Genomic DNA, 249,152 nt, shown 5'->3' on the forward strand with positions numbered 1-249,152 from the left:
CCTCAAAGCGTCTGGCTAATCAACATTCCTGCTCTTGTCTTTCTCATGCCTCTCTCAAATCCCTCTCTTCCTGCCACCCTCATAAGGACTAATTATACAGCCACCGCATTTCAGGTGTTCCAATATTTTTATATATTTGTTTTGCCTCATTGTTTTTGCTTACTCTGATTCTTTGTGCGACATCTTGTCTTCTGCAATCATATACCCAGTAACGCCATCAGAGATTTCCTAGAACTGAACCCTGTTCCTAGGCTTTCATGTTATCTCTTAGTGGCTTTCTCTTTGCTACTAGAAATAATTCCGTTTCAGACTGTTCCTGATACAATCCCTAACTGCTCTCAGAGACCATATCCAGCAAGACAGAGCAAGTTCCTATCCTTGCTGGTTTTTTTAAGGTTGAGGGGGAGAATTGATACAGTGGGAGCAAAAGTGAGGAGCACCAGCAAACTAGTTAACCTAAGGCTAATCTAATCAAATTGTTTTCATCTCAGCTACCTGTAAAGAGATTCAATCAAGAATAGATGATGGAATGACCAGGATGGGAAATAGTAGCAAATAAAAGGAACTGCCAGACGGGCTCCCAGACTGACTTGCTCTCTTTGTATACTCACCTAGGCCCAGACAGCAGAATCAGGTCCAACCCACACAGGGACAGAAGGCAGAATGAAGTAGGGCTCAGAGGCTGGGCAGAAGGCAGAATATTATTCCTAGACTGTGTCAAGGTATTGAACACAGGAGTCTGACTCACCCACACATATCCATGGTCAAAGACAAAGGAAAGCCAAGACCACAGAGAATCTCTAGGGTACAGTCCAAAAGAGGCCCAATGAACAAGAATTCAGATGAGGAAAGTATACACTGGATAGAGAATGGTGTAGGAGCAAGATCAGATCTGGCTGAAGGCAGCCAGGATCCAAATGAGAAAGACACACACATGCATGAACGTGCACAAACACACACACACACACACATAAAACTAGTGGTGTCATACACATACACTAGTAGATGTCTGAACCTTTCTACTTGAACTGTAGAATAAACTTTTACTTTTTAAGCATCTGAGTTTTGTCTGCAAACCTTTCATACAATTCTCAAGAACTGACATTTGTGACATGCAACTTTTAAAGATATTTTTGTGATTACCAACAATAATGAAATGTTGATGCTAGATATGTAAATAGTCCTAATTATATTTAGAAAGTGATAAATTATGAGAAATAATTCCGTCAGGTCAGAATATGATATTAAGCAGAAGCAGTGAGACCTGTAGTTTTCAGTTAAGATGCTGAAGAGAAAGTCAAGAAAACCATATTCAATGGTCTTTTTTTTATTTTTTAAAGAATTTGCTCAAAGCTACTGCTAAAATCACCTACTGTAGTGTATGCTAGTTGTGTAATGAAAGACAATCCCAAAATAATAAAGAAGGAGAAAAAAATCCAGGAAGGAAATTAAACATAATAGGAAGAAATAAAAAATAATAAAGGAATGCTACATGCAATTGCAGATAAAGTGTCCTGTAAAAAAATTGGAGAAAGGGACCTGAGAGATGGTACAGCATTGGGTGGGGGGATGGAGGAAGGGGGGTGGGGGAGGTGGAAGGTGGGGGGAAGAGGAGCATAGGGACACCCTGATCATTGCCAGGTCCCTTGAGCACTAACAGAAGTGATCCCTCAGCACCACTAGGGGGTGACTCAACCCTCCCTCCTCCCCTCAACAAAGGTGGAGAAAAGTAGCTTTTAATATTTGTTTTCTGGAATTGATCCTTCCATTCAAAACAAAAACAAAGACAAAAATATCCCTGTTTGCTCCTGACCTTGTTTTTCTGTTTCAGGCCCTACATTGTCTGTCAGCCACTTGAAATGATCTCTGATCATCAGCTCTGACCACCACTGGTAAGGGGAACATTGGAAAATTTCAGGCGTAGAATGCTAAATGAACACATCAGAGTTAAGCAGGGACTAAAACTAATTTGAGAAAATAAATAAAGCAGGTTAAAACATTTACCTGATGCTGCAGCTCCTCCTCTGCCTCTTCCTCATCCTTCCTCTTCTTCCTTTTTATTTTATGTTTTGAGAGAGGCAGGGTACACCCTGCAATGCTCAGGGCAATCTAACTCAGACCCCTGGTACAAAGCATGCATTCCTGCCCCTGCCTGCTGAAGCATCTCCCAGCCTTCCTTCTCTTTTTATTAATTTTATTTTTCTTTTGCCCTTTCCAATTGAAGGTGTCCTGTGACCTGTGATGGGTTGTTGAGAGGAAGTGTGATTCCTAAATAATTCTAACTGTGAAGATAAAGCCATTTCTGCACTTGAAGAAAGTATTTTTAAAAATATAATTATTAAATAATCTGAGTTCTAATCTTTGATCAGAAATTTGATATGATGTTAATTCATCTATTTACTTTTGGCTTTTTTTTTAACCACACCCAGAGATGCTCGGGGCTTACTCCGGTCTCTGTGCTCAGGGATCATTACTGGCAGTACTCAGGCTAACATGTGGTGCTGGGGATTGAGCCCGAGTGTGCAGCATGTGAGGCAGGAGCCTTAATTACTGGACTATCTTTCCTGCTTGGAGTCTATTGAATTATTCAACAAAGTTGTTTAGAACCATAGAATGGTTAGGTAAGATCTCACTTGAGAAGCTGACTTGATTTCTTCATCGTTCTCCCAAAATCTAATCCTTTGTTAAGTTTGCAGATACATATGCTTTAAGAGAGCATCTTATGGGGGATTTTATTGTCTATTCCTTTGTCCACGAATCTGAAACTCACCCTTTCTTCCCTATTCTTTGGTTATAAAACCTTTGGGAAGTACGGGGTGAAGAGATAGTTTAACAGGTGAGTACAGGAGTACAAATTTTTTGAGTACAGGAGGCCAAGGTTCTTGTACCTTCACCATCTGGTCCCTTAATATTGTGAGGACCAGATATAGGAGTAGCCCCTAAGATCTTCCAGGTTTGGTCCAAAACTCCCTACACACATAACTAAATATCTTTAGGGCTTATATTATAGGCCAAGATCCCGTTTCACCTAGGTCAGGTTGTCTTTGTCTTACAAATTAAACTATAGGACTTCAGAAACAGTAAGGAAAAGTCTTCAAGCAGAGGGAAAGAATGGTTTAAATTAAATCCAAGAAAGTTCTTTGTATTTCTATAAACACTGGCTACTCAAATATTTTTCTTTTATTTTTGTTTATTTTGGGGGCCACACTCAGCAGTACTCAGGGCCCATGCCTGGCTCTGTGCTCAGGGATCACTCCTCGTGGAGCTTGGGAAATTTAAGTAATGAAAAGGTGACAGCTTCAGCATTATCATGCCCACAAGACAAAAAAATAAATAAAATAAAATCAGAGAAACAGCTGTCTCTTTAAAGGCTATTTTCACAATTTGCAACAATTTTAAACATTTAGCAGTTTTCTTAGATCCTTGTGTTAAAAAACCAGAAAAGAGTGTACAAAACATGTTGATAATAGGAATATTCACAAAAGTCTCTGTGTTGTACAGAAAAACAGGTTTGATGTTCTAATGAATGTTATTAAATTAGTACTCCATTGCATCAGATATTTTAAAGAAGTTTTAAAGGTTTTTTTCCCCTGGGAATTTCCTAGAGAGAGAACAGCTCCTTCACTCCTGAGACAGTTAATTTTGAAAACTTGGTTTTCAAAACAACCCCATTTTTTGAAGGCCACCCTCTGGAATTTCATGATTTAGCATTAAACTTAAATAACTGGGTCTGGAGAGATAGTATAGAAGTTAGGGTGCTTGCCTTGCTTGCAGGCACCCCCAGTTTGATTTGGGGACCACATATAATCCCCAAAGCACCTCTTGGAGTGATTCCTGAGCTCAGGGTCAGAAGAGCCGATTACAGCTTACCTTCCCCTAACCCCTCTCTTAAAAAACAAAAAAGCTCTATCTTTGTTTTGGTTTTACATTTTTGGCTGCTGGGGTCATACCCAAAGGTGCTCAGGGATGCTCCCAGGAATGTTCAAAAGACTATCCAGTCCCACAAATCAAACCCAGGCCTCATGTATACAAAGCATGTGCTCAGCCCCTTGAGCTATTAGGCCAGAGAATTATATTTTCAGTCATAGGAAATGGATAGGAATAAATGAAAATTTACCTAGTTAGTCAAGGAGCATGAAGCATTTACCTTCTAGACATGATATTGTGGGGGAAAGCTTGACAGTAATAACAGAAGAAAACAGCTATAAAAGACAGAGAAAGAGGTTAGGGAGATAACTTAAAGGGCCAGTGCACATGTTTTGCATGCAGGAAAAGTTTGGATCCCTGCCACCTGGTCGCTGTGGAAGCCGTAGCACCATTGGTATAACCAATGTAACCAAAAAGTCATCAAACAGACAAAAAGGGGGAGAACAAATATCTAAAAAATGTCTGGGGAGGACCTATACCCAACTGATCAGTTATGTGAATCAATGCAACTGTGTTCTATGCTTAAGTCAACTTGCTGTGGGTTGTGCTCATGAAACAACCCTAATATGAACACAGACTCCAGGGAGAGTAAAAAGAGAGGTTTACTCCCTAAGTGAAGAGACTTAAAGTTTACCTTAGAAATGTCATATCAGAGCCTTGAAGATCAGAGAACCCACTGAGAGAAACAAAGACCTGGGGCACATGAACCAGCCTGGCTGATAATGAATTTAGGGCCTGTTGAAATTGATGAGAGATATAACCTAGGAAGGAAACCTGGCTAGTCATCCCCACAGATGCTTGGTTTCATATAAAATGTGTTATTTTTCTAATTAGGAATTCATTAGGAATTCATTGATTGAGATTCTTTGATTTGCAATACTATTAACAATAGTTTGCATACATATAACTCCAACAACACACCCATCATTATGTCACTGTCACTGTCCCCCTGTTGTTCATCGATTTGCTCGAGCGGGCCCAGTAACATTGTGAGACTTGTTACTGTGTTTGGCATATCAAATACATCATGCATCATGGGTAGCTTTCCAGGCTTTGCCGCGTGGGTGAGATACTCTCGGTAGCTCGCCGGGCTCTCCAAGAGGGGTGGAGGAATAGAACTCGGCTCGGCCATGTTGGCTGCATGCAAGGAAAATGCCCTACCCACTGTGCTATCACTTCAGCCCATCATTATGTACTCACCCATTTTTGAGAAGTTTGGGGAGAGCTCAGTGGCAAAGGCACCAGCCTCACAGGTCTGAACTTGGGGGGCTGTGAGCTCCATACCTGTCAGAGCAGCAGCACTCGTGCTTCCAAGAACGTGATCCCAGCAGCTCTTTGTATGAAACCCAAGTCTACAACACAGGTGTGATGCCCAGTCTATCACAGCTGAGTGGGTAAGCACTCAACCAACATGAGAATAGACTCTAGTGAGCACCCTAAGTGTAGAGCTCTGTCTCCCAGTGTATGCAACTACTAATCATCACAACAACAATAAAGGACAGTGGAATACATTCTTTTTTGGCTTTTGGGATCACACCCAGTGAGGCACAGGGGTTACTCCTGGCTCTGCACTCAGAATTACTCCTGGTGGTGCTGGGGGACCATACGGGATGCTAGAGATCAAACCTGGGTCAGTTGCGAGCAATGCAAATGCCCTACCTGCTGTGCCATCACTCCAACCCCAAAATACATTTTTAAATTAAAAGAAAATTATTTTTAACCAAAGGCAATTAAGAAGCAGTTAAACTAGAACCCCTTGCTTTTCTTTCCAAAAGGATATTGTTGTTGGAGATAAGTATAATACCTCCTCACCAGTCCAAAAGATGTACCAAAGCAGTATTTCTCGATATTTTTCTGACATGGCTCCCTTTCAGATTTCTTTCTTCCCCATGACCCTCACTTCCCCAGTCCTACCATTTGGTTCTCCCTAGTCTCATGCCATTAGCTACTCATTTACCTGTTTGTCACCTGTAGCCCCTGGGATTATCCTGAGAATTTATACAGAGCTATATGGCCCCCAGTTGAGAAACCCTGTACTAGAGAAATCTCCAAACAAACCTTACGTCAGGGAAAGCTTGGTGGTAGAACATCTGCCTTGCAAGTATGATGCTAGTGATACTGCAAATTTTATTCCCAGCACCATCTCACATATTCCAGTGAAATCTCAATGACTCTTCAGTTTGGGATCCCTAGTACCACTGCAAAGTGTGAGATCTCTGATGCACAACAACCAATTATATGCAAGTAGCACAATTAAGTGTATGAGCCCTGGTGAGCACAATAACTGAGAGTTGCTAACTCTGTAATCAAGAGTTTGTGCCATAGAAACAACAAGGGGAGAGGAAGAGGAATGTATAAACGACTAAGATTTGAAAAGATTTCCTCCTGGCCTTAGCTAAACTCTAGCTAAACTCCTCTTAGTCCTTTTCTCAAGAGGCCTCAACCTTGTTATAGAAAGGCTTGATTCAGGCTGGAGAGATCATATGAAAGGTAAGGCACTTGTCTCAAATGCAGCTGTACTCAGTTGGATCCTTGGCACCATATATGGCACACTACCAGTGGTCATGCCTGAACACAGAACCAAGAGTATCCCTGAGTACCATGGGGCCCAAACCACCACTTCCCCAAATAAAGACTTGATCATACTCTAATTTTTTTCTAACAGTTCTAGGATATATCTGTAACATGACTTTATCCCTCCTTTAAGTAGTTTCTTGAAGCTGTCACAGAAATTTATACCACTTTTTCTAGTTGTCACCTGAGGATTTGTCTCTGTCTCCCCTGCTCTATGGAAAAATGGAATCTTAACTTACAGAGTTGTGTTCAAGGTACACAGCTAACTTGATGGCATTTATATCGAGTATCCATTTATAATTTTGCACTATTGTCCTTTCTCCCTTTTCACTCATTCACCCCTCAGCCACACAGTCACCTCCATAAACACGGGTTGAGTTTGGTTCTTTCAGGACGTCTTTTTGCATAGAAAAACTTTTGAAAAACTGCAAAAGTCCTTGCTGATGAAAGCTATCCTTATCACATTAACTACTGTCTGGTTTTGTTCAACACTGACACAGTACCAGAAATCTGGTATTATTCTGTAGGCTACAGAGGCCCATTTAAGCAGGATTTTAGCAGGAAAGAAGATGTAAGCTGAGTTCTGTTGCTGTAATTGTTGTGGTTTTGTATTGGAGTCTACGTCCAGCAGTGCTCAGGGGACCATACAGTGCCTGGGACCAAACCAAGGCCTCTCTCATGCAAAACATGCATGGGCTCAGCCAGTTATCTCTCCAGTCCTGTGAGTTAGGTTTTAAGATGTACTACTTAAGATATGCTACTGAATGGAGAACAGAACATAGCTGGCAAGGAGAATTAAAAGCTAGGAGGTTAGTAGTTGTCTGCTGAATTGGTTAGGTGGAGGACTGTCGTGGGTGTCCAGGCTGTGCACATCATCTAGTACATTATGTACATGCACATCAGTATTTGAAAATTACGCTTTACTCTCTTTTCAGCCATGGGGGGAGGGCAGTAACTGAGAATCATTCTTCTGTCTAGTACCTTTTATACTTCTCATTTATTACTCAGCATTGCTGGAAAAGCTAGATAGCTGTTTGGATAATTTTTCAATTATAGAAAAGTGAATCCTAAGGCTGAAAGAAGAAAAATGTTGGGAAGGAAAAAATATAGCTGCTTCAGGTCAAGAGAAATTGCAGCTGCCCTAGTATAACTCACCATTTGAACAGATTTCCCTATTTTCCAGGAAGAAGACAACCTCAATTCCTCTCTCAAGCTCAGAAAAAGCATGGAGAATTCTGTTTCAGCTTTTTTTCTTATATTCTGTTTCTGATTTTCCTCTTAGCTTTCTGGAAAAGGAGTATATGTGCTACTACGTTGTTTGTGGCTTAATCATAAAGATGTGTGTGTGTGTGTCTGTGTCTGTGTGTGTGTGTGTGTGCGTGTGTGTGTGGAGAGGGGGATTTGCACTTTCTACTTATTACCATTTCATTTCTATTTTTTGTGTGTGCTGGTATTTTTGTTTTGGCAAACGAGAGCAGCAAGTGCCTCCAGGGAATTTCATGTTCTGTCCCTAATTCAAGGCTGGGGCTGGCCAGGAGGAAAAGCAGGAACAAATGCAGGAGAAAAGCAATCTCTCTTACCTTACCCTTCTCTAAGCACAGTCTCCCTGATGGTATTGCTGGAGCCAAGACTGGCCCTCACGGTTCCCACTAATGACTATGTAGCACTGCAGCACTGTCCTCCCGTTGTTCATCTATTTGCTCAAGCGGGCGCAGTAACGTCTTCATTTTGAGACTTCTTGTTACTGTGTTTGGCATATTGAATATGTGAGAGTAGCTTGCCAGGCTTTGCTGTGCAGGCGAGATACTCTTGGTAGCTTACTGGGCTCTCCGAGAGGTCTGGAGGAATAGAACCCGGCTCGGCCGGGCTGGCTGCACACAAGGCAAATGCCCTACCGCTGTAATGACTATGTAGGAATAAATAATTTGGGCTGTTAATGAGGATTTGAGTGATTGCCCCCACGTCAGCTTTCTGGCAGCCTGAGGCTCCAGAGCTCTGAGAAGTGCGTGTGTATCTGAAGCAGCTGCCATTTTCACATTCTTTCCTCGAAGGCAGAAAATTTTTTAAAAAGAGGATAAAACTGCTTCTGATAATGGGCCTCTTTGGTGGTACCCCTGGGAAATAAAGTAGGCCCCAGCCTGTCCACTCTGAGATGGAGAAAGGGGAAAAAATTTACAAAGATGAAGAGGAGCTCTGCCTTGAACCTCAGTTGCACGAAATAAATAAATAAATAAATAAATAAATAACCCCCTAGTTAATGCATATGACGAATCCATTTTGATCTCTTTGGCCAAACATTGACTCTGAATGTTGGGGAGGCTTTGAAACACCAAGAGGTGGCAATTCAGTGCAGCAACCTCCAACCTCCATAGGCTTCCTGGGTCCTTCAGTGCTGTTAGTCTGTTGATCAGTACTCAGTCACTGCCAGGCCAGCCTCTTTTGTCCTGAACTCCCTCTGCCAGACATCCACTGTTTTCGGTGGTACAAAATCATTTCTCTACTCCTGCACCATCAAAGGGACACAAATGACATTTCTGTGACCCCCTGGGCTTCAGGGACCTCAGTGCTAATCATTCGGACATTACTGACCTGTGAAACGGAACAGCTTAGCTGCATCTGCCAACATCAAAGGCTACAGACAGGACACTCACCTCACTACTCTTTGGTTTGTATTAACCACATGACTAATAAAGACTAGAGCCAGCAAATAAAAAAAAATTTTAAATTTCACTTGTTTCAGGTCCTCCCCCCATCCTTTTCTGTCCTCCTGCATTCTCTGAGCCTGCAAATAGGTTTCTTATACATAATAGCTGAAACAATCTGCCTCAATATACCATAGAAGAATCTGATTGATGAAAGAAAGTCACAGGTGTCTATATTGTTGCCAAATGCAATTTGACAGTTCCTAGTGCTCTGAATTAGAACCTTGAGGTACTTTAAGAAGCACAAGGTAAAGCACAAGTTACAATCTGCTTGTTGTTTGACTGTTCACGTGTATCCAAGAACCAGTAATACAAAATTTGGTAATTCCTGTGATTCCTGGTTCTCTTTCTTACTAAAATTAATAAATAAAACCCAAAGGGGGGGCAGAGATTAAGACAATTTTATTGCATGTGACTGATCCTGTGTCAGTCTCTGATAACAACACTTGACCCCTGAACAACACTGGCTGTGAGCCCTTTAGGCTCCACTTCAATAAACAAATTGGAATAAAGAGGCCAGACGATCAGGAAATGCAAAACAGCATTTCTCATTCTAAGACTGCTGGAGGGAGTTTCTCCAGATTTAGAGAGATGATGAGTAACACTGTATCCCTAGAGCATATAAACTCTAAACTCTACATTCTTGTAAACCGGGTTATTTGAGTTAAAAAATTTTTTTAAGAAAATGGAAAGAATTCCTTTAAGGGCTAGAACAATGGTAGAAGCTGTTTGGGAGGAATCTTGGAAAATCTTACAAAAACATTAAGGAGCACCCTGAAATTAAGGGAAGTCAGGCCATTTCTTTTTTTTTTAATTTAAAAAAATTTTATTAGTGAAATACCATGAGGTACAGTTGTAGACTTACAAATTTTTGTGCTTGGGTTTCAGTTATACAATGATCGAATACCCATCACTCCACCAGTGCCCATTCTCCACCACCACTGATCCCAGTATCCCTCCCAACCCCCACTCCCCATCCCACCCTGCCTCTGTGGCAGGGCATTCTCTTTTGTTATCTCTCTCCTTTTGAGTGCTGTAGTTTGCAAAAGAGACATTGAGTGGAAATCATGTTTGGTCTATAGTCTACTTTCATCACATATCTCCCATCCTGGGAGGAACCTCCCAACACCCTTTATTTTGTGCTCCCTTCTCTATCTGAGCTGCCTTTTCCCCTAGCTTGTGCAGCTGGCCTCAAAGCCATGCAGTAATCCTCCTGGTGCCCCAGGTGTCCTCTCGGACCCTGGGAGAAAAGCAGACCTGAGCCTCTTCCTCTTCACCCCCAACGCTGCTCCACTGGTCTTCTTCCCCACTCAGGTCAGTCGGCCCGCCAGCATTCGAATCTGGGACTTGGATTTCGCCCAGACAATTTCTTTTAGATTATATCTTAAGTCAAGGGACAAGATACCTGTAAAATTTGTTGCATTTATTAAATGTTTGTGATCTGCTATGTTTGCTTTTGGTAGGGAGGGTTATTTAAATTATTAAATCACTGTTAGATACAAAGTTTTTCATTATTAGGTTTCAGTCATGCAATGTTCCAATACCAATCCCTTCACCAGTGTACATTTCCTACCACCAGAGTTACTCTTTTTGTGTTTCTCTTAGTTTGGGGCCATGAGCAATGATACTTAGGGCCTACAATGAACTCAGGGCTCTGGAGGTCATTCTATGCAATGCCTAGGGACCATGAAGTACAAGGAATCAAATCTAGGTCTCCTGCATGAAAAGCATATACTTGGTCCTTTGAGCTCTATCTCTGGTCTCACATTACATATTCAATACCTAATTATCACATGAACCCCTTCAGTGCACATAACCATCTATGTGTGCTAGTGTAAGTATATCTTGATGTGGAAACGAGGTTGAACTAGTCTGTGGGGAGCAGTCTGTGAGGGGGGCCTGAAGCTGGTAGAGAGACAGGCTAGGGATGGTCCAAAGTCCCACTGTTGGAGGCATCTAGCTGATGTCCCTCTTTGCTATCCCCTAGATTTCAAATATTTGTCTCAGTCTATTTCAGGAGCTTTTCACAGCATTTTTTCCTCTTCATTCAGCAGCCTTCTCATTTACACCTCTGGTTTCAATGCCACATTTACTGATTCTTAGATCTAAACATTTAGATCTGACAAGGAGCCCCTATGTATGTAATCGTTGAACCTCATTGCTCAGTGGATGTTCCCAAAATTCAAGCCTGGATATCTAGGAATAGCTCAGTAGTAAACTGCCTGCCTTGTAAAGGTGAGATCTTGAGTTTTGTCCCAGCACTAAACCACATGAGCTGACCATGCTCCAGGTAGCTCTGCCTTTTGGAACCCCCAGTTTACAATTGAGTGTGCAGTCTCTGGTGCTCTGCAACCAAAATGAGTGTGACCAAAAAGACCATGGCCTCCAGTCATCACAGCAACATAAAAAAAAAGAAAGAAAGGAAAGTGGTGTTAAAGAGCCTGTTCTTCCCTACTTTCCAGTTCTCAGGACTGAGTTCTATGAATCTGATTCTTGGATGTAACGAGTTACAGTACATCTACTTACTCTGCCCATAATACCGCTCTGTCATAGTCCTCCTTCCTGTTGCCTAGCTCATAGCTATTCATCTATAACATGGCTTTTCCCTGATTCTTAGTTGCCACTAACTTCCCCAAACAGACTGGCCCCTGATTCTACACTTAATTTATTGATTTTAATTTTTGATCATCTGATGATGCTCAGAGGTTACTCCTGGCTCAGTGTTCTAGGATTGCTTCTGTTGGTACTCAGGAACTGTGTGAGGCTGGGGATCAAACCTGGGTCTCTTACAGGCAAAGCATATGCTCAGCTCAGTCCACAGAGTCATCTCTCTAGTCCTTATTTTATACTCTATTTGATGTTCGGGCTGGAGTGATAGTACAGCAGGTAGGGCGTTTGCCTTGCACATGGCCGACCCAGGTTCAATTCCTCCACCTCTCTCAGAGAGCCTGGCAAACTACTGAGAGTATCTCGCCTGCACAGCAGAGCCTGGCAAGCTATGAGTGACATATATGATATGCCAAAAATAGTAACAAGTCTCACAATTTGTTGTGAGACGTTACTGGTGCCCGCTTGAGCAAATCAATGAGCAATGAGAGGACAGTGCTACAGTGCTACTTGATGCTCATTGCTCTTCCCTTTTCCTTACACCCTTACACCATAGTGAAATATCATTTTTCATCATGGCTTATTATGCTCTATCTCTCTTGAGTGACATCTCCCTGCAAGAAGATATCCATTCATTGCGAGCAGGGGTCTTGTCTACTGCTCTAGTCCCTGGGCCTAGTGGGTGTTCCCAGTGTAGTGCAGGCACTCAATATGTAATGATGAACTAAATCAATAAATAAAATATTGGCTGATAAATGAATAATGCCATTCCTTTCCTTAAAACCTTATATTTTGGCCACCTTCAAGATAAAAGTCTCATTTCTCAGCATGGTATCTGAGGCTTTCTGTATCTGGGAACTATTTACATTCTTTTCAGTTCTTGTCTCAATAGTTATGTGTGGTGGTTAAGAACTCAAGTTCTGTAAACAGGGTTTGGGTTGAAATCCCAGTTCTACCACTTACTAGCTTTGCGTCTTTGGGGGGGAAATTAAAGATTTATCTGCCTCTGTTTATCTGTCAAATGAGAGTAGTGGTAATTGCCTCACAGACTATGAAGACTGAAATTTAATTAAGAAGCTAGAGAGACGACACAAGACTTAAGCCTATGCTTGGCATGTGGCAGGCCACAGTTTAATCTCCAGCACCGCATGGTTCCCTAAGCATCACTTGGGTGTGACCCGGTGAGGCCTCTGAACACCACTGTGTGATGGTCCACATGATCCCCAGCACTGCAGAGCCAGCACAGCACTGCATACTCAAACCCTGGCATTGAACTGCAGGGTTCGTTAACGGCTCAGGTCTCTGGAACAGACCCCTTAACCTCCTAAGCATCACTTAGGAGGTGCTTGGAAATAAAGAAATTAAATAAAACTTTATTTGTATGCACTAGCAAATATTGCATACATAGATGCAACTTTTAATATACAGAGATAATATACATAACCATGTGCATAGAGTATAAATAGTTCCTATTGTATATATGTATGTATAAATATTTATCCATTTGTGTGGGTGTATGAACCAAGCACCCATCTTATTTGTCTCTTTCCATGTGTTCTCTAAGCCTGAAAGAACCCCATATCCTCCATTGAAGCAGCTAAGTCCTCCTGACTTTAGGGTTCATATCAGGTCAGCCCTTTGGGGTGAACACTGCTCTCTAAGTTGGTGGTGCTTTGTGTGGCTCCCAGGCTCACAACTTCTTGCACATAGCACTGCAATGCTAATCCGTGTCATTATTTCTTATCTGTTTCTGACGCTTATTGGGGGAATATTTACTGGGGCACTAATTGGGAAATGTACTGGGGAGAAATTAAGGACAATATATTGAGAGTATAGTTGATACTATTGCTTTGTATGTCCACTATTGATGGCAGAGAACTGCTCAAGAAATATTTGATGAATAAATGCAATTAATATAATATTAGCAGGATAGCACAGCGGTAGGGCGTTCGCCTTACAAGCGGCCAACATGGCCGACCCGAGTTCAATTCCTCTGCCCCTCTCGGAGAGCCAGGCAAGCTACCGAGAGTATTCGATATGCCAGACACAGTAACAACAAAGTCTCCAATGGAGACGTTACTGGGCCCGCTCGAGCAAATCGACGATCAACGGGAGGGCCTTTGTCTTTATAAGGTATAGCACACGACAGGGTTGAATGGAGATGCTACTGGTGCTCCCGCAAGCAAATGGATGAACAACAGGATGACAAGTGACAAGTGACAAGGTAAGTGTGTGTCAGATCCCTCTGTAGGAGGCTGGGTGAGGAAGAACAGGCTTAGGTCAGCGGCGTGGTGGGAGAAGCCTCTGTTTCAGCGGGTCAAGCTCACACAGAGGATGTCCAGTCTATAATGTGAGTGGCCTGGGCACATTTTGCTATATACATGTCTTTGCAATGTTCTATAGGTTCTAATTATAGTTTCTTTTCTAATTTGGCTGTGATCTTGGAAAGTAACTGAAATTCAGCTTCCTTATCTATAAAACAGGGACCCAATTAACCACTCTAACTGGGATGATATTCAGCTATAATCACTTCTACAGAAGATCTGATTGCTCTTGGCTGTATCTGTTCTTCTTAGGCAGTTCCATGTGCTTTTCTGCTTGTTAATCTTAAACATCCAACCTGATTCCTAATTACAGAGTGAGGATATATGTAAGGTCATTCCAGTTTATCTTCATTTGGCTCAATATTTATAATTTGCTATCACTTTCTGATTTTTTTTCTTACACCAATTTGTTTTGGCTATATAGACAGTACTTTTTGCTTAACATTTAGTTTAACATCCAGAGGGCTATCTTAATGGGATGAAGTGCAGGCTTTGCACACTGGGGGCCTGGACTTGACTCCTGCCACTGCAGTCCCCAAACACTGCCACCAGAAACAACCCTGAACCAGGAGTAGCCCCCAAGCACTGTGAGGTAAACCTCACTGGCTCCCAAACATGATTACAAAAATGGTCTCACTCATTACTTTTACCAACTTTGTTCTAAACAAGAGTATTCTTTTAAAATGAATTGTTCGGGCACATATGCTACCTGTGCCCTTGTGTAACTATAGAGTGCAGGTGGTTCCTGAGCACGTGTGTTACCTGCATCTCCCCTCTTGAGATGAGTTCCTTCACACTTTCATATCTAATGCTGGGATGTGTATTGGGGCTCCCTCTCCACTCTGGAGAAGCCCATATTCTCTCTTGGGTGCATTCTCTCTCTCTCTCTCTCTCTCTCTCTCTCTCTCTCTCTCTCTCTCTCTCTCTCTCTTTCTCTCTCTCGCCATTCCCTTCCTCAAAACTTCCAAATAAAACGGGCTTTAACTTCAAATAAATAAATGTATTGTTTGTGGAGACTAAAGAGATAATATAGTGGGTGGGGTATTTGTCCTGTATGGGGCTGACCAAGGTTTAATCCTTGGCACCTCATATAGTTTTCTGAGCACCCGCAGAAGTGATCCCTGAGCACAGAAGCAAATATAATCCCAAAGCACTGATAGGTGTGACCTCAAGACAAAATAAGATGATAGAATGTAATATTTGTTTTAGATTCACACCCAACAGTACTCAGGGGCTACTCTCTGAGGATGCACTGGGGGCCATGTAGTACTGGGAATGTTATCTCCTTTGAGCTGTCTCTGCAGCCAAGATTATTTGTTTTATGGGGAAGGGGGCTTTAGGCCACAACCTGTAGTGCTCAGGGATCACTCCTGACAGGGCTTGAGGGATCATATGCAGTGCCTGGGATCAAACAGGGGTTGGCTGTGTGTATGTAAGACAAATGTCTCTGTACTATCTCTTCACCCCAAAACGATGATTAACATCATGGATTTCCTTGGCAAATAGTGGTTTGAAATACACAGAATTCTCCCTGTAACTGATATGAGCATAATACTCATCAGTGTCTTGTCCACAATCATGCTGGCTCATGGATATATAATGCCCACTGGAGCTCCCAGACCAGAGGTTCCTATAACATCATCCCAGACCAGCTCCATCTGCCTTACTTATGGGGTGGCAGAAATGCACTTTCTCCAGCCCACCTTAGACTTTCTGAATGTGAGATTCTGAGTCTCTGTGTCTTAGCAAGACCCCTGAGTGAGATGTTCAAGATGCAGGACAAATGTGGTTACCCCCAAGCTAACTTCTTTGTCCACAAGATATACTGACGCGAACCCTCTGTGATTCTCCCTCAGCACAGCTCCCCCTGCATTATATATTGGGTCATGTTCAGCCATAGCTCAGTGTAGGATAACACTGTTTTGTCCTTCCTGCATAGCTTCAGGTAGTTTAGGGTTATTGGGTTGCTCCCATCACAGTGCTCCCACTCCTCTGTGTTTATTTGTAACTTCTTTCTTTGTGTTCTGTTGACTTGTAAATATTGTCTTTTTCTTCTCCCTAAGTCCTTTGCATAGTTCATTCAGAGCAATGTCCTCTTTGTATGGACAAAAGAAGACAGTATATGTAACATGACTCTCAGTGATATTTTCTTAATAAGCATCTGTTCTCTCAACCTAAGCCTCAGCTGCCCTTACTTCCTAGTGTCCCCAGAAGCTGGGTCCTGATGAGGGACTGGATGGAATCAGGGCAAGCGGTAAGCTATGTGCTACCCTGGCATCAAGATGGGCCTGGCCAAAGTGCCATAATGCTTAACTATAAGTTAAGAGCTTAGTCATGGACAAATGTTGTCATGATCCAAAAAGTAATAACTAGATTCGGACCCTGCTTGGATTAGGAAAGATTAATCTGGCCTGAGCTCTGTAGTCTGAGTCTGGCAAGATGTTCCCAGGAGAGCTGCCCTACAAGCCTCAACATATCTCTTACTGTGTCCATACAAAAATAACTAATATTAAGATGTTGATTGAGTTTTTGGACTGAGGAAAAGAGAAAAACACCTTAGGAGTTATTTTGCCCTAGGGGAGTCAGGAAGGGCTTTGGAATACCCCAGGTCAGGAAGGGGTTTCTTATGTTGATTTTGCCACCAGACTGGGTGCAGTGCAGGCTCAGAGTGCTAGGGAGTTAGAGAGACTAGAGAGCTGGAGAGAGGAGAGAGAGAAGGGCAGCAAGATGGACTGCGGAGAGGCTAGCAAGGGGGACAGAGAGAGAAGAATGTAGAAGAAGGATACAGGAGCAAGCACATGGAGAGAGAGATCCCCAGCTTCGTTCTAGATGGAGCGTGGAGAGATAAGTGGGAGAGACAGAAGGAGCCGGGAATGAGGAGCAGTGTGAGTCTAGAATGGGAGGCTCAGAGAAACTGGGGCAGGTGCGTGGGGAAATTGGAATAAATGGCGGCTGATCAACCAACCGTCTTGGCCCTCGTTTTCTCTGCCATCTGCCCCATGACCTGGGCCATCCCAGCTGGGGGAGCGGCCCAAGGCCCCCCCAACGCGGGCGGCTAGGGGAAGAGCCACTGGGGCCTCCCCCTGGCCGCCCCTTAAAGATTTTATACAGCTCAGCACTTACCTGCTTCCAGGTTACTTCTATGACCTGTCCCTGTATAGGTAGGCAACCTTCGTCTGCAACAATTTCCTTTCCACTTCTATAGTTTCCCACCCCTTTAGCCATCAAGTGGATTGAATGAGGGAGATAAATAGGTCAAATCCTGTGTTTCATTAAAAAAAATAATTACCATCTCTGTCCTCCTCACACTTTCCTGGGAAAGAACAGGTTCTTTTTTTTCCTTCCCCAACACTGTTCAAGAGATCCCTCAGGTGCCCAATCTTGAAGAGGCTTCCCTGGTCTCTTCATGAGGACCTTTGGCCCCTGATAGGGAGGTATAGGCACGTGTAAGAGATATAACTTTGCTCAGCCTGAGTACCATTGCCTGAGTACCATTCTTTCATTCTTCACTATTGCTCTCAACTCAACTGATTTGCAGCTAGTTTGTGGCTTTATCTTCCTGTTTGCCAGGGTAGCCTAGCCCCGTCTCTAATCATGAAGAATTTCTGCATTTCCCAGCACTGGCCTCCATACCACAGAGGCAATATGAATTTTGAATTCAACCCTGAATGCATTGCTTTTACAAGGGAGGGAAAATCCCCTTCCTCCTGGAATATTCTGCAAAGACACATTTTGACTTCCTTCACACTCTTCTGACTGCAGAATCAAATGATTAAAAATCATCCAGATTTAAAAAATCTCAGTTCCAGTCACATCTAACAAACCCGGAAGACCCAAGTAGGTTTAACATTTTGTCTCATGCCACCAGGACACCACCTATGTCTTATTCCATACCCAACCAACATCACAGTTGGCAGCACTCACTCATAACCTCAAAACCAACTGTCAGCCCCAAGCACCCCACAGCTTTACATTTGACACAAACATGCCCATAGCATTTTGGTGCCTTCCTTAACCCAACTTTACTGCTTCACATTCTTTCCTTGAAAATCTAAAGTTGCAAGTTCTGTTTGCATTGTATACATTTCTGGAAAGTTTTTATCCAGTTGTTATCTGATAGCTTACATTCCTTGAGTTTCCTTGTGTCCATCCAGAATAAACTCTCACTCCATCATGCACACACAGTCCTAATCAATTCCTTCTTCTTCACATATAAAGTCTGCCTTAAACCAGATCTCAAAGACTCAACACAGCAGATCTTGACCTTCCCCACCAAGGAACTATCATGCATCCTCTATGACTTGCAGCTTGCCTTATTTATTAACAGTTATATGGGCAGCCAGCACCCAATAAGGTTTTGTTTTTTTCTTTCTGTATCCTAATTTGGACCAAGTGGGATGCTGGAAGAGCGATAGCACAGTGGGTAGGGTGTTTGCCTTGCAAGTGGTCGACCCGGGTTCAATTCCTCCATCCCTCTCTCAGAGCCTGGCAAGCTACCGAGAGTATCCCGCCCGCACAGCAGAGCCTGGCAAGCTCCCCGTGGTGTATTTGATATGCCAAAAACAATAACAAGTCTCACAATGGAGACATTACTGGTGTATGCTCCAGCAAATTGATGAACAACAGAAGGGCAGTGCTACAGTGCTATCCTAATTGGTGTTGGAGACAGGAAAAAGGAGGGAGATTTGTTACTTTGTATTCAAGGAAACGTTTTTTTTTTTTTTTTTTTTTGCTTTTTGGGTCACACCCGGCGATGCTCAGGGATTACTCCTGGCTCATGCACTCAGGAATTGCTCCTGGCAGTGCTCAGGGGACCATATGGGGTGCTGGGAATCGAACCTGTGTCGGCCATGTTGGCTGCGTGCAAGGCAAGCGCCCTACCTGCTGTGCTATCACTCCAGCCCCCAAGGAAACGTTTTTTGGTGTGCTTTTTTTGGTGGGGTGGGGTGGGTTGGGGGAGTGGATTGGGCCATACCTAGTGGTTCTTAGAGACTATGCTTAGAGGTCACTTGAAGTAGTGATCCCGTATGAAGCCAGGAATCGAACTAGGATCTGCCACATGCAACAAAAACTCCTTATTCTCGGTGCTTTCTGGCCCAATAAGAGTTTTGTTCTCTCATCAAGTTCAAGAATAAAGGATTCCTATATCTTCAGATGTTAATATTGGGTATACTATGAAAACAAACTGGCCAGATATGGAGATAATATTCCAAATGCCTTGGTCTTTACAGAAAAATCTCCCTTTTACTTCTTCCAGGCAGCAAAGCTTATCTGTAATGTAAACAGGACCACAACGATGACAACGACAACACGATGACAAGGATAGATGGATGATGATGATGATGATGATGATGATGATGATGATGATGATGATGATGCCTTCTGAGAACTGACCAGCAGAGGGTGCTCATGAGAAAGAATTATTCAGAAGTTTCTGCCAGGGACTGGAAAATTCCCATACAGGAGGCACCCTTAATTTCAATTATTGTAATTAATGGTATATGCTAGCGGAGTTTCCATGGGACAAAAGCCAGAACAGTCACGGAGTGATAGAGGTACCAATAGTGGGAAACCCAGAGGAGAAACTTCCCCAAAAATGCTCAAAGAATTTCAAGTCTCTAATGGGGTTTTGCTTTCTTATCAAAACCCCCACGATAACAGAATTTGCCCCAACTATTTCTGAAACCAGGCTTCTTTAGGTCATATCATATTGAAATATCTCATAATTACTTACTCTGAAGCTCCTGAGAAATTTTCTCTGCATTTATATAGGAAGTCACAATGAAACAGGAGTTCACAACCTTTTCTTTTTCCTGGAAATAATAGACTTTCATTTTTACAAGGTCATATAGGTTCTGTCACAATATCTCTAGTCTTCTGCTTTAGTTCAAAAGCAGACATCGAAAATGCAAAACTAATGGACATGACTGTTCTAATACAGCTGGCTTTATGAACCCTGAGAATTGAATTTTATAAAATATTTACAGGTCACTGTAGCACTGTAGCACTGTCCTCCCATTGTTCATCGATTTGCTCGAGCGGGCCCAGTAACATCTCCATTATGAGACTTGTTATTACTGTGTTTGGCATATCGAACATGTCACAGGTAACTTGCCAGGCCTTGCCGTGCGGACAAGATGCTCTCGGTAGCTTGCTAGGCTCTCCAAGAGGGACAAAGGAATCGAACCCAGTTGGCCGGGCCTGCCAGCCGTGTGCAAGGCAAATGCCCTACCGCTGTGCTATCGCTCCTTTTGATTTTTTTCTCCAAGGATTAAAACAAAAAAATTTAAAAAATTTAAGCTTGTATGTGATAAAAAAAAATTAACTGGTTTAAACCTTGGCTGGTGTATCAATTTCTATCAAGAAAGCTGAGGGCGTTAAAAACATCTCTTTGTGATCCTATGTCTGTCTGTTAGTTATAAGAAGGATGTTTCAAATGCTGCACTGAGATACACATGATTTCCAAGGATAAGCAAAAATAACAAATTTTTCTGGTGGTATAGCAAAATATGTGTCTCAGCAGAGAGACTCCTATGGGTGGGGACTGAGCAGGGGGGAGAGTGAAGGTTCCGTGGGTCTCACTGAGGTGGGAACCCAGACAGAGCATCACTGACAGCCGTCTGGGACATGTTGTACTTAAGTGCTCAGTCTCGCTGTCCTCACATGTAAAAGAAGGTGATAATAGCATCTATCTGATAGGCCTTTCTTTGGGACTGTGAAACTAAGTTATGGTCGCTTTTGTCACCTAGAAGGTGCGACAAAGTAAAAGAAATACCTCATGAATCTCGGAGGATCAGGGTACACTCTGACCTAAATAGTGGGTTTTAGGGTGTAGTTGTTCACCCAAACTATTGTAACAGTCTAGAGAGAGAGGGAGGGAGAGAGAGACAGAGAGATAGGGAGAGAGAGAGAGAGAGAGAGAGAGAGAGAGAGAGAGAGAGAGAGAGAGAGAGAGAAATGAATTCTGACATTTTGGGAGGTCAAATCCAAGAACAAGTTGCTGCCAGCCTTAGTATTGGGGAAGGCGTGCCTCCCAGTTCACAGACTCTGCCTTCTCTGTGTCCTTGCATGCAGTAAGAGGTAAGAAATCTCTTGAGGGGATCTTTTCATAGGGTCCCCCTTCAAATACCATCACATCCAGACTTTGGACTGTTGCAGGTGACTTACATGAAGTGAATGGTAGTAACCGCAAGAGGGCAGTCTGCCACCTTTCTCTCCACCCTCCTTAGTCACCAGAGAAATGCCTGGGTGGGTCAGGACTGCTGTGGTTTGCCGGGAGCACCTGTGTGGCATGGATGCTTGTGTCCCACCAGCTCTACTCAGCAGCTCTCTCACTGTGCCGGAGTCCCACTTGATCTACACAACACGGAATGGAATCCCCACCACCCGATTTCTCAGGGAGCAGTGGAACTCAGGCAGGACTGAAGGAGGAACTGATCTTTGCAGGAAAAGAAAAATCTAACTCACACCCAGGTTCTTTTCAGACACATTAACTATCCTAAGCAGAAAAAAAAATTCAGGAGACAAGCTCTGAAGCAAAACAGTTTTATTTAGTGATTAAGGGGAAGGAGAAAGGGACAGTGATGTATTCAAGAAAAAAACAGAGACTTTCTGAAGGGATATACGTTATTAATTTTCAGTATCCCTATTGCAAATCAGGATGCCCAAGAGGGGTGTGTGTGTGTGTGTGTGTGTGTGTGTGTGTGTGAGAGAGAGAGAGAGAGAGAGAGAGAGAGACAGACAGACAGACAGACAGACAGAGAAACAGAGAGACAAAGAGACAGAGAGACAGAGACAGAAAGAGAGAAGTGCCTGCCATAGAAGCAGGTGGGGGTGGAGGTGGAGAGGGAAACTGGGGACACTGGTGGTGGGAAATGTACACTGCTGGAACATTATATGACTGAAATCCAATCACGAACAACTTTGTAATTGTGTATCTCACTGTGACTCAATGAAAAATTAATTAAAAATGAAAAGAAAGAATAGAGATTTCTCCAAAGCGGGGAGAGCAGAGGGTACACTATAAAGTAAAAGGAAGGCATTATACATCCCAAACTGAGATGTGGGTAACCTCCAGAATGGGAAAGCACCCCCATGTTGCAAAATTGACTTTCTAGGTTTCCTCCTAAACTGCCCATTCTAGGAGCTTCCTATGTAGATAAATGGGTTGCTAGGCTGTTTTCAAGGGGAAAAATTTTGAACTTCTGGTGATTCATCTTCATGTTCTTATCACAGCTTTTTGTTCCTGGTTTAGCTTCTCCTTTTGGGAGGGGGCTCCAACTTTCCCTGTGCCAGTGCTGGAACCAGTAAGTGCTTATTGATCTCAGTCCTATGTTCACAAAGTGCTTTGGAGGTTTCTTTAGTGCTAGTGACACAGTGACTTCTTTGAATCACATCTTGATTTTATTACTGGTTTTATTATTTCCCTGTGAACTCATTGCCAATATCCTCCCCATCTTCACCTGTCTACCTGTTTTAGGATTTTATTTTATTTATTTGAAGGAGGTTTGAGTTACGCCCAGTGGTGCTCTCAGACTACTCCTGCCTCTGTGCTCACAGAGTTTGGGGGACCATGCCATTCTGAGGATTGAACTGGATTTGGTTGAATGCAGAGAAAGTGCCTTAATTCCTGTACTCTCTGCAGTCCCCCCAAATTAGGATTTTAATCTATAAACTTGGGGGTGGGGTACAAACAAGCCCAGTACAGTATCTGGTACTAAGATCTGTAAGATCCTATTATAGGAGATACTCCAGGTTCCTCTTTTCATGCTCCCTTAGCTTAGTGCCTGCCCCTGATGGTATCTCAATCGTAAGGGAAAAGCTGTGCTTTAGCAGAAAGCTGTACAGTGCTCAGAGCACACTCTTCAGTTATTTGATTTCAGTTCTGGGGACTCTGTGCCTTTCCTTGTATTTGTGCTATTTTATTTTTTAATGTTGTGAATTGTAGAAAATAGGAATGCAAATTAGTTCTTACTTTACACATGCAACTGAATTTTATCTAATGGAGCTTCAACTGACCTCTTTCTCCCATTATAAAAGAAGCTAGCTTTGTATGCATCTGCAAACTTATCTCAATATTCCTAATCAAAAATGTCTATGGTTTTAGAAAATCGCCTTGAGTCTGTTATAACATCAGCCTGGTTCCTTTATCACGAATGAGTTAAAGAAAATCTTTGACTCGCCCATTTTGTACCTGTATAAAAGTCATGATTTTAGCTTTTTGGTAGAAAAAAAGTAGGCTGTTTAAATGTGCAATTGAATTCTTGATATTTTCCTAGAAAATGTCTGAACCGCATCCTATGAGACTAAAACACTGTGTTTTGCCTGCTTGATCTTTTTTTCTCCATGACACTTATTCTACTCATCAAACTCCCTCTAAATAGCAATGTCATCGCCTGGTCGTGCGTGGTCTGTTGCCAACTCTGTATTCACTCAGAGGTTGCTCCAGACTTGCTTGGGGTGGGGTGAGGGGCACCATGCAGCGCTGGAGATGGAACACAACTACCCGTGCAAGAAATTCTCTCAACACATTGAATTGTTTCCTCCACCCACTGTAAGATTTTGAATGACACATTTTCCCAACTGCAAATAGGGGACTGTATAAGAAAGTTATCTTCAAAGTCATGCTCTCTGTTTAAAAATATCTTTTCCGCGCTTTTGTTTTCTTTGGACTACATCTGGCAGTAGTGGGTATGCAGTGGGGGCTACTCCCCAGTTCTGTCCTCAGGGATTTTTCTCAGTTGTGCTTGTGGAAAGCGTGTGGTACTGGGGTCTGAACCCATATTGGTCGCATGCAAAGCAAGCATCTGAAGTCAGAAATATCTCTCTGGCTTGTTCCTTTTATTTTTAAAAAATTATTGAGGGTGAGGCAGGAGATACAGCTTAGTGGACTGGAGCCCAGGGTTTGCATACAGGAAGCCTGGGTTCATTTCATGGCACTGCATGCTCCTCTGAGCATCATCAGGGGTGGACCCTGAGCACTAAACCAAGAGTAGTTCGTAAATACTGTTTGGAGAGTTCCAAACTGAACAAAACTCTTGAGATTTCCCCATCAGATTATTAGGACTTAGTGTAAGAAGCTTATATCTGTTGCTACCATATTAGAAACTGAAACTAAATTTTAAGAAATGCACTTATTATTTGCTCGAGCGGGCCCAGTAGCGTCTCCATTGGAGACTTTGTTGTTACTGTGTCTGGCATATCGAGTATGACACAGGGAGCTTGCCAGGCTCTGCCCTGCGGGCGAGATACTCTCGGTAGCTTGCCGGGCTCTCCGAGAGGGGCAGAGGAATCGAACTCGGGTGGGCCATATTATTATTTTTTTTCTTTTTGGGTCACACCTGGCAATGCACAGGGGTTACTTCTGGCTCTGCACTCAGGAGTTACTCCTGGCGCTGCTCAGGGGACCAAATGGGATGCTGGGAATCGAACCCTGGTCGGCCGCATGCAAGGCAAACGCCCTACCTGCTGTGCTATCTCTCCAGCACTTATTAATTCATTAAAATAAACACATTTATTACTTGTTAAATACAAATAATGTACCCTAATGAAGAATACATTTATTTTTAAAATAAAATATAGTAAGAGAAATATTATTTTAAGGTTTTTCAAATCCTTTTAATATTAGTTGGATTCTCCTGTATGCATTTATATTCAATTTTATGTGACATTAATTTCTAATCATACAATTTCTAAAAACTCTGCTGTCCACTGATGAGACAAGAGTATTGAAAAGTTAAATAACACCTTAGTATTATTATATAGGTATGTGAGGGGGTGACTCCAACAGTGCTCAGGAAGTACTCCAGGCTGGTGCTCCAGGATTGCACCACCAGGCTAGGTATCAAATGTGGCCTTCTGATATGCAGAGCATGCACTCTAACCTGTGAGCTCTCACTCTAGGCTTTTAGGATTATCATAAAGTAGTTTGACTCTGTAGACTTCTTTATATCCCAGGTAACCCAAGAGTGACTGAAACAACCTTTGAGAGTTAGTTATCAAGTAAACCGAGATCACCTATTGAGTGAAGTAGTGTTGTTTTTTTTTTTGAGAAGATGTGCCAGTATCCTAATCCTGTAACAGTTTTCCTTTGCAAGCATTCTGGCTGTGTGTGTGTGTGTGTGTGTGTGTGTGTGTGTGTGTGTGTGCGCGTCTGACATCTCCTGATCTGTGCTGTATGTTGTATTGCAGGCCTGAGTGGACAGAGAATATTCCTGGAATCGTACAGGAAGTGGTGTAGGCGGGAGAGACGGAAAAGAGCAACAGTCTTGCCAGGAGCACCTCAGGTTGAGACCTTGAAACTGTGTTTGCATATCCTGGATATTAATCCCTTATCAGATGGGTACTGGGTAAATATTCTTTGCCATTCTGTGGGCTCTTTCTGTATTTTGGTCATTGTTTCTTTTGAAGTGCAAAAACTTCTTAGTTTGATGTAGTCCCATTTGTTTATGTTTGCTTCCACTTGCATGGTCAGTGCTGTTTCATCCTTAAAGATGTTTTTAGCTTCAGTGTCGTGGAGTGTTCTGTCTACATTTTCCTCTGTGTACCTTATGGATTCATGTCTGATATTGAGGTCTTTGATCCACTTGCCTGCCTCATGAGCAAAGGAGAGAAGGCGGCTGGAATAGAGAAGGGATCACTAAGAAAATGATGGCTGGAGGAATCGGTTGGGATGGGGGATGTGTGCAGAAAGTTGATATAGGACCAAACATGATAACCTCTCAGTGTCTGCATTGCAAACCATAATGCCCAAAACTAGAGAGAGATTATGGGGAATAATATCTGCCATGGAGACAGAGGGATGGTAGAAAGGGGGGGATTATACTGGGGATATTGGTGGTGGGGAATGTGTACTGGTGGAGGGATGAGTGTTTGATCATTGTGTGATTGTAACCCAAACATGAACGCTTGCAAGTATCTCATGGTGACTCAATAAAATTAAAAAAACATGATTTACTTCACAAAGAAAGAAAGAAAGAAAGAAAGAAAGAAAGAAAGAAAGAAAGAAAGAAAAACCTGTGTTTGCAGTAGCCTTTGTTATGAGATCTTCTCCTCATCCCTTCCTCAAACAAGATTTTGAGTGAAGGCTGGGGGCTTCCTCTGTCAGATCACAGAAGGACCCAGAACTCTGACCTTACAGGGAGCAGTTGTTATAATAGTAGTTAAAAGGGGAAAGATTTTCCTCCCCTGCAGTTTTGAAGGAAAAAAATAAAATACTCCATTCCTGTTAAAACACCCTTTGAAATCCCTAAAAATTCCTTAAAGAAAATTGAGGATGTAGCTCAGTTGTAGAGTATTTGCCAGTATGCATGATGCCTTGGGTTTGATCACTGCTACTGCAATAAAAAAAAAAAAGGAGCAGGATGTGGATCAAGAGCTCAATATATTTTGTATGCTGGAGCCTCAGGTTTGCTTCCCAGCACTACATGGTCCCCCAGATTGTGCTGGGAGCAGCGCCCAGTACCAAGCAAAGAGTAGCTCCAAGCAATGCTAAATATCCCCCCCAAAACGTCTGCCCTCTCATCCCCCCCAATATCCTGGAAGAGGCTCTTTGACACCAACAAAAGTTTTCCCTGCACAATTAATACTTTTTGGTACCAAATGAGCACAGAGATTTGGAAAAGGAAGTGTTGACAAGAAAGAGTTAATTGGTTTATTCATTCCAGATAAGTGAGTCAGAGGTTGGACGTTTACAAGCAATCTGTTTGTAAGCAAAAGAGCAATCTGCTTATTTTATAAATAAGAACAGATTTTGGACTTTTCTTATGATCTCCCTCTTGTGTACTTGTATATCAGTTTGCATTCTGAGAGATAGTTTAAGAGTTTTTTCTTTGCAATCAAGACAGATCTAGGTTCACATGCTTGAGTTCCCACTTGGGGTGTGTCCACCTGTCTACATGTCAAAATCCTTATTGGAGAATGGATATACATTATTTTGCATCTAACTCATCCAATGAGAGGCTGACAAGGTCTTGATGCAGGTAGTTTATTGGGGCTGGAGGAGAGGGTGATATCTGAGGGTCAAAATGCAGGAAGAGAGGAAGCAAAATATAGACGAGAACCCAACAGGGTGTGGTATTGGGTTGGTTGTTATCTTGGAAAATTGAGGTTCAATCTTTCCTGAGATAACCCCCTGTCCCTGAGGATCACACAAAAGACCAGATAAAATGCAACTCAGAATTTTTCTCTGAAGCATGGGATCCTGGGACTGACATTCAGACTCTTACCCCTAGGTAAGGATTGATACACCTCAGCTCCCTGGCTTCCAGGAAAGAAGGAGATTGAACAGATGTTTACACCACAGCCGAAGTCAGAAGTGGATCACAGAGGGACACAAGGCACAAATACCTGCTGCAGGTGATAAATGCTATTCATGTCATAGTTGCTGTGAGAGCAAAGTAAATATCTGTAAGGGGCTCAGCATGGTGCTGCACTTAGTCAAGTGCTTAATAAGTGTTTTGCATCACTATTGCAACTATAGCTGCTGTAGCTATCAACATCATCATATATTAGTATTTTTTATGTTTTCTTGAGTGAGAGATAGGGATATATTGATGGTTTAGAAGAACTTCAGGAGTGGTACCAAAGCCACAGCCTGCTTGATTTCCTATGACTTATGACCAATGTTTGTAGTTATTATAGCATTTACTTATTTTCTTCGTGTGTGTATATGTATTTTGTTAAAATTTGGACACAACAGTGGGACAGATTCTCAGTGGATTGGAATGCTTGGTCTGCATGCAGGAGTCTGGGATTTGATCCACATGGTACTCTAAGCACAGCTGGGAGTAATGAGCTAGGGTAGTCTCCAGCACTGTCAGGTGTGGCTCAAAAACAAATAAAAAAATTTAGTACAATTTAAAAACATATTCTGCCAGTTTCATGAAATGGAGAAATGGTTGCTAGCCCTTGCTTTGGATCTATGCTGGTTAACAGAGCTTCCTGCCATGGAGAAAATGTTCTGTATCTTTTGAAATCTCCCGATTGCTGTTAAATACATGACCAGTAACTGCATGTGATATTTAGGCATGTGTACTGGAGAGCATACTTGCACACAGGACCTCCAAGTTCAATTCCTGGCACACCATGAACCCCGAAGCACTGCTGGGAACAACAGCCAAGCACTCAATCCAGAGTCGCCCTTGAGTACTATTATTGCACATCAGTCCGTTGAGCCATCTCCCCCGACACCTATTTTTTGACTTAATCTTAAATCTTTCCTCCTCTAGCAGCATTTTAATTTCTTAGAACAACTATACTGTTCTGCCCATGTGACCCAGGGTGCCTCCCTAGCCAGGTTCAGAACCTAGGGCCTATTTCAGGGATACAACCAGAGCAATACTTGCTGTTATCCTTATTCTGTGGTTGTTCAGCTGGTGAGATATAAGCGTGGAGCTGCGGACACTATTCCAGCCTGAGAATTAAATTGTCATTGTCTGAGAATGGAACCAGCACAGAGGAGAGCAGAGCCAAGGGATGAGCAAGGCAAGATCACATCACCCAGAGCAGCTGGGTTCTAGCTGAGCCTGAAGCAGATCCTACGTCTGAGCGCCTCAGTTATCAGCCAGTTTCAGTTATGTGCCTTGACACCAAGAGAGTCCTAATTAATGGACATTTATGAATGGGAGGGATAATGTAGAGGAGGAGGAGATGGGAATCAGAGTGTGGCCGACACTCAGAGACCCTGAGCTAGGGTTAGAGAAAGAGGAAGGCTGGATAAGAAGTGAGAAAAAGGAAGTACAGCCAAGAGGTGAGAAGGAATTATTCACTTTCCCCCCACCCCCCATTTGGATTTGGTGCCACATTTGGTTCTCCTGGTTACACCAAGGACCACTCCTGGCTCTGTTCTCAGTGATCACTCCCAGTGGGGCTTGGGGGACTATCTGTGGCACAGGGTTGGCTACATGCAAGGCAAACCCTTTAGCTTCTGTACTATCTTTCCAAGCCCTCTCCAGTCTTGTCTTTGCTTTGAAAGTTGCTAGCAAGCAGTATTGTCTAACAACTTCTTTATCACTCCTTTATAATATCCCTTGACTTGCCCTCTTGTGTTTGTCTCTAACAAGCTTGCAAGGCAAATGGGTCAGGTACGCTTGTTTCCATTCTCATGCGGAAAGGTCAAAGGGCTTGTTCAAGGTCACCCAGGAACTGTTGCCATTTTCCAGCTCATGTTGGTTTGTGCCCAGCTGGAATAGAAATGAGCACCATCTTCCCTGCACCTTAGGGTGGAGGTGCACTCTAACCCCAGGCGTCTCTGATTTTGGACAAGGAAGAACATGAGGAGTTCTGACTGAGGAAAGGCCTGGGAGTCCGTGACCCCCTTCATTAAAAATAAATTCTCCCTGAGTCTCCTGGTTCTAAATAGAAGAAAATGTAGATTTGGGGCAGAACCAAAGGGAAAGGGATTTCCCTTGGCAAATGATTTGCAATTTGTGGATTGGAGCTGACCCAGCTGCAATTCCCACGTCATTGTGAGTGCTGTCTGAAATGTGACCAGCTTATTAAAGAGTAAGAGCTGGAGGCAATCCCCCCACAGGGACACTACAGAACAGGAGCAGAGTCGAAACCCACCGGCTCCCTCCTCACAGCAGCTCCTGTTAGCAGCGAGCTGGCTTTGCACCCACACATCCTGTGCCAGCTCCCGGCACCCACTGGCTGCCTGCTACAGTGGGAATCAGAGCAAACAGACTTATGTGAGGCGGTGCTCTCCCTCTTTGCTATGAAAAATGAGCACTCATTAATTCTTTATTCAGTGGTCTTCAGGCTACTGCATTGCAACGGGGATATTTTCAAATGCCACTACCAGAAATTCTGCATTGGGTGGAAGCCTGATGTCTGCCTTAAAATTTTTTTTGTCTCTTTTCTTTTTGGAGGGCTATGTATGCTGTGAAGCTCAGGGGCTACATATGACTTGGCTTGGAGCTCAGGAGTTGCTCCGGTGATGCATGGGTAAAACACCTGCACAGGGTACCAGAGTACAAACCTGAGTGTCCAGCATGCAAAGCATGGGGTACAGTGCTTCCCTTTTTTCTTTCTTGAAATTTCATGATTTGCAGTAGTATTAATGATTTAGGTATACTGTGTTATTGTATCGCCTCCATCCCCAGAGTGCCAATATCCCTCCACCACCGCTCTCAGCTCCCTTTTTCACCTACCCGCTCCACTTGGCTATGTCAGTTCTGTGAGCAGAGCCTTGGGGACTGTTTTAATTTTTATTGGCATCTCAGGTGATTGTGAAGCTGGTGGTCCTTGGGCCCCACAGAGAGCAACGCAAATGGATGAAAGCATCTACCCCTGTAAGGTCCCTAGGGACCCTAAGAAAAATTCCAGAGCTAAACTCTGCTAATTAGTAACTCTCCCTTTCCTGCCCCCTCCCTAGCAGAGCCTTAGCTGTAAGGCCCTTCCTTATTGGGATGTAAATTCTGAGACCATTTGTTGACTCTTCCTTGCTGGGTTGTAAATTCGAAAACCATTTGTTGGCCCTTCCTTATCTGTTACCTCTGTTAGGAACTTTTCCCCTTATCCCCTCCACCAGAATGCAGTAGCCATGAGCAGAGAATCAAAGGGAGCAGGTGATAGCCAAATGTCTGAGTTACCAGATACACACTAGCCACAATGCCTATGTACGTAAATGCTGATCTTTGAATCTATACGCTAAGGAGTAATGTACTTTTAAATGGATTGGTTAAGAAAGTATATGTTGTTACAAATTTATTGGCTATGAAATGTGCGGGCTTTGCTGTAATGGCCCATGGAGGTCTATACAAGATCCCCTTTGAAGAAGTTCGGGGTCTTGCCTCACCTATATGACCTGCGTGTCTGTGTAGGCAGCTCGACCCTGGCTAGCCAGTCTTACAATAAACCTTGCTTGCTCTTTGCAGTCTCTGGAGTCTCTTCGTCATTAAAGGGAGATCACGATCCGCGTCCTAACACCCCAAGAAGCGCCTTCTTCTGGGCTGAGACCTCTGAATCTGCCCTGCTTCTAGGAGACCGAGCTGTACCTTTCTCAGGGGATTCTCCACTCACTGGCAGAACTAGAATAATATACAGAGAGCTTTCATGACCAGATAGTTCAGGAGTTCTCTCTGTGCAGCTGCTGAATCTAGAGCTCCAAGCATTTATTTAGTACTTGTTTTATGTGTGTTTTGGGTTTGGGGGATATACTCTCAAGTGCTTAGAGGCTAGCTAGTACTTGTTTTACCTCATGAAGAGCATTAGGACAGCATTTCCTGCATTCATTATTTTCTGTTTGTTTTTTTATTAAGAAAATCTCCCCGTGGCACCCTCTAGCATTTAGAATGTGCTGTCTGTGGTGTTCTGCCCTCCAGGCCACCCATACGACATTTCCTTGCTTTGTCTTCCAAGGAGACAGAGAACCAGGGAGGATTGTGAAGAGTTTTATGTTGAGATTACTTTTTAAGGGAACCATAAAGAAAGTCAAAAGGATTCATATATACCACCTTACTTGTTAGGTAAACTCTTCCTTCTTAAACCGACCACACTTCAAAGACAAGGTGTGCCATAGGACTGCAAAATAAAATCACTGCATGAGCTGAATCTGAAAATTCCATTTATTAAAACAAATACATTGCTTATGTGGGATGAAAATGCACACATCACATTCAGGTTTTCCTGCTTTAACATCTCTGCATTTCCCTCTCTGAAAGACACTCTACAGATCTTATATAGGGAATAAATGAGCAATTCTTGAGCTGGGAAAATATTAATGTTTCTAACAATTGACCATAGCCAGGAGCAGTCAGAAGCAAATATTTTTAAAAAAGTACAAAATTCCTGAAGACGGCATGCTTGATGTCTCAAAATTCCTTATGTGAATATGAGAGTATAGAGAAAGAGTTTTTAATTTTCCTTGGTAAACAATCTATTTCAAACATTATTAAAATTAGTAAAATTATCCTCAGTCCCAAGTACTTACTGGCAATCTGTTTTAAACTAAATGTACTTGGTTTAAAACTAGAAAATAATGAAAAGCAAAATTAATATTAAGAATGATGCAGAAAAAAGTTGTTTTTAAAAAATAGAGTTTGCATTTTAAATAATAAGGATTGTATTAATGCTTAACCTAATGCCATGGCATATTTTCATTACTACCCAAAACATTAGTGAAGTTTCCTATCAGTCACTCCTTCAGATAAAATTATGCTGGTGAAAATGATTGTTGAATTAAATTCTTTAAGAGAATTAAAGCTCTTCAGAGGCATAAGTAATCAAAATATTTCCCCTGCCCCTTCAACAAGTGAAAATATCAATAAGCCAAAACCCATTTAAAGACTTTGGTATCATAATTACAACTGCAGGACATAAAATTATGAAAAATCCAAAACATAATTTAAACTTAATTTCAGTTGGGGTGTATTTTATGCCTTCTCTCTCCTGTTAAAAATGTTATAGACAATTTGGGACATCCTTAACTTTTCATTACCAGAGCTTTCTTGTGATGCCTCCTAAATGTTTTAATTCTACCCTGTAATTCCTAAGATCTAGATTTATGTGAAAATATAAAAAATCCTTCTAAAAAGAATAAATCGTGCCAATTATAAAGATCATCAGGGTCTCATAATGATGCCTTAAGAACTACTAAAGAGTGCTTCATTCATTGTTTATATGGGGTCACATATTTTCAAAGCATATTTTGGCTAATACTGAAAATGTATAGCGTTTTAGCTGATTCAGCAGTATCAGTCAACTGTTGGCCCAACATTGTAGTTTAAGAATGCCCTGCCAGATTTGTTTCCCCTTTATGTATTCATCAGCTTCCCATGGACTATTACCAAAGCTCCCAGATTTGAACAGAAGTATATGGTTATAGAAGCACATTTACTATTTTGTAAGTGTAAGTGCCTTAGTATTCTCTTCCTCCCATTCAAGCATGGCCTCAATTGCATGTTTTTATTTTTATTATCACGCCCATAAAAATAAATTATTTACCAAGTTTCTGGAAAAATCTTCCTTAACACTTCATATATGTTTATCTCCTTTTTCCTCCCTCTCTACCCTCCTCTTACTATGTTTTTAAATGGAAGGAAGAAAATAGAAAAAGTAAAACAAATACTTTGGGCTATCAAAGCAAACAAGAAGATATAAGAGTCCGTCTTTGGCCTGAGCATGACCCGGAGAAAAATCTAGAAAGGCTGCCGGGCTGCATTACTAGTGGAGGCTAGAGCTGCAGTGAAAAGTCACTTTCAATCCTCTCCTGGGATGAGAGAGCTCTAGCTGCAAAGCAGTTGTAGATAAAGGCCAAAAGACTCACAAATGAGTACAACAGAATCAGGAACAAAAGAGTTTACTGGAAAATTTAGGGAATGCAAAATAAAGACTATCTCAGTGGATTAGGGAGCCAGAGCCTTTTGTGGGCTAGCTAGCTCTGGGGGGAATCTCTTTGCCCCCCCCCGCCCCCCTTTTACCCTGGCTGGTAAATGGCAGGGATTCTGAGAATTAGTCTTCTGTAGAATCAGGGGTTTGTCACTCCTGGTACTGGAATAGAGGAGGGTCACCATTTTGAAAAGAAGAGTTCAGAAAGTTTTCCTTTCTCAGCAAGTATCATGCAACTGAGAGTTCGTGCAATTTAGGAAAAGGAAATTTACTCTACCGGATAACGACAGCACTCACCACCAAGGTGAAGCCTTCCCTCTCTGGCTCGAGGGCACCTATGCTGCCCTGCATCCTGGATGATTAAAACGAAAGACTCTGAAATCTGGAAAATCTGTTGAAGAGGCGTTTAGGCCAATTTTAACTTGGAGGTATTTTAGGCATGGCTAAGGCTCTGAAGTAATTTCATTTTTCAAAATCACTGAGGTTTTTCCTCCCCAGCTTCTTTTCTCTCTCCTTCCATTTTCCAGCTTGATAGTAAAACAGCAAAACTTCTGAATGGATGTAACATAGGGACATTTTCATGCAGTATTACCCCAAAATTGCCACAAATATATGAAAGCACCAGTCACAACACATGGTTTACTTTAACTTGCAGAATCAAAGCTATCATGTACGAATGTTAGGAAGAGTGATAAGAAAACACAATCAGCATTGTTGTTACCATGAGGATAAACCATGGGGAACATCTCCCTAAACACTTCGGGTGCTCATCCTTGGAGTAACATCTTACTACAAGTCCAGCCTTATCTTCAAAACTATGCTAATGAGAAGAGAATAAAGGGGAGGGGTACAGAAGAAGGAAAGAAAGAAAAATAAAGGCACAAAGACTCAACATCAATGCCATTAAACCGAATCACAGCTACACTGCACGACTCAGCTTATCGAAAGGTATTCTAAAGGAAATTTTCATTCACAGATTATACATATCTCAGCTCAGAAAAACTGTCTGCTTGAATTTTATTATCATTATTAATTTTTTAAAATACAGAGAAGAAACAGAATGTTTGGGGAGGGATAGCAGAAAAGAAATGACACCGATTACATAGTCCCCTGCTCCAGGCGGCAGTGCAGGTATCCGACCTCTTCACTCAGGCTGTACAACAGCTTTCATTCTCGTAAAGGGGTCTCGTTCTTTAAACATGCATAGCCTGGAGTTGCCAGGCTGGTTCTCTCTCTCTCTTCAAATGCTGTGGACAAGAAAGGTGCCCACTTTCCTAAAAACTCTACATCACTGTCTCAGGAGCCCCCGAGGCTCTGCAGGCTTCTCGTGAAGACTTAAAGGATAGCACAGAAAAACTTCTTCTCCCTAAAGGGGTTCTCTGAAGCAGGAACAGGGGTCATCAGCGGATCCTCCTTGGCATGCGCTTCGCAATAGGCCATCAGGTCTGCGGCAGCCTTGGATACCTGGGCAGGAAGACAAAAACAACTGCAGTTTTAGATCAGGCCTTGAGGAGGGGACAGTCAGCCCAGGTCCAGGATTTGAGTTCAGATCCCCTCTTCATCACACACTGTTACTGTCACTGTCACTGTGCTCCCGTTGTTCATCGATATGCTCGAGTTGGCCCAGTAACGTCTCCGTTTTGAGACTTGTTGTTACTGTGTTTGGCATATTGAATAAGTCACAGGTAGCCTGCCAGGCTTCGCCATGTGGGGAAGATACTCTCAGTTGCTTGCTGGGCTCTCCAAGAGGGGCGGAGGAATTGAACTCAGCTTGGCCATGCTGGCTGCATGCAAGGCAAATGCCCTAACGCTGTGCTATCTAGCTTATGTAAATGTGAGCCTCAGGGTCCTCCTCTACCAGTAGGAAGCTGCTGACACTGAGTGAGTACACAGGAGTCAGAAAACAAGTTAGGAATAAGGAGGAGCTGAGAATGGCACTTAGGCTGCAGAAAATGAAGGAGTTGCTCACTGTTGGGAGCACCAAAGTGTCCACCTTAAGACATTTTGTGCAGCCCAGAGAGCCAGTGTCTCATTCAACTGTGTGTGTCCCTGCCTTTTCCTTATCCAGGGCTGGAGGATGCAAGGGCTAGGGGCCATTCTGTAAGTCCAGTGTGAACACAATGTAGGCTTTAGGTTTTATTAGCTGAAGGCATGGCTCTGCTATTGACATCAAAAACCATGTTGGTTCCTTGATTAAGAAACAACGGTTAGGGATGCTTTATGTCACTTTCCCCATTTTATCTTGTCCTTGAAAAAAAATGGGGGGGGGGGGGCTGAAGCAGTAGCACAGTGGGTAGGGCGTTTGCCTTGCAAGTGGCCAACATGGCCAACCCGAGTTCGATTCCTCCACCTCTCATGGAGAGCCCGACAAGCTACCGAGAGTGTCTCACCCACACAGCAACGCCTGGCAAGCTCCCTGTGATGTATTCTATATGCCAAACACAGTAACAAGTGTCACAATGGAGACGTCACTGGGCCCGCTTGAGCAAATCGATGAACAACGGGAGGACAGTGACAGTGATCTTGTCCTTGAAACCTGTCATGAACGGGGCCTCCTCCTGGATATAAGTGCATCTGTTCCAGAATCTATCCACACTGAAGATTTGCTCTGGTCAGTAATTTTCTGTTACACCAGCTCACTTAAGAGTTTTTCCTGCAAATGTTTCTGCTGTTGTTCATCAACATGTGCAGACTCAATCTTCACTTGCATATTACGTGCTGAATGAGTCTGAAAGGGTTAAGTCACTCAGAGTTAGATTGCACTTAAAACTACAGGTAGATTGTGCCTTTTCACAGCATACATGAACTTTCTGCTATTGTTGTTACAATCCTGGCACAAATGAGAGACAGACACATCTGTGTTTGGTCATGAAACCAGGTCACTGGAAACTTATTCATACATGGTTCTCAAATTATTGCTGGTTTTGCTCTCAATGAAGCAGTTATTAAGGGTAACAACTTCCACCACTTTTTTCTTATTCTTTATTTTGCGGGGGTTGGGGTAGGGGGTAGGTGACACTTGTCAAGGCTGGAGGCTACTCTGGCTCTGTGCTCAGGAAAGGTCACTCCCACTGCTCAGGGGACCATGTGATGCTGGGGACTAAACTGGGGTTGGTTGCATCCAAGGCAAGTGTCTTACCCCCTGTACTATCTCTTGACCTCTTTATTATTTTATTGTTTTGGGGCCACAGCCGATGATGCTCAGGAGTTACTCGTGCCTCTGTGCTCAGGAATCATTCCTGATAGTGCTCAGGAGACTGTATGGGTTGCTGAGGATTGACAGTGGGTGGGACATGTGCAAGGCAAGCACCTTTCTGCTGGACTCTTTCTGGAACCCTCTTTGTTATCTTTCTTTTTGATGGTGATGATGGTAAATTAGGGTATGCCTGAATGAATTAGAAATACTATCAGTTTTTTCTCCTCTTTTTGTAGGCTTTAGATCTGTGAATTTTGTTTGTAGGTCAAATACTCAATGGTGCCTTTAATTAGTTAATTAACTAATTAATTAAGGGCCTCTCCAGAGGGATTGGTGACACTAGAGCTTTACCTTACAGTGCTCTAGAGGCCAAAAGATGCCAGGGATTAAAGCTGGGCTCCTGTGCATGCTAGATTGCAACCCAAGCCTCCGAGCTATCTGGATTTTGTTGGTACCAGTAGCAGTGGATTATAAGTAAGCTCAGGAGACACAATGAATAAAACAACATTAAATCAAACACAAGGTAAAATAATGCTGTCAAGAGACCTGGTAAACATAAGATAGATGAGACTGCTGCTACCATAAAACATGATCAAGCTCTAATGGCTATGAGGTCAGAAGGCAACATACATCTTGGAATGTCTGTTCTATATTCAGTTTGCTTTAGATATCTATTGTTATAGATTACACCAGAGTTTATAGTACATTGATTGCTTGATTTGTTGTTTAATGTAGTTGATATATTTCTTTAATCAGGCATTGTGCCCGAGAGGGAGTCCTCTTGGATGTCTGTTCAGTGATACCAGCAAGGCTGTAATTTCTCACACTTTTGTATCTGCCTGGTGAGTAAAACTCAGGTTCAAAACTGTAATGAGATTAAGGGGGCTGCCTGGAGAAACTGCTTTCGATATCTTTTGGTTTCATTGTTAATCCATTGGTTAGTTTTTCAGTAGTGGTTTAATAATTTATGAGTACTTGCAAATTTCTCTCTCTCTCTCTCTCTCTCTCTCTCTCTCTCTCTCTCCCTCTCTCTGATTTTTGACCACACCTGGTGGTGCTTGGGAACAAATCTTGGTTTGTTGGTAAGGGATATTTCTAGTGTTACTTAGGGAACAATGCCTGCTGGGGATCCAATCTGGAACTCTTGCACGCAAGGCATGCCCTACAACCTTTGAGCTATCTCCCCAGCCCTGAAAAGATGCTTGATATAATTTTATTCTTAAATTTTCTAAGACTTGTTTCATCACCTATTCTGGAGATGGTTTCATGTGTTTTGAAGAAAACACATGAATGTGTGATAGAATGATCCTCATATTTCTTTTGAAACAGTTTAGCTCAAGGATAGTTAAGCCCAACATTTCCTCACTGATTTTCAATCCTGATATTTATCCATTACTGAAAACTGGTTACAGAAGTTCCTTACTATAATTGAATGATAATTTTTCCCTTTACATATATTGGTATTTGCTTTTACATTTAAGATCTCTGATGTTGGGTGTATATATAAATATGTATATATTTCTACTAATATTTGTGATTGTTATGTCTTTTGCTGAATTTAGTTTTATTATATAATCATAGGTAGTGATTATATAATAAGTGCTGTCCTAGGCAAAATTAAAGAGGCTAGATTTGCTCATATTTTTTATTTGAATACTTGACTATGAACAGTTTCCTTTTTGACAAATATTATTTGATCTTATTTCCTCCAACTAGATTGTCGCCTCCTACAGGCTGTGGTTCAGCACAATGTTAGATTGTCACAAAGTCAGAATTCTAACAATAATTAAAATAGTTTCTCATACTTAGCAATGCTTACTATCTGACAGGACGTGCTAATCATGTTATACACAGGATCCTGCTTAATACTGCATTAATATCTTCATTTTATATGTGGGAACTTGGTTAAGTGCTTGGTTAGATGTTTGTCCTAGAACTTGGAATCAGTAGCAGAGTTGTGAGTCTTTGTGTTTTTCACTTAATCTTTTAAGACACTCTTTCTAGGCTGAAACTGTCAATATTTTCCCTTAACTTACAATCAGGGACAGCAATAGTCTGTCTAACAAATAATGCTTGCAGACAATTTTAGCTAATGTTTTGCACACAACTACTTTCACATTTCATATCTATCGACCTATTTCTTCCATAAATACTTTTCCAGTAACTCTAGAAAACCTCTCCCTTTTATGTTGCTGAATTCTTCTCCAAAAAAACCCAACAAAATCTCAATTATTATCTTCTTAATTGCCATCTCTATCGAAACCACCCTATTTCCGGTCTCCATCTTTTTCCATGATTACTTTTAAATAAAAAGTGACCAATTTGGGTCTGTATGTAGACAAAATGTTCCCCCAAATTCAGATATTGAAATTTCATGTACTAACATCATGATATTTGTCAGTGAGGCCTTTGGAGGGTGTTTAGGTCATAAGGCAGAGATTTTAAAGATACCCCAGAGAGCTTTCCTGTTTCTTCTGCTGTATGAGATTACAGTGCGAAGATAGTCATTTATGAACCAGGAGACAAGCTCTAATCAGACACCAAAGGATGATCTTAGAATTTCCAATTTCCGGACCTTGAAAAACAAATTTCTTCTGCTTATTTCATTCTAGTTTTTGGTGTTCTGCTCTGAAGTCTTAAATAAGTTAAGAGAGTATTCATGGGAAGAATCAGGTGTTAGGCTGTGAAGTTCAATTGTAAAAAAAAGTTGCATATTTTTCACTAACCTAATAGCAATTCAATATTTCCTTCAGTTACAGACAATATGCTACAGTAATAATGCAGTCCCTGTGACCTAGTCATTAAGAGAAGTCAGATATTGTCTATCATATTGTAGTTACTGTAGCTTTATCAATGCTCCCATTTATGTTTATCTGCTTTATAGTTATAGGCCACCATTTGATCTCTTACATAATCAGCCAACAGAAGAGTACATTGTCATACATTATAAAAATATTCTGATAAACTCTAATTTAATATAATCAGTTTCTTTTGTAATTTAAAAACATTATTCTGAGAAGAGGGCCAAACAAGACCTTAGCATGAAGGCAAATATATCTAAGGTCTCCCAAAGCTTAAGAATCTCAGTTGGAGGATCTGGAGAGCTAGTTCAATGGGCTGAAACATATACTTTGCATGCAGGAAGTCCTGATTCAATTCTTTGTGTTAGATGGTCCCAGAGAATTACGGGTATGACCTCCTTCCCTCCAAAACAATTTTTTATTGGGAATGACTCTACTTTTACAGCTTTTCTAGAAGTAGTAGTATTCATACCATACTTAACCTGGTGTTTTTAAAACAAAAATTAGCTGATATTACTTCCCTTCTTGTATCTTTCTAATAGCTTCCAGTGATACTTTGTAGAAAACCAAGAATTCATAGAATAGCATGTGGATCCTGCATGCTCTGGTCCTGCCCATCTTATCTATAATTTATGTTATACCATTCTTCCATCCTTATACATTAGGCCACTTCAAGTTTTGTGAGAACTCTGACATCTTTTCTGCTTCAGAGCTTCAAATATTCAATTTCAGGAATTACTCTTCTCCCCATTAACTCAACAGACTGGCTCATTCTTTCTTTCATGAGTGGCTTGTTAAAGTCTTTATTTCTTGATTGATTTATTTCCATTTTTCAACCACACCTCGTGGTGCTCAGGTCTTAAGTCTGCCTCTGTGCTCAGGGATCACTCCTGGTGAGGCTAGAAGACCATAAGTGGTACTGAAACCATGATCCTTCCTTACCCTCTGTACTCTCTTCAGCCCAATTTTTGAGTCTTTACTGAACACTTCCTCCAGTATTGACTTTGCACTTTTCCATCTGAAAAACAGTTTTCTCTACTTGCAATTGTGATCATTGTTTATTTGCATCTGATAATGCTCTTTCCTTTTAGTTAGTATGGTCTATGAAAGCAGGAATCAAGTACTCCATTCACCACAGAATCAGTGTGAACAGTCTGTAGACAATCAACTGCTGGAGGAATTCTCAAATATAATCTTCAAAAATGTCCTATTCAGCTAATATTTAGTGGGTGCCTAGTATGCTGGCACCATTCAGGATGCTTGAAACTATGAGGAAATCAAATACAAAAAAATTCGTAACCTATGGAACTTAAGTGCTTTCCTAGATTTCTACATCTGAGCACCTTCAGACTATGAGACTGACATGTTGCCTACTGCACTAAGGAGGCTGGAGTAATAGCACAGTGGTAGGGCGTTTGCTTGCGCACAGCCAGCATGGCTGAGCTGGGTTTGATTCCGCTATGAATCATTATTCAAAGTTTATGAAAATAAGTCTTGTTTGTTCTTGGTTTTATAAAAATAAGTCTTGTTTGTTTGTTTTTGGCTGGTGGTGGTCAGGGCTCACTCCTTGCTCTCTGGTGTGCTCCTAAGCATGTGGAGTGGCAGGGATCAAACCTGGGTAAGCCAAGGGCAAGGCAAGCCCCCCTACCCACTGTACTATAGCTCCAGCCTATAGCTCCCATCTCTAAAAATAAGTCTTGATTAGTTAAAAATGTTTCAAACTTAACTATACCCAAATATTTAAGATAATAAATCCCATCATGCCACAAGATAAATTTTTTTTAATTATTAATTTATTTATTGCTTTTTGGGTCACACCCGGCGATGCACAGAGGTCACTCCTGGTTCTTTACTCAGGAATTACTCCTGGCGGTGCTCAGGGGACCATGTGGGATGCTGGGAATCAAACCCGGGTCAGCCACGTGCAAGGCAAATGCCCTACCCACTGTGCTATCGCTCCAGCCTCGATAAATTCTTGATGTCTACAATAGCATTTAAAAAAATCAAACATGCAATACATAAATTCTCTTCCATAATGAGAAAAATTAATTAAACTGATGCAGATGTTAAAATTAGTAGATAAGGATATTGTTGAATAGCTATAATAAAGAAGACAGAGAAAGGCAAACATAATAAAGAGAGATACAGAATATATTCGGCAAAGCCTGGCAAACTATTAGTTTAGAAATCTGATGTCATTAGTGATAAGAGAGGAAGTGGAATGGTGGACATGAAAACCTCACTGGAATGTGCTTAGGAGCAAATTGGGCCTCTACTTATATTCTTTCTACATGATTCAGTCTTATGGCCATAGACATCCATAATAGGAAGGAATGGTCCTGAGTGGGGACTTGGTTCACCACAGAAAAGCTGGCAAAAAAAAAGTCAGTTTCCTCATTGGTAGTGAAGGGAGTCATTAAATAATACAGAAAACACAAACTGAGGGTGTAGGACAGAAACTGGTAAAAGTCAGTGTGCACTGATGATTCCACATTCCATGTACAAATAAGTATTGATCGGGGCTGGAGCGATAGCACAGCAGGTAGGGCATTTGCCTTGCAGGCAGCTGACCCAGGTTAAATTCCCAGCATCCCATATAGTCCCCTGAGCACTGCCAGAAATAATTCCTGAGTACAGAGCCAGAAGTAACCCCTGTGCATTGCTGGGTGTGACCAAAAAAACCAAAAAAAAAAAAAACCCAAGTATTGATCAAGCAGATACAGGTGTGTGTATGTGTGTGTGTGTGTGCGTGCGCGCGAGCGTGTGTGCGCATGCGTTTCTGCTTGTGTCTACTAGTCCTGTCTACTGAAAGCACTTAGGAGTACCAACACTTCAGCGATTAGCATGCCTAACATACTGAACTTGATTTTTAAAACACCAGGAACTTGTGTTCTTTGAAGAAAAGGATAATTCCAGGGGAGAGGAGGGCAAGAACAAGAGGATTCTACAACCCTGTTTTGTGCTTCAACTAAAGAAGCACTATAAAAATGATGGAGGCTGCTCAAAAAGACACTGTGACCAGAATTCTAATATTAATCAACTTAAACATCAAAATAAGTGATGATGACAGCAGATTATAAGTCACTGACTAAAATAAAAATAATAAATTCATATCAGTATAATTACATAAAATTAGAATATTTGATAAGGAATGAAATAGTTTCATAATTTAAACAAACTTCAATATTTCTTTTTAAAACATATAACATGTTTTAGTTGGAATTTTTGAGGAAGGGGAGGGGGAAGAGAAAGACAGAGAGAGAGAAGAAAAAGAGAGAAAATGAAAGAGAGAATATGAAAGCAACATGATCAATAGAAAATGAGGCCTTCTCCAGAGTGGAGAAAGAGCTCCAGTACACATCACAGAATTAAAGTATTAAAGTATGAGAGTATACATCTCAATAGAGGAGATTCATGTGACATGTGCTCAGCACCACACGTACTCAATGGCAATACGTGGGCACAGGCAGAACAAGTGCGCCATCTTCAATATTTCTTTACTACAAAGGGAAGAGGAATAACTTCATGGAGAAGCCTAGAAGATATGACTTTAATCAAGTAATCAAATATAACATCACATGTGACAATCTGGAATTATACCACTTATAGAAACAGATAAATGCCAACATTTTGTTACCGGAATAAAATCACAAAAAGAATCAGACAAATCCAAACTGAGTGACAATCTACAAAATAAATTATATCTTTATTATGGATTACGTTAGATTAGTGATTACGGTCAGAGGATTATAATCTTTAAACTCTTAAGACCATGAAAATCAAGGAATTCTAGAGAACTAGGCTTGACATGGCAATTAAATGTCATGTAATTCTGAAGTGGGTGTTATTGGGGCGACTTGCAATATTTAAATGCAGTCTAAGGATTAGAGGCTGTAATGCAAAAGTCATAGCACTGCTGTCTATGACTCCAGAACCAAAAGAGAAAAAAGGAGAAATAAAACTAAGCTTGTTGATGATGGACATGATTAAACAGAGAAACAAATGTGAAGATTCAAGGAGAGAAGGAGGTGATAAGACTGCTCCTGAGAGAGCCAGTGCACAAGGGAAGAGTTGGTTGGAAATGAGCAGATCGACAACTGCTGAAACGCAATTTCCTGGCATTCCCACCAAACTAGTCTGGAGTGAAGGGCACTCTACAGACATAGTGAAGGTTTCTAGACTGTGATTTTAGGCTCTGAAAAATAGCAGCCTACTCTAGATAGATTCCCTGACAGCTCCAAGGAATAGCAGCTGTCAGTAAGGATAAAAGCCAGATCCAACAATTTAAACAGTATGTGAGGGTAAAGCTCAGTCTTCACTGCATCCTGAAATTGAGACATATCTTAAAATTGATGGCACAAGATGCTTGCAAGACATCAGGCAAAGAAGTAAGCCTAACAGGTCATCACTGCCTGTGGGAGTATGGGAAGGAAGTTGGGAAATTATTTTAGGGACTCAATCAATCACCCTATCAGTTGAGCTGCCTGCATTAATGGAGTCACCCAGGGTTGACAGCTTTAATTTGTTGCTTAAGAGAACTTCAAAGATTATAATGGGATGGAAGTTTGAAATGGGAAATGATTGTTAACTTGAATATTTCCTGTCATCAGTTTGACATTTTAGTTGAAAGGGAAAATAAAAGAAGAAAAATGGAAAAATCTCTGGGAAGATACCCTAGAATTTCAGGCTGAGAGATTGATCTGACATATGTCTAAAACTGTCTTTATATTTTTCTTATGTCAAATGCTACTAGCTACTTTGGGAGCCTTATTTTCCTTTGAATCACAAATTTGTAATTCTAGCAAGAGAAAATTAAAACAACTAACTCACGATCACGATCACGATCATTCTGTTGTTCGTCGATTGCGTCAAGCACGCACCAGTAACATCTCCTTAGCCCTAACCCGGAGATTTTAAAAAGTGCCATATTCAAGGCTCTTTCAGGATTGGGAGAATGAGACCCATCATTGTTAGTGGTATTTGGCATATTGGGTACACTATGGGGAGTTCGCCAGACTTTGCTGTGTGGGCATGTTACATTTGGTAGCCTGCCAGGTTGTTCAAAGTAAGAATGAGATAGTAAGATGTCGCGCAGCCGCAAATGCTGCCGCACGCTTCCGAGAGCTGGGTTTTATAGAACTGGGTTTTATAGTCTCTGGGTCTTGGCCGTTGATGGGATTACATGGCTCTGGGGGGCAGTTGGTGGGTGTGACCCCTGCCTACTGGAAGATGGAGGATCTGGGTGGAGGATGACCAGCCCCGATCCAAACAGGATTGGAGATCTCAGCCCCAGGACCCGCATGCCTTTATTCCTCTGCCGGTGCCTTCATGAGCGTGGAGAGTGGTTTCAGCATGGTTTGACTGGTTCTGGAGGTCTTTGGCTGCCGGGGCTCTGCTCAGGGCGGGGAGAGAAACTCAACCCGCCCCCCTCCAAGGGGCCCCGGCAAGGACAGCCAGGCCTAACAACTAACTCAAGGGTAGCAAGCACAGAAGGAAGCTCAGTATTATCTTACATGCCTTGAAATGATACAGAAAATGCAAGCAGTATTATGTAGAGACAGTACTCTAGCTTTGGGAATAGAAAATAGGAAAGGAATAGGAAGCCACATTTCACCATGGTAACACTGTGTCATTGCAGATGGATAAAGGGTACTGTGATGGGATCTTTCCCCTGGGATTGTGAAAAGTGCCCAGGATCAAACTGCCATGTGATATTAGAGAATGTAAACTATAGAATAAAAAATATATTTTTATTTGTGAAATAACATGTGAATATTTTGTCTTCCCCTTATTCTTCTTCAAGTTGATGTTAAATGAAGCATATATGTTGTCAGGGTATATATATATATATATATATATATATATATATATATTACAAAGAGTAGAACTCACATTCCTCTGCCCCTCTTGGAGAGCCTGGCAAGCTACCGAGAGTATCTCGCCCACACGGCAAAGCCTGGCAAGCTACCTGTGACATATTCAATATGCCAAACACAGTAACAACAAATTTCACAGTGGAAACATTACTGGGCTGGTTCGAGCAAATTGATGAACAATGGGAGGACAGTGCTACAGTGCTACAAAGAGTAGAATAACTTTTGAAATAAGTCATCAAGTAAAGTAAGTAAGTAAAGGCCCTCCTGTTGATCATCGATTTGCTCGAGCGGGCCCAGTAACGTCTCCATTGGAGACTTTGTTGTTACTGTGTCTGGCATATCGAATACTCTCGGTAGCTTGCCAGGCTCTCCTAGAGGGGCGGAGGAATCGAACTCGGGTCGGCCATGTTGGCTGCGTGCAAGGCAAACGCCCTACCCGCTGTGCTATCGCTCCAGGTCATCAAAGAAAGTATATTCAATTTACCTTGTTAGTGAAAGAAAAGTATTTAGGATTGTAATCCCAAACAGTTACATCTTAAGAATAAAAATATCTTATGGTTTGAAAACTAGATTATTCAGAAATATTCATTTCCCATGGACTGCAAATGATCAGGATCGAACCGTTCTGTATTTCTAGAGCTCCTTGGTACAATACTAAGACTCAGAATGTCCTTGATGCTTAACAAATATCTACTGAATTTGTAAAAATTACATCAAGCCTCATAAAAAATAAAATGCTAATTATTGAATTAACTTTTAAACATTTTGCTTCATTCTTAGCAAACCTGATGCTTAGGACTGGTCCCAGTGAACATAGTCCTTTTCTCTATGTATCTTTTATGTACTGTGCCAGTTTTATTAATTCTTAAAATGCTTTCAACTGACCTATAGGAAAGACTGTACCTTACCCTTTCTAACAAATTGAATGCAAACACTTTAGGAACTTGATGTTAAAAGTTTCAACTCAAATGCTGAAAATGCTTTACAAGTCTCTGAACTAGAATGATGTTCCTTCTCTGGTACCAAGCGTCTTGTCACCTGGCTCATTTCTTAGTACTACTTTCTGTGAAGTTCATTTTCAATCTATTCTGAGTCAATTGTTAAGAAGATGATTTAATCTTTAGAAATGTTCAGATTTTATTCAGTAACTTTTACCTACTTATCAATTATGAGAATCAGTCAGACCTCTGTATGCTACACTTTTTTTTAAATGTATCTATAAATGCTGGTTGCTTACAATTATATACATGATATAATAAAACTTAGCTATCATTCAGATAATCAATTTCACACTTCTTTTGTTGAATTGTCTTAATTTCATTGCATTTAATTGAATTGTTTTTTATTATGATAGTTTCAGTTGGTCAAGTACATTCATGCTTGGAATTTCCCAAACCACAAATGTAATGGGAAATACCATGTGGAATACAGTCCCTGATATCTTATTATCTGACATTCTCAGAATAATAAGTTAAAGTGATCTAGGGGGAAAAAGATGCTTCCTCAATGCCCATACATGCAATACTATGAGTGAAGCAGAAATATGGACAATTTGTGGTTATTGACACTGGGACTGTAGTGTACGTGGGAGAATTTATTTAATGAAAGTTAAATTATTTGGTAAATTTCTTAGTAAATAAGATCAGAGTAAAAAAAAAACTAGTCAAAGGACAAGTGGAGATCTGATTTCAGTGATTCCAGTGGAGGCTGGGATTTGGATAGTATCTGTGTTCATTTGGATGACTATGTTTGGATAACAAAATTCCAGTTGCTGGTGAATTTATGCTGGTGAGTTTATGAACAGACATGTCCTGGGAATTGGGAAATTTAAGATACCAGGTTCCAGTAGATTGTGTCTTGTGAGGACTCTCTTCCCAATACACGTATGGTGATCTTCTTGCTATAACCTCACTTGGTAGAAGGGGTAAGGGAACTCTGTGAGGTCTCTTTTCTAAGGGGGCTAATTCATGAGGGTGACAGCTTAATTATCTTCTAATTCCACCACACTGGGAGTTAGAGTTAATCTCTCTCTTTTACAGTACCGTCTATCACTTCTACTTTTCCCTATCCTCTTCTCCTCAGGTAACATTATTATTCTTAATTTTATTATAAACACCAAGTTGTTTCTCTTTTTATTTTGCTTTTTCTGGTTATTAATTTTATGTTCTTATAGAATGCATAGGGTATATTATGTAATATTTGTAATTTTTCCTTCTCATTTATTTCATTAAACATAATTCCCTTAAGTTCTTTCCCTTTGGATTTAAATAGCCAAATTTGGAAATAAATAGCCAAATTTCATCTAACAAAACCAAACAAGCAATGTTCTGGGGTTATTTGCAGCTTTGTGTTTTATTCCTCAGTAGTGTTTGGGGGACACACAGTGCCTAGGATTAAACCAGGACCTCTGGCATAAAAAGCATCCATAAAAAAGTTCTCTGAACTATCTATCCAGCTCAAATCCAATCAATTCTGTTTGGCACTTTAATTGCTTATCTATTTTAACTATTGTAAACAATACTCATATATATCTGTGTTAATGTTTCTATGGTTTTTAGATATTCAAAGGTGGAATTGCTAAATAGTAAGGTAGCTCTATCTTTATTTTTTTTAGGAAGCTTTGTTTATAGTTTTTCAGAAATGTCTGCCCTAGTGTACATTTTGAAGGAATTTTTATTTTCACATAAATTTGGTGGCAGACCCAAACTTTTATTTTATAGTAGTTAGGAAAATAAAGGAAAAGATATTCTCAGAAATGGACTTGGAATAATTAGGGGAATGATTTGGGAGAGTGAGAGGTATCTGGAATAACTTCTTGTGAACATTGGGATTAAATAAAAATATGTTTGACATATTCTATGTGGCCAATTTATGAGGTATCCAAAGAGTTAATAAGTAGTCATTTCACCCAGACTCCAAATCTTGACTTTATTTTGCTTTCACTTTTACATGCATTTTCATGTCACTAACAAAGTTCTCTACTGAAGAGTCTGCTTCCAGCATACAATAATTTTCTTCCTTAACTGTCTGCCCCTTCCAACTGCTAAAAGGATTAAATCTTAGGAACCACAGCTGTGCAGTGGGTGAAGATTTAATATCAGTTGACTGAAGCTGCCAATAACTTATCCTTGCTAGAACAGAGGTCACTCTAGGAATGTGACTTGAGATCAAAGTGATTAAGTCAATCTCTCTCTTTGTGGAGCTGGAACTGTGAATGTGATTCTGAAAGCCATGGGGAGCCATCCTGCATCTGCCATATGGAACCGGCAGCTGAGACATCTTATACCTTCCAGGAAAAGAAAGAGGCAGACACAGGAAGAAGTCAAGCCATGCCCCAGAGCACTCACAGTTCCTAACAGCCTTCCTTTTTTAAGTTCTACTGCTTCCCCAGTCACATTCCTACTTTTGGATTCTGAGACACTCTCTTTCTTTTATAATCAGTTTTCTTTTCTGGCGTATGCTAGCTTAGGATGCATTTCTTTTATCAAAAAACCAAAAAACTTCTAAGAGAGTGATAACAAAAGACATTTACTGAAGTCTCATGATCCTTGACTTTGGGACATGCTTTCTCAACACGTTGTTGTTCCATTTCTACCTTTACTCAATATTAGTGTTTTTTTTTCTTTTTCTTTTTGGGTCACACCTGGCGATGCACAGGGTTTACTTCTGGCTCATGCACTTAGGAATTACTCCTGACAGTGCTCGGGGGGACCATATGGAATGCTGTGAATCGAACCTGGGTCGACCACATGCTAGGCAAATGCCCTACCCGCTGTACTATCACTCCAGCCCCTCAATATTAGTGTTAAGTTTATTGTTGCTTCACATCTCTTAGCATCATTGCCTCTACATCCCATTTCTGTCTCTTTTCTCAAATCTCTTCCTAGCTTCCTTTGCTCTGTCCATGAAAGCAATGCTAACAATAAAATAAATGTAGAGGGTTTGGATGTGTAAATTACACAAGCCTGGGATTTAGGAAGACATGACAGGTTTATTAAATTACGAATCTCAGAAATTAGCAGATTCAATGCTAGACTTGACTTCTTTTGGCATGGCTCCTCTTCAGTCAGGTGAATGTAAAGGCACAGGAGGGAGAAAGCTTGTTTAAGCAACCTGGGCAGCTCCAGTGCCAGCTGTGAGGCTTTTTACTCTCCCTGTTTCCCGAGGCTTCAGCTGCAATAGGCTCAACCAGATGTACACAGTCACTGATGCCCATTATAGCTTAAAGAGGTCACTAAATCTGGAAAATGAAAAATAGGAGTCTTCAGAGAGAAGTTCCTTCGTGAGAAAAGATCACACACAGGGGAGAAAAAGGTGGAGAAACCTTGAAGGGACTCCTAAAAGCAGATAACCAAACCCTGGACCAGCTAGCTGACAACTGTGTCAACACAGTCACAGTTTCATCTAACAGCTAAACTAAAAATAATCTGACACTTCACCAAGGCATGCTTGCCTGACTTTGCTGTGCAGAGCAAATGCTGAAGTACAAGCTGCTGTAGGATTTCTAACAACTTCAGGTCTAATGATGTCAGGAGAAATTCAGAGACTTGAAAGTGAAGATCACTTAGGAAAGCAACCACTTTATGTTGTTTGCTAAGTGGATGTTTGTTGTTGTTTTTCACAGCAGAAGTATCTAAAGAGGATTCAGAGTTTGGAGTTGGAATCTTTCTGATGACATTTGGTAATTATATTTTTAGGGGTATCTTTTATGCATGGATGATAGTTCATATCTTTTTGTAAAAGATAGACGAGTCTATCTTGAGGGCAAGAATCATATATTTCTTTCTTTCTCCCTCCCTATCTGTAGGACTTAACAAGACTTTGCAATTCAGAAATTCTTAATAAGCTATTTATTGTATTAGATACATGACTAATAAGATAATGGAAAAACAGCCTCGATACCAACCTTATCAGAAGATTGGGAAAGCTTTCTACAAGAAATAATTATTAGCTGAAGCCTTTCAGGACTCATTGAGGTTGAAAGTAGGGAGTTACAGAGAAGCACATTTGGCATGTCTATCAAGGAAATTTAAAACTATTTCTATATGGCACATGGCTGAAAGGGAAATAATTTTTAAAATGGACAGGGGTCCGAAGTATTTTGCAGACTTTACTAGAGAAGTTGCATTTTACTTTTTATAATAGAGATCATGAAAATATTTCTGGTTAGGGATGAAGTAATAGTACAGCAGGTGTTTGTCTTGCACACAGCCAGGCTGGTTTTGATCCCTAGCATCCCATAATAGTCAAACAAGTACCCAGGAGTAATTCCTGAGTGCAGAGCCAGGAGTAATCCCTGAGCATTGGTGGTTGTGACCCCAAAACCAAGCAAAAAAGAAAGAAGAAAGAAGAAAGAGAAAGAAAGAGAGAGAGAAAGGAAGGAGGGAAGGAAGGAAGGAAGGAAGGAAGGAAGGAAGGAAGGAAGGAAGGAAGGGAGAAAAAGAGAAAGAGAGAAAGAGAAAGAAAGAGAGAAAGAGATAAAAGATTTTCAGTCAGTAAGAAATAAGAAATTTTCTTACAGAAATTTTGATTTGACAGCAATGTGGATGGTAATTGATGCGAGGGATACAGATGATTTGGGATTTTAGAGATCAGTCAAAAGCCTCTAATAATGCAGTGATTTGGGTGAGAAATGACGAAGGTTTGACTTTGGCATGAAAAGATCTACTTCTACCTGCCTCCTCCCATGGCCATATTTGAATTGCTACTAACACCATCACATCCTCCTCCAGAATCCAGGTCTGGGGGTGTTGAGCTGTAACAGAAAATACCAACCACCATAGCTTTCACTAACACTTTTACTTGATTGTGAGCATGACAAAGATTGGTGGTATTTTCCAGAAGTTCCCTGGGCAAAACCTTCCTCCCTGTTTCTACCAAAAAGAAAGCACAGAACAATTTTTATAATTCCACAGTCACTTCTCTCAGCAACTATCATATGTACCTGCTACAGGAAAGTATTTTATGCAAAAGAATAAGCAGGAAGAGGCAAGGGGAAAGGAGGAGAAGAAAAAAATGGTAAAGGAGAAAGGGAAATGATGAGACCTCATTCACCATTAAAGAAGAATGAAACCCATAGAAAGAACTGAAGAGGTTTACATCATAGGGTCTGCAACTTGTACTCAAGTTTTGCAAAAAGAGATTTACAATAGATGGGAAAATGTTCTTAGATATTTGCTAAGCTTCTTTGAAGAAGATGAGCTCTCCTTTCACTCTTTAGCACTTACCTACCTAATGAAAGAAAGAAACCCTTTCTCTTAGGACTGTGATTATCAAACTTGGTTATACAAGAATATGAACTGATAATTAAATACACAAACATGCCTGAATTGTACCCAACAAATTTGGAAGGCATTTGGAAGAATGTTCCATTTATTTTAGTAGTAAGAGATATGTTTTGACATGTTAATAAAATTATTTTGCTCTTCTGTGGGAAATAAAATTTTAATATTCACATGACCTCCAATACAGTAGCTGTGTGCTGGTAATGATGCTGCGTAGTCCTCCTATGCCATTAAAACCTGCCAGTTAAGGTCTGGATCTTTTGTTAGTCTGAATCTTTGTGTAGTCTGGGGTAGGCTCAAGTTAAGGAACAGCTTTTTTGTCAGGTGTGGGGAGCGAGAGAAAGAAAGAAGCAGATGATTAACTTTCATGTGATCTTTATGCTGTGTGACTTCTTTGGGAGTGATCTTTGTTATTTGAAGGAAAATATGCAATAAAGGATAAAGAGAGGAAAAAGTCTCTAATGGGATATAAGAGAATTGGCTGTGAAAGAGAGAAAATTGGAATTTAAATTAGGACAAAAGATTTAAAATCCAAAGGAGAGGGTATTTATAAGGTCAGAGAAGTCACTTGTGGTCTGATTTGTTTGATGTACCCTCTAATTTTCTTGGCCACAATTTAGTCTGAGTATATGTCTTATTTTGCTTTTCTGTGGTTATTATTCTTTTATAAACTCTGCATGGAGGTCAAATTTTAGTTTATAGTATTACTTTATGTTGAAGGAACCTAAAGAGGGCAGAGACATTAGGAAAAAAAGACTTTGACCTAATCATTAAGCTTCTCTTTCATCTCCACTGACATCATCACTGTCCATGCAAGGGTAGTAAAATGACAGGTGGCTGTAAATGCTCTTCTGTAGAAGAAACAAGGGACAATCAAGGTTAGGAGAACTGTATGATTGATGTTGTCCTCACCTTTATCCTATCAATGTTAGCTTCCATCTTCAGTTGTTCTACCAGTTTTCTTGCTTGAGCTATGCTGGCGGTGTTGTTGCTGGCCATTGGAGAGCTGCGAGAGTCTTTTAAGCACACTAAGAGAGAAAACAAAGAGGAAGAGGGCATAAGAGAGTTCAGGAGCCACCAAATGTGCATGCTTACAATAAATGAGAGATCTTAAAAGAGTGGCTATATTTAGACCTTGCTCCCCCACCATCTACACAACCACAATCCAGCACTGCCTTTAATTGCATCTAAACCATAAGATATGGTTTTCTTTCCCTCCTATACTTTGTCTCCTATACTTCACATCGGGACCAATGGCCTAGAATGGAACGAACAGGGTGAGAGACTGTCTGAGTTCATCATGTCGACCAAGACCATCCATGGTAACTCACAGTTCCAGAAGGCAGAATCTAAACGTTGGACATGGGAGTCTCCCGGTGGACGATTCCACAATGAAATAGACCACATCATATTCAATCGACGGTTTTGCCTGACTGATGTCGCTTGTTGTCCCAAAATTTCAAACGGGATCGGACCACTGTCTCCTTCGTGCAAAATTCTACTTCACAGAGCGGGGAGAAAGGGCTGCAAAGTTCAAAAAGAGAACTCCTAGAACGACCACCAACTGGGAACTCTTTGGCACTATTGCAGCAACATGGGAAGATGCCATTGTTGACAACATTGACGAGGAATACGATCGACTGGTTCAGCACCTCCATGAATGTGCGAGGAACGCCAAGAGAGAGATAGCCACAAAAAAATGCCTGTCTTAGAAAACTCTTGAGCTAATTCGCCAGCGTGGTTTGGTGCATGCCTCAGGCAACCGCAAGCTAACGTCCGAGCTCGCAAAGCAGTGCAGAGATGCGATCAAGGAAGACCTCAAAGAGAGAAGAGCAGATGTACTGGTAGATGTGGCAGAAGCTGGGAAAAGTATTCGTTACGCCCGCCTGTCCTTCGCCAACTACAAGACTAAGATGACTGCCCTCCAACGTCCTGATGGATCCATCACATCCTCCAGAATGGCAATGGAGAAGATTATCCATGACTTCTACTCAAATCTCTTCGATAGCCATGTCCACTTGCCGACATACCAAATTCCACAGGATGGATATGTCGTTCCCAATGTTCTCCCTTCTGAAATCCAACACGCCATTTCATCGGTAAAGAAACAAACAGCACCCGGCCCAGACAAGGTCAGACCTGAACACCTGAAGAACCTGCCGTCAGTACTCATCAATACACTGGCTCGGCTCTTCACTCGCTACCTGTCTGAATGCAAGGTTCCGTCCCAGTGGAAAACCAGCAGGACCGTACTACTGTTCCAGAAGGGAAACATCCATGACATTGGCAACTATCGCCCGGTCTGCCTATTGTCTGTCATCTACAAGTTGTTCACTCGAGTCATCCTAAATAGGATTGGCAGAACACTAGATGAAGGACAACCATGCGAGCAAGCTGGGTTCCGCAAAGGATTCAGCACCATCGACCATATCCACACGATAACCAAACTCACTGAGGTTTCTTGGGAGTTCAAGATGCCGCTCTGTTTAACGTTCATTGATTTAAAGAAGGCCTTTGATTCTGTTGAGACAGAAGTGGTCATTGAAGCCCTAGCCAATCAGGGCAATCAAGCCCAATACACCAAGATCCTCCATGAGCTGTATTGCGGATTCACTACCAGGATCTCACCATTCTACAAAGAAGTAATCATCCATATCAAGAGAGGGGTTCGGCAGGGTGATACCATTTCACCAAAACTCTTCAGTGCCACCCTCGAGAACATCATGCGACGACTGGAATGGGAAAACATGGGAGTGAAGATAGATGGTCGGCAACTACACCACCTCCGCTTTGCTGATGACATTATTTTAATAACACCAAACATCAGCCAAGCGGCACAAATGCTGGCCGACTTTGACTGTGAGTGTGGAAAGGTAGGACTACAGCTGAATCTTACGAAGACAATGTTTATGAGAAACAGCCTCGTTCCTGATGCCCCATTCGCTCTCAACGGAACGACCATCTCCGAATGCAACAGCTATGTGTACCTAGGTCGAGAGGTCAACATGACAAATGACCTGGCACCCGAGCTGCGCAGGAGGAAGAGAGCAGCTTGGAACGCCTTCAAGAACCTCGAAGAAATAGCTAAGAGGAGGAAGAACCTCCGGCTCCAGGCACATCTCTTTGATTCCACTGTTCTTCCTGCATTAACATATGCCTCAGAGACCTGGGCCCTATGCAAACAGGATGAGAACGCTATTCAGGTCTCCCAAAGAAGAATAGAAAGAGCTATGCTTGGAATATCACGTTTCACTCAAATGAGAGAAAAAATTCGGAGTTCCGACATCCGTTGACGATCAAGAATCAGGGACACTGTCTCATTTGCCAAGGTGTCAAAAATCAGATGGGCTGGTCACGTAATGAGATTTAAAGATGACCGCTGAACTAGAGCTGTTACTGACTGGATTCCACGGGATGTCCAAAGACCGCGTGGCCACCCACCTACCAGATGGTCAGACTTCTTCATCAAGATCATGAAAGATCGGTTTGAGGCTCTTCATGTTCCCAGAGCGAACAGATGCCATTGGGCTACACTAGCACGCGACAGGGACAAATGGAGACGTTACTGGCGCCCGCTCGAGCAAATCGATGACTAACGGGAAGTTAAGTGATTATGTGATGGTTTTCTTTTCCTCTTATACTTTGTCTTTGGGGATGGGGTCAAAAAGAGAGGTAATGAAGTCTATTCTTCAAACCTGTTAGAATAAGATATGCTCCTACACTAGGAAAGCAAGTTATTAAAGTTATCTTGATTTATGGATTCCAAATGGTGAGGGTAGTATGTACATTATAACTATGTTTTATTGAGTATTTTACTATTGCTGACACTATATAAAGTGCACTTAGGGAATAAGGAGTCAGAGGTGAGTAAAGAGATGATAACTGATATAATGCTCAGGAGTGAAGACACTAAGTTTACTGATTACTCTTGATGGGTTGAAACAATAACACTTTAGTGAAAATCTAATACCTTGGCTTATTGTACTGCAAAGACATCAAGATGGATGGAGATATTCAGCGTTATGAATCTATTATTGTTTTAAATGGTCACTTCATTCTGTTTGACATATAGCTGGAATCACAATTATCCACTCTGCTCACAATTCATCAGGAACACATTTATATTGTCAAAGTGAAGTACTTCCATGTCTAAACTGCTATTTGCATCAATGAGTTCACTAGCACTGTTTTGGTATCAAACCTTATTACTCGTAAATAGGAAAGTGGGACATAAGTAAGTATTTAGAGTGGAGTCCTATCTTTCCTGGATGCTGAGGTTTCTTCACCTCTGGCTTTCCCAGGTTTCTTCTTGTTTGTCCCTTTACCCCCTTCAATTGCTATCCCAATTGCATTTCTATGTTTTCTTTTTGAGACACCATCTCACCTTATTCTTGTTTTTTTTTTATTTCAGAAAATATCCTACTTATTATTGGTGCCCCTATTCTCCATATATTTTTCCTTTTTTAAAAATTAAATCTCACTCCCTGTTACACTGCCATATGCACATGATGGTATTCCTGATGATATTTCAGGAATCTCAGTAAACATCTAGTATTGAAGTCATCTAATATTGAAGCACTGTTTGAGAGCTTTAACTTGGGAGGGTGCATAACCCAAGAAATGAGGAACACCAAAATATCGCTTTAGTCACACTGGTTGAATCTTTTTATCTAAAGATGAAGGAGGTTTAGATTAACATCTCAAAAAGGAAAGAGGCACATAGAGCCACTGGGAAGGAAGAATAACCCATTATAACTTCTAAACATAGATTCTTACTTATCTACTAAAGATAAAAAATTGTTTTTATTACCAAAAAAGAAAAGCAAAAGAGATCATTTATAATCTTTTCTTTTTTCTTGACATTGAGCTATTCAAGACAAAACAAGAAATTATGTATAATTCTCTGCAAACAAAGAAGCCTCTTTATAGACAGTATTACTTTATAAAGAAAACTGCAAAATAAGATACTCTAAAAGAAGTTACAATATAAAGTGGAAGATAATTAACTGCTCCTGCAACTTATTTCCAAAGGGTTTAGAGACAATAAAATGGGATGGAAGACTGAAGAAATTTTGAAGTCACAAATATCTCCAAACTATACTTTAATATGCCTTTAATATGATTAAGGCAGAAAGAATTGCATCTAAAAGCAAAAAATAATCTTCTGGAGTAGTTGAACTATTCAATTCATCTAAAGTTAGAAGTAGTCACAATCTATAAGCTGGTGGACAAGGTTCTCTGAAGTTACTTTTTCTGTCAATCTATACTTTATCACACTAGAATTCAGATTATTGTAGAATTGCCAAATCCTCATAGGTTTCTTAAGGAGCTTTGGGGTTCAGGCCAGCTATTTTTCTGCCCTTGAATTTAAACCAGACCACACAGTAACCTGTGGAGAGACATAGCTTGCCTTCAAATATTTCTTCTTTTCTTCATTACTAATAATCAATCACTATTTTCATTAATCAAAAAATTATTATTTTTACTTTTTTATTTCTAACAGAGACTTCAAGAACCCAGAATTTTAGTTGATATATAATACATATATATATATGTATATATATATATATATATAGAGAGAGAGAGAGAGAGAGAGAAAGAGAGAGAGAGAGGGTGTATGTGTGGTGCTAGGGATAGAATCCAGGACCTCGCATATACAAGGCATGCACTCCACTACTGAGTAATACTCCTTTTGGAGGCTAATTTTGCTGAAGATATATGCCCCAGCCTCCACTGAATCTAGGTCTAATTATATGACTAAGTTTTGGGATATAGAGATAAAAGTAAAAATATTCTTGTACACTTTGCCATTCCTTCCGTTTGCTACTACATTAAAGGTAAAGGTAAAGGTAAAGGCCCTCCTGTTGATCGTCGATTTGCTCGAGCGGGCCCAGTAATGTCTCCATTGGAGACTTTGTTGTTACTGTGTCTGGCATATCGAATACTCTCGGTAGCTTGCCGGGCTCTCCGAGAGGGGCGGAGGAATCGAACTCGGGTCGGCCATGTTGGCTGCGTGCAAGGCAGACGCCCTACCCACTGTGCTATCGCTCCAGCCCCACTACATTAAAAACCAACTATATTAATAGTTCCCCATCTGAATCTCTAGGATATAATCCAGGTTGAGCTGAAAGAATCTAGACTCTTATTGACAGTATGTAGCACTGTAGCACTGTCCTCCTGTTGTTCATCAATTTGCTTGAGCGGGCCCAGTAACGTCCATCTTGAGCCTTGTTATTACTGTGTTTGGCATATTGAATACTTCACGGGTAGCTTGTCAGGCTTTGCCGTGTGGGCAAGATACTCTCTGTAGCTTGCCCGGCTCTCCGAGAGGGGTGGAGGAATCGAACCGGGCTCAGCCAGCTGGCTTCACACAAGGCAAACGCCCTAGCACTATAAAGCCACCATATCAGCTGTAGGCCAGGTGGGTATTTTCTGTATGAAAAGAAATATGCACCTATTTTGTTTATACCACCACTATTAAAGGTGTATCTGCCATCAGGTAACATTTCTGGTATCAACTGGTTAAATAATCCGCTATTTTTATTAAAATATCTAGGAAATGTCCTCTGGGACAAGATATTAATACCCTGAGGAAACTAAAAAAGAAAGTGCAAGAGTTTTTAATTGCTGCTATAATAACATATCACTGCAAATGTAAAAATTTAAATAGTAGATATTCAGTATCTTACAGTTCTGGAGGTCAGAAATCTGAAACAGATCTCACTGGGCAAAAAACAACGTGTGAGAGGGTTCTAATCTTTTTATTTTCTAGCATTTTTGTTGGTGCTTTTGTTTTTTTTTGGGGGGGGGCATACCTACTGGTGCTTCGGGCTTAGTGCTCAGGAATCAATCTGGAGAGGTAATATATTTTCCACCCTCACTCATTAAGTTGTTTTATTCACAAAAGCCCAGCGGCCCCTCAAAGTGAGATTCAGAAAACTGGCAAAAAAAAAAACCCCCAAAACAACAAAACAACAACAAAAAAAATCAACTAAACAAAACAACTCCAAACCAAAAGCAAAATAGCATTAAGCAATGCATGAAAAAAATATGCTCAAAGAAAGCACTCCATGAGTAAAGGTTCCCCCAACTGGGCTTTTAAACTCACTTATTATGATCCCTATTATCTTCCCCGTGATGAGTAGTGTTAAATGCTTATAATTATCATAGCATTTTACACTTTATATGCATATATAATTCATTTAGAAGACAGCATAGTCTCTTTCCTGCAAAGTGCTAGTGGAATATTATGTGGGTTATATATTTACCAGTGAATACGCAATGACACTCCCCCCCCCCCCCCCATCCCCACCCCTACCTGGAACAATTACAGGACTTGCGCATGAGAGAGTGGTAGAACTCTGTAAGGACGTTCAAATTAACCCACCTGAATTCCAAATCCAAGAATAACACAGAAGACATTTTATTTTTTCCAACTGGTAGCCCCCCACCCCCTTAGCCAACTCCCCAAAGGAACATGAGAGATAAGTTTGTTATGGAATAATAACCATTAAATGTGTTTTCTTTTTCTAAAAATACATTTGCATTTTAATTTCTTTTAGGAGGAACTTTTCTGTTAAGAAACCATACATTTTCTTGTCATTTGGGCTTGGGAGTAAACACACAACCCCTTATTTCTGTGGCACAAAGATAAATAAATGCGTTGATAATGGGATCTCTGCCTTAGAGGATAGGTTAATTGCGGAGGAGTCCATTCTCTCAGACTTTAATGGTGTTTTTTTAAGCATGGCATCCAGCCGACTTCCCTCTGGCCTTTCATTTTAATTATAACTGTGGGCTCCTCAGAACTCTGTTTTGATTTTGTAGTAGGTGCTGAGGGAGCTTGAATGATTTGTTTTGTATATTTACAGGTTAGGATTGCATTAGCAATAAAACAAACAACTTTTAGGTCTAGGAAACAAATTAGGTTTCTAGTCTCTCAGTCACTAATGATAGTTGTATTATTCTGTTAGTAATATTATTGGCAATTCGTTGCTAGCTGCTTTTGAATTAGAAAAAATTAGTTTCATAAATATTTCAAGTGAGAGACTTTCAGATCTTGGGCAACAAGCCATCTGGATAAACATCTCTGTTAACTATTCATAACGCATCCCGTTTAGGTTGTGACTGGTCATTGTGCCACTTCTTTAGGGGAGAAATCCCTACTGATTCATCCCACAACATTGAGTAAACATATATTACCACATGGATTCTATTACAAATACTGAATTTCTAGCTGACATCCTGTGACACCCTGTGAAGGACTGTCATAGTTAGAACATTAACGAATGCATGAATACTGAATACAATATGAATAAAAAACTAATGTAAAATAGATAGCCAGATTTCAGGGTCTCTTCCCCCCACCCTCACTCTCCAAGGCATCTCTTTTTAAGACCAGTATGCCACTTTGACCTGAATATACCAAAATAGCACATCCCAATATCTACTCCTCAGTAAACACTTGTTTCTTTTGGTTCTCCTACCATTAGAAATGGTTAAAACCAATAAGGGGATGTATCTGTGATACTTACTGCTTCTCCCCCAACACTTGTAAGACCCAGACTGTCAGAACTGAAATCTGCTTGACAATCTCGCTCTTTGCCAATAGCGGGTTTCAATAATTGAAAATATCACAAAGGTGGTCTGGCAGTGTCATACTGTCCTGGTTTCCTGACTTGCCTTTTCTACAGAGTAAAGTTAGAGGTGCACCATAAGGTAAGGAAAGAAGCGGAGAGTGAGTAGAGACAAAGGAGGGTGTGGAAATAGTATGTCCACTTGGACATGGGCAGGGAAGAGGCAGGAGATAGGACCATGGGTTCCAAGGGCTTTGGTGGGTGTCTGAAGAGAGGGGAAGTGGATAGGGAGTCAGGGAGGGGGTGTGGAAGCACAGGATGGGCTTCCCCACAGGCCCCTCAGGGAGTTCACAGGCAGCCAGAAGGCAAGAGCTGGGCAACACAATGCTGGCTCAGGTGAAGAATGGATTCATAAACAAAAGAAAGCAGGAGGCTTCCAAGCACCTTCCGCCCCTTCAGGTCTGCCCTCTCCATCTTTTTAGTGCTTCTCATTTCCGGGAATTTGATTTGAAGGCCCTTAAAGCATTTGTTTTTGTTTTTGTTTTTTCACTAGAGGACCAGGAACTCATACTAAAATTGAATATTAACTTATAAACCAAGGCCTTGTCAAGCATCAGGAATCGGGCCAAGTACTTTAAAGCATCACTATTTAATCTTCACGAAAGCTCTTGGGAAGTGAGCACAAGTTGCAGGAAACTGAGGCTTAGGTTAAGGCAGAACATGGAAAAGGAGAGAGTGTTTCCAAAGCAGTCTCCCCCGAGGAAAGATTTTCTTTCAGCCCTTCTCAGTTCACATTTTAGAGGCAGCAAACTGAGCCTAATCTGGGGAGATGGTACATGTTTGGCCATTTTCACTAACCTAATAGCAATTTTATGGTGTTTGTAGCTACAGGGAAAGCTAATGTGAATGAGGAAGCCTTCGCAGCCTCAAGTGCTGGAGGGCCGGTAGGGAAGAAAATGAAGCAAGGCAGCAACTTAAAATCCAATTTATCTCCCCCCACTCCCCCCCCATGGTGCCACTTAACCAAATGGGAAAGACAAGATTGCGTGTGATGCCCTGAACATCAGCACAGAGGCCTGCTCTGCCTTATAGGTGGAGGGAAGACACAGCAGGGCTTCCTTTCCTCACTCAGGTGCCAGAAACCATTGGAAAGAACAGTGCTCTGCTTTCCAGTAAATGCCTATTTTCAAAATAACAGCTCTATGAGAGAATGCCTTCCTCTCAGACGGAATCACTGGTTGGCTGCTCTTAACAGCTCTGACACAAACAGCCCTGGAAAAAATGGACACCGAGACATGGATTTCATGGATTTTGTAAAAGGAAATAGGAATGAATAGACCGTGGCAGTGCTGAAAAAAAAAAAGACACATTAGCTTTTCGTTCTTATCTGAGCTTTGAATGAGGAAAAAGCTTGTATCATAAAAGAAGCCTGGCGTTCTCAGATGTTAGAGGAGCTTTGTTCACTCCAAGGGGAAAAAAAGATTGTATTTAGTATAGCATATGTTAGATTTTCTTTTTCTTCTTTCGTGCTTTTTTTAAAATATGAAAGCCTAGACCATGAACCAGTAGGGTTCCAACAAAAGAGAAATAATGAGCTTGTTTCCATAGAAATGGCTCTGCTAACCCACTGATGTCTAATACTCCACAGTGGCAGGCCCTGGGGGATAGGCCAGGCAGCGGCCTTCTGTCTTAACAAAGGAGATTATTCATTGGTTAATTAATTTCTTAAAAACCAAGCCACTATTTCAACCCTAAATTCTCTGTGGATTGCAAAGGCTGCTGGAGTTCAGGGAAATTAAGCCCTAGTCTCCTTCCCACTGCTTAAATAACCCTTGGGTCTATATGACAATGTAAGACATGTGAGCTCCCAACTCAGCCCCTCAGTAAGAATTACAATTCCTCTTTTCACTTTTTTGGTTTTGTTTTGTTTTTACCATTCTGTTTCTGGGATATTTCTGGTGATGTAACTGACAGGTGGTACAAAATAGAAAAGTGGGGCTTGAGAGACAGTACAGTGAGTACAGTACTTGCCTTGCATGCAGCAGAGCCAAATTAAAAATCTAGCATCCCATATGGTCCCCTGAGCACTGCCAGGAGTGATTCCTGAGTGCAGAGCCAGGAGTAACCCCTGAGCATTGTCAGGTGTGGCCCCAAAACAAAGCAAAGCAAAAGGGTAGAAAAACTTTTACTAGGAGACATACAACTTGGATCTGGGTCCATGCTGACATGGTTGTTTCATAGTGGGGGAGGGAGGAGGAAACTGCATTTTTCATGGTCTCAGTGGCTCAACTAGAAGAGGTGTTAACAAGTCTGAGATTTAACTGAAGGGTCTAATATTTGTGAAAACATTTTGTAAGACGTGGGGTGCTATGCAAGGGGCAGACATGAATAAAGAAGACACTACCATTTATTGGGCTGGAGCGATAGCACAGCGGGTAGGGCGTTCGCCTTACAAGCGGCCAACATGGCCGACCCGAGTTCGATTCCTCCGCCCCTCTCGGAGAGCCCGGCAAGCTACCGAGAGTATTCGATATGCCAGACACAGTAACAACAAAGTCTCCAATGGAGACGTTACTGGGCCCGCTCGAGCAAATCGACGATCAACGGGAGGGCCTTTACCTTTACCTTTACCTACCATTTATTGAGCAAATACTGAGTACCATGACCTAAGAACATGATGCACACATCATCCTGAATTATCTCCCCAAGAAATCTGGAAGAGAAATTGAACTAAAAAGACCAAACGGAAAGAAAATCAGTAGCCATCACTCTATTAACTGAGATCTTAATAATAAGCAAGAATTCAATGAACAATCCAAAGGAGATACTAACTTGGGTGGGGGTGGGGTGGGGTGGTGAGTGTAAACTTTGAAACTCCTAATTTGTATTAGCAATCTATTACAGAGATGGCAATTACTTGGAAATTCATTATTATTTAAAATTAGTGGGGCTGCAGCAATAGCACAGCGGGTAGGGCATTTGCCTAGCATGTGGTCGACCCAGGTTTGACTCCCAGCATCCCATATGGTCCCCTGAGCACTGCCAGGAGTAATTCCTGAGTGCAGAGCCAGGAGTAACCCCTGTGCATCGCTGGGTATGACCCAAAAGGCAAAATAAATAAATAAATAAATAAATAAATAAATTAGTTACCAGGATTGTTTGAGTACTTTGTGAAAATGACCCAGGATCTCCACCTATTACAGTTTCTTAGGAGACCAACCACTGAGCTGGTATGACAGTGCCATGGATACCTCACAATTCCCTTTCTGTCATTGCTATCTTCTGGAGGAAAAGGCTCATGTCCACATCCAACAGATAAAAGCTTTTATGTAACCAGAGAGTCAACATTCTCTTTCTAGCACCTGACGCTGATGGCTGCTTCCTCCTCAGGCTACTGTAGAAAGACTGGAAGAGCATCCGTGCACACAAGCAGTGTTTTCCGCAAAAACTCCAAGCCTACTTTGGCCCTCTTCACCAAGGCTAGTCTTCAGCCAAACCAGCCTACTCTGTTGTCTGAATAGCTTATGCCCACAATGGTCATGGTTTTGCCATTTTTTATCCCCTCCCATACACTTGCATTTTACAGCTCAGTTCAAGAGTCTTGTTATGAGAAACCTTTGCTGATGGTGACACCTTCTTCAGCCCCACAGCCCAGGAACTGTTGCTAGCATAATTTAAGACATTTCTCTGTCTTAAAAAAATTTAGACCGTGACTGGTATTATGAAATATCATTTTGTCTAGTTATTTCTCCTTCGATATTTACAAAACCTGCCATTCTTTCTTCAAAACTGCTTAGGCTTGCCTATTTACACTGGTCAAACAGGCCAAGCTAAGTTTTTCCCAGAGACCTTTGTTCTTGCTGATTCTCCTGTCTTCAGGCTCCTCAGGCCCCTGGTCTCAGGGCAATGCACAGGCTGCTGCTTTCTCCTAGGGCTGAAGCAAAGCTCAAAAGACAAGTCTCCCTTTATTGCATTAGAAAGTACCCCCTTTTGCCCATTGCAGTTCTCTAGTACATCACTTTTATTTTCTTCACTATATTGCAATAATCTGAAGTTACTGAATAACTTATGAGTCTTTCTCTTCTTATTCCACATAAACTAAGAACAAAGACTCTGTCATATTCACAGTAGGTGCTCAATAAATACTTACGATATGCTAAAAGTATTCCATAACAACCCTAGCACCCGGAATCACAAACATAGATTCTCAGTAATGTTTGCTACTTGGCACATAGTACCACCTATGACCTCACCCATGGCGCCACCTCACAGACACTACTGGATACAGATTGCTTACGGTGATTTTCTTCAGTTGCAAATGGGCTTATGGAACATGTTTCCCCAAGTACATCTCCCAGACTCTAATTATATCTCATCTGATCTTCAACTATCTCCTGCTTTCTTGGGACAAAAGACAAGCTGGAGACTGCTGCACCTTCTCCCCTTAATACTTCTTCACTACTTTCAAAAATGGAAGAGATCCTTAAGAAACCCACCAGATTTAATCTGGGTTGCATTGTGCAACCTAAAAATCTAAAAACCATTTTATACAATTGCAAAGCTATGCAAGAACTGTGTGAAAATCTTAATGTTGGCTGCTGGGAGCTTCTCTGAGCCATGGCCCCCTCTGCCCACTTTGACCATTCCTGAGATCTCACCTCAGACAGTATCTCCCTGGGAGACCTCAGCCCAGAAAATGCAGCTTACAAGACCTCTCCTTCTCTGCCTCTCTGTCTCTGTCTCTGTTTGTTTGTCTCTTTTTTGTTCTCTCTCTCTGTTCTCTATTTCTTTCCTTTTCTCTCTCTCTCTCTCTCTCTCTCTCTCTCTATATATATATATATATATATATATATATCTCACAAACATTCCCTCTTCCCTCTAATTCAGGCCGTGAAACATTTTTTTCTCTTACAGAAGGCATAGCTATGATTAGAAAACTGGAAAATCAAGATTTAGAAACAAAAGTCTTCTATAATCCTTCCAATGATAAACAATCAAATTAAGCCTCACAGAAACCTTTCAAGTACCTAGCCTCAACTTAGAATGCTTTTTGCTGTCCTCTCATGTGGGAAGATAAAATTTGCTAATAGACATAATCATTTCCGGGGGCCTGAGTAAAGACCTTCTGAAATCGTTCTCATCTCTGCTACAAGGTTTCCTCTCCACCATCCCTCACCCCACCCTGCCTTCCCACGTTCTTAAAGAACAGAGTTATGCCAATATCCTCCTTCCCTCTCCTCTATTGATGCTGCAATAATGGGGTTCACTAACACGCTTGGTTGTGGGGCTCACACACTTTACCATAATGCTTGCTGAACATAGCACTCGCAGGCATGGAGCTCACACATCTTTCTAGTTACAGTGTTGATGGGGTGTGACACCCATTTGCTGTGGTGCCTGAAGGTGACAGCTGCAAAGCAGCCAGAAATCACTTGCAGCCCAGTGACCCAAAGAGAGCAGAGCTTCCAGGGCTGTGCTCTGTGCATGGCCAGGTGCTTGGCACCAAGGAGCATACTTATGGGCTCCTGTTTACAAGACCAATGCTTTAGTTATGGAGCCAGTTCATGATCTCTTCTGTAATTTTGACCCATTTTCTTTTTGCCCTCCAAGTAGTGCTTAGAGGGCCCAGAGCTCACCATGCTGGTAACATTCAGCCAATTGCACTGTAGATTCAATATTAGGCCTGAGAATGTGGTGTTGCTTGAGACCTCTGGTTCCAGGGACTACCAAGATCACCCAGTGGTGCTTGTGGGCCCCTAGGAAAGACTGTTAATGATCAGGGGGCTTCTAGGGTTATACCTAACAAAGCTCTAGAGGTCTTGTGGTGGCAGGGATTAAACTAAGACATATGTCAAAACCCCTGGACTACCTCCCTGATTCTTCAAGTATCACATTTGATATCACATTTCCAAATGCAATTAAAGCTCTCTGATATGGAAAATAGCCATTTAGGATTTTTTTTTATAAAATGAATATATAGCAATTTCCCTTCAATTTTAATGCATATTAGAAGCTTGCAAATAATTAAAAATGAAGGGGAAATAATTCTTTTAGTTTGTCACTGAGTGGAATGAAAACTATTGCTAACACAGACTAAGAAATACCCTGGAATGGAGGGGAAGAGAGCCAGGAATGGGACTGCTGCCACATGGGGCTGCCAGGCAGCTCCTAAGGGTGAAAAGAAAGATCTGGAGTGTTGGCTTAGACAGTGGGAGCACATCAGGGACATATATTTTTTTTTATTTTTGGGAGAAAACACTGATGATGCACAGGGATTACTCCTGGCTCATGCACTCAGGAATTACTCCTGACAGTGCTCAGGAGACTATATGGGATTCTGGGAATTGAGCCTGGGTCGGCTGTGTGCAAGGCATATGCCCTACCTGCTGTGCTATTGCTCCAGCCCTATTTTCATTTTTTAGTAAAGCTACTCAATGTATACTTATACCTTCTATTAAAATCATCTTATTTTAGTGTGCTTCCTTCATTGCATGAGCAATTTTGAGACCAGTTTCCAAGTACTTAGGAAAGTTCCCCCAAAGCAAAAACTGTGAATTTAATCAACCTCACTTTATATACCATGGAGCTCATGAGATGAAATCAATCTCACACTGTGGAAGGATCTCGAAAGCAGTTACCACAAAGAACCATCCACTCTAAGGGATGGGTGTTGGAACACTCTATGACTGAAATCCAATCATGAATGGCTTTGTAAGGGTCTATCTCACAGTGATTTAAAAAAAAAAGTTAAAAAATAAAAAGAACTATCCACTCTAAATAGATTTTCCTTACAGTGCAAATTTAATATACTTTAATCACTCCTGACACAGATTGAGAAACTACCTCCATGTACCTAAAATTCTATCCTCCAGCACCCATGGCGTACAGGGTAGCCACCGTGTGTACTGAATACACATGGTCCAGTTTGAGTAACCCCTGAGGACTCGACATGTGAGCATCTTCAGGTATGGGCAAAGAATGTTTTGAGAAATAAGCAAGCCAGAAAATGGCTCCTCTGTCAATTTATGCCACAAACTCCTTATGAGGCAAAGCAGGAGACATTTGAAACTCACTGACCCTAAGCCGCAGTTTCACAAGAGAAAGAAACAAGGGTGAGTGATGAAACCAATCACCTTAGAAAATGAACCACGGACTTAAAGCTGATTGGAGGTATTTTGCACCATTTCCTGAGCATTTCTGATGCTCTGCTACATCCTAAATTGTATAAATTAGATTCAGGTTTCTTAATAAGCATTTTTTTCTTCTTCCCCTCCATCCCCCACTGCTATGTTGGCACATTAGGGTGAGGTAGAGAATAAGTCCTGGACATAAAACTATATTTTACTCTCTCTGATGACTCTTTGTCACCTTCAGTGATCACTACTCAACTGGAAGACATGTGAATTAGACTAAAGGAACTGGCCTTTCTGAGTGCCTGAGAACAGATGACTGGTTAAAGAAACTTTGGTACATTTACACAATGGAGTACTATGTAGTGGTTAGAAAAGATGAAGTCATGAAATTCACATACAAGTGGTACTACATGGAAAGTATCATTTTAAGCGAAATGAGTCAGAAAGAGAGGGATAGACATAGAAAGACTGCATTCATCTCGGGAACATAAAGTAACAAAATATGAGACTAACACCCAAGAATGGCCGAGATTAGTACCAGGAATTTTGCTCCATGGCTTGGAGGCCAGCCACACACGCTAGGGGAAAAGGCAGCTCAGATAGAGAAAGGAGCACCAAATAAAGGGTGTTGGGAGGATCCTCCCAGGATGGGAGAAGCATGCTGAAAGTAGACTATAGACCAAACATGATTGCCACTCAATGTCTCTTTTGCAAAGCACAACACCCAAAAGGAGAGAGAGAACAGAGGGAAATGCCCTGTGACAGAGGCAGGGTGGGATGGGGGTGGGAGGGATACTGGGATCCGTGGTGGTGGGAAATGGGCACTGGTGGAGGAACAGGTATTTGATCATTGTATAATTGAAACCCAAGCAGAAAATTTGTAAGTCTACAACTGTACCTCATGGTGTCTCACTAATAAAAATTTTTTTAAAAAAGGGACTGGCCTTGCTACTCCTACCTTAGCTATTTTACTGTACAATTTTTCAAAGGTAATAAGCAGCAAAGTTACTACAAAGGCTTTGTGATTCGTGAGTAAATATTTGCTGAGCATATTCCTGCACTTAATAAAATAGGTTTCATTGCTGGAGGGAAAAACAGGTAACTGTATCTCCCGAGGATATTGTGGAGGGTGTCTCTGTTTTAGAAATGGAGTGTGTTGTAATGGAAATATGAAGGGAAGGATGGAGTAGGAGAGTCAAGTGAATGCTTAGTGAGCTGAGACAGCATCTTTGGCATGAAAGGAATTTTAGAAGGGAATTTGGATGAATCTTATTGCTTCCTTCTTACTACTTTTGCCAGTTGTTTGTGAGAAAAGGCCAAAGGAAGCCCAGTGGGTTGAAAGGATGGAAAGCTTCCTATTCTCTTATTTTCATTTCCTAGACTCTCACTGTAACCTGACTGTAATTCAAGAATGTAATCTATTCATTTCATATTTCACTATCCCACTGTAAGTGGGTCTCCAGTGTTCTACAGATTTCCTTCCACTTTTCCTTCAATGACTTTACTCACACATTTTCCCTCCCTCAAGTCTCTAATCTCTCTTCATTTCCCTATGCTCATTCTCAGTTTGTTCTTATTTTCTAATAGCAGCACCCAGAAGAAAAAGACCCTATTTTCCCTTGGTCACCTCCATCAACTGACATACATACTTACCTACTGCACTTCTACAATCATAGGCTATACCGTATCTTCTTTCACGATAATTGTTTGTGCTGTTGGTAAATGACGAGCTCCTTCCCTTAAGCACAGATTCCCATCTATTATTAACCAAAGACCTTGCTTCATCTCTTTTTATTTTTTTTCTCATGGTTTCCTACACGGTCAATTATCTCCTCTTTATAGGCATAGTTTTAACAACAAAAAATAGGCTAAAACATCTCCCATCTGCAGAAAGAGCAACAACAAAACCTGTCCCTTGTTCTCATGTTCTCTCCAGTAATAGCCTCATTTTCCAGATCTCTACCAATTCAGATATGTCTAGCCTTATTGTGTCCATGTCTCTTTTTTCCATTTCTCTTTTGTAGCAACTCTGAATAGCCCTTTTCCTACTGGGCTCTATAACTACATTAACCTCTATTACCAGTTGGTCTTGCCATCCAGCCAACCTATTCAGTGGCCATATTGTTTGCCCTCTGTCTTGGTTTACCATGGTTGCTTTATTACCATAAACTTGATGCCGTAAGGCAACAGAAGTTTGTCCTCTTCTGCTTTTGGAAACTAGAAGTTCAATATAAAATTCTACTTGAATTAATAAGGCATCTTTAGGGCCATTATCCCTCTGGACACTTTAAAGAAGAATCTATTTCTTGCCTTGTCTTTCCCTTGTGCCTTCCCACATTCTTTGACTTATGTCCACATCTCTCTAATTTCTATCTGTGTAGTCATTCTGCCTACTCTTCAGTCTGTGTTATTCCTCTACTGCCTCTCTTCTAAGGGTACTTATGCATAGACTAAGGGCCCAACAGGATAATGATGCTACATTATGAACCTTTACTTAATCACAGCTACAAAGACTTTTTGACCTTTTAAGACATCATTAATAAAATCCCAGAGTTAGGACCTGATAATTCTGAGAATATTATTCAGTTAAGACAACCTTCAATCAGCATTGAATATGATAGATTATTTCCTTCTCATAGAACACTTCATAACTACAAAGACCTTTTGCCCTGTTAAGACATCATTAACAGAATCCCAGGATTAGGAACTGATAACTCTGACAATATTATTGAGTTAAGCAACCTTCTAGCAGTATTTAATATGGTGGATTATTTCCTTCTCTTAGAACATTATCTTCACTTTGTTTCAGGGATACTGTCCTTTCTTTCATTCTTTATTCTTTCCTTTTTTTATTCATTCATAATTTTGGTAAAAGACAAATGACTTGCCAACTTAGCATCTTTTAGTGTATATTTCAATAGTGTTCACCATAGTCACATTACAGAGCAACAAATCTCCAGGACTTTTTCACCTTCCAAAACAAAATCTTTGTTGCCCACTGTGTCTGTACCCACAATTTTACTTTCTGTTCCTATAAATTTAACTATTTCCGAAATCTCCTCTAACTTGAATCATAGGTGCTTTTTGAAACTGATTTATATCATTTAGTATAACGTATTCAAGGTTCATTATAGCATGAACTATAATTTTCTTATTTTTATTAAAAAACTTTTTTTTGTTTTTGGGTCACACCCTGTGGAACTCAGAACTTAAGTCTGACTCTTCACTTAACAATCACTCCTGATGGGATTCAGGGAACGTATGTGATCTAACAGATCAAAGTTTCAAAGTTAGGTTGGCCATGTTTGAGGCAAGTGCCTTACCCCACTGCAGTATCGCTCCAGCCTGTTCTTTTAAAACTGAACAATATTCCATTATATATATATATATCACTGTCCTCCCATTGTTCATCGATTTGCTCAAGCGGGCCCAGTAACGTCTCCATTGGAGACTTTGTTGTTACTGTGTTTGGCATATCGAATATGTCACGGGGAGCTTGCCAGGCTCTGCCGTGTGGGCGAGATACTCTCCGTAGCTTGCCGGGCTCTCTGAGAGGGGCGGAGGAATCGAACTCGGGTCGGCCATGTTGGCTGCGTGCAAGGCAAACGCCCTACCGCTGTGCTATCACTCCAGCCCCATATATATATATATATATATATATATATATATATATATATATTATATAGTTTATCCATTTGTTAACTCATGAACACTTGGGGTGTTTCTATCTCAATGATCTCCTCAAGCTTATACTTTTAAGTTCTTTTAGATATAAGCCCAGAAATGGCATTTTGGGGTAGTTTCAGCTTTTGAAAAATATTCACACTTTTTATTTTTATTTTATTTTTTACTTTTTGGGTCACACCCAGCGATGTATGGGGCTTACTCCTGGCTCATGCACTCCTGGCAGTGCTCAGGGGACCATATGGGATGCTGGGAATTGAACTCGGGTCAACCGTGTGCAAGGCAACACCCTATCCACTGTGCTATTGCTCCAGCCCCACATACTGTTTTTTTTTTTTTAACAGAAGCTGCAACATTTTTACCAACAGTGCACAAGGGGTTCAATTGTTCCTCTTTCCTGTAAACATTGGTTATTTTCTTACTTGCTCAATTTTACTTTTACTAGCTCCTTGTCAATCCCCCTTCTTGGTTTTATTCATTTCCTTGATTCCTCAGATCTCAGAGTATATCTGTTCTATTCTCTTTTACATATTTCACCCAACCCACACACATCAGGTGATCTCATTCAGATCACGAAGGTAATAAACACAATTTCTTTGCTCTGTCTCTCAAATTTATATCTCAGTTATCAGTCTTGCACCACACTCTAATCCATATAGCCTACTACTACCCAACCTCTCCATATGGATTAACCTATCTGATTTGACTTATCCCAAACCAAAATCTTAATTATCTCCCCTATACCTGCTCCTTCCACAGTCTTCCTTAAGATAGCCAATGGTAACTCTATTCTTCTGGTTTCTTAGACTATGAACATTGAGGGTATTCTTATTTATTTTTGCTTCAGCTCTCCTCTCTAACAGCAAATCCTTAGTCTCTCTCTGAAAAAATTTCACCTCTTCTCTCCTGCCATCCTCCTGGCCTTTACTTCTTGCTTGACATTTCAATATTGTCCTGTCTCCTCTGATTTTGTCTTGTCTCTTCAATCTATCTTTTATAAAAAAAAAACAGTGTGTGTGTTCATAGAAGGTGTATGTCAGAATGCTGTCAGTTCTTATCTCCTAACTCTTTAATGGCTTCTCACCATGGCATACAAGAGATAGATGATAAGATCCACGAGTATCACTCTGATTTCATTTTGCATCATTTTATTCTTGTTAATTCTAAAACAGCTTTTAATGTCTCCTTGATGTTTCTTAAACCTGGCAAGCATACTACTGTCTGCTTGTACACTCTAACCCCTTGGTTCAGAAAGCTCTTCCTATAGCTCCCCCCGACCCCCACTGCATCCAGGTGTCTGCTCAAATCTCAGTATCAGAGACCTTTACTGGCCGTCTATCAAAAAAAAAAAACATTATTCCTTTTTGTATTTCTTATCCTCCTCACCCTGTTTGTGTTCCTTCCTGACACTGGTTGTCCCCTGACATGTTACTTGTATTGCCTGTATTGTTTACTAAAATAAAAACTTCCTGTACATAGAAAATGAATCTATTTTGATCACTGCTGAATTCTGAATGCCTAGAACAGTGTCAGACTCACCTTTCAAAAACAATTCGCACAATGAATGAACAAGGCACAAATAAGCCTTCATCAAAAGAATTAATTCCCTAAGTGGAAGTTTGTTTCTATTGATCATATGTAGATGAAACTTGAGAGCTTCAGCTCTCAAGTAGGAACATAGTAAGAGGACAGAAAAATAGAATGCTTGCCTCGTCCATGGCTGACCAGATTCTATCCCCAGCACTCATATGATCCTCTAAGCTTTATCAGAAGTTATCCTGAGCACACAGCCCTGAGCAGAGCTGGGTGTGGCCCCCCAAGCAAAAATAAAAAAGGCACACATAGGAGGTTAATTTCAAAACAGGTTTCTTGGCGCTGGAAAGATAGTTAATGTGGTTGTCTTGTACACAGCTCATCCCAGTTCCATCCTGGGCACTGCATATGCAGTGACCTTACAGTACTGCCAGGAATGACTCCTGAGCATAGAGCCAAGAGCAGCAACTGAGCATCATTGGGAGTGGTCCAATTAACACCAGCACCTGTGAAAAAATGTTTTCTATTCTACCTATTAAACATTGACCTTACCTGCAGTTATGGGAATTCAATGCTAATTTTTAAGTGAGACTTCTGAGGCTACTTTATTCAATTTAATTTTAAAACATCATTCTAGAACGGTAAGTATAGTAGGTTATCTTCAAGAACTAATATTGTATTTCCCATTGTTTGGGAGAAACACCACTAGGCAAAGCATAAACAGATTTGCAGATGAGAAACAATAGAGAGATCAGATGACCTGACCAGTCTCAGGGAGGGCCATGACAAGTCAATTATTATGCCTCTGAAAACTAGTGCTTTCATGAGAGCGAGCCCAGAAAAGAAATTCCTAGTTTTACTAGGCTTTCCGATGAACAACTAATTTCCTCTATAAAGTTGGGCCAAGGAAGGAATTCTCATTTAGAATCATTTTATATTGGTGATGGATTAGTAAGGCTGTTGAGTACAGCTATTTTCATCACCAAGAAACAAAGCAGGATGGGGCTCAACAAACATTTTGTGGGCCTGGAATAAGGTAAAACTGACCCTGCTCAAGAAGAATGAATGTCTGTAAAAAACTATGCACGCAGAAGGTTGTGTGTTCGCGGGCTCTCTGGACGGCTCTATCTCACCGCCCGCGTTCGGTGCCCTAGAGCTGCTGTGTGTAGCCTGCATCGGGACGGCTGTTGGCCAAGGGCAGATGAAGGAAGAGACGAGGGCCAGGCCGGTTGATCTTAGTGGCAGTTTATTACAAGGAAGTTTATCCCATAGAAGAACTTATGTTGTGGAGGGCCTAGGTTCTCTCAAGCACATGTTCCCCTTGCTAGTCTCTCGGTAGTCCATCTTTCAGCCCTGCTCTCTCCTTCCTCAGCTCCCTTCTAGTCTGGGCTGACACTCCACCCAGTCAGGTAGCCAAATCAACATAAGAAAGCCCTTCCTGACTGCTCAAGGGCAAGATACCTCTTAAGGTGTTTTTCTCTTTTCCTCAGTCCAATAAACTATCAACTATTTCTGAGGTTATGCAGGAAGGACAGAACGGTGTTATCCTACAAATGTCCAGACCACATTTATACATTGTGTCGACTAAATGTACCAAAGAAGAAAATTGAAGAGTCAGAGGAGCATATCATGCCTGGTTAGATCATTATTCACACGGCTGAGGGTTATTCAGAATGTCACACAGGTTGAGGCTGAGATGAATGGACCACTTCACACAGAAGGGTGAAGATGAGTAATCTATATACAAGCGTATTGTGGAATTTCTAGAGATAGATGCTTTCATTACTGCTGAGTTTAAAACTAGGATGATTCATTTTCTTCTAGCTGACACACACAAATAACTATCATCCCAGCAAACAGTTTCCAGGGGCTCTGAAATAAAAAAAATTCACCTCTCTGTCAAACAGGAATCAGAACAACCTGTGTCAATTACCACTGCAGGCCTCTTCTCTCAACACGTGTGTTTCCTGTCCCACCGAGCAGAGAAAGATCAAGGGCATACTGCGGCACATGAATTCAATCTTGTCTCGCACTAAGGACTATTACCACCCAAAGCAAACCAAAACTGAGAAGGAAAGAGAGGACGACAGTCCAGTTTCAACACTTGGATGCTCATTAACCTCATCCACACTCAACTACTTTTGGCTCAGTGCACATATTTATGACCTCATACATCATGCTAGCCATTTTCCTTTTTGCGTTTACCTTTACTGTCTTGCTTGGAGGAACAGCATTACCAACACTGTTAGAGAATTCCAAGGTTTATGGATATTTTTTCAGAAACGACCATTTTCCTTATCTGTCTTGAAATACTGCTTGGTGAGATTTTCTAGTCTTGGCATCCTTGCATCTTTTTGCTCTCAGCACATGTTAGCTGGATTATGCAGCTATGAATTGCATCTACCACTAGGGTTAGAGGAGAAAGAGATGTACCAAGGAGTGAGTAGCCCCATTGTGGCCACAATTTAAAATAGCTGGAAAAGAAACATCAAGTACTCCTTTATATAAGACAGTTTAAGTCTCCCATTTAGGTAACTCCTGATTAATAAGTCCAGTTATCCTTTTTTTTTTTTTAATGCTTTTTGGGTCACACCTGGCGATGCACAAGGGGTTATTCCTGGCTCTGCACTCAGGAATTACTCCTGGTGGTGCTTGGAGGACCATGTGGGATGCTGGGAATCGAACCCGGGTCGGCTGTGTGCAAGGCAAACGCCCTACCTGCTGTATTATTGCTCCAGCTCCCCAATTAATATTCTTTTATGGCAGAGTCATTTGAAATGCTCATGATCAGTAGTTATTAAACAGCTTTTTATTTCGAAGACAATGAGATTCACATATAAGTGTTACACAGGGGCTGGAGCGATAACATAGGCTACTCATAGGGTGTTTGCCTTGCATGTGGCTGACCTGGGTTCAATTTCCAGCATCCCATATGGTTTCCTCAGCACTCCCAGGAGTAAGTCCTGAGTGTATGAGCCAGGGTTAATCTCTGTGTATCTCTGGGTATGACTAAAAATGCAAAAAGAAAAAAAAGTTATACAAAAAAAAGAGTTATACATAATAGAACAGAATCTTTAATAAAATCTTTCAAAAATAATTAAAGCTGTAATTTGGTGAGAACAGAGTGTACATGGTTTTAGACTATGGTTCAACTCAGGGTATTGTGATGAAACAAAGATTGGAAAAAGACACTCAGCTGGGACTGCAGAGGAGATCTGTCATTTCCATGCAAAGAATACTTAAAAACTTAGTTTCAGAAAACATTCAGTTTTCATTTGCATAACAGATCCTTCTTCCTAAACATCTGGGTTGTCTTATTCATTCCAACTGGGCAATTAAACAGAAATCTTTCCAGCCCTCTGAAATGACTTTCTTTCAAATCTCAGTATAATCAAGAGATTTGGGGTTGCCTATTAAATACACCGGGCAGTGTTGGGAGCTGAGACAGAACTACTCATAAACCCCAGGAGCTTAAACCTCTAATGGTAAAGACAGATTGGCTCATAAATGGGCAAGTTAAATATGGGTTCTTGTGTGCCAAGCTAGGAGAAAGACCAATGCACAATGGAAGTACTTCAGACAGTGAGTAGTTGGAGAGACAGTTCAGAGAATAAGACACTTGTCCTGAAATGGTTGCCCTAGGTTTGACCTCCAGTACCTGCCCGTATACTTCCCCAAGTACAACCAGGAGCGATTCCTGAGCACAGACCTAGGAGTAATCCCTAAGTGAGTACTCCTGTCACCACCAAAACAAACAAACAAACAAACAAAAACCTTCAGGCACAATACCAAATTTTTTAACCTAGAGATTTAGAAAAAATATTAGTGTATAATAATACACTGAATATATTGAAATATAGGAATTTATTAGGTTATATAAATGTTGGGCTGGAGCGATAGCACAGTGCGTAGGGCATTTGCCTTGCACGCAGCCAAATAGGCTGACCCGAGTTCAATTCCTCTGCTCCTCGCGGAGAGCACGGCAAGCTACCAAGAGTATCTCGCCCACACAGAAAAGCCTGGCAAGCTACCTGTGTCGTATTCAATATGCCAAACACAGTAATAACAAGTCTCACAATGTTACTGGGCCTGCTCAAGCAAATCGATGAACAATGGGAGGACAGTGACAGTGACAGATATAAACATTACTCAGTAAGACAGTGTTTCCTAGATGCTGGGGTGAGGGAAACAGAGAAATGTAGATCAAAGGATACAAATTTCTAATTACAAGATAAATAAGTTCTGGGCATCTAATATTAATTCTCATGAAGACAGTCAACAATACTATATTATATATTTGAAAGTTACTAATATATGTGAATATGTGAATACAATTATGTGAACTGATAACTAACCTCAATGTGATTATTTTACAAAATTTATGTATGTCAATTTATGGTCTACACCTTAAGCTCTAGCAATGTTAGATGTCAAATATATCTCAATAAAGCTAGAAAAAAAACACCACATGAATCTAATGCATAAAGGTAAAGCAAACACTACTATAGACTCATTTTGCAATACTGATGTAAAGGACATTGTGATTCAGTACTGAACACAAAAGAATGGCAATACCTCAAAATAGTTTCTCTAGTTAATAAATGCAACATGCCAAGGAAGTGTTCCATGTACAAGAATAATATGTTTAAGTGTGGGCCAGTGGTGCAATGGATAACACATCTGACTACACATCAGAAGAATGATAATGTTTAAGTCAGGTACTTAAGGTATTAGCAAATGTTTCAAGTGACAATGAGAAAGGAAAATAACATATATATGCAACAAGAACTAATGATAGAAGAAGAAAACCAAGAGATAAACAGCTTTCTCCAGCTTTGGATATGAATTGAACATGAATTTTCTCTGTAGCATGTGACTGAGACAAACTGCATGACAATAACATAAACTGTCCAACTCAATTGATTTAGGATGACTAATATTGCTTACTGGGCTGGAGCTATAGCATAGCAGGTAGGGCATTTGCTTTGCATTCGGCCCACCCGGCCAACCCAGATTCGATTCCTCCGCCCCTCTCGGAGAGGCCAGCAAGCTACTGAGAGTATCTCACCCTTACGGCAAAGTCTGGCAAGGTACCCGTGATGAATTTGATATGCCAAACACAGTAACAAGTGTCACGATGGAGACGTTACTGGGCCCACTCGAGCAAATCGATGAACAATGGGAGGACAGTGACAATGAATATTGCTTACTATCATTTAATCCAGTGGTGGCAAAATCCACATTGAACTACAGACTCTGCACAAAAGAATAGACAAAAGAATATCTGAATCTGAATTCAATGCTATTTACTTTTAAAAGGGATTGGAGAAAAGCAGCATACGAACTGTAATTCAATATGACGTCAGCTCCAGATTAGCAATTAAACATTTGGTCCCAGACATAATAAATTACCAGGATAATTTAACAAATTGTTGAATTTTCTATGCAGTAAAACAGAATTATCTAACTAAATGGAATTACAAATGGTCAGGGGAGACCACAAAAGGGAGGGCCAGGTTAGCCCAGGAAGAAAAGAAGACTCTTGTACTAATTAACAGCCTAAGAAAAGGCACCAGTGGGTGTGCTGATGGCAAGTTGCTTCAACTCAAACTAAAAAATTAATCCAGTTCATTCTAGAGTTCATATTTTTCAAACCTCTGTTTTGTCGTAGGTATTATCTTTTGTCTACTTTTTGCTATGACTTGTTTAGAAGGTGAATATTTTTTAAGTTAAGATTGATATTTTTAAAAAATGAAAAATTAAATTAAACATTTTTAATATTTTAAAAAATTAACAAAGCATTCTTTTGCTTTGTTCTTTTCAGTGATTTTACTCAATGTTCTTTGAGTCATCATGGTGTCAAACCAATGATTTCCGGGGATCTGGAATACACAAATCAATGGAAATTATCCTTCTACTTCTCTCTCTTCTGATCTCCCTCATTCTCCTCTTGGGTCATGGTCCTTCATCTTTCTCCTTCCTGCTTCTGCCTCCCTCTCTACTTAATTCTCCTTTTGCATCCCCCAGCCCACTCTTACAATCTTAGTTAAATCCCAAAGCATCAGGGGTTGGGGCTTACACATACGTGTGGTCATACAATCAACAGAGGTAAAGTCCTTCCCTCAGGGGAAGCTTCTTCTAGGACAGATTCTCATTCGGCAGGACAACCCACCCAAGAGTGGAATCCCACGAGTATGTTTCTTCTCTCCTTGTCCAACAAACATATAAACATTCATAATATTAATCATTTTGTATGGCTACAGTAAGAGATACAATAAGCTTATAGGATTGCTCTCCTGGGGTCCTCTTGCTATAGATCTCAGACTATAGTGCTCAGGCCAGATTAGTCCTTCCTAACCCTAGCAGAGTTCTAATCTTGTTGTTACTTTTGGATCATGACAGAATTTGTCCATGACCATGCTCTTAACTTACCAATTAAGTATTGTGGCCCTCTGGCCTGGCCCATTTCGATGCCAGGGTAGCTCACAGCTTGCCCTGGGTTCATTAAGTCCCTTGTCAGGAGCCTGCTTCTGGGGTGCTAGGAACTAAGGGCAATAGAGGTTTAAGTTGAGAATGCAGATGGCTGGGAGTGAATATTATTCAGATTCAATTAACTCCCAAGTTACAAAACCATAAAATTCACTGTCTCCCTGTGTCGACACAAAAAGGACATTGCTTTAAAGTAAACTATGCAAAAGATATGAGGAGAGGAGAAAAGCAATATATAATTTACAACACAAGTTCAGTGTCCTTATAAGGATCTGACCTTACAAGTTAACAGAGCCTATAAGGGGGAAAAGGTGATAGACCAGTTGGGGAAGAAAGCACAGAGAAGAGTTTACAAATAAACACAGAGGAATGGGAGTGACTCAGGAGCACTGTGATGGGTGTAACCCAATAAACCTAAGTTCCCTGTGGCAAGGGAGAAAGGACAAACCAATATTATCCTACATGTTATGGCATAAATACTGAAAGAATTGTGGTATCTATACTTCCTGGCTTCAGTTAGATTTTATACACATTAACTGGACAAATTGTTTAAACACTCAGTTTCAGTTTTGTCAACTGTAAAATCAGTGCATGAAGTACCTGGTTCTAAGGATTCCTGTGAGTATAATATGAGATGATTCATGTATAATACTAGAATAGTACCCCATATACACATGTAGGGTTTAATAACCTTGGCTATTGTTAGATTGGTAGATAGCAGAGACAAGCTGACAGGTGGCAGTATCAGAAGTAGACAAGAAAGTGTTACCTATTTGAAAGCTAAGTGAGATGAGTGCTCAAACTGAATTTGTCATATTTTTGGTGTGCCCCTGCTTCAAGAAATTTGCTCCGAACTCCACTCTGTGTCTTAGAGGCTCACAATCCAAGTTTCATTTATGGACTTCTCCCTTTATGATAAGCAATCAGGGCTGGTTTTATTTGTAGGTTCCTCTGATGAATTCAGAAAATGCTCTGATGTAGACTCACCTCCTTCTCTAGGAGTCCCTCACCAAGGAAAACTTGTAGGTCTGGCCTTACCAAAGGTCGTGTATTCCATAAAACCCTCTTCCTTTACCATTCTTCATCAACCACTAGTGTCAAGTAATGAGTATTAACATGCACAATAATGCACCACTAACATCAACTCTCATTCTCAGAAGTGGTGATCAAGCCCTATAGAGGGCTTTCATGGACATTATGCCATTTTAATTGCACAGCTATTTTATGGTGCAAGGCACCAGTTTATGGTGCAAGCTACAGTTTTAAGATTAAGAAAAGGGGACTTGATTTCCTAATCTGTAAAATGGTTAGTTCTACTTTTCCCTATAAATACTTAAATATATATGTATAGATATTATTTAAGTTTACACATGTGTTTAAATTACATGCATTTACATATACATAATATGACTTGCTCTACCTTGTCCACAAACCTACTAAGTAGTGCTACATTAGGAACCCACAGCTTCTGATTTAAATTATGATGCCAATTAGAACAGAAAGTTCAATGTTTATGTTCATACTGAGAAGTGAATGACCAGTAATTGAAACCTCTGAAGAGACATATGCTTTTAAAGAAACACCTGAAAGGCTAATGAATTTATAACTCAGGAATGAAGGTGGAAGAGGAGGACATGGGTAACTTTGGGATGAGAATATCTGTTTTGTTGCTCATTTTTGTTGACCTGTGTAATGGACCCTAAACTCAGATGTCTTAGGGAATCTCTTGAAGCTGAATAGAGGAAATCTCTTCCCATAGAGAATCTATAAACTTTTCTTCTCAAAAACAAGGGATATATGCTATTTTTATATTTATCTATATTTTGCTTCCTGTTTATGTTTAATATAAATTCAAATCTGAAGCAGTGACTCTTTTACCATATTAAGGAATCTATTTTATTTATTTTGGTTTGGGGACCACAACCAGCTGACCTCAGGGCTTACTCCTGGCTCTGTGCTTAACGATCACCCCTGGAAGACATCAGGGGGCTATAGGCTGAGGATAAACCTGTTTGGCAGAGGGCTGCATGCAAGGCAAGCACCTTCCCTGCTGTACTATCTCTCTGACCCACACTTACCATTTTAATCTTGGTAAATGGTTATAGTCTTCCTTTTTTTAGAAAGATACTGTGAAATCCATTTAAAGTCTCTGAAACAAGCATCCTTTAAACTTAAATCATATATATTTACATGTATGTGTAATTGCATACACATATTAAAATATAATCCAAATCATGTGTGTATGTATCACCTATATTATGAAATGCAAAATGAAAAACATAAATATATATATACATACATTTAAATATTTGTAGGGAAAAGTAGAACTAACCATTTTACAGTTTCAAGAAAAGTTGTGAGTCATTAAATTAATTCTTCTTTATTTCCCTAGTTCAGATCCAAACCTTCTGGAAGCTTGTCAACCTCTGTGTAATTCTAACTTAAGACCCCAAACCAAGATGAAACACCCTCGGAATAGATTCAACTCAGTCTGGATGCCATCTTGAGAATTTCAACAGGAAATAGGACATGTTTACCATGGCAGCACTCTGCTGGCCTGCGACAAAAAAGAAACCTTTGACAGGTTCCAAGTATTTCCTACTTAATGCCTATTACTTTCTCTGCTCAGTTATTATTCTTAAATGAGAGTGTTTTGTGAAAAATAAAACCACCCTAGACATGGGAAGCCATGAAGAAGGTTATTTGGCGGAAACAATTGCTCTGCTAACAAAATGTATGCTGGCCTGTTTGAAGATAGAGCTCCTGGAGCTGCCTGGAGTAAGTGTTGTGGAAAGTATTTACATGGCCACATGCACAGCACTCCCCCCACGCCCACCCCCACCCACAGCCTTGAAAATTAGCAGTTATAATCTTTGACTGGACTCTATTGAGTCCTCCCACCCGCGGCTGCTCAGGAAGCGCATACCAGCAAACAGAATGAAAGGGGCCTTTATAAGCAGGAGTCGGTTATTTCTTACAGACTCCCACATAAAGACTTTTTTTGTTTTTTACTCTCCACACAGTCTTTGGAGGAGGAGAAAGTGAAGATGGGAGATGGGCATGCCACAAGCCTGGAGACAAAGGAAAGGCAGCAAGTGGGAAGTGTCAGAGACTTTTTGATGTAAAAGCTGCAGTGTTTCTTGGCTGACTGGGGGCCAGGGTCTGGCTGGCAGGGCGAGGAGGAACTGGCTGGTTCCTACCACTTCGGGTCCTCTCCACAAAGGGATTATCCATGCAAGGAACATTAAGGAGACATGCTAGTGCTCTGGCCTCCAGAAAAAAATGCCTGAGAACTGGGTTTTCTCAGTAGAAAATCAATAGACCTCATTTCTACTCTCTTTCCTATTTTTTTTTTTTTTTTTTGCTTTTTGGGTCACTCCCGGGGATGCTCAGGGGTTACTCCTGGCTCATGCACTCAGGAATCACTCCTGGCGGTGCTCGGGGGGGACCATATGGGATGCTGGGAATCGAACCTGTATTGGCCATCTTGGCTGCATGCAAGGCAAACGCCCTACCCGCTGTGCTATCCCTCCAGCCCTTCTCTTTTCTATTTTATCTAAAAAGTTATTTTATAAGATTCACAAGAAAAGTTTCCCCGCTAGTGGAGTTCATGCCCAATTCAATCAGCTTAATCAATGGCTGAACAAATAGCAATACTCCTACATTGTTTAAAAAAAAAAAAGGAGAAAAGAAAATTTTCTGCCCTAGGTAGATTTTTTTCCTAAAGAGACATCATTTCCTATTCCAGAAACACCCAAATTTTAAATAATATGTCAAAAAGTCTAAAGTTTTACAATTTAACTTATTTAGTTGTAACAAGATTCAATTCAATATATATAGCTGGATATGTATATAAGAACATATATAATAAAACTCATTTATTTATTTTAATTAATTTAATGGGCTGGAGCAATAGCACAGCCAGTAGGGCGTTTGCCTTGCACTCAGTCAACATGGCCGACCCAAGTTCAATTCCTCTGGCCCTCTGGTACAGCCCGGCCAGCTACCAAGAGTATCTCGCCTGCTCGGCAAAGCCTGGGAAGCTACCCGCGATGTATTCAATATGCCAAACACAGTAATAACAAAATCTCACAATGGAAGCGTTACTGGGCCCGCTCGAGAAAATTGATGAACAATGGGAGGACAGTGACAGTGACAATTTAATATTTAATAAAATTTATCATACTCTATCTAAATCTAGGTGGTACCACTTAGGAATAAAATAAAATAAAAACTATAAAAATGTGGCAAGGCTTTAGAGATTTAACTTCATCAAAAAAGTGAAGAGAAAATGATGCTGCATCTGTGTTCATTTCACTCAAACAAAATCTCTAAGATAGAAGTCAGGTAAAATTAATGCTTACAATATTTTTAATGAAAGTTTTCACAATTTTAGAAAGGCTTCCCAAATTTATTTCCAAAGTATCATTACACAGCTAAAAAAGAACAAAAACACGTTCCCATAAGAGAAGACACCTCTTAGCACCCCTGTTAATGGCATTCATCTCTGTGGCTTTGTTGTTCTGGTGCAGGTGTAACAGTATTATGAAGTAAGCACTAATTTAATATCCTGTGCACACCCACCCAGGGGCTTAATTAACCGTCTCTGTCCTATGGAAGACAGTCGCTAAGGGTTTCAAAGCGTATTCTATAATTACGACTCCTCTTCCAGTAATAAAAAGTTGTGCCTTCCAAATCTGCCTGAAACAAAGGGAGGCTGGATGGGAATTATAGAAACATAAGCCTCGGTTTCCATACACTACCCTGCTAGTATATTTACTCTGTTGTGATGAGTATTCTGCTTCTACCTCCTTAGTAATAATGCTAACATGTATGGGCTTACCATGAGGCTGGCAATGTTCAAAGTGCTTTACTTCAATTAATTCATCAAATTTTCACAACACTGTGTGGTAAATGTGAACACTATGCCTCATTTTACCTGTGTGTAAATGGATGCAGAGAGGTAAAGAAACATAAGATTTCACAAAGAGTAGGTTATAGAAGTGGGATTTGAATCCTTGGACTCTGGTTTCAAGGTCCAGACTTTTTTTTAATCACTCTTTCTAGAATTTTGGGTCTATAAGGACCACAGAAATGACATATTTTTCTTTAATTTTATAGGGGAGAATGAGATTCAGTGAAATTAAGAGACATATAGGTAGTTATTGGTTAAGCCTACCATGGGGTCGTGGCTGCTCTAAGGAAGTATGTAAGTACTACCACCCTGGCTCTCACTTACATCTCATGCCAACCCCACCAAAGAACAAGGGTCTTTCTATGAAGCCCAATCTTCTTTTCTTTATTCCACAGTGTCTCACATGTGCTCATGGCTCTAGCAATGGTGATTTGTCAGGCCTATGTAAATGCATAATGTCCTGGTTCAGAAAAATTTGTAGTAAGAGGGTAAATTGATGTTTGGGTCATACTTGTTACCTCCTATTATCTACAAAAGATGAAAGGACATAAGAGGCTGAGAACAACTTGAAGGACACTATTCTAAAAGCTCACAACCCTGATAGACATCTAGATCTCTCTACTTAAAAGTTCTGTCCAATGTAAGCTTGTCAGTTGTATTCTATGGCATGTTATTTTGTTCTAATTCTTCCAAGGACTTTTGTACCACAGTTTTTAATTATTTGTGTGTGTATAAAGTTGTATATGTGTGTGTTTTCTTCCCAAATAGACTGCAACTCCACAAGGACAGAGGCGATAACTATTTTATTTGCCTATAAAAAGCTAGAGCCTGATTATAGTAGATGCTCACTTAATATTCTTTATGTGAACTTATATCAAAGGCTCAGTAATAACATAAAAAGGGTGATATTATGTTTCTACATTTATTATTTTGCCTGATAATGTATTTTTCAAGGCTAATTACCTTTGCCTGAATTTCATTACTAGGACAGAACACACTCAAATAAGGTTCTGGAACCCACTGGCTACATTACTTACACACACACACACACACACACACACACACACACACACACACACACCATAGACCCCTATCTGAAATGCAAGTAATTACAATTCAATGGCATATAAACAAGATTATGAGGGCATTGAAAATGTTAAAAAAAGCTACTTACAATCTTGTTTATATGTCACTGCATTATAATTGCTTGTGCTATTTCCTCCCAAGATTCACTGAGTAAAATTAAACAGAAGCTTCACTATTGAAAACAAAGCAAATTATAGATTTTTAAATTCTCTTTCCTTGAATACAATTTATAGAAGTTTCCCACAACAACTAGTACTCTCAACTCTTTTACCAGGAAAAAAAACCAATTCTAGTCAATAATACTAATTTGTGGTGGTCACAAATGTGCTTTACTTTACATTTTGGATCCAAGTCAAAACTGTCACATATTTTGTACCAAATTTTTTTGTTACAATATATGGATGTGTTTATTATTTATTTGCATCCTTATTTTGAGAAGCATAGGTAAGTGCTCTCTGGGGAGGACCACATCAGAGATGAGCATCATTTCTTTTTAGAAAATGCTTTTGTGAACATTAGGACAGCTAGACTTAAATTTTGGATTCAATGTTTGTATTCTTCTTGAGGAAGAGGAAACTAAAAAAATCTGCTCTCTTTTATAATGAAGGCAATAAAAACCAAATTTGAATTTTGAAAAATGCTCTCTTGGGTCTACATAAGAGCCATTTAGATAGAGCCATAAGTGGCTCTGTGCAGGCAGAGATAGTATAGTTTATTAACAGCATGCTAACTACATTTTGACAATGTGGTTGAATCATACCAGGTCACAGCTTGGGCAGGTGTTTGTGACACTGTCAGATAAAATTGCTTCCTTTGGTACCAGTGTGACAATAATAGATGGAAATGATCACTTTGGACAGGAATTGAGTGTTCAAAGTAGGTAAAGGGATATATCCGATAATCTTTCAGTATCTGTATTGCAAACCTTAATGTCCATGAGCGGAGGGAGAGAAGGAGAGGGAGAGGAGGAAGAGAGCAGAGAGGCAGGGTGAGTAAGAATGGGAGGAAAACTGAGAACACTGGTGGTGGGAAATGTACACTGGTGAAGGGACAGATGTTGGAACATTATATTATTGAAACCCAATCATGAACAACTTTACAACTTTGTAACTGTGTATCTCACTGTGATTCAATTTTAAAAAATAAAAACACTGTTTAAAAAATAAATAAATTTTTAAATATTGCTTCCTTTGGGAATCACATCTATTTCTGAGAGAGAGAGAGAGAGAGAGAGAGAGAGAGAGAGAGAGAATTTGAGAGACACAGAGACCTACCATGCAGTATTCAGTGAGCGGAAGCTACCATGTTGATGGTTCAGTCTGAGGCTCTGGGACTCCTTGGGCCACTCCAGCACAGCTCAGTGGTCTCCAGGGCCAAACCTGGAGTGCTCGGGGGACAATATGGTGCCAGGGATCTAACCTGGGTTGGATGTTTGCAAAGCATGCACCTTTACCCAATACCATTAATCTATCTTCTCCCTTGTTTGTTAGTTTTAGAAATAATATGTTCCTATAGTTATTAGGAGGTAAAGGTAAAGGTAAAGGCCCTCCCGTTGATCGTCGATTTGCTTGAGCGGGCCCAGTAACGTCTCCATTGGAGACTTTGTTGTTACTGTGTTTGGCATATGAATACTCTCGGTAGCTTGCCGGGCTCTCCGAGAGGGGTGGAGGAATCGAGCTCGGGTCGGCCATGTTGGCTGCGTGCAAGGCAAACGCCCTACCCACTGTGCTATCGCTCCAGCTCAGCACAGTGGTAGGGTGTTCGCCTTACAAGCAGCCAACATGGCCGACCCGAGTTCGATTCCTCCGCCCCTCTCGGAGAGCCCGGCAAGCTACCGAGAGTATTCGATATGCCAGACACAGTAACAACGAAGTCTCCAATGGAGACGTTACTGGGCCCGCTCGAGCAAATTAGCAAGATATATGTTTTGATATATCTTTGTGACTTCCCTACTCTCCACAGACTCTGCCTGTCAGAAGTGGTGGTCCCCATACCAGCACCCAATAAACCTGGCAGTGTATATAAAATCTGATCTCCAGAAATGGCGAGTCTGAAACAGAGTTTGTTTCTTAATCCAGATAGCCTGGGTGTCATCAGTCCACCATACTTCATCCAGGAATGCCTACACCTAGGAGAAAAGTCCAAGGTGTGCTTATTGGGGCTCTGACAGTGCCACAGGCAATAAGAACTCCTCATGCTTCCGTTTCCAGCTTCCTCCCCTCTCTTTAGCCCATACAGAAGACGAAAATTCTGCTCTCTCCAGAGAATGTATTTAATTTGATTCACTTCCATTTCCTTTTCTCAGCATTATTTTGGTGGTAAAAGTTTAGCACTTTAAGATGTTACACACAGGCATCCTGGAGAGGGAAATACGGAATCACACAGAATGGGTCCTTGTGGGAAGCCAATGTGCAAATTTTCCCCCCATGATCTGCCAATGGTGCAGTATTCTCAGCTACTCCATTTATCTCCAGGGGGGCAAATAATAAATATGTTTCAGCACCCACTCCATTTCTGAGTCTCCTTGGGCTAGAATAATAACAACTAAAATATGGCTTTTCATCCAAAATTAATTCCTTGGTTAAGCATTATCAGTTCCACTTAACACAAGGAAATTTCACACAGAAATACATAGTAATGTAGGATTTTATGCGATGAATCAATTCTTATTCACTCAGAGCCTACTCCATGGAGTATGTTGTATAATAGAGAACAAAGAAATAAGCAGGAAACAGCTCCTGCATTCAAGGAATTTACCTTGGAGGCTGGCTCTCTATTATCTTTCATTGTCCTTCGTATTTCTAATGCATCCTTTGTGTTTCTAATGCTTCTGTCTCTGAAAGTGACAGTAATTATAGGTTGATCTTACAATAACTATTGCTGTCACCTGTCACCTACTGCTGCACTCCCAGGAGAATGAAAAACCTTGGCTCCAGTATTCTATCGTGTTTCTCCTGAGGTTAGGATACAACAGCTGTCTCAGAAGTTCTAAGCACATGGCCCTTAATTCACACAAGCAGGCAAAATGATTGCTTCGTGCTAATATGTGCTCCATTTCAAAAGCACTAATTTTATTTTTTTATTTATTTTTTTATTTTTTTCCCCTTTATTGTATTTTATTTTTTTTTAAAGTTGTGGATTTACAATTTTTTGTGCTTTGGTTTCAATTATACAATGATCAGATACCCATCCCTCCACCAGTGCCCATCTTCCACCACCATGGATAATATCCCTCCCACCCCCATCCCCCCATCCCCCCTGTCTCTGTGGCAGGGCAATCCCCTGTGTTCTCTCTCTCCTTTTGGGTGTTGTGGTCTGCAAAAGAGGCATTGAGTGGCAAACATGTTCAGTCCATAGTCTACTTTCGACATGCATCTCCCCTCCTGGGAGGATCCTCCAAACATCCTTTATTTGGTGCTCCCTTCTCTATCTGAACTGCCCTTTCCTCTAGGATACCCGGCTGGCCTCTAAGTTATGGAGTAATCCTCCTGGTGCTGATCTCAGCTATTCTTGGGTATTAATCTCATACTTTGTTACTTTATATCCCCCAGATGAATGCAATCTTTCTATGTCTATCCCTCTCTTTCTGACTCATTTCACTTAGCATGATACTTTCCATATTGCACCACTTGTATGTAAATTTCATGACTTCATCTTTTCTAAGAGCTACATAGTACTCCATTGTGTAGATGTACCAAAGTTTCTTTAACCAGTCATCTCTTCTTGGGCACTCAGGTTTCTTCCAGTTTCTGGCTGTTGTAAAGAGTGAAAAGCACTAATTTTAGAGCAGACTTTTTCTTCTCCAAATATCACTTTGTCAAAAAAGTTTAGTTTTATGTTGCAAATAAATCATCTCAAGGACTTAAACTCATAGAGAAAAGTTCCTATCCAATAAAAGAGTAACTTTAACTCCAAATGTGGGGTGGGACATAGAGGTGAAGGCCGGAATTTGCTTGAGAGGAGGGATAAAAGACAAGCTCACACAGACAAATCTACTACAGAACAGGTGGCGTCTGCTGCAGGCTGTTGCCCCCAACCTTCACAATTTTCCATGTATTCAAAATTTAATTTGCTTTTTTTAGCTGCCTTTGTAAACCCCTTTTGTATCTGAGGAGCAGCTTAAGAGTCTTTTGTGAATTCATTTATGTTCTTTGTTCTATTCATTTCAGTTGGGGCAATAAACACTTCATAGAAATCATCCTAAAACATTCCTAATTATACACAAATGTACCCTTTCCTCTCACAACAGAGAAATGGCACAACAGGATAAAATTTTCAACCCTAAGTTACCACTCTTATTCATGAACTAGTCAACTGCCTTTATAAGTTTCTTTTCCTTTCAGGATCGTGTTCTCATTTGAAGAAAAAAGAAAAAAATATGGAAGGAAGTATAGGGAACAGACACACTTGAAATCTAAACTTGACCAAAGTTTCTGAACACCTGGGGCAAAACGGTGAATTCTTTCCTTTTGGACAAAGCATTATTTTGGACAAAGTAAGTTCTTCTTCGTCTTTGTTTTTTCTATTTTTTCTAAATTAAATCACCATGAAATACAGTTACAAAGCTTTTAAGATCGGGTTTTTGTCAATGTTCCAACACCCATCCCTCCACCAGTACACATTTCCCACCACCAATATCCCCTGTATTCCTCCTGTCCCCCACCACCCTATCTCTGTGGCAGGCACTTTTCTTCTCTGTCTCTCTGTCTCTGTCTCTCTCTATCTCTCTTTCTCAGCATTATAGTTTGCAATACGGATAATGAGAGTCCATCATGTTGGGATGAAAGAAAGTTCTTCTTAAGTAGAAACAAATGCCCTGAAATTATCAATGGAAAAAGAAATCCTGAAGCATCAACATTTTTGGCCCCTCTCTGATGGCCGCCAGATAAGCCAAACAGATCATGCACGTACTCAGTCCATTTCCCTAGATTTATTGAGTTCCAAAACATTGTATCTTCATATTTCTCACAAAGCTATGAAAATGTGAATGATCAAGCTATGGTCAGATTTTATTTGAAGAACATTTTTTTAATGAATGACTACCAGATTGAATTTCAATACTTCGCATAGTCCCTCCTTTTAACAGCTAGTCCTTAGGAATCTGTCCAAGAAGTTTTATCAGCCAAGAATTCACTCAATTCGAGGACCACCAGATCCAGGCTGCAAAGGATCTCCCTTAGACTGCTTTAATTAGGTCTTTCACTTACAAATTAATGAATTCCTGGGCAACACTTGAAGCACAGTACTCAGGTTGTCTACTTAAAGCTTTACTTATTTTTGGGTTTGGAGCCTCACCCAGTGGTGCTCAGGATTACTTCTGACTCTACACCAAGGTTTCACTCCTGGTGGTAATGGGGATTGAATCATGATTGGTCTATATTATTATTGCTCAGCCCCAGTCTATTTAAAGTTTTAAATGGATCTTTTAAAAAAACACTACCAACATAATCACTCTTATTCAATAATGCCACATGTACTCAACATCCCAAATGATTTACTAAACCTCTTCTTCCCGTTTTACTTTTGTTCTCATCTCTCTTTTCCCCTGGGCACCCTGAGCTGGGCAAATTCTTCAAAATAGTTCAGGGAGAATGGATGAAAGCAACAGTTATGGTTAGTGTCTCATCAGTAGTTCTTTAGGCCCCACAAAGTTGCTTGAGATGTGGTCCTTCTCCACTTAGCTTGAACTGATGTCCACTTAGTATTACTTAATTAGCCCCAGAGTAGCGGCATCCCTATGTCTGGAAGCCTCTAGCCAAATTAAAAGCAGTAATAGATATATACAAGAGCCAAAATGGAGCCTGCCTTCTCACAAAGTAAAAGGCAACAGCATAAAATGTTCTATATAAATGTACATAAATATATATACACATATATACACATATACATATATGTAAAAAGGCAATCAAGCAAGCAAACAAAAGCTTGAACTTTACATAGTGATTCCTGGTGTAAGTACACATATGTATATTCCTACCCAAACTTGGTTCAATCAGGCAATATGTCAAATTGAGTAAAGTTGTGAAATTAGGCCAAAAGAAACTTGTGTTTCCTTTGAAAAACTCATTATGAAAATTAAAATAATATTTTGGCTATTTATGGACATAATTTGGGATAAGGATGAAATGCATTTGTCAAGAAACTAAATGAATTATTGGCAATGATCTTTACTGAGAAACTCACTAAGGATAGTCTCATCTGAAAATAATCTTGGAAAAGAAAATGTCTGAGCAATTAAATCCAACAGTGTGAAATGAACAGAACATTCTTGACCAGACTGATTAACTGCATCAAGATAAGTTACTACATCTGTATAGTTCTACTTAGAGTTTATTTTTTTCAACTTATAATTTAAGAGAGTGAGGTTATAGAATTATTTCTGTTGAACATCAATGACTACAAAAATTCCTCAAAATTAGGCACGATATTAAGATGGCCACAATGCATAAAATAAAATCTGGGAATAAGATCATCTAAGGTGGCAGAGAGATAGTACTGCAGTTAAGGCACTTGCCTTGCAAAAGTCAATGCAGTTCTGTTTCCAGCATCATATACTGGTCTCCCAAGAACCACCATGACTGGTCCCTGAGCACAGAGTCAGGAGTACGCCCTATGCACAGTTGAGTGTGACTCAAAAATTATTTTAAAAAAGTCATTGAAGGTTATACTCCCACTAACTCCTATAATATATAGGATATATGGATCAGAAATTTCTAATTTTAATTTCTGGATAAAAGTTACTCTCTTTGACATAGTGGTTACTAGTAGTAAATAAAGCAAGTCTGTACAGATACTAAACATATAACATTTAGTTTATATAAACTACCTTATCTTCTTTTTTCACTCAAATTGTATTTTTATAAAGTTGTTCACAATAATTTATTACATTTAATATTCCAACACCAACCCCACCACCATTACACCTTCCTACTACCATATTTTGAATGTTTCCACCCAAAGCCTTAAGGGAGGCCATTACTTAAGGCTGACGAGAAACATAAACATGGAGTTTGTTTTCATTAGCAAATATGTGGGCCCCAATTGTGTCTGCCTGTCCTTTAGAACAGCACTTCTCCAAAGTGGGCCATGCAGTCCCCTGAGGGTCCCCAGGATAATTCATGGGGGCCACAGGTGACAACCATGTAAATGAGGAAGAACAGTCACAGCAGGGGACTAGGGGGTTAGCAGGCAGAAGGAGGGCAGTGGAAGGACATAAATGATTTATTTTATATTGCTTGTTATGAATATTCCACTAAAGTGATCCAGAAACTACTTTATTTTCTAATTATGAAAATATATATATATCACTTTAAAAAGTATGGGAGATTCAAGACCTCATATGAAAATATGAAAACCATTTTGGAATCCCATTATCAGATATAGTTTTAGTGACATTCTGTCCACTTTCTTCATACATAATCATACACAAACAAAATGAAACTCATATGTGAAAAAGCATTTCATGTATATTTAAGCTACTTGTGGTTATTGTTGGCTCACTTTCCAGAGAATAGGAGAAGTAACTTAATCCTGTTAGACTTATAAGTGCAATGTGAGGGTGGTAAGATCCACTCACTCAGGAGCTCAGAGTTTGGCAGGAGTAAGAGTCCTGGTATTATTTCTTTATGGGGAGCCCATTCTTCCATCTATCACTCTCTCTTCCACCTCATCAGGTTTCTGCAGCTCTATCTGGTCCCATGAGGAGGATAAGGGACAACCTTTATCCTGATATTATGTTCCCTTTGGTTTGATCCTTTGCTTATCACTAGCAACTCTCTATTCTTTTGTTTTCCCCCATTTAAAACATTTCTACAGAAGAATTGTAGTTTTCAAAATTATTGATGTTGCTGTTTTATGTCTGCAGTGCCACTGTATCACACCTACCACTAGAAAAGCATTATTCCAGCACCTCAGTCCCCAAGTCCCTTTTCTCCCACTCCCTTCCCTTGATTGCCTCAATTCTCAGGATTATTTACTCATTTACTTATGTTGATTTTGGGACCAAACCTGGTAGTAATCAGGGCTTATTCCTGGATCTGAGCTCAGGGACCACTCCTGGTGCTACCTGGGAGTATATGGTGCTGGGGATTGAATCTGGGTTGGCTGTTACGCAAGGTAAGCAATCTTCCTTCTGTTACTATTTCCCTGGGCTCCTAACATTTTAGTTTTGAGTATTATTCTAGTTTAGGAACATGGTTATAATACTATTAACATTTATGGTCTTGATATACAAAGTTACTTTACCTTTTTGACCACCCAAAAGTCCCAAATCCACCATCACTGTCCTTTGTCATTTCTAGTCTACCTCTTCCTTCCTCCTTCCCACCAGCGCTTGGAAATCTCATTTTTGTAATCCAAAACCAAAAGTTTGTCAACATCTGATATGCTTATTCCTTGTTTGGGGAGCAACAATATATCTAAACTTTTTCATGATTTTTCTTGTTTTGTTTTGTTTTGTTCCGGTTTGTGGGCCACACCCAGCAGCAGTGCTAAGGGGACCATGTGGTGGCAAGGATCAAATCCAGGTCTCCCATATGCAAAGTATCTGCTCCAATCCTTTGAGTTATCTCTATGGCTCAACACTTCCTTTCTTAAATAGCTGAATTAAAACAGCTTATTTTTAATAACCTGTGCCTTTCACAACCTACTATTTAAAAAAAATGGAAAACTCAGAGAAAATATTAAGCGAGTAGAGTGGTAAACCCCGTATGCCATACATCTATATTTAACAATCATAAAATCTGCCTTCTGTGTCCCTCAGTCTCTCCCAACAGAGTAACAATATATTCTGAATTTTTTGACTGACTGAACACAGGTGTCTACACATCAGGTGTCAGGCTTTTAGTGAGTCATCAGCTACAGCCTGTCCCCTGTGTTCTGACTTTGGTCTCCCATTAGAGTCATTTACATAATAGAAGAAAGAATCTAAACTGGTAGCCCTTCTGGGGATAACACTTTTTTAAAATGTCAGATTTGGCTGATCACACAATTCTGCCCTAAGAATTTCACCCCTGGGTGGCTTTTCTGGTGTGTCTAAAGAACTGTAGCAGTAATAAAAGCAGACAGGATTTAGCCCTCAAAATGGGTCCTGCCTGGTCATGGTGGAATATACCCCAAAGACCTCTGGCCAGTCTTCACTGAGCAGAGTGACTGTAGCAACAGTAAGAAGTGATAGTCACCCTCTCGCCTATGTATCAGTCAGTAGATTTTAGTGAGAGTAGAACCTCTCAGAATTTACTCTATGCCATTGCAATTAGGAAACTAAAGGAGAGGGTTTAAAAGAACAGGGGTACAGAGGGTAGACTCGCTATGCTCCTCAAGGTACATATATTGAAACTGAGAATTTTCTTCTTCTTTTTCAGGTCATTACTTCCACGTAGAGAAACGTGAAATTATAAAGTTAATATTAATATGTGACTGAGATGCAGGGTACAAACCAATTAAGAACTTCAACTCTGGTTGTTTCAGTGACAAAAAGCACCTGTCTTGCAAGAGTCAGGTAGGGTTTGATCGTTGGTGCCACCTACCTGTGTCAAACACCATCTCCATGGCTCTGTTGTCAGGACCCCAGCTCTGCAGTGATGTGCCCCATTTCCTAAACATAACTCAAATGCGCAGTTGCCCAGTGAACACAATTAAAGATGTACAAGCACTGTGGTAAGGTGTGTGACCCTGGTGACCCTGTGAGCACCACTGTGAGCTCCAGGAAGCACGAGAATCAGGAGGTATACAACCATGTGTGTGTGATTTCTGGGCAGCATATCCACAACAATAAAGGCACAGAAAGGGACAAAGGAATGTGAGGACTTGGACTGCGACCCTCAACTGCTTAAGTTTGAGTCTCAGATATCTGGCATGTATTCCAGTTACTTGGCTTGGTTTTGTTTCATTTCCTTGAGGTAAGAGATTGCTTAGGGAAAGCTAAAATAAATATTTAGGTGAACTCCTGATGTTCAGGTCTGTCATCGACTAGCTAGGTGATCTTGGGAAAGTTACTTGACTTCTATGACTCCAGGACTCCATTTCCTGATCTGCAACATGGGCACGGTGCAAAGAATGACACACATCTTCTGGGATCTTGTAATGATTAATTAAAAAAAATTAATGTAGCCTAGGCACTTAAAAAAACACCTGGCACTATTAGTTGTCAAATAAATAGGTCAAATAAAGGCCTTTTTTGTTCCTTAACTATTTTAATCCCAACGACAACTCCACAAGTGCAGGCTATCATTATCTTCACTCTACAGAGGAGAAAATGAAGTCCTCATTAAACGTAGTGCTGGAACTTGAATTAAGGGCAAAGCTCAGGGACTATCCCATGCTTAGATGGCTAGGTGAGTATTTCCTTCCCTGCCCCATACAGAATTTATTATTTCAATTCCCCCTACACACACACACACACACACACACACACACACACACACACACAAAACACTTTTTATTACACACAATTCTATGCAGTGGTATCCTGTTGGCAGATCTAAAACCTGGAGCTGACCAGCATGTGGAGCAGCACTCACAGGCCCCTGCCCCCATTCTCAAGGGCCTGACCACATTTCCGTCCTACTTCCTGCAAGGCATCCCTGGCAGATTCTGAGGCTAAAGGCATAGCTCTTAGTTGTACACCTCTTTGTTAAGTAATGGCTCAGAAGTGATTTGAGTTGCATCATAACTGATTTAAGTAATGCATCTCAGAAGTTGGAGTGCTTAAAGAAAAAGAGAAAGAAAGTAGGTTGTTCTGGAAGCTCTGCCAATGAATTCCATGTAGACACATGACCCATATTATGTCAATTAAGTGGTACTTTAAAATCATGCTGAAGTGGGCTTTTTAATACCGAACATTGTAAGGTAATGTGGAGTGGAATAAGGTTGACTGAATGCAATGGGGCCTTTCGTCAGTAACTCAATTAAGAGAGTCTGGCATGGACTTCTGTAAATCATCCCAGACAGCCGAGAGGCAGAGTGGGGCATGGACTTTAGGTCAGTGAGGGTTGAGAGGCAGGCCCGGATCCTGGCTCAGCCCAATAGCATTCTTCACACATTGCCCAGGTACCCAAGTTGGGGAAGAAAGAGCGTGGCTCATGGAAACTTCTCACCCAGCTGAAGTTTCTTTGCTCCAGTCCAAGATCCAATCCTGTCCCCTTCAGATCTGTCATTCTGAACATTACCATCTCAGGAAATCCTTTGTACAAAGGATTTCTTCCAGCAAAATAGCTTGAGACCCCATATGACCTGTTGGGTACCTTTCTTCCACCTTCCTCCCTGCTCCTGATCAGTCTAACAGCCAACTTAACTCTGTCCGCTGCACAGCCTTGGAAACCATTCATTCTTTGTTACTTTTTCCTTCATTGGAGTGACTCTCCCAGCTTTACCCAGCATTTCTCCTGCTGACCTCTAACTCATCACTTAGATCTCCACTTTCTTATTTCCCTAAAATACTGTTGATTCTGAGACATGATTACAGTTTGCAAACATATTACTTGTGATTATTTGATTACTGTTCACCTCCTCCAGTTGACTAGCAATTCTCTTCTGGGTGTCTTTTGAGGCTCACAATTATAGCCAGTGCCAGGTAGAGCTTCTGGCCTACAATGGACATTCAGAAGTTACTATCTGTTGTTCAAAGAACAAATAAATGGATAAAATCTTCTGCTAATGGAAAATAGTAACCTTGCTTGTACAGTTTTAAGTGATACTGATGCATGCTTTTTTCAGGTAGTTTGCACTTCTTAAAAGGAACTTTCACACAAAGTGCTATTTCTGAAAACACATTGGTAGGCACTATGGAAGAAGGTGGGGGGACACTGGCTTTCCACAGTACAGCTTGGAGCTGTCTTAGTCTATCACTGCTGTTTCATGAACTGAACAAATACCCCTAGACGGTTTGCTTCAGGAACACTGCACAGAAAGCTGGCAGATTCTGCTGCTAGAACCAGTCACCTATAGCCTTTCTACTCTCCCCATCTTGCTGGAGACCTTTCCCCCTTATTTCTGTCATGCACATCTGCCTCTTCAAAAATCACAGCCAGGCGCATCACAGTGAAGCAACAGTAACAGCAGAAGACGTGTGTAGAATCGTGACCCACTTAATTAATTAATGCATGGCCCCTATTAATTAATTAATGGCTTCCCAGGTGGTTCTGGAGCAATGTTGCTCAGGCCCTGCTGTGCTGGAGATTACCCCAGGCCACCCCAGCAGTGCACAGGGGCTTCCAAATCTCTAGCCAGTAATGTGGGGTTGGACTGAATGGGACCATGTGGTGCCAGAGATCAAAAATTGCTGGCGTTTCCAGCAATTTAGTCACCACTGGAAAGAGTGTACATACAATGCTTTTACCAGACAGTTCAGGTAAATGTTTAACGCAAATACCTTTTCACTCAAAAATTCAGTTTAAAATTTTTCCCTGAAGAACACTTACATATATGCAAGATATATAAGTCAGATAGAATTTTATTTTGTAAAAAAAAAGGAGGGATATCTCAACTGTCCAAAAATAGGGCCTGGTTAGAAAATTCTAGTACAGTTTTCTATCTGCTGCAGTCAGACATGGTACATTATGTTATTGATCAACTAAAAAGTCTTTTGTGCCTGTTTTTCATTTTATGTAGCCTTTTATTTATTGATTGATTGATTTAGGGGTTTGGCTACACCCAGATATGGTCAAGGATCACTCCTGGTGGGATTTGGGAGACTATTTATAATGCCAGGGATCAAACCCAGGTTGGCTACATGTATGGCAAACAACTCATCTGCTGTGTTATCTGTCCCTATTAATTAATCAATTAATTAATGGCTTTGCAGCTGGTACTTGAGCAATGCTGCTCAGTTCCTGCTGTGCTGGAGATTACCCCAGGCTACAACATCAGTGTTCAGGGTCCTCCAAGGATGCACCAAGTAACGTGGGGTGGGGTGGGGCGGGGATGGGGGAATGGAAGAGAACATGTGGTGCCAGTGATCAAAAAGACTGGCTGTATCAAAAAGACTTGCCTTACCCCCTGTCCTCTCTCTCTCTCTCTCTCTCTCTCCCCCCCCCTCTCTCTCCTCTCTCTCCAAACTCTATCTCATATGAATTATTATTTTGTACCAATCTCAAATGGATCAAGATCAGGCACAAAGGGCAGTTTGTTCTGTTCTCAGGATGCACCACTAATAACGGAGTTCAACAGGCATGTGCGACATAGGAGCTTAGAATTGATTTGGACCCAATCAGACTTCTACTTTATTGACTCAGACAATGGTTCAAAATAAGTGTCCCAGGAGAACACCCAGAGTAAAGAGAAAGGAACAGTACAACTAAAAAAGCTGCCCATTATTTTCTTGCAAAATGGGATTTCTGATGACAGGGAAGGGCTCCTTCCACAGACCAGTTGCATTCTGCTTCGTGCCAAGTGCAGGGAACAAAATGAGCTTCCATTGTTGCAAAACACTTTTCTGCCACATTAGTTAATGCATTTCCACTCAAGACCCTTATTTTGATGTTTTTTTTCAATCTCACCATAAATAGTGGTTCGAATAATTTTTAGGGAAGCTATTATTTTCTATTTTAAAATGGCTGGCACAGGCATCATACACTTTTGTATAACTGAAGAAAATACGAGCATGACTCACCACCTCAAAAATCAATGAGAGGTCAGGAAGTATGGCCTGTGTGTCTGGAGAGAACCAGTGTCTCCAAGGAAGGCCCCACCGATTGTGCCAGCTTGGTGCAAAACTTGGCGGTAGCCACAAGTCCGAATACAATGCAGAGCCTCTGCTTTGATTTAGTAATAACATCCTTGAGCCACAATACAAGGTTTTTAAACAGCCTGCATGTTAAATACTTTTTATCCATATGTGTTCTAATTTTACAAACAGAACTGGATAACCAACTGATGCATTAAATGCAAATTATTTCAAAGTATTTCAGTGAACAGGGTTTTCAATCACTGGTAGGTATTTAAAGTATAGCTTCTATTATGTAATATCCTAAGATTTGTAAAGTTATATACATGAAATATATTTCCAGGGGTACAGTGCATGCTTGGCATGAGGGATCCTGGGTTTTAACTTCAATAACTTAAGGTTTCCAGAGCATCACCGGGTCAAACCCTGGTAGCTTCCAGAACCACTCTGTAGGCTCAAAAAGACAAAAAACAACAATAAAAAAAACATTTCAAATTGATCTATTGACAATCATGTTTTAGGGGCCAGAGAAATAGTTTAAGGTTAAGGTGCTTATCTTGCTTCCCAGCATCGTCTATGGCTCTCCAAGCACTACTAAGAGTAACCAACCCCTGAACTCAGAGCCAGTACTAAGCCCTGCACATTACCTGGTGAGCCCCACCTACAAAACAGTAACAAAAAACAACAAACAACAGCAGAAAGAAAGGCACAATCATTGTTCTAGAGATACTTTAGAAAGACAGAAATTTCTCCTTCTCTATCAAATGTAACTACATGTAGATTTAATTGTATTTGCTTTCTAAAAATGACAGTTCTGTTCTATGAATCAAGCAAATAGGCTAAATGCATGAGTATATAGTTAGAGAATACACATTTTAATTTTAAAAGAACAGTTTTGTTCTACATTAAATATGATATTATAAGATCTATAATGATATGCACCTAATATGTCAGAAAATTAATGTAAATAGTAAAATGAATAAAGAAGGAGTCGAGAAAGGACAGAACAGTGCCCTTTGAGGTGGTAGAAAAAATAGAATCTCTTGCCTTATATGGAACATTCTAGAAACTTACATTGAATAGGTCCCTCTGAGCGTACTGACTTAGAAGAATGAAGAAAAGTATGTTTTAGGTCTCTGTCATCATATTTTATGGTACATAGAAGAGGTGTGTAGCCAACACTAGTTCTATCCCCAACACGATATAGTATACTCCAAGCAATGCCAGGCATGATCTCTGAGCACAGAACCAGGAGTGAGCCCTGAGAACTGTCAGAGGTGTCCCAAAGACAAAAAAAAAAAAAAAAGGTAAACAGTGATTTTGGACTAAATTACTTCCCAGACTTTGGACTATGAATTGATTCAAGAAAACAGGAAGTACATTTAGACCAGAAAGCAACGAGATATAGAGAAAATGTACCTACACCAGACCCACAGTTCACATGTGCATCCCAGTGCACTTACAGAAAAATATGTGAAATAGAATGCAAACATCAATTTTCAAAACTCCATAAAACACAGGGATATGATGTCACCAGCAGGTCAATCTGTACTTGTGAGGTGAGTGCATCTGCAGCCTCATGGTGCCTTCAGACATCCAGGTACCCCAAAATTGCTGCTGTGCCTTTGGCCAGACCCCAAAAACTTGAGACAAAGTTTACCAAGAAAGTAAATGGCCAAAAGTTAGGTATGTGGGAGACACACCCACAAACCACCTCTGGCTCAGCTATATAATTGGAGGCATGGCCTCTCTGGTTCCTGATTGAACTGCTTAACAGCCATGATCCCAGAGACTCAGAAACAAATCTCAAAACCTTTTGGCAGAAATGCGTCCTGTCCCTGCAGTAGGTTACCAGCGCTGGGCCAACCCAAGTGGGAATAGATTTCATGCCTTGGCCTATTCCCCTTGGTGGCCCAGTGGCCGCCATCCTCCAGAGGCCACTGGACAATCAGGTTTGGGTCTGCAGTGACAAGACATGCAGGGCCTCACAGGATGGGGGTGGAGATGGCCCTTTCCTTCCCAATCCAATAAGACCCCAATTCACTGCCCATGAACAGCCTCTCTGGCTCCTAATCAAGCTGCTTAATGGCCATGATCCGAGAGACTCAGAGACAAATCTTAGAACCCAGTGGCTTTTGGCAGAAATGCGTCCGGACTCGCAGTAGGTTACTGTCACTGGGTCACTCCAGGGGGAAAAGGGTGCTGTCCCTCCACCTGCACTCCCTAGGCGGCTCAGTGGCCGCCATCCTCCAGAGGCCATTGGATAATTGGGTTTGGGCCCCTGTTGACAGGACACGCAGGGCCTCATGAAATGAGGGTGGAGCCAGCCCTTTCCTCCCCATCCCAACAAGACCCCAAGTCACTGCCCACAAATGGCCTTTCTGGCTCCTGATCAAGCTGCTTAACGCCCATGATCCCAGAGATTCAGGAAAAAATCTCAGAACCCAGCAGGTTTTGGCAGAAATCCCTCCAGATTTAAGTGTTAAAATTTTGGAATTTCAAAATTGCGTGGCCACTGCTGCAGCCACATGACATCATATGTTATTCATAACCAGCAATAGAAAACAAATTGTCTACTGCTGCCTTTTCAGCAGATCTGAGTGTTGGGGTAAAATCCCAAATAATAATTGTGGGTCTGGTGTCAAAATATTAAATGTAATCAAAGTAGAGAGAGTAATTTGGAAATCATCTGCCCCACGGGTAGGGAGAGGGTGTGGGATGGGGGTATACTGGGGTTTTTGGTGGTAGAGAACAGGCACTTGTGAAGGTATGAGTATTTCATTGCATGACTGAGACTTAAACCCGAAAGCTTTGTAACTGCTCTCATGGTGATTCAATAAATAAAATTATAAAAAATAAAAAAACTTCATGAAACAGAAAAGAGACGTTTTTATTTTTTAACATCGATAATAATTAAACAAAAGTGAATAAACACATAATTGAAGACAATATGAGGCAGAAAAAGAAACAAAAAGATTCTAAGGGAGAACAGTTTGGAGTGTTTCTAAAAGTCAGCACGGTTAGTGAGTGATGTGCAAACGGTTGAACTCAGCCAGATGTCATCTGGGAGGGAGAGAGGAATACAGCCTGAGAGGCTACAGAAATGATAACAAGGGTGTATGGACTGGGGAGGACACTCACTGGTATTAGTGTGAGGCCTCTATTCAATCCCTGTTCCCCCAATCCTCCTTAGAAAAAAACTCAGAAAAAATAAAACCTGGGAATTTTCACTTAGAGTGTAACATCCATAATGAGTAAAGTTCGTATTGCATCAGGACTCTTGCAGAACAACTATAAACTGCACAAAAAAGAAAATCTCCCAAACTCCAGCTGTCTGAATCCACTGAAGTATACCGAGGTGCAGACTGATCTGGGAAGTGTGTCCAGACTTGGAAGAAAAAGTAGTAGTGAGGGGAATTTCCATCTTTAGTTTCTGACCTAAGACTCAGATGCATTCAGCACACAGAGTGACCAACTCCAACTCCAACCTGACATCTTCTTTGGCCTCTGAAAGTTGGAGCAGAGTTTGAGACAAAGAGAGCAAGTAAGCTGAGTTCTTCTCAAACCAACTGGGGACCTCAGAAGCAGTATTAGACACTTATACTAAGGCTCCTGACACCTACTTAGTATAGCTGGTGCAGGTCTACATAGCTTCAATGACAATACAATAATCTTGTTGATCTCAGAGACCAAAAAAAAAAAATGATGGACTTGAAAAGCCCTATAGAAAATGAAAAGACCTGGAGGTCTAGAACTGTATCTGTAAACTGCCAGGGGGTCTGGAAATCAAAACACAATAAACTAAAAGCAATATCCCTTTTGTCATGCCTAAGAATTTGAATATCACAGCTGATATCTGGTCACATATGAACACATCGGTCTAGGCCCCCCACTCAAACCTCATACAGTTAATTCTCATGACCTACCACACATATGTTCTAGGAAGTTGTCCAAACAGTGAATTAACAAATACTAAAGCATTTGATCTTGGGGAAATACTGGTTTAGGTTTTGGAAACCTTAGGTCATAATATAAGGTCAATAGATCAATACATTGTCTTGCCTTATACATAGCACTGCACTGCACTGTCGTCCCATTGTTAATCAATTTGCTCAAGCGGGCACCAGTAACAAATCCATTTGCCCCTGTCACATGCTAGTGTAGCCCAATGGCATCTGCTCGCTCCAGGAACATGAGGTGAGACTTATTGTTACTGTTTTTGGCATATCGAATACTCCATGGGGAGATCGCCAGGCTCTGCCGTGGGGGTGGGATACTCTCGGTAGCTTGCTGGGCTCTCAGAGAGGGACAGAGGAATTGAACCTGGGTCGGCAACATGCAAGGCAAATGCCCTGCCCACTGTGCTATTGCTCCAGCCCACCTTATACATATTTTTTGTTTATTTAGTTTTTGATTTCTGGGCCTTGTGATGCTCAGAGATTATTACTGGTCTTGCACTCAGGAATACTCCTGGAAGTGCTCAGGGAACCATACAGGATCCTGAGGAGTGAACCCAGGTCAACTATGTGCAAGACAAGTCCCTTCCCACTGTACTCTCTCTCCAGCACTGAATATTTCTGTTTAAAGACGCCTTATCTAACACATATTTTTGACTCATTAGTATTGAACTCAAGGCCAACGGTACTGTAACACATGAGCGATGCCCAGGAAGCTTATCTCATATATGCATTATCAGCAGAAGGCCTGTTACAGCCTTCTTTGTACTTAGGAAAGCAAGATAGCACTTCAGCTACAGGGCTAAGGAGAACTTTCAATGGGGATCCGCCTCCCCTATTTTTTTTTTTTGTTTCTGGGTGACATTTGGTGGTTTATAGGGGCTACTCTCAGTTCACTGCTTGGGGTGGAGAAGTCAATCCTGGCAGGACTTGAAGGGTCATGGTACCAGGCCTCCTGCATCCAAAGCTTGTATCCCAACTATTCGAGCTATCTCTTTGGGGGGATCAGTAAAATGACCATAAAAAAAAACTCACGGTAGCACTGTAGCTCTGTCCTTTCATTGTTAATCAATTTACTCGAGCAGGCACCAGTAATGTCTCCGTTGTGAGACTTGTTGTTACTGTTTTTGGCATATTGAATATGCCACGGGGAGCTTTCCAGGCTCTGCTGTGCAGGCAGGATACTATCAGTAGCTTGCCAGGCTCTCCGAGAGGGACAGAGGAATTGAAACTGGGTCGGCGTGTGCAAGGCAAATCCCCTACCTGCTCATTAAAAAAAATAGTTACTATAATGTGAAAAGTGAAATGAACTAAATAGACCATGAAAGAACACTTGTTTGCATAATGAGAGTTTTCACAAAAGCTTCCATTTGACCCATTATTCCAGCTTGGAATAATGTGTTGAGCAAATCAAAAATTTTATTTGACCGCTTGTATCTGTGAATAGTTGTGAAAGGACCGCAGGTGTTGAATTGGGGATTACAAATGAATTTTAGTAAGCAAATTAACAAATATGGCATCTGTGAATAATGAGGAGTCACTGTTTTGTTCACAGAAATCTTTCTGAATATCAGAATTTGCTTTTGCACATTGCTATTACCACCACCACCTTGACTTAGTTATTACAAATGTATGAAGAACAAGTTGATGAAGAAAATAATCTTCAAGTGTGAGGAAAATAATAAATGCATATTAAAAAGGCTAGATTATAATGTGAACATATGGTCTATAATGACTATAAATTAACTGTATATAAGGAATGTAAGTTTTGCTTTAAGATTTCTAGTTGAGTCGTTAGACAGCAGATCAATTAAAATTATATCCCAGTGATTTCTTTTTTCAATCTAGATATTCTCCTTTTCTTCTTCTGTTTTCATTGAATATATGGATGTGTTATTTTAAAACAAGGTTGGAAACACAGTATGCAGGTCAATGAACATTTTTCCTAAATGCCATAACCTAATACTCATATGTACCATTTCACATGACTGTATACTATTCCACTGAGCAGCTATTTTGCTATTTTGTTATTTAAAAAAGCTCTACTGTAAATAACATTTCAGAGAAATTTTCATTTTCTTAGACTTTGTTTTCTCAGAATAAACCCCAAAATAGGTTTAAAAAAAAGGGAAAGTCCTTGATTGCTAAATATGAAGTAATTAGAACATTTCAAATGATGACACACTTTCCTGTTTCTCCAGTAACTCCCCAGCATTGCTTTTATTTCTTTAACTTGCTAAATTAGTATGTGTGGAATTATATTTCATTTTTTAGTTTGAATTTACATAAAATTTCTAACAAAAATGAGAGCTGTTCCCTATTTGCATTTAGTCATTAGAAAAGCTAGTGTTTATCAATTTTCTAATTGGAAGCCAGACTTATGTCAGACATGGATCTTAAGCAGGACCTTCCCACTGCCTGCTTTTCTTTTTACACCTATTAAATTTTAACTATCTAGTAAAGATTGATACCATCTTTCTAGCTTTGAACAAGCACTTTATTTAAATATGGACAATAAATCATTACCTTCAATTCAACCAAAATATTGCCCACACTTTCCAATTCATCAACACTTCCCCCCAATGATTTGGTTGAATCATTTTAGAATAGCTGGAAATGAGTCATATTCAAAACATGTACCAATTGGCAAGACAAAATAGAAATGTGTTGGTGAACAAGTCAATAATATTTGGGTAATGAACCAAGAATATTTAACCAAAATATATTTAGCATTTATTTTATTTGTTGAGCCAACCACATCATAAAATAGATTTAACTAATATATTATGAGGAAACAATTTCACTAAAATAGTTTATAAATTTCCAAATCATTTGTTGGTGCTGTGATCCTCTTTGATGGAGCTGTCTGTCACCTGACAAAGTACATCCAGCACTGAAGTGATGTCTTTGGGAATTTTCTGGCATCTGGACATAGGACAATCTTTACCATAGGCCTGTATCTCAATGCAGTTATCTCTAAGAGGCTTCTGCCTGCTCTGTCAGTCTTGCTATCTCTTAGCAGCCTTAGAAAAGCAGGAGCATGCCACACATACCTCCATTGTCACCCCTAGACCACTCAGTGACTGATGGGGTCGCCAACATGAGTGCTGACATTCTAACAAGTCTAGTTATGCCTCCATGGTCATTGATTTGTCATATTACTAGAGGTTTTATAATCTCAAGGACAAGTTACTTTCTTCTTGCCAACTAATATAAAACAGTTCTGGGTTTTAACACCAAAAACAGCACTCCCAGAACATATCAGCTGAATACTAGTTCTGGCCACCAATAATAAATGCCTTATGTGGAATCATCACTCAGAAATGTCGTTCCTGCAGACTTTATGGCTGCTGAGATGACAGATTTCAAGTATCACCAACTCAACAGGCATGTGGAATACAAGGGAATCAGCCTTAAAATTTCTACAGCTTAACTCTTCACACACTAAAATATATTCTAAATAAACAAAATCCTAAGTATACTGGATGGAACATCTTAATAATCTGAATTATGAAGATGGCCCTACTCTTTTTGGCATTTATAGAACCACTAGATTCAGATTGCTTTAAGGTCAAGTGCCTGTGGCCAGAAGAATTTAGTCCGAAGAAGAGAAAGGTCTGAAAAAATACTCTGTTCTCTCCCAAAACCTATTTCTCCTCTCTTTAAAAAAAAATGGAAGGAGGAGAATAGGACTTATAGCTTTTTAAGCACAAACCTATTAATTCTGCTAGGGAAAAAATTCCCCAATTCAGAAATAAGAGATAATATCACTGCATGCTCTTTTAAACACCAGAGCATTCTCCAATAAACTAATTCAGTTTCATTTGACATTGTAGGAACAAATTTAGATAAGATGATTATTGACTTGGACCAGAGTCTGTAAAGTAAGACATCCACTTAGAAAGATTAATAAATTATTTTCTTATAGAAAACAATGCAAATTATCTGATAGAAAAATAATCCCAGACATTTGTCTTCATTGCCCTATAGAACATGATTTGTTTTTCAGTTTTATATTTGATGGTTCCTTTAATGAATAGACAGAATCTCTGATATATATTCACATGGGGTGGGGTCTGGTATAATCCATTGTCTTCAGTATGAAAATACTCCAATCTCACAAATATACCAACTATTTACCTTTACCTCCCTTTACCATTCCAAACTTCTCCCCCCACCCCACACACACCATTTCCATGCTACCAAGTACAGCAAATGAATAAATGATCCATTTGTCAGCTTCATTTTTCTCTGTGCAGTAATAAATTGTCATTAGCTTATTGTTTGATATTCCAGTTCTCTGAGAAACCTGACAGTTATATGAAAAGTTGTTAGGAATGAAAATCTGGATTTTCATTATAAACCAGCTGAATCAGGAAGTTGGAGCACAAGGGTAGCAATCTGTATTTTCATAAGACTGCAGGTGATTATTTTATGAAATTTGATCAACTAGGATGGGTATAAATCATAACACAAAATAAAGTGACAAAGGTACTACACAGGAGGTGAAATGAAAATTTCATGAGACAAAGATCACAATAAATAGTATATTCCCTATGAAACTGTAGTCTGGATTCCCCAGAGATGTGTTCAAACACACACACACACACACACACACACACACACACACACACACACACACACGTGCGCGCATGCGCACGGAGCTCAAACAATAATTTTTACTTCATTTAGTGCAGGTTCCCTGTTTAATTTAAGTGTAGATTTATAATCTTAAATGAGAATACTATGAGTAACTTTTCCCTAATGTTTAAGCACAGTCATTATATACTAATTGTCATTGACTTGGGGCTGGGGCGATAGCACAGCAGGCAGGGCGTTTGCCTTGGACATGACCGACCCAGGTTTGATTCCTCTGTCCCTCTCAGAGAGCCTGGCAAGCTACTGAGAGTATCCCACCCTCACAGCAGAGCCTGGCAAGTTCCCCGTGGTGTATTCAATATGCCAAACACAGTAATAACAAGTCTCACAATGAAGATGTTACTGGGCCCACTTGAGCAAATCAATGAACAAAGGAGGACAGTGCTACAGTGCTACAGTCATTAGCTTATGGTTTAATATTCCTAAGTGTATGAATGAAGATTCATTTTTTGTATTCTATGACAATAATAATTTCCATTTTAAATTTTATGTAATACTATTTATATTGTGGAACTTTTCATCATCTTTGATTATTTCTTTTTCTTTGAACATCTGAAAATTAATCCTTATCAATTAACTTTAGAATAACTTTGTTATATTTTATAAAGCATCCTGTTAACATACATACATAGGGGTGTGTGTGTGTGTGTGTGTGTGTGTGTGTGGTAGTGGTGGTGGTGGTGCTAGAGGAGGAAACCAAGGCCTCACATGCAAGGCACGCACTCTACTATGAACATCAGCCACAGTCTTCCTATTGACTCTTTCTTTTTCTTTTTGGGTCACAGCCAGCAATGCTCAGGGGTTACTTCTGCCTCTGACTCAGGACTCCTGGCAGTGCTTGAGGGACCACATGGGATGCTGGGGTTGAACCTGGGTCAGCCACGTGCAAGGCAAATGCCCTATCCCCCCTACCCACTGTACTATTGCTTCGGCCCCTCTATTGATTCTTTAATTGAAATTGTTAACTTAATTCATGATTAGTTCACTTAATGCTGGGTTAAAAAACAACAGATTTGGGGTTTCCATCCTATCTCTGCAGATCAGTAATTGGCTTTGTGCAAGACACTGAGCCTTAGACTGTGAAACAGCAGACACAATACCTCCCTAATAGGCCTTATATAAGAATTTTTTAAGAACAACATATTCTAATATCCTGTCAATTTTCAGGTGATCACAACATCAACACTATTCCTTCTATCCAGCTTCAAATATTGCAAACCCTTCTCTCTTTTCTATCCAATTCAGTTTTCTTTATTCCAGAGAAGAATATATCATTTATATCATAAAGTGATATATTTTTTCCTCTGCTTGATCACTTGATCACTTGACTTCCCGTTAATCATCGATTTGCTCGAGCGGCGTCAGTAAAGTCTTCATTTGTCCCTGTCACATGCTAGTGTAGTCCAGTGGTGTCTGTTTGTTCTAGGAACACGAAGAGCCTCAAACCAATTGTTCAGGATTTTGATGAAGAAGTCTGACCATCTGGTGGGTGGGCGGCCACGCAGTCTTTTGACGTCCTGTGGAATCCAGTCGGTAACAGCTCTAGTCCAGCGGTCATCTCCAAATTTCATTACTTGACCAGCCCATCTTATTTTTGATGCCTTGGCAAACGAGACAATGTTCCTGATTCTTGACCGTTGACAGAAGTTGGAACTCCGGATTCTTTCTCTCATTTGAGTAATGTGATACTCTAAGTATAGCTCTTTCAATTCCTCTTTGGGAAACCCTAATAGCGTTCTCATCCTGTTTTCGTAGGGCCCAGGTCTCTGAGGCATATGTTAATGCAGGAAGAACAGTGGAATCAAAGAGATGTGTCTGGAGCAGGAGGTTCTTCATCCTCTTAGCTATTTCTTCGACGCTCTTGAAGGTGTTCCAAGCTGCTCTCTTCCTCCTGTGCAAATCAGGTGCCAGGTCATTCGTCATGATGACTTCTCAACATAGGAACACATAACTGTTGCATTCGGAGATGGTAATTCCGTTGAGAGTGAATGGAGCATCAGTAACAAGGCTGTTCCTCATAAACATTGTCTTCGTAAGATTCAGCTATAGTCTGACCTTTCCACACTCATGGTCAAAGTTGGCCAGCATTTGTGCTGCTTGGCTAATGTTTGGTGTTATTAGAACAATGTCATCAACAAAGCGGAGGTGGTGCAGTTGCGGACCATCTATCTTCACTCCCATTCCTTCCCATTCCAGTTGTCGCATGATATTCTCAAGGGTGGCACTGAAGAGTTTTGGTGAAATGGTGCCACCCTGCCGAACCCCTCTCTTGACATTGATGATTACTTCTTTGTAGAATGGTGAGATCTGGTAGTGAATCTGTAATACAGCTCACGGAGGATCCTGATGTATTGAGTTTGAATGCCCTGATTAGCTAGGGCTTCAATGACTGCTTCTGTCTCAACAGAATCAAAGGACTTCTTTAAATCAATGAATGTTAGACAGAGTGGCATCTTGAACTCCCGAGAAACCTCAATGAGCTTGGTTATTGTATGGATATGGTCGATGGTGCTGAATCCTTTGCCGAACCCGGCTTGCTCACATGGTTGTCCTTCATCTAGTGTTCTGCCAATCCTATTCAGGATGACTCGAGTGAACAACTTGTAGATGACAGACAATAGGCAGATTGGGTGATAGTTGTCAATGTTGTGGATGTCTTCGTTCTTGTACAGTAGTACAGTCCTGCTGGCTTTCCACTGGGATGGAAACTTGCATTCAGACAGATAGCGTGTAAAGAGCCAAGCGAGCGTATTGATGAGTACTGATGGCAGGTTTTTCAGGTGTTCAGGTCTGACCTTGTCTGGGCTGGGTGCTGTTTGTTTCTTTACCGATGAAATGGCGTGTCGGATTTCGGAAGGGAGAACATTGGGAACGACATATCCATCCTGTAGAATTTGGTATGTGGGCAGGTGGACATAGCTATCGAAGAGATCTGAGTAGAAGTCATGAATAATCTTCTCCATTGCCCTTCTGGAAGATGTGATATATCCATCAGGATATCGGAGGGCAGTCATTTTGGTCTTGTAGTTGGCAAAGGACAGGCGGGTGTTATGAATGCTTTTCCCAGCTTCTGCCGCATCTACCAGTCCTGCTCTTCTCTCTTTGAGGTCTTCCTTGATCGTATCTCTGCACTGCTTTGTGAGCTCAGACGTTCACTTGTGATTGTCTGAGGCATGCGCCAAAACACGTTGGCGAATAAGCTCAAGAGTTTTCGAAGACAGTTGTCTTTTTGTGGTTATCTCTCTCTTGGCGTTCCTCACACAATCATGGAGGTGCTGAACCAGTTGATCATATTTCTCGTCAATGTTGTCAACAATGGCATCTTCCCATGTTGCAGCATTAATGCCAAAGAGCTCCCAGTTGGTGGTCATTCTGGGAGTTCTTTTCTTAAACTTTGCAGCCCTTTCTCCCCGCTCTGTGAAGTAGAATTTTGCACAAAGAAGACGGTGGTCCAATCCTGTTTGGAATTTTGGGAAAACAGCAACATCGGTCAGGCAAAACTGTCAATTAAATATGATGTGGTCTATTTCGTTGTGGAATCGTCCACCGGGAAACTCCCATGTCCAACGTTAGATTCAGCCTTTTGGAACTGTGAGTTACCATGGATGGTCTTGGTTGACATGATGAACTCAGACAGTCTCTCATCCTGTTTGTTCCATTGTAGGCCATGGGTCCTGATGTGGAGTTCTTTGGCTGATCTTCTCGGTCCTATCTTGGCATTAAAATCACCCACAATGATCTTGTAGAAGGTGTGGTCTTCTTTATAGAACTTCTCCAGCTCCATGTAGAACTTCTCAATTTCTCCTTCATCATAATTGGATGTTGGTGCATAGACAATGAAGATAGAAACTGCCGGCAGTGAGCCACATCTATTCAAGTGTAAACATCCAATTCGGGTGGTTAGGCATTCGAATGAATCAAAAGAAATAAAATGTAACTGAGTGGGCTGGAGAATAGTTCTAGAGGTAAGGCCTGGTTCAATATCCTGCAGCATGCATGGTCCCTGGAGTATTGCTGGGGGTCACTCCTAAGCATAAAGCCAGTAATGGCCCCTGAGCACTGCTGTGTGTGCACCCCACAAAACAAAACAAAAAGGATACTTAAAAAAAGGTCATTTTGACACATACACATGCTGCAACATAACATTCCTTGAAGACATTTTACTAATTGAAATAAGCCAGAAAAGAAACACTACAAATAAATAATTGTAGGAGTACCTTAGAGTAGTTAAACTCAAAAAGAGATTGCTGCAGAAGCTGGAGACAAGGAGGATGGGAGCATGGTTATTTACCTAGCACAAGGTTTTCGTATTGCAAGAGCTATCCCTCAGTGAGAATGTGCTAAATATTCTCAACCCCTAAAATTGGTTAAGAGAGTAAATTTGTTACATGTAGCACTGTAGCACTGTCCTGTAGCACTGTACTCCCGCTGGTCTCCATTGTTACATGTATTTTACAAAATTGCAAGAAAATTTTAAAAATCCAAGGTGTTTATTTTCTTCTCTCTACACTTAAATTTGATAGAAGTTCTAATTATTGTTGGTACCACTCTTGCTTCGATCCTAATTATGGCATGGATTATGGACGCAGAGAGCCTCAGAGAAGCAGCCAGCTCAGATCTGGCGGGTTCAGCCACAGAATGGCTAGACTGTATCTGTGGCAAGCTGGGAAAGTGAAAAGCACTGAGCTCCCTGAGGAACCCAGAGGACCAAAGATAAGGAAATGTTCCACAAACCAGCTGAAACAGTTGTCCTTGAAGGGCAACACTAGAAAAGAGACAGGTTTCCAAAAAGCTGCCAGAGCTATCACTCCCTGTTAGAGACATAGTTTTCATCACAATTGCCTTTCCTTCCCACTTCTCCATCCTTCTCGCCACTGCAGAGTGAAAATATTCTACAAATTCAAGGCCTTTCTTAGTCGTTAGGTTTACTCTACCTATTTATTTCCACAAACTCCTCGTGGTTTTGTAATAGGGGTCTTGGAGGCAGAGTTGATGATGCCCGAGTGCTATAGAGCACTGCCCTTCAATCACTGGTCCAAGGATGGGTGTGGGTACACAAGCATAGAAAGGTGGAAAAAAACCACTGATCATCCACAGGTGTAGAAAGTTTGAGAAAACACTCTTGAAGAACATTTCTGCAGAGGCATGTCAGAGGAAGCAGGCCTAAGCGCTGCACTAGCTGCAGCTGTCAGGAAAACTCTTTACCGTAGTGACCACGACATTCCTCAATCAGAGGCTGCCAAGTTACAGGACAGGAGAGCTCTGCAATGAAATGCATGTGTTCTTATTCCATGCACATCCAGTCGTTTTTAGTTATTTTTAATTCAGACAAAGAACGTTCCCTTGTTCTTTGTGCTATTTTGTTTTGCTCTATTGGGATTTTGCTAGAGCTATTATTTAGACCATTTTCTTTTCTTTTTTTAAAATGAGTAATCTAGTCTTGTTTCATGGTTGTTGCTGCTTTTTTCCCCCCTTACATATTTTACTTTGATTAAATGAAGAGGAAGATGCCAGGAAAGAACTACAAGAAAAATATTTTATCCTAGCCAGGTCTGTGATGTTCCCTTCTGCACCTAATCCCAACACACATCTGTCTAAGACCCAGCAAAACCTAAATATAGGGATTATTTCTTTGTTTGAAATAATCCATCCAAATCATTGAAAAGAACCACTTAGAAAGTTTCTGTATTTAAATATTTCATAATAATTTATAAGCTTTATTAGCCCCAAAGGAAGTTTTTGAGAAATGTTTGAGAAAATTCCACTCCAAAACTTTCAAAATATGAGATCTGTAAACTATAATCTGTGGTCTGCAGTATATGTAACTACAGGACAGAGATATGTCATTTGAGAAACTGCTGCCATAGACGGAAAATAAAGCACATAGAAAATACTACCCAGAGATTAAGAACCTTTACAGAAAATAGCCACAAAGTGTAACTCCATAGTAAATAGGGCCTCTCTATTGATACAACACCTTCCTCATTGTTCTGTCACCCAACATCCTCATTTCAAGGGCAAATCTTGAAAAGAATATTAGTATTATGCAAGCATTTCCTGTGGCTTTCCCTTTAGCGATAACTCCTACAACATACTGTGGGACATGTGACTGTTAGAATGTGATGGACCTTGAACTCACATATGGCAAGACTGGTGACATTTTCTTTCTTCTTGTCAACATTAGTTCCATTGTTCTAGTTAAAACGTTTCTTTCTTTACCAGAATCAGGGAATCAGAAGCCCCCAACAATTTGGTAATTTACTCAGACGTACAGTCTATAACACAGAGTATTTTATATGCCTAGAAAGCACATTGAAACACTGAAAACACATTGAAAACTTCTTGATCCTCTTCTTCTTGAAATTACCAATAAAGCATATTTTCTACTGGAAATTTGACTCTCTTCAGTATATAACCTTCTCAACAGATATCTGTTTATTTTAACATTATTTTTACATCACAGGTTTATTCTCCCTGAAATAGTAAAACATGGTAACTTTCTACATCCACTTCCATTATTATTTAGATCAAGGATTCATCACTTTCACAACTGCTGGATCTTCAGAAGCTACTTTTCCTCTTCCAAATGAGGAAGCCAGGAAACCCACATGACCTAACTGTAAGTGAATGAATGGATAAATAGATTTCACTACAACTTTATCTTCTAGAATCTGAATATCTAACTTTATTTCGTATTAAGGCTGGAGCAATAGCACAGCAGGAAACGCGGCCGACATAGCCAACCCGGGTTCGATTCCTCTGCCCCTCTCGGAGAGCCCTGCAAGCTATTGAGAATATCTTGCCGGCACTGCAAAGCCAGGCAAGCTACCAGTGATGTATTTGATATGCCAAACACAGTAACAAGTCTCACAATGGAGATGTTACTGGGCCTGCTCAAGCAAATCGATTATCAACGGGAGGACAGTGCTACAGTGCTATTTCGTATTAATAAATCAGGAGATATAGAAAACATTTTCCTAAATTTAATAAGGCCTGGGCTAGAGCGATAGCACAGCAGTAGGGCGTTTGCCTTGCACGCAGCCAAAATGGTCGACCCGAGTTCAATTCCTCTGCCCCTCTCGGAGAGCCTGGCAAGCTACCGAGAGTATCTCGCCCACATGGCAGAGCCTGGCAAGTTCCCCGTGATGTATTCGATATGCTAAACACAGTAACAACAAAGTCTCCAATGGAGACGTTACTGGGCCTGCTCGAGCAAATCGATGAACAACGGGAGGACAGTGACAGTGAATAAGGCCTACCTCTGTTCTGACTTTGAGAACTCTTGGACTATGGTAAACCAACTGTTTCACCCTTGGAAGAAGACTACCCAAAGGATATATTCCACTCTAGTTGCTACTTATGCTTTATATTATTTTCTTGTTCCTTTTACTTTGAACAGTATCTACTCTCTATTCATTTCTTTATTATATTCTCAGATATTTTAGTTAGTTTCTTTATGACATTTAATGTTCATGGTACTGCAATATATTTTAATGTAGGACTTTGTTTGAAGAAGTGTATCTATTTTAAGTGGCATAATTAAATTTATATCTGTTATAAATTTTATTTTTGGACAACTATCATTCTTTACTGTCTTTTATTTTTGTTCTCTCTTGCTTCTACTTAAACATGCCACTGACTTTAATGAAACACAATATATACATTTTCCTTCTTATTTTTGAAATGTTTGGAAGAAAGCATTAAATAAAACTTTCTACTTAAACCAAATTTTTTCACCCTCCCCCCAAAAATGCACTCACACTACCACAATAATTACCAAATTAATTGTCTATAATGTTTTGGCTTTTTTTTAGGGGAGCCACACCCGGAAGTACTCAGGGGTTAGTCCTGGCTCTGCACTCAGGAATTACTCCTGAAGAGTTTGGGGGATCATATGGGTTGTCAGGAATCACACCTGGGTCAGCCGCATGCAAAGCAAATGACCTATCCTCTGTACTATTGCTCTTGTCTCTCTGTAAATTTTAATCACAGTCACATAAGTCCTCCAAATTCTTCTGTTTTTCTATGAATGAAAAAGAACTTTTCAGCTATTTGCTTTGACTTCCCTATATCCCATCTTTTCTCATTCTCTGGCTCTCCCAAATGAATGAAGTCTTGCCTGGATATTTTTTTCCCCATAATGAAAACTGCAAATGTTGTTTCATTTCCTTGGGGAGTTCATGATCTCAATTGCAGCTACATATGAAATCAGTATTTTGAATGCTATCTGGTATTTATTTCCAGATGTTTTAAGATTTCTTCCTCACTGAAGTTTGAAAATGTTATAACTAACTCTTGATAGCTCTCTCTGGATATTAATTTCCGCTTAAGGATCAAGTCTTTAATCAGTTCTGGAAACATTTTGTACCTTGTATAGTTGCCTTTTAAAATTTATTTCTTCTGTTGATTCAAGCCTTTTGTTTTTGTTTTTGATTTTTTAAGGCAAAACATTCCCCTTTGAATCTGAGAAAAATCTGTGTGTGTGTGTGTGTGTGTGTGTGTGTGTGTGTGAATTTTGGGGGGTTGGGGAGGGTTAGAGATCAAACACATGCAAAGCACTAGGCTACCTCCCTGGTTTAAAGTTTAGAGAATAAGTTGTCAAGAAGAAAGTAATGCATATACATTTTTATTTAATAATTGATAAGTATATGTCCTAATTATCTATCTAAAAGTTCTCAATATAATTCTTCACTACTAAAAATGCCTTAATTGTGATATTGCTATTACTAACACATGACTTTTATATTGTGGCTTTATGTCTTTTTTCTTTTCACTTAGAAAGTATTTAATTTTTGAATTCTGAAATGTTTGGATTGCTCCCTATCAACTGAGCTCAAAGATTATTATTCTTTTATAATTTTTTTCTTCAGAATTACATTGAAAATTAGTAGGGGGATGCCAAGGAGATGGCTCAATTGGAAGGAACCCCAGATAGTGAATCTAGCCTCACCAGATTCAACCCCAAGTACCCAGCTGAAAGTAGACTTCTCAGTCCAACCAGTATGCCACAAAACCTAAAAAATAAACAACCCAAATATTTTGGGGCTATTTTGCTACAAAATATAAGAAATAACTAAAACCTTCTTCCAAGTTATTTTGAAATTTTTCTATGACATGATTTTATTTATTAAGGATATATTACCGAAGACTTTTGTTCAAAACATTTTCAATGGCATTTTAATGGATTTAATATGAAGAAGATTGTCTATACAGAGACTTAAGTCATTAAGTCTTAAGAAACTAAAATATAAACCATATAAAATTTGCTGAATTTAATCAAATCTAGTGATACTCAGGCTTATTCCTGGCTCTGCACTCAGGGATCATTCCTGATAGGTTCAGGGGACCATATGAGGTACCAGGGAGCCAACATAGGTCAGATGCTTGCAAGGCAAACTCCCTAACCACTATACCATCATTCCTGCTCCTCAGGAACTGGGAATTTGGTTGAAGGGCTGAATATAAGATAAAAATGAAAATAAGTAGTTTTTCTTCCCTTGGTGCTAAAATTTTTCTTGGACAGAATTGCAAAGAAGTTCCTACTTCCTATTTCCAGGGACAAACTATGAGAAGCTGGACCTGAATGTTAGAAGAGTTCTGTGGTACTTGACCTCATTCCAACTTTGCTACTGAGGGTCAATATTGTTATAAGTGAAGGCAGCACTGTGTGTAGTTAGGCCTGTTGTTTCCTCAGTTAGTTCTGTATTTAGCCAAGTTTTTGTTATAAATGAAATCGTAGCAGAGAAAACAAATTAGTGTAATTTTACCTTATGTTTTTGAAGAAGAATCTGTTGAAGATAACATTTCAAGATAGAAAGTAGATGAGGAACACCACTTATGAAAGAATTGTCATAAGTGAAAAAGCTGTACATATACTTACTTATAAACTTATATAGTTACTCTTAAAAAATTAAAATTTACAAGTAAAAGTACCATAACCTCTTTGAAACTTACATTCTAAGGAATAAATTTTAAAAGAAAATTCAGTGTCTATTTGAAAACCATTGTAAATGTTTTAAAAGTATGACTTGAGGGGCACAGGGGTTTAAGGTGCTCACTTTGCCAAAGAGTAATCCAGATTTAATCCCCAGTATTGCATCTAGTCCCATACAGGAGTAATCCCTAAGTACTAAGGGTCATGGTCTCCCCTACACTCCCTCTTATACCCCCCCAAAATATATATAGCTTCAATGAATCGAGAGCTATGTTTCCTATATTCAGATATACTAAATATAAAAATAGTTGATCCTTTCTAGCTTTATCTAGAAGTTTTAAATAGGAGCCACCTATCAAGGGTGCTGGGGAGTCATGCCATTCTTGTATGTTCAACCTGGAGGTGTGAGAATAATGATTTGGTGCTAAGTCTTCAAAGGTTTTTTTCCCCCCATTAGAAATTTTAGAAAAATCAATTTAAAGTTTATATGGGAAAATGTCAAAAATTACCATGAAATACTGGAAAAGAAGCATGCAATGAGATTGAGTTGCTTTCCTTTTCTTTTTTTAACTAACTTTTATGTTGTTCTTTTATAATTTTTAAAATTTCATAAAGAATTACAAATAAAATATTATAAACAACCGAGGTGGGGTGAAATTATGCATATTTGCTAAAGTTATTGAGCATATTTCACTCTGAGCTCCCCCAGTACTAACTTGCTTTTCTATATATTAAAACCAAAATTACTATGATCACAATGCCATCATATTGATACAAGAATAGAAAGTACATAGGGAGAAGAACATTTAGAAAATATAAGGTACACCGATTTATAGAGGTGTGTGTGCATGTAAAAGTAAAAGTATAACTAACATAGAATTTTAATTCAGTACATAAAAGAGGGCTTTCAAAATAAATGGTGTCATCAAACTGACAACACATTAGGTTGATATATTGTCAATCTGATATTTATTCACACCTCACACCAAATACAAAATGTAGCCCAGATAGATATAGATATATTTATCTCTTCGAAAAAATGCATTAGTGAAAATATTAGAACAAAAGATAGGGTAGTTTTCTGACCTTAGTTAAAGGAAACCTGCCTAAATAAGATCAGAAATCATCAAGGAAGGCCGAAGATAGCTCATAGGCCTAAAGTGCAGGATTGGCAAGCAATAACCTAGATTCAGTCTCAGGCACTGAGTGGTGTAGATCTTACAGCTTCTAGCACCACGGGGGAGCTCCCTCAACCAAAAAAGAAAGAACAAGGGGAAAGAAATACGTGGCTAATGTAAAAGGAAAAAACTGATACGGCAAAAGATCAATTGCATCATGCGTTACAGGTGAAATATTACTATTGGCAATAGACAAAGGTCTCAAAAAATTGATAAGTCAATCGAGTTTATAGAAATGTAGGCAAAAGAAATGATAATTTACAGAAGAAGCTAAAATATAAACCATATAAAATTTTCTGAATTTAGTCAAAATATGTAGACATTAAAATAGAACACCATTCTCATCCATCGAATAACATGGCCCAGTGATAACTAAAATACGTGGATAACAAGCCATTTCATCTAGCTAATGGAGAACTTTCTTTGAGAATACTCTTGGCAAGATATTTTAAAACTTAAGATATACTTGCCCTTCACTAATATCCAAGAATTATAAAGCACCCACAAAACTCAACAATGAAGTAATCTAACAACTCCATCGAAATGTAGGAAGAAGAGATGAATGGACATTTCCCCAAAAAGAACATACAATGATCAATAGGCAGTGAAAAGTGTTCACCTTTACTTAAGATTAGTGAAGTGCAAATCACAACAATAAGATCATCTTAGACCAGTAAGAATGCAATATATTGAAAAGTCTGGAAACATCCAGTATTGGAGGTATGGGGTGAAAAGAACCCCAAGTCACTCTTGTGGGGAATGAGATCTGGTTCAACTTCTTTGTAAAACAATATGGATATTTCTCAAAAAACTGGGAACAGAACTCACATGTGACATAGTGATATCATTTCTTGGCATCTATCCAAATGACAAACTACAAATGAATGTATATACACAATGGAATACTATGCAGCTATAAGTAAAGATAAAGTTATGCAACTACTGCTACATGGATGCACTAGACGGTATCAGGCTGATCAAAGTAAGTTTGAAGAAAAGGCTCAATACAAAATGATCTCTCATATTTGGAATTTAAATGCACATAATAAGGTGGCAATAAATGGCCAAAAGCAATAGAACTGGAGAGTTGGTTCATAGAACTGAACTTGGGAGGTGGAATGGAAGGAGTATTTGGGATCTTGGTGGAGGTAAGTGGGTGCTCTGATGGTGGGTGTGATGTTGAAATGCTGTAAGCACAAAGTTATCATTAATAGTACTTTAAATCACAATACCTCATTAAAGATGAAAAATACATGTGTCTTTCATTGCAATAATCTCTCCTTTTGGGAGTTAAAGCAGACTGGACCACTGTTACACAGAGCAAATTTCTTAGGGGAGAAATATAATGACAATCTAGGGTCCAACTGTTCTTTTCTTGCCAGTGGACAGAAATCATCATGCACTCAGCAATACAAATAAATTAGAGCACACTGGTTAGGTTGGCAAGTGCCTGAAATATTTAGACCTGATTTTGTTATTGAGTTATGCATAAACAAGTATATTCAACTTTTTCCAACCTAACAAAGTGGTATTCTTATAAGTTCCAGTCTAACATAGATTAATTATATATTTAAAAAACATAAAGAAAAATAAAGAATGATATTCTTCATATTATTAAACTTTGGTGAGAGATGGAGGGAAAAAAGGAAATTAAACATTTTTATGCAGTAAGCATTGTTTTACTTATTAAAAATTCTGTCATTAAATGATCTAATAATGATTAAATAATAATAGAAAAGAAATAATGCTCTCCAGCTGGATATTATTTAAAAATATATCTAGAGGCAGAATCTACAGTAATGGTCCATTTAATTTTATCAATGTACTAAACAAAGCACTGTAGCACTGTCCTCCCGTTGTTCATCGATTTGCTCAAGCAGGCACCAGTAACGTCTCACAACAAATTGTGAGACTTGTTGTTATTGTTTTTGGCATATTGAATACGGCATGGGTAGCCTGCCAGGCTTTGCCAGGCAGGTGGGATACTCTCGATATCTTGCCGGGCTCTCCAAGAGGGGTGAAAGAATCGAACCCGGATCGGCCGCATGCAAGGCAAACTTCCTACCTGCTGTGCTAGCAAATACAACTTATCTCTTTGTCTTTTGCATCAAGCTCATTTAAAATGAAAACTCAAGCACTTCTTTGTTATTAGAAAAATATATATTCTAATATATCTGCATCAAAACTAATGAAACTGAAAATTCAGAGAACATTAAGTTTTGACAAGTGAGCCACGGGAACACTTTCATACTGCTGGTGAAAAATAAATCGGTGTAACCACTTTAACATAATGTGGTATTACCTAATAATGTTGAATATTGCATTTTCCATGACCTAACAACTGAATGCTAAAGTACATGTCCTAGAAAAACTCCTGGATGTGAACAAGGACACATGCACAGACTGTACAGGGCAACATTTTCATGAGAACAAAAAGCTGGAAGCAAACCAAATGCCCCAAATGGGTAGACTAGATAAAGTGAGGGATATTTCACACAGTGAAAGAACAATACTGACATAATAATTTATGTGTGATAGCAATAAAAATGAAAGAACTCTAGCCATACATCTACCTGAATGAATCTTAGATCATAATGTTGGGCAAAAATCCAAGTGAGAGTAAAAGCATGATTTCATTCCCCAAACAGGTAGCACTACACAATAAATATTAGAAAAAGCAGGAAAATGGTGAAACTATAGTTTTCTAAGATGGGGAAGAAAGGAGGATAAGATCAAAGAGCAGCACATAGATGTCTTCAAAAGTAATATTTATCAGTAGAGGGGAGTGAAAAGTCAAAGAACATGAGTGTTTGTTTTATTAATATTCTTTCATTTGTATATACACGTATGTTCTTTTATAGCATGGCCTATTTCATGCATGTGGCATGCACATTCACAACATAGAATCTATGTCAATGTCTGCTCATGCATAAAAAGCCTTTTCTAGTCCTAGAAAAGTCATTTAATCATCTTGCAGGTACATTTTGCATTATAGGCATGTAATATACAATTGAACAGATATCGTCCCAGAATGATATTCAAATGAATGTCCTAGGAGTCATGCTAGTCTGGTTAAAAAGGAAAGTTCTATGCAACCTTCCTTAGTGCTCCAGAAGCTGAAGTTCAGAGTAGAGCAGAAAACTCCAGGTGAACACATAATATTTTTTCTTTTGGCGGGGAGGGAAGGAGTGGGGCAGTTGCTTGTTTTTTGTTGTTGGGCCATATCTCAAAAAGTGGTGCTCAGGGCTTACTCCTGCCTCTGCACTTAGGGATCACTCCTGGTGGTTTTGGGGTATGGGGTGTTGAGGATCAAACCCAGGTCAGCCATGTGCAAGGCAAATGCTCTTTCAACTGTACTATCCAGCCCCAACAGAAACTATTTTCAAGTTCCTTGAGAAAGCAAAGGTAACATTTCTGAGTAATTCTTTGGGTTTTATCAAATGACTCCAAAATTCAAACCGTGGCTAGTAAGATTTTTGTGAGAAGTGGGGTGAGAAGCCCTTTTCTCTCAATGGTAAATACTATGAGTACCAGAGAAACTCTGCTTAGGGGGGAGTGAATGAGCCTGGTGGAGCTCTATTAGAAGATAGGACGGTATTGGTCCAGATTCGCAGTGCTGTGCAGTTCAAAGCATTTTAAATAAGGTGGTGTTCCACCAGGTGAAGGAAGACAAGTAGAAAGGGAGGAAGTCTGTCCTTCTCATTCTCCACAGCTGTTGGAAACCAAGGCAGCAGATGAAATCAGAACCTCTGGCCTCTTCCTTTCCAAGGATTATTTTGAGTGGACTTGGGCTTTATTCATTCTATTTTTCTTTCTTATGTTGAGTTTGGTAAATAATATGACTTAGTTAAAATGCTTTACTGACAGTATATCCTGATTCTGGTTAACTAACCAAAGCTAGAGGAAAAAGTGATTAGAACAGAAACATTATTTTTAAAATAAAGACAGAAAGTAAAATAACTACCAGCATTTTATCATCTCAAGTAAATAAAAACAACAGAATGTGGAACTATCTGTATTCACAGAGGTGACATTTTCACTTCCTAATGCTAGAAAGTTTTGCTTTGCCTTTAAGACCTGGAAAGGCAGATGGAGTGAGCAAGGTCAAGGGATTTACATTTTCCCATCAACAATGAAAGGAAGAAAATTAAATTTACTCTCCTTTCAGAATGTTTTCCCTGAGTAATATTTTAAAGCGATAGCTTTGACTTGAATAGAGAGCTCAATGGACAGCAGTATATGTTTTGAGAAAAGAAGGTCCAGATTTAAACCCCAGCATCTGGGACTGAAGAGGCAGTACAACAGGTAGGGTGCTTGCCTTGCACATGGCTGATCTGGGTTCCATTCCAAGCATCCCATAGAGTCCCCTGAGCAGTGCCAGGAGTAACTGCTAAGCACAGAGCCAAGAATAAGCCCTGAGCACAGACAGATGTAACCCTTCCCCCTAAAAAAACTCCAGCACCTCACGGTTCCCCAATACCACCAGGAGGGACCTCACAATACATATTCAGAATAAGCTTCCGGACACGAATAAGCTCGGTCCCCCAAAGAATTAAATATAATGCATGCACTATAAAACTCACTCCTCTAAAATACACAAATCAGCATTTTAGAATATTCAAACTTGTATATTCATTACCATGATCAAGTTCCAGAACACTTTCATCACCCCCAAAAAGAAAACCCATCCCCATTAGTGGTCACTCCTCATTTCCCACTTCCTGAAGTCCTGTAATCACTAATTTACTTTCTGTCTTTATGAATTTGCTTACTCTGGACATTTCAATGAAAATAAACATAAAACAGGTGGTCTGCTGTATCTGGTTTATTTCACTTAGTGTAATGTTTTAGCACAAATCATTACTTCATTTATTTTAATTGCAAATAACATTGCATTGTACCAATGTACTACAATTCTATTCAATCCACTCTTGAGGAACATTTAGGTTCTTTCCTCCAGGTTGCTTGTTTATTATTAAGGACAAAAGAAAGCCAAAGAGGCAGAAGACCTGGCCTTCAGCTCAGAACTCAACCTGGGGATTCATAAACACAATTACTGTTATATCTGTGTGCAGGCTGAATTCTTATAATCTGCACAACTCCTGAGGATGTTAATGATGATTTCTGCTGTGATAAAACAGAATATATGAAAACGTTATGTCTCATACTATTAATGAGGTAAACAGAAGGGAAATGGAATGAAAACAAACTAATGTCCTCCAAAAGATAAGAAAATAGTGGCCTGCGAATGCAATAGAATACCACTCACTAGCAAAAAGAATAAACATGATACAAACACTATAAATATATCTTCGTGAAGTCATATTCTACTGCAATCACAAATTAGTATAAAATACGTTAATTGCATTTATATGAAATTCAGAAAATGCAAACTTTAGTGTGACAAAACCAAATCAGTAGATGACAGAAGATGGGGATGGGAAGAAGCTCTTATTATTGGATTGGAGGAAACGTTTGGACAGATATTTTCATTATTTTTATTGTAGTAATAGTTTTGTGTGTATATATGTGTATGTATATATATGCACACACACACACATATATATATATACAAGTTAAAATTTATGTGATTTATCAGGGGTATGGTGCCACCAGCAGGTCAATCTGTACCTGTGAGGCGAGTGTATCAGCAGCCTCATGGTGCCTTCAGACTTCCAGATACCCCAAATAGCTGCTGTGCCTTTGGCCAGACCCCAAAAACTTGGGGCAAAGTTTACCAAGAAAGTAAATGGCCAAAATTTAGGTATGTGGGAGACACACCCACAAACCACCTCTGGCTCAGCTATATAATTGGAGGCATGGCCTCTCTGGTTCCTGATGGAACTGCTTAATGGCCATGATACCATACTCAGAAACAAATCTCGAAACCAAGTGGCTTTTGGCAGAAAAGCATCCAGTCCCTGCAGTAGGTTATAGTCGCTGGGTCACCCCAGGTGGGAATAGATTTCATGCCTTGGTCTGTTCCCCCTGGTGGCCCAGTGGCCGCCATCCTCCAGAGGCCACTGGACAGTCAGGTTTGGGCCCGCAGCAACAAACACGTGGGGCCTCACAGGATGGGGGTGGAGCCGTCCCTTTCCTCACCGCCCATGAACGGTCTCTCTGGTTCCTGACTGAACTGCTTAACAGCCATGATCCTAGAGACTCAGAAGCAAATCTCGAAATCCAGCAGCTTTTGGCAGAAATGCGTCCGATCCCTGCAGTGGGTTACCGGTGCTGGGCCAACCCAGGTGGGAATAAGTTTTGTGCCTTGGCCTGTTCCCCCTGGCTTTCCGGTGGTCACAATCCTCCAGAGGCCACTGGACAGTCTAGGCCCACAGTGACAAGACACACGGGGCCTCACAGGATGGGGGTGGGGTCAGCCCTTTCCTCCCCACCCGAATGAGACACCATGTTTCCACCCATGAATGGCCTTTATGGCTCCTGATCAAGTTTGGGTCCACAGTGACGAGACATGTTGGGCCTCACAGGATGAGGGTGGAGCCGGTCCTTTCCTCCTCACCCCATTGAGACCCCAAGTCATTGCCCACGAAAGGCCTCTCTGGCTCCTGATCAAGCTGCTTAAAGGCCATGATCCCAGAGACTCAGAAAAAAGTCTCAGAACCCAGTGGCTTTTGGCAGAAATGCATCTGGACCCTGCAGTAGGTTACTGTCACCTGGCCACCCCAGGGGGGAAAGGGTGTTGTCCCTCCGCCTGCTCCCCCTAGGCGGCTCGGTGGCAACCATCCTACAGAGGCCACTGGACAGTCATGTTTGGGCCCTCAGTGACGAGACACGCGGGGCCTCACAGGATGGGGGTGGAGCTGGCCTTTTCCTCCCTGTTCCAACGAGACCCTGATTTGCTGCCCATGAATGGCCTTTCTGGCTCCTGTTCAAGCTGCTAAATGGCCATGGTCCCAGAGAGTCTGGAACAAATCTCAGAACCCAGAAGATTTTGGCAGAAATCCCTTCAGATTTAAGTGTTAAAATTTTGGAATTTCAAAATTGAGTGACCACTACTGCAACCACGTGACATCATATGTTATTCATAATCAGAAATAGAAAACAAGTTGTCTACTGTTGCCTTTTTGGCAGATCTGAGTATTGGGGTAAAATCTCAAATAATAATGGTGGGTATGGTGTCAAAATATTGAATGTGATCAAAGTAGAGAGAGAGAGTAATGTGGAAATCATCTGCCCCACAGGTAGGGGGAGAGTGTGGGATATGGGTATACTGGGGTTGTTGGGGGTGGAGAACGGGCACTGGTGAAGGTACAAGTGTTTCATTGTATGACTGAGACCTAGACCCGAAAGCTTTGTAACTGCTCTCATGGTGATCCAATAAATAAAATTATAAAAAATGAAAAAAAATAAATAAAATGTATGTGATTTAGCCTGCTATTTGTAACATCTACAAACCTATAAGGTATTATGCTAAGTGAAACATATACAACAAAGTAACATATGATATCACTATTATGAGGAATACTGGAAAAAACTAACAAATGATCTAAATAAAACAGTACTAAACCTTTGGCCTGTAAGACCAATTAATGCTTACCAAGAGGGCAGGAAGAAGGCTGGGAACTGGAGGCAGAGACTAGAGGAACATAAACATTTATTTGCAATGATGCACACCTGAAACTATACAATGTTCTAATATAATGATACTTCAGTGTAAAGAAAAAAGGAACAACAATTTAAATATGCATCATTTATTATATGTCAACTATACCTCAATCAGCCGACTAATTATGAACTATGCTTTTAAATAATATACTCTCAATAGAAGTTTTTAAGTAAATAGAATATGAAAAACACAGTCTTCATTTTGCACATATAGTTTCACTAATTTAGAATAAAATCAAATTATTCTTATTTTACAAGTGAAGAGACTTGAGATTGTGAGCATTCTGCAATTTGCAAAAGTAGTTAAATAAGCTGAGACTAATTTTGTTTTCTAAAACCCAGTGTCATGCCCTTTTTTACTGTTTCTACCAATAGTGAAGTACTGGGTTCCAACATTTCCCAGGTCTGGGAACCTTCAAGTGCATAGAAGAGGGAACCTTCAAGTGCATAGAAGAGTTTATTTATATTTTAGAGTCATATTCCAAATTTGTTTTATTTTACTTATCACTGCATGCCTCCATAAGTATCTCTCCAATCATACTCAGTTGATTTATTTATTCTCAGTGTATCAGAATGATTAATATGGATTAGATCAAGGTAAGTAATCTTTGTCGCTAGATCAAAGGAGTAAGAACAATTCACCTGAGATCAAAAGGAAGCTAGGCAAAACAAGAAACTGGCCACTCACCTCACTAGCCAAGCACTTTTGTCACTAGTCAAGTGACAATAGTTACTCCTTCAATTATGGGAACATGAACAAGTGAACTCACCAAATGCCATTTGACCAACTATGACTTTGACTCTGAAAAAGTTAAATGTTTATAACTATTATTTTGGTAAAACTGCTAGATTCAGAGAGAGTTGCTTTTGTCATGCAAAATTTCCATAGTAAAGACTATCTCTGCTGTAGGTCCTTGACTTCCCTTCTAATCAATTTTAATTCTGCTTCACCCAGCTCTTTGTCTAAGTAAATTAAATTGTATTTACTCAGTAGTAAAGTTCCTTTTTTCTTGTCTTCCAGTTGGGCTTGATTCAGTGGTACATAACCACATCACAGGGAGAGAGGAGAATCATTTTAAGGTATTTTCTCCCTGGCATTTCTGTCTGTAGGGTTATTATAATAGGGTTCTCTTAGCTTCTCTTTAAGAGTCCGTCTACTCCCAGCCTTCTACCCATTGGACCAACAGTTGTTAAAGGAGTTCTGGAAAAGGGTATCCTTCCTTATACTTTTTATCCACTCATATCTTGTAAATGTTTTTTATTATTATGTTCTCCTAAGTTCATCTGTTTCAGGGAAAGTTATTTCTAACATGGCCAACATTTTTTTTTGTAGGAGTACTGCTATTTATTCAGCCACTGATTAGCTGATTGAATTGTGCATGAACTCCACCTTACTTTTTTTTTTCCATTTTTTATAATTTTATTTATTGAATCACCATGAGAGCAGTTACAAAGCTTTTGGGTCTAAGTCTCAGTCATACAATGAAACACCCGTACCTTCACCAGAGCCCATTCTCCACCAGCAAAAATTCCAGTATACCCCCATCCCACACCCTCCCCCTGCCTGTGGGGCAGATGATTTCCACATTACTCTCTCTCTACTTTGATGACATTCACTATTTTAACACCAGACCCACCATTATTTGAGATTTTACCCCAACACTCAGATCTGCTGAAAAGGCAACAATAGACAATTTGTGTTCTATTGCTGGTTATGAATAACATATGATGTCGTGTGGCTGCAGTAGGGCCATGTGGTTTTGAAATTCCGAAATTTTAACACTTAAATCTGGAGGGATTTCTGCCAAAAGCCACTGGGTTTAGAGATCTGCTCCTGAGTCTCTGGGATCATGGCCATTGAGCAGCTTGATGAGGAGCCAGAGAGGCTGTTCATGGGCGATGACTTGGGGTCTCGTTAGGGTGGGGAGGACAGGCCCGGCTCCCCCCCGCTCCCCATCCCGTGAGGCCCAACAAGTTTCATCACTGCGGGCCCAAGCCTGACTGTCCAATGGCTTCTGGAGGATGACAGCCACCAAGTCACCAAGAGGGAGCAGGCGGAGGGACAACACCCTTTCCTCCCTGGGGTGGCCCGGCGACAGTAACGTTCTGTGGAGTCCGGATGCATTTCTGCCAAAAGCCACTGGCTTTTGAGATTTGTTTCTGAGTCTCTGAACTGAGAACTGAGCCGGAGGTGGTTTGTGGGTGTGTTTCCCACATACCTAACTTTTGGCCGTTTACTTTCTTGGTAAATTTTGCCCCAAGTTTTTGGGGTCTGGTCAAAGGCACAGCAGCAATTTTGGGGTATCTGGAAGTCTGAAGGCTCCATGAGGCTGCTGATGCACTCGCCTCACAGGGGCCAACATTTTTCTAAGGGCTAACAATATGCCTTGTTCAAAAAGGATTTCAAGTTTTCACTTTATATGAAAGCACTGTAATTTTCAGGCATGATATCCAGTCCAGGCAAAGATAAACAAGATCAAGAGAGATGCAAAGTAGAGTGAAGTGGCTCCAACAGACCAAATTCACCACGCACACTAACCATGGTATAAAACAGGACAGATTCACAAGGGTTTCAAGCAGTGACTATCTTGTATTACAATACTCTCCTTATTTTCTAAATGAGAGGTGGTAATTTCATTCTTGCAACTTTCCAGTTCAAAACAATACATCAATGAACAATACCATCTTGCATTTATACGACATTTGAAATTTACAAAGCGTGTTCCAATTAATTGTCTCTACTGATTTTTATAGTATTCCAGATATAGTCAGGGCAAAAATGTCATCCCCATTTTATAGATGGAGAGTAAAACATGGAGGTATCAGTTGGGAATCTTTTAGTAATGTCTTGAATGAACATAAAGAAAATAAAACAAAAATGAATTGGCTCACATGAATTGGGTTTATGGACTACAACTCCTTCTGGGTTCTTCTCTTTCTCTTTGTCTATGATGCTGTCTCTCTAGCTTCTCCTCTGTTTATTAAACTCCACTCTCTTAGTTGACTAAAATGTGGCCTTATTGACATATTACCTAAACTCCATCAAGATGAGTTGGAAAATTACAAGGTAACGACCTATTGGCTTCTGAAAGTTTGCATGTCCACCCATTGAACCAACTCTATGGTCAAAGGTTGAAAAACTGTGACTTCCCATGTCTGTGTCAGCTCTTCTCCCTGTGGTAAGTATCACCCAAAACAAGCAAATAAACAGGTGTTAATATTTCCACTGGAAAGCTGGTAAGGAACAAGCCAGCCACCCTAAATTGTACAGTGGCATCAAACAACTTGTCCAGGGAGCAGGATCATGGCTTTCACCTCAATAAACAAATTTTCTTTTTGATAACTGGACTACATGTGTGACACCTTTTTCTCTCATGCCTGACTACAGAGCCACATATGGGTTGCTGTCTTCTCTCTTCCTCATAGTCACCAGGGTAGCCTAGTTCAAGACAGAGCCCTGGAAAGGCCCAAATTCTACTTGTGATCCTGTTCTTTATCAGCTATGTATGTGGGCTACCTCTGTGGACCACAACTTCCTCCTTTACCAAAACCGGTTCCTGCATCAAAGGGTCATCTAAAGGCCAAAAGGAAACAATAGACTCCAGATGACTTTAAAAATTATTTTTAAAAGCGGCAGAAAGTTTCAATGTTTATTGCTTAATTTCCATTCATAAATTTTATGGAAGCGAAAACTACACATTCACCTTCTCGGCTGTAGCCCTTCCTTCCACAAGCCCTATCTCTGAGCATCACTTTGGTGCTGACATTTTCACTCTTTCATTTTTAAAACGGCATTTCTCAAAATGAAGCATCAAGTAAAGCTTCAGAATTAAAAGATCTGGTCCAGAAGATAAGCTTATGAGCAGATGACTTAATGAAATGTATCAAGCTCATCGTTTCAAAAGAGATTAGCTCAGAGATGGAAAATATCTGGAAGACACACAAAAAACTATTAATAGTGCTGTCTCCAGGGAGTGGGTCTACAAGTGATGTTTGAAAATAAAATTCTATTTTCCACATATTTTTGTCTCAAATACTTGAATATTTTAATCTCATGTGTTTTTTCATAATAAAAAGAAAAAATAATTAAATCAGAGTTTTATCAGAGAGAAGGAATATAGTATTACCAACTATAATGCCTAAAATAAGCTTTCAATAAAATCTTGTCCATTCATCTAACTAGGTGTTTATAGTCACTGCCTAACCAACAAAGTAAAAGCAACATCACAAGAATAAAAGCCAGTTTTCATCTCTGTCATTATACATGTTCTTCATTAATCATGTTAAAAGAAATATTCATTACCACCTGCCAAGAATAGGGTTTTAAACTCTTACAGCTTATCATAATTACCAGTGATAAGAAACTTTCCTTCTTGGTTCTCAGTGAGAAAGCATAGAGCATTCAGCTACTACTTTCTTTCTTTTCTTTTCTTTTTTTTTTTTTGTTTTTTTGTTTTTTTGTTTTTAGGGCCCTACCTGGCAGTACTCAGGTTTACTCCTGGCTCTGTCTGTGCTCATGGATAAATCAGAGTTTTATCAGAGAGAAGGAGTATAGTATTACCAAATATAATGCCTAAAATAAGCTTTCAATAAATTATTGTTCATTTATCTAACTAACTACTAGGGGTATTTGGGGGACCATATGTCATGTTGGGGATAGAACCAGGATTGGCTATATGTAAGGCTGTTTCTCTGGCCCATAGCTACTTAACTTTATTTCTTCTCTTTCTGTAGACACATTTCTTTATTAGTATCAGAGAATTCTAGACTTCTAGGAATTATTCTGTTTTACAGAGTGAAGGGTAGTTGCATGATATTTTCTAAGAAATTAAAGGTTACATGGTAGCATGTGCCAAAACTAAGAAATGAATTTAAATAGTATTATTCAAGAAGATGCAATAGCTTTCATGTGGCTTATGTGCAGTGGCTAAGTGCTGTTCTGGTTGCCTAGTTACAGCTTTGCGGAAAGGTCAAAACGATTGTCTCTAAACCTAGATGGAATAAAAATACCTTAATGTATCATAATTAAACCAAGAATTATGCATTAGCTCCTATGTGGTCATCCCTTAAAGCAAATGTCTGTTAGACTTTGATCAGTGACTCCTCTTGGGGATATCTAAAGAGATACTTTAATAAAAGACATTTCTATATATGAAATATGTTACCTTGCTCACATGTCATTAAATTTTTTTCATATCTGAACTCATTCCATTTAAATATATCCAACTGCTATCTGCTGCAATAGAATATTAAAAAATCTTTTCATCTTGGTAAAACTTTTATCCTTTGAGAGGTAAAAGAAAGTTCAGTGTTTATTTTAAACTTAAAACATTTTTTATGATCAACTTTGCAGCATATAGACTATAATTTAGTGAAAACAATTATACATATTATAATTAACAACTAGTGTCATAGTTCTCAGCCGTTCTTCTTTCACCCCTTGCAGAGGTGCAACACTAGATATCTTTGAAATTGTAAGAAGAATAAAAGTTATGACCAATAAATATAGCATGAGTACACTAAAATGACTAAAACTTTTCCCAGAATTTGAAGGTAGGAAGAAATAATCCCTCACTCCCTGGAAATTAAGTAACTGGCTTTTATTGTGATAGTGGTGGTGCTAAGGACCAAATCCAGAGGCCCCACTTATCCTAAGCAGATGCTCTGTCAATTGGATCACATATCTACCCATAGTTTGTTTGTTTGTTTTTTTAATTGAATCACCATGAGACATACTGATACATAGCTGTTCATGGTCAGGTTTCTGTCATACAATATTCCAAAACTCATCCATCTCCACCACTCCACATTTCCCACCATCAATGTCCCCAGTTTCCCTCCCACCACCCACTCTCTACTCTAACCTGTCTCTATGGAAGGCACTCTCTCTTTCTCTCACTCTGTCTCTGTCTGTCTATCTGTATCTCTCTCCTCTTCCCTTCCTCCCTCTCTCCCTCTCCCTTTCCTCCCTTCCTCTCCCCTTTCTGGGTTTGGAATACAGATACTGAAAGGTTATCATGTTTTTCTTTTCTTTATCTATTTTCAGCACACAGTTCTTATACAGAGTGATCACTTCCAAATATCTAAGTGATCCCTTCTCTATCCCAACTGCCTTCTTCCCCAGCAACTGAAGCAAACTGCCAATCATTGGCCCTGTAGTTTTTAATCAAGGTAAAATTCACATAAAATAAAATCAAACATTCATCATTTAAAAATATACTATTCAGGGGATATGATGCCGCCAGCAGGTCAATCTGTACCTGTGAGGCGAGTGCATCAGCAGCCTGATGGTGCCTTCAGACTTCCAGATACCCCAAATAGCTGCTGTGCCTTTGGCCAGACCCCAAAAATGGCGCAAAGTTTAGCAAGAAAGTAAACAGCCAAAAGTTAGGTATGTGGGAGACACACCCACAAATCACCTTGGGCTCGGCTATATAATTGGAGGCATGGCCTCTCTGGTTCCCGATTGAACTGCTTAACGGCCATGATCCCAGAGACTCAGAAGCAAATCTCAAAAACCAACAGATTTTGGCAGAAATGCATCTGGTCCCTACAGTAGGTTACCTGCACCGGGCCACCCAAGGTGGGAATAGGTTTTGTGCCTTGGCCTGTTCCCCCGGTGGCTGTCATCCTCCAGAGCTATTGGACAGTCAGGTTTGGGCCCACAGTGACGAGACATGTGGGGCCTCACAGGATGGGGTGGAGCCGGCCCTTTCCTCCCCATCCCAAGAAGATCCGGAGTTGCCGCCCACAAATGGCTTCTCTGGCTCCTGATCAAGCTACTTAACGGCCATGATCCCAGAGACTCAGAAACAAATCTTGAAACCCAGCGGCATTTGGAAGAAATGTGTCCGGTCCCTGGAGTAGGTTACCAGCACTGGGCCACTCCAGGTGGAATAGGTTTCAGGCCTTAGCCTGTTCCCCCTGGCGGCCCAGAGGCCACCATCCAGTGACGATACACGCAGGGCCTCACCAGATGGGGGTGGAGCTGGCCCTTTCCTCCCCATCCCAACAAGACCCTGATTCACTGCCCACATACAGCCTCTCTTGCTCCTGATCAAGCTGCTTAATGGCCATCATCCCAGAGACTCAGAAACAAATCTTGAAACCAAGTGGCTTTTGGCAGAAATGCATCCGGTCCCTGTAGTAGGTTACTAGGGATGGGTCACCCCAGGTGGGAATAGGTTTCGTGCCTTGGCATGTTCCCCCTGGCGGCCCAGTGGCCGCCATCTTCCAGAGGCCATTGGAAAGTCAGGTTTGGGCACACAGGGATGGGGGTGGAGTTGACCTTTTCCTCCCCGTTCCAACGAGACCCTGAGTTACCGCCCACAAACAGCCTCTCTGGCTCCTGATCAAGCTGCTTAACGGCCATGATCCCAGAGACTCAGGAGCAAATCTCGGAACCCAGCAGGTTTTGGCAAGAAATCCCTTCAGATTTAATTGTTAAAATTTCAGAATTTCAAAATTGCAAAGCCACTACTGCAGCTACACGACATCATATGTTATTCATTACCAGAAATAGAAGACAAATTGTCTACTGTTGCCTTTTCGGCAGATCTGAGTGTTGGGGTGAAGTCCCTAATAATAATGGTGGGTCTGGTGTCAAAATATTGAATGTATTTAAAGTAGAGAGAGAGTAATTTGGAAATAACCTGCCCCACAGATAGGGGGAGGGGGTGGGATGGGGGTATACTGGGGGTTTTGGTGGTGGAGAATGGGCACTGGTGATGGGTGTTTCATTGTATGACCAAGACTTAAACCCAAAAGCTTTGTAACTGCTCTCATGGTGATTCAATAAATAAAATTATTAAAAATGTAGATAAAAAGGTGGAGTTCATGCACAGTTCAATCAGCTTAATCAGTGGCTGAATAAATAGCAGTACTCCTACATAAAAAAAAATTTAAAAATATATCGTTCAGTACCATTTACTCCATTCCAAACAATGTTTGGCTCTCATCCATATCTAATTCCAAGAAGTTTCTATTAGTCACAATGAAAACTTATACCCAAGGTAATCACTTAAATATATTATTTTAAAATAATTTTTAAAAATTTATAAATATATTATTTTCCCCGATAAACAATTATTTGTTTAAACAATCTGAATTTAAATTAAAGCATAAGAATTTGGTTTGTTTCAATTCCTCTGGAATTAAATTTATGGAAGAAGACAAAAAACAGAAGTCCAATAAAAAAAATTAGACTAGTCTTAGGCAAAATAAATCTAGGGTTGGGAAAACTGGATGGAATTCAAAATTTGAGTCCCTTCTAGATGAAGATCAGAAGAATTTACAATCTTATCCATGACCTTCCCTTATATTCTCTCCCCAAGACTGATAGCACTCAATATTTTTTAAACAAAAGTATTAAAAGAGAATTACCTAACAAGTCGGACAGTTTAGAAGGTAAGAAACAAATATACTTATCTTAAAACACACACACAAACCCTACCATCTCTGAAAGCCAAATACTCATGGAGAAGAAAGCTAATTTATAACACTTCAAGCACATTTATACTCTTTGCTTAGTAGTCCCACAGCTTGGAGAAAAACAATCTCCAAATAATTGACATATAAATGTAGAGGACATGGAGGATATGGCCCAGGGATGTCCCTGTATTCCCATTTTGACTTTGCTATGAATGATAAGGGGCGAGACAGCCAGCAAACCTGGAGAAAGGAAAAGGCAGAGCTGCCACTTAGGCCAGCCTGGGTGTGAGTGGCATGTACTAGCCTGTGGGGACCAGAAAGCAGGACATTCTTGGAGCTGACATCAGCCACTCCAATCCCTGGCCTCGGCATTCAGGGCAGCCTTCCTAAAGCTTATGTCTTTCATCATCTCTACTGTCTTCTGGGTGTGAAGGGGTGAGATCAGTTTTGTATACAAAAGGCAGGTTTAAGTACAGCAACCCTGGTGTTGCATTAGCAAAGCTGGATGTGATGCTTTCCCAAGATGCTGCTGTTCTGAGTAAAAGATGCAGCAAGTTCCTTTGATCACCACTATATCAAAATTATTAAAGTTGCTACAATCGAGTCCTCATAGGAGGCCTATACAGGAGCTCTGTATAACACCCAGGGAAGGAAAATGTAAAATGCAACATTTTATTAACTATTGCTGCTGTTTCTTTGTTCTGACTGTTTAGCTGTTGAAATTGGTTGGTGCCAGGATGTATATGTGAATAAAGATTTTTCTAACAGTTAAATTAACTGCTATCCTCAATGTAAAACCTAAGGGTTGTTATCATTATTTTGTTCAGTGAATCTTTGCCTTAATAGTTCATGGACATGACCACTACTAGAGCCATTTTTTTCTCTTTTTCCTTTTTGAAGGGAAGCTTCCCCAGAGGTGTTTGGGGTGTTTTCACTTTCAGTTAAATCTGAGAACCATCAGGGCCAAATATGGTGGTGCTGTGGGGACCACGCAGTACCAGGGATCAAACTCGGGGATTCACACCTGCCAGGTATGTACTCCAGTCCCTTGAACCTTGACCTCTACGAAAGCCATTTATTAGAAATTTGGAAATGACCTATGTCTAATTTGTGAAGGATTCTCCCAGTGTTAGAAAGTTGCCTGATCAGGAAATTCCCCAGAACTGGACAAGTCTGGATAGTTTGTTATTCTCCTGATTGCCTTGAACTTGACCCATAGATCTGAACTGTATATAGAAAGGGGACCTATGGAAGGAAAAAAGTGGCTGAAAAATGTAAACACTCCATACAAAATTTCAAGCTGAATCCAGCTCCAGGAAAGGGGTTTCAAAAACAACACTGTGGTCCATTTCATTCCCTCTAGAACAGTGTCTTAATACATAAAGGAAAGTAAACTATCCCTATAAATTAGCCAAAATAAGTACCACTATGAAAGACTGAAATTATTATTTTCCCCAATTTTCACATTTTAGAGCCTAATAAGAATATTATGACCAGAAAACATAACAGAATAAAATTAGAAGCTCCCATTTTTTTTTTAGTGATAGTCAAAGGTCTTAGAACCTTCTAATTCTATAAGCAAACTTTCCAGAGTCAGAGAAAGGATGTTAGGGTGTACTTTCTCCAGGGACCACTCCCTTAGAACCAAAACATCTGGCCAGAAATGAAACTGCTATATTTCAACTTGTGCACCTATCAGTGCTTTATACTCTAAGAAAATCAAAAGGTTTTAGTGCTTGTATCTACAAAACAGGATTTGCAGAGACAAGATGAAAATCGGCTTCATCAATTTGAGAATCTTAAACCGTCTCAATCCTAGACAATGAAAGCCAGACAATCCTACTTCTTCTGACTAATATATTTCTACATCTCTGAACAATCATTCTTTTTTTCTTTGAAGTACATAGACAAATAAATCCCTAATTATTAAATTTTCCTAATCTTTGGTGCTTGGGAGTATGTAAAATTCTACATGGACTTTGTAGATGTGAAGGACATTGAGGAGATCTTAAGAAGGACACTGAGATTACTATAAAGTTATCCAGGCATGACAAAATCTTATTATAAGAATTCTTAAAATCAAGGAGCATTGCCTGGTTAAGTTCAGTGTAAGATGTGACTATGGAAATGGCATCAAAGAAGTAATGCTTTTGAATGAGAAGATGGAGAAAGGGACCATCTCAAAGCCTTAAAAGTCAGGGAAAAGATATTTTCCTAGATTCTCCAGAAATGAAGACAACAGTGCTATTATGCTGACTTTAGCACAATGAAATCTCTACAGAACCTAACCTGAAGATCTGTGCGATTGTAAATTTGTACTGTTTTAACCACTACATCTGTTATCCGTATCACAGTCACAAAAGAAATGTATCTTTCATTACTGCTGCTGTTAGATTTGCATGATTTCTTAGTAGTATTTTGTTTTAAACCCCAATATTTTACCATTTCTTCCCTAGTGTTTAATTTGCATTTCCATATAGACTTTAAAAAATAGATTTAGTGATAGTGCAAATATACTGAAAATCCCTCCAGCTGTGTAAAACAGTACTTCTTTTAAGATGTATACTTTGTTAAGCTTCTTTCTTTAGTTTATTAATGAAGAGGTTACTTGCATAAGGTACCACAGAGCATTACTAAAACCACTAATTGTCCACAAAGCAAAAATGATATTAGGTGAGAATAGAAAATTCTAAGCAACCTGTTTCAATTTGTATGCTAAGACTCAGTGGTTTGCAACATTACCCTAAAACATTCTGCACATCACAAGATATGCCACTGACCTTTTGTGAACCAGGATAGCAAGAGCACAATGAAGAATTGTCCCAAGAACAAGACAGCATGTCCCACTAAGAAACTTGGTTTGAAGTGATTTGCTGATGACGGTGGGTTGATTGCCCAGACACTACACCTCACCAGTTGCTTGAAGGGTGTTCCCCAAGCAGTACTGAAGGATCATGTCATGCTGGGGACTCAAGCCTCCTGCATACAAAGCATCCTCTGATTTGAGAATTTTTAGTCCATTTTTAAGCATAAAAATCAATCTAATCACCAAAGAATATCAAATGCAAATAAAACAATCTTTAAAATCAGTAATTTGGTAGAATGTAGGGATGGCTGCCCCTCATATATAAGACAGGAAGTATTTAATTATTTTCTTTAAACCTTTTTATGGGGCCAGAGAGTTAGCACAGGCATTAAGCCTTGAAACAGCTGACTTCAGTTTGATCTGGCAATACATAGTCCCCTGAGCATTTCTGGTAGAGAGATGGAAGTAGCTCCAAAACACCATTGGTCCGACCATTCCACCCTCTCCTTAAAAACAAGAATTTTATTATGATATAACACAGGCTGTACATACATGGTTCCTAAAGTCAATGTGCGTGCACACACACACACACACACACACACACACACATACACACACACCCCTCACTGTAGCACTGCACTGTCCTCCCATTGCTCATTGATTTGCTCAAGTGGGCACCAGTAACGTCTCACAAGAAATTGTGAGACTTGTTGTTACTGTTTTGGCATATTGAATATGTCACGGGAGCTTGCTTGGCTTTGCCAGGCTTTGCCATGCAGGCGAGATAGTCTCGGTAGCTTGCTGGGCTCTTCAAGAGGGGCAGAGAAATCGAACCTGGGTCGGCCGCGTGCAAGGCAAACGCCCCACCCACTGTGCTATTGCTGCAGCCCAAAGCCTGTTACATTAAACACACACACACACACACACATACACACACAAACACACACACACACCTCACATAGAAAAATTTTGCTTCTAATAAGCCTATCAGAAGTTTCCAACCCTGAATAGATACGGAATCTCCCAGAGAGCTTATAAAAATTACAGATTTTCACATCTCTAGGGATACAACTGGGCTGTTGTGTTTGCCAATCGTTTATACTTTTTTCTTTGGGGTCACATGGGAGGTGCCTGAGGATCATGCAGTGCCAAAGAAAGAACTAAACTCAGCTCTCCTGCATGGAAAGCACATACATAGTCAGATGAGTGAGCTCTATGGCTAGTGTTTTTAGTGCTTTCCTGGTAACTATTGCTTGGTATCCATCTATAAGTAGTTTACAAGAAAACTGGATGTGGTCACCCACATATTCAAATTTGTTCCTTTGATCTTGAATTTGTAACCCAGTTCTCACCAACCAGGAAACTTCCCAAGAGAAATCTAGGAATTATCCTGATATCTTTTTGCTCCTTTATGTCTTGTCTTTAATCAGAAATTCTATTATTCTATATCCAACCTATCATTTCAAATCCAAGACCTTTGCTGCTCTCACTTACTTTGGTCTCTCTCCACTTCCAGCTCCTACAACCTAAAGAATTTCCCTTTAAAAACTCATTTTGTGCCTATCTCTGTCTTCCCCCCAAAACAGGAATTTAAACTTTTCAGGGGAGAAAGAGAGTAAGGTGGGCTACAACCAATGGTGCCAGGGCTAAAATTTCAGAGTTTTTCAGCCAGGACCTATTTTCAGCATGTGCTTCTAAACCCCAGTTCTGTGCTTGTGGTTGCTCCCAGCAAGGCTCAGTGAAGATCCACATCTTCAGTGCTGCTGAGGATCTATCCAGGGTCAGCTGCATGCAGAGTCAACCTTTGTACTCTATCACCAGTCCCTAAAATTCAAACTTTTGGACACAACACTCCAAATCTTCCCAAACCTTCATGACCTGCTTTCCAAGACATTCCATGGTCTCCATCTTTCCAGCCATATTGAGGTCACTCTAAATTTCTAACATTTCCAGGAGCTCATGATCCTTTGGGTGCCTTTGTGAATCATGTGAAAATGATTTCTTACTCTCAGAATGCCTCTTCCCTGGACTCTGAACAGATGGTATTTCAAGTCCAGCTCAACTATTCCTCTGTCCACCATCGTTTCCCACCAGACTCGCCATCAATTTAGTCCACTCTCTCCAGCACCAGTGCACTCACTCGCTCATACCTTCCCATTGACCATCAGAAACTGCCTCCTTGAACAATATCTTCTTCTCTGTGATTTTGAGGCACCCCCCTGGGCAAGACCTGTGTGGTTGTCCTCTTTATATCCCTAGCACAGAGCATTCCCTCATGTGTCCATTCAACAGTTTTATTAAATATGTCAGACAACTAAACATGCACAACAGCTTGTTGGATGCTGTTAACTAAATGGTTAGCAAGTTAGGCACCATTCTGACTCACGTCAGCCAGGGTGCAGGTCACTCATGGGGCATTTTTGGGGTTTTTTTTTTCATTTTGGATCACACCAGGCGATTCACAGGGGTTACTCCTGGCTCTGCACTCAAGAATTACCCCTGGCGGTGTTCAGGGGAACATATGGGATTCTGGGAATCAAACCTGGGTCAGCCGTGTGTAAAGCAAATGCCCTACCCACTGTGCTATTATTGCTCCAGCCCTCACAGGGCATTTTTGATAGTAGAAGTTACATAAGAGGGTTGGAAAAAGTTTTGTTTTGGTTTTGTGTATTAAATTATCAATGTATTAAAAAGTGAAGAAGAAGCAAAATAAGTTTTGAAATTGTGCCATTTTTCAATATCTCAACTTTAAAAATTGAAATTGCGTGATGCCCACCATCTTTTCATTCTATTCACATATTTCTTAAAGATAATCTGATTTGGAGATACCAAAAGTCTAAATTTGAGGCTATTCATAGGAAGAAGTGAGAAAATTTCCCTCCTAAGAAGGCTCTCACACCAGCAAATGATGAATAAATGGATTCAAGACCAGCTTTAGTATATTAAAGCAGGTTATGCTTTTATTAGCATATTTCTAATATATAAATAAAACATTAAAAATTCAACAACCAAGTTCAAGTCACTGACAAATAATTCAGTGAAAGGAGAGAAAATATGGGGTTACAGATAAATGTGGCCATACTATTCATGACTTAATAATTATTAATATTTATTTATAGGAAGATTTTATTCATTACATTATTTTCTCTACTTTGGAACATACTTGAAAATTGTCTTACTGAGAGGTTAAATTTTAAAATGAAAGGAGAAATCCACGTTATAATGTGTTGGCTTGGAAGGGCAAATACTTTATTACCTGTCTCAGCAGTATGTTGACCAGGTAACCCATCTACAGCCAGATCTGAATGGGCTATCTAATTTCAAAAGCCAAGGCAGATTCTTTTAGAAGAAACTCCAACAGCATCATATTGATCGTTTGCTGTTGTTATTGTTGCCATTGGAAAAGCCCTCACAATGAACTACAACCAATCTATTAAGAACAAGACTTATGCTTTTCTGAATCAATATACATCTTGCACAGTAAGTCCTCAATGGTGTACCTATCAATTACATTGGTGTCACAGGGATACATTTTTTTAAAGTCAGTGACTTCAAAAGCTTTTTCAGCTCAGTTCATTTCTTAAAAACAAACAAAAAAAAAGTGGGGGCAGGGAAGCTCAAAACCAGAGGCTCCTCCCAGAGATTCCTGGCCAAGGGGACCTGAAGTTCAGTGCAGAGACCTGAGGCTGAGGTTTTGCCTAGGTTCTATGATGTTGGGGATTACCAAGACCACACTGATAGTACTCAGGGCATCCTGAGCCATCTCAGTGGTACTTGGGCAACTCAGCAATATTTGGGGGGTTCTATGGTATTAGGGATCAAACGGGGGTTGGCCTCATGCAAGACAGGCATCCTAAGCCCTATAATACTTTCATCTCCCTGTACTCAGGGTTTTAGGAGAAAAATGTAAAATTCTGGGTGAAAAATATTACTTTAACTATCTAGAAGCAGTATCCTTTTTTCTCTTAAGTCCTGAAGTCATACCAATATTGCTAAAGAAGATATGAATGTCTCTTTTTATAAAACATCACAAGGCTAATACTTGCATCCATAAATCACTTAAGGTATTTTTTCCTCTTGAAGTTATGGTTAGATTTAAGATTCTAGATTAAACTATTTCAGAATCTTACCTTTTCAGTTCCCAAAGCCTGAGGCTCTTGGCAGATCTGGCTGTTGAGAAAGCAGAGAGGATAATGGGTTTTTTCCCCCCCCCCTTTATTTTATTTTATTTTTTTTAAAGTTGTAAATTTACAATATTTGTGCTTTGGTTTCAATTATACAATGATCAGATACCCATCCCTCCACCAGTGCCCATTTTCCACCACCATGGATAATATCCCTCCCACCCCCATCCCCCCATCCCCCCTGTCTCTGTGGCAGGGCAATCCCCTGTGTTCTCTCTCTCCTTTTGGGTGTTGTGGTCTGCAAAAGAGGCATTGAGTGGCAAACATGTTCAGTCCATAGTCTACTTTCGACATGCATCTCCCCTCCTGGGAGGATCCTCCAAACATCCTTTATTTGGTGCTCCCTTCTCTATCTGAACAGCCCTTTCCTCTAGGATACCCGGCTGGCCTCTAAGTTATGGAGTAATCCTCCTGGTGCTGATCTCAGCTATTCTTGGGTATTAATCTCATACTTTGTTATATGGACGATTCTCAAAAAATTAGAAATTGAGCTCCCATTTGACCCAGCAATACCACTCCTGGGAATATATCCCAGAGAGGCAAAAATGTATAGTCGAAGTGACATCTGCACTTGTTTGTTCATTGCAGCACTCTTTACAATAGCCAGAAACTGGAAGAAACCTGAATGCCCAAGAACAGATGACTGGTTAAAGAAACTTTGGTACATCTACACAATGTTTTTTTTTTAAAGAAGAAATAACGTGATACTTAAATAAAATGTTTCAAAAATTGGATTTTAACCATAAGTCCTTGTTGAAAGCTCTGAGGCAGAGGGTCTCACAAGTCTACATTTATAAGCTAAGAAACAATTTTGTTTTTCTTCTAAAAAACAGATTTATGAAAATATAAGTCATTTTGCATTGGTGGGGGGGCATCCTTACCCTTCAAGAAAACAGTTCTCTGGGAGATTATCAGAAGCAGAGTTATTCGTCACAGAAGCTGATAAATAAAAGCAAGTTATCCTGCTCAACTAAACTTGGTTTTGTCCCAAAGGAACCAAAGTGCGGAAGTGAGAAAGTCTTGCTACAAATGTTAGAAGCAGAGTGGAGTTTCTTGTGTGTTGATAGAGTCCTTGCGCGGGGTAAGTCAGTGGTTGAGAAAAATTGAGAACCAAAATATTTTTGGCATGCAAAGCATCTGCAGGCCATTTGGAAGTAGAGATAATTCTACCCCTAAACATAAGCACCTCTGAGGATACTGCCTGGTGTTGTCCTAATTTTGCCCCTTTTCAAATGTTTAATGGAGAAGAAAATTCCTATACAGAGACACTTCTTAGCTCTTGAGAAACTATGTAGCTTGAGCTGGGGCTTAAGGGGGTTGCTTTCCTAAGCCTTGGGAGTGCTTTCTCACTCCAGTTTTTCATGATTCCAAACACAGATAAAACTGGCATCCAAAGTATTATAACTAAGGATGGAAATGAAATTCACATTGGGTCCTAGGACCAAATGAATATCAGTGTCTCTAGAGGTATCTCATTGTCATAAACTTAACCCAACCAATTATATTTCTAGATAATTATAAGGGATCATATGTTTTTTAAATGAGTCTAAATTATTAGAAAACAATTATCTCATAATTAAAGACAGCAAAGGAAATAAAAAATAAGTCAAGGGCAAAAAACAACCTATTTTCAGAAACTGAACCCCAGGGACAACAATGATCAGTGGGACTTGTAAAATAAGCTATTTGGAGTGCTCCTAGCCCAGCGCTTAGTTTTTACTGATAGTATAAATTCACACAATCCCTCTGGATAGCAGTTTGACGCGGCTTGTCAAGAGTCTTAAAATGTTCTCAATTGTTGTCTTAATGATCCTACTCTTATATAGAAATAAATAGATGAATAATCATCACCAAGGTTTATGAAAGAGCGAAACATCAATTATACAACCTATTAAACAGAAAAACTCTAACATGATGGAACTTTAAAATAATAAATGCAAATTTTAAGTCATCAGAAAAGTAGACATATCAAGTTATGTGAAAATAAAACATAAAATTATATATATAGTATGACCACTGATGGCTTCCTTAAATATTTTCAGATGGTATCTTAAAAGCTTCAACTATTTTACATTTACTATTCTTCTAATATGTGATATATGCTATTTTCTAATAAATAGCATGCATATAAATCTCTAATATATTTTATATAAAAAAAGATTAGAAGAAAAAAACATCAAAGTATAAAGAATGCATTATGTCTTATAAAGGATAAAGAAAGCAGCAGAGACTGCTAAATACTGTCCCAATATCTGTCCTCTTCTTCCTTCTTACACAAACATATCTTCCCTGATGTCTAAACATGAAATTTTCTTATTTATTGTCAAATGATTGATTATCTTGGGGTGAGAAAAGAGTCTAGGCCTGCTGTTACCATTAATTTTTATGGAAAAAAAAGCATTCCCATGCCCACAAAAGAAATAACTGAATCAAAACAATTGAATTATTCCAATAAGAACCTTCCATTTTCAAATAATATGGGAAACTTAGAGTAGTGTACTAAGGTATGTGTATAGGTGCCAAGCATAACAACTTTTCTTAATCACCCTGATTACTATGTGTGTGGCCATGAGACAAAATTTAACAGGATGACTGCAAAAGTATTTCATACAACTTTGGGGTCATGCCCTCCCCTTTCCACTTTTCTCCTCTTCTGATGGTTTTAATGGAGTTTTTAGGCAAGTCAACTTGATCATCAAGCAAAAGAAACAAGCTTGGATGATGCAATAATATGACAGGAGGCTCATGACTCTCTTATAGAACAGAACTATCTCACCAGCTCTGGGCATTTGGTGCTAATTTCATATTGTTCTACAGTCACGGTAATATCAACTTTCTATTACAATCAGTTCAACAAACATCTTCATTAATGGACGGGTTATTCTTAGGCTTTTGTTTTTCTTAATTTCATTTCCTATAATTATCATAAATTATTTTGATAATCAGAAAATAACTGAGGATTGTTTTCAAATGTTAAGAAAATGAAGACAGCACAGAATAAAGTTTGACCAATCTGGACCTTCTTCCCATATGAGAATAAATAAAATGTATAACTGCAATAAATAGTGATTATTGCACATGCCAGGGAACAAATTACCCACAAACTCTGAGTTTATGTAACCTATTACCCCATGACATTTTCAACCTTTCAAAAAATAGTATAAATGAGGAAAAATTGTTTAATACTAAGTAAAACCTATTTAAAATCTCCTTGAGGAATATACTAAAATATAAAAGAACTTGAGTAAATGTGTTACAATTATCTGTTTAAGAAGATACCTAAACTCCATAAAGTGAAACTTGAAGCATTATTTTAAACAGTTTTGTGTGAAAATTCATACCTTAATTTAAGGACATTGTTTGTTCTCTATATATAATTAAAATTAATTATATAGATCATATATCAGATTATTCCCAGAGTAATTTCACAGGGTCCATGACTGTGATGATTGTTCATCAATCAGGTATACAGTTCAATTTCACTTCTTCGTCCTCGACAAGAGTCAGACCTCAAATCCATGATCTCCGCTGTGACCATGTGTAAGTATTATAACATGACTTTCCAAAAAAAGAGTCAGACCTAGTTCAGTCCATTAAATAGAGAAAAGTTACCTGGTCTTCTTGGGGATCAGATCTGAAACGACAGCCTGACTAAAACCAATTTCTTTAATGATAGTACAATTAATTCTTGGGGGATCCTTTAAAATTTGAAGAACAGTTTACTAACAGTAGTTGATTCTTTTTAGAGGCTCATTAAAAACCTGTGTGTATGTGGCGGGGGGGACAGAGAGATAGTGCAGCATGTAGGGGGCTTGCCTTGCAAAAGGCCATTCTGGAGGATGATTTTCCTACTGGAGAAAAATTCCACGGGCAAGATTCACATCCATCCCCGGCATCCCATATGATCCCCCAAGCACTGCCAGGATTGATTGCTGTGTGCAGAGCCAGGAGTAATCCCTGAGCATTGCTAGTTGTGGCTCAAAAATAAAAAAAAAAAGAAGAAAAAAAATACTTTTGCATGTGTGCACACATTATATCTCACCAGGTATACCTTAGAGACTGAGAGGTAATTATAATCAGATAAAGAACCCACTTCCCCCTTCCTCCCAGAGGAATGTTAAGTGGTCCTTTTCTCTTCTGTCAATCATATCTTCTAACAAGAATCCATTCAAGTCATGTTCAATAACAAAGGCAGGATGCCAGAGTGTCTTAACTTCCCTTTCTGAATGACAGTGCCAGTGTGTTGTCAAGAACCCCCAAAAGTCCCTCCTTGCTATAGCAAACTGAAATTGACAGTCAAGCTCCGAATTCTCCATTTTTCTTTTCCTCTTCCCAGGAATATAGCAAGCCAACTTGACAGGTCTAATTACCATGGTTACAGCATGCACTGTGATTATGAGTGTGTTTGTTTTTTAAAATGACTCACAGATCGTTCCCCCAGAAGCCCTAGACATACAGGTTTCTAACTGATTTATAAAATCCATCCAAAATTTTTCTTGCAGATCTCTTTCTCTTATTTGCACGGCTAGTGCAATGAAGAGAGTTATCAGATCAAATATGCCCTACTCCTTAAGGGTGAAAACCCCCTCTTGGTTCCTTAAATATTCCAAGATTAATCAACTTAAAACTCAGGTTAATAATGAAATTAATTTGAGTTTGTACACTGGAGATAATTAATCAGGTCCTAATTTAAATAATCAAGATATTTCATAATGTAGTTTTAGAGACCCAGATGAAACAATTAGGGGAAATAAAACCAGTAATGAAAAATATCAAATAAAATAACCTACATCTGTAGGGCTATAAGTTCTCATATAAAGCATTATAAAGGAATAGATGCAAATCTTAAAATGGAAATGTTTTAAAATCAATGGCCAAAAAAGGACATTTACATTCCAAATGTACACATGAAAGAGTCCAGACTTCGGAAGAACAGTGAAAGACTTCCCGTCTTCTTCTCCATATGTAGGCCTTGAGCCATGCAATAAGCTAAACACCATTGTTTATTACAAGAATAGTGCAACACACAGAAGGATGATTTTCTCACTGAAGACAAAGACCATGGGCAAGGTTCAGGGTGTCATTTTCTCAGAAACAACCTTTGCTCTCTGATGCATCATTCTGAATCAGCTCCTGGTGAGAGGGATCTTTTCCTAATTATGGACTCATGTCTGGAGTTCAAAGTCCACAGTGAACTGCTCCAAAACTTAATGCTAGAAATTCTGATATTCTCATTTTCCTCCAGTGAAATAGAAGACTTTGAAGAAATGAAAATAACATGAATCTATCTAACAGAGTCTAAATTGCCTAGTGCTTATATATAACATATAATATAAACACAAATAGATATTAAAACGTCCACCCTTGGAAACATGATGCCATAACTATGTAGAATGTTTAAAAATCCAACTCTAGATAACTGGACCTTTTACATAATTGTTATAAGTTACATACTTTTCTCTAGAAGGGATAACCAGAGAGTGTATCAGTCAGGATAAGCCACACAGTGGCAACAATTCCAAAGTCTTAGTGTCCTATGATAAAAGAATTATTTGTCACCCTCAAGCTATGTCCTTGCAGATGAGAGGAGAGACTGAACATACTGTCTTCACTCTGGGGTCTGGGCTTAAGAGCAAGCTATCTTTTTGTTGTTGCGCCACTGCCAATTGGTGTCAAGAAATATACACACATCCCTGGAAATGATGTATGCTTCTTCCTGGAAGTGATACATATCACTTCTGCTTCTTTCTGGATGAGAAACACATCACTTCTGCTTCTTCCTGGAAGTGAAACACATCACTTCTGCTCACATTTCACTGGCCAATTAAAGTATGACTACATCTGACTCATGTGGCCCAAAAAATGGAAGCCAATCATGGGTTTCGGATGAAAACTAGAAGAAAAATTTAGTTCTAAGCACCTGGGTGACTAAGACTGATAGAACTAAGTGACAACACCAACATCTGACTATCCCAGGGAAATAGGCCTTCTCAGGCTGTTCCTAGTCCCAGTTTCTGTCACCTCTGAGTAATGCTGGATCTCACCATCATAGCCACTGGAATTTAGTACCAATACAATGGATAGAATCAAAGATACCCTATGAAAACTATGTGGTAATTGCATTATAATAAACACTTGTAAATTATATGATTTTCTACTAAAAATGAGATGAATGCTGTCATTTATTTCCCCCTTTTTAAGTGACGAAACTGAGGAATAAAAAATGAAATAACTTGACTAATAGTCATATAATATTATTTTTCTACACTATGCTATTTTAGGATCATTTAAAGACACAATAAGATAAGCATGGCTATTTTTTTACCTCATATATTTCAACTCTCCTTATATCAATATATTATTTTAACTAAAAGAAAATCTTTGGAATGTTAAATACCAAGTTCCTTTTCCCAGTAAAAACAAAATAAGTCTGTTAACTAAATTATTTTAATTTTTTGAACACAGCAATGTTCTCTAAACACCACCACCACACACAAGGTTTAAAAAGAGAAAAAGTTCTCTAAGTATAAGTTTGAAAATTAACATTTTCCCCCTTTTACCTTTTTCCACAATTTTTCTCTTATGTTTCTGCACAGATCAATTAGATGCCCTTCTTTAATAGAGTTCTTGTGTTGCAGAGATAATACAGAGCAAAGGTTCTTGTCCTGCATGTGGCCAACAGGATTATCATTAACATTGCATATGGTCTCCTAGCACCATCAGGAGGGGCACAGAGCTTGGAGTAAGCCCTGAGCACAGCCAGTGTGGTCCAATAACAAATTGAGCTCTATTGGCAAAGCCTAGAAATCAACTTGCCTTTTTTTCCTGCTTAAAAATGCAAATTCTAAGAGTAGGAAGCATTCAATCACTTATCACAGAAAAGGTACTCCTACCATGAAAGCTTCATCTGCTATGATGAAAATATACAAAACGATACCTAGAGACTATCAGTCAAAACATAGAAACGATGGTAATTTCACTGAAATTTCCCCTTTTCATTATTAATGTCTCACATACGTATTGCCTCTGAAAAAAAGTACCAAAGGGAAAAGTAGACTACATAAGAGAAACCAATAGTAATGAGGCGCATGTTGCCTCTGGAGTTAGAAAGTGAAACCCAATTTTCAAAATCACTCATAACCAGAAATTTGAGAAACTATGCATTCTGTTCTTACGGGGACTGTAATTAACAACATACATACCCCTGTAGAGAAAACACATTCACATTTAACTTTGACAGATACCGTACATAGAAACCACCAGCCTCGCTCATTGATTTCTTGATCCAGGATAAATTTTATTCAAATCAAATTGATTTAAATTTATCAGTTAGGAAGACACAATCAATTTTAAGAGCGGATCATAGAAATTAAATGCAATTCTTATCGCTTTAGAAGACCTGATTTATTTTTATCTGAAATAATTTTTAAGAGGTTTATTCTTCATGTTGTCTCCCATTAGCTACTTTATCTTTTTCTCTGGAATTCTTTCTCCTAACCAAGATGATAACGATAGGAACAACTAAGTTTTCTTGATTTTATTTTGTTTTTTAAAATTGGGTCTATGATCTTTTTTCTCCATGCAAAATGTGTTCAACCCAAAGCTACGTAACTAGAGTTAGTGAATGAACCTTTTTGAGCCTTAATATCTGTACTTACAAAACGAGAATAATAACAGGGGTCAACTTCTACCTGCTTGATCACCATACATTAGCTCCTTCTTCCCCTACTTGAACAACCAGACCCTATTTCTGGGGTCAGGTGAACAGAGGATTCTAAGGTGAAAAGCTCCATGCTCGCTAGAGAATTCTTAACCTAACTCAGCAGTTCCATCCACTCTAGCCACTAAGAGAGCATGTGTGTAATATAGGGGGGAATTCTGCAAGAGATACCATCTTGTAATCCTACAGAGAACTGCATCAGAAGAAACAAACTACCTCATTGTAGCTATAGATACTGAACCCTGCCTACAGTTCTGAAATTGTAGAAGCTATCCTTACACAGTGAGAGGAACTGACTGAAAACGGTAATTTCAGAGGATGGAGGGGAAGTGGCTCACTGATAAGAGTATTTGTCTTGCATGTGGGAGGTACTAGGTTCAATTTCCAGCAAACACACACACAGGCGCACAAAAGGACACACACTTTTTAAAATGGTAAACTAACTTGTTGTGGATGTCAGAATGGGAGGAAGGAAAGAATTCAGGTTACTGAGGATATTGTCCATTTATGAATAACTGACTCTGGCTTTTCCCTCCTTTCAGGAGATCAGGAGATAAATTTCCTATTGTTTAAGCCATTTTTAAAAAGGTGCTTTTATTTTTAAACAAAATCCAGTGTATCCTGAGAGAAAAAGTATTTCTCATCTCATAGAGTTAGTTTTAAAACTAGTTGAAGGCTGATATATACAAATAGTCATCATACAGAAACACAATCTCCATCAAGTACTAGTTCTCAGCTTGATTTGTGAAGCAAGGGTTGATCTTTATTCATTCATCCACACACAGGCTAGAGCTTGAGTTCAGGGGAGGTATGAAAGAGCCCTAGGTGAGGTTTTTCCCTGGCTCCCCACCTCCACATCTAAACAGAAGAACAGAAATCATTGCTCTCTTTTCTTTATTCCTCTAAGAGATAAAACTAAGGAACTACGGTTATTTTAAACAAAAAATTGGCATTTAGTTCAGGCAACAAACCCTGCAGTGCTATGTTGAAAAGCATAATTAAGCCGAGCTGTTGTCTTCTTGGGTAGATCAATCAGATCTAAATAAAATACAACCTAAACTGAGTCGTCAGTAAAGAGGTCAAGTACTGTGCAACCAGAATTCTCCTCTTCTAATTGAAAGTATGCTCTCTGTAGAGGACAGCTCGACTTTATAAAGTATCATACACATATGCAAAAAGGCCACATTTCCTTGAGAATTTCACCTTATTTGTATTTAAGAAAGGCAACTGCATCTTCTGATTGGAAGCCCTCTCCCCTAAAATCTTCACCCTAGTCATAATACAGAGTCTCACTTTAAATATCACCTCCTTAGAGAGTCCCCCAGGGATTATTCTGTAGCACTATAGCACTGTCCTCCCCTTGTTCATCGATTTGCTCGAGCGGGCACCAGTAATGTCTCCATTGTGAGACTAGTGTTACAGTTTTCGGCACATCGAATACCCCACGAGGAGCTTGCCAGGCTCTGCCGTGTGGGCGGGATACTCTTGGTAGCTTGCCGGGCTCTCCGAGAGGGACAGAGGAATCAAGCCCGGGTCAGCCGCGTGCAAAGCAAATGCCCTACCCGCTGTGCTATCACTTCAGCCAGGGATTATTCAACTAACAAAAACTTACAAACTCATTCCTACCACCATTACACAGGCAATCTTTATCATTCGACCTTTTCCATGTTATGTATCTCAGCATTTATAATGTCCTGATTCTTCTCCTTCTTCTTCTCACCCCCTCCCACCTCACCCCTACCCATTGACACCCACATTAGGATCTAATCTTGGTTTATTTTTATTTTATTCACCTGAACTGAGGCTGGGAAGATGGGTATTTTTTAAGTATTTCTGCTATGTAAGCTGGAGCGATAGCACAGCGGTAGGGCGTTCGCCTTACAAGCGGCCAACCTGGCCGACCCGAGTTCGATTCCTCCACCCCTCTCGGAGAGCCCGGCAAGCTACCGAGAGTATTCGATATGCCAGACACAGTAACAACAAAGTCTCCAATGGAGACGTTACTGGGCCCGCTCGAGCAAATCGACGATCAACGGGAGGGCCTTTACCTTTGGGCTGGAGCGATAGCACAGCGGGTAGGGCGTTCGCCTTACAAGCGGCCAACATGGCCGACCCGAGTTCGATTCCTCCGCCCCTCTCGGAGAGCCCGGCAAGCTACTGAGAGTATTCGATATGCCAGACACAGTAACAACAAAGTCTCCAATGGAGACGTTACTGGGCCCGCTCGAGCAAATCGCCCCTCTCGGAGAGCCCGGCAAGCTACTGAGAGTATTCGATATGCCAGACACAGTAACAACAAAGTCTCCAATGGAGACGTTACTGGGCCCGCTCGAGCAAATCGACGATCAACGGGAGGGCCTTTACCTTTACCTTTTACCTATGTAATCTGGTCTAACACCACTGATTCATGTGTTTACTGGGTTTTTCCCCAATGCTAGGATATAAGCACAAGAAACCCACTTACTGTTTATCCAGTCTCCCTGCCCCTCTGATATCATGGGGCTCACTACAGACACTCATGTTGGCAAACAAAAACAAACACTGTCCTCCCGTTGTTCATCGATTTGCTCCAGCGGGCCCAGTAACATTTCCATTTTGAGACTTGTTGTTACTGTGTTTGGCATATTGAATATGTCATGGATAGCTTGCCAGGCTTTGCCGTGCAGGTGAGATACTCTCGTTAGCTTGCCGGGTTCTCCAAGAGGGGCAGAGGAATCATACCCAGCTCAGCCGGACTGGCTGCACGCAAGGCAAACGCCCTTCCACTGTGCTATCACTCCAGCCCATGTTGGCAATCTATTGTAATAACATCACTATCTGTCTGTTATCCCAGTATTTTATGAACTCCTAGAAGACAACTTGAGTGTCTAGGCCTCTTTGCATGAAAAAAAAAGTGACAAAAAGTTCATTAAATAAGTGAAACAGAAATACACTGCATTTGTGAACTTAAATGTTCTCACCAAGAAAAGAAGAAGAGGATAAATAGGTGAGGTGATGAATGCGTTAATTAACTCAGTGGAGAGGCATCCTTCCACAAGTATATATGCATAGCCAATCACCATGATGTATACTTTGTCTCACAATTTTTTCAGTGCTACCTCAATAAACCTGAAAATTAAAACAAAATTATCAAATTATACCTGTGTGCTTACGGAAGTCAGAAATGAAACCAGGTGTGAACACTGACCTCCAAGAGCTTGCAAAAGAAAAAAGGAAAAGAAAATAAAATTGTCATTATATACACCAAAGAATGCTAACTCCTGTTATAAATTATCAAATTTCAGGGATGATAGATTATATAAAGGAAAGAAAACATCAAGCCAGGCTTCATGGAAGTAGCATTTGAACTGAGCCGGACACCAGAGAAAACAAGATTGTGGGGTGAGGTATGGAAGGAGAAACAAGAAAGTTACTCTTGGGAAAGGCAAGAACACAAACAACAGCTGGTGGTTAGAAAGTCCTGAACCAAGATACTGAATATCAACAAGGAAAAGAACAAATAGTGTCAAAATGTATTTCTAATTACCACACATTGGACAGTGCAATGAGGGACTATGGGCTGTGTTTTTTTTTTATAGTGAGGAAAATAATAAAATTGAGTCTTGACTCAGGAGCTAAAAGAATGGAGAGTCATTAGTTATAGACTCAGGGGAGCTGGTTTTAGAGCATGGGGTGATGAGCACTGTGGTGGACATGTGAGTTTCTGTTTCAGTGATCTGGGTGTTCTGGAAAATTTGCAAGGAACCTAATGAGCAAATTTAGAGAGTTGGTGAGAGATCAACATGGAGACTCAGGTCAACGATTGACCCACACAGACACAATCACTGAAATCAGACAACGATTTGGTTAATGAAGAAGAAACTGAGAGGCCAGAGAATCAAATTTTCAGATTACTCCCATTTACGGAACAGTAACTGGAATTAATGATGACATTGGGAACCTTCAGAAGAACTTTCTATGCCCAAATATGCCTCTTTGGCATAAGTATTAATTCGAGTTTATAATTTGGAGAAAGAGCAGACATGGGAGGAAGTCTGTAGAAGTTACCTCTTTTTTGTTGTTGTTTTTGTTTTGGGACCATACCTAGCAGTGCTCAAGTGTTACTCCTGACTTAGTAGTCAGGCCCTACTCCTGCCAGGCTCAGGAGACCATAAGGGATGCTGAGGATGGAACTTGGGTCTGCACATGCAAGGCAAGTCCCCTACCCATTGTATTATTGCTTCAGCCTTTTGTTACATTCTTTTCTAAGAGAACTTTGTTTATAAAAGAATTGTACCAGAGAGAAAAGGATGAATAATTTACTAAAGATTTTTGTCAAAGGAGAAGGCATTGACTTAAATCCATAGAACAAATCTTTCTCTAGTTTTCTTTGTTTCCCCTGGTAACTTCTAGAGTAACTAACCTTCCCTCTTCTTGCTCTTTCTATTCTTTAGGTGTAAATGGTAATTAAACTGAATTCTAAGACACTTTTGAAAGTCACTCACTAACATCGGGTAAGGATGGAATTATACAAGTTGATATACTTTTGGCATTTTTTCATTAATCATCTACCTTTTGTTACAATGTTCTCAACTGAGCACATAATAGGGTTGAGGGAAAATGTTTTTCCTCCGCTCCATATACAGCGTGGTAGAGGTTAAAAATGTTATTTGTTACACACATATATAGCACTTTAAATATATATTTAAATAAATAAATTATATATATTTAAAGTTATGTGCCTGAACTAAGCATATTTACAGGCAGATAAGTCAAAGAGGTAGGCAGAAGTTTCAGTTATTATCAAGCCCAGCACCTTTAAAAAAAAAAAGTAGAAAGGAAGTGGAATGAAGAATTCCAAATAGAGTTTATTCTTGGCTAAAAGGAAAGACTGTTTGTTTGACCTAAGAAAGAAGGTAACAAGAATGAACGAAGACAGAGCAATTTGAGATGGTGAAGAACCAAGTTGAAGAGGTCTGTGATATATGCTTTCTCAGAAAAAAAAAAAACAGAAATTGAAGTGACCTGTGATGAAGAAAGGAAGTGGGGACTTGGGTTTAATTGAAGTCCAAGTTTTATCGAAAATGCATAAGGTATATTTTTTAAAAAGGAAATTTAAAGAGCAGTAATCAAATGGGCCTGCTGATATGGCGATAAATCTAAAACAGAGGCCATTAATTTCATTTCCAGACCCTCTAGGGGTGCAGGATGTGTGTGTGTGGTGGGGTGGTGAAGGGTGAATCATGGAAATCCTAGACCCTGAGTAACACTGGCAGGGGATAAGGGAAGCTCAGGGAATAGGCTCAAGTGACCGGGAATTTACAGTACTTCCACTGCTAACAAATGTTCCTCTGAGTTTGAGAATTAAGTTGCCTGTTTTTTGTTGTCATTGTTGCTTTTTTGTGTCACACTCAGCGATGCACAGGGATTACTCCTGGCTCTTCACTCAGGAGTTACTCCTGGCAGTACTCAGGGGACCATATGGGATGCTGGGAATCGAACCTGGGTCGGCCGTGTGCAAGGCAAATGTCCTACCCGCTATGCTATCTCTCCAGCCCCAAGTTGCCTCATTTTTAATGTTTAATAAAGTCCTCTGAAAATTGACTTTCATTAATAGAATGAGTTTATTTTGGAATCTCAATTTCATAATGGTATCTTTACGTTTGAACAAACACAGAAACTAAATTTATATGGAATGTTAAATGTAAACATTAACCTCTTTTTTTAAACAAAATATTTTTTTAAAACAAACAATTTCAGAAGGGGCTGAATGTAAGGATTCTCTCTAGCTATTTGCCCCCTGTGAAGGGATGTAAAATCAAGATTAAATCCGGAGATGAAGTCAGGGATCAATTGACTTAGCCACTCTGGGCTGCTTCTTTCAGGGAGGGTTTGATGCATGCTAGATTGATTCCCAAATTCTTGATTCTTCAAGATCTACTGTTTTGTGATGTCCTGTGCAGGGAATAAGCCCTTTCTCTGTTTTTTTGGGGGGGAGGGCGGGGGGAGGGGATTGCATACCCAGTGGTGCCCAGGGACCACTTCTGACAATGTTCAGGGAACTATGTGGTCCTAGGGATCGAAACCAGGACATGTTCATGGAGTGAATGTGCTACTGTCCATGGAGTTATCACTCCAGCCAAGAGACAAAGTCTTGAGGTTATTAAATTTACACCAGGCATGGAACTTCTAAGCCACTGTAGAATAAACAGATTTGCAAGTTAATAAAGCTGTAGGAATCCTATTTATCCCCAACCCAATACATATACTCAGCTTACACTAAGTCAACACATAACCACTTAGGAGCTCTTCAAATACTCCAGGTCATTGTCTGCCCCCCCCCCATTCCAACCCCGACTTCACCCATCATGAAGCTCAGATGGTGTCACTGTTCCTGAGGCAGCTCCCACATCTATTAACCCAGCTCTGCTCCTTCCCATACATACACCCAGCCTTGCCAATGTCAGAATTGGGAGTGAAATCTGTAGTGATCGATGAAGCACAAAATAGCACTGCCCTCCCTTTGTTCATCAATTTGCTTGAGCAGGCACCAGTAACGTCTCCATTGTGAGACTTGTTACTGTTTTTGGCATATTGAATAGGTCACAGGAAGCTTGCCAGGCTCTGCCATGTGGGTGGGATTCTCTCGGTAGCTTGCCGGACTCTCCGAGAGGGACTGAGGAATCGAATCCGGGTTGGCTGCATGCAAGGTGAACACCCTACCCGCTGTGCTACCACTCCAGCCCGAAGCACACAAAATAATTTTTTTATTTTCAACAGTGAGGCATGGATTCAAATCACATTCCATTCATGAAAACTTGGGATCTCAGCATCTGTTGTTGACTACAGCCCCCTCTGCAAGTTATCACTCCCAGTAATACAGGGGTTGAGAAAGTGTCAATCCTACTTCTCCCTTCCCTTTCACCTGATCCTGCTACTGACTGCATTTTTCTCATTCAGTGAAGGGACAGTTAATAAGTGGGGATGAGAAGACACTGAGGTGACCTCCCCCAGTGTCTTGTCTGTGGTTGGACCAGGGGAAGGCATACTTGCTCCACAGGTTCCTTAGTGTGGCCGCGACAGTAAGGGCGGGATAGCACCAGCAGCAACTTTTGATAGCAAAATTACAGGAGCCTTCAGATTCTCTCACTTTCTGTTGCCTAGTTTGAAATTTACTTTTTGTTCTGTGATGGTTTTGTTTCTGGTTTTGTATATAGGGACTACTCCAGACTCTTTGCTTGACAGTCATTCCCTGTGGAGCTCGGAGAACCATATGGTACTGCAGATGGAACCTGGGCCTCCCGCATGCAAAGCATGTTCTTGGCCCACTGAGCTCTCTATCTGGCCCTGAAAGTTACTTTTCAGACAGGCATTTTATCTGGTCAAGGGTCATACTGGTATATACTATGCATTAGATACAAAGATTATAATAATGATCTTAATGGCAAACTATATTAGGAGATTTCTCCATTTGGAAATGGATAAGAACTTAAACTTCTCCAGAGAAGATATGCAGATGGTCAATAAGCACAAAAACAGGTGTTCAACATCATTATCTATTAAGGAAATGAAAGTTGAAATCACCAGTTTTTGGCAGGATAGAGTTTTTGCTGGAGTGCTGTCTTCTCAAACTGGAGACCTGAGTTTGATTCCCAGCACAGCACAGTCCCCAAGAGGTGTGACCTCTGAGCACTGAGCTGGGAGTGGTCCCCAAGTACCATTTGGTGAGACCTAAAAACACAGGAAAAAGAAAGGAAGGGGCCAAGCAAGCGAGAGGGGTGCTTGTCTAGCATGTGGCTGACTTGGATTTGATCCCGGGTACCACATATGGGCCTCCATGCCCCACCCTGAGAAGTGAATCCTGAGTATAGATCTAGTAAGCCCTGAGAACTGGGTTTACTTGAAATGTGTCCCCTACTGTGACAAAAGAAAAAAAAAGAAAGAAAAAGAGAGGAAGGAAGGGAGGGAGGGGAGGGAGGGAGGGAGGGAGAGAGGGAGGGAGGGAGGGGAAAAATCTTTTAAAAATTTTTATACCAATTCATGCCCATTAGAAAGACTATTGTGAAAATAAAGGGCCTTAGAGAATGGTGAGTTTGAGTGAGAAAATGTAATCCTGCCCATTGCTGGTGGGAGTGCACAGTGTAGATGCTGCTCGGGAAAGCGAGGTGGTCATTCCTCTGAAAACTGAACACAGAATTATAGGATCCAGCAATTCCTCCTCATGGCACTCAAAAAGAAGTGAAAACAGAGACACAAATAGATATTTGTAGTCATTGCTGCATTATTCACAACAGCTAAAATGTGGAAGCAAACCAAGTATCTACCAACAGATGGGTGAATAAACAAAACGTGGCATATATGTACAACGAACCATTATTAAGCTTTAAGGAGGAAAAAATCTTGTCATTTTTAAGAGTATGAATGAACTTTGAAGTTATTATGCTAAGTAAAACTAGCTAGCCACAAAAAGACAAAATGCTGCAGGATTCTACTTACATAAGGTACTTAGAGCAGTCAAATTCACAGAGTCAGAAAGCAAAATAGTGGTTTCCAGGGGCTGCAGGCAGGAGAAAGTGGGGAGTGACTGCTTAATGCAGAGGTTTCCAAACTTATCTGGCCTGTATTTCCCCCTTTTCAAAACAAAAAAATCACTTAGAAACCCCCTAGAAATCTACCTTCTCTCTTTAAGTGAACAAACAGAAAATACACACACATCCTCATTGCAAACAAGGCTCTACTTTCACCCCTATCCCCCCTACCCCTGCCCTGCTGATTATTCCAGTACTCTGGGAAGGGGTTATTACCAAGTTTGGAAAACACTGGTTTAATGGGTACAGAGTTTCCATCTGAAAAGTCTGAGATGATAATGGAGATCTGAAGATAAATAGAGGCACTGGTGTTAAAAACCATGTCTATATATCGTCAGTTACAGTATAGTTAAAATGAGTCAAAATGGAAAAAATATTTTAAATAGTCAAAATGGGAAAATTAGTGTTGTATGTATTTGACAACTAAAAAAGAAGTTTCCTGGAACCTTTGATGTAGAACTTTACACCGTTCAAAAAAAAAAAAAGTATATTCAAGTGCCTGCTATGCACCAGGCATTTAACATATTCACAGACAAAAGATTTTTAAAAAATAAGCTATAACACATCTCTTCACACACACACACACATACACAAACCTTCTTTAATTATTAACCCTTTTTTTAAAAAATGAAGAAGCTAAGGTTCCTAAGTTAACATACCAGGTCAAGGATGAAGAACCAGACACAGAGGCAAAGGCAGATCTGCCTGTTTCAAAGCCTGCATTCTTTTCACTCCACCATGTTCTGTTCTTCCACCTACAGTTGTCTCTTTAAACAGGCTCTTTGTGTTGACTACAGAGCTTCTGTACTGAAAAGTTGGCCCTGCCTTCAGAAGTAAGCTAAAAAACTCAGTTAAGCAAACACATTACTTAGTGCCCAACCCATGGAGCCCAGAGTGTCCATAAAATGATGGAGTCATGTTACTACTATCAGTCATTAACCATATGGCAGGAGAAAGCAAAAAAGGAAAAAAAAAAACCTCACACAATTAAAATTTCAGTGTTGGGTGACTCCTTCCAAAGCCACCAAATAGCCTCAGCAAAAGCATTACGTCTTTCAAAGTTCCATCTGGCTAGAATCTGCCTCATTTTAGAGTGAAGAAGCATATCCCTCTTTTCCTAAACATTCAACCATCAGAGCATGCTCTCCTATTACCAGTGCCAAACCTGGAGCCGAGATGTGAAGATGAAGCAAATGTGTGCAGTGCAGAAAATAAGTCCCTCCCAGCTTTTTCAGAGAGGGCCAGAAAGCCAGGAGTCCCTGAACTCTAAGTACTTAGGGACCATGGTTTCCTTTCCTCCCTCTGCAGGGGAACCACACAGAGAAGAGCCAGGCAGATGGTCTACGCATCCCTAAACAAAGCAGGAGGCTGGCATTATCCGGAGAACCCAGACTATAGATGGGTTAAAACATAAAAACTGGTGCAGTACTCATCCATGCAGCCCATGTGCTCAACTTTCTACTTCATGTACTAATTTACAATGGGATCAGGGACCCTGAGTTTCCTGGCGATCTCTCTGGAAAGGGCCTCTACATCTTTCTCCTGAAAAGGCAAATAGGAAATGAAACTGAGGAATACATGACAGGACTTGCTTGACCCACAGGTTTGATTAAATTCAATGACTCTGGCCGGGGATCTCCATGGTTTCAACACAAGCGATCTTTGCCTCTTGAGCACACAGTACAGGTTTATTTTAAGGAGAAGTAACCTCAGAAAGCTACACGTTTCTTTTTTCTTAGCATCTACACAGAGCTTCTTAGGTCTGTAAAAAAAAATGTTGCATATGTGTGCTTGCACCTTCACAAATTTTAAAACATTAAATCAATTTCTAAGATGGTTTTTTAAAAAAAAATCTAACTCTTCACTGAGAATGATTATAAATGAAGAGATGAAAACACTCCTAACTGGTATACTTAGTGTTGAAAAATCTATGTTTTAACAATTTATGTGTGTCCAACTAGAACATTTTTTATTATTTCTATTTCACCATAGGCAGTCCTTTCTTTGAAAATGAAAATGATCTCTTTTCATTCTAAACACTAAAAAAAAAAACAAAAAAAAACCCTTTATCAATGACCACTTATTGTTTAAACCACACTTCCTGCTGGGAGATTAACCTCAATTTTAAGAATCATGCTACACTAGGATTTTAAACTCTTTCTCCTCCAGATCCTGCCATAAGAATCTCACTACCACATTTCTAACTCATCAGGCTTATTTACTGCACTTTCATACATCACTCATAAATATGAACAAGCTCATTAAGCACATTCATTGCTTGAGAAAGAAAAGATTAAAAATCACATACTAATTTTCTTTTTCGATCTTACTCTATAGTAAGAAAGCAACTCAATGCCACTTTTTTTTAACATTTTTTCCCTTGTCAAGGCTGATGTGCATCTTGCCCTAGACAAGAATAAAATCTAAATCAACACGAAAATCCATAATAATACCGGGTCCTTCCTCAAAACAAATGAAACCCTCCACACTCCTGGGGGAGAGGGGGAAAGGATGCAACTTTAGGCTAACACCCGCAGCAAATGGTAGCTGTTTCTGAGCCGCTCCCGAAAGCAGCAGCATCAGACTGAGGAAGACACTGCTTTTTGAATGGTAAATACTGCCCCTTAGATACGCAATTCCAGCCTTTGTTGGCAAATTCTGACTACAAAAGGATTTAACAGCAACAACATCCAAATCATACAAGACCAGACCAAACAAAAAACAAATCACAGCCATTAGAATGCAAAAGAGAAGACCCCAGGGGCGATAAGTGAGAAAGATACAGCCAAGAACACTTTTCAGAGCTTACACCCCTAAAACTGGGGACTGCAAGGCTCAGATGATCCGTCCACAGCTTCACAACACCAACTGATTTCAACTCAGCCCTGCGTTTCTGGCAGAGAACTATGCAAACAGCTTCTTACATTTGGCGTGTTTTTTACTGAGGAATCACCAAAGCTAAGCTCTCAATGAAGATTTAAAAAAAAAAAAAAAGCGAATGTGATCATTTTCAAAGCCCTTTAAAAAACAACCGAGTCTAATCATTTTTCCTCTTAGAAAGCTGTCTGAAAAGCAATGATTGCTCTTATCACATATATATAGTGTGCATATATATATATTTAAAAAGCAACGTGAAAAGCGTTTCCTTTACCTGCTCCTGAGGCTGTTCTGAGGCGTCTCCACTCTCTCAGGAGCCGCTGTGTTCAGGCGAGCTTCGGTGCAACCCGCCCAGCCCAGCCCAGCGCAGCAGTAGTAGAAGCAGCCCACGGAGTGGCAGCCGCCGTTGCGTGTATGTGTAGCAGCGGCGCCTGCAGTCCAGGGACTAGTCCCCACCCAGCTTTGTCTTCAATCATCGATGATTTTACGGAAGCAGCGCATCTCCCACTTCCTCCTCCTCTTGGTAGCCCTTCACTGCTTTCTTCTTTCTCTCTCATTTCATTTAATCGCTCACGCCAGCAGTTTTCCCTTCTTTAGGACTTCTGACACTCACTTGACTAGAATCCTCTTTCTTTCTTTGTTCCACGTGCCTTGGTGCAGTTGGTTCCTTTCTTTGCTCTTTCACTTCCTCACCTCCAGTAGCTGCCAGCATCTAACTGCCCCTTCCCTGCCTGATGGTTAATGGTTGCTGTTGCTGGTTTGGACTCAGTGGTCCCTGATGATCCAGATCTGCTTCTAATTTACTTCAGTTCCCACTGATCCAGCAGCTGGGAGCTTGTAATTCACAGCTTCTGGCTGGAGCATTTGCCCCCCCACCCTGTGACCAGCATTCCCATTTGTTTAATGTCTCCAAAGTCTCACTACCTGTGAGATTTTACTTAATCTACCTGCTCAGAAAAGAATGTCCCTGATAAGTATTCTTATGAGGCAAGGAGTGACACAAAGTTCTACAGTACTTTCAGCAGTCCTAACAGTGAAGGAAGTTTCCCAAATGATGATCCAAAAGTCCTGGGAAAGAGCAAGGTGGGTGCTATGCTGACTCACAGTCCAGCAGTAAAGGACTCTTATGACCCCTAATATTTTCACTCCACTTTTGAAGGTGGTGGGGTGCTATGGATTGGGTTAGAGCTTGCAGGCAACTTCTCTGCGAGAACTGGGATCCAAACTATTGTTTATGGAAAACCTGAGCAAATTACTCAACTTCTTTATGCCTTAATGTCTTCATCTGCTTGATAAAGATGACTCCATAGTAGAAGGGAGGATAGCTGGATAGCAGAGATGACACACAAAATGCTAAAGCGTTGTTCCTGGAACATAGAAGTGTTCAGTGCCTATTAGATCATACATTGCCAAACCAGGACCAGCATACTTGGTTTTATGATGCGTCCCTTAGTACATTCACAACTAAGCGCTGATGCTCGTGGAAACAATTCATTTAACTTGCAACTCATTCTTTCCCAAGACCAAAGCAAAGTGCTTGTCCGGTTTGGGAGAAACTAACTAGTAGTAAGGGTAGGGGATCTTTCCTGGCAATGATGATACGAAACTTCACAAGATTCTGCACCTGGAAAGCAAATCTTCCCATATACTAGAGGTAAGATCAAATCTGGTTTGGCCTTAGCCCTCCAGCAAGTTAAATGATAAGCAGTATTGAAAGTCTAAGGCTGGCACAGAATAATTGGATAACCAGGGAGCTTTCTAACACAGGCAGGGGACCACAGCACAGTGCTCTGGAAGGTAGAAAATATAATTATTTGAAAGGTGTTGAGACAGTCCGAGGGTAATCTTTGTTTTGATTCCATGCCCTAGGAACAGAGCTTGCTTATTTCTTCTTGAAAATCTTTTTCTCTACAAACTGATGTCAACTGACTAGCAGCAGAAACTGACAAAATGTATTGTTTTAAGATTAAAAGAAGCTGATTTCGGGGCTGGAACGATAGCACAGTGGGTAGAGTGTTTGCCTTGCACACAGCCGACCCGGGTTTGATTCCCAGTATCCCATATGGTCCCCCAAGCACTGCCAGGAGTAATTCCTGAGTGCAGAGCCAGGAGTAACCACTGTGCAACACTGGGTGTGACCCAAAAGCAAAAAAATAAAATAAAAAAAGAAGCTGATTTTGAGCACCAGCAAATCAAATTATGGTGGAGGGAGATGATTGGACATGTATTTCAACAGCCTCTGAAATCCACAAATTAGGAACCCAAGTGCCAAAGGTTATCAGGAACTTTGAAATAAAAATCTAAGTCAATAAAAAGTACAGTTCTTAATGGTTGCCAAAAGTATGGAAGCAAATCTTTGGTTAAATTTAGTGAATCTGGCATTTACATTAGATTCAAATGTCTTTTTAATTTATAATTTTTTTATCCCTGCTTTCTTCGTCTTCTCACCATTACATTCATCACAGAGTGGTTGATACTTTTTAAATTTTATTTTAGTTCATATTATGGAGTTTAATTTTTTTATTTTAAAAAATATGTTAGTCCCCACAGCACTGAGCCTACTCCTGGCTCAGTGCTCAGGGACCATGTGGTACAGGGGATTAAACCCAGGTCTTCCTGAATGTCAACCTTGCATTGCCTTTCACCTACCATCCCAGTCTCTTTTAGACAGAAATATCTCTAGAATTTGGTTTATGGTCTGCTAATTAGTTTTTCAATCTTTGGCCATTATAAAGCCCACAGTATGTTGACCTGTTCATGATGGAAAGTTCCAGCAAGTCTCTCTTCAAAACTAGAAACTAGATTTTATGTTCTTTCTCTTCCTCATTAACCTCATTGCTTTCAACCCATCTTTTAATAGCCTCCCTTTTAGGAGAGAAGAGAAAAATGTGGGGGTGTAAATTGGCTGAGAGATAAAATGAATCCAGATCAGAGCTCTTAATACAAGCGTGGTAAGTACACATACTAAGTCTGTAAATTGTTCATTTGTTAGGAGATATAATTATATCACATCATTAACAGTTCAAACCATCAATTACAAAATATGAACCTATCTTAGATAAATTTAGTCAATGCATAAATCAGAAGCCTGCATATTACTCTAGCACTTATCAATGGCCCTATTTGTACCTTACATTATTGAGCATCCTAACTGGATTCTCCTTAAAGATCATTAATACTAACACTTCTCAAATTATATGTATGTATTATCTCACCTCATCTAAAGCCCATTTTCTTTTCCATATTCTCCATTCCACTTAATAAGAACTATAAAACAGATACACATAGTAGGAATATAAGCAGTATATTCGAACCAGTTGTTTTTGTAACCCCCTTAACTCATCCATTAGTCCCCACACCAGACTGTTCCTTTGGCCAACCCCCCTTTTTCTCTATTGCTGCATATAAACACTGTATGATTATATAAATGTTTTGGTTTCTTTATATGACTCAATTCTCCTTGCTTATTCTCCCACCTCCAGTCCCTCTTCTAAGCCATGCCTCTAGAATTACATTTCTAAAATAAAGAGCTGATAATGTTTGCCCTGCTGTAATTGCTCAGGAGTTCCTTCCTTGTCACAGGATATGTCTCCTTTCCTTTCCACGACATACAAGGTCCTCTGTCATATCATCCAACTAAAATTCTAACTTTATTATACAAAATGTTGTGTGCAACCCAATACCCACCTTCGTGGCAGCACCTCTGTAGCAGTTTTCTTATGAGACCATGCTCTTTTCTCTCTGCTTATGTGACATATGTCCATTTGTTTAAGCCGGAAATGCCTTCATTCCTTCCTCCCATTTTGTTTTCCTATTGCCCCCTAAGTATCCTTTGGTTTAAAGGAGACTGGGTAACCTGTCAGATGTTTCTCTCTGGCTTTGCGTTTAGGGATCACTCCTAGTGGGGCTCAGGGAACCATATGGGGTGCCAGCGATGGAACTGGGTTGGCCACAAACCAGGCACGCATGCTGCCTCTTCTATTCTCTTTAATTCAGTCTAAGATGTATGTTCAGCTCAATCAGCATTTGAGCTCCTTGAGGCTAAGGTCTTGTTTTATTCATCTGTGCTTGTCACCTAGCAGGTAGTGAGCAGATGTTTGTACAACAAAAGGACATCTTGGCAGAAATTCCGAAGCTGCTTTTGTGTTACTTTGCATATATGAGAGTAAGTAAGTAAGTAAAGGCCCTCCCGTTGATCATGGATTTGCTCGAGCGGACCCAGTAACGTCTCCACATATATGAGAATGGAGGGGAAATAAAAAGGAAGTCTCTGATATGAGAAGTTGGTCATGGGAAAAAAACAATAATCCCTGTATTTATTGTGCAAACTGACTCCAGGAAATCATAGTTCATGCATAGCAGATTCTGATTATGTGTTATGTAGAAAACCCTAGAGAATCTGAGTGACCCCTGGTTCTACAGCTACACTGAATTGCTTAAAAATAATAGCCAGGCAACAAAATAGTTAAGACAATCTTTTGTTTGTTTGCTTTTGTACCACACCCAGTGGTGCTCAGGGTTTACTCCTGGCTCTGTGCTCTGGGATCACTCTTGGCTGGGCTCAGGGACCATATGGGGTGCTGGGGATTAAATCAGGATCAGTCACTTGCAAAGCAAGTGCCTTGCCATCTGTACTATCTCTCTGGACCTTAAAAAAATTTTTTTTCAAAGATCACAGAAAAAAAGGGAATCTAATAAATGAAATAAAAATCTAATCTTTTACTTAAGATTTCTAGATGAACTTTAAAGAGACTCCTTATTAGTCATAAAGACTAGCATATCCACCCTCCAACCCCACCCACCCTCATACTCTCCAGGTTTGATACCTCTCAGCTGTCCAGCACTCATAGACCAAAGCCCCAGACTCCTTCTCTAATCTCTTTCAATATTGCTCCCCACATCCCTCCTCTCTCTTTCCAGGGCCAGGCAGGCCTTTGCTGTCTTGACTAACTTGTCTTTGACCTAAACTCTCCCTAATGTTCCTTCAGCCAGTTTGGATCTCTCTCTATCCTTTCTATTAATACAGAAATGAACCAAAAGTCCCTCTAGAGTCCCCTCCAGTGCATGTGAGCTTGATGAAGAGGGAAGAATAAAATGGGACTTATAAATGAATTTCTATGTTAATAATTTTTATTCATTCACAGACACTGTCAATGCCTTTGATAAATTGCTTACTTGTTGTGGCAATGAGTTACCAGAGTAAAAAAGAAATTAATAATTTACTTCAGTAAAAAACAGAATTTCAGGCATTTCTTAGATTTAATTAAGGCATAGATGCCTCCCTAAAGACTTCTTATAAACAAACAAACAAACAAACATATTCTCTATGTAGTCTGTGTGTACCTGGCTAATTTCTCCACCCCAACTCCCAAATATGAGCCTACTTTTCCTGCTCCTGCTTTTACAAGCCAAGAAGACTAAATTTTGTTTAAAGAGAATCAGAGGGTAGGGTGGGCAGAACTAGTCTTCCCTTTTCTACTGAAAAAATGCCTGTGTATCTCACGATCCAGTACAAGAGCCAGTAGGACAAGGGTTTGCAGTGAGGGCCAAGACTTTCAGAGAGTCAGTGTTAGGAACTTTAAACTTGCATTTAATTATGTCTGTGTGTGTGTGTGTGTGTGTGTGTGTGTTCATGTTCTATAGCATAAGTCCCTGGGATATTGTCAGTAATGAATGAGTTCAAGAATTTTTCCAATCATCTGCCCCACAGGTAGGGGGAGTGTGTGGGAGGATACTGGGGTTTTTGGTGGTAGAAAATGGGCACTGGTGAAGAAATGGGTGTTTCATCATTGTATGACTGAGACTTAAACCCAAAAGCTTTGTAAGTGCTCTCACGGTGATTTAATAAAAAAAAAAATTTAAAAAAAGGTAAGGTGGAGTTCATGCCCAATTCAATCAGCCTAATCAATGGCTGAATAAATAGCAATACTCCTACATTAAAAAAAAAAGAATTTCCCCCTAACACTTCCTGAGAAAACAAACATATGTTGAAAGAAAAGGGAAGAGGAGGAATAGGTTCCAAGGCAGAGGGTAGATGGCATTTGCCTTGCATGCAGCCAACCCAGGTTCAATACCCAGCATCCCATATGGTCCCCTGAGCACCACCAGGAGTGATTACTAAGTGAGTAACTCTGAGACCCAGGAGTAACTTTGTGCATTGCCGGGTGTGACCCAAAAAGCAAAATTTTTTAAAAAAGAGAAAGAAAAAAAAAGAAATATGAGGTCATGTTGGTAAGCTTTCTGTCTGGGTATGAAGGGACAAGAAAGGGAAGGTAATTGAAGATGGGAAGGGAGGCAGAAAAAGCTGGAAGCAGGTAAGAAAAAAAATGGAAAACTCCTGGATGCAGAATCATTGAGGTCCAGGGAGAGTTGGACAAGCTGAAGAGAGTTAGACATTGGAAACTGACAACTATGAGTCTGTACTTCTACTCTTACTACAAGCAGAAAATGTCCCAAACTCTCCTCCACCAGCAGAAGTTGGAATTGTACTGCTGACTGAGGAGATAGAAAAGTTTAAACCAAATGAATTCCCACCATAACCCATGGAAATGGTAAGCTTGAAATGTAAAGCCTTCTAAAAACGTCTCTGAGGAGCCATACTGAAATTTAGGCCTAACAGGAAATAAGCAAAATCTGGAGGTAGCCAGCAGCAAATTATGGCAGAGGTTAGAGAACATTGTGCACTAGCAAAGTCATGGAAAAACAATCCTTTGAAAAGAGTGTCAGATTTAAAAGATCTGAATCAGTGAGATTAATATCGTGCAAGTAAATCTTTTTGGAGTGTCTTGATAGAAAAGCTATACAATAATAATTCCAATAATATGCTGGTGAGATAAAAAGGATAAACATGATTTTTCTTTGCTAAATATGTTGACCCAGACAAGGTACTCTATTTTAATAATAAATAGATTGGCGAAAGAAGCTGGAGAAATAAAGATGTTTGTGGGCATTTTATCTATGTCTGTTTATTTTTTTACTATTAAGTGTATTCATAAACCAGTGTAAGTTAGGTCTTTGATTCCTCTCCACCTCCCTGTCTCACCTAAGTTTTAAAGCTCTCATCTTATATTTTCCTGTGATAGGTGTTGAAGAAGGAATTGTGAGGTTAAATGGTGAAACTGTCCTATCAAAGTCCAATCAATCTGATGACTAGACTGAAAGCCTCCTCAGGGCCAGAGCTAGATCTCTCTCCTGTTTGTATTCAGCATTTAGATATTACATGTTTTAACAAAATATGTGTTATTTAGTTAAATCTAAATAATTCTTTGTCAAAGTAAGTCATAAGCATAATCCCTTATTTTGAAAATGCAGAAGCATTCATTTTATAAAATTCTAAAAGAATGAGCAAACCAGACCCCAAACCTTCTTGATATATTACCAAAAACATCCTTATCAATCAAAAACTAAGAAGGGGTACTGGAGACATAGTATAGCTGGCAGGGCACTTGCCTTGAGTGCAGCTGATCCCGGTTCTATAGCCAGTATCCAATATGGTCTCCTGAGACTGCCAGGAGTGATCCCAGACAGCAAAACCAAGATTAAGCCTTGAGACCTGAGCATGGCCAAGGTTCCCCATTTTTACCCACCCCCCAATATTTGAGAAGATGTGTCAAGGAGAAAACGTAATATTGATGTTGAAAAAGGAGAGATGCTGAAGTTAACAACCAAGCAGTAATATGAAACCAGGAGGGGAAAAGTCTATTATTTCCTTGGATGATAATAATAGGTAGAAAGTTCTTACATTATGATGTCAATTGATTGCTTTTCTTGCAAAAGTTATAAATTTGTAAGAAAACTAGAAGTTTACATTTTTCATAATATGAGGCATTAAATAACTTCCCATGAGCTGTTACAAAAAAAGATTTCGTTTACTAAGAAGTTATTCAACATTCTTTAAGTATTACTTGTATGATTACGCAGGAAAATTTCAACAGAGAATTGTGTCACATATAGTAAATTTGGAAATCTCAAATTATTGACTTGGCAAAAATAATAAGATTCCTTAGCAAATTACTGTTTTCACTTGTGCAATTTTCTAACAGAAAATGGTCAGGTTTGGTTCTTACTCCTCCACAAAACACCTCTTGCTTGTCCTGAGTATAGCTGTTTTCATACTGTATCGTTTTGTGTTTCCCCTTCTCTGTCTTCTACCATATGTGGAATTCTAGAATGCACAGGCAATGTTATATTCAGTGCTATAACTCTATCACCTCCACAGTACACAGTAGATAGTAACCTAGTAAGTATAATACATATTTGTTGCATAGAAGAATGAAAGCAAAAGATACTTAGATTAAAAGGTACAGAGATTCACTTTATTTTTGGTTTGAGGGCCACACCTGGTGGCACTTGGGTGCTACTATGCTCAGTACTTGAAAGTGATCCCCTAGGCAACCATGAGATTCTGGGGATAGCTCCTGTTTCCAAAGCATGTACTAACACTCATGGATCTATTTCTCTGACTCAGAGATTAATTTTATGAAGAAGATTATAAACCAAAGAGTGGTACATTTATAATTTTAAGAAAATTAATGATATTCAACATTATCTTGTTAGTGATTAAGTTTGCCATTATTTGTACATTGTCATTTACAGCTTTGTTTTCAGATAAGAATGGGCTGCTTGCTCAAGATAAGTCATTGTTATTGATTTCTTCTCAGCTCAAAACATTGGAATCTACCCAGACCATAGTCAAGTTATTAGTTTGTTATTAAAATATTTATGTACTTTCGTCCTACCATTCCACCCCCAAATTTTTGCTTCCAGAAAATAGATTCATATTAACTGTAAACTGATAGCATAAAGATAACTTTTTAAAAAACTCAGCAATACTCAGTAAACACACATGGAATGCTGATATAAGAGGAAAACTACATTACCTGACTCTTGCTTAATAACTATATACATCAGAGATTTTAATCTGGAGATGGAGACAGTTAGAATTTCAAGTAATAGAGTCAAGAAAATAAAAAGAATTACACATGCCCCTTGCGAAGGGGATAACACTGGAGAAAAACAGGCTTTCAAGAAAGAAATAAAAATATTCAGAATGAATAGATTTGTTTAATATCAGTAAGACAGACTCCCAATTTATTCAGAAATAATAGTCTAGGAAAATTGCCCAGAGATATGGCAATTTATGACAATTATCAAACAAAAACATGAAAATACCTTTCTACCCCTAAAACGTCTAGAAAGAAGACAAGCCTGGCATGTTAGGTAGGTCCTTGATAATTTCTGGTACATAGTAAACTCACTAAATTTTTGTCAAATGAATGAATGAACTTCACAAGAAACTTTACAGAAACTATTCATAGGCGTGATATATGCAAACGATAATTTTAGTTTGATAACAGATCAAAGTCACTAATTGTGGTATGGCTAGAGAAGGTACATGCAAATCATTATTGAAAGGAGTTACAGTGTTCTGTGTGAATCTCATGTGGAATAATGATAAGTATGCACATGTGGAATCAAGTCCTCTCTTCCCACTTGCTCTGACAACCAGCTTGTTCCTCCCACCCCAAGAACTGCATCTTGACATATGGGTTATATTCTCCCCATTCATAGGGGAAAATATGAAATATGTAAAATTAAAATGCAGCTCTTTGTTGATGGAGGATGAGAACTATCTTCCCATTCACTATAGATGGAGGCCCTTCCTACTTGCCATTTATTCTCTTCTGATCCTCCTGACCGAAAGTCAGCATTCTCTTTGGCCTACCATGTGCCAAAGAAGAAATTTCCACTGGTACCCTTCATCGATTTCAGGATGATAGAGAAGAGGGAAAATAAGAGGGAACATTAGAAAGGGAAGCTTTCTTCTCTCCTGGAAGGCACCTTTTAAATAAGCTCTCAGAAAAGATGAAAGGAAAACTTATCCGAGAGCCCACAAAACAAAAGGCAAATTGACTTTAAGAGTGATAAATGTGAAGTCTTGGTTTTAAAATTTAAAGAAACACCATTCTCTCTCTCTCTTTCTCTCTCTCTTGTTCAAAAAAGCAAATAATAAATTATGAAGAAGTAAAAAGGATCAAGAGGTAACCATGTTACCTGCAGTACTCCCAGAAGGAAAATTCTGAGTAGTATCACTCTTTCATTAGATCGCTTTACTGATTTGGCTTTTTTATTAAAACACTAAGAAGTATTACTGTTTTTGTTAGGGAGGGAAGAATAATATTTTCATTCACAAGGAGTGAGAGGGGCAGAGAGATACTACTGCAGGTAAGGTGCTTGCCTTGCATGTGGCTGACCTGAGTTCCATCCTCAGCATCCCATATGGTTTCTTGGGGACTGCCAGGAGTGATCCCAGAGCACAGAGACAGGAGTGAAATCCCTGAACACAGCAGAAGTAGACTCTGAGCTCTTCTTGGTGTGAGCAAAAGAACAAAAACCAAACAAACAGAAAAAAAGCAGCTGAAAGGAGTGAGAATGTTACTGGATTAGGTCATTGAAAAGCAATTAATTTTTTTGGGGTGGGGGCACAATGGTACTCAGGACATATTTCTGGCACTACACTCAGGAATCACCATTGGCCTGGCTCGGGGGACTATTTGCGGTGTTGGGGATCAAACCCAGGTCAGCTGGTCAGCCATGTGCAGAGCAAGCACCCTATTGGCTGTACTATCACTCCAGATTCTATTCTCCATCCTTTTCCATTCATTTTCCACCCTTCTCTGCTTTGCTCTAAGCCCAGTAGCATCTACAAAATTGACTCTGGTAATGCTTTTTGTATTAAACTAATATTTTTATTTTCTATAAACATTATATATAAGATCTGGAGCCTATTCAAAAGGATGCATTGTATTTTATACATTAACAAAACTGTGTGTCAAAAATGTCGAATTAATATGGAAATCATGGAATCATTTATTTACCAATTATTATTTATTTCCAATGAACAAAACTGTACAAAATAGAAGATAAAGAAAATTCTTTTTCTTTTTTTTTTGGTCAAGGCACACCAGGAAGTGCTTATGGCTTACTCCTGACCCTGAGCTCAGGGATCACTCCTGGCAGATTTCAGGGGACCATATGGGGTGCCAGAGATAGAACTCAGCTCAGCCGTGTGCAAGGCAAATGCCGTAACTTTCTATATTACAGCTCAGGTCCCATGAAGCAAATTATTTTTTTAAAAATACAGTCAACTGTAGAAAAGTCACAGAATGACATAGAGAACCACCCTAACCTTTCTAACTCCAAATGCTTAATCTAAGATGCATCAACAGTGTGGTACCCTTCAAATACCAATGCAGACCCAGAGAGGTAATACAGTGGGTAAGGGTTTGCCTTGCATGTAACTGACTCTAGTTTGGTCTGTAGCACCCATTTGGTTCCTGAGCACCACTAAGAGTAATCCCTGAGTACAGAGCAAGAGTAAGCCCTGATCACTGCAAAGGTGTGGCCCCAAAACCAAGAACCAACCAACAAACAAAAAAGCCAGAAACCAATGTGGTCTCAGGTTGAAAGCTATTTTTAAAAAGTACAACAAAATATCAAAATAATCACAGAACACTAAAATGAAACTGATTTTCATACCATCCTTCCTGCTCCTCCCCTTCATCTTTTGTGTTTCTTCTGTCTACTTTAGATGAAAGGAACCTGGGAAAAATATTTAAAAGATAATCAAATGGTATCTGGTTTGCCACAGGTCATAAGATTTACATAAAGTCTAATTTTCTGTAAATTTAAAAAAAATCAGTCATACTTTGATGCTATTTCTTACCTGTGGGGTATCTGCAAGAAAAAAATTCTAATAATAAAAAAAAACCTCTACAACCCAAATAATCTTCTCAAAGCTCCATTGAAGTTGATTTACACAAGTTGCCTATCAATTTATGGGATCAGGAGGTACAAATTACTAGAGATGAGGGCAAGCCCAGGTATCCAGAAGAAGAGAATACCTCTCCCAGCCCTTAATTTTTAAGGTTACTCTGGTCCTACTTTTCCTCTGTACAAAATCCAAGAAATCAGAACTCTCCTCTGCTTGTCTCCAGCTGAAACCTGGTACGGAAATTCTAAACACTAGTTAACTAAGTACTTTCTTCAGGTGGTTCTAAAGCTGAAATTCTCAGTAACAGCAGAAAGGTTTGCTTTCTTGGGTAAAAGAAAGAGAATGACAAGGTTTGGTTGCCACGTTTATCAGAAAGTTAAGGACAAAAAAAGAGGAAGAATGCACAGACTGGGCTCTGTCTTGTCTTGGGAGCCAGCCAGGGGAGGCTGGACAGTCCTTCATAGAGCAGTCTCAACTTCTTCTACATCGGCACAGAACATGTGGTCACAGAGAAGAGGTCACTCAGGGAACTTTTGTGGTACCATTGTAGAACCATGGTAAGTCGTGAGCACCAGTACTATCTCCCAGTCCTGAGGCTGTGCAGTTTTCAAGGCCAGTTCATAAAGGCACTATGGCTTCCACTTCAGCCTTTTAGATGTATCAGTCTGGGGGAAGCCAGGGGCCATGCTGTGAGGACACCCCGTGGAGATGTCTACCTGAATAGGATATTAGATTCCCTGCCGATGGCCTGCAACAGCCTAACAACCAGGTAAGTGACATTTTCACCTTAAAGATAGGCGCTCTTCTCCAAAAGAGCCTTCAGACAACCAGCATCTTGGCTCTGAATTCTTGACTGTGAGGCCCCTAGAGCTGAAAATAGCCAGGTAAGTTTCTCCCAGGTTCCTCTTCCACAAAATTTGCCAGGCAGGATTTTGTTTCAAGTCACAGATTTGGGGGAGGGATAACTTATTACATAACAACAGAAAATTGTACGTTCCTATATGACCTGACTCCCCTTGGACTTTGGTTTCAGCTGATTTTGGTCAATGCATGGAAAGTGATGTGAGCTTAATTATTCCTATGTACAGGTCCTGGGGTCCTTTCTCAGTAACCACAACTCTTCTGGGAAGTCTGATGGGACTCCAGGACAGCATCTCTCTGTCTGCCAACAGTATTATTTCTTCCTTTTGTCCCTTCAATTCTAGGTGAGGCAATCGAATACCACTTTTGATTTCCTTAACCCTGCATGTACCTGTAACTGGTCCCAACCCTGCACATATTTCTGTAACCAGTCCCCTCATTCTTCTGAATTTTTTTGCTCTTCTGTTTCAAGACCCAGGAAGTTATACAAGACCTCTGTTGGGAGGAAAGGAGTTTTGGAGACTTGAAGGAAGTAAGGCGAAAATATCTCCTAGGGGCTGGGAACTAGCTCAAAGAGCAAGTGTGCACACAATACATAGTAGATGTCTGGGTTTCATCCTCAGGGCCTTTAGGCCCTCAGAGCAACTTAAGGAGCAACATTCAAGCCTCACTGGGTCTGACCCCCAAACCAAACAAATGAAGATCTTCTACTCTGTGGGGAAGTGTATTCTGGCAAGTGTAAGGCTCTGAGATGAAGAAATTCTTGATGTGTTCAAATAATAGAAAATAGGTCAGTAGACAAAGTAAAATGCACAAAGAGAAAGTAGTTACTTAAGTTATAGGGATGGAGAGGCAATTAGAGGTTATATCAAGTAGAGTGTATATATCTGAATTGGGATTTTATTCAGGCCATTGGGTGAGTGGGAATGATCTGACGGGACATGATGTGATGGAACTTGCACTGTGAGGCCAGGATGGAAATCTGGAAACCAGACAGGAATAGAAGGAGATGAAGACCTAGATGGTGTGGTCTAGGTTGATGGTAGTTAATGTGGGGAGAAGAGATTGATTTTCATTTTGAAGGCAGACTTGTAAAAATTTGCTACTAAATTTCATATGAGGGAAGTTGAATAAGACAACCCTGCAGGAACGATGGAGGCTGATCATTACTGCCATGAAAATACTGTGCGGGGGGGGGGGGGGGGGGCGAATTAGATTTATTGTTTGAAGAAGGAAAAGAGTAAAATTATGCTATCTGAAAAAAAAGAAAGTGTTTTCCACTTTTCTCATTATGTAAAGAAAGGGATCTACATTCACAGACAGTAACATTGTTTTCTGGTGCATTAGAACAAAGCCTTTAGAAGACTTTTTAAAATCAAGTAGTGCATTCGCAAACTTAGCTACAAATGTGATCATTTTTGGGGGTCATCTGGTCCCCATACATCAGACTAAATAAATAAACTCAAAAATCAAGAGATTCTGGGAATCTAGGACCTCTCTCATTTTTTATAAAACATAATCTGCCTATTATCTGAATATTCAAATGATCATATAAAAGATAATCTTGTAAAAGATAATCTTACTGGTTAACCTTACATAACTTTCTTTTTCTTTTTTTTTTTAACTTTTGAAATATGACTACCTTCAGTTCCCAAAGCAGGAAACAAGGCAACAGACACTTCCGTTTTTCTAGGGTCAGCACCCCTTGCCCCACTTCCGCAATTAAGGGCTCTTCTTATAAAATTAGAGTTGTACTCCTCCACAAGCTGAGACACTCACTTTGCATAAACAGCAGATGTTACCTGCTTTTCCTTTGCAGATGTGAAGCTTTAAGGAGAATTTGGCAGTGCAGTGTGAAGTGTGTGTACACAGACATCCCACCTCTCGCTACAGACTTGTGCTCTGAGAGAAGGCAACACCCTTGATCTCTTGTCACTTTTACCACACGCTCACTCGCTCACCCAGACTCCCGTCTATGACAGTCTGATTTTAATTCCACATAGGGACCTGCCTTGATAACGAACATGCATTGACTATTGTTTATTGTTGTGCTCATAATGACTTGACTGAAATTCTGTCGGCTTCGCGAAGGGACACAGCCTACTGTGATAAAATGGACTTTTCCTCCCTGCCCCCTCTGGTTACCATGGCAACACTGAATGACTGATTTCCTGGTTGCCATGTAAATGCAGTGGGATTCCAGCCACTGCACCACACAAAGACGTCAGAAGACAGAGCAAACAAAAAACGTATTTTAAAAGACAGAGTTTCTTCTTAAGGTTTTTTTTTCTGACACAAAAGTACAGAAAAGAAATCTTATTGTAATTAGAAATGGTGCTCTTCTTGGGGTGGGTATACTCTCCCTCACCAGAGAGGAAACTGGGAAAAGGGGAAATCCCTCCTCGGTACCTCTAGGTGTTGGCATGGTAACAGAAAGGCTTATGCCATTCTCAGGTGACTTTAAGCCCTCAGTAATCAGCCAGGGTCTTAGGGAGAAGAAATCAGAAATGTATACCTAGAGTGGGAGAATTAATTTCAACTGAAAACAAAATCAAGAAGAAGTCTGATGAATATGTTTAACAGTACTTTTACTTGCAGTTTTATCATTTTAACATTAAAATTCCAAAATATCATAATTTAACATTTGCTTGACAGTGAATTCTTTCTATCACAAATGTTATATAACAAATTGCAGCTGTGTTGTTAAATTTATTTTTACTTGCTGATAAAATCACGTATAAAAAATTACAAAAGTTGATTATTTCAGATTTCTATAGCTTCCATTTCCTGTTTCTTTGTTTAGTAATGTCTATAAAAAGCAGTCATGAGAAAAAACAACATAATTACATCCTATAAAATCCTATAAAAAACAATAATTAAACTTGTTAACTCACCACCTTGACATTCATCTTTTCATAATTATAATTTAAAATCAACTTTTTAAAATTCGTCTATTGGGGGGGGGGGGAGGACGGCTACGCCCAGCTGAGCTCAGGGTATCCTCCTGGCTCTGCAGTCAGGGATTATTACTGGCATGGCTGGAGTAAAGATATGGGGTGCCTGGGATCAAACTCCAGTCTCTCACATGTCAGGCAAGTGCCCCACCTAGTGTACTATCTCTCCAGCCCCTGCCTGTTTTCTTCTTTAAAAGAAATCCTTCTGTCTTTTGAGGAATCTCTAATATACAGGTTTAAGAAATGTAACCAGATAGAATTCCTGTAGATTTACTAACACGCATATTTATTCTTCACTAATTATTTTTATCAGGTAAACCATGCTATCATTTTTTGTTGTATTTGTGATTTATTTTTTGGTTTGTTTTGTGCCACACACAGCAATGCTTGGGACTACACTTGACTCTGCCTTTAGGGGTCACCCTCAGTGGTGCTCAGGGTGTCATGCAGTGCCGGGGATTGAATTCTGGGCTTCCACATGCAAAGCATGCACTTAAACCCTTTTATCTCTCTTCCTAGGCCCTGATGTTGTTTTTGAACCCTTGTCAAAGGTTGGAGGTACAATGAGTTATAGCAAAGTTTTTCAACTGCCAGTCTAAAAACCAATGCTGGTCCACTGAAATTTGATGCCATTTTGTAAAAGAGTTATTGCTGCCTAGCACATGGTCTGCCTCAGTCATGTGGCAGCTACAATAATTCTTTTCCTGGACCAGCAGGCAATTTTTGCAGACCGGTGCTGATCTACAGAGCAATGTCTAAAAACTACTAAGCTAAACCACTATACTAAATCACTACACTGACACAGCCTAGGTTTGCTTGTTTGGTTGGTTTTGGTTTGGGGCCCTCACCCTGCAGTGCTTGGAACTTATTACTGTCTCTATGTTTAGAGATCACCCCTGGTGTGGCACAGGGGACCATAGTGAGACCAAGAGGCATTGTCCACATGCAAAGCAAAGGCCTTATTCCTGTACTATCTCTCTCACCCAGCATCCCAGGTTTTATTGATGTTAGATAACTGAAGTTGGCGGGTGTAATGCCTAGCTACTGGACGATGGGGGATCTGGGTGGAGGAGGCACAGTCCCAATCCAAGCAGGCTTGGAGATCTCAGCCCTGGTCCCGCACACCTGGGTTCCTCTGAAGGTTCCTTCATGTGTGAGGCTCGTCCCATCAATAGCCAAGACCCAGGGGCTATAAAACCCAGCTCCCAGAAGAGAACAGTGCAGAGTCTCCTGCCCCCATGCCTAGGTGTCCTCACCAGGGCCCCTTGGAGGGGGCGGGTTGAGTTTCCCTCCCCACCCTGAGCAGAGCCCCGGCAGCTGAAGACCTCCAGAACCAGCCACAGCCATGCTTAAGACCACTCTTTACATGTTCAGACGAGCCTCACGCATGAAGGAACCAGCAGAGGAACTCAGACGTGCAGCACCCGGGGCTGAGATCTTCAAGCCTGCTCGGATTGGGACTGTGCCTCCTCCACCCAGATCCCCCATCGTCCAGTAGCTAGGTGTTACACCCACCAACTGTCCCTGGCACCATGTTATCCCATCAACAGCCAAGACCCAGGAACTATAAAACCCAGCTTCTGGAAGTGCGCGGCCGCCCGCATGACCTCTTATTGTCTAATTCTCACTCTTGGAGAACCCGACAGGCTACCGAGTGTATCCTGCCCGCACGGCAGAGACTGGCAAGCTCCCCATGGCGTATTCAAAATGCCAAAACCCAGTAACAATGATGGGTCTCATTCCCCTGACCCTGAAGGAGCCTCCAATGTGGCACTTGCTAAAATCTCAGGGCGAGGACGAATAGAGACGTTACTGGTGCCTGCTCGAGGAAATTGATGAACAACAGGATGACAGTGATACAGTAAGATAACTGAAGTTAGAAAAATTGTATGTCTGTGGTTCTCAAGGATAAAAAAGATAATGGATCGAAGTCTCATAACTGTCATTTCTTAATATTTCCTTGGCATTCGGCAACATTGTCTCATCAAAAAAAGACAGTATATTCCAAACTGGGTCAAGAGGTGTCACACAGACTAAAAAAGTTGGGCAGGAAATTTAGAGCTTAGAGAATTTTGCAAAAATCTTAGGTCAAACAAGCTTATTTATGTCAGAACTCTGCAGGGCTTATTATATTACAGTAGTCATAGTGAATCTCAAGGAGGAGTCTAAGAGAGATAATGTTTCAAGGCTGTTTGTCAGTACTTTTCTTAGTTCTTTGGGGAGTTCTTTGAGAAATGCTTGGCCAGATTGCTTCCAAAATCTAATTATAAAGATACACAGATTTTTATTTATGATTTTTAAATTACATTTTAAAAAAGTGATTGGCTCCATATGATTTCCTAATTTAGTCCATATACAAACTTATTTCAAGGGAGCCAAATAAAAAAAATAAAGAACTCAAAACAAATGCATAATAAATTGGGTTTCTTTTAGATTTCTTTTAAACATGCGCACATTGATGCATTTTTTCAAAGTTTTACCATAGCTTCTTTAGGTCTAACAGGTTAAACTGTTCACCAACAACTCCCATAAGAGGTCAAATTGTTTTAGCAAAATTACTACTAGGGGGGCCGGAGCGCTAGCACAGTGGGTAGGGCGTTTGCCTTGCATGTGGCCAATCCAGGTTCAATCCCCGGCATCCCATATGGTCCCCCAAGCACCGCCAGGAGTAATTCCTGAGTGCAAAGCCAGGAGTAACCCCTGAGCATTGCTGGGTGTGACCCAAAAAGCAAAAAAAAAAAAAATTACTACTAGGAAGGAGAAATTGGAATTAAATTCAGAGAAAGTCGTGATATCTTGGGTTGAAGGTGATACCTAGTTGTTTCAGGTGATATTAGTTGGTTCAGCAAACTCTTGTGTAGGATTGTGTAGGAAGAAACCCCCAAGTTTAAGGTATTTGGGGAGGACTAAGTAGAGATTGTGGGATTCTCTAAGTATTCTTTATAGGATACCCCCTTTCCACCTGCTGAGTAAACAATTTCCAGCAATTTTATCATTGCTGAAGCCCACGAGAAAGCAGTGACAAGGGGCACCATCTCCAGTTCCTTCCTCTCAGCTTAATACCTTCGGTCAAAAGAGGACCATGTCAGAGACTAGATGTCCCCATCTCCAGTCTCATCTAGCCTGCCCAGAGGAGACAGACATTTGAACCAAATCCGAGATATTTAACAGGGCCACACTATTTTAACACAGAAAAGTGACTAAGTAGGTAAGGGACAGAATATTATTGAGGAAGCTTGTTATTCAGGGAAAAGGAAAAACCAACGGGAATGACATTAGAAGCAGCCATTGGAAAAAGAAAACAGATCCATGTTTTCCCCTTAATAAGTTGAGTAAATTTTTGTCCTTGGGTTTCAGTTATACAATGATCCAGTACCCATCCCTACACCAGTGCCCATTCTCCATCATTTATATATTTTTTTAACTTTTGTTAGTGAAACACCATGAAGTACAGTTGTAGATTTACAAATTTTTGTGCTTGGGTTTCAATTGTACAATGATCAAATGTACAATGGACAAGATTTTAGTTAGAAGGTTTCAGTAGAGGACAGAACTAAAACCATCCTCTGTTCGGTCAGAGGACAGAACATAACCAGGTTGCATTTCAGAAAACATCATTCCATGACCATGTGGGAAAATCTCTGAAGGGAGTAAAGCAGAAGATAGGGAGGAAACACACCCATTCTGGAGTGGTTTTAGAGCAAATCTGGGAATGTCCTGGAGGATAGATATCTTTCAGGCAACAAAGACTAACCTGCCATAGGGTTGAATACATTTCAGGTGCTCGTGTAGTTCATGATGATACTGGTGGAACCCCAGGAAATGGCATGGTTGCACAGGGACAACATGGATTACCAGGGTCTCTACACTCTGGACTTAGTATGTGGAGTATTAGGACTGCTGGGACAAAAACTCTGCCAGTCAATCATAGGTTCAGGGACCAAGCTTGATGGCTGCAGAAGGGGAACAAAAAAGAAATACAGTGAATTATTATGATGTGCTCCTCTGAGACACAGGGGCTCTCTCCCTCCTACATTGAAATATCAGAAAATATCCTGCCACCAAACACCTATCAAAATCAGATTTTTAGAGAACTTAGTTTAAGGCATCAATTCCAGACGAAAAGATTCTAATTGTACCTTCTTCCCTGAGATCCTCAGTCTAGACTAGATGTTATCAAGACAATTGCCTCATATCTGAATAAGCTTTTAGCATCTTGGCTCTGAATAAGAGGGTTTTTCAAGGACTCAATTTCATTACAGTTTAGGTCGGTGGAGGGCAAATGAGCATGATGTCATGGTGTCCATCCAACTTAGACAGAAAAGGAGACTTTCAGATCTATTAGCAGAGTAGAACCTCCTTAGGATGAAGGCCTATTTCTATTGACCCAATTTTCTGGGTGGTTATGTGAAGAGTAAACTCATGGGATACCTCTTTTTGAATATTTTATGTTGAGCCTACCGGACATAATTCTATTTTTGGGGGACAGAGTCAGCATGGTCTGGGCTGTCATCAAGGACAGTGCACTCATTGTGTGGCCCTGCACAAAGGCATCCCCCTGAACCTACTCTTTCTTCTGTCTGCAGGGAGTCATGTCTGATTTTTCTCTTGGGTCTTTCATTTCTTTCTATTTCTTTCTACGCACATACTTTACCAGTTGGCTCGCTCATTTTTTTAAACGTTCTGTTAAAATGGTATGTACTCTGAAGTGAGATCTCCTGAGTTCAAGTTCAGATTCTACCATTGACTAGCTGGTTGACCTATCTGTACATCAGTGTTCTCATCTGTAAAGTGGGCAAAGTAGCACCTTATGAGAATTAAGTCAGAACATTGAGCAGCTCTTTTCCTAGTGGAAGCGCAAAATAAAGGCTTTTACAATCTGGGCAAATGTCCCCTAGGAAGGTACATTCAAATACAGAGCCCTGGGCTCTGATCCAGTTATCCCAGAGAAAGTGGGCTGGAGCAATAGCACAGCGGGTAGGGCGTCTGCCTTGTACGCAGCCAACATGGCCGACCCGAGTTCGATTCCTCCGCCCCTCTCGGAGAGCCCGGCAAGCTACCGAGAGTATTCGATATGCCAGACACAGTAACAACAAAGTCTCCAATGGAGACGTTACTGGGCCCGCTCGAGCAAATCGACGATCAACGGGAGGGCCTTTACCTATAATTCTGGCTCCTGTGACATTGTCCCCGTTCTTCCCTTCCATCTCTTGAGCTTTCTCCCACCTTCTGTTGCATGTGGCAGGTCTCAGATTTTTGCAGACTTTGGTTGTTGGCTAACCAAAGATAGACCTCTGTAGAACTACTTATCTTCTTGATTTCATAGTATACATTTGCCTCAGGGTATAACTGCAACATCTAGGAAAAGAAATCCCAGAGATAGAGATTTATCTGCAATTATTTTCTGTTTTCTCTGTGGGAGGTAAGGTATTTTAAGCATTGTGCACATGGGTAACTGAGCCTGATTTCAAGGTTTTGAATATTTCAAGGTAGAGAAAAGTTCAGCAACTTGTTTATATTGTGTAACAAACAGATAAGATCTTTGGCAACCTAGAAGCATACCAGTCAAGCTAGAAGATAGTCTTTTCCAGTGGTGTAGAAATTTAGTCTTCATTCCTGGATGCTTGTTCTAGGGCAAAAATAAAGGAGATTCTAACCTTTTTTCCTCTGTGTCCAGAGCAGGGAATAGATGGTTTCCAATGAGAGAGGCAGCCCATGGGTTAAAGAGCTACTTCTGATTTTCTGCTGAAGATAGATTTTGTGCTTCCGCTTTTAAAGATGTCACAGGGAACACAATTGCCAGGAAGATTCCACCAGATTCAGCACAGGAAAATAGGGTTCCTTAAAGAGATTGAAATGGGGTCACCAGCTGCCCCCCACAAGCGGCTCTCCGGCACGGCCACGCCCCGGAGGCACAAGGACTTAGCACAGAGAACCACCCTCTTGGAGCAGAAAAGCAAATGGACTATGTGTTAAACCGCGCCACCAAGCCTGCCCGGAGGGGAAAGGGTGTTGTCCCGCTCGCCTGCTCCTCTCTGGAAAGAAAGATGGCGGCCGCACGGGAGCCTTGTGGACAGCAGGTTTGAGCCGGGGGCGGGGGGCAGCGGGGGCCTCATGGGAAGGGGGGCGTTCTGGGCCGTCCTTCACGCCCGACCAAGGTCACCAGCTGCCCCCCATGAGCGGCTCTCCAGCACGGCCACGACTCCAGAGCACAGAAACCAATCTCTTAACTATCTAACTTTTAATAGAAATACTTCCAGGGTTAATAAGTGAAACAGCAGAAATCCAAAACCGTGCGGCCGCGATAAGCAAATCATTTCACAACACTGTTTCAGCATATCTGATTGGGGGTGGGGGTCGTAAACTCTAAACAATAATTGTGCATCTTCTATCGAAACAATGTATCTAGTCAAAGTAGATAGAGTATTAACTAGAACTCATCTGCCTCACAGGAATTGGGAGGGGTGGGAGGTGGGGTTCTATTGGGGTTCACAGTTAAAAATAAGTATTGGTAAAGGGAAATGTGTTTGATACTTACATGACTGAGACCTAAACCCGAAAGCTCTGTAACTTTTCCCACAGTGATTCAATAAAGAAATAAACTATTAAAAAAAAAAAGAGCGTTCAGCATAAGAGAAAAAACACATGGAGGGTGCGGGAGCCCGGAGGAAAAAGAAAAAAGAAAAAACAGGTTCCAAAAAGATCACCCGCAAGTTCCAGATGGAGTAGGTGCCGCATCCCACCTCCCCCAGATGGAACCCCGGTGACCAGAAGCCTCTACAAACACAGCTCGAGTATGCGGGAACGAGGACTTTTTCTCAAATCTGCCGGACTACACCTCCCAGGTAACCTCTGATTCCGGAAGTCATGCCCACAGCCCGCCCCCCAGTGCCATCTTTGAAGCGTTCAGCATAAGAGAAAAAACACATGGAGGGTGCGGGATCCCGGAGGAAAAAGAAAAAAGAAAAAACAGGTTCCAAAAAGATCACCCGCAAGTTCCAGATGGAGTAGGTGCCGCATCCCACCTCCCCCAGATGGAACCCCGGTGACCAGAAGCCTCTACAAACACAGCTCGAGTATGCGGGAACGAGGACTTTTTCTCAAATCTGCCGGACTACACCTCCCAGGTAACCTCTGATTCCGGAAGTCATGCCCACAGCCCGCCCCCCAGCGCCATCTTTGAAGCGTTCAGCATAAGAGAAAAAACACATGGAGGGTGCGGGATCCCGGAGGAAAAAGAAAAAAGAAAAAACAGGTTCCAAAAAGATCACCCGCAAGTTCCAGATGGAGTAGGTGCCGCATCCCACCTCCCCCAGATGGAACCCCGGTGACCAGAAGCCTCTACAAACACAGCTCGAGTATGCGGGAACGAGGACTTTTTCTCAAATCTGCCGGACTACACCTCCCAGGTAACCTCTGATTCCGGAAGTCATGCCCACAGCCCGCCCCCCAGCGCCATCTTTGAAGCGTTCAGCATAAGAGAAAAAACACATGGAGGGTGCGGGAGCCCGGAGGAAAAAGAAAAAAGAAAAAACAGGTTCCAAAAAGATCACCCGCAAGTTCCAGATGGAGTAGGTGCCGCATCCCACCTCCCCCAGATGGAACCCCGGTGACCAGAAGCCTCTACAAACACAGCTCGAGTATGCGGGAACGAGGACTTTTTCTCAAAACCGCGCGGCCGCTTACGCGGCCGCGCGACATCTATATACAAAGTGATCAATAAGAAGTAAACCACCCAATCTTTCTCCCTGAAAGTCAGAGTTAAGTTTGGAGCACGGCCACAGCCCCAGAAACACAAGGACTTAATGCAGAACCCAGCAGCTTAGAGCAGAAAAGTGAAAGGACTATGCGTTAATCCAGGCCATCAAGTCTGCCGGAGGGGAAAGGGTGTTGCCCCATTCGCCCTCTCTTCTCTGGAAAGAAGGATGGCGGCCACATGGGAGCCTTGTGGACAGCAGGTATGAGCCGGGGGTGTGGGGGCGACTAAAACCTCATGGGAAGGGGGGCGTTCTGGTCCGTCCTTCACGCCCTACCGAGGTCACCAGCTGCCCCCCACGAGCGGCTCTCCAGCACGGCCACAGCCCCAGAAGCACAAGGGCTTAATGCAGAACCCAGCAGCTTGGAGCAGAAAAGTGAAAGGACTATGCGTTAATCCAGGCCATCAAGTCTGCCCAGAGGGGAAAGGGTGTTGCTCCCTTCCGCCCTCCTCCCTCTGGAAAGAAAGATGGCGGCCACATGGGAGCCTTGCGGACAGCAGGTATGAGCCGGGGATGTGGGGGCGACTAAAACCTCATGGGAAGGGGGGCGTTCCGGTCCGTCCTTCACGCCCTACCGAGGTCACCAGTCACCCCCCACAAGCGGCTCTTCAGCTCAGCCACGGCCCCAGAAGCACAAGGACTTAATGCAGAACCCAGCAGCTTGGAGCAGAAAAGTGAAAGGACTATGCGTTGACCCAGGCCATCAAGTCTGCCGGAGGGGAAAGGGTGTTGCCCCATTCGCCCTCTCCTCTCTGGAAAGAAAGATGGCGGCCACATGGGAGCCTTGTGGACAGCAGGTATGAGCCGGGGGTGTGGGGGCGACTAAAACCTCATGGGAAGGGGGGCGTTCTGGTCCGTCCTTCACGCCCTACCGAGGTCACCAGCTGCCCCCCACGAGCGGCTCTCCAGCACGGCCACAGCCCCAGAAGCACAAGGGCTTAATGCAGAACCCAGCAGCTTGGAGCAGAAAAGTGAAAGGACTATGCGTTAATCCAGGCCATCAAGTCTGCCCAGAGGGGAAAGGGTGTTGCTCCCTTCCGCCCTCCTCCCTCTGGAAAGAAAGATGGCGGCCACATGGGAGCCTTGCGGACAGCAGGTATGAGCCGGGGATGTGGGGGCGACTAAAACCTCATGGGAAGGGGGGCGTTCCGGTCCGTCCTTCACGCCCTACCGAGGTCACCAGTCACCCCCCACAAGCGGCTCTTCAGCTCAGCCACGGCCCCAGAAGCACAAGGACTTAATGCAGAACCCAGCAGCTTGGAGCAGAAAAGTGAACGGACTATGCGTTGACCCAGGCCATCAAGTCTGCCGGAGGGGGAAGGGTGTTGCCCCATTCGCCCTCTCCTCTCTGGAAAGAAAGATGGCGGCCACATGGGAGCCTTGTGGACAGCAGGTATGAGCCGGGGGAGTGGGGGTGACTAAAACCTCATGGGTCGGGGGGCGTTCTGGTCCGTCCTTCACGCCCTACCGAGGCCACAAGTCGCCCCCCGCGAGCGGCTCTCCAGCATGGCCATGGCCCCAGAAGCACAAGGACTTAATGCAGAACCCAGCAGCTTGGAGCAGAAAAGTGAACGGACTATGCGTTGATCCAGCCCATCAAGTCTGCCGGAGGGGAAAGGGTGTTGCCCCATTCGCCCTCTCCTCTCTGGAAAGAAAGATGGCGGCCACATGGGTGCCTTGTGGACAGCAGGTATGAGCCGGGAGTGTGGGGGCGACTAAAACCTCATGGGAAGGGGGGCGTTTCGCTCCGCCCTTCACGCCCTACCGAGGCCACCGGTTGCCCCCCGCGAGCGGCTCTCCAGCACGGCCAAGACTCCAGAACACAGAAACCAGTTTCTTAACTATCTGACTTTCAGTAGAAATACTTCCAGGGTCAATAGGTAAAATAGCAGAAATCCAAAACCAACATTTAATTCTTTAACCCAGCTCTAGAAAGCAAATCACTTCACAATGCTTTTTCAGCATGTCTGATCTGGGGGGGGGGGGGGGTAAACTCTAAATAATAGTGGTGAATCTTTTATTGAAACAATGAATCTAATCAAAGCAGATAGAGTGTTAACTAGAATTCATCTGCCTCACAGGGACGGGGAGGGGTGGGGGGTGGGGTTTTATTGGGGTTCTTCATGGTAAAAAATAAGTATTGGTAAAGGGAAATGTGTTTGATATTTGCATGACTGAAACATAAACCTGAAAGCTTTGTAACCTTTCCCACAGTGATTAAATAAATAAAAAAAAAAAAAAAAAAAAAAAAAAAAAAAAAAAAAAAAAGAAAGAAATTGAAATGGAATAAGTGAAAGTGAAGCTGGTGAAGCAGAAGACAAAGTAATCCAGTCTTCCAGGCTCACATGCTCCACCATGATGGAGAGTTGCCCACGAAGTCACCCAGGCGTTCCTCTAGCAATAGGAAACTCACTTTGTCCTTTCTGGTACTTTTATACCTTCCTGAGTCCTCCATAGATGGCTTGTTGCCAGATCTAAGTAACTAGTGCAAAAAACTGCAGAGTATTTCTAATGTCTAGTGCAAGATAAGTAAGCCAAGTCCTTTCTCCAAGAGCATCCTGTAGCTGACCAGCATTGCAGTACCGACAGATATCTATTCATTCCAGGCAATGTATTAACTACCTCATGTCTGAAGTTAGACCTGGTTCTGCACATGCTCCAGGACTCTTAATGGAGGACTCTTCTCTACAGAAGGACTTAACAGTAAACTTTAAAACAAAAGAATTTGTGGTATGCATCTTGTTCTTTTTTCCTGTTTACAAAAAAATTATTACATAAACATAGCACATTTATTGCTTTTCAAACTACAGATGTGTGAGTTTAATAAAAACATATAGTGGTAAAACCACCACATAACCAAAATAAAGAACAGTTGTATCAACCACCTCAAAGTCCCTCATTCCCCTTTGCAAAGAACTCTTTCTTGACTACTATCCTTGACAATCAATGATCCGTTTGTTATTGTGGTTTTTTAATAGTCTTTATTTTTTAAGCTAAAGTACCTTTAGCTTCACAGCAACATTGAGAAGATACAGACATTTTTTGGTATCTGCCTGGCTGTCTCAGTCCCCCTCCCCTCTTGCATACAATCTACTTTAATATTGACATTTACCACTATAGTGGTACATTCGTTATAATCAATGAAGCTACATTATCACCAAAGAGCATAATTTCCATCAGGATTTATCTTGATACATATTGACCTGTGTCCTTTAGTATATACTAGCTTTGTTTCCCTAAAAATTCTCTATGTTTGATCTAGTTATCCTTTATACTCCTGATGATCTTGGACAATCTTTTTTTTTATACACTTTCTCCATCATTTTGTCTTTTCCAAATGTTACATAATTGCAACCACACACCTTTTTCAGATATACTTTTTTCATTTAGCAATATACATTTATGTTTCCTTCAGCAAGCTACCGGTGACATATTCGATATGCCAAACACAGTAACAATTGTCACAATGGAGACGTTACTGAGCCTGCTTGAGCAAATTGATGAACAACAGGAGAACAGTGACAGTGACAGTGGCTGATATTTTTATTCCAATAGTTTTACCTTGTCCAGAATGTCAAATAAATAGAATCATATGATCTGTGGCCTCTGGAATATGACTTCTTTCCCTCAGCAGAATGTACAAGCGATCCATGTATGTTGTTACTGTGTATTTGTATGTGTGTTTTTCTAGGAACAAACCCAAATGGAGATTGAAAAGAGGGGGACTGAGGCTAAGAATACTGTGAGCTTCCACTGTAAAGGCCACTGTACAGGCCCTCCCGTTGTTCGTCGATTTGCTCGAGCGGGCCCAGTAACGTCTCCATTGGAGACTTTGTTGTTACTGTGTCTGGCATATCGAATACGTCACAGGGAGCTTGCCAGGCTCTGCCGTGCGGGCGAGATACTCTCGGTAGCTTGCCGGGCTCTCCGAGAGGGGTGGAGGAATCGAACTCGGGTCGGCCATGTTGGCTGCGTGCAAGGCAAACGCCCTACCACTGTGCTATGACTCCAGCCTTAAACTGTGAGCTTATCTATCACAAATGAACCCCAATGCTTTTTATTATTATTATTATTGGATAGGTTACGTTTTGGTAGTGCTCAGGGAATCATGCAACTTCTGGGATTGAACCAGATCTGAAGAAACCATGGAAGGGATTAGAGTGCCTGCCTGCATCTGATCACAAATTCAAATCTCTGGAGTCTCACATGCTCCAAGCAGCCTAGCAGCTCCACTGTTGAGCCCAGGAACTCGATGGTCTGTGGTCTCCAGAGCTGTAAGTGATTTCTGGCTACAGGACAGTTAGATATGCATGAGCACCACAAAAAGGGTGTGGCCCCCAGTGAACACAACTGAAAGGATATGTGAGCAGCATAGTCAGGCCAGCACCTGAGTGAGCACAGCAGTGATCCCTGATGAGCACCACAATCATAACATGGGTCTCAATTTGGAATACAATTTTGGTAAGCCTGTGTGCAAGTCCCAGAACTATGGGATACAAACACTTCAATGAAGTGTGCAAGCACCATGACTTGATAGCAGCACAACTGATTATCCATTATCCTTTCCTGTGATCACAACCTTGACCACAGCAATGTGGGATAGGGGAGGGAAGGAGAGAGGGTCGGAATGAAAGAAAGAATTTTCTCATCAATGAGTTAAAACCTTTAATGAGTTATTATTTGTTGTTTGTTTTTTCTTTCTTTTTTAATTTTTTTGAGAGGGTGTGAGATGGGCTACACATGGAGGTGCTTTGACTCATGACTCTGTGCTCAGAGATTACTCCTGGCAGTGTTCAGGGGACCATAGTTATAGTGCCTGAGATTGAACTATGAAGGGTAACACACAAGGCAAATGCCTTAATCACTGTACTATCTTTTTAACCCTAATGATTTATCCTTTTAAATTTAATCAGACCATATTTAGCAGAGCTTTGCTCATAGTTAATGTTCAGTAACAACAAAGTCTCCAATGTTCAGTACATTTTAGTTTATTCTTATTCAACAATTTTCCATTCCTCCAAGGCTAGGCAAGAAAAAATAATATTTTTAAAAGATATGTTTCTTTAACAAAAGGTTTTCTGATGTGTGTTATTGCAGCAGTGTTAAGATGAAATTACTCACGAGAATAATGCTGAAAATATCTAACAATGTTTATAAAAACAAATTTCTCAGAGTAGCTTGTCTTTTATTGGAAAACTGTGGAATGAAGGGCAAGGGCAGATAATCCTATAAATTTGCCTGACAATGCTACTCTTCCAGGTACTTCATCTCTCTAATGCTGTTAGAAGAACAAAGAATAAGAGAAGGAGGTTAAACTTGATATGCTTCTTTTGTGGGGGGAGGGGACTTTCAATTAGTGCTGAGAGGAAGTCCCAGTGATTCCCAACTAATGAGGCTGGCTTATTAATGCTCAGCCCCTTGGTGTGGGGGCTACTTGGACAGCTGCAGTGGAGCTCAGCTTCCCCCAGGGCTGCACCTGGCACCTTGTAGAACAGCAGCTCACACCGGGTCAGCTGTATGCATGGCCTGTATCCTGGCCATAGCACTGTCTCCTTTGCCCTGGCTTCATATATTTGGGTGAGATTATCTGAAAGGAGTGGTAGGTGCCCTAGGTACAAGTGTTATAAGTCGAGGGGACAGTGGCAAGGGATATGGAACGCTAAAAGAGGTGATTAGAAAACACCTTTGTTTTCTATTTGGATGACTTTCTCTAACTGTAAAAGCATTTTCAAAAAAAAAGCATTTTCATATCATCTCACTGGACTCTCAAACAACACCATAAAAATGTACTCTCCCTTCCTAAGAGAAGAAGGCAGAGATGGGAAGAGTTCCAGTGCATTTGGAATAAACCAGCACCACAATTTCAGGCAGCCTAGTCAATGCTGCCCAATTCCAAAGTGGACATCTGTGCTCCTGTCCCTTTGAAGTACTCCTTGGCATGATAAGCTCTGAGCTTTAGCAGCAAGACCTATGTTTACAAAGTGACAACAAAAGTGAAAAGAAGAATACAGCATTTAAGATAGGTTTTCTATTTGATGGCCTATTAACATTTTGCTCCAGTGAGGGAGCCTCCACAATTTGTAGTTTTTCTTTATTGGGGTGTTGTCAGGAGCAGACATGTGCAGGTAGACTCAAAATCTGTGAAAATTCCTAAAATGTCTTTCTGGGGCATATTTGTTCTTCTGCAACTCCAGCTTGCAGAAGAACACAGGAGTTGAAAGGAGAACTGGTTTATAGGCTGCTAAATTTGCACAGCAAAGCCAGGAGTGGTAGCTTAGAGTTGTGGGGAGAAGGAGGATAAAGGTAGGGGTGAAGGGAGTGAGAGTCTAAAACACCCCATTTTATTTTTCTATGTAACCTTGGACCTCGGAAATATTTCTTGCAAAGATTACCGAGGGATATGGAGGTCTGGATGTCAAAGTCATTTTTCTCCCTCTCAAGCAAGATCAAAGAAAAGGGGTAAGAAGGGAAGTTTAGCTGCTGAGAGAATAAATGACCAAATGCCTACTCTTACTTTTCATTTCCTTTTTCGGAGGTTCAAATCCAGTATGATTATCTCAGTATTCCTTTGTGTTTCACGTGAGAATTACTGAATCTCAGATTCCCTCTTCCCTTAACTAAGCCATTAATAAACATCAGGTTCTCCTGGACACTTTCTCCCATTTTCTCTAATGTTCCTTCCTCAGAAAGAGAATTTGAGCACCTGAAGCAAGGTAATGATTCCAGAAACTAATGCCTAATAAAGCATTCCCCTCTGTTAACACACAGTCTTCTGCCTTGAGCAAGACCGAGTTGACCTCAGAACCTCCACTCTTCTGAAGAGAATTCTATTCTTCTCCATTTTACAAAAGCTGGGTGGGCATTCAGGGTTCCTGGAAACCAGGCATACTTTATAGCTTCTAACACATGGCATATGGAAAAGTGGGTCTCTCTGGACATGACAGAAACAATTGGAATGCCCTAAAGGGGATGGAAAAGAAAATCTATTTCCAAAAGATTTGCATTCTATTAATGAGCACTTCAGGCCATGTACCCAATTACTTTGTATTCATGACAGAGCTAGTCATGTTCCCAGAATCTGCTTAGGCACTGTCCCTTCTGCTCCCTTTTTTTCCCCCATGGAAAGGACTCTCCTAGGAAATTTAAGTGGCCTGAGCAGCCTCAGTAATGAGAGGCTCATTGCACTCTTTCTTCCCCAGGGCACAGTGGTGCTGGTAGGCACAGCATGCAGGAACACGGAGCCTGTTGCACAGGGCCCAGAAGCTGTTCCTCTGACTTGCACTCTCTGGAGGGGACGACATTAGCACCTTCCTGGCCTTTCATCTGCCAGCTTTCTACAGCACTTGACTTGTGTCTCCCAGCTGGCTGACAAGTTCTGCCATCAGTCCCCAAGGAAGACAAAGCTTTATCGTTGCTCTGCTGATCTCAGCAGGAGCCAGTGGCTGGCAGATGCCAGGCACGCCCAGAGATGGAGGCAAACACACACACACACACACACACACACACACACACACACACACACACACACCATGTATTACTGCACAGGATCTAAGGCTGAAAATATGTATTTGTGTCCCGATTAACAGGAAAACAAGAATCTTCATGAGGTAATTCATGCTTCCTTTCTCCTGCCAGCCTTTGAAATGCTTCTACCTTTTCCAAAGGTCTCACTTTTCTTTTTAATTGAATGAAATTTAGGAGAAAATTTGCATTCAACAAATATTTTTACTGACCTGTTTATTTTATTTTGCAAGAAATTGAAATGTGGGACCTTGGTTCTAACCAAGGTAGGAAAGGTAGGACTACAGCTGAATCTTACGAAGACAATGTTCATGAGAAACAGCCTCGTTCCTGATGCCCCATTCACTCTCAACGGAACGACCATCTCCGAATGCAACAGCTATGTGTACCTAGGTCGAGAAGTCAACATGACAAATGACCTGGCACCCGAGCTGCGCAGGAGGAAGAGAGCGGCTTGGAACGCCTTCAAGAACGTCGAAGAAATAGCTAAGAGGAGGAAGAACCTCCGGCTCCGGGCACATCTCTTTGATTCCACTGTTCTTCCTGCATTAACATATGCCTCAGAGACCTGGGCCCTACTCAAACAGGATGAGAACGCTATTCAGGTCTCCCAAAGAAGAATAGAAGAGCTATGCTTGGAATATCACGTTTCACTCAAATGAGAGAAAGAATCCGGAGTTCCGACCTCCGTTGAAGATCAAGAATCAGGGACGCTGTCTCGTTTGCCAAGGTGTCAAAAATCAGATGGGCTGGTCACGTAATGAGATTTAAAGACAACTGCTGGACTAGAGCTATTACTGACTGGATTCCACGGGATGTCAAAGACTGCGTGGCCGCCCACCTACCAGATGGTCAGACTTCTTCGTGAAGATCATGAACGATCGGTTTGAGGCTCTTCATGTTCCCAGAGCGAACAGATGCCACTGGGCTACACTAGCACGCGACAGGGACAAATGGAGATGTTACTGGCGCCCGCTAGAGCAAATCGCCGGCTAATGGGAAATTAAGTGATTAAGTGATTAAGTGGTTCTAACTTAGTTGGTTTTGCCCAGTAAGGGGGTGGTTTAAGAGCAGCTTGATTGCATCTCCAACTATAAGCCATGAAAACATTGTCTTGCACACTCTGTGTCTCCCCTGCAAGCCACCAATATCACTGTGGACAGAGAAAAAGGTGGCAGCACATGTGGTGAGCTCCAAAGCGATAATTGTACCATTCATCAAACCTGTAGACACACAAAGGATGCTGGCATGGCTGGGAATGATCTCTGGCAAGACCACTGCTAGTATATCTTTAAACACTAGCAAACTGACTCTTGCTAGTGTTTAAAGAAGGCAAAACTGCTGTTCTGGAGGCCTTTCAGATAACATACACCTCATCCCTTCTGCCTGAAATTACACAAAAATGGTTTTGGTTTCTTTTGTTTAAGTCTCCCTATTTACTGTTAAGATACACATTCAGCTCCAGTCATCTCCTCCACCTTAGAGTTAAGAAACATTTGAATTTTTCTTAATGAGTTGTGTTGCAGAGGCAAATGTTACTATACTGGTACTGAAAATCTGACCCTACTCTAGGTCTTAAGAAGGATTCCTTTTGTCTCTAGAGAGATAATGAATATCAATAAATAAATGATGCATAAAATATTATTATTATTTATATTAGGGAAATATTAGAAGATATTCACATAATATCTGGGGACTGGGGAAAAGTTTGAAGGGGAAAAGAGAATCAGTAAAAAAAAATGGGGATTTTTGAAATAAGGTTTATAAGAGAAAAGAGAAGAGAAAGGTCAGCATCCAGGAGGGAGTTCAAAGGACTGGAGTTCATGTTTTGCATGTGAAAGACAGGTTTAATTTCCCACACTGAATGGTCCCCTGAGCACTAGTAAGAGTGAACCCCAAACACCATGAATGGGGCCTCCAAACAAACTCACAAACAAGAAGACATTGAATGGGGTAGGGAAGTTGGGGAAAATATTACAAAGATGGACCAAATGTGGTTTATTTGAAGTTCTCATTGGCACAGATCCCTTCTATGTATCTGGAACCAAAGTACATATGAAGTAATCACAATCACAATCACAACCATCCTGTTATTCGTCGATTGCCTCGAGCAGGCCCCAGTAACGTCTCCTTCGTCCTAGCCCTGAGATTTTTTTTTTTTTAAAAAGTGTCATATTCAAGGTTCTTTCAGAGTTAGAATGAGACCCTTCATTGTTACTGGTATTTGGCATATTGGGTATGCCACGGGGAGTTTGCCAGACTCTGCCGTGTGGACAGGTTACATTCGGTAGCCTGCCAGGTTGTCCAAAGTAGGAATGAGATGATAAGATGTCGCGCGCCTGCGAATGCGGCTGGCCGGGCGCTTCCGGGAGCTGAGTTTTATAGTCTCTGAGTTTTGGCCGTTGATGGGATTACACGGTGTCAGGGGGCCAGTTGGTGGATGTGACCCCTGCCGATTGGAATTTGGAGGATCTGGGTGGAGGATGCTCAGCCCAGATCCAAGTAGGCTTGGAGATCTCGGTCCCCGGACCCGCGTGGCTTTGTTCCTCTGCCGGTACCATCATGCGTGCGGAGAGTGGTCTCAGCATGGTGGTGGCTGGTTCTGGAAGTCTTCGGCTTCCGGAGCCCTGGTCGGGGCGGGGAGGAAAACTCAACCCACTCCCCTCCAAGGGGCCCCGGTGAGGACAGCCAGGCACGGGGGCAGGAGACTCTGCGCTGTTCTCTTCCGGGAGCTGGGTTTTATAGTCTCTGAGTCTTGGCCGTTGATGGGATTACACGGCGCCAGGGGGCCAGTTGGTGGGTGTGACCCCCGCTGACTGGAATTTGGAGGATCTGGGTGGAGGATGCTCAGCCCAGATCCAAGTAGGCTTGGAGATCTCGGTCCCGGGACCCGCATGGCTTTGTTCCTTAAAGCCACAAAGCCATATGAAGTAATATATGTATATATACTGATTTTAACCCTCCCACAAATTGTTTAACTTTCAGATCTCATAAATCTAAATGTTAAGTGTGTCTTTCAAGAAGTAAATGAGTGATATTAAAAAAGAATGTCCAAATTCCATGACACAAAGTTTCTCCCTTGTCATACTAGGGCCCTACGTAATGAGTCTTTCTGTGAGGCATCTAATTCAGAAGGGTGTACAGTGTCTGACTTACTATCAATTATGTATTAGATCATTTTATAATTCTGTAAGGGGAACCCTTAGACATTGCACAAAACTGGTAAGATGCTACAGACTCAATTGTATCGCCTCCAATTTCCTTTGTTGAAGCCCTAAGTTTTCCTCTGTTTATATTTGGAGACAGAACATCTGAGAGAAGTTATTATATTTAGATGAAGTCATAGGATGGGGCCCTCATGATGGCATGTGTGTACTAAATAAAAAGATACATTGAGTTTACAGTCTCTCTTGCCTTCTCTCTCTGCCATGTGAGAATACAGGGAAAAGGTGCATATCTGCAAACCTGGAAGAGTGATTGCAGGAAAAACTGACCATGTTGGCATAGTGATCTTGTACTTCCCAGTCACCAGAACCATGAGACAATAAATTTCTGGTGTATTAAGTCACCCAGTCTATCATTTTTTAATTATGGTAACCCAAGTTGATGAAAACCTCTACAGAGAATAATTCTGCTCCCTGGGGATACAAATTATTTCTGAAAGAAGAAGAGGGTCCCCAGAGTTTATTACTCCATGGTAAATAAATTACTTTCCTCTCTAACAATCTTATTCTTTACCCACTTTTGTTTCCATTGACTACACATAATATTATTCTGTCATCATTTCAACTCGCTTTGCCATCATTTTTGTGAGTCAGATAAATCTTTGCTACACACTATAAATTTGTGTAAGAACTGTGTTTTTTTTTAATTTTTAAAATAATGCTTCCAATTGTGACAAGAGTCTTTAGGAATTATTCCACATGTTGTGTTTTCAACTTTGATATATTTTTGAGATTTTTAGATTTCAGTAAAGACTTAAGTTACCATGTAGAAAAACAATCCTAAAATTCATGCAGAATCACAAAAGACCCAACTAATCAAAGCAGTCCAGAGACAGAACACACCTCGAACTTCCTAATTTAAAATGATATTAGAAAACGGTAGTGATACAAATTGTAATGGTCTTAAAATGAAAACGGATACATAGGCCAAAAGGATAGAATTGAGAGCCTAGAAATAATCCCTTACTTAAAGTCTTGATTTTCTCTATTTGAAAATGGAGTCAAGAAAATTAGTGGAGGGTAGGAAGTGTACACTGGTAAAGGCACGGGTGTTGGAATATGATATGACTGAAAACCAATCACATACAATTTTGTAACTGTGTATCTCACTGTGATGAGTTTAATAAAAATATTAAAATTTAAAAAATTATTTTTAAGACTTTACCAAAATATTTAAGAAGTATATAAAAGTGAGCAACTTTCCCAAATTTTAAAGAGTCAGTGACTAAATAAATAATCTTCTGAATGCCAAAAGGAAAAAGAAAAAACAAAAATTAGTGGAGGGAAGTGGAGTAAATGGAGCAATCTCTGGATCTTTGGTAGAGGAACACTCTGGTAGTAGATGTGTTGATGGAATAGTGAGGTCACAAATTCTCTCATTTACAGTTTTAAAACTCATTAAAGTAAAAAGTAAAGTAAAGGCCCTCCCGTTGATCATCGATTTGCTAGAGCGGGCCCAGTAACATCTCCATTGGAGGCTTTGTTGTTACTGTGTCTGGCATATTGAATACGTCACGGGGAGCTTGCCAGGCTCTGCCGTGCAGGCGAGATACTCTTGGTAGCTTGCCCGGCTCTCTGAGAGGGGCAGAGGAATCGAACTCGGGTCGGCCATGTTGGCTGCGTGCAAGGCAAACGCCCTACCACTGTGCTATCGCTCCAGCTCCCTTTATGCTTCAATAAAAATGGGGGAAGAATAAAGGTAGAGGTAAAGGCCCTCCCGTTGATCGTCGATTTGCTTGAGCGGGCCCAGTAACGTCTCCATTGGAGACTTTGTTGTTACTGTGTTTGGCATATCAAATACTCTCGGTAGCTTGCCGGGCTCTCCGAGAGCGGCGGAGGAATCGAACTCAGGTCGGCCATGTTGGCCGCTTGTAAGGCAAACGCCCTACCGCTGTGCTATCGCTCCAGCCTGGGGGGGTGGGGGGGAAGAATATTTAATTGAAAAAAGATACTTTATTCAATAAATGATACTGGGAAAATAATACATTTAGAAGAATGAAACTTAGCTTCCACCTTATGCCACTACAACAATGAATTCAAAATAAAGACTTAAATGTAAGTTTATAAATCATAAAACTCCTAAAACAAAATGTTTTGGAAAAAAACTTTTGGTAGGTGTCTTAGTGATGAATTTTTGGAAATGGCAAAGCACAAACAACAAAATGAAAAAAGAAAAGTGGGATTAGACTAAACTACAATGCCTCTTTACAGCAACGGAAACAGTAAACAGAAATGAATCGGCAACATGGATTAGAAGAAAGTATTTCCAAATCCCATATCCAACAAGGGGTTAGTTAATAGTGACGACATATAAAGAACTCGTCCGAGACCAGACAGAATGATATCTCTCATATGTGGAACACAAAGAAACATAGTGGTGGAATAAAGAGAACCCCAAGGCATTCAAAGAACATGAGAGCTGATATTCAGTGGAAAACATGCCACTTTAAGGGTCTGAGGGAAAGGACAGGGAGGAGGCAACTACTTTGGTAGAGCAAAGCATTCAATTGTGAGGAGGAAGTGATGCTGAAAGGCTGAAAGGTTGTAAAATGTTATGTATGAAGCCCTATCAACAACAGCACTGTAAACCATAGTGCAAAAACACGTATTAAACGGGCAAAAACACCTCATATAAAGGCAGGGTGGAAAACAATCCTGAACAGCATTGGTGAAGGGGAGTGGGCACTGGTGAAGGAATCCAAGTTGAAACATTGTGTGCCTGAAACCAATCATGAATAATTTTGTAATTTTATTTTAAATAATAATAATAATTTAAAAACTATATATATCTATAACTCATCCAACAAAAATTTAATGAAAAATGTGCAAAAGACCTCACTGGGCATTTTCCAAAGAAGATATACAAATGGTTGAAATGTATAAGGGACGGATCTCATACCACTATTAGGGAAGTAAAAATGAAAACCCCAATGAACTACCATCATTATTATATCTCCAAGAACAACAGGAGCATATGGGGAATGTGAGGATGGCTAAGAGACTAAGAAAACCAGGATGTCCGGTAGCTGCATGGTGGAATCTAAAGGGAGAAAGAGTCTGGTGCTGTCCCCAGACCCCAGGGAATATTCCTGAAGTGTGAAAGTCAGATTACAGGGTGAGGAGAACCCAGAGCAGATTTTGAAGGAGGAAAAACAGGTCTCCTCTCCCAGAGAGTAAGTATTATCAGAAACAAAATTTTCCAGTGTCCTAATTTAGCCTCAGACGAGTTCCAAAATTATTAATTGAGTTTGTGTAAGTTTGTAAACTAAGCTACATCTTTAGGGTGCTTGAATGCCTGCTTCATACCTGCCATATAAGGCTGTCGTTCATTCCAGAATCCTCAGCAGGATAAGGAGTCAGAAATCAGAAGCCAAACTTCTTAGCCTAGCAAAAAGAACCTGTTCTCTTCAGCTCTGCCTATCACTCCTTGATTTACTCTTTCCTCTCTTTCTCCTCCTGTCTCGTTTACCACTCACAGTTAAGATAAGCAATATCTCAACGTTTGCAGGTTTCTTCTGCTTTCCCTTATGATAACAACGGGGCCCATTTTCAGGCAGCACATCATCTGTGCTGAGCAGGAGCTCCAGAGCACTGAAAAGAAGGCAAGTGGCATGGGGAGAAGAGTGCATGCAGACCAGTGCTGGCTCTGCCTCCATCCCAGTCACCTCCATCTCAGTTTCACCTCCATGAAGCATCCTGGCCACAGACATGGCTTCTACTGTCTGGTGACTCAGATTCCTGGGGGATGGTGACAGGACTATCTGGGACCATCAGTAGCAAAGGCTATAGGTAACTCGGGTTGAGGAAGAGTCTTATTTCTACCTAGACTTCGCTTACTGATAATGCCTGGCCACCACCTCAAAGGTAGCTGGTACCTGCCCTCCTCCCCATTCTTCCATCCAAATCTCTGTCCTTGAATCATTTTCTCTTCTGCTCCTCTCATTCTCAGCCTCCCTCTCCAAGCACATTACCTTTTCATCAGGCACTTTGGGGCACCCTTCATTCCACAGAGAATAAATGCTTCAATATTTGCTTGTTGTCTATGACGTCCTTATAAACAGAAGCCTGCTTTCCTCCAAAAGTTCACCCTTTCTTGTTTTTCTCTCCAGAAGAAGTGACTGTTTTGTTTATTTGTTCCTGATACAGAAGGTAGGATTTGGGAACCAGATTTACCTAGCTCCCTGAAGCTATTTTTCTATGGCACAAATTTCATCAAAGATTACCCCCTTGGTCTAAAGATTTTTCACCACATACTGACCCAATCCTGTCATAATGGTGGGATGCTTAAACATGCATGTGACTGATCACCCAATACACTAACATTTGGTTCCTCAGTCTTTCCAAAGCTCAACACTTAACTAATTACAGTTTGGAATATTTAACTTTTCACTAACTTTTCACTGCAAGGGATATCCAAGGCTACGATTACATTTTCTTCCAATTCAATGATCTTCAAATTTTAACAAATATCAGTATCACGTAGAGAACTCATTAAGGCACAGATTGCTGAATTCCATCCCCAGAATTTTTGGATTCACTAAGCCTTGGATTCAATAGTTAAAATGCCTGCATGTTTCACAAGTCCCCATGTGGTGCTAACTCTACTTGTAGAACTATCCCAAGATGTTCAATTGTTCCTAGACTTCCTTCATTTAGAATTACCTGGAAAGCTTCAAAACAGGTGTAATTGTCTGATTCTATTGTCTTATGCTCTATAATTTCAACTTAATCCACCTGGAATGTTGATTGGACTTAGTATGTCTAAGAGAGCCTCTGATTAGTCTACCTATAAATGAGTCTGGAAGCTGTAAGTATTAACATGATTGTAGCCTCCTGATCTCTTCTAAATTATGCATCTACTTGGATAATCATCTGTATCCTTGTGTCAACCTCCCTCCCCAAGAAATTACAAACCTATGTCAGTCCACGGGTAGGGTGTTTGCCTTGCACACAGCCAACATGGCCGACCCGAGTTCAATTGCTCCGCTCCTCGGAGAGTCTGGCAAGCTACTGAGAGTATCTCGCCTGCACAGCAGAGCCTGGCAAGCTACCCGTGATGTATTCGATATGCCAAACATACTAACAACAAGCCTCACGAAGGAGACATTACTGGGCCCGCTCAAGCAAATTGATGAACAACGGTAGGACTGTGACCGTGACCTAAATATTAGCTATCAAGTGTGGCATAGAAAACGATGTAACCTTTTTCTGTAGGTTATTATAATTATGTTTGAGCATTACTCACTTTTAAAATGGTGGTAGGGGTATGAAACTACACCTGGTTGTGCTCGGGGTTTATTCCTAGCTCTGTGCTCAGGGGTCATTCCTGGTTAACACTCAGATGACCATATGGGGTTCCAGGGACAGGGATCAAATTGGGGTCACCTGCTTGCGTGGCAAGTGCTCTATCCCATACTCTCTAATACATTCATCTTTAATCCTATAAGTTTACTGATTTAGTTCCCTGCTTGAATGTCTTAGATGATCTCATCTTCCATGTCATCAGGCATAACTGATTCCATCAGGCATCTCTTTCAATTATGTACTCCATCCAAGTAACAAATTTATCAATTGCCATATCCCTCTCCCTTTTTAACCCTTCACTTTAGAAAATGATGAGTCCCTATGCTAATTCAAGGTCAATACCTCTGCCCTTCCATATCAGTCACCTCAATATGCTAGCACTTAGCATAATCCTTCTACCTTCTATCACCTTTTCACTGCTGTTTCAACCTTTAGAGCCAGAGATATAGTACCGTGAATAGGATACTTGCCTTGAACCCAGCCAACCCAGGTTTCACCCCCATCACTCCTGATCCCCACCAGCACTGAGCACAAAACCAGGAGTAATCCCTGAGCACTATTTGCTATGGCTCCAAGCCCCAGCCCCATCAAAAAAAATTTTTTTTAAATAAATCAAATCTTTACAATCCTAACTTCTACGTCCCAATCATTGCCACCTGGTGATGGCTGAGTCAGGAGGAGGAGCATGCTCTTCCAGGTATCTCTTCTAAAGGCTTTTAAATGTGATATTCAGAATTTCTGTTCTTTTTTCTTTTTACTTCCTGTCTTGCCATGTGAAGGGAAGATTGCTTGCGCTGCCAAAAACATTCACTTGTCTTTATTTCCAGAACCCAACCTTGCTCAGTATGCTAGGCACTAATGAGAAAGCTGCTTCAGAAGTTCACAACATGATAATAATGACATTTTTGCTCCCAATGTGTATTTATTGCTCAATAAAAGACAGGCATATAGCTTCTGTTAGCACAATGATGAGACAACAACTCCAGCAGAAAGCTTGGACTTTCAAGAGTGACAACTCCAGCTCAGTCAGGGGGACAAATGAAAAAAGATGGAAAAAACACACACAGGAAGCACAGTACAGGAAGGAAATCAAGTCAGAAGAGTGTGTAGTTTTGTTTGCTCATCTAATACAATGAAATAAAGCTTGGTTTAGGAAGTCTGCTTGAACTGGTACTGAGGCCCAGGTGTCAGGGGTAGATGACTTATGGTGAATTTCTTTCATCATGGTTTTCAGAAACCATAACACTGACCTACCCCAGAGGACTATCATGTCTCCATTCAAAAGACAATGTAGGTCATAAAGGCTAACAAAAGGCTTTGATGAAAATTACTCTGGTAACCTATTTAATATAAAATATTATAATAGTGTAATGCCTAATATTAAATATTATAATTACATAACATTTCTTATTTTGAAGAAAAACTTGATATTCAAGGCATGATACTCAAAAGAAAATTGTTAAATTTGACCTTATGATATTAGAAACTGATGTTTCAAAGACTACCATTTAACAAATAAAAAGACTAGAAGAAAGCATTTTAAAATCATAAACTATAAAAATTTTTATCAAGAACTCAATTCAATAATTAGGCAACCCATGGTGGGAGTAAAGCTTGACTGGTAAAACTCATGTCTTACATGTGCAAAGCCCTGTGTTTGCTTCCTGTCACAGCATTATCATAGCCCCCACAATAATAGCAACAAGTATCAATAATAGGATAACCTGATTTGGTTTAGTTTAGGGACCACACTTGGAGGTGCTCAGTGTTTACTCCTGGATTTGCTCTTAGGGTTTGTTTATTCCTGGCAGTGCTCAGGGAACCATGTATTGAACCTGGATTGGCCACATGTAATGCAAGCGCCTTACCCACTATACTATCTCTCAGATACCAGGATAAGTTTTTTTTAATGACTGAAGTTGTGGAAAGATATCTCACCAAAGAAACACAAGTGAAAATAAAAACATGAAAGCTGATCAGCATCATTTATCATTTCAGCAATGCAAATGAAAGAGGCAACTGATATCCCTCATACTCAGCAGAATGACGATCATCAAAAAAACTGACACTACCACTTGTTAGTGAGAATACATAGAAAAATTTTCATGCATTGCTGCTAGGAGTGTAAAATGATATGGTCACTTTGAAAACCAGTTGAGTAGCTCTTAGAAAGTTAAACACAGGGAGGACATATTAGAGATAGTTCACGGTGTTAAGGCTCACCTGGTTCAAAACTTGGCACCACATATGGTCTCTGAGGTTACCAGGAATAATCATGAGCACGGAGCCAGGAATAAGCCCTGAAATCACATGCTCACCCTGACCATCCCCTAGTATTAAATACAGCTCAAGGGGTGAAATGTAAACTTCTGAGGCAGGAATCATAGGTTCATTCCCCAGCACTGTCTGCTCTCTCCCAAGGACCTTTGGAAGTGCCCCCAAACACTGCTTTGGTGTGCCCACCCAAAAGTTAAACATAAATATATGCCAGCATAAGGATGTAGATGTGAATGTTCATAGGTACATTATTCATAACAGTCCAAACTGGAAATTTTTCAAATATTCATTCTGCTATCAATTGGGACACAGGCAAACAAAATATGCTAAGTCCATATGTTGCAATAATATTCAATAATAAAAGTGTAAGAACATGTTAGTGAACCTTAAAACAATAGCTTACAAGAAATAACATGTATGGACCTTGAAACAATAGCTTATAAGAAAGAGGACAGATACAGATGACTGTTTATAGCTGATTTCATTTATATAAAATGTTTAGAAAAAGCAAATTTGCCTAGAACTGGGACTAAAGATATGATAAATTGTAAATGGGCATGAGGAAACTTTTCTAGGTGGTGGAATTGCCCTAAATCTAGATTATTTTATTTATAAAATATTAACAATTCTTTATATTATAAGTGAACCAAATTTCCATTTTAAATGACTACAAATAAGACATGAGTAATAACTTTTGCGTGATATAGGAAGTAGCCACTTTGTCCCCCAATCCCAATATTAGTGATTGACTCCAAACTCAGAGAAAGGGCTTCTGGGGATCTTTAGTCAGTTCATGAAGATAATGAATCCATATTTTGACAGAGAGAGCTGAGGAACTTGCTTTAGCATCCAAGCTGAGACGTCTGCATTCTTCTGTCCTCACTTCCCTTTACAAAGACCTAGAAATCCCACAAATTGGATCCTCATTCTTAATAATGCAACAAACTACTTTTTTTTGCCAGAAGTCAATTATTTTCCATGATTGCATATTAACCATGGTTAAAATTGGTCTTTTTGTCCTTCAGGGCCACAAAATAATGTAGAATAAATACATTTATGGTATGTCCTCTCTGGGACAGAAGGGTGTGAAGCAGTGGGAGCATCTTCAACATCTACTGAGCATCTTTCATGCTTGAGACAGTATCATTAAGCTTGCAAACCATGCAACGAAGATGGTGTAGCCTCTGTATTCAAGGAATTTGTGCACTCACTGGTAACAAAAGATTAGAAATGATTATTAGTAGCAATTAGGAGATGATTTAAAAGCACCATAAAATCAAGATTAAAACTTCAAAATGTAAGATAAGGGAGTTGCAGTAGATTTAAGTTGATTTAAATTTATTTCAGCTTGAAAGTCTTCTTTATTTTTTTCCAAAGAAAATCTGAAGAGTTAGTCTAAGCTGAGGTTGGTAAGTTAAGAATTTATTGTTTCTGTGACAACTGCTTATTTAGTGATGTTTTTGCTTGGCTTTTTAAATTGCATGAATTACAAAATGGTTTCATTTCCAACTCAAGAACTCATCAGTAAAACCCAGCCATGCTCCTGTGTTTGTGTATATGCAGCTGCAAAATTCCATTCTTTCTCTCACTCTATTTTTTTTTTGCTGATGTCCTCAGTTCTGCAGAATGACAATGCCGATGTTATGAGAAGCAAAACTATTTCTCCTATAATGACTATAAAGGACACAAGACAAATTTTCAAATATTGTTTGTGGGTTCTCTAGCATACCTGATTCACCAGAAATCCTTAGCAAGTGACGCTAGCTGCTTTACTTGAGCTTTCAAAAATAGTGGTATCTTTCCTATTGGGAATTTGCCATTGAGTTTTGAATACCTAAGTACTGTAGATACTAATGATGGTAGCTCAGGTTCTTGCAGACAAATTTGCAGTCATTTTACATGACATTCCTATTTAAAAAATTTAGCAACTTGTGGAGCTTTAAATCATCATATAACATAGGGTGAAAATTTTCTTTGTAATCTTTAAAAATTATTTTGGGAGGGTCCAGAGAGATAGCTCAATGGACTGAGTTCATGCTTTGCAAGTAAGAGATTGCTGTTTGATGCACAGCACTGTATACTTCTCTGAGTACCACCAGGAGCAAACCCCAAACTATGAGCCAGGAGTAGCCTCTCTCTGACCACAGCTGGGTGTGGCCGCCTAGACTAAATAAGTAAAACAATATTTGGGAAATATTTCAAATAACATGGGGTAATATTTCTGATTCACAATAACTGAGGGAATCTGCAGCAGTTTTAAAAAGGAGTTTAGTCATGAAAAATTCATTTTAAAGAGTATAAAAACATTAAAAATATTAAAAACTCTTTGAGCAGTAGAATTATTATTATTATTTATGCTTTCTGAATTTATATATCATAAGTAACATTCAAAATAAGAAACATTTTTAATAAGGACACCATGAATATCTAACAATATTAAAACTCATTATATTCCACATTTCATGTTGTGATTATCTTAAACTAAAAAATTTTTATACAGAAAAATTAATCAATCACCCAAATCAGAAAGCAGCCTTATTAAATGGAAATAAATATTTACAACCCATTTATCTCTTAAGGAACTAATATCTAAAACATGTAGGGAATTTATACAATAGTCAAAAAGATGATAAAAACAGACAAAGCATTTACATAGAATTATCCAGAGAAGACAAATAAACTAGCATATATGCAAAGATACTCAGCATCATTACTCATCAGAGAAATGCAAGTTAGCCACAGGAGATGTCACCTCATATTTGGTAGAGTGAGTGTGGTTAAAAAAAAAATGACAAGTGTTGAGGCTTTAGAGAAAGGGAACTTGGTACACAGTTGGAAAGAATGTAAGTTGGTGTCGCCACTATGGAAACAGTATGGAGGGGCCTCAAAAAACTAAAAATAGAACTATCATATGATCCAGCAATTCAGCCCCTGGGAATATATCTGAAGGAAACAAACTCATTATCTCGGAGTACTATGTGCACCTTTTGTTTACTGTAGCGTTATTTATAATAGCTTAGATGAAAACCTAAATGTTCAGCAATAGATGAAAAAATTACACACATATCATTCATCAGTGAGAAAGGAAAAAGATTGGGGGGCAGGAGAAGAAGACTCATTGGCTAAAGTACCTCTCTTATAAGCATGAGCCCTCAAATTCAATCCCTGCTACCACGGTTTGCATCAAGCAAGATTCTGGCAGCTTGCAATTTTCAGCTGCATTGCAGCCAGGCATTTACAAGCAAAACAAATGAAGGATGTGACCCTCAATTAGCACCACAACTAACAAAGTCTGCAAACCACACAACCAGGGGTATACACACCCATGGGAGCATTTGTATGATCATTGCAACTATGAAATTATGATCTCCGGCAAGAACCATGGCAAGTATGAAAGCAACACAACTTGATGTTTGATACCCCAGAAAGTACAACAAGCAAGTAACCCCAATCATCACAATAACACCAATGGAAGGAAGGGAAGAGGAAGGGGTTCATGCAGAAAAGGAAATTCTGCCATTTGCAGCAATATAGATGAATCTTTAGAACATTATACTAAGTGAATGAAGTCAGAGGAAAACAGATGCTTCATGAGCTCACATATAAAATCTTTAAAAAGAGCAAATTCATAGAATTAGAGAGCAGAATGATGGTTGCCAGTGACGGGGTGGAAGGTGGAGGAATGGGAGATTTATCAGTCCAAGGGAAGAGACTTCCAGTCAGAAGGTAAATAAATTCTCAGGGCCTAATATACAGCATGGCGATTTTAGTTCACAATAATGTATAATAATCTTAAAAGTTGCTAAAAGTGTAGATGGTAACTGTTCTCACTACAGACATGTAATTTTGTGAGGTAAGGCAAGCATTAACAAGCTCCATTAAAAATAATCATTTCCCAAAATATATCTATATTGTCATTGTGTTCACACCTTTCAAGAAAATGTTATTCCATTAAAGCTGAAAAACTAACAATATGATATTTTATTATATTCTTCATTGAAAAATCAGAATTCCAAGTGCATCATGGTTGTACTTATGCAAACATTTTTTTCAGTGCTAGGAGTGAAACTCAGGGCCTCACACATAGAAAGCAAGTGCTTTTCTACTGAGAGATATCTCTGACCCATGGTAAACACAAATTTTCTCCACAGAAGTAGATAAGAAAGTAAACATTTGGATGTGACTGTAATTCAGATCAGAGGGTAGGACTGTAGATGGATCAAAATGTATGAATAAATTATTACAACATAAAATGTCATCAGTAATTTGGTCAATAATTCCTACAACAAATCTTCTTTTTAAGAAGTTTTATTGGATTGGGGCTGGAGCGATAGCACAGCAGAAAGGGCGTTTGCCTTGCACGCGGCCAACCCGGGTTCGATTCCCAGCATCCCATATGGTCCCCCCAAGCACTGCCAGGAGTAATTTCCTGAGTGCAGAGCCAGGAGTAACCCCTGTGCATCACTGTGAAATACATTTACAAACTTGCATGATTGCATTTTCGTCAAACTATGCTCGAGCACCCATCCCTTCACCAGTGCACATTTTCCACCACCATTATTCCCAGTGTCCCACCCACCACCCCTCACTCCACCCTGCTCCCTGCCTCTGAGGAAGGTACAATCCTTCTTACTCTCTCTCTAGTTTTGGGCATTGTGGTTTGCAATACAGATACCAAGAGGTCATCGTGGGGTTTTTTTCTTTTTTTTTTTTTGCAACTCTCTCAACTGACTTTTTTTTAAAAATTTTTATTAGTGAAACACTAATGAGGTACAGTTGTAGAGTTACAAATTTTTGTGCTTGGGTTTCATTTATACAATGATTGAGTACCCATTCCTCCACCAGTGCCCATTCTCTACCACCAATGATCCCAGTATCCTTCCCACCCTCCCATGCCCCGCCCCCTGCCTCTGGATAGGGCATTCTCTTTTGTTCTCTCTCTCCTTTTGGGAGCTGTGGTTTGCAAAAGAGGCACTGAGTGGCAATCATGTTCAGTCTATAGTCTACTCAGAATGTATCTCCCATCCTGGGAGTATCAAGAGGTCATTGTGTTTGGTCTTTTGTTTACTTTCAGCACACATTTTCCATCCTGGGCAATCCCTCCAATCATCATTTACGTAGTGGTTCCTTCTCTGTTCCAACTGACTTTTCTCTCAGCACGTGGGGCCAGCTTCCAAACTGTGATGTGATCCTTCTGACCCTAATTTCTGTCCTTAGGTGTTAGTCTCATATTACGCTGTTTTATATTCCACAAATGAGTGCCGTTATTCTATGTCTGTCCTCTTTCTGACTAATTTCACTTAGCATGATACTCTCCGTGTCTGTCCACTCATATGTGAATTTCATGATTTCATCTCTTCTAACAGCTGCATAGTATTCCATTGTGTAGATGTACCAGAGTTTCTTCAACTGGTAGTCTATTCTCAGGCACTAGGGTTTATTCCAGACTCTGGCTATTGTACTGTGCTACAATGAACATACAAGTGCAGATATCATTTCTACTGTATGTTTTTGCATCTCTGGGATATATCCCAGGAGCGGTATTGCTGGGTCATATAGAAGTTCAATTTCTAGTTTTGGAGGAATGTCCGTATTATTTTCCAAAAAGTCTGGACCAATTGACACTCCCACCAGCAATGAATGAGGAACCCTTTCTCCCTACATCCATGCCAGCATTGGTTGTTCTTGTTCTTATTAATGTGTGCCAGTTTCTGTGGTGTAAGATGATATTTCATTGTTGTTTTGATTTGGATCTCCCTGATGATTAGCAATGTAGAGCACTTTTTTCATGTGCCTCTTGGCCATTTGAATTTCTTTTTTGTGGAAGTTTCTGTTCATTTCTTCTCCCCATTTTTTGATGGGCTTAGAGGTCTTTTTCTTGTAAAGTTCTACCAGTGTCTTATATATCCTGGAATTTAAGCCCTATCTGATGGGTCACGGTCATGGTCCTCCCATTGTTCATCGATTTTTCTCGCGTGGGCCCAGTAACGTCTCCATCGTGGGACTTGTTACTGTGTTTGGCATATCGAATATATCACGGGTAGCTTGCCAGGCATTGCCGTGCAGGCAAGATACTCTCAGTAGCTTGCCGGGCTCTCCGAGAGGGAGGAATCGAACTGGGTCGGCCATGTTGGCCACATGCAAGGCAAACGCCCTACCGGCTGTGCTATCACTCCATCCCATCTGATGGGTATGGGTGAATATTTTTTCCCATTCCATGGGTTCTTTCTGTATTTTAGTCACTGTTTCTTTTGAGGTGCACAAGCTTCTTGGTTTAATATAGTCCCATTTGTTTAACTTTGTTTCCACTTGCTTGGTCAGTGGTGTTTCATCCTTAAAGATGCCTTTAGCTTCGATGCCATGGAGGGTCCTCCTACATTTTCCTCCATGTACCGTATGGATTCAGGTCTGATATTGAGGTCTTTAATCCATTTTGATCTAACTTTTGTGTTTGGCATTAGACAAATGTTGAGTTCATTCTTTTGCACCGAACAACAAATCTTGGCTTGGTGATGATCACTGTGTGCCAGGCCCTGAGTTTGCTGCTCATGAGGTCTTCTGACTGATGATAGCAGAGCGTGAAGGAAATGAAGGCCTAACCTAGCTGAGGAAGAGAGAAGCACTTGATTCACAGATCTGACCGTAAATTCTACAAAAGAAGAAGGCCTGAATGCTACTGTGGCACTGGGTCTCAGAGGAACAACGAGGGGTTCATACTGGTTCAGAGGGGACGGGTCTGGTGGGATGTAATTCACATCACCAAATGATCGCCTCCCAGGTGGTACATTTGGAGAAAGGACTAAGTCTGAGATGCACTCGGTAGCAAAAGCTGAGTAAGGGTGGCAGTTGTGGGAAACACACACATAAATACTCTAGGATGCCTTGCAGGCTTCTTCTACTTGACACTTTCAGTTATGCTTACTAAAGGGATCAGAGGGATAGGGCTCCACCGTAGAGTATTAACTTGAACATGAGAAATCCTGGGTTTGATTCTGGGTACCACAAAAACAATGATAAAAAATAATAACTATAAATAGAAGAATCATGTGGAGGCAAGAGTTTGACTCCAGGGTTACCATGTTGAGTTCAGTGCATTTGGGGCTCTTTCAGCAAAGATTACTTGTCACATTAAGACATAGAAAAGAGTTCTGGTCTGGAGACCTTTCATTGCAAATTTGCTTGGAGGACCCAGTGAGATTGCAGAGAGTAAGACAGAGAACCTGGGACAAGGCTCAGTGGAAAATAGACTTTTAAAAAGGTACCTGAGAAGTCCTTAAGGAACAAATCTGGGATAATGTAAAGGCAGAAGTAGGGAGAGGGCCACAAGCATTGAGTGGAGCCTAATGCTCCTAGAATAAGAGTTAAAGAGACACTCCAGAAACCAGAGCTTCTCTCCGTCTGATGATGAAGGGAAAGCAAGGTATAAAGAGATGCTGGGAAAGTAGAGAAGAGTTTGGGCATGAGAGATGGTGGGAAGAATGTGTTATTAATGCTTAGAGATTAGAGTAATAGTACTATGGCAAGACAGATATATGCAGGTGAGCTTTGAACAGCATGAACATTGGGTGCAAATCCCAGTCCAGTCAAAATTTCTCACATAACCTTGATTCTCCCAAACTTAACTTCTTTCATTCTTTAATATCTCTGACAGTTTGTTTCAGGATACTGACCCCCATACTAAAATCTTTGGATAATCAAGTCCATCGTCACTCTTCCCCATGATAGCCGGGTTCCATGTCATTATTTTAACTAACATCCATGATTGGTTAAGCCTATAAATGCAAACAACACTCAGAGAGAAAAAAAAATCCTCTATTAAGTGGACCTGTGCATTAAACTCCACACCATGTAGGTATCAATGGTAGCAACTGCTTAGACTGAATTGAAAATGTAGAAATCAAGCATCATGCAAATGACTAGTTGAAAAAGAGCTGCTTTTCTTAGATCCCTTCCCAACTTAACTCATGGTCACAGCATAAAATAAGCCAAATGGATAGCTGCCAGCAAGAGATATCTGGTCATCGAAAGCCTCAGCTGAAAGCCCAGGCCAACCTCAGATAATGCCATTGCTGGAGAGGCCCTGGTACTCGGCTCCTTTCAGTCACACCTCCACTGCAATGCTGTCAGACCCTTTAAATGCATTCAATTTCCAACCACCCTGGACCACTGCCAGGACAATGTTGTCATCCAAGAGCCTCTGATGCATTCATCTGTCTCCCTAGCAGAAAGGCGATGTCATTTAAAGGGCAAGTAGACACGTATCAGTTCATTTTAGGGATTCAGGCCACAATAAAATCTAGTGCTTTGTGGTCAGGGTAGAACAGATGTGAGGGCAGAATGGACAGATATACTGTCGACCCCACAGTCCCTGGATAGCTGTATTCCTATGTCTCTTGGTATTGACACTGTGTGGTTCCTAATTACGTTTTATGTCCCTAATGTAAATTATATACCCAGGCAAGATAGGGAGATTAGATTGAATTTTTCATCACAGGTGCCAGCCCATAGCTGTACCTCTTTCCCTTGTTTTGACTCCAGATGTGATATCTAGAACTTGAGTAAACATCCCAGGACCAGGAAGTGACAAACAGGAGTGAGAGGTCAAGAGCATCAGAATATTTCCAGCCATGACATCAAGTTGCTGAATCAGTGTCAGGAGCCACAAATGAAATTATTTGTATTAAGAGAGAAAAGTTAAGTTTTGGATAAGCACCTTGTAAATTTATTTTCTATTTCTTATAGCTAAAAGTAATTTGTTCAGTGTTATCCTTTGGCTTGCTTAGCAGAAGAGCCCCATATTTGTTCAAAGATTTGTCCTTCTGGATGACTTCAGTGATGCTGATTTCATCTGCAGTTCTAGTGGTAGAACTGAAATCCTAGTGGTGGCCAGTATAACCCTAATTGCCTTGCCAGTGTTGAATTAAGAAACATAAAACATGCTACAACTACTGGGGATGGAAGATAAAAAAGTGGATCTAATGTACCTATCTTACCCTATCTTGAACACAAACATGCTTTGTGTTCAGTCTTCCACACCCATATGCTTTCCTTACAGTAGGTCTGGAGCTTGATCTTGATACAGCTTGGTGTCTCTCTTTATTTTTTCTGCTTCTTGGGTCACACCTGGCAATGCACAAGGGTTACTCCTGGCTCTGCACTCAGGAATTATTTCTAGCGGTGCTCAGGGGACCATATGGGATGCTGGGGATTGAACCTGGGTGGACCACGTGCAAGGCAAACTCCCTACCTGCTGTGCTATTGCTCCAGCCCCAGCTTGGTCTCTTGAGCACTGTTAGGAACTAGGAATTCCCCTCTGCCTCCCAGCTGCCCAAGTACAGAGTCAGTAGTAAGCCCTAAGAACAACTGGGTGTGGCCCAAAAATAGCACTGTAGCACTGTCCTCCCATTGTTCATTGATTTGCTAGAGCAGGCACCAGTAACATCTCCATTGTGAGACTTCTCGTTACTGTGTTTGGCATATTGAATACATCACGGGAAGCTTTCCAGGCTTTGCCATGCAGCCGAGATACTCTCGGTAGCTTGCCAGGCGCTCCAAGAGGGGTGGAAGAATGCAACCTGGGTCAACCAAGTCGGGCACATGTCAGGCAAACTCTTTACTGCTGTGCTATCACTGCCCAAAAATAGAAAAGAAAAAAAAAGACATGGAACTGGGGAGTTGAAGCCTGTTGGGTCACACTTCAGGTTAATACCCAGTGGTGTTTGGTGTATCTTGTGGTATAGGAACCAAATTAGAGTCAGCTGTATAGAAAAATTGCACTCTAATCATAGTACTAGCTCTTCAGCAACATAAATATTACATTTACTCAAATATGATATTATTTAGTAAGCAGTGTTATACCTGAATGTATGCTTACACTTTCAACTTTGAGCATCATTATAGGAGTTTACATATTTTCATCTTTTTTTTATTAGTGAAACACCATGAGGTACAGTTGTAGATTTACAATTTTTTGTGCTTGCGTTTCGATTATACAATGATCAGATACCCATCCCTCCACCAGTGCCCATTTTCCACCACCATGGATAATATCCCCCCATCCCCATCCCCCCATCTCCCCCTGCCTCTGTGGCAGGGCAATCCCTTGTGTTCTTTCTCTCCTTTTGGGTGTTGTGGTCTGCAAAAGAGGCATTGAGTGGCAAACATGTTCAGTCCATAGTCTACTTTCGACATGCATCTCCCCTCCTGGGAGGATCCTCCAAACACCCTTTATTTGGTGCTCCCTTCTCTATCTGAGCTAACCTTTCCCCTAGAATGCCCGGCTGGCCTCTAAGCTATGGAGTAATTCTCCTGGTGCTGTTCTCAGCTATTCTTGGGTATTAATCTCATATTTTGTTACTTTATATCCCCCAGATGAATGCAATCTTTCTATGTCTATCCCTCTCTTTCTGACTCATTTCGCTTAGCATGATACTTTCCATGTTGTACCACTTGTATGTAAATTTCATGACTTCATCTTTTCTAACAGCTACGTAGTACTCCATTGCATAGATGTACCAAAGTTTCTTTAACCAGTCATCTGTTCTTGGGCATTCAGGTTTCTTCCAGTTTCTGACTATTGTAAAGAGTGCTGCAATGAACAAACAAGTGCAGATGTCACTTCGACTATACATTTTTGCCTCTCTGGGATATATTCCCAGGAGTGGTATTGCTGGGTCAAATGGGAGCTCAATTTCTAATTTTTTGAGAATCGTCCATACTGTTTTCCAGAAGGGCTGAACCAGTCGACATTCCCACCAACAGTGAAGGAGTGTCCCTTTCTTGCCACCTCCACGCCAGCATCGGTTGCTTTTGTTCTTTTGAATGTGGGCCAGTCTCTGAGGTGTGAGATGGTATCTCATTGTGGGTTTGATCTGCTTCTCCCTGATGATTAATTATGTAGAGCATTTTCTCATGTGATTTTTGCCATTCAGATTTCTTCTTTGAGAAAGTTTCTGTTCATTTCATTGCCCCATTTTTGGATGGGGTTGGATGTTTTCTTCTTGTGGAGTTTAACCAGTATTTTGTATATCCTGGATATCAACCCCTCGTCAGATGTGTATTCGGCAAATATCCTTTCCCATTCTGTAGACTGTCTTTGTATTTTGGTCACTGTTTCTTTGGAGGTGCAGAAGCTTCTTAGTTTAAGATAGTCCCATTTATCTATCTCTGTTTTCACTTGCTCGGTCAGTGGCATGGCATCTTTGAAGATACCATTAGCTTCAATGTCATGGAGGGTTTTGCCAACTTTGTCTTCAATGTACCTTGTGGTTTCTGGTCTGATGTTGAGGTCTTTAATCCATTTTTATCTTACTTTTGTACATGGTGTTAGGCAGAGTTCTGAACCCATTTTTTTGCATGTTGCCGTCCAGTGATGCCAGAACAATTTCTTAAAGAGGCTTTCCTTACTTCACTTCACATTACTTGCACCTTTATCAAAGATTAGATGATCACATGATTGAGGGGAGATGTCAGTGTATTCAACCCTGTTCCATTGGTCTGCAGTTCTGCCTTTGTTCCAGTACCATGCTGTTTTAATTATTACTGCTTTGTAGTACAGTTTGAAGTTCAGGAGGTTGATTCCTCCCATTTTCTTTTTCCCAAGAATTGCTTTAGCTATTCGTGGGGGTTTATTGTCTCATATAAATTTCAGGAGTGTTTGCTCCATTTCTTTGAAGAATGTCATGGGTATCCTTATAGGCATTGCATTGAATTTATACAATGCTTTTGGTAGTATTGCCATTTTGACAATGTTAAGTCTCCCGACCCATGAGCAAGGGATATCTTTTCATTTCCTCTTGTCCTCTTTTATTTCCTGAAGTAGCGTTTTGTAGTTTTCTTTATACAGGTCCTTTGCTTCCTTAGTTAAGTTGATTCCTAGGTACTTGATTTTATGGGGCACAATTGTGAACGGGATTGTTTTTTCATGTTGCTTTCTTCTCTCTCACTGTTTGCGTATAGGAAAGCCATGGACTTTTGGGTATTGATTTTATAGCCTGCCACTTTACTATACAAGTCTATTGTTTCTAAGAGTTTTTTGGTGGAGGTTATTGGGTTCTCTAAGTATAGTATCATATCATCTGCGAATAGTGAGAGCTTGATTTCTTCCATTCCTACCTGAATGTCCTTAATATCTTTTTCTTGCCTAATCGCTATTGCAAGTACTTCCAGTACTATATTGAACAGCAGTGGAGATAGTGGGCATCCTTGTCTCGTCCCTGATCTTAGAGGGAAGGTTCTCAGTTTTTCCCCGTTGAGGATGATGCTTGCTGTAGGCTTGTGGTAGACGGCTTTAATTATGTTGATGAAGGTCCCCTCTATATCCATTTTGGCTAGGGTTTTCATCATAAAGGGGTGCTGGATCTTGTCAAATGCTTTCTCTGCATCTATTGATATAATCATATGCTTTTTATCTTTTCTTTTGTTGATATGATGGATTATGTTGATTGATTTTCGAATGTTAAACCATCCTTGCATCCCTGGGATGAATCCTACTTGGTCATGGTGTATGATCTTTTTGATGAGTAGTTGGATTCTATTTGCTAGTAGTTTGTTGAGGATCTTTGCATCTGTGTTCATCAGGGATATTGGTCTGTAATTCTCTTTCTTTGTGGTATCTCTGTCTGCTTTTGGTATCAGTGTGATATTTGCTTCGTAGAAACTGTTCGGAAGTGTTTTTGATATTTCAATTTCGTGGAAAAGCTTAAAGAGGATTGGGAGTAAGTCCTCTTTAAAGATTTGGAAGAATGCACTAGTGAATCCATCCGGGCCAGGACTTTTGTGCTTGGGGAGACTTTTTATTACCGTTTCAATTTCCTTGATGGTGATAGGTCTGTTCAGGTATTTCAGGTCTTCTTGGTTCAGCCTTGGGAGTCTGTAGGAGTCTAGGAATTTATCCATTTCCTCGAGGTTTTGATGTTCCATGGCTTAAAGCTTCTCAAAGTACTCCCTGAGGATCCTTTGAATTTCTGTAGTTTCTGTTGTAATGACTCCCTTTTCATTTCTGATTCGGTTTATTAGGGTTTTCTCTCTCCCTTTCTTTGTGAGTTTTGCTAGAGGCTTATCGATCTTGTTAATTTTCTCGAAGAACCAGCTCTTGGTTTCATTGATCTTTCGGATTGTTTTTTGGGTTTCCATCTCGTTAATCTCTGCTCTGAGTTTTATTATTTCCTTTCTCCTGTTCGGGTTGTGCTCCTTTTTTTGGTCCTTCTCCAAGCTCTTAAGCTGTGAGGTTAGGTTACTTATGTGTGCTCGCTCCTCCTTCCTGAGGAATGCTCGTAGAACTATAAACTTTCCTCTTAACACAACTTTTGCTGTCCCATAAGTTTTGTAACTCGTGTTCTCATTTTCATTCGTTTCTAGGAATCTTTTGATTTCCTCTTTGATTTCCTGTCTAAGCCACTTGTTGTTCAATAGCTCACTGTTTAATTTCCAGGTGTTTGATTTAGTTTTCTGTTTTTGTGCGGGATTTACTTCTAATTTCAGTGCATTATGCTCTGAGAAGATTGTCGATACAATCTCTATCTTCTTAATTTTACAGTGGCATGTTTTGTGGCTCAGCATGTGGTCTATCTTGGAGAATGTTCCATGTACGCTTGAGAAGAATGTGTATTCAGCTTTTTGTGGATGAAGTGTCCTGTACATATCTACTAAGTCCCTTTCTTCCATTGTTTCCCTTAGATGAAGTATGTCCTTGCTAAGCTTGAGTCTGGTTGATCTATCAAGAGGTGACAAAGCAGTGTTGAAGTCTCCCACTAGTATTGTGTTGCTATTGATGTCTTTTTCCAAATCTATGAGTAGTTGTTTTAAGTACTTTGCTGGTCTCTCATTAGGTGCAATATATATTTATTATTGTAAGTTCTTCCTGTTGTACAGATCCTTTGATCAATAAGAAATGGCCTTCACTGTCTCTTACGACCTTCTTCACTCTGAAATCGATGTGGTCTGATATTAGGATGGCTACCCCAGCTTTTTTATGGGAGCTGTTTGCCTGTAGGATTGTTTTCCAGCCTTTGACTCTGAGTCTGTGTTTGCTTTGACTATTGACATGTGTTTCTTGCAGGCAGCAGAATTTTGGGTTCAATTTTCTAATCCATCCTGCCACTCTATGTCTTTTAATTGGTGCATTTAGCCCATTGACATTGAGAGAGATTATTGTTATGGGATTTTGTCCCATTGTTCTGTTGAAATTTAGTGTATTTGAGGGGCCTTTCTTGCCTTAAAGTAGCCCATTTAGTTGTTCTTGTAACCATGGTTTTGAGTCTATGAAGTTCCTGAGCTTTTGTTTGTCTGTGAAACTGTGTGTTGTTCCTTCTATTATGAATGAGAGTCTCGCTGGGTAAAGTATTTTTGGGGAGGCATTTATTTCATTGAGTTTTTTCACTATGTCCCATCACTGTTTTCGGGCCATGAGGGTTTCATCAGAAAAATCAGCTGCGAATTTTAAGGATGCTCCTTTGTAAGAGATTTCTTTCTTCGATCTTGCTGCTTTCAGAATTTTGTCTCTGTCTAAGGTTTTGGTTATTTTGATCAGGATGTGTCGTGGGGTATTTTTATTTGGATTTCTTCTAGCTGGTACCCTCAGGCCTTCTGAATGTGGTCACAAGTTTTCTTCAGCTCTGGAAATGTTGTAGCAATAATGTCTTTGACAGATTCTTCTTCATCAAGGTTCTCTTCCTGTCCCTCTGGGACTCCAATAATTCTTATGTTACCCCTCTTGGTTTCATCACGATCTTCTCTTGCCATCTGTTTTCTGCTCTTTTCTGGAGAGTTTCTGAACTTCATCTTCGAGCTCACTGATTCCGTTCTCAGCAACTGTTACTCTGCTGCTGAGGCCTTCCACTGAGGTTTTCAATTCGCCTACGAGATTTTTCAGGTCTGACATTTCCGATTGCGTTTTCCTCATTTCTGCCTTCAAATCCTCTTGTCTTCTATTGACATTGCTTTCCATTGTTTCTTTTAGTTCCCTAAGCATCCTAAGTAGTTCCCTTCTGAATTCCTTGTCAGAGAGGTTGTCTAACACTACAGTACTGTTGGTGTCATCTCGGCTAGACTCTTCAATAAGAAAGTTTGGTGGGCTTTTGCATTGCTTTACCATTGTGACAAGTGTGGTTTAGTCCTTCACGTTCACTGTTACTATTCTGCTTGATATGCAGTGTGAGTTAAGATAGGCTTATGAGTTATTGGCTATTGTGTTTCTAGTGGCTGAGCTAAACTAGAGAAGTTTCCATCTAAGAAGGTAGCTTATGGTTCCTATGGCATATGTAGTGGGAAAATATTTTGCGGCCGCTTAAGCGGCCGCGGCTCCAGAAAGAGTCCCTGGCACTGGGCGAGGAGTTGGGAACATCTCCTGGTTGGAATGAGGAGACGTTCAGCTTTGTTGCCCAGAGCTGGGCCTCCGTTCCCGTCCCGCGCAGATCAGGGGAGAAAACTGGCTTTCTAGGAGATGGAGCTAGCTGCTCATGCCCAGAGAGGGTCCCAGGCCCTTGGGGGCAGGCTGTACCTGGTTGGAATAGGAGCCGTTCAGCTTTGTTGCCCAGAGCTGGGCCTCTGTTCCCGTCCCACGCAGATCAGGGGAGAAAACCCTATTTTCATCTTTTTAAAAGACGTATGCACCTTCTGGGAATGCCCAATCTAGCACAGAAGCATAATATTCAGTACATGTTTGTGGAATGAAAAAGTGCACAAGCACCTCAACTGGGAGTAGATAGCAACAATTCTTATTTTGAAATGAAGTATTTTGCATTTAAAGCAATGTGTCTGAAGGGATTCTGTCTTACAAGAATAATAGGACACAACGCAGTGGATAAAAATGCTGAAACTGGAAAGGTTTTTAGTATTAAATATCTCATCATAAATAAATGCTGCTATCTTGTTTATCATAAATATATGAACGACTGGCATGGTAGCACTGTAGCACTGTCCTCCTGTTGTTCATCGATTCGCTCGAGCAGGTACCAATAACGTCTCCATTGTGAGACTTCTTGTTACTGTTTTTGGCATATTGAATACACCACAGGGAGCTTGCCAGGCTCTACCGTGCGAGTGGGATACTCTCGGTAGCTTGCCAGGTTTTCCGGGAGGGACGGAGGAATCAAACCCAAGTCAGCCGCATGCAAGGCAAATGCCCTACCTGCTGTGCTATCGCTCTAGCCATAGTATTATGTGCTACATACATCACCTTGTTTTTCATTCTATGACCTTCTATATGATAATATATATAATAGATATTATCTTATATTATCTTTGTATCTAGTTCTTACTCTGGAGAACCTGGCAGGCTACCAAAAGTATCCTGCCCACATGGCAGAGTCTAAACTCCCCATGGCGTGTATAATATGCCAAAAACCAGTAACAATGATGGGTCTCATTCTCTTGACCCTGAAAGAGCCTCTAATGTGGCACTTTCTAAAATCTCAGGGCTAAGATGAAGGAGACGTTAGTGGTGCCTGCTCGAGAAAATCAATGAACAACAGAATGACAGTGATACAGTGATACAGTGACCTCATATATTAGATATTGTTACTGTATTGTTACTGTAAGTCTTTTTCTAAATGTTAAAAAAAAAGAATGCAATGTCAGGATGGATCTAACCTAGAGTGTTCCTAACCTCTCACTGAGGTCACTTGATCATTTGACTTCCCTTTAATCATCGATTTGCTCAAGGGGGTGCCAGTAATGTCTCTATTTGTCCCTGTCATGTGCTACTGTAGCCCAATGGCGTCTGTTCATTCTAGGAACACAAAGAGCCCCAAACTGATTGTTCAGGGTCTTGACAAAGAAGTCTGACCATCTGGTAGGTGGGCGGCCACGCGGTCTTTTGACTTCCCATGGAATCCAGTCGGTAATGGCTCTAGTCCAGCGGTCGTCTCCAAATCTCATTACGTGTCCAGCCCATCTGATTTTTGATGCCTTGGCAAACGAGACAGCGTCCCTGGTTCTTGACCATCGACAGAGGTTTGAACTCTGGAACATCTTTCTTGAGCTGATTTAGTTAACGAAACGGAACTTTTTCTTTCCTTTTTTGTGGGGGTAGGAGGACATTCTAGGCTGTGTTCAGAGCTAACATCTGACTCTGTACTCAGGGATCACTCCTAGAGATTCTCAGGGAGACCATTTGTGGCTCTGGGGATTGAACCAGGATCAACCACATATGGGACAAGAGAGTTAATTTCTGTACCATTTCTTCAGAGGCATCTAGGACTTTTGATCTGATTAAGTTAAGTCACTTCACTTGAACACTTGACATCCCATTATTCATCAATTTGCTTGAGCAGGCTCCAGTAACATCTCCATTCATTCCTGCCGCGTGCTAGTGTAGCCCAATGGCATCTACTCAATCCAGGAACACGAAGTGCCTCAAATAATTCATTCAGGATCTTGACGTAGAAGTATGACCATCTTTTAGGTTGGTGGCCATGCAATCTTTTGACATCCTGTGTAATCCAGTTTTTTAATGTCTCTAGTCCAGCGGTCATCTCCAAATCTCATTATGTGTCCAGCCCATCTGATTTTTGATGCCCTGGCAAACGAGATAGCTTCCCTGATTCTCAATCGTTGATGGAGGTTGGACTCCAGATTCTTTCTTTCATTTGAGTGAAACGTGATACTCCAAGCATAGTTCTTTCGATTCCTCCTTGCAAGACCCGAATAGCATTCTCATTCTGTTTTCACAGGGCGCAGGTCTCTAAAGGGTATGTTAGTGCAGGCAGAATGGTGGAATTGAAGAGATGTGCCCGGAGCCAGAGGTTCTTCATCCTCTTAGCTATTTCTTCAATGTTCTTGAAGGTGTTTCAAGCCACTCTCTTCCTCCTGCGCAATTCAGGTGCCAGGTCGTTGGTCATGTTGAGTTCTTTACCTAGGTACACATAACTGCTGCATTTGAAGATGTTCATTCTGTTGAGAGTGAATGGAACGTCAGGAATGAGTCCATTTCTCATAAACATTTTCTTCGTGAGATTTAGCTGCAGTCTGACCTTTCCACACACGGTCGAAGTCAGTCAGCATTTGTGCTGCTTGGCTAATGTTTGGGGTCAACAGAACGATCTCATGAGCAAAGTGGAGGTGGTGTAGTTGCCAACCGTCTATCTTAATTTAAAGTATGATTCTTAAATTATGTTAGAATGGTCTGAGACTTTTGTGAATATGGAATGGGGTGAATGTAATTTGCAAGTGAAAAGGACGCATATATTTGGGTGCCAGGGAACAAATTGGTAGGCTAACCAACCCCACAGAAGATATCCACATCAGAGCTCCTGAAATTGAAAGTGATAAATTATTATGTATTATACTTTTATTTAAAAGGAGGAGGCTGGCACATGTGAATAAGCTAAGAATCATGGCACAGATTTTATGTTTTACATTTTCTAGGTATGTACTATATTTAATTATAAGTATCTCTATAAAGACAGCAAAAAGGAAAGTCAGACAAAAAGAAGGGAAGCAATGTCAGAACTAAGGCAGAGATGGAGGGATGTACTTGCACATCCAGGAATACTGGCAGACACTAGAAGTTGTAAGGAGCTCATTTCTCCCTTTACCCTCAGGATGATGTTCAACCTTATCCTGCCAACCTCCGCCTTCTGATACCTTTCACTAGATTTCTCCTCCTTCAGACTTTCCCATGTGGCTGCTCTACAGGATAGTCACTGTCACTGTCACTGTCCTCCCATTGTTCATTGATTTGCTTGAGCGGGCACCAGTAATGTCTCACAACAAGTTGTGAGACTTGTTACTGTTTTTGGCATATCGAACATGTCACGGGTAGCTTTCCAGGCTTTGCCTTGTGGGCGAGATATTCTCGGTAGCTTGCCAGGCTCTTTGAGAGGGGTGCAGGAATCAAACCTTGGGTTGGCCTCATGCAAGGCAAACGCCCTACCCGCTATGCTATCATTTCAGCCTACAGGAAAGTAAGTGCTGTGATAGATAGATAGATAGATAGATAGATAGATAGATAGATAGATAGGAAGCTATCTAACCTCTTAAAATTGACAGCTGTATTCTATACAATGTCACACATCCCACATTCACCTCCCACATTCTATTGATCATAGCAAGCCACTAGCCCAGCCCAGAGAGACTCCAGCTCTTTTCTTTTCTTTTTTTTTTTTGGTTGCTGGTTAGTTGCTGTTTATTCAATCTCTCCTCTGTCCCATCTCACACACTCTTCATTCTTAGATCCTAGGTTCCCCCTAACACTGACTCCTCTTCCTCCCCAGATTCTGACTCTTGACCCCCTCTGATTTTACAGTCTTAGTTTACAGAGCAATTACATAGGGTGGTGATACAAAGATGGGGTTGAACATTAACAAATCAACAAGGAGAGATAACACCACCCCTCCAGGGAATTAACTCAAGGATAAAATCTCATCTATTACTCCAGATTACTAGGAGATCCACTCAAGGGTGGGATCCCACCCAGGGTGTGTCATCTTCTTTCCTCAGCTAGTAATCCACTTAAATAATTGTAGTAAATCTACTTCTAATATTTCTAGCAATGTCCTTCTGTATGAGCACAGGAAGAGATATATCAAACTCAAAGTCTGGTTCTTCCTGAGGACCTCTCACTATATATTCCAGACCACAGTCCTCAGGCCAGGTTAGTCTTCCTAACCCCAGCAGGGTTCTTATCCAGTTACCTCTTTTAGAAACTCCAACTCTTGATGGGAAGAATGACAAAGGACCTATAGCCAGCCTTAATTCTTTGTGCCATTTCACTCCTTCCACTTGCCTCTATTCCCCTTAGATTCCCCAGTCTTGTGTGCTATTCCTTCTTAGTATAACCACATTAGCGTTTAAGAGACAGGCTGCGGGTCCAGGTTTGCCTCTGCTTATATCCCAACTCTACCACCTGCCTACCCTGTGAACTTCAGCAGGTTACTAGTATGCCTTTCTACATGTGTCTTTCTACACTTTCTACATGTGTGGTCAACTAGTCATTTCACAATGTGGTAATCCCCCACACCCATACAACATAGATTTGTCATGAGGATGAAATGTGTTAATATAAAATGCTGTAGCAGTTTTTGGCTTCAGTTCTTCAAAGCTGTATCTGGTGGACCTAGGTCTTATTTAGTGCAGAACATAAAGAAACCAGGCTGGGCCTAGAATTTAGCCTCGGGAACAGAGGGTACTAAGAGAACAAATGCATATAATTTCAAAAGAATAACTTTTGCACCAAAATACATCGACTAATTTGATTACATGAAGAAAAGAAAGGTAACTAAATACTTCTATTTTAGCCTCTGGAAGTACTGTGTCTATGCCAGAAACACTATCTCTGTAAAGTCGGAAAATTACATCCTATGCCCTAAAAGATGATCTCAAAATTATCAAAAGTTGAATTTTTCTGATTGAGTAATGCTTCTACTTCATCTTAGAAAGTCTTAGAGTCCTTATACCAAAATTATTTTTTCCTAAAATTACATAGGACTGGAGTGATAGCATAGCGGGTAGGGTGTTTGTCTTGCACGTAGCTGACCTGGCCAACCTGAGTTCAGTTCCTCCACCCCTTTCAGAGAGCCTGGCAAGCTACTGAGAGTATCTCTCCCACACAGCAAAGCCTGGCAAGGTACCCATGACATATTCGATATGCCAAACATAGTAACAACAAGTCTCACAATGGAGACGTTAGTGGGCCTGCTCGAGCAAATTGATGAACAATGGGAGGACAGTGCTACAGTACTATATATTTTTTAAATTTTATCTGTGTATGTGTGGTATTGGAGATTGAACCCAGAGCCTCACACACAAAAGGCAAAAGTTCTAATACTTTTCCATATACATGTGCATTCCTTAAATACCTCTTCTTTAAAGAGCACTTTTCAGATTTAAGGCATGTACTTATTTGCAGGATTGGATATTGGCAATTCTAGTCTTGGCATACAACATGCCCAGCAGAGACCATAATTTGCAGCCACAGAGTCTGCACAGGAAATTCTGCATCTCCTACTTACATGACAGAACACAGAGCCCAAAACACAAAGACCACATGGAAAAGGGCAGAGCTATGGGAATAAACCAGGAGCTGAGGGCAGACCTCGAAGGGTACTTTAGTTTCTCTCTATAAACATTCATCATATCCTTTGACTTGTGAGAATTATCTTTTCCAGTTCCATTCTTTCACAAACAGGTTAATGATTGCTTACCAAGAGAGGAAGGGTTGGGGGAATGATTTAAATTCACTCCGAGGCTGAGAATCATCATACTAATGCATTAGTTCAGATGTCACTTTGGGGCAAGACTGCTGTTAGTCTGCCATCATCTGAAAATTCTGTAGTAAGGTCTGCCCACCATTATTTGTTTTACAGTGCAAAATATACAGAGTGCAGTCAGAAAGATAAAAGTGGTATGTAGAACTTATGCCTCAAACTCTGAAATCAATTTCTTTTGTGTCCTGAATGTCATCTAAGCAAAAAATATTTTTAAAAAAACAGCCCTGGGTCTAGCACTGTGCTAGTCAGTGGGAAAAGGAATGGGATTCAGGAAAAGAAAATCCTGCTTGTTGAGCCCATACTCTACTCAAGGCACCCAGACAATATTGAATTTTTATAGGGCCCCAGAAGTGAAAGTCTGTCCTCAATGGGATTTAATACAGACATGGAAATGACATACTGTATTTTTACCAATGAGAAATAAACTTACATGTATTTAAGGTCGCATTGTAATGTTCTGATACAGGTTTATATTGTCAAGTGTTTACTACAATCAAGCTATTTAACAAATCAATCACCTTACATAGTCTGTTGTTTCTTTCATTCTCAGTACACATTAAGTATATAATAGAGTGTTATGTTTATAGAACAGAACTATTGTTCACTGTAAGTCAGCCTATGGGTATGGTACATAATAAGGTCTCCAAAATTAGTCATCCTGCATATCTAAAACTTTGTACCCGTTGATTAACAGTTCTTCATTTTCCCAGTCCCTCCCCACTCAGTTCCTGGAAACCATAATCTTCTCTTCGTTTCCAGGAATTTAACTTCTGAAGATTCTCCATGTAAAAATAGATCAGGTAAATTATAAACAAGATCAGGCAGACGTTGCTGTATCTGGCTTATTTCACTTAGCTTAATGTTCTTCACATTCATCTATGTCGTCACTAGGATTTCAATTTTCTTTTTTTTTTTTTGTTTTAATAACATTCCTGCTTGTTTGTGTGTACTTTGACATTTTCTTTTCATTAATCTATCAGTAGACACAGGTTCCTCCCATTTCTTGGCTCCTGCAAATATTGCTGCAAGTAATATGTAGATATAGAATTTCATTTCCATCAAATTCATAACCAGAGTAGAATTGATAGATCATAAGTTATTGCTATTTGTATTTTTAAGGATATTCCATAATTTATTCTATAATGTCTATATCAATTTACATTTCAAACAATAATACCCAAAGGCTGATATTTTGCCATTTCCTTGCCAACATTTGCTCTTTTTCCCCTCATAATAGTCATTCCAATAGATGTTAGATGCAATTTTGTTTCCCAGATGATTAATGATATTTAGCACCTTTTCACACACCTGTTGACTTGTGCCTTCTTATAAGAAATGTCTATTTTCTCATTTTTAAGTAAAAAATTTTTACACTTTTTCCTTATTTCCTTATATATTTGGGATATTAACTTTTTATCAGATATACGGTTTGCAAATAGTAAATATTCCCATTCCATTGCATAAGTTGTTTCTGTTGATACTTTTCTTTGCTGTGCAAAAGCTTTTTAGTTTAATGTGATTCCATTTGTCTAATTTGCTTTTGTTCCCTATGCCTTTGGAGTCCTATGAAAAATCATTGTCTCAACTAATATCAAGAGGATAGTCATGTTTTCTTCTAGCATTTTTAGTTTCAGATCTTTCATTGAAATCTCTAATCCACGTTGACTTTAATTTTATACCATAGTATAAGACTTCAATTTCGTTCTTCTGACTATAGTTATCCAGTTTATCCTATACCATTACTTTTCTGATGTGTTTTCTTGACACCTTTGTGAAAGATCAGTTGACTACGGATTTATTTATAAGAATCCGGTTCAGAGCAATAGTACAGTGGATAGAGCACTTGGCTTGCACGCAGCTGACCTGAGTAGAATCTCTGTCATCCCATATGTTTTCCCAAATCTGCCAGAGTGACTCATGAGAGTAGAGTCAAGATTAAGCCCTGAACACAGCTGAGTGTGGCCCCAGAACAACTAAAAATCCATTCTATGACATTAGTCAATTTTTCTGCCTTTATGCTAGTACTATGTTGTTTTGATTAGTATAGCTTTGAAGTATATTTCTAAACTGATTAGTATAATTAGTATAGCTTTGAAGTATATTTCTAAACTGGGGGGTGTGATTCCTCTAGCCTTGTTCTTTTGTTCAGGATTTCTCTGGCATAAGACAATATGTTAACATCAAAAACTATTTTTAGGGTTTGGATGTGGCTCCATGAATAAGACCTTGGGTTCAATCCCTGACTCTTCCAAATAACAAAAACAAATACTCTCTAATTGATACACTAGATAGTAAGTGTGAGATACTGTTGTCATGAAAAACAAGGAATGGGGATGCTGGTCCGTGACTATAATCTAGAGGAGCAGATTTTGGTCTCCAGGAAACCACTAGTTTAGCTAATCTAGCAAGTTACTTATATCCTCTATGTTTTCATTCCTTCAACTGAAAAATGGATGAGTTATACCTACTTTATAGGGTGGACTGTACAAATTAAATGAAGATAAAATATTAGTTCCATCAGTTACATATTACATAGTATCACACAAGTATTAGAGATGAGCATTTTTTTTGAATAAAGTTTTGTTGTTGTTGTTGTTGTTGTTGTTGTTGTTGTTGTTTATTTGGGGGTCACACCTGAGGATGTTCAAGAGTTACTCTTGTAGATACTTGAGGGACCTTATGGGATGCTGAAGATTGAATCCAGGTTGGTCACATGCAAGGCAAATGTACTACCCATTGTACTATTCCTCTGATCCTGCAGCAAGGAAGTTTTTATTAAAACTTATTTAGAAAGATGTGAGGGGAGAGAAAAGGAGAAATACATGTTTGAGAGAAAGTACAGAATTCTTTAGAGAGGAAATTAGCGAAGGAACAGAGACAAAACAAGTGAGATACATGTTTAAGGGAGAATATGAACTTGAAGAGCCAAGATGAGCATTTTATTGCTTTGATGGTCATAGAGGAAGGGAGAGTAATGACATCAAAGACCCATGTTAAAGAATAAGGCAACGTCTCTCCACCTGCCCCTTAAGAATCCTGGCAGCCTCCAACTTCCAGAACTCAATGAAAAGCCCAGGGTTCAGTGACTGCAACCTCCACGTCTCAAGGGACAGGGGATAGGCTGGTCCTTCTCATCTCCCCGCCCCTATGGGACCCTGATGTCATGCCCACATACTGCCTCCTGATGCTATTTGAGCTCATTAACCACCATGATTCAGAGACACACAAAAGAATCTCAGAACCAAGCAGTTCACTACAGAGATTTCTCCAGACCCTAGCTATCTAAAATTTTAGAATTTTAGGAGTGCGCAGCCACTCTTGCCACGTGACATCTTATATTATTCATAACAAGCAATACAAAATAAATTATCTAGCATCTACCTGTTCGACAAGTTTGAGTGGTGTCAGGAAAATTCAAAATAATGATGGTGAGAAGGTTTAATGGTGGTGGGACTGGTGTCAAAATATTGATTGTAATGCATTATTGTGAACAACTTTATGAAAACAATTTTTAAAGTTTTATTTATGATAAGGAAGACAATAATTACACAATAAGATTTGAGTTTTTCATTTTTCATTTCATCATCCTGTTATTCGTCGATTGCCTCGAGCAGGCCCCAGTAACGTCTCTTTCATCCTAGCCCTGAGATTATATTCAAGGCTATTTAGGAGAAAGAGACCCATCATTGTTACTGGTATTTGGCATATTTGGTACGCCATGGGGAGTTTGCCAGACTCTGCCCTGTGGGCAGGCTACATTCGATAGCCTGCAAGTTTGTCCAAAGTAGGAATAAGACAATAAGATGTCATAAAAAAAAGTTCTGTTAAGATGTCGTGCGGCCGCGAATGCGGCCGCGCGGTTCCGGGATCTGGATTTTATAGTCTCTGAGTCTTGGCCGCTGATGGGATTACACGGCGCCAGGGGGCCAGGTGGTGGGTGTGACCCCCGCCTACTGGAATTTGGAGGATCTGGGTGGAAGATGCTCGACTCCAATTCGAGTAGGCTTGGAGGTCTCGGCCCCGGAACCCGCGTGGCTTTGTCCCTCTGCCAGTACCTTCATGTGTGCGGAGAGTGGTCTCAGCATGGTGGTGGCTGGTCCTGGAGGTCTTCGGCTGCCGTAGCCCTGGTCGGGGCGGGGAGGAAAGCTCAACCCGCTCCCCTCCAAGGGACTCCGGGAAGGAACACCCAGGCGCGGGGGCAGAGACTGCACTGTTCTCGTCCGGGATCTGGATTTTATAGTCTCTGAGTCTTGGCCGCTGATGGGATTACACGGCGCCAGGGGGCCAGGTGGTGGGTGTGACCCCCGCCTACTGGAATTTGGAGGATCTGGGTGGAAGATGCTCGACTCCAATTCGAGTAGGCTTGGAGGTCTCGGCCCCGGAACCCGCGTGGCTTTGTCCCTCTGCCAGTACCTTCATGTGTGCGGAGAGTGGTCTGTAGTCAATCTCTTGGAATTCTTTGTTGTTGTTGTTATTGCTGTTGTGTAAGTATCACAGATTGAACCCAGAGCCTCAAATTGGCAAAACCTTTGTTCTTCCAGGGAGAAACCACTCCCTGGCTCAATCTCTTGAATTTCCTTGTGCATCTTTTAAAAGGTTCTATTAAGGTTTGAATTGCTTTACAATTATTCTGCTTTATTTAAATGTGGCAGGAGGGGCTTCCTTTTTTCCCTTCTATCTGAAGTGATCTCAGCTATCTTTGAAACCTCAGGTCATTTTGCTTGGTCTAATTTCAAGTTTTTAAAAACCCTCGAGGTGGTCTGTACCATAGTTTTATTGTTTACTTTTTCCTAGGACATGCTTCTGTGATGAACCTCAGGAGGGAAAAGGCTGGGTCTTACTTCTTTTATATCTGAGCACAGGACTTGACATAGAGTGGATGATCAAGATTGTGATCTTTATTGTTGAAATATTGTTGAAATAATGATCGTGATCATTATTGTTGAAATAAGAAAAAGGGCGTTTTCTTCTTGCAGAGGTTGAGGAGGAGGACTTTTCAATAGTGCTCATGAGACCTGGGGACCCCTCCCACAATTCCCTGGGATCCAGAGGCTTATAGTGAAGGGCCACAGTGGGAATGTACCAGAGCAAGGCACACACACAAATGCTTATACTATTTGACTGCAAAAAAAGCATCTACCACTTAGAAAAAGGAAGTTCTTATTAAGGTTCCAACCTTAAATAGTGGACGTCTAATGAATTACATGATCACAATCGTGAATAGAATTTCCATTCATGTTTGGAACAAAATGGGCATCATCAATTGGAAGATAAAATCTGATGACTTGTTTTCATTCAATACTGACAGTAGGTAGAATCAGCGGGGCTGAAGAGATAATACAGCTGGTAGGACACTTGCCTAGTACTCAGTCAGTGACCCAGGTTCAATTTTTGGCATGCCATATGGCCTCCAGATCTTTGTCAGGAGTGATCCCAGCATGCTGAGCCAGTACTAAGCCTTGAGTATCTTTGGATGTGAGCAAATAACAAAAAGAAAAAAGGAAAAGTCTCAGCCACAAGCCAGGAATGTTAGTATCATGTGGTTCCTCACAGAGGTGTTGCACTTCATTATAAATGCATGGGAGCTGGGGATTCCTGGTGCTATTAGGGTAATTGGTTTCTCTGTCAGATGGCTCTGAGCATAATTTGTAGCCTTGTAGCACTGTCCTCCCATTGTTCATCAATTTGCTCAAGCGAGCCCAATAACGTCTCCATTGTGAGACTTGTTACTGTGTTTGGCATATCGAATACAACAGGGGTAGCTTGCCAGGCTTTGTCATGCGGGCGAGATACTCTCAGTAGCTTGCTGGGCTCTCCAAGAGGGGCTTGCAGAGGTTGAGGAAGAGGACTCTCCAGGCTCTCCAAGAATCGAACACGGCTTGGCCAAACCGGCTGTGTGCAAGGCAAACGCCCTATCACTGTGCTATCGCTCCATAATTTGAAGGTAGGGAAATGTATTTTAAGATTAACTACGTTTTCAAATTATGATGCTAAGACCCTGTACTCACAATCACGATCATGATCATCCTGTGGTTCATCGATTGCCTCAAGCAGGCACCAGTAACGTCTCCTTCCCCCAACCCTGAGATTTTCAATAGTGCCATATTCAAGGCTCTTTCAGGATTAGGAGAATGAAACCCATCATTGTTACTGGAATTTGGCATGTTGGATACACCACGGGGAGTTTGCCAGACTCTGCCGTGTGGGCAGGTTACATTTGGTAGCCTGCCAGGTTGTTCAAAGTAAGAATGAGATAGTAAGGTGTCGTGCGGCTGCAAATGCGGCCGCATGCTTCCAACAGCTGGGTTTTATAGTCTCTGGGTCTTGGCCGTTGATGGGATTACAAGGCACTGGGAGGGGGGGGGCAGTTGGTGGGTGTGACCCCTGTCTACTGGAAGATGGAGGATCTGGGTGGAGGATGCTTAGCCCCGATCCAAGCTGGCTTGAAGATCTCAGCCCCGTGACCTGCATGCCTTTGTTCCTCTGCCAGTACCTTCATGCGTGTGGAGAGTGGTCTCAGCATGATTGTGGCTGGTTCTTGAGGTCTTCAGCTGCCAGGGCTCTGCTTGGGGAGGGGAGCAAAGCTCAACCCGCCCCCTCCAAGGGGCTCCGGCGAGGACAGCCAGGCGCAGGGGCAGGAGACTCTGTGCTGTTCTCTTCTGGGAGCTGGGTTATATTGTCTCTGGGTCTTGGCCGTTGATGGGAAAACATGGCACTGGGGGGCAGTTGGTGGGTGTAACCCCTGCCTACTGGAAGATGGAGGATCTGGGTGGAGGAAGACCCTGTACTATATTTTTTAAAAAGCAACTCATTATCCAAAGTTCAGTTTAGAAAATATTACAGGAGATAAAAATATCCAGTTAAATTCTGAATTTCCATTGTCCTTCTAAGTGGTTTCACCATATAAAAACTTTCAAAAATTTAAGATACAAGTTTAGATAAATAGCTTAATATTTAAATCAATAAGAACAAATACTACTCATGATCTTAGCCAAAAGAGGGATTGGTGATCATAATATTTATAGAATTTAATTGAGTCCTCATGGCCATCCAGGCTGCAAGGGAGTTAATTCTCCATGAGAAAAGAAGTTGAAAGGAGGACTTCAGAGAACTAAGATAAGAAAAGCCCTCTAGGAGGCTGGAAAGATGACTTGTTAAATACCATTATAATAAAATATGGGGCTGGAGCGATAGCCCAGCGGGTAGGGTGTCTGCCTTGCACGCAGCCAACATGGCCGACCCGAGTTCGATTCCTCCACCCCTCTCGGAGAGCCCGGCAAGCTACCGAGAGTATTCGATATGCCAGACACAGTAACAACAAAGTCTCCAATGGAGATGTTACTGGGCCCGCTTGAGCAAATTGATGATCAACGGGAGGGCCTTTACTTACTTTACTTTATAATAAAATATGTATATGTAGCACTGTAGCACTGTCCTCTCATTGTTCATCGATTTGCCCGAGTAGGCACCAGTGACGTCTCATAACAAATTGTGAGACTCGTTATTACTGTTTTTGGTTTGCCAGGCTTTGCCTTTTGGGCGAGATACTCTCGGTAGCTCACCGGGCTCTCTGAGAGGGGCAGAGGAATCAAATCCGGGTCTGCCAAGTGCAAGGCAAATGCACTACCCACCGTGTATATATACCATTTTGAGGTTAGCAGATATAGAATGGTAGTTTTCAATCCTGGCAACACATTTGATTTGTCTGTGTGTTTTAATACTTTAATTTAGACTTTAATATGTTTTAATTCATACTTTTTTTTTTGCTTTTTAGGTCACACCTGGTGATGCACAGGGGTTACTTCTGGCTCTGCACTCAGGAGTTACTCCTGGCGGTGCTCAGGGGACCATATGGGATGCTGGGAATCGAACCCGGGTCGGCCGCATGCAAGGCAAATGCCCTACCTGCTGTGCTATCTCTCCAGCCCCCTTAATTCATACTTTTAATATGAAGTATATTCAGTGAAATATACTCATCCTTGGGTAAAAATGTTGATAGATTTTAACATGGTTGCCTTCTTGTACACATCTTATCAAGACAGAAGAGATTTCTAGCTTTGAGCAACTGTCCAAAGCTCACCACTCTCCCAACCTAGCATGTGGGCAAGACTTGCTGGCTCTTACACGTCACATAGGGAAGATCACATAATATGTACTCATGCATCTTTTTCTCTTCCCTAAACTTAATGTCTATGTGATTAACTAATGTTGTATATATAACTTGAACTTTTTAAGGCTAAATTGATATCGGTTTATAGCACTGTATAGATTTCAGGATGAATTTAGCAGATAGATGGGACAGAGACTGGCAATGAGTTTTCAGGAAATTAATAAAATCAAGATATGATTTAAAGAAGTTACTTAATCACTGGCCCTAACATAGCCCAAAGAGCATGAAGACTGACCTATTTTATGGGCACAGGAACTGAGGTCACTAAGACTCAAAAGTTACACCAACCTGGGTCCAAAGAAGGCTGGAGAGAGAAGCTCTGGTAAAAACAAAATGCTGTGATAAGCACATGAAGTTGAACTACCAGAAGTCAAAGCTCTTCCCAACTTTTTTTTGTTGTTCACACTTGACAGTTCTCAAGGGCCTCTTCTAGCTCTGTGGTCAGGGGCCACATTTGGTGGTCTTTGGAGAACCATATGCAGTGCTGGAATTTGAACCACTGTCCAGGATTTAAATATTTATTGAGGCCACAGCCACATGAAGACAAGTGCCTTAACCTCTGTACGATCTCTCTGGCCCAACTTTCTTCTCTTTGACAATGTCCTACATTGTCTAGGTGACTCATTATTAACAGAAAGCCTCAATTAGGGTCAGTTTGGCAGAAAACCTATAAAACCAACAGTGAAAGGCAAGGCATATTCCCACATTCTGGGGATCACCCTTATCTCAATTTGGGATGTGCAGTTCCTTTCTTTTACTTTATGGTGCACCCTTGGTTCTCTTTCCTCTGGAGAAGACTGTTCTCTCTCCAATATGTTACCCATGCTCTTTCCTTCCTCATACTCTCTAAATAAAACTGTTATACTTCACTAATTTTCTCCTGAAATTCTTTTCTGTAAGTCAAAGCAACAGGACTGCAAAGAACCTGGGTAGGAGTTAGGATAAAATTTCCTTTTCCTGCAAAGAGCAATTTCTCAGTCCAACCTGAGCTCTATTACTCCCCGAGAAATTGGGTGGTAGGGATAAATTTACATGCCAAGTAGATCAAGTGGGATTTGGTGCAATCTCATAATTGTTAAGTGGAGCTAGTGGAACACAAATATCCATGTGGCAGAGGTAGTCATAGCATACTATATCAGTCCTGACCCACTTAGTCACTTCCTCAGGTAGAGAGGAGGGCAGTAGACTCCCCTGTTGGGGTTACTACCTCTCTCCTCCCTACAGTATTTTTTATTGCCACCAGAATTCTAGCTTCCATCCAGTATAGTAAACTTGTCCCCTTTAACCTGATTTACTTCCCCCTCTTTCCTTCCCTTCTAAATTTTGTTCTTATATTTTAAATTATTTTGGTTTTATTTAGTTTAATAATTTGTTTTGTTTATATTCCACATATGGTTGAAGTCAGATGGTCCTTTCTTTTTGCTGTTAACTTATTTAATTAAGCACGATGCTCTCTAGTACCATCCAGGCTGTTGCAAATGGCAGGATTTTAGTTTTTTTTAATGTCTAATTTTTATTCTATGTTTACCTCATCTTCTTGATTATTCTTGGGTTGCTTTGAATTCGTGGTTATTATGAATAATGCTGTAATGAGCATGAGCCTGCATACATATTACTTCAAATACCCAAAAGTGGGATCACTGAATCATATGGCATTTTCATTATTTTTTCTTTCAGGCTTCTCTGTAGTGTTTTCCATAATATGAGTTAATTTACAATCCTTATCAACAGTGTGTATTTTTCCTTCTCATTCCCACCAACATTTGTTTCTTGTCTATGTTAATTATAGTCTTTTTCACATAATCCATATCTTTTTGGCTCTGCATTACCCTAATAATGAGAACATATTAATTTTATATTTAATAACATTTATCTACATATGTGGTTGTTTAATATTTCTTTATCATTCCTCTTCAGAGTAAGTGGTCATACCGTACCCACCACAAAACACTGGAATCTATCCATCTTCATCTGTTGTACCCCTCCTCCTCCTCTGAAAATATACGTTCTAGTGTCTGAATAAGAGGGTTAGTCTTACCTGCTCCTTTGTGTCATTGTATTCTACATATGAATGAGTAGTTATCTTTTTTCTTTGCATTTGTCTCTATCTATGGGCACTTGAATTATTTGTTTATCTTGGTTATTATAAATAGTGCTACAATAAACCTAGGAGTGCATAGATTCTTTTGAATTAAAAATATTTAAGTTTTTAAAATAGATACCTAGGAGTGATATTGCTGTATGATATGTTATGTTTGTGTTTTACCATCTTGAAAAGTCTCCATACTGATTTCCAAAGGGGCTGGGCCAGTTTACATTGCCACTAACAATTAAGTGTTCCCTTTCCTCAACAATTTTGGCAACACGTGCTGTTCTTGGTATTTGCAAGACAGAAGTGTGGTAATATCTCATTGTAGTTCTTATTTTCATTTCCCACGTAAATTGTGTGAGTATTTTTCAAATGCCTGTTGGCCGTCTGTATGTTTTCTTTGGAGAAGTGTATTCCCCTTTGCCCCTTGTCCTTCCCTTTATTGTGGTGATGACCGGGAGGGATGTCACACAGTGCTTGGATGTCATGCTTGGAAGATCGCACATATCTTTGTTGGGGGTCACATTCTTTCTGTTGTGATAGTACTTCATATTTTGGTTGTAGTGCTCCCTGGAGGTCACTGTGGTGCTCACACATATGCTCAGAGGGTTGCACACCTTAGTTCTGCTCACACACTTGTGGTTTCAGAGAAGGGAGATTATACATTCTGCATGGGACCAGGAACTACAAACAGCAGAGCTGCCCTTATTTACTAGGTACATATAGATTGGATCAGGGACCAGTGATCAAACTTCTGGCCTCACACTTATAAGGTTGGCGCTTTTACAACTTAGCCATTCCTGGGCCCTTTCTGCCATTTTTTTGATGAAGTTATTTGTTGTTACAGAGTTTTTATCCCTATACATCAGATATCAACACCTTGTATGATATAAATGTTTGACAAATGTTTTCCTCCATTCCATATAATTTTTTGTTTGACTGATTTTATTTTTTAGTATCATTTGATGATACTAAAATTTGATGCAGCCCCAGTTATTTATTTTTGCTTTTTCCCCCCTTGCTCTTGGAGTCATGACCCCAAAGAAATCACTAACTCCACTAGAGTATTTCACTTATGTTTCTCTCTATATTTTATGGTTCAGATGTTATATTCTACAACTGTTCTAACACCTATTTTTCAGGTTTTTTATTCTTATTGAACCTCATCACCATTCTGATGAGTTTTTACATATGGTGGAGATAACAGTTTAATTCAATCTTTTACAAGTAGATATCATATATTCCCAGCCCCACGTATTAAAGAAATCTTTAATAAGTTTCTCCAATTTAAAGATATCTCCAATATATGCTTTTTAGTTTCTTATTGAAAATTAAGTATCTATGCTACCAACTTCCTTATGGATATTTTATATTACCTGTCTGTTTTCATATCATAATACTTTTATATAACTGTTATAATTGACTCTGTCAATTCACGCTATGTATGATTCTTATACATCTTTAAGTGAGGATTCTTGCTTTTTTTAAACCTCACTAATCTAAGGCTTTCTAACTGTATTTTCGCTTTCTATCAAAATATTTTCAGCTCATTATGTATTTTCTTATCTGTAAGACTGATTCCAGCAACCTCCAAAGAATTCTGACTCCATTCAGTAAGAAAAGAGAATATGTGCCTAACGCCATGTACAAAAGTAAGATCAAAATGGATTAAAGACCTCAACATCAGACCGGAATCCATAAAGTACATTGAAGACAAAGTTGGCAAAACCCTCCATGGTATTGAAGCTAACAGTATCTTCAAAGATGTCATGCCACTGGTCAAGCAAGTGAAAACAGAGATAGATAAATGGGACTATATTAAACTAAGAAGCTTCTGCACCTCAAAAGAAACAGTGACCAAAATACAAAGACAGTCTACAGAATGGGAAAGGATATTCTCCGAATACACATCCGACAAGGGGTTGATATCAAGGATATACAAAGTACTGGTTGAACTCCACAAGAAGAAAACACCAACCCCATCAAAAAATGGGGCGACGAAATGAACAGAAAATTTCTCAAAGAAGAAATCCAAATGGCTAAAAGGCACACGAGAAAATGCTCTACATCATTAATCATCAGGGAGATGCAGATCAAAACAACAATGATATATCATTTCACACCACAGAGACTGGCCCACATCCAAAAGAACAAAAGCAATCGGTGCTGGCACAGATGTGGCAAGAAAGGGGCCCTCCTTCACTACTGGTGGGAATGCCGACTGGTTAAACCCTTTTGGAAAACAGTATGGACAATTCTCAAAAAATTAGAAATCGAGCTCCCATTTGACCCAGCAATACCACTCCTGGAAATATACCCTAGAGAGGCAAAAAAGTATAGTCGAAGTGACATCTGCACTTGTTTGTTTATTGCAGCACTGTTTAGAATCTGGAAAAAACCTGAGTGCCCGAGAACAGATGACTGGTTAAAGAAACTTTGGCACATCTACATAATGGAGTACTATGTAGCTATTAGAAAAGAGGAAGTCATGAAATTTTCATACAAGTGGTACTACATGGAAATATCATGTTAAGCAAAATGAGTCAGAAAGAGAGGGATAGACATAGAAAGACTGCATTCATCTGGGGAACTTAAAGTAACAAAATAGGAGACTAACACCCAAGAGTGGCTGAGATTAGTACCAGGAGTTTTGCTCCATGGCTTGGAGATCAGCCACACATTCTAGGGGAAAAGGGAGCTCAGATAGACAAAGGAGCACCAAATAAAGGGTGTTGGGACGATCCTCCCAGGATGGGAGAAGCATGCTGAAAGCAGACTATAGACCAAACATGATTGCCACTCAATGCCTCTTTTGTAAACCACAACACCCAAAAGGAGAGAGAGAACAAAAGGAAATGCCCTGCCACAGAGGCAGGGTGGGATGGGGGGATGGCGGGTGGGAGGGATACTGGTACCGGTGGTGGTGGAAAATGGGCACTGGTGGAAGTATGGGTGTTTGATCATTATATAATTGAAACCCAAGCACAAAAAATTGTAAATCTACAAGTGTACCTCATGGTGTTTCACTAATAAAAATTTTTTTTTAAAAAAAAGAGAAAATGAAGGGATTTGTTACTGTCATCTAGTAGGTAGAGGTGAATATACCACTAAATATCTTATAATATAAAACAGTCCCCATCACACAGGATTATTGGGTCCAACATCAATTAGCTCATGCTAATTAATACCTCCTCTCTAGTGTCCCTCTGTTTATTTTAAAATATTTTGTCACATATAAATAGTTAAGCTTCCAATATTTTTATGTAATCTTATACACACACCCATATGTGCTATCAACATATTCATATAAAATTTGACATTTTGTTTTATGTAAGATAAAATCCTGTGTTTGAATTACTCTCTACTTCAAAATAAGAGCTACTTCCCCAGTTCTTCATAAAGAGAATTCATGCTGTTCTAGTGGCTATATTTTTAAGTTTTAGCATGCCTGATGTAATTTGAAAATTTTTTACTTTGATAGAAAGTAAAAGTGTGATAGCTATGATCTGCTATATTTTTTAAATCTTCCTTCCTTCTCAAACCTTACTTCAGATGTTCTGGAACAAATAATGCATTCTATGACCTACTGGTTGGTAATATCAGAGAGTTGCATCAGTTGCCAAGATTTTTAGGGAAGGGAATCTTGGACCATGGAATCTTAAGGGCATGCAATCCCAGCATGGTAATTAAAGCCTCTATTAGGAAACCAGAGAGGTAAGAAAGCAATGCTATTGTGCTTGGCTTGCACATGGCAAACCTGGGTTCAAATCCTTGGCATCCCATATGGTTCCCCAAGCCCACTAGAAGTGATCCCTGAGGAATAAGCCCTGAGGAAAAAATACTGAGCACCAACAGATGTGGGAAAAATCCAAAACCAAATCAAAAACTTTCTGTTAAGAGTGTTATTCTCGCCTGTGCCGTTATCATGCCATGTGATGCCTCGTGGAAGCCAAAGTTGAACCTCCCGTGTGGCCAGCCAGGCACCACAGATAAGAGCTGCGCCCCCCTCCCCCCCCCCGCCCCCCGCATCAGTAGCACAGCCACCAGCTACAGCTCCACCATCTCTGCTGTCGGCTCCCCAGCGACACAGCCTGGTCTCATAGCCCAGATGGAGAGCACTACAGCTGGTAGTGCTGTTGGCCACACTATTGGTCATGCCATCACCGGGGGCTTCAGTAGAGGAAGTATTGCTGAGCCCACAAGGCCTGATATCACTTACCAGAAGCCACAGGGAACTCAGACGGCTTACCAGCAGCAGCACCAGTTTGGGCCCTGCCACTATGAAATAAAACAGTTTTTGGAGTGTGCCCAGAACCAGGATGACCTTAAACTTTGTGAGGGTTTCAGTGAGGTGTTGAAGCAATGCAGATTTACAAATGGATTAGCCTAATCAAGAAGTTGAAGACATGGAAAATCACCACTCATGATCAGTTAATTTACCATAAAAACGTCATTAGTAGTGAAATGCAAAGGGTGAAGCCACTGATAAAGCCTATTCTCAGTAGCTTCCCTGTTTGCAAAAATTTGCATGGAATAGGTATTATTCTCTCACCCACAGACTGGTTCATGAGTTAGTACTAAGTTTGAGACTGAGCAAATGCTTGTGTGGCTTCCCTAAACACCATTACAAAAACCAGTTTTTGTAATGGTACAGTATATTGGTTAGAATAAAGTGATTTTCTTCCAGGATAAAAAAAGAGTATTATTCTCTCATTTTCTCCTTATATTTTGACATTTTACTTAAAATGATTTTACACCAGGACCATAATACCAACAGTAATGTAAACAAATTACCTACCAATAATGACTTTTTAAAATACTAACAAATAACATACATACAAAATTAAATATATTATAAATGTACAACATGGAAAGTTATAAAAACCTTACCATACCTGTACAATTAGCACCTGGATTGAGATTCATGAGTTGGCGACAAGAAATCCCCTTGCATTTTTTTCTTTTAGTCACTACTCTTCCCTACCTAGTTCCTCTCCTCACTTCTATCAGCATAGATTCACTTTACTAAGGGTAGAACTAAAATAAATGGAATCAAAGCAATATATTCACTTGTGTCTGGTTTCTGCCACCCACATTAACTTGATGACATTCATTTATGTTGTTGTGTATGTATTAGTAGATATCCATTCTTATTACTGTACAGTGTGCAAATATTCCATACTTCCTGTTGAAGAAGCTTTTTTCAATTTAAAGGATCTTTCAAACAGTGATATTATAAACACTATTATAATTATCTTTTTTGTGAGCATATGTAACACATGTATGGATTGTTACTGACTCTTCAAAGAGGCATTCTTGACTATAAATGTACAACATGTTTAACTTTATTGTAATGCCAAACAGGTTTCCCTGTAAATTGGTCACACCAATTTACAAACCTGTCACAAGTGTAAGGGAGTTCCATTTGTTTTACATTATTACCAACTTTTGTTATTTTCCACTGCTTTCTTTGTTGGCATCCTTCTGGCTATATCATAGGAATGTAAATATGGTTTATTTTGTATCTCTATAATAAATGTAACTAAACATCTTTTTATATACTATTATGCCTCTTGGGTATTCCTTTTTCATGAGATTTCAATTTTCTATTCTTTATTTTCTAATTTAATAGCATTTACGACCTGGCCGACCCGGGTTTGATTCCTCTGCCCCTCTCAGAGAGCACGGCAAGCTACTGAGGGCATCTTGCCCCCACAGTAAAGCCTGGCAAGCTACCCGTGACTATTTGATATGCCAAATACAGTAACAATAAGTCTCACAATGGAGACGTTACTGGGCCCACTCGAGCAAATTGATGAACAACAGGAGGACAGTGCAGACAGTGCTACCCAATTCTTTATATCTCTTGCTGTATAAATATTTTTCTCATCCCCCTTCCCTTAAGAGAATTTTCATAACATTTACAGTTTTAGGACAATATTCTTTCATTTCATAAGCCTGTGATAATTCTATTTTTATTTTTTTAGTAGAAGATATCTTTATTTCCATTTTTTAAAATAATGAGTTTTATAAAAGAGGAACCGTTGGTGTCAGTGTCCTTGTCAACATGAACTTGGCCATAAGCATTGATTCATTTGAATACCTTACAACCCAAATCAGATCATTATACTTGAATAGGTACTTGAATAGAATAGGGCTGGAGCGATAGCACAGCGGTAGGGTGTTTGCCTTGCACGCAGCTAACATGGCCGACCCGAGTTTGATTCCTCCGCCCCTCTTGGAGAGCCTGGCAAGCTACCGAAAGTATCTCTCCTGCACGGCAGAGCCTGGCAAGCTACCCGTGATGTATTCGATATGCCAAACACAATAACAACAAAGTCTCCAATGGAGATGTTACTGGGCCCGCTTGAGCAAATCAATGAACAATGGGAGGACAGTGACAGTGACAGTGACTTGAATAGATGTGGCTCACTGCCAGCAGTTTCTATCTTTGTTGTCTAGACACCAACATCCAATTATGATGAAGGAGAAATTGAGAAGTTCTACATAGAGCTGGAGAAGTTCGATAAAGAAGACCACACCTTCTACAAGATCATTGTTGGTGATTTTAATGCCAAGATAGGACCAAGAAGATCAGCTGAAGAACTCCACATCGGGACCCATGGCCTAGAATGGAACAAAAAGGGTGAGAGGCTGAGTTCATCATGTCGACCAAGACCATCCATGGTAACTCACAATTCCAGAAGGCCAAATCTAAACATCAGACATGGGAGTATCCCGGTGGATAGTTACACAATAAAACTGACCACATCATATTCAATCACCGGTTTTGCCTGACTGATGTCACTGTTGTCCCAAAATTCCAAACGAGATCGGACCACCGTCTCCTTTGTGCAAAATTCAACTTCACGGAATGGGGAGAAAGGGCTGCAAAGTTTAAGATGAGAACTCCCAGAAAGACAACCAACTGGAAGCTCTTTGACACTGTTGCGGCAGCATGGGAAGATGCCATCATTGATAACATTGACGAGGAATACGGTCGACTGGTTCAGCACCTCCATGATTGTGCGAGGAACGCTGAGAGAGAGATAGCCACAAAAAGATGCCTGTCTTCGAAAACTCTCGAGCTCATTCACCAGCGTTGGCTTGGCACAAGCCTCAGGCAACCGTAAGTGAATGTCTGAGCTCTCAAAGCAGTGTAGAGAAGTGATAAAAGGAAGACCTAAAAGAGAGAAGAGCAGCAGCGCTGGCAGATGCAGCAGAAGACAGGAAAAACATTCGCAATGCCTGCCTGTTCTTCACCAAATACAAGACCAAGATCACTGCCCTCTGACATCCTGATGGATCTACCACATCTTCCAGAAGAGCAATGGAGATTATCCATGACTTCTACTAGAATCTCTTCAATAGCCACGTTCACCTGCCCACATACCAAATTCCACAGAATGGATATGTCATTCCTAATGTTCTCCCTTCTGAAATCTGACATGCCATTTCATTGGTAAAGAAGCAAACAGCACCCGGTCCAGACAAAGTCAGACCCGAACACCTGAAGAACCTGCCGTCAATACTCATCAATACACTGGCATCAATACACTGGCTTAGCTCTTCACACACTACCTGTCTGAATTCAAGGTTCCGTCCCAGTGGAAAATAGCAGGACTGTTCTACTGTACAATAAGGGAGACATCCACAACATTGGCAACTATCACCTGATCTTCCTATTGTCTGTCGTCTACAAGCTGTTCACTTGAGTCATCCTGAGTATGATTGGCAAAAGTCTAGATGAAGGACAACCATGTGAGCAAGCTCGGTTTCAAAAAGCATTCAGCACGATCGACTATATGCACACGATAACCAAGCTCATTGAGGTTTCTCGGAAGTTCAAGATGCTGCTCTAACATTCATTGATTTAAAGAAGGCCTTTGATTCTGTTGAGACTGAAGCAGTCATCGAAGCCCTAGCCAAACAGGGCACTCAAACTCAATACATCAGGATCCTCCGTGAGCAATTTCAGGGTCAGGAGAATGAGACACAAATCTCACAATAAATGGTATTAGGAAAATTAAACCCTTTACTTCATTCACACACAAACCAACTCCAAATGGATTAAAGATTTGAACATTAGGAGCTGGAGTGATAGCATGGCAGATAGGTTTGCCTTGCACGCAACCTACCCGGCATCCCATATGGTCCCCTGAGTACTGCCAGGAGTAATTCCCGAGTGCAGAGCCAGGAGTAAACCCTGTGCATTGCCATGTGTGACCCAAAAAGCCCAATAAATAAATAAATAAAAATAAAAGACTTGAACATTAGAGCAGGAACTGTGAAGGTCCTAGCAGAAAACATAGAAGGTAAGATCCATGAAATATGTTGTGGTGGTGATTTATTTTTATTATTCTGAAACTTAAGTAAATGCACCAAAAGCAAAACAAAGACAGTAGATGAGATCAAACTAAAAACTGCATAGCAAAGGAATCCTCAATAAAATTAAAAGAGTCAAAAAAAGAAAATTTATATTTCAATTTAAAATTAAATTATGTCAGGGCTGGAGCGATAGCACAGCGTGTAGGGCATTTGCCTTGCACGCGGCCAACCTGGGTCCAATTCCCAGCATCTCATATGCTCCCCCGAGCACCATCAGGAGTGATTCCTGAGTGCAGATCCAGGAGTAACCCTTGAGCATGCCATGTGTGACCCAAAAAAGAAAAAAAAAATTATGTCAATTAAAAAGGAAAGAAAGTCCTTTAGGTTATAAAATTTTGCTAAAACATTTAGTTTTATGAACTCAAAGCAATTTTTTTTCAGGGGGAGAGCTGTTTGGCGCATATCAGCGGGTAGGGCATTTGCCTTGCACACGGCTGACCCGGGTTCGATTCCCAGCATCCCATATGGTCCCCCGAGCACCACCAGAAGTGATTCCTGAGTGCATGAGCCAGTAGAAACCCCTGTGTATCACCGGGTGTGACCAAAAAAGCAAAAAAAAAAAAATTATTTAGGATTGCCCTTGGGAGAGAGCTCAAAGTCTGGGATCCTATGACTTGCATGTGTAAGGCCCCATGTTTAATCTCTGTATTGTAGGCCCACCACCCTACAAAGCCTCCTCCCCTACCCCCATCACAGTGCTCATGTCAGGTTACAGCATTGAACTAATTTGCACCACTGACCAAACATCAAAGGGAGTGGCTGTGGGTCCTCCCTTCAGCATTGCTTTGGAGCTCCCTACCCCCCAAATCACTTAGTAGGGCTGGAGCGATAGCAGGGCTAGAGCGATAGCACAGTGGGTAGGGCGTTCGCCTTACAAGCGGCCAACATGGCCGACCCGAGTTCGATTCCTCCGCCCCTTTCGGAGAGCCCGGCAAGCTACCGAGAGTATTCAATATGCCAGACACAGTAACAACAAAGTCTCCAATGGAGACGTTACTGGGCCCGCTAGAGCAAATCGACGATCAAGGGGAGGGCCTTATTTTTTTTTTAATGGAGGAGGGGAGTGAATGGGGAGCTGGTAGCAAAGATTCTACTTTCCTAACTACACATTTTAACCCTTGGGGCTAGACACTGACCTCAGGTCAAAATCACAAAAGCTCTCAATTAACTAATAATTGCTGGCAGGGTTCCATTGAAATATCTTTACCTCATTATCTCTGGGTTGCTTTTCAAACCAATAGGTCACTGCAACCTGCTTTTAGAGATAGTCTATTCCTCCTCCAAAAGTCAGGGGAAATGTGAAAAATGAAATTACTGATTAAAGATAGAAGTTAATTAATATAATCATTTTGGCATAAGTTTAATTTAAAGTCCAGTTTTTTCTCCAGCACACCTGAAAATAAGCTATCCCCCAGCTATTAGAATTATACTGAGGTCTATATTTTTCTTAGATGAATTTATGTCTCACATACACAAAGGGAAGAATCTTGAAAGCAATTTACACAAAAAATAAGTATCAATACATATTATTGGGAAACAAAAATTATTTGTATGCCTTTGGTTTTTTCAAGGGCTGGATAATAAAACAATTGACTGATTGGTAAGAGAAATAGGAGATATGCATTAATAACATTTACCTCCCATGCAGAGGGGTGAGGAATAACTAAGAATGATCTTAGATGCCATCTTTAATTTCTTTTTGTTTGTTTTGAGGACACACCTGGCTGTGCTCAGAGCTTATTCCTGGCTCATTGCTCAGGGATCACCCCAGGAGGAGCTGAGGGTTGGAGGAACCATATAGGATGTTTGCCATCAGTCTTCGGGACAATCGTTTAGGGAAGTTATCAAAAAGAACTAAAGAAGAACAGAATTATGCAGTAAAAAAATTGACCTTTTTTGTTCATCAGGTCTTCCCTTGGAGATGTTCCAGGGAAATGCTTACATATAAATATCTCTTCTTACTCTTCTTACATATAAATATTTTTCCAGTGAAATGTTTTCACATAAATATCTCCTCAAATGTAATCTTCATTCAGTTTTCAGGACCCTCCCATAAAATGAACCAATTGCCAAAGTCATAGTTGGTGAGAAGACAAGTTGAGACTCACATGCAATGCTCAGCTCTTACTCCTAGACGCCTGAGTTCAGGAATCATTCCTGATTGAGCTTGGAGAAAGTATTTTGTGTGGAAAATTTGAATGAGGTCAGAGAGATATCTCTGGCCAAAGGTATATTTTGGGTGGCAAAATTTGTGGTTCTTGACTATGCGCACCAAGTTTTACACACACATATTGTAGCACAGTAGAACTATCCTCTCTTTGTTCATCGATTTGTTCAAGCAGGCACCAGTAACGTCTCTATTGTAAGACTTGTTACTGTTTTTTGGTATATCAAATATGCCACAGAGAGCTTGCCAGACTCTGCCATGCAGGAGGGATATTGCTGGGCTCTCCAAGAGGGATAGAGGAATTGAACCTGGGTTGGCTGCATAAAAGGCAAATGCCCTACCTGCTGTGCTATCAAAAAATTTTGTCTTCCGGTCCGTCCTTCACGCCCTACCGAGGTCACCAGTTGCCCCCCACGAGCGACTCTCCGGCACGGCCACGGCCCCAGAAGCACAAGGACTTAGCGCAGAAAACCAGCCGCTTGGAGCAGAAAAGCGAATGGACTATGTGTTAAACCGCGCCAGCATGCCTGCCCGGAGGGGAAAGGGTGTTGCCCCATTCGCCCTCTCCTCTCTGGAAAGAAAGATGGCGGCCTCACGGAAGCCTTGTGGACAGCAGGTTTGAGCCGGGGGTGGGGGCGGCAGGGATCTCACGGGAAGGGGGGCGTTCCGGTCTGTCCTTCACGCACTACCTAGGTCACCAGTTGACCCCACGAGCGGCTCTCCGGCACGGCCACGACTCCAGAGCACAGAAACCAATCTCTTAACTATCTAACTTTTAATAGAAATACTTCCAGGGTTAATAAGTAAAATAGCAGAAATCTAAAACCAACATTTAATTCTTGAACCCAGCTGTATAAAGCAAATCATTTCACAACGCTTTTTCAGCATGTCTGATGGGGGGGTCGTAAACTCTAAATAATAATGGTGCATCTTTTATCGAAACAATGAATCTAGTCAAAGTAGATAGAGTGTTAACTAGAACCCATCTGCCTCACAGGAATTGGGAGGGGTGGGAGTTGGGGTTCTATTGGGGTTCGCGGTTAAAAATAAGTATTGGTATCAGTGGCTGAATAAATAGTAGTACTCCTACAAAAAAAAGAAAGAAAAGAAAAAAAAATAAGTATTGGTAAAGGGAAATGTGTTTGATATTTACATGACTGAGACCTAAACCTGAAAGCTCTGTAACTTTTCCCACAGTGATTCAATAAGTAAGTAAAGTAATTCAATGTGATTCAATAAATAAATAAATTATATAAAAAAATTTTGTCTCTAATATTAACATGATCTTTTGGTTTCCAACTAAGCAATTTTAATCATTCCTTTGAGTGATCTAATGAGAAATAATATTTTAATCTTTGTATTAGTTGAACACTGATTTTATCACTCTAAATTATGTTTTAGCTACTATTAACATGATATCTGTTTTCCAGTGTGCAATTCCCATTGTACATTTTCAATGTTGCACAGTCATTATCACCACCTACACAAAGAACTTTTTGATCCTCCTAAACTGAACCACTCTACCCACTAACAGAAACTCCCCCATTATTTCCTTTTCTTGGAGCCTGGGAACCACCACTCTATTTTAAAAAAAAAAAAATTTAATTGAATCACCATATGATACAGTTACAAAGCTTTCATGAATGAGTTTCAGTCATCCATCACTCCACCAGTGCGCATTTTCCACCACCAATATCCCCTGTATCCCTTCCTCCACCCCCTGCCTCTGTACCAGGCACCTCCTTCCTACTCTCTCTCTCCTTTAGGGCATTATGGTTTGCAATGCATATATTGACAGGCCATCATGTTTGGTTCTTAGTCTACTTTCAACACATATCTCCCTCCTGAGCAATCCCTCCAACCATCATTGACTTAACCACTCTACTTTCTGTCTCTATGCATTTGACACCTCTCAGTAGCTCACCTAGATGGAATTATAGAGAATTGTCTTTGCAGCCAACTAGCTCACTTAGCATAATGTCCTCAATGTTCATCTATATTGTGTCATGTGTCAGAATTGCCTTCCCTGTTTAGGTTGAATAATAATTCTATTCTATATACATCATATTCTTTTATCCACTCATCTTTTCATAGACATTTGGATTACTCCCACCTTTTGCTACTATGAATAGTTTTGCTGTGACTATGAGTATAAAAATATTTGCCAGAGCTCCTACTTTCACATTGTATCACTGTCATCCCATTGTTCTTCGATTTACTCGAGCAGGTTCCAGTAATGTCTTCATTCGTCCCAGCCCTGAGATTTTAGCAGCCTCTCCTTACTCGTCTTTCCCAACATATTGGAGGCTATTTCAAGGTCAGGGGAAAGAGACCCATTATTATTACTGTTTTGGCATATTCAAAATGCCACAGCTAGCTTGCCAGGCTCTGCTGTGCAGGCAGGACACTCTCGGTACCTTGCCAGGCGCTCCGAGATATATATATATATATATATATATATATATATATATATATATATATATATCACTGTCACTGTCCTCCCATTGTTCATCGATTTACTCGAGCAGGCCCAGTAACATCTCCATTGTGAGACTTGTTGTTACTGTGTTTGGCATACCAAATACATCACAGGTAGCTTGCCAGGCTTTGCCGCATGGGCGAGATACTCTTGGTAGCTTGCCGGGCTCTCTGAGAGGGGCGGAGGAATCAAACTTGGGTCATGTGGGCAGCGTGCAAGGCAAACGTCCTATTGCTGTGCTATCACTTCAGCATATATATATATATATATTTCTCTATCATATATGGTTCAGTAATTATGGAAAATAGGTAAGTAGTGTCTTATGATGTGTCACGCGGTCCACGAATATGTTCACTCATGTGTGAGGCTCGGCCCAAGCATGTGGAAAGTGGCCTGGAGAGTGACGGTGGTTGGGTAGTGGAGGTCGGCTGCCAGGACTGAGTCCCTTGGGGTGGAGAGGGCTCTCACTTGCCCCCCCTCTGGGGTGCCCCGAGTGAAAACAGCCTGGTGCAGAGTCCCCTCCTTTCACTTTTTTTTTCATTTTTATGTATTTATTTTGGTTTTGGTTTTAGTTTTGGTTTTGGGGATACACGCTGTTCAGAACTTACTCCTGGTTCTGCTTTCTCTTGAAGGAGCTTGGGAACTGCAAGCAGTGTCAGGGATCAAATCCTGACAAAGCTGCAGGCAAGGCAAGCTCATTGGCAAGCTCATTACACTCTATGCAATCTCTTCTGTACCTACTTTTACTTCTTTTAAACGTGAAAAAATATCTAAGAAGTAGAACTTCTCTGATCAAATGGAAATTCTATTAATTTTTGGAGGTGCTGTCCTACTGGCATTTCTACAAAGTTTCACAGTTGCACATGGCTACTGCAAAGCTCAAGGTCAAAACTGTGTTTTCAACCCATTATCTGATTATCAGTGACACAAGTCACATGACCTCAGGACTATCATTTGTTTATCTGCCCACCTGCATACCTTCTACAGAGATATTTAGAATTAAAAAAAAAAAACATAGTTGGAATTGGTAAAAGTGTCCTGAATCAAAATGGGTAGGCACTGCTCCCTAATCAGCTCTTCTCACTGAAAGACTTGTTCTGGGTGCTAGAGGGCTACTTCGCCACCCTCTGACTAGGCTCTGCAGACCCCTGGGCAGGTAAATCTCAGTTCAGCAAGTCCTAATGACATACTAAACTGCTCTGAGAGACAGAGACCTAGTCTGCAGCAGAGGGTTTCTCTGGGCATTCATCATTGTTCCTACCTTCACAAATAGCATTGCCTGGCAATGCACCCCTCTTCACCCCTGACTTCATCATTGATAATCTCCCCTTTTCTGCCACTTGTCATCTTCTAGTTCATTTGATCTTTAACCTTAGAGCCATTTTGCAAAATCCTGCCTGAAAATTTGTCTTCTGTGCTTCTTGTAGCCAGACTTTTCCCACCCTGAGAAGATGCCCAGAAGTGAGCAGTATTTCAGTTAGGATTATGTCATCATTTGTATGACTTCATTGTGTTCATTTAAATGACTAGGGTCTTTTTGTACCTGGATTCACATTTGCCTGGTTTGTAGAACTGACTTTTGTCCCTTGGGACTGGGAAGAGATGGTGGATGGGATGCAGACAAAGATAGCTTTGTTCTTTTGGATGTAAGTATGGTCCCTGGAGCTGAACTTTCGGATTTATTTGAATTTGCTTGGAGGTCCTCCTAAGGCTTCTTCCCTCCTTCCAAGCTGAGATGGAACTTTGAGTTATTGGGAGGGTTTTTTCATTTGATTTTTCCCTCCCCTGTCCCATGGATGCCTCCTCCTGGATCTTCATGCTGGTGTTTCTGATCACAGCTGCTGTGCCTGTAATCCTGCTTCTGAACCCTTCCTCTGGTTCATCTTCAATTACTTCCTAAGTAATTCCTGGCAATTTTGTGTGTTAAATAGATCTGTCTGTTATTAGCCCCCAAATGTGCTCATGTCTTGTCTTCTCCCTGAAACTCTAAGCTTCTTAATCCAACTTCCTACACAATATTTCAAATTGTATGTCTGAGAAAATGTTCAGTCAAATATACCACTCAATTTAACGGAACTTTTCCACTTAACTGGTTTCATAAAATCAAACTTGGGCTTTATTTTTCTACCTGGGTACGCTTCTGCCTCCTTCTCTCTTTCAGTTAGTAGCTTCACTATATATTCAGTAGCTTAGGCCAGAATTCTTATTTGTAATTTTGGACTCTTTTTCAATGGTTCCATCTAATTTAATCTGCAAATCCTGTCACTTTTGCTTTCAAGGAACATTGGAAAACCTGCCATTGTCACCTGCTTCACTATCAACTTTCTTAGATTCCTGTGACGA

General features: G+C 40.6%; 1 protein-coding gene and 1 pseudogene across 1 annotated transcript; one reads left to right on the plus strand and one right to left on the minus strand.

Annotated features, from left to right (window-relative positions):
• Positions 1 to 34,484: 34,484 nt before the first annotated feature.
• GNG2 (G protein subunit gamma 2) lies at positions 34,485 to 161,026 on the minus strand. Its single transcript, XM_056134062.1, has 3 exons — positions 160,911 to 161,026; positions 52,533 to 52,648; positions 34,485 to 34,927 (listed from the first exon to the last, which is right to left on the minus strand). The coding sequence occupies exons 2-3, from the start codon at positions 52,617 to 52,619 to the stop codon at positions 34,799 to 34,801; spliced, it is 216 nt and encodes a 71-aa protein (XP_055990037.1). The 5' UTR covers positions 52,620 to 52,648; positions 160,911 to 161,026; the 3' UTR covers positions 34,485 to 34,798.
• Positions 161,027 to 237,710: 76,684 nt separating this feature from the next.
• On the plus strand, positions 237,711 to 238,464 carry LOC130041888 (coiled-coil-helix-coiled-coil-helix domain-containing protein 2-like; annotated as a pseudogene).
• Positions 238,465 to 249,152: the final 10,688 nt, after the last annotated feature.

The sequence above is a fragment of the Sorex fumeus genome, unplaced genomic scaffold, assembly GCF_029834395.1.
Source record: "Sorex fumeus unplaced genomic scaffold, SorFum_2.1 ptg000098l, whole genome shotgun sequence".
Taxonomy (NCBI): domain Eukaryota; kingdom Metazoa; phylum Chordata; class Mammalia; order Eulipotyphla; family Soricidae; genus Sorex; species Sorex fumeus.

Excerpts from the sequence above, each read along its gene's own strand:
- GNG2 (XM_056134062.1), bottom strand. The coding sequence starts at position 52,619 with ATGGCCAGCAACAACACCGCCAGCATAGCTCAAGCAAGAAAACTGGTA. Across the intron at positions 34,928-52,532 it reads CTAACATTGATAGGATAAAG|GTATCCAAGGCTGCCGCAGA; the intron begins GTGAGGACAACA and ends CTTCCTGCCCAG.